The sequence below is a fragment of the Macrosteles quadrilineatus genome, unplaced genomic scaffold (genome assembly GCF_028750875.1).
Source record: "Macrosteles quadrilineatus isolate MER2022 unplaced genomic scaffold, UCM_ALF_1.0 Scaffold_9__3_contigs__length_116548681, whole genome shotgun sequence".
Taxonomy (NCBI): Eukaryota; Metazoa; Arthropoda; class Insecta; order Hemiptera; family Cicadellidae; genus Macrosteles; species Macrosteles quadrilineatus.
The window spans coordinates 61,778,846-62,030,060 of NW_026542602.1; the positions used below are offsets into that span (position 1 = coordinate 61,778,846).

The window sequence follows — 251,215 nt, forward strand, 5'->3', positions numbered from 1 at the left end:
TTCATAGGAACCAACTTTTAAAACACGATTTTTCAAGAAAGATACAGGGTATTCAAAATAGTACAGCATTTACTGAAAAAAACCCGCAATTTTCATACAGATAAAATAATTCTTATTCCACTAACATGTTTGTTTAAAGGAGAGTTTTAAATTGTGTTTAATATGACATATGTTTGTATTTGATGATTGTGAGATTCGAACCAAAGAACCTCTCGTTTTGGTATACCCTGTATTCAAAAAACATTATTAAAATGTTTATGATTGTCTTTGGGGATGGTTTGGTGGAAACATATTTTAATTCATCATTGTAGAACCCACGTTTTGTCTGAAATAAATTATGGACACCTTACGAGATTCCCCCTACGGCCTACATATACCATATTATTTAGAAATTGTCCATCAAATTATGTTGTCAAAAACATCTTTTCACAGCTTTTCCTAACGACATCTGTGAATGGCGATTCTGTAAATGTGGAGGGAAAACAATTCGACGCAAAGTGTTGAGAAAGTCTGATTTTTGGGTGAAGAAATCACAACTCGCGTGAGGGGATTAAGGGACGGAAATGTTGGCGGAATTTCGGCCCAAGGCATTTAGTTTGAGTCAGTGTAGCGTTGCGGCCCCAAACTGCCCCCCATGCTTCACCAAAAGTGACAAAATCCCATTTATTTGGGGTCAGTCTTTTATCTTGCCGCTGAAACCGCCTCTATTGAGTCTCCTTCGTGAGTGTTTGGGGTAAATTAACGCTTGCAAAAGGAACAGTTTCTTCAATTAATTAAATTTAATTTGTATAGCTCTTCTTTTATTTCATTTTTACAATTAAACTTTAACACATTTTTTAATGATGTAAGGTTTTTGATTATTCTCTCTAATGAGTTTGAATTTCCTATTATTTCGACGGGTATACTTAGCTGTCAACGTTAGCGGTCAATATTTGTTATGTACACCATTTGAGCGAGATCCAATGGATATTTCAGTAAGGGCTACCAGAATATTAAATATTTATTTATACTAATCCAAAGTAATATCATATTTGTATTCACAATCGCTATTATTTACGAATCTATAATTTTTTAAACATGCAACATTCTTTAGTTAACACGTAACTAAAATAATTTTAAATCATCACACACATGGTATTTAGCAATAAAATAAAACACAATTTACTGGCAAAACAAAACTCTTTCATTAAACAATTACATGTAATGTAATGTAATATATCTCGACTTTTTTACTTAACATCTTCAGACCAATTGAAGGTTTCAGTTATTTTGTAGGTTTATAAGAATATCCCCATAAAAAAAATACCACTTCTTTTGGGTTCAGGGGTACCCAAAACGGCCATATCCACCCAAAATTTAAACCAGAAAATGTTTACGAAAACAATACTTTCTCCATATACAACAAGGAGAGAAAGAAAAAAGTGCTGTTCTGGTAATTTAGGTGGTTTAAGGGGAAGCGATTCAAGCCCCTCCACCTCAACCTAACTTCGAAACAACAGCCAACAGCTGATTAGTTGATAAAATTTAAAAAAAAGGAGGGAATCCAGAAAAACTGCCATTTAAACCACCTAAATTTTGTGAGTGGACTACTGTATATAATTGGTATTAATCGTATAAAAAACAAGATTGTAAAAAAAAAAAAAATTGCAGACGACAACGCGAAAATCAAATCAAACACTACAAACACTAGTCATCCGTAGGGGAAATTCACCAAGAAACGCAAAGTCTCGCGCAATCGGGTTTCCTCTAGATTAACCGTGTGAAGGGGCAAGACAATCTGTTGGATGATTGCTCGGGAGGCGCAATGGAGCGCGCAACCGAGTGTCAATCTGTCTGTCCACATGACATATCGAGGGACATAAGGTTCGTTTGGCGTCCGAACCATTTGTGGAAACACCGCAATATGTGGTCGAACATATTGATTTCGTCTAGGAGTTATTAGTGATTTTCGTCAATAGTATCAGTTTTAATTTTGGAATTCGTTGAAATTTTGTTGCTTTGGAATTTGTAATTAAGTAATGGTTAAGTGGAACATTTTTGTTATGTTGTTTGTTTTTGAATTATTAAACTAATTATGAATAATCGATATATATATTTTTCCTGAGGGGTTTGTGGAGTATGATGTTTTTTATGTAATTTAAGAGAAAAATATTGATGATTTGAAATCTTATTTTTTCTAAAACAATCCAACTGGGTTAACCACCCTTTTTTACTGTATAATATATTTGACGTATTTTGAACGTTACAAAGCAAGGTAACAGTGCATATTATTAATTATTGAAGATAACATTTGATTTAAACACCTCTTAGGTGTGACATACATTTTACTTTCATAATCCGACATGTATTCTACTTTTAAACTAAATATTCAAACCACTTTTACCTCAAAACATCTTGGTGAATTGCAAATCTCATGAGGTACCCTTACACTTTAATTTGAAGCAGTAAATTTCAGTTAACTTTATCTATACAGAATCGGGTGGAATTTAAACAGATATTAAATTGTAAGTGCAATCATTCAGCATACATAGGTATACTAATTAATCGAATTTCACTATTACGAACCTGAATAAACTATGTAAGTATCTTTGCAAACAATACCACTTACTACTCCCTCCACGGAAATACACTTTCCAATACTTTCCACAAATAATCTACTTTAACACCCAGCCAGATAATTGAATTCTACAAGTCAACATTCAACACTGCGCCGTGTCGGAGATAAGGCGCAAAACAAGCGATTTCTCCCGTGGTTTATGTCGGCAACAATTATACTCGAGAGAAATGTATAATTGGTCCAATTCAGTTAACGCCACGACCGATCGCCGCGCGAGTTGTGTCTTACCGAGATGCGCATGCGCAGATAGAGCGCGCAGCTCGTGAAATAAATCCGAATCATATTTATGTCGGTGATTACGGTGTCAAAGTGAGAATTACCGCGGCCTGGGGATCGTGGAGAAGAGTCGTGGCCGCAGGATCTCCGGGAGCCCAAAGGTCAACCTCTAGGAGTTGCCTTCAGGACTGCGAATCCTCTAGGTCTATGAGCTCGGAAGATTTCCTTTGAGTTTGATGTGCTTCCGGACGCAACTTCGATTTTCTTATGTGTACATTACCTCTAGATCTGGAGAATTTCTGTGTACATTACCTCTAGACCTGAAGACCTTCTGCGTACATTACCTCTAGATCTGGAGAATTTCTGTGTACAATACCTCCAGATCTGGAGAACTTCTGCGTACATTACCTCTAGACCTGAAGACCTTCTGCGTACATTACCTCTAGATCTGGAGAATTTCTGTGTACAATACCTCCAGATCTGGAGAACTTCTGCGTACATTACCTCTAGACCTGAAGACCTTCTGCGTACATTACCTCTAGATCTGGAGAATTTCTGTGTACAATACCTCCAGATCTGGAGAACTTCTGCGTACATTACCTCTAGACCTGAAGACCTTCTGCGTACATTACCTCTAGATCTGGAGAATTTCTGTGTACAATACCTCCAGATCTGGAGAACTTCTGCGTACATTACCTCTAGACCTAAAGACCTTCTGCGTACATTACCTCTAGATCTGGAGAATTTCTGTGTACAATTCATTTAAATATCTTTATTCAATAATTGTACATTGTACATTGAATAGTGTCGAAATCCTAACCTGGACATTACCTCTAGGTCTGATGAACTCCTGTGTACATTACCTCTAGGTCTAGAGAATTCCTGTGTACATTTCCTCTAGATCTGGAGAATTTCTGAGTACATTACCTCTAGACCTGAAGACCTTCTGCGTACATTACCTCTAGATCTGGAGAATTTCTGTGTACAATACCTCCAGATCTGGAGAACTTCTGTGTACATTACCTCTAGACCTGAAGACCTTCTGCGTACATTACCTCTAGATCTGGAGAATTTCTGTGTACAATACCTCCAGATCTGGAGAACTTCTGTGTACATTACCTCTAGACCTGAAGACCTTCTGCGTAGATTACCTCTAGATCTGGAGAATTTCTGTGTACAATACCTCCAGATCTGGAGAACTTCTGTGTACATTACCTCTAGACCTGAAGACCTTCTGCGTAGATTACCTCTAGATCTGGAGAATTTCTGTGTACAATACCTCCAGATCTGGAGAACTTCTGTGTACATTACCTCTAGACCTGAAGACCTTCTGCGTAGATTACCTCTAGATCTGGAGAATTTCTGTGTACAATACCTCCAGATCTGGAGAACTTCTGTATACATTACCTCTAGACCTGAAGAACTTCTGCGTACATTACCTCTAGATCTGGAGAATTTCTGTGTACAATTCATTTCAATATCTTTATTCAATAATTGTACATTGTACATTGAATAGTGTCAAATTCCTAACCTGGACATTACCTCTAGGTCTGATGAACTCCTGTGTACATTACCTCTAGGTCTAGAGAATTTCTGTGTACATTTCCTCTAGGTCTGGAGAATTTCTGAGTACATTACTCTCCAGGCCTGGAGAACTCCTGAGTACATTACCTCCAGATCTGGAGAACTTCTGCGTACATTACCTCTAGACCTAAAGACCTTCTGCGTACATTACCTCTAGACCTGAAGACCTTCTGCGTACATTAACTCTAGATCTGGAGAATTTCTGTGTACAATACCTCCAGATCTGGAGAACTTCTGCGTACATTACCTCTAGACCTGAAGACCTTCTGCGTACATTACCTCTAGATCTGGAGAATTTCTGTGTACGATACCTCCAGATCTGGAGAACTTCTGCGTACATTACCTCTAGACCTGAAGACCTTCTGCGTACATTACCTCTAGATCTGGAGAATTTCTGTATACATTACCTCTAGACCTGAAGAACTTCTGCGTACATTACCTCTAGATCTGGAGAATTTCTGTGTACAATTCATTTCAATATCTTTATTCAATAATTGTACATTGTACATTGAATAGTGTCAAATTCCTAACCTGGACATTACCTCTAGGTCTGATGAACTCCTGTGTACATTACCTCTAGGTCTAGAGAATTTCTGTGTACATTTCCTCTAGGTCTGGAGAATTTCTGAGTACATTACTCTCCAGGCCTGGAGAACTCCTGAGTACATTACCTCCAGGTATGAAGAACTTATGTGTACATTACCTCCAGATCAGGAGGACTTCTGTTTACTTTATCTCTAGTTTTATATATTGCTTATGTAGGTACACAGAAGATTTGGTTTTATTTTTCAGGAGCTGTTCAGGAGCTACATTACATTAAGTCTGAGATCGTTTTGCAAGCATGTTTTCTAGTTCTTAATCGACCTGTTTACGTTCCCCCATTTATGTAGTCTTCCAAGGTACAGTACATTACTTCCAGCCATGGTGTCTTTCAAAGTAATTTTTCTAGGAATGGAGTCTGTTTAGCTAAATTTCCATCTGATCTGAACTCCCTCTGCTTAAATTATCAAGTCTGAAGTCCTTCTGTATATCTCAGGTTATGGAGTGCTCCAAAGAACACGTCAAACCAACAATTTACTCTGCTTGGTCAAGAAGTGATTGCGTTTTCTGGGTTTTGTTACAAAACACCCCTATAACTCTCGTTGAGTATTTGCAGACGTTTTATGTCTTTCAGGTATGATAGGGAGTTACATACCTTTTTTGCCAGTTTGGATCATCTACGCCTTATCAAGAAAAATAATTTATTCATAATATGAATGTATGAAAGTCACTTGACATCAATGTCTCGAGTGTTCTCACCAATCACTTCACCTCAGTCAGCACACAACGATGACTCCTCAACCCAAGTCGTGATTGTTAATGCCGCCGCTGTGTCCAGCTTCGATGAGTGATTCTTCTGTTTGTCTATCGCTATCCCTCCCAGATTAATGTCTTTGAGAGTGTCATTAACTTCTCTTCTCTCCCCCCCCTCCCACTCCACCCCTCCACTCTCCGGTGGTTCTCGTTCACGTATCAATACATATTAAATCACGAACAGCAGACTTGACTGTCATTCCCCTTCTTGAATAAACCACTGGAAATAATTTATATTCCGGATGGTCATTGTGCTTTTATTTTGGCAGATCATTGTTTCCAAAATGGCCTTTTTTTTTGCATTTAGTCTATCAAAATAATTGTTAGTAAATGTCACAAAATAATATTGAAAAATTATGAAACATTTAGCACAGTTGAAATAATATATTTCAAAAATGTAGTTATTGGTCTCGTACAACCTTTTTACCTTCCAAATTATTTATCAGTCAATTTCAAACAGATTTCCCTATCTTAGGATCCTGCCAAATTAAGACGTTCGAAGTTTTCATGATGTGTGTCTTCTTGTAAAGGTCAAGGTTGAAAAATCCATTAAAGTTTCTCTCTAAATGTAAAACCAATACACAAAAAAATAATTTAAGTAAAGAACAGATCTCTATGTCGCCGGAGGAGGACTACTTCTTTTAGAGTAGTCGCATTGTGTAGAGGTGGGGATAAAGGAACAGATAGAAAGGGACCACCCTCACAAAATCCAAAACAAATCTAATTAAACCAACTATTCAAAAACATTAAAACCTCCTGACGACATTGATGGGGGAGGTAACTAGACAGAAATAAAGCGCATATTAGTTGACTCCCGTTAGGCCAGTAACGAATCGGCGGTAAGATATACCAGCTGTCTGTAAGCGAGCGGGCAAAGCGCGCCGATATTTATTACTCTGTGTGGTCATTAATAACCGACGTTGTGTAGTTAGTTGAGCCGGCGGCCGTGACTAGCGCCACTGTCTCCGTGATTTCCCTCCTCGAATTTGTCTACAAACTACTCGTAATTGCTGTAAATACTTGAGGTTGAGAAAGTGTGAAAGAACGATGATCAGTGATTATTGGGTGTTTATATTGATCATGATTAAAGAAATTTTGTGGTGGAACCAAACTAAGACTATGGTAAAAGGTAATTTGCTTAGAAATAAAATTAGGTGATTAATAATTTTGCGGCTTTGTACAACAATGTGAGCTAGGTGATGCGGAACAGGCACCTAACCTAACCTCTCATAATCTAACCTAATAGTGTAATTCCTTTGATGAAATGTACTATTTTGTAGAAGAATCTACACTTTTAGGAGCTGTGGGTTAGGTGCCAACTTAATCTGATCTAAATCGACATAACTGAACCATATTTTACTTTTGTTAAAATCTATGAGTTTGTAGAAGAGTCTAAAGTAAAGTTCCTTTGGTAGGTTCCTAACCTAACACCCTATAACTAAACCTACTACACCTACCCTCTATCAACTATGCCTACCTAATGACCTAGCACAACACATCGTAAGTAATATTTCCTATGGCCAGATCTACGAATTTGTAAAATGATTTGGATGATTTGGTTCTGCAGTCTAGGTACTTAACCTAACATCACATAACCCTACCTAATGACATAACCTAGCCTAACAATACCTAACTCAATTGAATGCAACGTAATCATTTTGGAACTTTTGGATCTAGCTAATGGATGATCATGCTTTTTTAATTAACAAATACCATTCCATCCTTAGATAAACTAGTTTTAGTGTGCGTTTTCCCCCAAACCCCTCGAATACAACTAACCTCCAAGGCGAGTTGATCCATAAACACCTCTGAATAATCACACGACTTCTAATTACCCTGTGTTTCCTGTTATTGCATACACGAGTACACGACCAGATACAAGGCGTCGTTGACGTTGAAGAGTGGACCAGCTCTAACGAGCGTCTGATGATGATGAGGCTATCGTACAGGTGGGATCAAGCACACCTTCGTACCAAGGGTCAATCTGTTTGAGGCTGATAATTAAATATCCGACAGAATCGTGGACGAACTGATCGACAACGGCTACAAGTGTCCAGTGGGATTTTGTGTGGAGAATCACAAACGTGTTTGGTGAGATGTGGTAGAAACGTTTAAAATTTGTGTGGATGGCTGGGGATTGAACTCGCCCCCTCACGACGATGTCTGTACAACCACTATACTATAGTCTGTATGATGTAGCCTGTCTATTGACCCTCCGTCTTCGAGGAACTGAGGCAGTCCACAGGTAGGCGAAGGGCCAGGAGACAGGTTCTATGATACAAAGTATAGGGATACACCCTACGTAGGAAACAAACCCTAGTGAGGACGTAGAATATTTTCCCATACACTCTTAGATAATAGCTTGAACTTATTTCGGTTAGACACAAAAAAAGTTTTTCGTAAATTTCGTATTTTAATCTGGTTACCTACATGGAATAGGTTACAGATGATCCTTTGAAAGCTGCGTAGCATTTAGGGATTCGAATCTACGTTGAACAGATCGATGGTTGAAAGTAACTACGAGAGTAAGTAGAGATATTAAGTAGTATTTGCTTTCAAACTGTTTTGAGCTCCCATCTTCACAAGCCTTAAAATCATTAGAGCGAACCTATGGGAGATTATGGGTTGAGCCGGTGCAGTAAAAGAAAACAGTACTGATACATTTTGAGTGGAAAACCCAAGGCATGGTGCCTTGCTTCTTCAGGTCGTGAGGCACCGACTTACCAAAATGCTCCCTTAACGAATAACTTTCCAACCAGTTTGCCAATATCAGCGCATGTGGTTATAGTATGTATGATAGAACCTGTCTCCTTAAATCCGTCTTCCTAGGATTGCTCCGAGCCTTAAACCATTGGTCAGTCCCCAGACAGAGTGTTAGGATATATGTTCCATCAAACAAAGTATAGAAGCCCTAGTTCATCACCGTTTCACCCACAACGCCTCGATCACAATTTTTACAGCAACCGACTATGAAACTCCAATATACAACGTCTAATCCCAAGAACAATGAAGGAGCCAAGATTGTTCTGCTCCTAACAGTTGAAAAAAGACCGGACTTGCGGCATACCAAGGTGTTCTAGATGGACGATAGGCTCGGTCGCTACGCCCAGCTCTCTGCTTCATCCTCCCACCTTCGCCCTAATGATCGCCCCGGGCGCTCCTCGTTGTCATTTTGACTAATTGTGGCCTCGCCGGCTCTATTTGTAACGAAATACATTTTCCCCCTGATCGTGTTTTGTTATCAGGATCATTTGCAGAGTCAAGGATCAAACTGGTGTCTAGAGGTGAGATTAAATTTGTATGTGTTGCTTGAGAATTAGTTTGCTACAATGACCTGATTTTTTGTTTTTCAGGTGGTGAAAATGTACACTTCGAACTTGGTGACTGCTTCCAAGATAGTTGAAGGTATGTAATAGTTTATTTAACTGGTCATACATATTTTCGACGTTGAAGGTTATGGTTTTTTCCAATAACTCGAGCATTCAACAAAAAGGACGGTTGTGTTTTATTGTTTCATTAGTTTTGCTTCATGTTTTAAAAATGTTAATGGGAATTTTATGATTTAAAGTCTAATGGCGTTAAATTTATGTTTCTAAATCATTTTGCAGCTATTTTACTCATTGCAAACTATCTTTTAGAATGTTTTGGGATCGCGATTCTGGCTTACCGAGTGATGAAACCTAAAACACAACAAATTATCCACCCACAATCCATTTGATCAGACGTAATAAATATAGCTAACTCACAACAATTAAAAGTAGCCTAAGGCTAATTGATTAACGGTTTGAGACTAGACCCATCTTTCCTTGATCATTTATTTTTTACATGATCTTGGCTCAAGAATCAACCAATTTAAGTCGGAGAGTTGCACAAGAAAATTCACTCCCTCGTTCACTTGACCTTTACTCATGTACAATTTAAAGTAAAGCAGCAATCCAACCCTGTCTCAGTATCGAATGATAACGATATCAGGAAAAGATTTAACCACGCATAAATAGTTTTTTCGGATGTAAGACAAATGGCTCAAGCTCTGACGGGACCTTGGATGATGAACAATGGATTTGATAGAGATGAGGTATTTAGCGAAGATTAAAGAAAGCAAACGGCTCAATAGTTGTTTTTCAGTGTTTTTCGAAGACATATTTGCATGTTTGAATCATAAATTGTGTGAAAGTTTTTAATAAACTGCGAATTAAAAGCTGTTATACGCTCTTTGCCACTAATCCACTAATCTTTGGCTTATGATATAGAATCCTTGGCCGCATTCGAGGAGGAGGAACCTCTCTTCAGAGGCGGGCCTGACCGTGGAGTGGCAGACGACCAAAATGTGATAATTTTTCATTAAACTGCCAGAAAAGGTCCCACCTAAAGGCGGGTCATTTGGAGATTGGGCTGGGATTTGAGTGACGGACAGTTTATAAATGCATCGTGATTTCGAAATACATTTCACTAAAAGCGGTCGTACGCATCTTTCCTTTGACATTTTAATCAGCAGGTAAAAAAGTGCAATTTGAAGAGCCATTAGCTTTATCATGTAAGTCTCTGATATGCACTTAAATTATGTGAAATTAAATGTTATGATTTTGTACCATGGACATGTTTGATATTAAAAGACTGGCTAAACCAATATTTTTTGCTCTTTAAACTGACCAGGCTACAATCATAGTCTCCGCACAAGGTACTTACCATGAATAATTAAATAACAGACAAAAAAGTGCATTTGTGACGCATTTTTTGGCACCCCCTGTTTTTTGGAACAATAATAATTGTTACTTGCACATAGACAAAGAAATTAAATGACTCCAACTCTATAGGCCCCAACCTAAGATAAAGATTTGAGGCACATAGAAATTGAATACAACTTATAGCAACGCTAAAAATGATTTATTATTGTTCTGAAACGATTTTCAAATAGTTGATTGCAAAAATAACCTCCTACAAGTTATTCAATGCTCCACTGTATCGCTGCTAAACTCTAAATGATTGACACATTGCTGGATCGTCTGTTTGGATGACCTCCGGAACAGAAAGGCTGTTGCCAATTCTGTATGAATGTGTGTAGTCCCCAGACGACGTTTGACACGTATTGGCGACACATACAATCTGTCGTCTGTCTCAACATGTGTTGCTTATCCGAGGCTTCAGACAATCTAAAACTGTACTTCGTTCAGTAACGCTGTTAAGCAACAATGTTGCTAGTAATATAAAATAACTAGTATGAGTGATTACATTTTTTGTTTGCTTCATACTTGAATTAAAACAAAAAATATTGAAAATATATATCTGACCACTTCAATAAGTTGTGTGGCGTACTATTCTTAGTTTTGTCTAACAAGATACATAAAGTCTGTTTGATTTTTAATACAATCATGTTTAAAAACATTTTGATTATGCTTAAATAATATGTGTGGAAATGCAAGTAACTATCAAGATTATTTTCAACTTTCAACCGAGTCGTCAGAATAGATTCAGACGTTAAAATTAACATGAAATTCCCTTGGGTGATAGAAATTCTCACAGAGTGACTATTGAAACTTCAATCCTCTTCAGTATTGTGACTGCCATTTAATAGCAACGAATATACTTCAGTACAGTAATTAATGAATTTTACTTCAGACTGAATCTGACAAACTTTTAACTCTTCTGTCAATTGACATCATTAGCACAGATTTAAGGGTGAGATTGTTAGATATATACCTTTGCTTTCAAGATAATTACTTTTTGGTCTCGATAAGCAGAACATTCCACCACAACGTTTTTAGTTGATCTTGAAGTCGCTTCTGTAGGTCTCTCTAGAAGTTTTAGCCATCACGAACATTTTTGTCAACAATTCATTACAACCTCAACACCTTTGATCAGAGGCTAGGTTGATTTTCAGACACGATTCACAAGATGGATTCGATTTTGACACTGCCCAAGAAAACATCACTGTATGAAAAGCTTCGCCAAAAACAAACCATTATTACTATTATGAACCACCACTTGAGAAAGATAAAGGTCATAGTTACACCCAATTCTATCGATTACCCAGTATTCCGACGAGAACCAACTGAGAACGTTCCGAGAAAGTGTGCGAGTGCCAGCCTCGGAGACCTGGCTAGCGCCGTAAAGCCTGGTGATAATTCCGTATCAGTAAACAGACCTTGTTGTTTACGCGAGGCGCCGCGTGTTTAGACGCTGGGACATATGGCCTCGGCGCCACCCGCGGGTGGGCTGGAGCGTCGGGGCGCCCAAACAACGCCTCACCTGGGTGTGGGTGTGGGTGCCGCACTCCTTCCCGCCATATGTTCAGCTGAAAAAATTGCATCCTCCCAGGTCTTGGTCCTTGGAACGTATCTAGCATCACATTTGCATCTGTATATGTTTGAAAACATTCATATAGAGAAACGGTAACACCCTAATGTCTTGGAGGTTATATAAGCAATCTAGCATTAATGTGTTCCAATAATTGGGGTTTCATTTTAGAGATATTGAAATATAAACATTGAATAAAAGTTTAAGGGCTAAATTTACAATATTTTATCTAAAAATTCCTACAGTTCAATACTGAACTTTGGACTTTGTAGAGAAGAAAATTAATTACTTTTTCGTGTATACAATCATTGTCAATCATTGAGATGTGGACGCCACCTAGGTGCGTATTTTAACCTCTCAGGATCGAACCGGCGACCTTTTGATTGTCAGGCGAGCACTATTACCAGTCAACTACCCAGCCAGTCAATGCAATTGAGTTTGAGTTACCTACATATGTGTCTAGCTATGGGAAAAAGATAAAAGTTTGTATGAAAAGCAAAGGGGTACGAACGAAATGTTTCAAGGGATGGCTGAAAAAATAGTTTAATCAGAGTTTTTTAATCGTTTTTCGAACTGTAATGAATGATTGGAAAATTACTTCCATATACTCTTTAGGCTGGGACTAAGTTTAAAAGACGTTTCGTGTTATAAATGCAATTAAATACTATTGTACGATTTATAAAGACAACATTGGTAAATCTGTTTTTAATCAGTGATTCTTTGTAGGTGATTATGCCATTGGCATTTTCGTACGTTTTCACGATCCAAACCCTAGTATTGTTACTATTTAGCGTCGTAACTCCATTAGGTAGCATTATTAGTTGATATCCAAATTACTAGTTGCATCTGTGTCTAAAATCTACTCTGCTTAGAATCAAACTAGTAACCATCAGATTTGAAGGTGAGCGCTGTAACCACTCGATTATCCAGACAATGATTTAGATTTCGATAACTGATATCCAAAAAGAACTCTCAATGCTAAGTATAATAAAACAATTGTAGAACCAACAAACGAAACTTTCATTTAGCCAATATGATGCACGCTGCAGAAACTGGAGCTGTCAATGCTGTACATGTGTCAAGCTATGTTTAGCGCGTGTTTACATGAGAGACGACATCTTAGTGTGTGTGGACTGCACACGTGCTGCCGTAATTGTAAACAGAACTAACTTTAGTGTGGTCGGAGCGCCAATACCAGCAAACACTGCGACATACCACCGCTCGACGCTCTGTGGTGTGAGGGGATTTTACTCTTGGTCTTCAGCATGAGTAGAACTTATAGTGGGAAATTGTCTTGTCGAAAACATTGATGGACTGTTTATTATGTGAATTAATTTCTCATTTATTTTAAGTCTCTGAGTGAATATAGGTTAAAATGTCGGTCATCGGTAGGTTTGCAAAAATGTCGGTAAGCCACATTAGTAATCAGTGGTGTTGACTGGGAAGCTAGTTAGCACTGTCAATAGAAACGTATTAGGTGTCACTAGGACATCTGTAGTTATCATCTCTTCATATTTGGCGGGAAACGTAATTCATTCTGGAGGGAATAATGGTTGAAACAGTGGTGATGTCGGAGACTCTTGTTTACAATGCATTGCTCTTGGTTCGATGCCATTATATTCATATCATTACACGTTCATATTTGGAGGGTGAGGTCATTAATTTTGGCGGGAGAAAATGTAAAGACGCAGAAGAGGTGTTGGATAAGCTTGTTTATAATGTTTCATAGAAAGTTTGCCGAAGTGAGGTCTTCATATTTGGAGGGAAAGGTACTTTTAGAGGTTGTAGTGGTGGAAATAGTGGCAATGTTGAAGACTCTTGTTTGAGATGTCACTCAATGTATTGTCGATTTGGCAGGAATATTTGTTGCTTTTAAAGGTACAGTTGTACTGTTGGAGAGGCAGATTTGGCGTTGAAGATGATGATTGTTAACAACGTCTCTCGATGGTTTGTCGATGTCGTGTAATTTGGAGGGAAATCAATGACTTTAGGTAGGAGGAAAGGTAGAGACGGAGTAGTGGAGTAAGATACACTTGTTAACAACGTAGAGATGGTTTGTCAATGTCATGTCCTCACATTTGGAGGGAAATTTAAGGAATTTAGACGGGATTAAAGGTACACTTGTTTACAATGTCTCTAGATGGTTTTTCATTGCTTCACATTTGGAGGGAAATCTAATAACTTAAGGCGGGAGTAAAGGTAGAGACGGAGGATACACTTGTTTACAATGTCTCTTGGTTTGTTGACGACATGACGTGTGTGGTCTTTACTGCCACAATCAGCTGATCCCAGATGTGCCACTGTCGTCTGTCCCATCCACATCTGGGCTACAGCTGACTGCAATGTTTACATTGGCGCATCACCCACAGCCCTAGCTTGACATTGTGTAAATCGGGTCATCGAGAAATGCTTTTACAGTCTAACATGTGCTGGGGTTAGCTGGTGAAAACTGAGGACACTAACAATGTGTTCAGACAAATCTTAACGAGTTAAAAACGTCTACTTATGAGTAAGTTTAATTTTGTTGCTGTCTTCAAGTTTCCAGATGAGTAGGATTTTTACTTTCTGTGTAACAATAAGATATTGATCATATTGTCTGTCTGAGAGATATGTACCCCCCTCTTATCGATTGAGGTTCTGGTAAGTGAATTATTCTTACAGGTAAACCCATAAAACTCTATCTTTAACCTCACAATGGTCCCGTTCAGTCCTTGAGTCCCTTGACATGTACAGCCAAGAAGTTTATTCAGTTTTTGCCAATCCATGGATGGCCGTCGGTCCAGTACCTGTAGGACCATGATAATAAAATACCATGTATTACCATGTACCTAGTTAGCTTAGTGGTTGCAGCAGCGAACACAGTGCTCGCTGTGTTGCAGTGCTCACCTTACGATCAAAGGGTTGTTGGTTCGATCCTGAGTAAAGACAGTAATTCTAGAGATTGGAAAGGGACCCAGCTATCCTTGATCTTTTTCCTAATCGTCCTGACGTAGCTTTTCTTGTTTGATCAAAGGTACGGAAAATCTTACTCCACACTACCTGCACTCACATTTGGTTTTAAATACCCACACTGTTAAGTTGAGTTATTAAGATAGGAAATCGACGCAAAAACCACCAAATAGATTATCACCTTGAACTTTCATACATTTTCTTCGTGTTTGCCCATCCTAGAGTGCAATGACGTGTGACCGCGACGCAGGTGAGTGCGCGTGTGTGTGTGTTCGCGCGTGTGCGTGTGTTCGTCCCGATACCATCTGAAGTCCCAGTCGTGACTGTCGGTCCTCGAGAGTCGATTAAACAAAGGTGTTCGTCCCGGCCGAAAACTTAATGATACGGAAAATTGTATGCATTAGTCCTCATGTGGTAGGTTCATAGGTTAAACGGCCGCCCCTCCCCCTCCACACCCCCAAACCCGCGGGCATTGTTTAGGAAAACAAAACTCTCGTTAATTGAAAAAATTGTGTGATCGGGTTGCAAAGCTTCATTAATTGTCCTGATGATGGTTGGGGGCGCAGCTTTGGGATTGATTTTGGATAATACTCCACTGGACAGTTATGATGGTTTTCCAAGTTGATTTAGGCTATTCTCCAAGGTTAATGAGTTTGTTGTTATGAATTTTAGGTTTGAAAATCTAATTGAATCATCCACTTATTTAAAATACATTACATTAAACTCCGTATTTTATTCAATGGATATAACCGCTTCTAGGACCTCGTCGCTTTTTACACTAAGCTGGAGAATATGTACCATCCTCCTTGAAGATTACTCTTAGAGCTATTAACCAGATATGTTTGTTTGGATCGACAATTATTTTTGTCTCCAAGAACAATTGCCTAAGTCAATTTACAGGAAACATTATTGTTATTACGCCATAGACACCAACAATAATGTTTGGGACGAATGCAACTGTTGCTAATCAGCTTAATATTTCCGCTATTACGATGTTAAACAACGTAGGTTACCACGCGTACCATAACTTAAGACAAGTTTGTACTTCATTTCACTCTTCGATGACGTCGTTATATACATTCTAAAAAGTTGTCTCTAAAGTAGTTTCAGGCACCATAACACCATCACGATCTAGTGCTTGAGCACCTGTTCAACACGTGAAAATTATTACTCAACAAATTTTATTTGATTTTTTCATCATTCTCCACTGACAAGAAAAAAACAACATTTTTAATTTCCCCTCGACCGACTGCACAGAGTAGTGAAGTTTTCACAACCTGGTTTACTCTCTCCTGGCCGGACGGTGGTAACCAGAGTCACATGGATGTGACAGACGTGATACGTGACACACTGATGTGACGATGCCAACATCCATCTGCCAACACTGTCAACTGTCAACTGTCAAATGTCAACTGTCAAACCTGTCAACCGCTTCCTGCCCATCGCACTGTCGCCAACACAGCATTAGAGGTTGGCAGCTCGCAAAGAGAATTTGTTTTCTTACATCATAAACGGTGAAGCTGTGGTACATATTCTGGAGTTTTGAGATTTTTGCACCACTCGAGTCATGGATTTGTCTGTATTTTCTGCAGTTCATATATATCTGAATGAACAGAACACTGAGGATTTTTTTCTACGTCAATAGCATTTTCCGAGAGGTCAACGTGAGAATAAAGTTGTGTATAAGATTGTGTATGGTTTAAGATGTGTCAAAGGTTATGTCAAGTAAGAATGTTGGCGTTAAAAGTGACAGTAGTGAATTGAGATAGCACTGTGAAATATGGATCATTCCATTAACTTTGAGTTGTATTGCAATTTTATTTGTGGCATGGTTGTGTTTTAGTCGTGGATAAAAGTGTATGAAAGTTTTCTGAAATAAAATTTAAGTATATATGTATAGGTTACATAGTATATTCAGAATTATTTGGTTACAACATGTCCTCTCGAACACAAACGCGTCTACATTAAGCAATCAAAATTTACAGTTTACAGTTTATAGGAAAGTTCATGTGACCAAAACAAAAAAGGAAAACCGCGATACCCAGCTAGCAATCAACACCCCACAACCGAGTACAGTCTTCGACCAAGCGATCAAAAAAGGTTCGGGACCCCAATACAAATCTTTGATCAGTTAAGTGGACATACCAAAACGTTCCCGAAGCGGAGATCTACGATAAGACTAGCTTCGGGCGTTCTTCACCTCGTCACTTCCCAAATTAATAAAACGTTTAGAACACATCGGGACGCGCGTGAGCCGCCAACTCTGACGAATCAGCGCGGCATTCGACGGTCGGCCAACAATTGAAATATAATTGGGCGAAACGAATCCTCCTCCGTGATCAACTGAGGCACAACAAGCTCGCAGACAGCAAACAGCAAGCCAGACAACAAGGTGACAGATGACAAGCCAATAAACAATAAACACACAGATAGCAGACGATAAGGTGACAGATGACAAGGCAATAAACACGCAGATAGCAGACAACAAGGTGACAAGCCAATAAACACACAGATAGCAGACGTCAAGGTAACAGATGACAAACTAATAAACAATAAAAACACAGATAGCAGACGACAAGGTAACAGATGACAAGCCAATAAGCAATAAACACACAGATAGCAGACAACAAGGTGACAGATGACAAACGACAAACTAATAAACAATAAACACACAGATAGCTGACAACAAGGACACAGATGACAAGCCTATAAACAATAAACACACAGATAGCTGACAACAAGGACACAGATGACAAGCCAATAAACAATAAACACACAGATAGCAGACAACAAGGTGACAGATGACAAGCCAATAAACAACAAACACGCAGATATCAGACAACAAGCTGGCAGGCAACAATGTAACATAATATAGCAAACCAACAAACAATACACACACAGACAGCTAACAAACAACTACAAGCCAGCAAACAACTAGCTATATGACAAGCTAAAATGCAAAAAGCCAACAGACTACAAGCTGACAAGCAACAAACAAGTATTGAGACCCCATACGTGAGGCCGGCCGCCAAAAAAGTAACAGATGACATGCTGAATTTAACAAGCCAAAAGATGATAAGCTGAAAAGAAAGAATCATCTAGCCCGCAGACAATATATAGTATGCTTAGGCTGCAACCCAATGAACTGCAGGCTCCTAAGGAACATTCTTATTCTTACAGATAGCAAATAACGGTTCAAAAGAGGACATACATTAAGCCAACGGACAAATATGAACCAGCATCCGAATAGGTTACATACAAAATACAACAGCGAAGAAAATAACATAATGGACAACTTGGAACCAACAGACAACAAGCAACAGTCCAGCCGAAAAAAAGATGAACGTATGTCAACGGGATCTCCCGCCAAAAGCGCACGATCCCATTAGATCGCCGCCTGTTTATCGCGCCATAAAAACTAACGGCGAGAAATTATTGCGATTCGTTAACACGCGACGGTTTTTTATTGGAGGATGTGTTGAGTTTTCGTGAGAGTGTTTGCGGTTCTGTTTGATACTGTATGTAATAAATGATTTGAATACGCGGTCACGGCCTTATATTGTCCAAGGGACACAAAATTGGTGCCTAACCTAGGTATAGTTAGATGTGACGAAAATGTGTTTATTTAGATAAATGTGTCACAGATATGTGCGACTTTTTCGTTACAGGTACAGCAATAGCATTGACCAATACTTGGAAAATCAACTATACTTGAATTTTAGCATCCGATTTTAACGAAAGTCTCAATGTCAATCGTAAATTCCAATGTTAAATTGACCACAATACTTTTCAAAGGAATATATGGAGTCGAAATTGTATTATGTAGCCTATGATGATGATACTATTTCTCAATGGAACTTTTATCGCAGAATGTTACCTGTTGACTTTTGGATAGAGTAGACATTGACCAGCTGTAATCATTGAAATTTAACACAGTAGTTCAATGGGCCGCTCACTGATCATACAGTACCATCGAAATTAAATTTTCTCTCCTAGTTTCCCTAGCTAGACCATACTAAGAAGTCCAATCACTTTGACTTGGATGAAAATCAGTGTTACGTCAAACATCTTTGACGTCAGCCCACTCTGTTGATGGTCTGATTCAACTACCATACTTTTTATTCTGACTACGACTTAAAACATTTGAATGCGATGTCCACACTCCTTTGAGATGTTGTCTTCGCAACTTTCAACGAGAGTTTAACAACCAATTATTTACATAGTCGCCACAGCCATCTACACGCTGCCGCTGTCGAGCAGACGACGGCGACACAATCATGTCAGCCGTGGATGTCATTAGTCGGACATTAATGAGGTAGCTATCGATGGTCGTGGTGTGATAAGCATGTCACGCCGTGTCGTGGGACAAGCCAGCTGACTGATAAGCTGATAAGACAGTGACAGCGAGTAGGCACTTGTCATCACTGATAAGTGATAAGCCGCTTGTCATCGCACATCGATCAAATCTCAGCTGGCGCACTTCGCTGCGCTTAAATCGTCACCTCTCCTGATGAATTGACCGGGTGATCAGCGTCATTGGCACGTAAAAAACTGTTAGGTAATGCAAATATGAAAAAATATAGAAATTGAGATTTTATAAATTTTGATTTTTAAAAGGGAGATGAGTGTAAATGATTTTACGCACACAGGTGGCCAGCCTGTAGTGTGAGACTCCTGGATATATCAGACTACTCACTAAAAAACCCCTCTACTTTGTTGGACACAGACCTGGAATTGCTTGTCAAATTACTTCAAGTCAGGCCAACATGTGACCTAAGCCCTCAGGGCTCGCACCGTGATTGCTGAATTTGCAATATTGCAATATTCTGCAATATTTGAATGCAGAAATTGTGATTGCTGATTACCTAAATAACATTGTCCCCTTCTTCTTTGCTGAAATTGTATGAAACACATCAACTGATTCAAATATACAGTCGACATATTATTTTGTGCTGTCACTGTCGTCCACGATAAAATGTGTTTTATTGAATAAGTCATCAGTCATAACGATTACAATGAAAAAAATGTAAGCATTCGGGTTTATAGAGTGATGTACACATAATTATTATGTACAGCAAGACAAGTAAGTTCTAATTTGTAGTTACTCAAATTGTTTAAAAATGTATAGGATTCATTTGAACTTGCTTGACCACATAAATAAACAGTTTTACGATAATTAAAGGCATTTAAGAGGTTAAAACATCATTTCTGTTGTATTTAGCCACTGTTAATAGAAGAGGAGTTAAACTCGTAAATTAAATTTATAAAGTTTTTTTTTTAATCTTCTACACTTCCTTTTTTATTGAAGTACATTCGTTTAACAAATTAATATTTAACATAACGTCTCTTTACAAAAGACTTGGTGTCATGCCAAAGTAACAACGAACTTTTCGATTGTTGATTCATTGAAGAACATTATCGTTGAAACAATAACTGAATGTACAGTATGTATTTTATACGGAGCAAACTGCAGAATTGGAAAACTAATCAACTTATTGATATCCCATTGTTATACTCTCTTTATGTTCTCAATACATATGAAACCTGTATCACACCCTTGATTGCAAAAGCTGCTATATTTTAATTTAAACGAGAACCCCTAATAATTTCGCTGCAGCGTATTTACGAGTGAATTTCTCGCGCTGGCGATATCGCCTGTTGCAAGTCAAATGCAGCTGATTACAATTAGACCCGGCAACATTAAATCTCAATTAAGCGTCCAACTGTGTACTCCGAGGTAATTAAAGAGATAAGGTTGTGTTATCTGTGCTGTAACTACTGCGGACGGTGTCCAGCAACGAGTTGTTAACACAAAAACTAGCGGGTGAATGTGTTATTTGAGAAGGAATGCACGAGGAACAATCGTTAAGATGGTACATGACTTGTCGAGTTGAATTAATACAGTTTGTCATTTGTAAGTTAGGTGTTAGGTCAGTTAGATGTTAGGTGTTAGGTGTTATTTCAGTTAGTTGTTAGAACCGTGAAAATAAATCTCGTTAAACAAAATTGATTTGTTTTAAAATTAGTTTGATGGCGTTGTGTTCCTTTAGGTGAAGTAAATATGCGTAAAGGCATCGTTTTTGTAGGGGATCAGTTCAAACTTTTTAATAATAAATGTATACTTTTTGGTTTTTGTGTCGGTAGATAATCTACGTCTCAGATTATCTACATCTACATCTACATTATGTATGTGTGATGGTAAGAGATGCAAGACAACTACATAAAATATTTTAGGTGTTGTATAGGCTCAGGAAAACCTGACTTGAATGTGGTTTGAATATGTCCATAATATTGTTCAAACCACATACTTTCTGTTATGAAGCAGCTTATATTTTTTACAGGTACATTGCTTTTTACATTTTTACACAAACATTTAACTTAAAGGTAACTTTTGCTAGAACCAAACCAAATTTGTCGTTACTAAAAGTCAAATCTTACTTCAAATGTAGGGTGTTGTTCAGTAAAGTGAATACCAGAAATAAACCTTTGATGAGCGAATATTTATTCTTTCTCTATTTGGACTAGGCCCCAAAATATTTAGTCACGGAATCATCACTCAGCTAAAACATTGATTATAGGTAGATTGTTGAGATCAGTTGTAAAACCCCTCATCTCTTAAATAATCGCTAACTTCGTGTATGTAACAACCGGCCAGTAGCACCGGAGCTGCACGGTGTCACACAGGGCAGTGTGATGGGTGCCCCTGTTTTTCCAGTGACTGATTGAACACAAGTGTTGACGACAAGCTGATGGAAGACGCAATAACACCATAACCTTGGAACTCTTTGTCACTCGAGGGACGCAGGATGAAATATGAAATACCCTATATTTGGTGGTTCTTAATCAAGTCCTCTATTATATGCAATATTGTATAGAATGTGTATGTAAAGATACTTTTCTGTTCCATCTTTGGATGGCAATAATTAACCACTCTTTGGAGAAAAGTTTAAACTAGGTAAAAAGTTTTTCCCTTTAAGTTCCTAATTGGTTCTTAATTGGACAGCTTTTTACAATAATTTGTCCATTTTTACGTTCTTCCTCTATACATAGTAAAAGTTTTACATTTTTAGTTTTTAGTGGAAATGTCTGTTTTGGGTCCCACTGAATACAAAATTGGTTTACTAAATGACGTCTGTGTGTCGATGTGGACTGAGCTACAGACTACACCTGTGGTCCTATTTTGATGACATTTGGTATGTACCAATCCGTGGTATCTCTAGGCATTTTATTTAATTTTTTTGATTTCTGGGACAAAACTTGGGAAAATCGGATTTTCATAAAAAAACCTCGAATGATTTTGATTATAATTTAGTATTTAATAATACTTTCGAATACAAAAAGTGAACAACCACCAATGTTGTAAGCGATACACGAGTCATTGCAACATTGTGATTTCCCACAAAATATCATAGTTACCACCGCTTTATAATTATTGTTGACAAACTTATGGGAGGAAGTAAGTGTCAGTTTGCTGATACTGTTTATTATTTTTAGTACATCTTATTATCCTCTACCTTAAAACTGTTTAGGTATATTCCTCTACCAATCGTGTTATGTTACTCGTACACAAGCCACCCGATATCTCCAATTTCCGCGACCTGTAGTTAAAACCGCTCGGTTTCACGACTCTCACAGTTTCACTGACAATCACAATCGCAGTCGGATGATTGTATGTTTGTTTGTTTGTTTGTGCCTCGTCTCACGTCCACAGATGTGATCGGCTCATATGCCGTGTAATTCCGTACATCTCTCCATCTCTCTTGGGCACGACTCGAGGACACGTTCGCGCGGTTATTAAGTGTAATAAGATATTTGTGTGTGACTAGTTGGTGTAGTTAAAGTTTGGGTTGTTTAGATTTGAAGGATTAAATTGCGAATTCAATTGTTGTGGTGAAATTTTGGTTAAAATGTTTGAATGTAGGCCTACATACCATAATCGGCTCTTGTTTGAATTTTGTTCGATAGTGGGAGTCATAGTATAAAGTATCCAAATTAGGTCTCCCCACTTTAGAGAACGTTTTTTCCGGTAGTTTGGTTGGTTTATTTGGAATCTATTTACTGTACTAGAAATCAAACCATGAATAAAAATTTGGTAAACAAAATGGATAATAATTTTTCAACTATAAACTTATACTAGCTTTTAAATCATCACATGATATAGGGTTTAAATTTTGGATACATGTCTATTCCAAGAATGTGAATATTAATACATAAATACATCGCATAGAATTTCTCGACAAAAAAATGCACCTAGTAAATGTATAACGTTTGGAAGACAATAATTTTGAATACATATGTAATATCAATACGTAATTTTGAATCAGGGACAGGTGTTGTCTTAAAATCTACAGATTCCACGATTCGTTCGAAGTGATATACTCGTACTTCTAGGTACAGTAATCTTCAGAAAGTACAGATAAAATAATATTATTTCCCTATAACTACATAGCAATAAGAAGAAATTAGGTTATTTCATGGAAACACTAACACATACTATGTTTATTAATATATTTTCATAAGCAAGCAAACAAAAAATCCAATAGTAGTCCAATATGCATAAGAATAACATAGGAATTTAAATTTACAGTGTTTTTAATTTCCTCCGTAAATATTACAGGAATTGTACAACAATGCTTGAATAATAGGCCTACTATACTATCTTTAAGCTCTAAAAAATAAATTGGAAATAAATTGCAATATTTTAAGTTTTGGGGATGACAAATATGGGGAAAACCATATTTTTACCCCTGTAAACCCTCAATAAATCCCCAACCCTTAATAAACCAACCCCTTACCCCTTCATAAACCCCCCTTCACCTTCTTAAACCCCCCTACTCCTTCATAAACCCCCCTAACCCTTCATAAACCCCCATACCCCTTCATAAACCCCCTGCCCCTCCATAAACCCCCATACCCCTTTATAAACCACCCTACCCCTTCATTAACCCCCCTACCCCTTTATAAACCCCCTGCCCCTCCATAAATACCCATACCCCTTTGTAAACCACCCTACCCCTTCATAAGCCCCCCTACCCCTTCATAAACCCCCCTACCCCTTCATAAACCCCCTGCCCCTCCATAAACCCTTATACTCCTTTATAAACCACCCTACCCCTTCATAAACCCCCCTACCGCTTCATAAACCCCCCGCCCCTTCATAAACCCCTTGTTCATGTGGTTCGCAAACTCGTTTGAACGGTCCTGCAGCTAGGTCTTACCATGAGACTCACGGTAATATTCTATTCATGGAAATTCGATAAAAATATATAAACTGTAGAATCGACGAGTTTAAAATTCAAACTATGTATTAGTGGCTAGAATTACCCATCCAAATCACACCACAACACAAATGTTTCCCCACAATCCTCTCTCACTAGAAATGGTCAATTTAGAGTGCAGAGGTCATTTACCACGACACCGACCCCTTATCAATCAAGGGCGGATAAAAGGCGGCGGAAATCCCGGCGTAAGAGCTGTGAGCTTGGGCGGAAATGAGACAGTTTCAACAACCAAGTCACGTTACGGTTGTGTATGTTGGCCACGTTTCTACGGTAACCAGGTCCGGGTAATTATTGCTATTCAGTAAAGTGACAAGTTTTAGGTTAAAGTTGGTTGCAACGTGTTATTATTGGTACATGTAAGGAAAAGTTCTACGATTTTGCTTAAGGTATTGACAAAAGGTGGTATTATTCCTATTCATTGAAAAAAGTTACAAATTTTAAGTTAAAGTTGGTAGTTTGTCCAGAAAAGGTGGAAATTATTGGTATTCATTTAAGAAATTGGAAAATTCTACGATATTGCTAGAAATTATTGACAAAAAGGTAGTATTATTCCTATTCATTGAAAAAAGAGACACATTTCAAGATATATTTTGCAGTTCGTCACAAGGTGTAACTATCGGTTTTTATGTAAGAAATGAGCAAGTTTCACCATTTTTATAGAAGTTTTACGGTTATACAAAAAGGTGGAACTATTCCTATTTATAAGGTCAAAGTCAAAAGTTGAAGTCCTTTATTTTTCTCAAAGTCCCAGATAGCCTATGTTTCTTACTCAGGACCAATATCCTAAAATATTGGTAGAGAGTTTCGGGATACCCTGTAGATCCGTGAAATTTAAGTAACCAACCCTTCTGTTTGAAAAATATACACCCAAATATATTTTTTTGGAAGTGTACCCACTAAGGTCTACTGTGTTTTAACAATGTTACTTGCTACACACTGTTAATGCTACCGGCGTTGAAGTAGAGTTGAAGTAGAGGCTAGATGAGACACAACCGAGTAAACTAAGTTGACTTAACTCTAAACTCGGCAACTCTAAGGAGATTAGTACATAAATTGTCGAGGTAGTTTAGAGTTGGAGTAGCTAAACATTCCAGTTGAAATGACAAAAGAGTTTCTTGCATACTATTAAGTTGTTAGATCACGTCAAAATGTAAGAGTTCTAACAAATACTCTGCATAACATGTAGAAATGTCTTTAAATCTTCAACTATATTTGTTATATGTATATTTCTAGGTTGTAATGTATGTATAGCTCGCAGTACATTTCAAAATGTAATGAAATAAAATAAAAACTTATTTTTTGCTAAAAAAACAATATAAGTGCATCGGCTAGCATTACAACTTTTTAAGTAAATGCATGTTTAAATATTTTGTTCTTAAAGTAAATAAATAGCTTAACAAGACTTATCTATACCTCCAGAATATAATAGTTTGTACTCAAAAGTGTGCGTTTAAATAAAAATATATTGAATTTTACTCTTTTAAAAATAATTAAATAAACTTAGAAGATTAAAATGAACATTAAAAAAGTTCGTGTTACTATGAAAAGTATGGTGTTTGAAAAATAGGTTTTGAGATGAGGAAAATTGAAATGGTTTTTATTCCTGACAATGTACTACAATTGCGGGACAAGAAAATAGAGCTGTGGAGAAATACATGCTGTGGTTTTGTTTGGAAAATTAATGGTTGAAACATATAAATACAAGGAGGTAATTTAGTTTTTCAAAAGCAAGTTTATAAGCCCTTCCCTTCCTTAGACAGCAATAACTTTAATAGGTTGTAAACATGTAAAACAACATTTACTCTTATATTAGGTTGAAGTATTCTAATTTTCCTATGATTATTGAATATTCTCAAGGTATCAATTTTTTTAGGGTAGGGCCTAGACTGTTAAAAACAATTGCTAGTAGATTTTTAGTCAAATTAACGCTTTACTTTAACTTTTATTTATCATAGAGCACATTAATTGCAAATAATTTCCCTAGCAATGTTGTAAAAATCATCCACAGTTTATTAATTTAATTTCAGATGTACCTGTACGAAACAACACCTTCGACAACTATTCTAACTTTTAAGGTAAGCAATAATTATAAGAAAACGTCATGCTTAAATATTTATTTCTATATTCACCAATTGTCCTGTAAACAATCATAAAATAGCAGAACGCGTGATCAACTACACTTATTTCTGATCCATTGATCCTTGATTCAAGACAAACATATGACAAATCGCCTACAAGCTATCAAGGGCCATTGAAGATGTTTGAGGGTAAGCGGTCAAAAGGGGGGACCTCCCTCGCTGTTTTTTCAATCAACTAAAATTCCCCGTCCCCAGTGTAAAGAAGCTGCTCTAAGCGATTCAGGAAATGTAGGAGCGAGGGTTGACATTGCAACAAGTCGGGGACAAAACCACCCTAAGAGGGTGACTTCCGTTAAATTAGCTTACACATATTTCACTGCAATTGGCTTAAGGCCACCGTTTTCCTTTCGATTACGTAATTTCAAGGGTTTGAATTTGATTCGACTTGACCTACCCCACAAGGGTCTTTGATGTCACCCTGTCGCGTGGGGTTTGGTTGGGAAATTGAATTTAAATATTCATTTAGGGGTTTTTACAATTGTGAGATAATTTTTGGAATCTCGAGAAAGTTGGACTATTGTTTTATAAATGTGTACAGTTTTGTTTATGGACATAACAATTTTTGGACAAAATTATTTTTACTAACTACTGTAGTATTTTTTGAGCAAAATTAAGCTCTTTGGGATCGACTTCAATGCATACTTTCCTATACCACACTTCGGTTGAACAAATTTCATCCAAGTTTAGCATGAAAATTTTGACAAATATTGTGAAAGTTTGAGAAGAAATTTCAGTTTGATAACGCATCTAACTTAAAATGTTCAATTTTCATCATTACTCTTATGGGTTGCCATGATGGTTACGAAATAGTAAGTAAATATAAGCAAAAATGTATTAGCCAATACTTGACTTAAATACAGTACAAAGGAAAAACATTCAGGCGAAGGCCATTGATCAAAGTAAACACGTAATGTATTACAAATGATTTGGATATTACCACTGGTCGAATAAAAATATTTAGATTTTCTTCATGCCATGCAAATTAGGACTGAAATGAATAATTTAAATAAGTTGTTTTTACTCACTATAACATCTTCAGATCACCTTAAGTAGGTCTGAAAAGGCATCATAGAGTCCCAAAATATATCCATGGTAATATGTATACTGTAAATATTAAAGCTTTGTATTACAGAATTTATGTTTGTATTTAGTAATTACTTGAATTCAACGTTTTCCTATATTATATCTTATTGCATATTAAGTTCATAGAACGACTATGGTTTATATTAGAACCAAACCTATAGGTAGTCGAGGCTTTGAGGGGGTTTGAACATGCATAAAAGTGTAACGAAATTTGACTTTTGATTGTTGCTATGGGTACCTAGTAGATGAAGAAAATCGATGTTGTCGCATTTCTAAGTGGTTAATAACATGGGGGGAGGGGGTGAAGTTGGGGGGCCGCCCGGGGGGCCGCCGCGCACAAAATAGCTTATATCTCAAGAACCAAAAGTCATATGAATACGTTAGACATGTCAAACTGTGCAGAAAAATGCATTCTACAAAGAGACTATGTAGTAGTTTCACGGAAATTGACAAAATGTTACCAAAAATTATATTTTTTAAATTTACGATAAGTATAATCAGGAGTATAATGGTTTTTGTTGTTGTTTAGAACCACAAATTTTTTAATTGACAACTTTTGAGAGTAGTACACAATAGGTAAATAGTATTTCTGTATAATGAAACTATTGCGGTACATAACTTAACAGCTATACAATCATCAGATCCAATAAACATAACTCAAACAAAGGCGCAAAACGCGTCGCGGTCATTGTTCCTGCTGCCGTAACTATTAATGGCGAGTACAGTTCAAGCTGAGACTTATATTATACTTTTAGAAAGATGGAGATTCTGATGATTCATTTTCATATATATAAAATAGTATTGAGTGACTATTATGTAGCGAGAAATATAGTTTGTAAAAGAAGAGTTCAAAAAAAATTGGTGGTTAGAACGGTTCCATCACCTGACCAGGCTGCACAATTGGTGCAACAGCTGTTTTGGCGATCGCGTAAAGGTAGTGTAAACGATACGAGTAGAAAATGTTAAAACAAGCCTTGGAGAGTGCCTTAAAAACTTCTACGAGTGTCGTTAACACAATTTACGCGAGTTGTGTGCACTAATTAACCTGCGACAGTATTTTAATAACCAAAAACCACTACTCAAAACTTAAAAAGTGAGGCTATTTTTTCTTTACCCCTCATTGTCTCTGACAGTAATGCAACGAATCATCGCACCAATCGTTAACAATTAAAATGGCCTGAACAGCTATTTAGTTGAAGTTCGAAGCATTATAATTTTACTTCTTCTCTATCAATCCTTGACCCTATCTGGGTACCAGTGGTGGTTATATTTTGGCCCTTTTGTAGTGGTACCATATATTTCACCAGAGAACAGTTACATGCCCATATAAGTAGATATCTATTATATATTATGTTTCAGTGATAAATGCTTTTAGGCGTAGTAGCAAGAGGTTTGCAAATTTTTGGATTATGCAAATTAGAAATGTCTAAATCAACCCGCAAAAATCATCAAAATAATGTTTTTACCCATATTATCCATGTGTTAAGGTTGTGTAAAATATTATTTCTTCCGTAGAAATATCAATGTTTTTTTTTAAATACGCATAAAAATAAAATTATAAAAAACTACAAAACTATTTTAATTGCCAAATTTTTTTTAATTGTTGTACAAGAAATAAATTTATTGCATCAACAGTAAATAAATATTATACTGCTGTAACAATTTAGTATTTTCACAAAAATTTTCAATAGAATACATTTTTACCATATGTTTTGATTTTTATCAATATGTCAATCCATCTCCCTTTATCAAACCTTGTATAATATATGGCCAAACAGACCAATAGGTAATTGATTCAATACAATATAATATAGAACATTTTCAAATAACCTTATTTCATGTAAATATATAATAGCCTATAACTTGTAACAAAATTGCTTCAAATTCAATATAATTTTACTTAAATAACTTGTCAAAATTCAAATTTAGCTCTATAGCAAATGAAAATTGTTATAATATATGTGTGAACAGTGGCCTACAATTTTCCGTGACAAAGTCAGCATTGACATACAGTATGTGAATGCAACAATGCATCAAACCTTCCTCACTTCCAAGAGTGCTGAGCTAGTATGAAGATATAAATTGTAAACTGTATATTTTAATATTAAAATTTATAAAAAAGTGCATATATTTGGAATAAATTAGTGAAATTTGATTAAAGAAGATCCGTCCTTGTTACAAACATTAATAACTACACAACATCAAGAAATTTAACTGTGAAGAAGACATCAATTTTGGTGAGATCACTCCAGTAGACATTTTCTTTCCTTGGATCGAAACCATTAGAACATTTTTAAGCCTAACTTTTGAACTTTTGTACCAGAATTTAAAAGTCAAGAAACTAATAGAAGCTTATTCAGAACATTGATTAATTCAACCTATCAGAAAATAATTCGAACATAATTTATATTTCAAAACAAAATTTAATTAGGCTATATATAATCACAAGATTAAATTCAAACGCCGCTCGATCACCCCACCTGAGATAAAGATCCATGCAATATAACCCCTCAACCTAAATTAGAACTATTGTAATAGGCCTAGCCTAAAGCTTAAATTAGTAAATTCATTTGCCACCCTTTGAAAAAATTTATTGTGAACCCTTAGTTTCTTTTCTTTTACCATCAATTTTGTATTGTAATGAAATAAATTTAAGTTTAGTTACTGTACATGGAGTTTCCATTGTATTCCTAGCTTACACTGGTTACACTGCATAATTTAAGGGTAAAAGCTCTTTCTCAAAATATATAGTTAAATGTAGTTGAAATCGAAATTTCCTGAGTAATTTACGTCAAAATGTGAAATGTTATCATTTTTTTACGATAACATAATTTTTATGACCTTTTCAAAACTACATAAAATTGTTATAACCAACCTCAGATTCGGAGATATATAAATTGTAGGGAATTTATTGCAGTTTCAGATGGTGATGGAAACGATCCACCACCAAAATATATTTTGAACTCTCTTCTTTTACAAACTATATTTCTCGCTACATAATAGTCACTCAATACTATTTTATATATATGAAAATGAATCCTCAGAATCTCCATCTTTCTAAAAGTATAATATAAGTCTCAGCTTGAACTGTACTCGCCATTAATAGTTACGGCAGCAGGAACAATGACCACGACGCGTTTTGCGCCTTTGTTTGTGTTATGTTTATTGGATCTGATGATTGTATAGCTGTTAAGTTATGTACCGCAATAGTTTCATTATACAGAAATACTATTTACCTATTGTGTACTACTCTTAAAAGTTGTCAATTAAAAAATCAGTGGTTCTAAACAACAACAAAATCCATTATACTCCTGATTATACTTATCGTAAATTTAAAAAATATAATTTTTGGTGACATTTTGTCAATTTCCGTGAAACTACTACATAATCTCTTTGTAGAATGCATTTTTCTGCACAGTTTGACATGTCTAACGTATTCATATGACTTTTGGTTCTTGAGATATAAGCTATTTTGTGCGCGGCGGCCCCCCGGGCGGCCCCCCAACTTCACCCCTTCCCACCCATGTTATTAACCACTTAGAAATGCGACAACATCGATTTTCTTCATCTACTAGGTACCCATAGCAACAATAAAAAGTCAAATTTCGTTACACTTTTATGCATGCTCAAACCCCCTCAGCGCCTGGACTAAGGGCACAAACTGTGTAGTTAGGGTTTTATACAGTGTTCCACAAATTTGAGCAATACAATTCTGTAAAAAGGAAACACTTTTACCGCACATGCGTTCATGTTATAGAAACACTTCGCGAATTTTAATATGTTTTTCTATAAGAATTCACAAGTACTTTATTGTATATCGGTTACCATGAGTTAGGCATATAACATTTTAACATTTACTAGAACGTGTATAACATTTTAAGGTGTCGTTTTCGCTGCCCCCGTTATTGAATCTGAAGACCCTCAATTCAAAGTGAATCGCCCATAAAGGTTTATCGTCGGGTTAAGGACTGTGTAAATGTCACAACAGATGTGTCGAACTGCAGATTTTCAGCCAGGGCGGTAGTGTTTCTTTGCTGGGAGACGTTTTGTAGAACACTTTAAACCTATTGAAAGTGAATTTAACAGTGTTATTTGTTCTTTTAGCGAATTTCCCTTTAGGGAAGCAGCTATTACCGTAGTACTCATGGTAAGACCTAGGCCCGGGACTGATTTACTTTATTATTTTGATGTCCCCCTGAGGCCAAAAACACTATTCGTCCCAATTTTTATATATGTAGCCTATATAACTTGAGTAATTTTTGTCCGATTTTGAAAAAATTGGTTTGAAGGTGTAAGGTGGGATAAACTTGAATGAATTCGCGAACCAGCATGATCGCACATTGAAATGGGGTTTAACGGGGGGTTTTATGGGGTAAAAATTGGGGTTTTCTCATTTTTATAAGCAATAAGCATTTTATACTTATATCCAACCCCGTACGAAGGACGGGTACTCTGCTAGTATACATACATACATATATATATATATATATATATATATATGAAACCACTTAAAACTTCTCAGATTTCGACTACATTCTTCGTAGTCTTAGCAAACCAATAACAATTTTAAGATGACTAATACGTTATCAACGCTTGTCATAAATATAAAATAAGATTTTCCAGAATAATTTCTCAACAATCTAGAAATTCACAAATGCACGATTTTATGTGAATGAAAAAACATTTTTACAATCAATTTCTTGAACTACATGTTGAAGCACTATGTGAAAATAGGATTGTTTCAAATATAAAGGTGTAAAAGTAATAAGAATAATAGAATAAAAGAAGCAATAACAATTGCCCTTTCAAGGACAATGCACGTAGGAAGTGGAGGGACCGATTCACATCATCAGTAAAATCTCGTGGCAATAAGGAAGGCCTAGCTCTTCTGGCGCTTAATTGATTAAGTTATAACACATAATTGATTAAATTTATTAAACGGGGTTTTTGCAGTTATATATAAACCTAAGTGACATAGTGTATTTATACGTGTAAATCTGTCGTGTCATGCTTTTTAATACCAAAATTAAAACACTACAGAATTAATGTATACGTTTTCTTGTTTCCACAATTAAAGAGGTTACAGTGGTATCCACGAATGTGAATTTTAAAATCAAAGAATTTCGTTCGAGGGAAGATTTTTGTTCATCGCCACCCCAATTTCCAAGGGTTTCACTATCGAAATTGCCTTTGGACTTTCCAAAATCATGTCTCAGGATTTGCGACATGTAACTTACTGCACACTGGGGACTTTGAGTCTCACTAGTAATTCACCCTTTGGTCAAACGCACGTAAATATTCCAAGCCGAGAAGGGACACACATACACCAATACACGCTCACACACACACACGCACACACTACGTGCCCAAGGTACAAGTCGCCTCTTATCGGGTAAAAGTTTACTTTGACCACAGTTTGATTCATGGCTGCAGTAAAGTAGCATCTGGGAATCTTTATCACTACGAGTCGAATCTCTTTAAGTGGAAGATTTATGGGAAATGTATTTTAAGAGAACTTTCAGGTAGGAAGTTTAGCGGAGGTAAAATAAAATTGTTTATTTTATTTAATCGGTCAACGCAAATTGTATGTAATGTTTGGAAGTTATGCTTGTAAGTTGATGTGAGTGAGAAGTGACGTGATTGTAAGGTATGTCATTGAAAAATGGAACAGTTTTTTTTTATATATTTTTTTATTTTCATCAATAATAGATTATAGAGAAGCGTTCAATCGCTATTTCGTTTTAGGCTTCTTACAGATTGAATTTAGGTTGGTTAAGTTTAGCAAATTTAATTGGCAAAAATTAAGCTAGCATTTTGTTATATGGTTAGTTTGACTACACAGTCATACATGCAGTATATGTATGAGACCACAAAAAACGCAACATTTTTACGATACGAGTAGTTTGTGTCCTGTCTGAGTACCAAATCGTCTTGAGTAGTACATTTTTCAGTAAAGCAGCATAACAGTTTATTAAATGTATATTCTTTTATTTTTTACTATGATTTAATCCACCGGACAGTTTTATTTAATATTTTTTATTTGTGTTCAGTATACGTTGAATTTATTAGGAGTTACAACCAGTTGTTCCATCGGACAATTTCGTGAGGGTAAAGAAAGTTAAATATAACTCCACAAAACGTGATAATAACTTTTGTATACATTATAAATCCATACATTTTACATAATGTGTATTCAAACCATGACCAATCGAGGAGCTTAAGTTTATCCCTATTACAAAAACGAGTTAAATCTTTAAACTGTTGTCCAAAATCGTAATCTCTTTTACCTAGTATTTTTCAAAGCCCTAAATTAAGAATTCTAAGTACCGGTACTTTTAACATTTTATTTGTGCAAACAAATAAAAACCTACATTCAAACGTGTACAAACTTCTCTAAAGACACTTATAAAGCACACTATATAAAATACTACACTCTTCACTGCGGCAGTTGCAGTACGTTAGACAGCGGCGCGGCGGAGGCAGTAAGCCATGAGTGTCCGACCCCAAAGTGCCTTTCCGGGACAGCATCATCGATATAAATCGGTACGGGACCCCGGTCTGTTTATTATTTACACTACTACCTCTGTCACGGCATCTTGATGGTCGACATTCGCTGTAACATCATCGTCACTAACCTCTTACCTGGTGCTTCTCTCGTCCCTGGTGGACAATCTTGCTTCTACAGAGTCCTGGATGTAAAACGAACATAGTTTTATCGTAATGTCCTAGCATAGCCTCATCTATGCGTAGGTGTGTTCCGTCAGTTATAAAATGTGTAAACATAAACATTGTGCAAACGCTCCATTAGTGCATCAGCTGTTTCAGTAGGCTGGTAGTGCGGTGTTGCCACTTTTGTCACGCCGTGGCCTTTCTTTTAAGTAATAGCGTTGATTATTGACAACTAATATTTTTGTGATTTGGAACGAAGTGCACGTGATTTGGAATACAAGTGCTTCGCAACGGGAAGAGGACTCGAAAGAGAATAATGCTGTCCTTGAGATTATAAAATAGTTACACATCTCTCATTCGTTTTAGAACCAAAGCTTGATTTTGCCACTTATTGTAGTAAAATTGTTTGGATGTAGGCAAGGGGTTTAAAATTTCCTATACCACAATCACGGTGTTAAAGTGGCGCGTATGTGTCTTTAAATACTGTAACCCAATAAAATATAAAAAAACCTTATTTGAAAGTTACCAACTTACTTTTGTAGTTAATAGATCCAAAAGAATCTTAACATTATTCCTTAGTGTAACAATTAAAACCATTTACTTAAAAAGGTGATCCATAAAAAAATGTTCTACCCCAACCCTTTAACTTAATATTAGTCAAGCCTCTTTACTCGTAGTTTTTTATATGAATTACAAAGATATCTATGAACAAAACCTTAACTAGGCCTACCTTTTTTTAACTAATCATTACTCTCTTACTAAATAACACACACATTTCCACAATTATATGAAAAAGGCTCAACTAGTGATCAATTTATGTTGGCAATTTATTTTCGTTAAAAAAATGTTTAATCACTCATGGTTCTTGATTGAGATTAGTAACCATATACCAGAGTAAAATTTACCCATTATTTTAGGTTATTTTACCCATTGCCACTGAAAATTGTACTCTTTGTCACAGAATGTTCCTCATTATACATTTTACCCTTTGCAACTAAAGATTTTACCCATCGACTCAGGTAATTTTACCCAAAGGTGTTACATTGGTCGACATCGTCCCCGCGGTAGCTGCAGTCGAACGCTAACTGATGTTATCTTTCTTACGTTGCGAGTTTCGTCCATAAATATTGCATGGGGATGACACGCACAAATTAACAGGGGAGGAAGCCCTTGGACGTGGCCCAAGTACAAACGGCTGTTTTGTCGCCCTAACACCACGGGCAAGGGATATGTAAAGACGCGGAAAGTGTGGTTTTTTAACCTACGTGGAAATTAATTTTGAAATGTAACATTTGGTTTCTTAAGTTACTTTGAAAAAAACTTATATAGGTTTATTGATCCAAGCAGATTTGTCAATTGTTATATTTTCCTAATATCAATAACAAAATTCTTTAGGGTAAAACTCTTAACATCACATATATTTAGTAACAAAAAAATAATAAAACTATTAATATTACTCTTCAGGCTCTTTTATAATCGTTATTTTGTAACAATAATTTTTTTACAATTTAAAAAAAGACGAATTTGTTATAAACCTATAATTTTTAAAGGCATATACTCGGTAACAAATCCACCCTAGTAAGACCTCTCTATATTAAAACCTCTTTTTTATTCAACATTTTCAATTATCTAAAAATATGTAACAACTAAAACTACAGTACTTACTTTACTTTATTTTCCAACTTTATTTTACATACCTGTTTTTCTAAGGATACTCTAGTATTAGTTTGACGACATTAACTTTTTCGAATAATTTAAATCTTCGCTGTTTAAAACCCCTTAAATTTGTTTGGCGTATAATTTAAATTCACTGTCGTTTCAAAGTTCGAGATGAATTTTCGAGGTAGTAGGACTATTCCTTTTTTTTTACGAAAATGATAAAATAAAGTTTACTTTCAGAAGAAAGTCTCTGCAGAACCACTTTTGGCTTTTTCTTCATCGTGGAGTTCGCTGATTTATCTCAACCCAATCGTCAGGAGGGGGAGGGGGGAGGTCAAAAAGATGCAAATCCCATAAAACTTTGTCCTGCTTATCCCTGACGGATTTACACACGTTTTGATGGCCTTTGGTTCCTTTGGCCACATCTTTTCAAACTTCTCTGTATGTCAGTGAGGCTTTCCTTGCGAAATGACTTTGGGGATTCTAACTTCCGAATAATATTATAGAATCGAAGAACTTAGAACGTTTTACACATTCCAACCACATTTCTTATGTTATGCTCTAGCGACATTTTTTAATTGAAACATGATAAATAGCAGTTTTAGCGAATTTCCCTATAGGGAAGTAGCTATTACCGTAGGTCTCATGGTAAGACCTAAGCCCGGGACCGATTTACTTTTTCATTTTGATGTTCCCAGAGGCTAAAAACACCATTCGTTCAAATTTTTATATATCTATATATATATATATATATGTGTGTGTGTGTGTGTCCATCCGCACGATAACTTGAGTAATTTTTGTCCGATTTTGATAAAATTTGGTTTGAAGGTGTAAGGCGGGATAAACTTGAATGAGTTCGCGAACCAGCATTATCGGACTATGGGAACGGGGGTTTATGGGGGGTTTTATGGGGTAAAAATAGGTTTTTCCCATTTTTGACCCTAAAAACACGAGATTTCACAATTTATTTTGAAACCATTTTGTAGAGCTTAAAAAAACAAATAATTTAGTATATTGAAGCGTTATTATGCGCCTAATCGTTATGGAGAAAATTAAAAAAAATTGTAATTTTAAAATTCCCATGTTATTCTTATGGAGAATAAGTCAACTGTTGTAGTTTGCTTGTTTATGAACATATTTTGATCGATTTTGGAAAATACTTTTATTTCTTACTAAACTATTATCATTTTATAAAAAAAATCTTTTTTACCCTCCCTGTTGCAGCAAACCTAAGTACTCGTTAAACTAATTCTATTTAAATAGGAAATAAATGTGCTATTTTTATGGAGGCATTTTAGTGTAAATCCAATCAGATTAATGGAAATTCGCTTAGTCTGCAGGTTTGCTGCGGCGGGGGTATTTTTATACTTACTATCTATATTTTTTATCTGTATATTTTATTGTAATGGAAGTGAGTGGTTATATACGAAAACAACCTTTCAGAGGAGCTATGAGTGACGGTTAAGTCCTTAAGTAAGTGGGAAAATATAAAGGATGTTGAGATTTTTTTGTTATTTTTAGGTTGGTTAAGGGGTAGTATGTGAAAACAATTATACCTCACTCGTCCAAAATGCATGTGCGCACTCGTCATGCTCAGAAACAACCGTTCGGTAAACACCTATTTTCCGGACTAGTAACGTAATACAGGTGTTATAAATGATTCATCAGGTTTTAACACTTTGTATTAAGCATTAATACTGTACAAATACGGATGAAAACTGCATCATTTTATTTTGTTTGCTTCGGTATTTCAGTCAGAATTAATTTATTAACTTACAAATATTTCTCCCCCATAATCAGATAAACACCAAGTTGAAATGAATTATAAACCAATTAACAGACCGTGTAAGGGTCTAGGTCTACAGCACTCCCCGGACTGGTCTGACCCTTGGACAATTAAGATACTCCAGGTTGTATGTCCCTTGGGCAACATCCGACAAGACTCGCGCGGTAATGTCTGGAGTTATAGATTGTCACTTCCCCTCCACCCCTCCACCCTCCAGATGGACGACCGGCCTGAGACATATATTAAGGCACCAGAGTTAATCTGTTATGAGGTCTTGGTTTGACAACTGTAATGTTTGTGAATTTGGAATTGTGTTTGTCTGCGATTTCACATAATTTTTAAAATCGAACCTCTATAAGACGAATTTCAGGGGAGAAAGATTCGTTTCATCGAGGTATTATAAAGAGGTTAGTTTTATTGATGTTTAATATTGCCGTTATTCGTCTTATAGAGGTTTCTCCGTGTGCTCGTTGGTTTCTCCTCGTACCAAACAAATGACTGTGGAAAGAAGAGATGGGTGGGGGTTTCATGTTCAAGCTTCGGTTTGTTTTGAAAACTACGTACTACAGTAGAACCTCGATAAGAAGACCCTCGATAACAAGTCACCCTTGATAACAAAGGTCATTTTCAAATCCCCTTGAAATTATTTTACCCCTAATCACATGTTATTGCAAAACTCGATAAGAAGTCAACCTTGATAACAAGTATTTTTTTCATGATCCCTGCGAGAGTCTTGTTATCAAGGTTTTACTGTGTGAGGTTCATGAGAAATTCGTCTTATAGAGGTCCCATTCATATTGCTTTTGTATTGGTTTTGTGCTAAGAATATTCGTTGTATAGCAATTAATCAGTCCTAGCCCATGTCACAAACAAATTCGTATTATGGAGGTTTTAACCTAATTACTGTATTTAGTTGTATAGCAGTGTTTTTAGCATTGACCGTTGTGCAATTTTCATGGGGATTTTAAAAATTCGTCTTATCGAGGAATTTTTTTACCGAGGTCCGTACTAACAAGGTTCGACAGTTGGACTCGACGGATCTCATACATTCAAAAGTTAGTTGCAGATAGTCAAAGCTACAATTCATTAGTTACACATGGCTAGAGTTACAGTTATATAAAGTTACAGTAAACTTACAGAGTTACAAGTAGTTAGAGTCACAGTTAATTAGAGTTACAGTCCGCTGTGGCTGCGCCGACGGCGCCGAGACGCTCAAAGACTTGGTAATCACAACAGCGCTGTCTCCGCACTTCAAAGACGTCTCGGGCAACTGGAAGACGCTGCCTCGGGCTGTTGTACTTGTGCAACTATTAATTTTGTTAATTTATATGTTTAAGAGCTGCTGTCTCCAGTCGTGTATCAAAGACAAACGTAACGCCTCGAGACAAAGTATCTTAGACATTGTGTTAGGAGCGATTTTGGTTTGGGGGAAATCGTTCTTGCAATAATTTTACAGGTATAACTTTTTTGGCGGGAGGCTTTTTTGGAAGTTGTGTGGTGAACTACATACCTTTTGTTAAATTTGTGGGTAAAATTACATTACGTCCTTAGAGTTCCTCGTTTTACATCTTGTTTTTCAAAGTGGGGGTAAAAATAGCAACGACATCGATTTAACTAAATAATGATATGGAGGTTTGTGATAAATCAATTATTCAAAGTTATTAGCGAATTAAAAAAAAATATATAACTCCCAGAAGGAAATTTTGATGCACACATTGTTGTGTTTAAGCTGGACATGAATAAAGAGTTTTAGTGAAATAATTCACATAATGCATTAACATTCATTCCATCTAACCTAACCTGCCTATTTTTAACACATAGATAGGGTAATAATGTAAATGTAGACACTGTATTTAGGCCATTTGAAAATGGGAGTAGTTTAATACCTTTTGAAAAGTAATGCACTCAAAACACTAGTGTGGATGGCGTAAGATGATTTGTATATGCATCTTCGTTAATGACTAAGACTCCATGTTCATTAGCCACAAATGATTAAAACCCCAATGATCAATGACAGATTGATTGAATTAACATTGACAGAAAAAGCTTCCCACTTTTCTTTTGAGGACACTTACTGAAGACACTTTCATCAAACGATTAATTTCACCCAGCGAACCAGCTGTCATTCGAGCTATGGTGTTTGAAAAAATGGCAAACATTCCAGTTTATTTGTTTAATACAATTGACCTTCAACCATGTGAGGACCCAAAAAGTGTTTCCAGCCTTAAAGTGTTAGATACTATAATTGAATATGAATGTTAATATTATTAATTAAATTTGACTTTTCCAACGTGTCTTGTGTTTAAAACTACACAAAGTTTCTCGGGGTGGATAAACTCCCCTCCGTTATAAAGTGAAAAATACTGCTATACTAAAAATTGCATGGCCCTCAAATGGTGGCCAGTCATGAATGGTACTATTCATAACCTGACCAATGATCAATACTTTTTTCCATACTCAAAATAACCGGAGCACTTATCCCGAAAGACACGCCGAACGGAAGCTACTTATATTTGGGTCGCAGGCCAGAAGGTATAGAAATAGCGACCAGCCGCCGGTCTTATCAAAGCACTCGAGTAGTGATAGCGGGGCGCTGTGTAGTGTCGTAGTAATGGATTTGCGCTCTTGACTGTCAATATCCGTTATATTTAGACAAAACACGTGCCGATGTTGGCTACATGTCACTCATGCTATTCTGACATCGAAACTTTGGATATTTGCTATTTGTTGAGCGGATGTTAAGGTTATGTTGGTTTAGGCTTGGTTAGGTTAGGTAAGACTAGGTTAGGTTAGACTATGATGGATAAAGTTAGGTTAGGCTAGGCTAGGCAAGATTAGGTTAAGTTAGACTATGATAGATAAGGTTAGGTTAGGCTATAGTGCGTTCACATAGCCGTGGCACCTGAGGGATTAGGAGGCCCCAAGGGTTTCCATGGGGTGTCCTAATCCGTCAGGTGCCACGGCTGTGTGAACGGAGTATAGGATAAGTTAGGTTAGGTTTGGCTCAGTAGGTTTCGTAAGTTGTAAGATTAGGCTGGGAAAGTTTAGGTTAGGTTAGAGCGCGGATCTTCGGTCCATGTGGTCCCGGGTTCAAATACCGCAAAATCACCAATGGATTTTGTCCAAGTGATAATGCCACAACCCCTAGGACTACCCTGAAGTAATGTGAAAACAATTCCACGCTCGTGCCTAGCGTCCTCTAGGACTAAAAGTATTTAGGTTAGGTTTTATAAGAGGGTGTAGATACCATTACTGAGAATCTTTACCTTCTATGATAGACAATTGTGCTGTACAGATGAGATGTTCATGAATATAATATAATAGTGTTGAGTTGACGTTTATAAGAACTGGTATAAGAACTGATATTGATAAGACTGGTCATTCAACGATTAGGTTTGTGTGCATCACTTCTTGGTTTCAATAACTAACTATTGTATTGTTCCCGCACCTACTTCTGGTTGACTTGTGTGAAGGGGGGCTGTTTCCCCCCTATATAGGGAGGGAGTTCTGCTAATCCCCGGGTAACCTAATTACATCCCCCAGAAGCACGTCCGCGACGACGGAGATAAAAAACTTTCTGCATCAGGAATGCTACGTGCCACTGGGTCCTTGTTATCCTGTCTTGGAGTTTGAGTTCGGATAGTTTGGTTTATGTTACGGATAAACTATCAATCATTCGATTAACAAACATATAATCTAGCTTAATCATCAAAAATGTCTTCATTTCAAAATTGTATGAAAATGAAACTGTGATAACAGATTCTTCCTTTCCTTAACACCTAATGAATACATGGAACTGCTCTAAAAGTTAGTTAGCTATTAAATTAACAACGGTAACTACCTTAAAAATACTGTGTTTTTTTTATGGTCGACTATATTGTAGTTACAGTATAACATTTTACTTAGCCTGGACATACTGGATTTAGTGACTTGCTACAATGTCATAACTTGAAGATATCGTTATTAAACATAAATATTGAGTAAAATGTAATACACCTTCTGCAGAGACTTGTTGTAATGTTGATAATGTTTGGTTGTATAATATTTTGAAAATGTGCAAAAGAACTATGTAAAAACATAATTAAGAAAACAAATAAGAAAAGGAAAGGACATCGTACATAAACAATGGCGTAAAACACAACGAAACTATTTAATCCTTTGTTTGATTATTTATTATCTTTTTAACGTTCAAAAACTGTTCTGAATAAAAAAGTACGTCCCAAATATTTAAAAATGAACACCAACCCATCCTATGTTTCCTAAAAAGATATTCTCCTCCCGCAATATTTCAAAAGAAAGTCACCCCGGTGTTGGGGCAATATATTCATCACCATATTCACTCCCCGGTAAAACAATACAACGTGGATGATATACAGTGTCGCGGAGTGTGGTGGTGGGGGGGGGGGGGGTGGGGGGGTTACAAGGGGTGATTGATGCCCCGGGCGGGGGCGCGCTCAAAATCTGCGGGGTCATTTGTCAGCGTGTCAACACGGTGATTGCATTGTCTCTAGGCCCAATTAAACCGACAACAAATTTACCTTAAGATTAACTACCCGCATACCTTTCTTCGGGGGTGGACTGCAACCCTTGCTGTTCATTTGGCTCTCGACAACGGAAGAATAATAGTCGAGTTGTGTGTTTAATTTGCTTGGCGATAAATTGTGAAGATTTTTCTCAGTTGGTAGTTTGTTAAGGTAGGTATTTGGTGTAGCTTTAAGATTAGTGAGAGGTTAGATTTACCTGCATTAAAAAAATAATGTTTTTCAAAGTAAGGTTGAAAGTACGGTAGATATTATTTATGTAAATTAAATTATAGGATGTACTATCCCGTCTTGGTAGATCCCTTGTCATTTATCCCTGGTGTTTTACACTTGAGACAAGCAACACAGTTTGCACTGTATCTCGTCTTGTCAAACCCCATGTATACCCAGTGAGTGTTGTGTATGTGTAACAAGCAGTACAGTTTGCACTGTGTCTTGTCAGAGCCCATGTATCCCCAGTGTTGTACACGTGTAACAAGCAGTACAGTTTGCACTGTGTCTTGTCTTGTCAGAGCCCATGTATCACCAGTGTTGTACACGTGTGACAAGCAGCACAGTTTGCTTTGTGTCTTGTCAGAGCCCATGTATCCCCAGTGTTGTACACGTGTAACAAGCAGTACAGTTTGCACTGTGTCTTGTCAGAGCCCATGTATCCCCAGTGTTGTACACGTGTAACAAGCAGTACAGTTTGCACTGTGTCTTGTCTTGTCAGAGCCCATGTATCACCAGTGTTGTACACGTGTGACAAGCAGCACAGTTTGCACTGTGTCTTGTCTTGTCAGAGCCCATGTATCACCAGTGTTGTACACGTGTGACAAGCAGCACAGTTTGCTTTGTGTCTTGTCAGAGCCCATGTATCCCCAGTGTTGTACACGTGTAACAAGCAGTACAGTTTGCACTGTGTCTTGTCAGAGCCCATGTATCCCCAGTGTTGTACACGTGTAACAAGCAGTACAGTTTGCACTGTGTCTTGTCTTGTCAGAGCCCATGTATCACCAGTGTTGTACACGTGTGACAAGCAGCACAGTTTGCTTTGTGTCTTGTCAGAGCCCATGTATCCCCAGTGTTGTACACGTGTAACAAGCAGTACAGTTTGCACTGTGTCTTGTCAGAGCCCATGTATCCCCAGTGTTGTACACGTGTGACAAGCAGCACAGTTTGCACTGTGTCTTGTCAGAGCCCATGTATCCCCAGTGTTGTACACTTGTGACAAGCAGCACAGTTTGCACTGTGTCTTGTCAGAGCCCATGTATCCCCAGTGTTGTACACGTGTGACAAGCAGCACAGTTTGCACTGTGTCTTGTCAGAGCCCATGTATCCCCAGTGTTGTACACATGTGACAAGCAGCACAGTTTGCACTGTGTCTTGTCTTGTCAGAGCCCATTTATCCCCTGATTGCTGAGACGTGCCCGCGTCTCGGCGTCTCAGCTTGTCCGCGACAAATTCCCATCATTTGTTACCCTTTTTGGCCCACAAGCGGTCATTTGTCCTGAAGATTAGCCCTCGTCTTGTCTCTTCTCCGTGTCTTTATTTGTTTTTACGATAAAGCTGTTAAACACTTGTTATTTCCAAACGCCACTAGAAAATATAAAATTTTTTTTATTAATGCTCCTCTCTACCAGTTATATGTACTTTTACCATGAACTTAACTAATTTATATTGCTCATTCAATTTAGAGGGATCTACACAAGCAATAATTCCACGGTGTAAACTAGTTTTATTAAAATTTTCACATCTATTAACTTTAATAATATACAATTAAAGCAATAATATTCATGTAAACTGTTCTCTTTAATGTGACAGTCGTTCCTAAGTTTCAAGACGTAAAAAAGTCACCACAAGTCACATTTATTCACATATACTTGGATGTCATTATTTTGATAGTCATTATTTAGGTTTGATTCCGTCTAAAAGAAAATATTCGTAAATATTACATCTTTCTATGCCTTTTTCCTTTGAACAAGTATTTTAAATGTAGTTATTTTTGCAATAGAAACACATGCACACAAAATATAGCACAAATCATTACTTCACTGTGCAATTTAGAATTCTACCAAAACAAAACCGTTTTGTATTTTTCCTGACTCCAAACGTAGGCACTCTTTGATCCATTGTTATTCAAGTTGTACTCGACATGAAACTAAGTACTCCATTTACTTTAAACTTCTTGAAAATCTCTTAGAGTGCAGGTTTGCTACGATGAAGACAAGAATATGCGACAAAAGGGATTGCTAAAAATCACTTTTTACAATTATAAATATTATTATTTCAGCTGCCTACAAGCAGTGTATTTGCCACCACAAGATTGTTATGCACTGTCACGCCGGTCCTTGATGTTATTAGAACTTCTCCGTCGACGAAATCAAGGAGCACTCAGCTCGCGAGACGACCATCGAAAAGCAATTACTAGAGAGGGAGAAAGACAGAGTGATGGGTGAACCCCTCGTTAGGCGAGGAACATTCCTAGACGTCATCAGGTCAGCTGATTGTAGCAGTACAGTGTCAACTGTACACATGAGTGACGTCATCAGGTCAGCTGAGTGTAGCAGTACAGTGTCAACTAATGTACACATGTGACGTCATCAGGTCAGCTGATTGTAGCAGTACAGTGTCAACTGTACACATGAGTGACGTCATCAGGTCAGCTGATTGTAGCAGTACAGTGTCAACTGTACACATGAGTGACGTCATCAGGTCAGCTGAGTGTAGCAGTACAGTGTCAACTAATGTACACATGTGACGTGATCAGGTCAGCTGATTGTGGCAGTACAGTGTCAACCTAATGTACACATGAGTGACGTCATCAGGTCAGCTGATTGTAGCAGTACAGTGTCAACCTAATGTACACATGAGTGACGTCATCAGGTCAGCTGAGTGTAGCAGTACAGTGTCAACCTAATGTACACATGAGTGACGTCATCAGGTCAGCTGATTGTAGCAGTACAGTGTCAACCTAATGTACACATGAGTGACGTCATCAGGTCAGCTGAGTGTAGCAGTACAGTGTCAACCTAATGTACACATGAGTGACGTCATCAGGTCAGCTGAGTGTAGCAGTACAGTGTCAACCTAATGTACACATGAGTGACGTCATCAGGTCAGCTGAGTGTAGCAGTACAGTGTCAACCTAATGTACACATGAGTGACGTCATCAGGTCAGCTGAGTGTAGCAGTACAGTGTCAACTAATGTACACATGAGTGACGTCATCAGGTCAGCTGATTGTAGCAGTACAGTGTCAACCTAATGTACACATGAGTGACGTCATCAGGTCAGCTGAGTGTAGCAGTACAGTGTCAACCTAATGTACACATGAGTGACGTCATCAGGTCAGCTGAGTGTAGCAGTACAGTGTCAACCTAATGTACACATGAGTGACGTCATCAGGTCAGCTGAGTGTAGCAGTACAGTGTCAACTAATGTACACATGAGTGACGTCATCAGGTCAGCTGAGTGTAGCAGTACAGTGTCAACTAATGTACACATGAGTGACGTCATCAGGTCAGCTGATTGTAGCAGTACAGTGTCAACTAATGTACACATGAGTGACGTCATCAGGTCAGCTGAGTGTAGCAGTACAGTGTCAACCTAATGTACACATGAGTGACGTCATCAGGTCAGCTGAGTGTAGCAGTACAGTGTCAACCTAATGTACACATGAGTGACGTCATCAGGTCAGCTGAGTGTAGCAGTACAGTGTCAACTAATGTACACATGTGACGTCATCAGGTCAGCTGATTGTAGCAGTACAGTGTCAACTAATGTACACATGAGTGACGTCATCAGGTCAGCTGAGTGTAGCAGTACAGTGTCAACCTAATGTACACATGAGTGACGTCATCAGGTCAGCTGATTGTAGCAGTACAGTGTCAACTAATGTACACATGAGTGACGTCATCAGGTCAGCTGAGTGTAGCAGTACAGTGTCAACCTAATGTACACATGAGTGACGTCATCAGGTCAGCTGAGTGTAGCAGTACAGTGTCAACCTAATGTACACATGAGTGACGTCATCAGGTCAGCTGATTGTAGCAGTACAGTGTCAACTAATGTACACATGAGTGACGTCATCAGGTCAGCTGAGTGTAGCAGTACAGTGTCAACCTAATGTACACATGAGTGACGTCATCAGGTCAGCTGAGTGTAGCAGTACAGTGTCAACCTAATGTACACATGAGTGACGTCATCAGGTCAGCTGAGTGTAGCAGTACAGTGTCAACCTAATGTACACATGAGTGACGTCATCAGGTCAGCTGAGTGTAGCAGTACAGTGTCAACTAATGTACACATGAGTGACGTCATCAGGTCAGCTGAGTGTAGCAGTACAGTGTCAACCTAATGTACACATGAGTGACGTCATCAGGTCAGCTGATTGTGGCAGTACAGTGTCAACCTAATGTACACATGAGTGACGTCATCAGGTCAGCTGATTGTAGCAGTACAGTGTCAACCTAATGTACACATGAGTGACGTCATCAGGTCAGCTGATTGTAGCAGTACAGTGTCAACTAATGTACACATGAGTGACGTCATCAGATCAGCCGATTGTAGCAGTACAGTGTCAACTAATGTACACATGAGTGACGTCATCAGATCAGCTGAGTGTAGCAGTACAGTGTCAACTAATGTACACATGTGACGTGATCAGGTCAGCTGATTGTGGCAGTACAGTGTCAACCTAATGTACACATGAGTGACGTCATCAGGTCAGCTGATTGTAGCAGTACAGTGTCAACTAATGTACACATGAGTGACGTCATCAGATCAGCCGATTGTAGCAGTACAGTGTCAACTAATGTACACATGAGTGACGTCATCAGATCAGCCGATTGTAGCAGTACAGTGTCAACTAATGTACACATGAGTGACGTCATCAGGTCAGCTGATTGTAGCAGTCCAGTGTCACCTAATGTACCTGCAAGCACAAAAATACGACAATAACACTAATAATATATCTACACTTATATTGTTTAATCACGAGACGGTAAATACATATAAAAGAGTGGTGATCGATTTCGCACCGAACGCCTATTGCCATGGCAATTACAGTAGTAACAAACATCTAAACATAAACATTGCGCATACACTCCATTGTGAATTAGTGCAACAGCTGTACTGATAGGCCGGGACGGCGCGGCGGTGTTGCCACTTTCGTCTCGCCGCAGTCTTGTATTAGAGGAGGCTATGTCTACATGAACTTTTAACAAATATTAGGTTGACTAAACTTGTTTAAATATAGGCTCCCTTGCCTCCATTAGGCCTACTATGCTGCCAATTGATTTCGTTGAAAGTGCAACATTGTCAAATCTTGTTGAAGAACATACATATTGAGGTAGGGAGGAATTTTGTCATAAAAGAGCGCTGGAGTTGAACTATAGATTTTTAAAATGTTTTTACAGTTACCAAGTGTTGAAATTAAAATATTAATAGAAAACTAGAAACAACCATTCATTTAAGAACTATTTTAAGTTGAAAATCGTGAAAACTTGACGTCTCTCCTATATTCTGTTCAAAATTAAACCATTTTTGATTTAAATCATGACCATTTATAAATGAGGACGGTTGATACAAAAATATATACTCTTACATGGTGTCAGATCTTAGTACAGTTAACAGCTTCGTTTGTTAAATTTCCGAAATAGGGCAACCCGGGGGGGGGGGGGGAGGGCCCTCCAATTTTTAATACAAATCCCCTTTGAGTAACACATATTTTTAAATTTAAGACGAATCACAATCCCTAGACAATTCCATTCTCATTCCACATTATTATGAGAATAATCCACTGGGATGTCTATAATCTCAACCAGCGTAAGTACCTATATAAAATAATATGTAAGTGATGTCCCAGAATCCTTAGTTGTACGTGTGTCTATCAACGACGTAAATAACTACCTGGTGTCTATTCCAAATCTCGAGACGCACCGTAGAACCGTAGCAAACCCCTCCAAATTGACATTCATTGTCTATTCAACATCCACACAGGACAAGTTGTCGGTGGAAGAGTTTGACAGAGTGTCAGTTTGACAAACCGCGTCACATTTCGAGGCCGAGGGCGGAGAAGCGAAGGGGATGACCCCTTTTGGGAAATCAATTTCAATTCCACTCTACTTGAGGGCTATCACAATATTAACATTTATGTCGGACAAGTAACCCGTCTGCCTCAGCTGGGGGCGATTTGCAACTTGTAGAATTAGATAATTGCCTACGTGTCGTATTCAAGTTTGCAGACTTGTGACGTAATCAAAAGTTTTTAGGGAAGTCATTGTTTAGGTTGGAAAAGTTTTTCCTGGTGTTTTCGACGTTTTCACGACGGCTTTTATTTGTCCAGTTTAATACTTAAGAAATATGTTTGAGTTAAGACTAACAGATAACAATACATGCCTAAATAATTATACCAAATAATAGTATTTGTTCATTCACTCATTGATTTTTCCTACTTGAGTTTACCTCTACTATACTTTGTTCACAATATTTAGGCGGTTTTAGGGGAAGAAATTTATCCCCTCCAACTCACCCTTACCTTCAAAATAATAGCTCAACAGCTGATTAAGTAACATACATTAAATACAAAAATGTGGTGTAGGAACTTGCCCTCAAACCGCCTAAATATTGTGAACGAAGGATAGCAGTCTGCTAGCACATACAAGAAAATACGAGGTTTTCTCTGGATATAACTATTTATCTTGTCTATGCTACTAGTATAATAGTAAATTTATGTATAACAAGTAGTACTACAGTAACATTACTAGTATAAGAATAAAGATTCTTCTGATTACGGTAGTAGGATAAAATGTCTAATCAAAGATTTTGTAATTTATTCAGAAGTTTAATGTTCATTGGTCTAAATAATGTTGTAGTGTGGTATAATAATGTTAACGAATATCCTTACCAAAAATAATAAGGTACTATTTGGTATATTTTTCAAATGAATGGTTATGGATCATTTTAAAAGTATTACTTTATCAAGGTAAATAGATCTTCGCAATACAGGTAATAATTTTCAAGGAATCTCACTTTGGTTAATAAGCAAATTTAGATCTGACTAAAATACTCTACAGGACTCACTGTTTATATTATTTCCTCAATGCTAAAATCAATACAACAGTACTATGTGATCTTGTTTTGGGTTTGGTTCTAGATTATTAGTTGGCTCATGGTAATTTGGTTTCGATCATTCACATGCCTAAACAGATTGGGGATTTTATCCAGCTTTCTTCAAATGTTTTAGCTTACTGAAAAACCAGTGGCATAAATAGCTTACTTTTAAATTGAATTGTCACACTGAAACTCTCAATTAAATTATTATGTAGAAACATTAATAAACTTCTAACACATCAGTGACATCTCAACAAACACCACATGAATCCTCAAAGCCGAAGAATTTGGAGGGAAATGCAATAACGTTCCACGGGACCACAGTCCTTGCAGTCCTTGCACAGTCCTTTGAATACAGGGTCAAAAAGCATAAAGTATCGGGGTTTACCCACAGAAGAGAAGTTTGGGGTCAAATAAACGCAGGGATGAATGAGCGGTCAGCAACCCCCTGTCCAGGAGTCTGTCTCTGTCTGGGGCTGACCACAACACAAACCATTGGGGTGAGGTACAGCGTGTGGTTCAATAAATTGTACTGAATTTGTCAAAATTTTCTTCAGGTTATAGAGATAGTTACTGTTAAGATTTTCTGTTTAAGACAAGATTTCAAAAAAGTTCGTTGGGTACTACTTTTATGATTATAATATTGATGATATAAAACTATGGGAAATTGGGGGAAACCAGGGAAATTTTGTGCGGGTGACACAACTATGGGGGTTCAAGTGGACACATAAATGGAGGGGGCCTGTGGTAAACTGTAGGGTGTAAAATGGAGACACAGATGGGGGGAACTAGGTGTAACCGTAGGGACTATATTATGGGCGTAACAGGGTACAAATGGGGGGCTAATTTCAAATATAATAACTGTGGAGGCATAAATGAGGGTAGTGAAACTGGGGAGAGGGCAACTGGCAGAACATTAGGGGGAAACTATAGGAGTAAACTTGAATGTTTGGTTCCAATGGTTCGTCTTTAATTCGTGGTTGTAAAATTATATATCTGAAGAACAATTGTATTCAATACGTGTAAGGGAAGAATTTACACTGTTTATCAGAGGATACTTTAATTATTGAGGTTTGTACAATATAAATACTAATTCTTTATAAGTATGTGTACTTATTATCAAGAGCTCAATTATTTGTATTGGTGTAGGTTCCGCAATACAGAGAATGTTCTCAATCGAGAGACTAATTTTTTTTTCCATTTTCACACTTAGTAGGATCCGAACCATTATGTCACAATAAATCCCTTTATTTAGATGCGCTTGTATTGTGAACACCTATTTTACAGTGAAACCGTAAAAGTTATCAATTTACATTTTGCTCTCAAGGGTCGTACAATAAATATTTTACCAATCAAATCTAACATTACATGTTTCATCGACAACAATCACACCTACTGACCCACACAACCTCGCAATCCAACCGACCCCCCGCTGTGCTAAAACGACGCTTGTGAGAAGTTCAAAGAAGAACAATAAAGGGTACGCTGGCAGCCGGCGCTGTCAATGGTTGACGAATGGGCGAGCCACCAGCGTTTAATTAAATCTTGTAATTGTTTAAACGTTTTTCGCTTTTGTCTTGAGCGGAGCAACGAGCATTCCCACTGTGAGTTATCTTTTGAGGGAGGAACCGACGTCTCCCCCAACTATGACAAACTTCCCTTCTCCCTTCTCCCCTCGGGTGAATTACTCCACTACAGTCGGAATGTTTTCTGTACACTGATTGGTGAACTCAGTTTGACCTGTAGGTTAAATAAGTTGTATATTTGTTGAGGGAGAATCGATGTAGCATTTAAATATTGGATAAAATAGTATGTGATGTGTAGCCTATAATAGTATAATCATGCGTATTTCTGTTATGTTTTATTCTGTTTGAATTCAGATAAAGAGTGGCAGCTTGTACCTGTCCTCGTATACCTTACCAACAGGATAAATACCTCAAAAAAGGTAATTCGTGCTGATTTACTACTTTTACAGTCTGTATGATAGAACCTGTCTCCTGGCCCTCCGTCTACCTGGTAGTGACCCTTCCTCCCTAAAGTCCTCAAGTTCTCTGGTTAGGAGATAGGTTCCGGCATACATACTATAATACTAAGCAGTAAACAGGTTTGCATCAAGTGGTCCAAAATGACTTAATCAACCAGTGATTACCCATATTGTCCACAGGATGCCGGGTATATCACCGGATCTGTACTCCGACGGTGATCCGGTGATCGGGAGTGTACCAGAATAGCCCGCGTCGGCTGTCGGGACGCCAAACAAACACTGGTTGATTTAAGCGGTCGTATCGCCCTTTTGGCGCCATCTCCCAATGAAGCATGCAGTCAACTACAGTATTCGAGGTGTCAAAAATCGTTTTTGAAAGTTGTAATGTACAGGATGACACGTAAACAAGGATATTCCTTCTGCAACTCATCTATCCCTAGCTTGAACTTTGCGCAACGATGGATATTTTTTGGGACCCTTTTAGGGCTTGGCGCAATTAATGCGCACCGTTTTGAAGGTTAGACGAAAAATTGGTTTGGCTGAATTTGAACCCAAACCCAAAGTAAGCCCTTTTTAACCAACCGATCCAAACTCCCTGCACGATCACATGTTACCTTCTACCGTAGCTTGTTTCAGCACGTCCGTGTGAACTAGCGACTCGCGTTGGTGGTTTTATGCGACCCACGAGGAAATTGATTGCCGACCTGTAAATAAATAGTTTATGACAAGCAGGTTGTAAAGCTTGAAGAGCCACTCCGCGCTGAGCGGACCTTTACTGCTTCACTAGAATATGAGAGCTGATCTCGAATGGGAGAGTTTATTTCGATCTGTGAATTATCTGGCTATTTCCTAGGATAGGATAGTTCGTTATATGGTTCTAGTTTGCCATAGGCTAGTATGTTATGTTTTTATTTAGTCGATTAAAATTTTGATGAATGGTAATACTTAAATTTTTTTGTAAACTGTTCAATCATCTGGATTACCCTACCAATAAGCACGAGTGAAAATTATTAGTCCATGAATTATGACTGTTTTGAAAATATTATTCAACTACTTAAAACAATAGAATATCGTAAATGAAAACTCATTCTTTGTTTATATCTTGCCACATCAGCCAAATGAGGTAACGATACTCCAAACTGTCCTTAAATTACCCCATAGACGAGCTGGTGGCCTATTGCGATTTCAAATTTAGTTAACAAATTGTATGAATATTTTTAAAAAATGTGCTATAATAGTACGTTAAGATATATTTTATCGTGTATATAATTATTTGCTTAATTTAAGTTATTGATGGATTGGTCCACTATGATGTACTATCAGAATTTATTAATAATTTCCGAATAATCCGACATTTATCACTCAAATACACAATAAGAATGCTGAACAATGTTGCTTTTTAGGCCTATATATTGAGTTTCCGAAATCATTCAAATTTATATTAAACTATATTGGTGCTGAACGATAGATAAAAGGGCTACACCCCATGAAATATCACCTCGTTACAAGAAACGTAAGTAATAAAAAATTATAATCGATTTAAAAATTTACCCCACTTAATATATTTTAACCATTGTTTTCCAACAGTTTACAGGTCTCTAAATTAATAGAGCTCACTGAAGAATAAAAACAGGGATTTTCTGCAAAAACCACAAACGCCCCTACAACAAGTAATGTCATGTGTCTGAAGTCATTTAAACAATTCCCAATAACAAAATGAAAATTCCCAGAATTCCCAACAGTTGTGATCCAGCTCAAGTGCTAATGGTGGGGCCGGCCAGTTGTGCTGTTATATTGTGATGAGTTGGGAATGGCCGTGTCATAAAGGGACACTGTTACACATCTGTAAAAGAAACCGACTCATCAACCGAGCTGTAATTGAACCGCTCCAGGAACAAGTAATTGTCAAGTTGTAACTGTTCCAAATAAAAACAACGGTTGCACGCAACATGTTACTTTTCACACGTGAAGTGGTTAAATCGGTTGCAACACGAGAAAAATTTTATAATGGTGTTTGTACCATAGTTAATAGTTAATATGTCATCAATGTGTACTTTGTATTGTATTTTCCAACTGTTCACTCAACTGTTTCTTTTCAACTGTACCAAGTTTTATTTCTTTGATATTTGCACTTTAAAGTTCAAAACGGGTCCCCAGACTATATTGTAATACATTTAAACAATAATTTACCATTTCACCACAATTTCACCCTCCATTACAATCTGTAACCATTCAATCACCCGGCTAAATTCAAACAAATACAATCAAATCTTAAAATAATTGTAACTCACTTATACAATGCAATTAACCTCAAAACACTTGATTTACTTTAAAACATATGATTACTGTCAATTTCACTACTAGTGTTAGTCAATCAGCTGTTCTCATTTACAGTGAGGGAGTTGATCATCTGGGTAGCCAGTGACCAACGACCAAGCACTATAGGGATGCGAGGGGTGACGACCCCCCTAGCACAGCATACGTCTTTGTCTGAGGTAATGAGAGACAGAATAGTACAACACCGTGTGATTACTGTCTAGTGATGTTCTCAACCAGAAGTTTCTAATCTCAAACCCGAAACTGAAACTTGAAAAATCTATTGCTCAATCTCGAAACCCAATTTGAAACCTTTTTAGCGAACCTGGTAGAGGCTATGAAAAAACTAGTAATAATTAAATGTTTATTATGCATTCAAAACTGAAAGAAATTAAAATCCTGGGCTAATATCAAAAATATTTAACACTATAAGGCTAAAAACAAATTTGTTTTTAAACAACAAACACTTAAGTAAATTGAACTCCTGAAACCAACATAAATATGTATATTGAAATTTAGTAGTCAATATTTGTGTTTTGTAAATTTCGATATGAAGCTGTATTGAACATTGTTCTAGTATTAGTATTTATTGAACCTATTGTTGTTCAGAATATCAATAACTTGTTTCATCGGCGTTGGTGGTGATCTGTTTGCTAAATTTCCATCAGCGTGGGTAAAAATTATGTTATAAGCAATCATAATAACGGCAAAAAGTCATAATTTTCTAAACAAAACTGGTAACATCTTCGAAACTTTTTAATCTCCAAACTACATGATGTAAATAAGTGATCTTCATGTATGTAAACTATGTAACTCCTAGTTTAGTCATCTTATATTTGATCCCTTTTACAGCTCTTAAGTCCCAGTCTTAGTCTGAATAGATCGGACACAATACTGACAAAAACAAATTTACACAACTATCTATTATTCATTTAGAGTAAAACTCAACAATACTCTCAAAGTAATACTTAACATGTATTACAAAACAAATTAGGCATTTTATTTTTCTTACTGTAACCAACGAAAACTTGTTTTAGGTATTTTTATTCATGTTCGTGATTAGAAAAAAACCCGGATAAAATCATCATAATTTAATCACTCTAAGCTCAGGATGGTAGTAAAAGTTTGTTTAGGTTTTTTTTGTCATATTTTTTAAGTCATATCCTAAATTTTCTTATTGTCAACGCCTGTTGCATTTAGTATAAGCTGTCCAAATCCTTATTTGTTGTGACTGTGCCGGGAGTCGAACCCATCCCTCCCGGATCGAAATCGAGGTGCTAACCCAAACAATATTTTCAAGAACAGATTTTCAAAACAAGTCTCAAAACACACCCAATTAGTTACTCACGACTTTTAAAAGTCTGGTTGTTTAAAAAACGCGTAGGCCTTAAAATTATATTTCTGGATATTTATTTCAAAGTTTCAAGCATCAAGCAAACAGGGTAACTTATTATTATGTAAAGGAAAATCCATTTATGTATATCCGTTTACTAGATTTCCTTTCTATTTGACGTACAAAAGTTTTCCAACATATTAAATCCGTTGTCTGAATCAATATTTTTCTCATATATTTGCATGATTGTTTATACAACTCGTAAACATGTTGTAAAAATCAAGCCTTTAATCCTCCCTAAACTTATTTGATTTTTCTGTTAAAATTTGCATTGTACACCTACGTCTTTTTAGTCTTGTATTTAACTGTGGCTTCTATAAATTCTTCTAGGTAGTTTTATCTAAAAAATGTTAGAAATTTTGCAGTTAAATAAGTCTTCACTAAAGCTATTGCTCATGACAAAACAATGACTAATATTTCTATAACCTATGTTTCCCATATTTACCATCCTAACTACCTTCCCATCTTGTTGACAATATAGCCATACGAAGTCTAACCTCTAACCTGCGAACAATACTAACAATACAGATTTAACGACTCGTTTATTGACTCTCAGCTCGGTGAATCGTTCACTCCAGTATATCGGCTCAGTTTTATGCGACATTTCATTCCACTTACCTCTAATTGATCACCTTGAAAATAGCACTTTATGATCACTTGAGCCTGTGAACTTTAAAGTTGATGAGTCCTTCTAATTGGTGATGGATGCTTCAATGTCGTCAGGTGGTCTGAAATGGTTTGAAAGTGAAACCCTAATTTTCAGATCACGTTTTTGACATCTACGTAATCGTAATGTTTTGTGTGATCTTTTGATGATTCTGTCAGTCATTGCAAATTGGCTTAGAAGTTATTGACCAATTATAAAAATAACACTGGGTCAATGAAGGTTGGTAAACAATTGCTTTTAATGGTAATCATTTTGGTAGGATAATAAAGCCTAGTAATACACAGAAAATGAAATAGGTCAGTATAAAAAGTGACAAGTGCTTGGAGAAACAATAAAGAATGCTTTTGGTAAATACTGTAATTAGGAAAAGTTGATTTACCAAATCATGATATAATCTTGTGACATACTTATATTTGTACATTGCTCAAAATATGATATCCTATACTCTAACTATGGCTATGTCTGTTGGTTTGTCTGTATGTCTCTAATATTTATCTTAAATCCAGCGGACGAACTTTGATTAAATTTTGGATTTAGGGACTTGTAGACCTAAAAACGTGATTGGTGACAGCCACTACCTCAGGAAAATTCGTATTACACTACACAGCTGAAAATTTTAAAATTTAACATTGGCCTTATGAGTTGCCAATTAATTATGTCCGTTGAGCAAAATAACAAAGAAGGAGTAAACAAAAGACTTGTAACATGTGTTTATAACAAGTCATCCACAGTATACTAGCAAATTACAAAATACAGTACAAAGGGAAAAACATCGGTGGCAACCATTGATAAATATTTAAGTTATATTTAATTTCTAGTGTCCAAATGAAAAACAACAATCTTTACTCTTTTTTATTACAAGCAATACTTACAACCTTATAAAAGTTATTTTTCGTCATTCTTTGCATTCATTTCATGATACCGACTTTATTCACGTTACTGTACATAGCTTACTGAATCATAAACGTACAAAATATCATTACATTCTACGTTAGTTTATCCATTACCTTCCAATGACTGATACATCATCAGTCAATACTTAACCGTTTTAATGAGTTCATAATACTACGTTAATGGCAACGATAATGCATAACCAATTAGCATTAGCGATGTGGTTAATTGGCCGTTTATGACTCATGAGAGTTATAAACTGATTGGAGTTTATTGGTTCGACTGGACAAACGCGCTCTCATAAAATCTGTATGACCTGTTCAACTGTTCATTTTGTGTCATTTTTGTGTTATCTACACCAGTGGTATTTTTTTTACGAAAAGGGAACGGTCCAAACCCTGGTCTTGTTACTACCCTAGGCCTAACGTCGATCTTCTTGTTAGATAGCATCATTAATTCACAGCCAAATGACAAATGGAATCTGGGTCTGAAAATGATCTCGCTTGGAATCGAACCAGTGAACTTCAGATTTGAAGGCGAGCACAATAACCACTCGGCTACCCAGACAATCAATTACTGGTAAACTTATTTGGAAAATAATGACTGATGGTCGAGTTCAGCTGAAGAGATAATGTTTTTCTTTTATGTGATAATAGATTCTTCCTTTTAAAAGTGCATGATAAAAATATGCACTTTCATAAATGAAACTTTGTGTATTTAATGCCAATAAATCAATATTCATCAATACTCTATTTAATAGATACATTTTTAAAGGCTATTTCGTATTTATTTTGGAACTGCACGATTCTGTACTTTATAACTGCATGATACAGCTGATGTTATTGTTGTCCCTTTAATTTTTTTACCAGAAAATTAAACATGTTATGTAACAATAGAATGTTGAAGAGGAGTGGTTGTGTAGTTAAGGATACTTCTGGTCTAATGTTTTGGGTTCGATCCCCACCAATCACCAATGCCAATAATTTCATGGGACAATTTAAGGATCCCGTGATTTGAACCCACCATAGGCACTAGGCAGTAGTTCTACATACCTAAAAACCAAACTATACAAGAACCTTTAAACATGCTGACGATGATTTAATTGACGTTTTACTGTATTGAAACTACCAGTTTTTTGGTGTAAAATTAATTTTACGTCCAACTATACCTCTTGATCACTACTCATTCGTTTGAGTTAGTGGTTACTACCTAATCTTCAGTATCGTGTTAGCTGACCTTTTACAACCTCTTATTATTGAGTTAAGAGCAAATCATAGGCCTACTCATGAAACTACTCGTGGTGTTAGGGTCGGTTTGAGGAATTGCTTGCTATCAATTTCAGTCATGATGATACTGTAGGATTTATTTATTTTTATTTTACATAAGTGGTCAACAGATTTTGAGAATTGTGTTTTGCACTTGCAAATTTTTTAAGATGCGCATTTGAGGGGAGAATAAAAGGTGTTGGAAAAGCATACAAAGATACTAAAGCTAGGAAATCTCATGAATATTGAACATTTTTGTTGTACATAGTATGGCTTCGTCCCAGACCTATACAGTTTTGAGCCACGAATTATGGAAGTAAATATTTAGTGGAACATAAAAACTAAGTTTTAATAAATTTGTTTCATTTTCTAATAATTTTACTACTACTAATTTTATACTTTTATGCAATAGATTCAAACCCTATTTTTTTTTAATAAGAAAAATTTATTTTTAATTTGTTCTATTGTTAGTGATTTGTTTACTTTATTTATTTTGTATTTTTAATAAAGACACTTTTCTTATACTTTTAAGAGTAGTTTATCCCTTTTAAGGGAAAGTAGGGAAAATAGTTATACCTCCACATGTTGCCAGCCTATAGTGTAATACTCCTGAATTTATCAGACTACTCACTAAATACCCCTTTAATATTTTAAGATACAGACGTACGAATGTTTGTCATATTTCTCCTATAATAAGTATAATTCTATATATATTTTTTTAGAATGGAGGTATAAAAAATTAAGTTTTCTACGTAAAACAAGAATTTTATGAAAATTAATAGTGCTACGCCTTATCTACAAAACTTTGTCATAAAAATACGCTTACACCTTAAACATAATAAAAAAACACTATACAAATAATTGTTGGACTAATCCTTGATTTATATTTGCTAACTCAATTACATAGGGTAAACGAAAGTGGCTAGTAACATTTTAAAGATGTGTTATCATTCTAGTCACAAATGTTCCTAAAGAATGTTCAAGAAACCAATGTAAATTAGAGTGCTGTATGTAATAGTTATTAACTTTTATTAGACCCTTCAATATTCAAGTTTGCTATGAGAGTGTTCAATCTGTAAAAAACTGTCACCACATATTTATACATATTAGAAATATTTTGTGAATTTCTCAAACTCTTTTAAATACACAATCTCTTAGACCATCGCTATTTTTCGCTATTCGCCCCGAAATCCCACTTGGACGACACAAACATCGCACTTGATGACTCAAAGTCCTCGAGAGTTTCCCTCCAAAAGGGACAAAAGCCTAACGACGTGTCTTATTGCCGCGGTGGCGGGAAACTAATTATCGCGAGTGTCTTGGGAGGAACTAATCGAGTATCGATTGGGACTCGTCAGAGCCATCTGTGGTTCCCATACAAGAGGTGGAGATGGTGACCAGGACAATGGCTTAGATAGGTATGTCATGTAAACTTGAGATAGGAAAAGGAATATCTTCTTGATGCATAGCGTCTTATTTGGTTATTGTCTACAGTGGCATTTCGGGAAGGTAGAGTCAATAGCTTAAAGGGGAAAATAGTTAAATATTTTTTTAAAGGCCGGGAACCGAACCTGTGCCTATTGCACCTAAGTCCGAGACGCTAACCACTAGACTAGCAACACACACACAAACATACAGCATCTAAGTATCTAATAAATACAGTAGAGGGTCTCTAATGAAGTATGTCAGAAACATGAAATTTGTTTAAATATCTTTGAAATAATACCTGTTTACTATCAATTGGAAAATCTGGTGAATATAAATCAAAAGAAAAATTAGCTATTAATTTAAAAATAAGTTAAAAATTAAAGAAGATAAAACTAACAAAATTCAAGAAAAAAATTTTAAACTTTAACAATTATTACAAATTAATAATTATTGTATTCCTGTGTACCACCATTCTTGGAAATAATTAAATTCAAAATCGAATTAATTTTACAACATTAACATTACAAAAACACACACTATTAATTTTTGATTTATATAAGTTAGGTTAGTTAGGTACTGAACTACTAGGCAGTGTAAGGGACACCAGTAAAAATAGGTTTCACCTACTTAATTTATTTAAAAAAGCAACGAATAACTAATACAAAGATAAGACTATTTGCATGACATTACAAATTCCACCAACGAAATCAACACAAGCACAAACAATTAATTTCATAGTACTTTCACAAAACAATTCTTAATTCGCATAAACATATCATATAGTATGATAACATTTATGACATTATGTTGTCTTACACTTCCAATTGTGCTGGCATTGTCATCAGCGTAACAGCTGATTGATGAGTAATGTTTTTCTTCTTCTCTCATGAGTTGCCAGATTCGACCATTATATCATTGTAGTAAAGATCATGTCATGACTTGTGCCAGTAGTTGAAACCTGAATTGTATTAGTGGAGTTAGTGTCAAGTTTCTTAGTTTTATATTTCCTTGCGTGTTGTCGCTTCAGACAAGAAGGCATAAAGCATAATTTAAGGGTGCAAAAAGGTAAATTGTTTTGTTAAAATTAAGTCTTGAGGTTATGTATTTGGTTTTCAACGTAAAGTTTACGTACCTCTTCTGTATATCCACACGACTTACCTTTTTTGAACTCCTTCATTAAATAGAATAGATTCGTTCATTAATGGTAATGATGTTTATATCATCCGTAAACCTCTGTCGAAGCAAACTTGCAGATTATGAGATGTCTGATTCTTAAAATGTTAATAGTAAAGAGTGAATCAAATATCTTTTATCAAAATATATCCATAATATAATAAAAATTATATTATATATATCCATAAATCCAAAATAAACAAGCAAACAACAACTGTTAACTTCTTAGAAAACTGGGCCTACTTACTCTTATAAGAATTACATAGGGTTTTTAAAAGTACAGTTTTTATATATCTGCGTATCATTTAATCGTAGACCCCCTACAATAATGCCTCAGTATACAAATGTGGTTTTTGAATATCTACACGATAGCTGTAATCGAAATTAGGCACTTCCATTCACATTTGAACTCCACACCAATGAATTTATTTTTTTAATATGTATACAACAGTTTTAATGAATAGACATCTTAATGAATCTTTAATGAATAGACTTAGTTCGGAGACATCAAGCATAAACAATTGGCATTTCTTTCTATCAACCGAGCTATTTAGGGTACTTACTTAAATAAAACAATTTGTAACTTATTTTGGAATATCCCTTAAAGGTGTAATCATAATTAACTTAACAATATGCCTAATATATCTAGAATCGTTTTAAAATTCATCATAACTAAACAAGACGTCTTAGTTTAGTATATGGAAATTCTTACTGACATTCTTGTGAAAGAAATTTCGATCATAATAAAATAGACTACTCCTAGTATTTATAATATAGTAAGTTATTCAATGGTGCATTAATGGTAGCAGAAAATCCCGATAAATATTTGATTAAAGTATGTCGAACAAAAAAAAAGTGTTTTATATTTATCACCAACTCATATTTTTTAAACTTGATCAATGCATATACTAAAAAATCAACGAAAATACACACTCTAATTAATTAACAATCTTTAACGATTTAACTATTAACTAAATTTTTATTTTCAGAACTAAGACAACTCAGAAGTAGGCACCTAATATATAAGTCAATAATGCTAATAACACAAATATGTCTGGTATATAAAGTTTCTGTAAAAAATACAGTTATGAAAGCTGTATTTATAACGTTGCAAAATAAATACGTCATTGAACGCTGACGTAATTTTAGTTCCAGTCATAAAACAGCTGATTGTGGCATTGTTGTCTTTCTCTCTCACTCTAAAGCCTGTGATGACATGCATACATTGTTTGTTAGTTTATTAAAGTTTTCTGTGTGGTGAGGTCGATTAATTTTGTAGCTTGGCTAGTTTTGACTTTTTGCATGTGTTTGACTGGTATGTGTTTAATGTGTAATATATTTAAATTAATTATCCACTAGCACAGAAAAAAACAATATGAAGGTATGTAAGAATGCTATTGTTTTCGAATAAGTTGTTACAACCAAGACGTTAATTAATTTCCATTTATTATTTCTTCAGTTTATTTTTCCTAGTCATGCTTTTTCATGTGAATCTTGAGAGTTATTTTAACCTAAAAATTATACTGTTGTTATTTATGAAACCTTGTGTATTTTAAGGAATACAGTATGTATTAGTTTATAGAAGATGGAGTACTGTATTTAGCATATTATACAACGGTATAATATGTATAATAATAACGTATCATAATAATAATGTATGTATGTATAATATAATATGTAACGGTATTGGTAATGTATACACAATGCTTAATTTAATTCTTCTGACCATCAAAACCTTATAAAAAAAATTAATACGATTCAAATAATTGAACTAAAGAAAGTCTTAAAATAACATATAGGCCTACCGGAGCTCATCATATTTAGTTTACCTCTAAATAATAAGTAATTGATTAATTATTGATTACATTTTTGCACTTTTTGCGAATTATAAACATATTTGAGAAAGAAATTACATCCTCTCCTGATGGAGTAAACAACCAATATAAATTACGTTTATTAAGTAAAGTTAAACATTATCTTTGGAGTATTTCTTGATTTTGTTTGCTCAAAGAAGTTAGTGTTTTAGAATTTTTATTAGGTATATGTAACGTGAAATATATTATAAAGGCTATCGGATTTTGTCTGGTAACACTGGTCTTTAGCAGCCCTAATTGGAGGCTCCGTTCATATAAGTAGTTCTCAGTAACATTAAGTTTTTATCATATCAAATTATTTCATTTGCAATGCCTATAAATAGTATTTCGACCACAAAAGAGTTTCATTCGCAACCAGGATGAAAATCGTCGTTGAGTTTTTAATTAATGATGATTCTTTTATGTCTGGCCTACATGAAATATAAGTTATTAAACTTCTAATTGATTATTTTACATGTGATAGTTTTTCGTTTTTGACCAATTCCCTAAAAACCCCGAAGGAACTTACCAATCATAAAAACAATAAATTGGGATTAGGGTGTTTCTAGAGACATAGTTTATTCCACCCCTGGTAAGATAGGGGTCGGGATGGGGAAGGGGAGAAACTATATGGGTCAGTGGAACACAGGGATGTTCTGTTGTTATATCCTATTTGTTCTCAGAGAAATGCATAGCGGAACACACTAGAATTGTGTTTAAGAATATATAGTTTCCTCCGTGTCTTATTTTTAAAATATTGCACCATGAAACGTGCACATTTCAGTCCATCTAATTTTTTGTAAGATTGGATTTATTTATACCTTGTTTTGCAAGAGGAAATTTAAAAAAAAAACGTGTTTCGTTTTACTTTGACTATCACGGTAACAAATGCTAAGGGCGAAAATATAGCTAGTGCACATTAGGATGTCTACTTGAGTATCTTAAAGTTAATTTTACATGAAGACTTGGGCTCTTACTATGTATTATTTCGAATTTACACCTTATTTTCATAAGGAAGTACTGTTATTCGAAAAAGAAAGAGTTTTAAAATATTCGTTTTGCTTAAAACGGGCAATATAACCTACAGATATAGGATTAAAATTCTTTGCGTTTAATGCAAATGAAATTTGACATGGAACTAATGGGTATTAAACTAATAATTCTCAGTGTCTTTACTTAAGGGTGGTTCTAGTTTTTTTATTCCTAACCTAAATTCATAACAGTTGAAAACGTTCAACAAATCAAGCATATCCACAATAATAAAAATTTTACTGCTAAAGTAAAATCCTCTATTATTATCACAACTGTATGTATTCTTGGACACTACTTATTTTAAATTAAACTTACTTCAGGCGTCTTCTTGTTAAACCATTATACGACCTTTATACGACTATCCGCAGTACTATCCTTGTAATTAGACTAATTACAAGGAAATATATAACTGTAGGTCCCTTAGTTGCCATTGGCTGTAATTAACATTAATTAACAGCTGTGTCTCTAAGGAACATGGAGGCCTTATTCAGTAACAAGACTACAAGATCGCGCCACTCATCCTACATTTATCTCCATTCATACTTGGTTAAAATACCTACATTCGAATGGTCGCCATTTCAGAATAAAGTGTTAAAGTATACTGAAGCAGACGTATACTATAATGACAAAATTTGAGGAAAGTGATTGATAAACCGTATTTCCTTTCATGGTTTTCAAAATACTCCATAGCATGGACTAAACGTTCACGATAACGAGTTTTGGACATTTTAATGTTATATTTTAGTTAATCTTCTATCCATAGATCGGTCTCTGTCGGTCGGTAGAGAGTTCGGGGATGCTCTAGGATCTCCTGATCGGACCAGTTGTCAAGTTTCTACTCCGTACTCCGGAGACGGTCGTGACAGGAAGTGTGTAGTTTTGGAGGACGTGACGGAATGACTGGGTGTCCAGCGGTCCATGGCCCAGGACAAAGATATGACACCCAGAACTGGCGGCGGCGACCCGGAAAATAAGCGGCTGTCATCTCCGCACCGGGGACCGCGGTGGAAGCGGAGAAACCGACGCGACACTGGGGAACTCAGAACTTCTGGGGTGTTTTGTATTGTATTTCAAAAATAGTTATTTGTGCAACTAGTGAGAAAAGTGAGCAATTGACTCACTCGAGAGAAATCCTTACTCACGAGCCGTAGGCGAGTGAGGAATGGTTTCTCGAGTGAGGCAATTGTACTTTGAACTCGAGTTGCACATTATACTTTTCCTACAGTTACCATAAAACAAATAAATTGGTAAAGAAACATAACCTATTTTTACACAGAAGTGAACTTTTAATATAACATTTAATGTGAAGTGACAAATACAACAGTACAACAGCTGACCAGCTGATTTACAGCCAGTGCTGCCAACGTATTTCGCGCGCATACGACGTTGCCTGCATATTACGTGCTCACTATTTCGTGCCTTCACGTTGCAAATCTGGAGTGAGAAAAAGTAATTAGAGTGAGACAATGTTAACATTGTCTCACTGATGAGCGAATTGGCCACTTTGCTTTCTCAAATCAGTGAGAGAACATGTACATTGTTAGGTAACTGTAGGAAAATTACTTTACTTTACTCTTCCGCAGAGAAAGATGATTATTAGAGATAGCGTTTTTCAACTTTTCTACGTGGAGCGTATTAGGAGTTAAATATTCGTGGTGTTCCATACGCGTATGTATGTAAGACTTGTTTTCTCATCCCCTTGTAGAGGTCTTCAATGGGTGGGTTCCAACTTTTTTACACACTTGTTGTCGAGAATATTTGATGTACACCTCCTAACGTATTTCACTTGTGTTTGGAAATTACTTTTGGTATAGTTTCGTAGAGAAATGGGTTGGATAGAGAGGGTTTTTTCAAATAGTTTCATACAGCTGTATGTGGAGAAGATTTGTGAGTTCATTTGGAGTTAGTTAAATCAAATGTATAACAAAGAATTACTTTTATCATACCTTTTGCAGAAAAATATTTCCAATAGTCAGTTTTCGCTTTTTTTAACATTATGGGCGAATGTAGGCTCCGATTCACATGGTGAAAGATATTAGTTAAGTAACTGGATTTGAATTTTTAGACAAAGAGTTTAGTTTTGACCACAATAATATGTCATATTTAATTCTGCAAGCTAAGTGGTTAGGCTTAACAGGTAATGGTAATTTTGATTAGCCTATAATGTTTTATTGATTGTAATTTATTGATATTGAATCTTAGTATTAAATCACATCTGAATGAACAAATATTCTCTCCCTACAAATAGAAAGCGGATACCTTAAAATCTTATGCATGTTTGTTATAAGAGCGTACGTATAGGACAACAATTACGGGTTTTAATGTAACAATAGCAGAAAAACTAGCCAGCTTTTTATTTTAAAGTCAACATTTGTTCCCATCAGTTATTATGCAAACTAGTTCTAGAATGTCTTCCTGTAAGATTTCCTCAAGCTTCTTCACCGATATAATACATTTGCATAGTTTATTGTTGCTGATATTTAAAACCTATATTATTACCTGCATTGTTGTGATTATTTAGTTTCAGTATACTTAACCAAAATCAAATCTTAAGTACCACAATTTCCTATCGGTCTGCCATCTAGTCATTGGCACTCTGATTGCGTCATTAATAGCAATTACGTAGGTGGGGTCGGGGTCGGGGCTACACGGATTCTGTTTTTGGGCCCCTTTGCTCGATCAGCTGTCACAAGATGGACCAAATCGCGCGTCAAATGGACGTCTGATGCGGGTAGATATTAATTGATTGTCCGAGATCCCCTCAGACGCTGGACACTGCTGATACCACTGCGGGATCAAACTCTTAATCACTGATAAGGGACACTTGTAACAGCATTTTCTTTTGTTTTGTGTTTGAGGTGGTTTTTTGTTTAGATGTTTTTTTGGGAAATTTGGTAATTTAAGAGTGTGATGGATTGTTGAATATTTCTTTGAAGGAGGTAAACTCGTAAAAAAAATAGTTAATAAGCAATTATCCCCTCAAGTCTTCAAAGACACATTTAAGGTGCATAGCAAAACAAAGATATAAATCATACTGTTCTGGTTGTAATACTAGTTTTGGATATAATTTTGCGTATATAAATATATGTGTACTGTTATTGTGACTCTTGAAACCGATTATTCACCAACTAAATGTCATCATTTCATGTAGGGTATCTAATCAATTTATTATTTTATTTTGGGTGATTTAAAGAGATTTTTCCCCACCACTTTTTTGCTTAGTTATGGAGCAGCTGATTGACCTTTTGGCAAACCTCAGCTGTTGAGCTTTAGTATCAAGTGGAGGTGGAGGGCATGAATTTCTCCCCTTGACCGAATTTAAATATTAGCATAGAAACGAGGTTTCCTTTTATGCATTCAGATTTATATCCAACCCAAACCTAATCAAAGTGCCCGATTTCAAGTGTATCTTTATTTTATTCCGTCAATACCCACTTGCACTGTGAATTAAACTCAACCGACGTTGCATCCGATAAGTAAACACAACGCTATACCTCTTAAACCACCAAAGTAACCTAACCAGACAGAACACTCCATCAAACGACATAACATGGTCGGCGAACCTCGCTGACGTCACCTCATTACCAATTGACAACCGCGAGCCCATCTAAATGTAAAACCAACCGAAATCAATCACCGGCGGCTGAAAAGAAAGCAATTTAAGGCAGGGATCAACAAGGACGCGGTAATGTGGCCGATCACTGTAGGGGGCGCGGGCCCAGCATTTGTCTTGGCCGAGGGGAGCCTGAAACAAAGGGCCCGACCCGTCAGCGACCCTGCAAGATTTTGTATTTTAATTATTGTCCCGGCAGCTGGAGTCACAGATGCTGGTCGTCCATCTGTCTTGCGGTTTGCCACCTTGGATCGCTGGACCCCTTGCGGATGTTGAGGTTGGGAAATGTGACCAGCAGCAACGATGAGGTGGATGAAAAACGCTTGATTTGTTGTAGAGAGTTGTCCGACTAAAAGGTTGTTTCTTGTGTCTTGAGAGGTAGGGCATTGCCACCTTCAAGCTCTTAACCTCTTGGTAGTTTCTGGAAGACGAGTTGACTATTCCATGGATCTCTGAAGGAACAATTTTAATTTGTTGTAGAAAGACCTCCGATTTAAAGGCAGGTCTTGAGTCTTGAGAGGTAGGGCATTGCCACCTTGAAGTTCTTGATCTCTTGGTAGTTTCGGGATAGTCAGTCTCTGGAAGACGAGTTGGCTTCTCAATGGATCTCTGAAGGGACAATTTTAATTTGTTGTAGAGAGACCTCTGATTTAAAGGTAGTTCTTGTGTCTTGAGAGGTAGGGCATAGCCACCTTGAAGTTCTTGACGTCTTGGTAGTTTCGGGATGGTCAGTTGCTGGAAGACGAGTGACTTCTCAATGGATCTCTGAAGGGACAATTCTAATTTGTTGTAGGGACACCTCCGATTTCAAGGTAATTATTTTGTCTTGAGAGGTAGGACATTGCCACCTTGAAGTTCTTGACCTCTTGGTAGTTTCGGAATAGTCAGTTGCTGGAGGAGGAGTTGACTTATCAATGGATCTTTGAAGGGACAATTTTCATTTGTTGCAGAGAGATCTCTAATTTGAAGGTAGCTTTCTTGTGTCAACAGGTAGGACGTAGCCACCTTGATGTTCTTGACCTCTTGGTAATTTCGGGATAGTCAGTTTCTGAATGGTGAGTTGACTTCCCAATGGATCTCTGAAGGGACAATGTTAATTTGTTGTAGAGAGGCCTCCGATTTAAAGGTAGTTCTTGTGTCTTGAGAGGTAGGGCATTGCCACCTTGATGTTCTTGACCTCTTGGTAGTTTCGGGATATTCAGTCAGGAGGACTGGATGGAAAAAGTTTGATTTATTGTAGAGAGTTCTCCAATCAAAAGGTAGTTTCTTGTGTCTTGTGAGATAAGACATTGATTTCCACCTTGAAGTTCTTGACCTCTTGGTAGTTTCGGGGTAGTCAGTTGCTGAAGGACTAGTTGACTTCTCAATGGATCTGTGAAGGGACAATAATTTAAATATTTTTTAGAGAGACCTCCGATTTGTAGTTTTCTTGTGTCTTGTATGGAAGGACTTTACCACATGGAAACCAACAATCCTTCGCCGACGGATGTACTCAGGAGGTTGCTGGAAGACGAGTCGGTACCTTTTAAATTGTGGTCCGAAGGGAAAAGTTTAATTTGTTAGGGATATCTTCAATTTAGTGATTGTTCTCCCCTGTGTTGTATGGGATGATTTCACCATATTAGATCCTTGAACCCCTTGGAGCTTGTTGGCCTACCTGGCGAGGAGGTTACTGAATGAACAATCTTCTTCTGTCCAAATATGTGCATCCTTGGATAGTTGGTCTGAAACCTACATCTAAATGAAGCGGCGTCTGAGAAGATAAAAATACTATGGTAAATTAGAGATGAGGAACGGTTCTTTCAACCCAATATATTGTTGACTTCTCAATTGTTCTCTGAAGGCATATATTTGAATTGTTGTGGGTAGAGATCTAAAATTTAATGTTATTTGAGTTGTGTTTTGTGTGGTTGGAGTTTGTCATATTCTATTCCTGGACACTTTGGGGGTTGCTGATGTAGAGGTCGCGAGGTGAGTCATGTTGTGACAAGTTTTTTTACAATTTTGTCGTAGAGAGAAACATTTTATTTTTCTTATAGAAATCTCCAGTGGAAGAATTGAAAGGGAGGATTTTGGGCCACTTAGTGGTTGCATATCTAGATTTAGTGAGGAGGCTGCTGCATGAAAAACCTTCACAACGGACTTGCAAAGTTCTAAGTCTAACCTTCTTGTGGAGAGACTTGCAATTCATAGAATGTTGTATGCTCTACTTTGTGGCAAAGAAGTTGTGGTTAATCTTTCCTAGACCTCATATTTTCGGAGGTAGTCAATGAGAAAGTCTGCACCTGAGTTGTCATTATGGTGATGGGAAGAGAAGAATTTGATTTGATTTTATAGAGATGCATCACATTTATACACAGTTTCTGCTGTCTTGGGAAGATTTGGACTCTGTATTTTCCCAAGATTTTTCATATGATTTGTATTAAAGGATGCTGTTAAGAAACACATTTTATTTTTAGTTGCATCCAATTTATTGATGGTTCTCCTGTCTGAAATGTGTGCATTTCACCTTATAACATCCCCGGGACCATTGGTGTTCGCAGATAGTAGTTGATGGTAAGTTTACGTGTGACGAGGTACCTTTGTAGTGATGCGAATGGAAAACTTTAAACAGAGAGAGTTCCAATTTAGAAGCGGTAGCTCTTTTCTGTCGCTTTCGGCTCATCGGATGGTGGGAGCGGTTGAAAAAGGTGAGGAAGTTACTGTATGACGAATCACCTTTACTTTAGAAACATTTAATATACCATAGAGAGATGAGATAACTCAATAGACGATCTCTTCTGTTCGAATATGTAAATCCTTTAATCGTTGGTCTTAAATCTATCTTCAAATGGCGTCTGAGGAGATAAAAATATTATGGTAAATGAGGAATGAGGAAATGATTATTTTAAAAGACTAAGTTTTCATAACCATTTGTAATCATTTAGATTTATCGTGTAGAGTAATATGTACGGCTATGGCTTAAGAGACATCTGACACAGTAATAATTGTTACAGGAATTGAAGATCCAATTTTGAAGCCATCGATTAAGTTAAGAGGCCTCCATTTGTTCTTCAGGTGTATAACGTGAAGGAAAACATGGTGCTGGTGACAATGAAAGTATCGAAGATAAAGCCAATCAGGTAAGTGTTATTTAGAAAATTTTGCAGAATTGAAGTGTAGCAAACAAGCCTTACTTAATAATGTAATTTTTCTTTGCGATTAAAGCCATAAGCTTTATTTCGTCATGGTTAGTAAAATTTGTTACATTTTTAAATCTGGAAAGACCCGTTATTATCCACTGCGCGTTGAAATGCAGAAGTAAAGTGGTAAGTGGAAGGGGTATGACACTTTTACGAACGTCAAACGTGTTGACAATGTGACAAACATATCTTCTATGACAAGCTTACTCAATTCCTGGCTCACTATTGGTCTAATTCGCATGACAACCCACATCTTCACACATGTAGACCAGTTTTTAACGTAGATTCATTTTGCGGCAGACAATCAAGGTGTTTTTGGTTTTTATCAGCCTCAGAATGTCTGAATGTCCCCAATCCATTAGTCACCTGCTGTTCTCACATCGTCCATCACTTCCTCAAAATTAAAACTGAGGCTGACAATGGAGCTGATAATTATGATTCGGAAAGGTCGATTCTTCTTTTCAGACGATTTTTACGCCTTGTGACAAACGCTATAATGGGACTTGTGTAAAAAAAAACTGAGGCTAATGGTTTGTAACGTCATCCTGTTGTGTTTCTGTCCTGGATGTTTTGGAGATTTTGACTCTCGATGCACCACGATGTTTAACATGGTCGAGCTTTCTTTAGGAAAGATATTTCGTATTTTCTATGTGTATGCCCTATTATACTTAACTATTGTATAGCCCCGTCTGAAACTGAATGAAAGCCCTGTCTAAAACCTTTTCCTAGCTTTTAAATAGTTATTTGACAAGGTCAATTTAATAAACGATCTAATTGAAGAAATATTGAATAAATAGCTATAGACTCTGTGGGCCTTTTGTACATAGTGACCTAATCGTCTAAAAATTTATTCTGTATTTATTTCAACGTGTAAACAGAAAGATGTATTTCTTGCTCTCTTGATGACTAGATACGTACTTTATTATAGCATTTGTGTGGTTAGATTGTTAGTTATTAGTATTTGCAAAAGTTAAGGGTTTATATACCATATAAGAATGATGTTGAAGATTTTGTTTATAAACTAATGAAATTGTCCTACTTGTGTACATAGTAGATCTAAAAAATCTATTTAACGTGTAAACCTACGTTTATTTGTACGAGTTCGCGAACCAGCACGATCGGACTATGGGAACGGGGGTTTATGGGGTCAAAAATTTGGTTTTCCCATTTGTGACACTAAAAACACAAAATTTCACAATTTCTTTTCTCACCATTTTGTAGAGCTTAAGCAAAGAAATAGTTTTGCAAAATGAAGCGTTTTTTTATGCCTAACGGTTACGGAGATAATTAAATAAATGTTTAAATTAAAATTCCCATGTTATTCTTATAGAGATTAAAAGAACTGTTGTAGTTTGCTTTCTTATGGATTTATTTTAACCAAATTTTGCAATTTTGTTTGTTTCATTCTAAACTATCGACATTTTATATATATATATATATAAAAAACACTTCAATACCTTTCCTGTGGCAGTTAACCTAAGTACTCATTAAAATCAATGTTATTTAAATAGGAAATAAATGTGACAATTTTAAGGGAATACTTAAGTAGAAATCCAGCCCGGTAAATGGAAATTCACTTAGTCTGCAGGTTTGCTGCGGCGGGGGTATTTTTCCCTAAGATATACCATCCCCATATCCAAAACTCAACCGAAGACCGCACTAAATCGAAATTAGTTTCCTTCAATTAGATCCACAGGAAGGGATAAACGGCCGAATCTTTTAAGGGGGAAAGTTCAGGGGAAGACTTTTAAAAGGGGGTGTTTCTTGTGTCAGTGAAATTAGCCATTAAACTGTCCGGACTCCTGGGGTTAGAGGACGTCCCGCGCAATTTGTGTCCTCTCTACTTTTGGAGGGAAAGTTTACACTTCCTGCAAGCTGTAATACATTGCCTATAGGTTATACATATGTGTATAGGTTATATATATGTGTGTTTTATTATATTTATTTATTTAATTTTCGACCATAGGAAGAATATGTTAATATTTTATCCTTGTAAATTTAGGTAAATTCAAGGACTTTATGTACTAAATCAGACGACTATTTTCATGAAATAAATTTATTATATAGACACGAAAATGAGAAATCTACATCAACGCTAGGACAATATCTTTTTAAACACTTTTTCATCTTATCTATTCTGTTGTGTTATTTTAAATACGTGCTCCTACTAAGTATATTTATGATATGTAAATAAATTAGTAGTTCAATGTAGCACTGTATACGTAATTTTACAATCACCACGTAAGAAATGATACCTAATATTCTGTTTATTTATTTCAAAAAAATATTTTATTTTTAATATTTAAACTTATTACTTGTATTAGTTGTAGTCTATAAAAAAATTTCTAAAGATTTTTAAAGAATAGTATATACATTTATTAACCAACAATTAATTTTATAACTTCTACTACATTTGCAGTAAAGTTAATTTTCACAACGGTGATATTTTTGCAAGTGTAATAATGTAATAAACTTAACTCCACTAAACAATCCCACAAAAAGTTGTTTAAAGCTTTATCATTGGCCAAAACGTGTTAAGAGGCTTATTCGGAATACTGAGTCTAAGAGAATTTTGTAATTTTAAAATCCTTTCTGAACCGCGGCCGCAAACCCAACTAAACACCAGAACCCATTAATTACCTAAATCCGCCGAGTGCAGAAGTCAAATATGAAACTAAAAGCTCTTACTTGAAATTAGCAAAGTGGCCTTTTGATCGGGAGGGGGTGCGCGGGGCAGCGCTCTTTTTAGGCTCTTTGAGCTTTTCACTTTTCAATCAACTCTTTGGCGTGTGATTGGGGCTTTGGAGGAACGGACGGTGATTTTGTGAATGGGACTAAAGGCCGCAAAAAGGACATCCGGATGGGAATATTTTTCGAATTAGCTGATTAGGATCTGCGAAATGTTGGAGGTTTAATATTCTTAATGGTGTGTTTTGTAAAGAGGTTGCACGTATCTTCATACGTTATGTGAAGTGCGGTATGTTCCATGAGGTATTTCACAAAAAATGTATGTGAGTTGACCAATTAACTTAGAATGAAAATTTAAAATTCTTTTGTTATACTTCGGGAGAATAAATAAACTTTTCACGTTTGCTTGTTGTGGGGTATGTATTTTGATCTGAAAATTTTAAGGGAATATAGTGAAAATCCAACTAGGTAAATGGAAATTCGTTTAGTCTGCAGGTATGATGTGATGGGTGTATTTTATTTTGTGGACACCTAATAATAGCATCGTCACACAGCCAAAGTCAACCCCAACAAAAAGAAAATGGCTAAAAATAAATCTACTGAAAGGCGTTACATATTTTGACCTAATATCCACACTTAATCATACCGTATCGTATTACAGCACATTTACGCATTAATACCTAACAGCTGTAAAAACTACCCTCACATCACATCTGTTTCAGCAATTCCACAAATCACGATGAACAATTAAGCAAACTGAAACGTCAGAAACTCGCGTTAACTCTGGTTTTACGAGCGATTCGGCTGTTAGTCGTTGCAAAGGTTATGTCAAAGGCAATTATCAAGTAGTGCACGAAGTATGATTATATTCCCGCGCTCCTCTTATAAAATAACCGTAATTACCCGCCAAACAGCGCAGCCTACCGTTCTCCTCTGGTTAAACAGCTGTTTTCTTTAGATAGAGATCGCTTTTTGGGAGGTTTCCTCATCACCGGGCATCCTCGGTGGTAAAATACGGTGTTTGAACAGGATTGATGGCTTCGCATTTGGTTTGTGGAATCAGAGTGGTTTAATAATGGGGGGGGGGGGGGTGTTGTCTGTTTTTTGTTTGAGATTATTCAGTTTTACAACGGGAAAAGTGCTTGTAAATAGTAAAATAAGGTAATGTTTGAAAGCTAGAGTGAGTTTCAAAAGTATTTAGGTTAAGATACATGTTTTTTTTTTTATGTTTAGGGACGATATGAAGTGTGAGTGGTTTATGTTGGACACTTTTAATTTGAATAACGTTTGCTTGAAGGATGAACTAACTGATTTCGTGTTTTGGATGATTGATTTTTAACCTGCAAACTTAGAAAATATTTGGTAATTGTGATTTTAGGACAGTTTGAAAAAATCTTCAAATCAAGTTTATATTTTGGATTTTGTTTTTGTTTTGTTATGCTATTTCCCCAAAGATATTCTTAATTTAATGGGCAACTGAGAAATTCTTCGTTCAGGACCTAGATAGTTTTCAACCCGTGTTTTGGTGCTCAGTAAACTACTCCCAAGAAGGATGGTACAACCAAACCGTCAGAAACTAAAAAAAAGGTTCTTTCCAATTCCAATCGACCAGTCATACTGATGATATCTTGTCCTCTGGCAGTTTATCGTAAATGAAAAGTGCTAAATGTAAATATAAATTTTAATCTGAAATGACAGGAAATCATTCAGCCATCGTCAGCGAACAAAATTTCACCAACATGAAATATATCAAAACAGGCTTCAAGAATCGCTACAGGATAACAAGTATATACTACATGCTATTTATAGACCAAGTCATTATTGACAGGACACATGTCAATAATTGCAACTTCCCTAACAATCTTACATATTAATCGGGCAACACATGTTACCTTGGTGTTTAATTGATTGTCAATTATGTGTCACCTTGGTAACAGCTCGCGATCGGTTCGCATGATTGTGTTGATTGCACACGTCGTCACGGAAAATGTTCAATTAAAACTTAACCCTTGATGATTGCATGTTTACATGTGACTCATTAGAATATAAACTCACCTACTATCCTTGTAGTGACTGATGGTTGCGTCAATTGAACACTTTCAGTTTGAACACATTGTGAGTGGAAAATGTGAAATCTTGAGTTGGTTGACATGTATTGCTTGTGTTCGTTGAATTCTGGCTCTTGTGGTTTTTGAAGCTATTTAGCCTTAAGGATGAATGTTTCTCAGTTTTATAAAGTTTTTATTGGAACCATTGTCGTTGAATATTTTAGATTAGGGTTAATTATGTGTTTATATATTACCGTTTTGTAAGGCTGTGACGGGTAGAAGAGAGTTTGTAATATGTTGAGCTTGATTTCCAACTTCTAAGTGAAGACTTAAGCGCAAAAGTACACTTTTACCCTTTTGTCACAAAACCACTTACCACTACAAACCCCACAAGTTGTGGGTTTTCTTTTCGGTAGAGGATTTATTTTAAGGTGCGTCATGTTATAGAGATTTTCACCAAATAGATTGTTATACAAATGTTCTGTTGGCTCCGTTGTTAACGAGTCAAAAACATCTTGTTTCGTTATGCAGGTCTTTACGTGATTGGCGCTTTACACAGTTTTCTGTAAGGGAATTGTTTAAACTCTGGTATTTTGTTATTGCCTAAAGTCAAACTTTTGAAAGCATCATTGAGACAATGGGCAAATGGCATCGGGACCTAAAATTGACTCTGCTTAGAATCCAACCAGAAACCTTCAGATTGACGGCGAGAACCAGCAACGATACGTATCATTATACATACATTGAACGTCCAGACAAAAAACAAATGCACGAATCCGCGTCGGTACAGAATATGAATGCTTTGGAGTAAATTATAGCAACGATGTCGTAGGTTTGTACAGTATTTTCAAAACCACAACAGTTCATATTCTGTACCGACGCGCTCGCCTTTGCTTAATGTCCGAACGTTCAAAAGTTAAAAGAAACTACACTCAAGGTCAAAAGGATAAAGTACTTAACCGACGTTATAAACAACATTCTTACAACAGGCCTGAGGAAACCAATTACGATCACAACGGGTGAAAAGTTCCCTTCAACACACGTTCAATGCAAACTGACTGCTTGAAGACGAGTAGTGGAAGTTTGACTGGTTGGAGTGAAGTGAGCGAAGTGATGGGAACACTGCGTGATTGCGTGATCGCGCAATTACAAGTTTGCTAAAAGTGTCGCTGGTTGCGTGCCAGACACCGCCGCTTCTGTCGTACCTGACGATACCCGCCATTACCGAGGGATACGCGCCAATTTGCCGGCCGGAATGCGAAAATCGTCCAGTCGATCATGCCGTGAGAATTGAATGATGATACGGCCGCGCACTGTAAATACAGCGGTGCGCGGTGGAAAAACAGAACCGGTGCCGGTGCACTGCCCTGCGGCGCTCCCTTGTTTGTGGAACTGCTTGGGTTGATCTGGGATTGGAAGAAGTGAGAGTTGAGGGTTTAGCAAGACTTCTGGTTTTTTTGAAAAGTGCACTTGCTAAAATTGTTGTATGCACTGGTGTTCTTGGGAAACTTGTCGTTGCATGACACTAAAACATATTGAGGTTTATGTGCATCATTTTATGTATGTGACGTCACACTATTTTTCTCATTTACTTAAATATTTTTATTCCAAGACAAAATTGAATTTAAATCAAACAAATTTAATTTTGGTAAGAAAGTCTTTTTATTAAATGAAGTTGGATGAATTAAACGCAAAAATGAATCAATTTGGAAGGATGCAGTTTTTGATTTAGTTTCAGTAGTCTGGGTTTATTTTTTGTTTTACAAACGCTTGTTGTTAACGTTCTGAATCCTTGTTCAACTTATTGAAATTTACGGCGAATAAGAACTTATATTTCCTAGATACATAAAACTTTACACCAACATAGAATTACATATGTAGGCTACCCTCTTCTAGTGTAGGTTCTGTTGCTTGAGATTAAAACTAAGCTTAGCCCAGGAGCTATAAGACATATCTTGTCCTATATCTTGGTCCTTCATTAATGATCAACCAACCATTAAAAACATTCATAAAACAAATATTTTATTGGAATTAGGTGTCCGATTTACAACTTAATGGTTATGCTATATGGATATTAATTCTACTAAAATTGAAATCTTCAAATGCACGTACTTCGCTTCTCCTAACCTCAAATTTTACGACCTTGGAAACAAATATTGTAGCAGTTGTAGAAAATAATGGTGTTTTAAAAACTATACAAAAATATTTTTTGATAATACAACTGTGTTGAAGAACTCATTTAGATTTTTCGGAAGAGTTCACCAAAATACTTTTACTAACCCGTTATAATTGTTCCTAATTACAACATCTAACAGTCAACCTATTTATTCACAAAATATATTTTTACTCTGTATATTAAGACCGCAACCGCCACATGTCGCCGCTGTAGGCCTACATACAATGACACACTTGCACCATTAGCAATGCTACGCTCTCCGCTTTCCTATGCAAATGCGACACCTATGACCAAGTAAATGACCGCGCGCACATACCGTGTGTAATTTTGAATTTCGCACGCCTTTGTAGGCGACGTTTTGTACCGTGGCGAATTGTCGCTGTTAAACTCCCGCTATGTGGAGTGTTTAAGGGTTTTGGGTATAGTTTGGATATGTTTTGAATTGTCGTTTAAAGATGGTGTACGGTAGTTAGTGATAGTTTGGTTTGGTTGAGCGTTTAGGAATTAGTTTTTGGGATGTATAGTATAATTGATGTTTGTTTGGTTGGACTATATGGTCGAGTGTTTAGGGATTATTTTGTGGGTATAGTTTTCGTGATGTTTTGAGTTGTCGTTTTTGTTGTAAATGGCGATTGTTTTGTTAGACTAGATTGTGTTATTTTACGGTTTGGATTGTCCAATTGTCTACAGGAGATGTCTACATTGTTGGATTGGCGAGTATACTGGTTGCGGATGCGTTGAAGCTTCTTCAGGGCGACCTGCAATGTTCTCTGAAACGTCAGAATTTGCGCTTATTTGACGGTGCGAAGTCAGTGAACATCTTCCGATGACCACTTCGAAAATTTTTATTTTTGCGAAGCCAACGTTGCTGTGGTCTGCGTAAAAATAATTGCTGGTTCTCTAACTCATTCAACTAAACGTACTGATACTTATCGTGCTTGACTTATCGTGCACATACAACACTTACACACATTGGACACATATGAGTTTGAATTTATAGTGTTTTTTTTTTACCTGTGGACATCAACACGGAAAAGTAAATTAGTCGTGGGTCTTGGTCTTGTCATAAGTGTTACGCTTTTACTGTAACGTATTCCCTATACAGGATATTTGCTAAAATGACCTAAAAACATATTCAATAAATTGTTAAAGGGACCAATCACAACAAAATAATTAGTACAACCACCTACATGATATAGTTACTCACTTGGTAGAGACAAAGTCATCTTCGCGTGACAACAAAGGGTATCTGTTTAGTACAAGGATTGTCATAAGAAAAGGTTTAGCGTTAACAACACATTTTCAATAACAATCCCATTCCTCTAATGATGTCTGAAGGACTCAACGTCGGGATAGAAGCTCGGTTTTTAGGGATTTGCGAGTGATGAGCTTTTGATGATGTTTCTGGCAGGATTAAGGGACCACCTGAATCGATTCTGAATGAACCAACAAACTTAGCGTCCTTAAGAAATTTATATGAACATGTATGTTTCATTGTGTAACACATGAAATAAGTTAACGAATTAATACAATTATAATTTATACATATTGTGTATGCGTTTTTCAGACTGATTGAGTTGTGATATTATCACTAATTTCAGAACATAAACGAAACTTTACCGACCAAAATCATAAACAACTGACGTCATCGGCCCTAAATTAAACATGCATGTAACGTTATTTAATGGAACTGTTGACAAACGTCGAAGATGTTATCTTTTTTGAATAAGATTCGACCCAGTGACTTTATATTTTTATTTTTATGATTCATACAGTTTATGTTCATATGTTTCGTAAGTACTGTAATAACATTTTCTTGCAATTCAGGAAAGTATTGAGGGATATTTCTTATCTTAGTTCCAAATGTCCAAAAACATACGTGGAATGTTTTATCAACTATAACACTTAATATTTATAATTATTAAAAGGACGCACAAGCTATTCAAATTTAAAATAAATCGTTATAGGTTAGGCTGAGCCAAATACAATAACCATCAAATGTATATAGAAATGTATGTGCAAATCTAGTTAAAACATAACCGTTGTCAACAAATAGGTATTTATTAACAATCTAACATAACAAATGAATTAAATGTTTTACACCTTTAACTTGTGTCACATTGCTAGGCTGCAAGTCAGGACTTAGACTAATATTTACTAGAATATCGCCAGCTTTTTTGTGACAGGAATGGTAAAATGTAATAAAAATACAAAATGTCACAGGTTATTGTACACTGGGCTGAGCTAGTTTGTTTTTTGTCAGATTATGTCATATCTTTACTGAAAGCACCTCAAAATTGATTTAGTACAAAAAACTTCAATATGGTAACAAACCCCCATATATACATCCTTCCCATATAGTGTTCTAGCGGAATCTGTTTCAATTATCGAAGTGGATAACTCTATTAATAGCCACAATTCATTAAAACAAATAACCTCCGTAATGCTTTAACCTAATCACTCTTTAACAACCCTTTCCGAAAACTCAAAATTGCCGCATTAACGAAAGGCCGGACAAAAAACGGGCGAACGCCCACAACCCACAACCCGTCCCCTCAAACCGAGTAAAATGACCCGACAATCTGGCATTGTATAAATTAAACGAGCGTTTACATCTCCCTATACTTAAAGCAGGCCTAGTTATCCGGGAACGAATATCGAAAACTATGATTACATTAATTCCCGCGCTTTCCATAGAGCGCGCTGTAATTTGGGCGGGAAGCGACGGCCGCTTGGCGGGTAATGGCGGACACACAATTAACGGGGGACAGTGATGTTAACCCCGCCGTCATTACTGACACCTGTGGGAATACGAATGTCCAGAACGGCGGATTTGCATGAGTAGAAGTAACTATCGCCGTTTTCCGGCCGATTTGAGTAGCGATTGAAAGTTGTTTGAGAGAGATTAGTATGGGACGGTGTTGGAGAAACGTAATTGGGACTTAGGTTCTTTGAGGTGGTTTTGTTTCCAGCTGAATATTCATTCAGGATTGTTAACTGAATGTTTAATCCAATTTGAAAAATTGAAACCATCAACCAAACTACCGATTTTTCTGAGGACGTAATGCTTGACTGATAACATTTTGCTGTTTAAATTACCATCTTTTCTGCCCAACGGTTGGTTACCTCCCGCTATCTCCGCGTCCCGCCATCTCCGTGTACCGCTATCTCCGAATTTCAGAGTGACCCCTATAATCCTCGGTTACTTCCTGCGTTAAGACTTTCCGTCCAAACCTAACCTAACTTAACTTAACCTAACCTAACCTAACCTAACCTGACCTAACCTAACCCACGGGTTAAATTTTCATCAAATCTTCCATCCACGGGGCTTCGCAGCCGTGGATGCAATGACAGCTACCAACGCAGGCAGTGACTGGTTAAGGGTCACTCAAGAATTCGGAGATGGCGGGACAGATTTGGGTTCGGAGATATCGGAACGCGGAGATAGTGGGAGCACACGAAACGGGTGCGCTAGCAATAGGGTAGCATTAATAACCAATTAAGTCACATACTGTAATTGACAGTGCGGTCAAATGTGTTGATGGTTAAATCATTGTTATGTCAAAAGTGTTCCAAATCCTTGCTCAGGCTCAACCGGCAAGCTTTAGGCCTACTCTAAAGCAGTTTGATTATGCATGGATCATCTAGTGTTAGTTTGATTATATCGACTTGACATCGCTCGACAAAACTGATGTGGACTTAGCCTCCTGATCACGTTTAAATACTATGCTATAAAATGGGTGCAACTGTACCTGAATATACACCTGCCTATATTCAATGTTAATATTCAATGCTGATATTCAGTGTTGTGTTATCGCATTTAGTTTCGACTCAATACTTGAGTCAGACTCCATTGTTGAGTCGAAACTACAGAAGTTGTCATAACGCAGGATCACCCAAATCAGGTATCTACATAAGCTCAACGAACCCTTTCATTGTGTACAGTTTGATCGACAAACATCCCACAAATTCTTCAGAAATCCTCTCCAAAAGTTGCGTCAATCTTGTTAACCACAAAAGCCGTGTTTCAACTTTCGCGTTCGATCTTCCAAACACGATACGATTGGACATTTATTCGCCGAGAAGTCCAATAAATTAGTCGATTAGCGCCCAATCGTTGGGATTACCAGGTTAAATCCTATAATTGGACAGAGGCCCAAACGCGGAACGCGGTAGCTTGTATAATTACCTGTGGTTGTGCCTCCGTTAGTCGATGGTTTGGACGAATTCTCAGTTTTATATTCCTGTGACACTGGACCGGCTAACGGTCGGGGTCAGTGGCTGCAAGGTTGATGGGAGTTTTGTGGCGTCGTTTGGAAAAGTTTGATTTGTTTTGGGACACTGTTTCGTTTGGAGTATATCAGGTAGGAGGGTCAGGAGACAGGCTCCACCTTACAGACTATAAGCTACGTGTACGAAAAGTTTTAATTAGAGGGAACTAGCATCCAAAATGCAACTACCTAGAAAGCTATTCAAATAAAGCTATTCTTAATAGCTTAATTCTTAAGCTAGTCTTATTAAATAACAAAATTATCAATAGCTCTACAAAGCACTGGCCAGACACGTCAGACGAGCAACATCAGACAACATGGACACCAGAGAAATACCTGTCTTGCCTCTAGTGAGGTAGTTTTTAATTAGAACGGAGATAGAATCCCTTTACGAGGCCCAAGACGCTTGTGCCTCATCCGGGGTGGATTTACAACTGGGTAATTGAACGATGTCCAAACTACCCCCTCCCCCTTCCCCTACGGACGTCTTACCCCCCCCCCTGCCCCCCGGGGGGTATAACGGACCACCACTGATACCTTGGATTAGCACAACGTGTGCAAAACTTGCGATAGTTCGGTTTTAGATCCTACTGTGTTTGTAAATTAATTTACATAAATCATACGTGGATAGATACTTTAATCAAATGTTGCAAACAGTTATACAGCATAATTCTACGTAGTGTAAAACATACACTCAGTGCAATGTTAATTTCTCATATAAAAAATATCCACCCCAATCAATATCAATTACAACGTTTTTTACATTTCAAATTTATTCGTACTAACCTTCTAGCGGTTCTATGTGCAGTTTATATTTAACCTGTATGTATGTATGTAAGGGAGTTGTATAATCTCCAAGAATGATGAGGTAAAATTGAACAAACAAAAGGTTGCATTATATACAGTCATATATACCACGAGTCAAAAACTTAGCTATATTAAACCATGGAAGCTGAGCAGTCACGTATAACAAGTTGTACGAAGTACAGTCACATAAACTACAAGTTGTACGAAGTACAGTCATATAAACTACAAGTTGAGCACGCAGGAAGCTCACCTGAAGCGGCGCTAATGCCCGTGTGTCATTAATCAATTCCATCAGATACGAAGCGGCTTAATTAGTGGTTAATTAAACAGATATTAATGACTGAAGCGTTCATGGTTGTCCGAGAAAATTAGGGCTTCCTAACGCTACTGGAAGAGTGCCACACTACTTGTAGCAGTCATGAGGGGTACACTTCCGTATCTTTTGGCACAAACAACCGAATGAGTAGTATTGATTATTCGATTGTTTAATTAGATATATCGTTTGGTTAGTTAGGTCAGGCTAACCTTACCTAACTAACCAAACAATATATTTAACAATCGATATATCGATCAATATTTTCATTCGGTTGTTTGTGCCAACAGATATGGAAGTGTACCCGGATATTACTGCAGCAAATTTACTAAAGAAAAATTTCCTGTTTGGATGATCCACGCGATAGTATAGTAGTACTTTTGGATCACCACAACAGTTTACTATATGACCTCTGATTGGTTTTGTGAAGGTTGCTGAAGTTCACACGAAAGTGGTGTTAAACGTTTTTGCTTCATAAAATTCCTTAAAAGAATTATTGGGAAAAATTGATTTTACCTTAAAAACTAAAGTTTGGGTAATAAGGCTTGGATGCTTTAAAATAGAAGACAATTACAATGGTAAGGGCACTTCTGGATGATTACAGATGAGATTGGTATAATCACGACTATCAACACATCTTCCCCAACCCCCAATAGAGAGCTATCCTTTATTTATAAAAAAACAATAGAATAATGTGGACTTACAACAATAGAAACGAGAGCTTAAGTAGATTCTTTGTCAATTCCTGATTGTAATAGTCTTGAATACAAGATTGGTTTCCGATACTTCGGACTAAAAGTGTCAAAGACGATTTTGACACATCAACAGTAAATATTTTTTTCCCTTCATTAAACGCCCCCCCCCCCTCCACGGTTGCTACAATGTGAAGAGAAGCATGTTCCGAGTTTTCGATTGAATTTTGGTACAAAACTCTTCAACTGCAATTTATTGAAATTCTGAATTTAAGATAAAGAAACTATGAAAATACACACGTCCACTATACAGTGCAGGTGGCAGTTCGTAGAAATGCGCAGTATCCACGACGGATTTGCCAATTAGTCATGTAGATCCTACACAGTACGTTGCATATTGCACGGTCTACTTGGTGATAACTCGTTAATTGACTATCAAAACACACACACGACACAACTGACCTGGATATGAACATCTGTGGGAGAAATGTATTGTCTGGATCAATCACAGTTACTTTAACAATATTTGAAATGTCACCAACAACAAGACTAATATTCTTTTGTGCATTCCTGGTTAAAATACCAATAGTTTAAAATTGTATTGTCACTTGAGTCTTTGGTGATTTAATTGTAGGGGGGTAGTTCTAATACATCAAATGGTTTTGATTTAAGTTTGATTTCTTCCACATAATGTCCAATGTGATTATTTTACAAATTTGTGTATGCAAATAATCCTACCATTGAAAAACTCTTTTATGGTAACACTGGGATGGTGGCGTCGTCCTGTATTCCAGCTACTAGGAGGTCAAGAACTGTGGATATTTATAGGCATGCACTGTGGATGTAATACTCCCTGGTGTGGGTTAACGTCCGCACTAGTAAGTACTACGACTATCCGTAGTACTATCCTGGTAATTAAACCGATTCGTTAAATGTGTGTCAAATGTGATCCGGATTCCACTATAAACTGTAGGTCCCTTGGTTACCATTAGCTGTATGGGCTATTAATTAACAGCTGTGTCTAAGGAATATGTCGGCCTTAGTCACTAACAAGACTACAAGATCGTGCCACTCATCCTTCACTCATATTTGGGTTAAAATACGCCCGTAGGGGCGTCCCCATCTTAAATAATTTAATTTTTTGATTGCTTGATTAATAAATCTCGGTTATACGGAAGAAAATAAAGTGATACTGCACTAGTATTGCAGACTGTAAGGAATATTTTGACAGGGTTATACTGTAATGTATTTAAATGGGGGTTCAGTCAAAGTAAGTATTATTTTATCCACTTAGAAGATTTATTAATATTTTAAAGCCTTTAAAACCCTAATTACATAGTCCAACAGTATAACCACGAGAGGGCTTAAACCAAATGAAATAATCTACAACACAGCCAAATTTATTTTGTTATGAATAACTGGTATCAGTCAGATTTCCTTGTGTTCCTTGCTCTATCTTGTAAGAGGTCCTGGTTTCGCCAGTCATCCTGCTCTCAAGGACCTCCGCGACGCTGTTGTCCTGCGTCCAGGACATTTCCCCAGGACAATAAGGTCCTTCTCAGAGACTAATCGATCGTCTCGTGTAGGTCAATGCGCGTCACAACACAGCAGTAGGTGCTGACTCGATACTTCATAGTTTGCTTACAGTAGTATCTGAAATGCTTAAAACTATGGGTAGATCCTAGGATTAAAATTCGAATACATTATTTAGATGGGTTAATCGTTTTGTAGCCAATTATTGTGTTGGTGCGTAGAGAATACAATAGCTTGTTTGATTTGACACATTCACTTTTAATTGGCTTAGCTAAGTTTAAATTCGAACTTTTTATAATTTTCAAACTTTTCATCCTTTTAGAAAATTTTTAAATTTCATAATCTTTTGGCAATTATGTTCTGGTTGAGGTGACGCAAAATCTTGTATAAAATGTAATACTATACAAAATGAATATTTTCTCTATGTTATACAGCTAAATGTTCTGTTTATAGGCCACTTATTATCACTGTGTATTCCATGTGTATTGATGGAATATAGTAGTCGGTTCAAATTGATATGCAATTAATAGTTTTAGGGCGTGTACTCTTTGGTACAAACAAAACCAAAAACCATTCACACATCTACTGTTATATAGGCTGCGGTTCTGGCATTGACTATTGGAGTATTGGATACTAAAGTGGACTTCTCATCTATTACCACCACCAGCTGTAGCATTTTTTTAAAGAAGTAGTTGTGTGAGCCAGTCAAAGAATGCTCTAGTGACTTAAACTCTATTTTCAACCTTATTTTATGTTGCTGGCCAAGTTGATGGGTCATAACAATTGCTATAGCTCACAATAAGTAATTCCATTAGTTTGAATTGGTAAAAATTATTGAATATTAAACAGAAATAAGTAATTTAGATCAGCACAATCTGTCGGTGGCTCACATCAACTTAAGACCCCAACCCCAACTAATATCACATAGACTTTTGTGAATGTTCATGACTTCGGAGACATTTAGTTGAAATATTTAAAATAGACCAAAAGAATGGCATACGTTTCACATTTCAACAATCATAGCGTATCCCGATGTCAGTTTTGGTTCAGAAAATCTTTTGTTTTGGCAAATCCGATCCGAGTGACAAACGGTGTAGATGCCTGATAAGCGGAGATGTCATAATTACCACACAATAGACTTGTGTCCTGTGAAAGCCGGCGGTAGACCGTGGCTTTGCGGTTCAGGGGGACTAATACACGGCGGTCATTCTCCACGGAGCTGGACACCACGGCTGGCGGACCTTCACACACCAAAAACCAAGAGTTCACAATCCTACGCGCCGAGTTGGTTACTGATGGTAAAAATTGGGGGGCTGCATGATAATGTGCTTACTTTGAATTTTGTTTAAGATTCCTTGTAGGCTAGTGGACATCTCGAATAATTCCAAACTGCTCAAGAGTTTTTGATCTTAAAAACAAATTTCAAACACCCAAGTGCTTATTTTAAGTATATAGGGAGTTCATGGAATCTAACGGCCATCATGGATTTGTCCATCATAAGAAGAATTGTTAATTTCGTTCAAATTCAAGTACTCTTTTAGTAAGGCATTGTTGGGTAGCGTTGGATGAAAATACGTAGTCCATTTTAACCCAACCTAATCCAAAACACACAAACTAAGGAAAACAGATAAGCTGCAGAAGGTGTGTACGGACACAGAAAACACACATGAGTACAGCGCTACTAGTGACTATTGTATCAATAGTCTAAGAAGCTACATTCTACACCTGTAGTGGTTTTGGAAATATTATACATGTGGGTAGGGCCTACTAATCTGTGGTATCTACTTATAAGCACTTTTTTTTTAGAAATTTTGATTTTTAAAGGTATTTTTCCCAAAATACCATAATCAGGATTTTCACAAAAATTTCTCGAACAATGTGGATAAAAAGTTTGTATTTTATGGTTCTTTTAACGCTAAGCAAAATGGTACCACCCTCAATGCTAAAAAATTACGGTTCAAAATGTATTGAAATTTTTGTGATTTTCCAATCAAACATCATTGCTATTCCTATTGCTTATCCATTATAAATGTTTTTGTCAAGTTGAACTTGAAAATGAAATTTAAGCATGGTAATGTACTTAAGTCATATCTTGAGCCATACGCCAATATAATCCCACTAAAATCAACACTACACTTCCTCCATTGCCTTTTCTAATACTAAGCTGCGGTGACAAGACAAAAGTGGCAACGTTGCAGTCCCGGCCTAGTGAAATTGCTAACGGCGCATCTGCACAATGTGTATGTCTACACGTGTGTTATTACTGTTATTACCCTGACAATAGGCCGCCGGTGCGACGTTGCCACACCAACATCCTCGTGTTTACTCGTATCAGGAAAATTATTTTGTACAAAATAAACAACACTTCTCCACATAGTTCTCCACAATCCCACCTCCACATCGACGTCAGTCCGGAGTGGGTTTACGGATTTTAATCCCCTCAGACGACATTTCGACATTTAGCCGGACAAAGGGTCGTGGGACAAAAGACACATCAGTTAAAAGCACCGCCCGACGTCTGTCATAAAGTCTGAGGCGGATTTTATCACCGGGGTGATGACACTCTGGTGTGAAATTCTTGCTGCGGGTTCGGCCTGTTCACATGTAGGTTGGTAGTTGGTTATCGTCTATATAAACTGTACTGGTCAACTGTTTCATCTGTTCATTATACATTACCTACATATTTAATTGTTTATTTTTGTAGTTCTCGAAAACAGTTTTTGCTAATTTATTTTTATTCTTGATATGAAATGACTCTTGCTGGTAGAATTTTGATTTGTTTACATACAAACCCATATTTTTGGGGGTGGGTAATGATATTCAAAACCACGTTACAATTTCGTGATATCACCCTGGTCATGTCTACTAAAGGTTGTTTGAAAATTTACAGCCATGAATAAAATAAATGTAATGGAATGTACCAGGTAAATAAATTAACGTCTAACATTTCTCACTATAACTTTTTGAAAATTCGTTGTATCAAAGTCGGATTTGGGTAATTCATTATCTTTTTTAAAGCTCTTTTACATGCAGCAAAAATTAACCAGGAGGGTATATATGGGACACATATATAGTACTCGTCTTCAAATCTGAAGGCTGTTGGTTTGGTTCCAAACACGTGATTCTGGGCCTAGTTTACATTAATTTGTCATTAACCTATCAATTAATGATGCTATCAAACAAAGATTTTACATTATATAGGACAAGACCAGGGATTGGACATTGGACCTCTGCGATCGCTGATTTTACCCCCTTGTGAACGTCAAAATGCCAATAGCGTCGATAAACACAAAATACAAATTAAAACTAAAAAAATCAAGGTCCTACTACAGTTAATTTAGTTCTTGAAATGTTGTAGAGTATTTGTCGTACATAACTCTTTGAACGGATTATGAAGGTTGTGTATGAAGTACATCGATGGATAAGGTATATTATATTTGTTGACAAAACCTACAATAAAAGAAGTTTCTTTCAAAACTAGCATTAAAACTCTCAAACCCCATCACATTCCCAGCACTAGACACCGAAGCCACCTCTGGGTCCGCCTGTGAACAGGTCGGGTAATCTACCATCTGGAAGGTCCTTTTATGACGGACAGTTTGGTTTTGTCATAAAAGCCGGTGTCACAAAGCTATTAATAAGCGATGAACGGCGTCCCTGACTGTCGCTCTCGTAAAAGCTTTGTCCTTCCGACGTCTTCATAAAACTGCGGTCCTTCGTCCTGTCTCGTCTGTGTGGATAACTCCGAATGTTTGTTCCTGTTTCTTTTGGGTAAAATAGTAGGGTGTAGGCACTTGACCGAGGCTGTGAAAATAGTAGCTTCTGTGGTCGGATGGGCGATAACATGTTTTTCGAAGCCGGCGATAGTACTTGCCGCATGTTGTATGGCCAAATATACAATTGACTTTTGGAAAATGCAAGTAGAAGACACCCTACTAATAAGTGAGAAAGTTTGGATGTATGTATGTATGTTTGTGATAAGTAAAGTCGGAAAATACTGGTCGGATTGGGCTGAAATTTGTTGTGATGATAGCTCACATTTCCGATTAACGTATAGGCCTATTCTTATCTAAAAAATCCTTTCGGGCGCCAACCTTAGTGGCTCTGTAGTTTCCCATGTTCTTATGAGTATTTATATTATATGAATAAAATAGTTTTGTCAGCTGTTTCAACTACACAACTTGGTTCTATAATATTAAATAGCAAGAAAAAGTTAAAAGTTATAAGGTTTACCAACAGGGAGCAGTATTATTACTTTTTTTTAATTTATGACAAACATCTAATTTGAACCAACTAGCAACAAAAAGCTGTGAAAAGTCCGAATTTTTTTTTTTTTTTTTTTTTTTTTTAGGTGCAGTGCTAGAGTATTATGGCTATGGTAGATGTGCTGTACGTAAATTAAAAGAACCAAATTTTCTTAAACCGTGTCCTCCTCTCATTGCAAACACAAAGCACGAGTATAACTGTAATAAGCATTTTATACTTATACGTCAACCCCTTACGAAGGATGGGTACTCTGCGAGTTTAAATTATAAGAACCAAATGAACCATTGACTTCAGATACTGCAAGTAAGCATGTCAATTACGAGAAAACGATGCATCATTTAACTAGACATTTAATTTTTGTACTCCAGATGTACCATTGGCTTTAGATACTGCAAAAATGCATTGTAAACCAGAAGTATTATTGACTTTGGATACTGTAAATAGGCGTTCCATTTATGTGAACCAAATATACAATTGACTTTGGATACTGAAAGTAGACATTTAATTTTTGAAAACCAGATGAACTATTGACTTTGGTTACTGCGAATAGACTTTCCATTCACGTAAATATTTGTACCATTGACTTTAAATGCTGCAAGTAACATCTTCTTTACGTAAACTAGATCCAGCACTGACTGTGGATACTGCAAGACATCACATTAGCAATTTACGTAAAGATGTAGCATTAACTTTAGAAAACTATTGGGTTCATAGCTCCGCTCAATATTGCAAGCAGACAACTGCATTGTACACCTAGTATTATAATTCCTTGTCCTAATAGCATTGTTAAATGCCTCAAACACTATAATAGTCACACACTATAGCAGGTAGTTTTAGATGGTAAAAGGTCGGAAGTTAATGAAACCTACGAATGTTGTTCAGGGATGATAAACCTAAATTTTCCGAAGTTTCGGACCTCGAGGACCTTGTGGAAAAAAGAGGGTTGGGAAAATTTTTAAAATTTTCGACAATTTTTAGCTTTTATCAATAATTTTTTCCCTTACCTCGTACCGAAAAAGCATACGTTACACTTTTGTAGAGCGTTAAATTTCCTACAATTCTACAGTTCAAACATGATTGTACGATAATTTGTTACCGAACAATAGTATTTTTATTTTAATGTATGTTTTAAAAATCCACCAAAATATGTAAAAAAATACCTGAATTCCATCTTATTTACGGGGTTGTCGAAATATGATGCTTATAACTAGGAACCACAATTACTACAACATTTCGTGATTATTTGTGTGCAATAGAAAAAAGTCGGAATTCAGGTTTTTTTCATATTTTGGTGGATTTAAAACATAAATTTAAATAAAAATACTATTGCTCGGTAACAAATTATCGTACAAGCATTTTTGAACTGTATAACTGTAGGAAATTTAACGCTCTATAAAAGTGTAAGGTATGCCCTTTCGGTAGGAAGTAAGGGGAAGTTATTGAGATAAAAGCAAAAGAAATATGAAAATTTTGAAGTCCCCCCCCTCATTTTTCCACAGGGTCCTCGAGGTCAAAAACTTGGGAAAATGTTGATTTATTATCACTGAACAACATCCCCAAGTTTCATTAACTTCCGACATTTTTTCCATCAACAACTCTTTTTCCTACCTGCCGACTGGACTAAGCAATTATCAAAATATCCAACTCTTCACTCCCTGACCAACCTTCTCCAGAGTTTCCCGCTTTCCCGTCGTCATGCGTCGCGACGCCCGGTATTATTTCCACTAGGTTATTTCCCGAGCGACGCCACCGCTCCTGGTGCCATCTTCCGCAATTATCCCCGTCTCATGTCCTAATTGAATTTATTTAACGCTTTGTTAAGCCCGGGGTTTTTCACCTAGGAGACGGTCGCATTAGTCGACTGGAGTTTCATTATTGGAACAATGGTAGTGGTAATTAGGTGTTATTATTTTAATAAGCGTCGGACGTTTCCTTCTGGATTCTTTGTTTTCGCGGTTTGACCCGCCTCTGTTTTCTCTTTCCCGTTATTTACTTGTGATTGGGGAAATTAGTGGGGAATCGGTTATTTTGTTATTGGGTGCTTCAATGATGGTTTTGTTATTGTCGTTGGGGCTGCACTTTAGTTTACGTCCTACACTCATCTGTTTGGTTAGTTAGGTTCAAACCTAATTAACCAAATGAAATAACCGATACATCGAATAGTCTATATATCGATATTTTTCATTCGAATGAGTGTAGGACGTAAACTAAAGTGCAGCCGTCGTTGGATATTGAGTAGTCAACCTGGACTAACTGCAGCCACATTTAATTTCTCCCCCTATGCATATGGTATATGGAGAAAGTATAGTTTTCTTCCAAATTTAATAGTTTAATATTTGGGTGTAAATTATACGTCACCTTGAACATAAAAAAGATGTTTACGAAGTCATGTCTGTGTGAGTGTGTGTGTATGTGCACACAGCTACAGACATCGACCACACTTGTAGTCCGACTTTGAAGAAATTTTCCATGCGTTTTTCCATTTTTTAAATTTTTATTTGAATTATGATTTTCCCATAAAACCCTATCAAATAACAGAGAATTCTGATTTTCACAAAAACTGCGCGAACGATTCTGATCAAAATTGATTATGTTACAATCTTTTAACACTAAACAATAGCAAGTCCCTTCCAAATTAATTAAGAATTACTGTTCAAAAGCTATTGCAACATTTGTGATATTTCCCATGAAATATAATGATTACTGCAACCGCTTACCTAAGGGTTGTTCACAAGCTAAGGGGGTATAATATGTGTCAGTTTGCTGATACCGTTTATTTCACTTGATGAGAACGATCGTACCATAAATTATGTTTTATTATCTTCTAAATTATGGTTTATGGAGACATCATTACAGTTTGTCACAAGTTATCCTTCCAGCATGTCATGATTATTTCAACCTTCTTCAACAAAGCTGTTTATTTATTATTTTCAAATTAATCATAGGAACAAGAGTGTCTCGGAAGTATTAACAATCTATCTTTCTTCTCTGTGAACCATCTAAGATTTCATTCAGTCTGAATAAGTAGTATAGGAACATAACTCAAGCCACTAGCAAATTGATTTATTTCAATGATTATTTTTGTTTGAACTCGTATAGTGTGTTTAGTTGGCATGAAAACGAAGTTCTGTAAAAAGTGTGTTAATCTTAAGAAAAGTAAATACAAATCCAATCAAATTGTTTCCGTACTACTGTGACCATCAGAAGTTGTTTTTAGCTTTTTATTTTGATTGTTCCATCAGAGTGAAAACAATCTTATTAAATTCTTGTATATAGCTTAGTTGGTTGTCATATCGCGAAAATATTTGTTTAAAGAATTGCATTGTTTGTATAAATATTTCATCAATATTTAATAACATAAACGTTATAAAACACTCATATTACAACCCTCTTGAAGATAAACACTCTTTAGGTGAATAAACGCTGTTATTAATTTCTACGTATTCATAAATGAACAGATATTTAGATTGTTTATTCAACGATCAACCTGTCGTTTAAATAATTTAAATCTTAAACATTTGTGCTGAAATTGTTTTCATTCACACTATTATCTATGTTTATAAAAATATTTCTCAAAAGCTGTGTTACACTTTTTAGCCTTAACAACAAAGTTTCTATACGCATTTATTCACTTGAATATCCATTTCGGGGACAAAACGAGAAACAAATGAAGTGATTGAAAATCATTCAACTACAAGTGCAACTTGGCCCTGCATTTCGTCATAATTTACTCGTCATCGCTTCATGCTTATCAAACTGTGGCTATTATTGATAAAAACATATAATTCAACATATAAATAACTGACAAGTGACGGTGATGACTATGATGGAAGATTCTAGCTTATCTCAATGGAATGTTGACAACTCAAAACATATGGGTTTAGTGGCACTAAGCGTTTTCATTTACATTAGTTACTAAATAGCCTATTTAACAAATTTACGAGGCAGTTATGATTTCAACTTGGAGATAGTACAAATTCGGGTAGGAAATGACTACTTTGGGCATATAAAGATAATGTAACGGTCAACTGTTGATAAGGAATAGTCACGTCAGTTTTTATATTTCACAATTACAAAGTTACAAGGGAAATGTACCAATAGACTAATTTTATGCTAATTTCAAATAAAAATTGTGAAGTAAGGTTAAAGATGATTGCGTTAATTCAGCTAAAGTTTTGTCTAACCATGATTTTTTTTATTGGTACATAGAAGAAAACAAATAATTAGGCTCATTTATCTATTGGTTATTGTGAGCTTAGCTGTTAAAATAATATAATTGCTTCGGCTTGGCGTTTCTTAAAGACTTGTATGAATCTTATAATTAATTGAGTGGAGTGGGGATGGAGCGTATGTGACAGGCGTCAACGGCAAAATATACACACGGTGTATCCATATTGCATACCTGGACGCCGTACTATTTAATTAACATTAGTACAGTAAAACTTCTAATTGGATTATAGAATTTTACAACTACCGGTGTACATGATATTAATAAAATCACGGTTGTCACATTAGTAGGCTATTACCTTCGTACTTTTAACGTTAGTTTAATTTATTAATATTTACTGTGCACTCAAATTGACATTTCATTTCTTTTTATTATCATCTCTAATAAGTAGACTACATATTTCCATATACTGTAGAAGTTAAATTTTGCATTTGATTATTAAATGTACAAACTTGAGAATCGTATAAAGTTTTACAGACGTGTTGGATAAAGGTTTTTGGAAATTACTAATTGCAATTTTTGAATGAGCATTGACTATTTATTTATAGCCTACTAGTTCACAGTCAATGTTAGGAGTAAATAAAATACAAATAACAAAAATGGATGTTTAGATTGAATTATATATTTTTAGAAATACTAATATCTTTGACTATCAATAAAGTTTAGGCCCCGCCCCCCAGCTAATATTGTTCTAGGTAAATATACAGATCCTTTTGGTGGTCGTGCAATCTTAGCAGGAATTTTAATTTTATGAAAAAAACTAACTTTTACCATTGACTATATTATATAGTCAATGCTGTTACCCACGGGCTTTAATTTGAGTAAAAAATATGAAACAGAATACAGTAATACAAACAAATAATCACACTTGATATTAATAAAGTACTGTAATACATTGAAAGAATAACATACAAATTAATACATCAGTACAGCTGAGGTATTCATTATGTAGTGTATATGGGAATGTTCCCTTTAGTAAGGAATTATGAACTTAAAGCGAAATTTATGAAATAATTGATAGGTTTGAGCATTGAGCAAGGTTTCTCGTCATAACAAACATTTTTATTATATCGTTTATGAGGGTGACTTGTAGTTTTCTCAAAAGTTCATGGGTACTTTGGTATAATTTATATATGTATTTGAGTGTCCTCAAAAATGGGGGATTTTGAAGGCAACTTAAATGTAAAACCCCTTCAAGTGTATACAATCACAATATCTTATAGAATTGTAAAAACCAGAGTGCCCTATCTCTTCTCTATCTAAAATGGAATCCTGTAAAAAGTTGATTGGCGTCTTCTCTTACATTTTCCTTGTGTACAAAAGTTCTTTTCCTTCATCTCTAATTTTTCAACTAAACATTTGGACAACTAAATGTATACTAGTGATTTTAGGTAATAGCAAGGCTATTGAACACAATAGATTTGGAAGTGGGTTTCTCGAGTAAAGATAGGCAATATAATCATCTCCATTCATACTTAGCTTAAAATACCTACTTTGCATGGTCGCCATTTCATCGAAAAGTATTAAAGTATTAATAATTTAAAGTTTTGAACTACTTTTAATGAAATGGGTTTTAAGAAATGGTGAACAACTTAGATCCGAACAAGATAGTTACATAAAAAGAAAGGTATGTCAAGGTTTATACAAGTTAAGCATGTGCTTCCAATCCCTCTGAAAAGTTAAGAAAACATTTAATTTTAACGTTGATTTTGACTATTTTTTTTCATGCTACGGCTTATTGTGACATCAGTAATGATCCGTTAACAAACTTCAGAGAGAACAAAACGCTTGTATTAGATTTACTTTTAGATTACAATAACATTAACAGGTGACAGAATATTATAAAAGATGTAAAAGTTAAAGAGCGAATAGAATACAATACTCTCGTCTTAGCTCATTGAAGACAATTTTGACGCAAAGAATCGCCTGAAGTCCCTCAATCACACAAAGTCATTAGCATTCCCAGAAAGAGGAGGGGCAAAGCCGGTCGCCGGTAAGGCACTTGCAGCCGACGCGGTGACAATAGTAAAGAACGCCCCCGACGTTTGGTTGGTTGGTGACATTCCGTCCAGGGTGGGGGGAAGAGGGGAAGGTCGCCGAAGGTGGGGGGACAGATGTTTCGGGGACACTTGCAGTGTGCGACTGTCCACCGAACAGCGCGGTCGTGCGACAGCTGACAGAGTTTGCCGCGAACTTTGCTAAACTTTTGCCGCCGTTTTTGTGACTTGTGACATAGTGTTGTGATTGTGCCCGTAGACCGACTGTGGATGAACAGAGATAGCGAAGACCGTTGGATGGTGGCGAAAGACCGGAATGAGTTTTATGGGATGGGAATGGGTGAGTGTTTAGGGTTATGGATAGTAAAATAAGAGTTATAGATTTAATTGTGTTTTTAAAAGCAATTGTTGATACAAGGTGGTTTTATAACTTATTACTCATATATAACAACAATATTGGGAAATCTGCAAATGATTTGTTCAAAGTAACGACTGTACCAACCGGTTTAACTTGATTGTTTGAGTTCGAAGGACCAAAACAATGTTTCTAAACTCGTTAATATTTATATTTCAACATTAACTATTTCAGCGTATCGTACGCAAATACATGTTTACTATTAGGCCTATATATATGTGGGAATCAAAATTCTTAATATAAAAATGTAGGGGATAATCAAAATCTCTTGCTTGATCTTGGGCATGCCTCACTTCAAACAAAAGTGTACCGGTACATCTAGTTAACATTCACTTCTATTTCAATATTTATAAAAATTTGACAATTTTTGACACATAATTGTTTAAGCTATTGATTAGTTAATTTAGGAAAAACATGTTTATCATGGTTCCTTTTATTAAACTTAAATGTTTTCATAGAAATAAACTAGTAGTGGCCCATGAAGGCTATGTCAACTGACAGTGTACACACAACTATTAATTGTTGAATAATGAATACTGTAGTTAAAACGGGCTCACCTAATGTAATAGCGTAAAACTATACTATAACAGTAGATCTACTGGTATCTCAAAGTTCAAAATTGAATTTTTCATGTGCTATCGGTAGCCTACATAATATTGTAAACATAGCCGATTAATAATGTGTGTTGGAGTGGTTATATAGTAATCAGTACAGTATAGACTTTGAGATTCCCTTACTATTAAATAGAGTAGGCCTATATAATAGATGGCTCTTCTACAGAGGTTATGGAAATGAAAATGATTATTTTACATTAAGCATGTACATGCAATAGGCATCGTCAATACAATAAATAAGTAATATAGGCCCCTATGCAGGTTTTCAGAAATCAAAAAGCACACTGCAAACAAAACCAAAAGCAAGCCATGGACAAAACTAAGACAAAGAAGAAAGCATTTTTTTCACTTACATTGAAAAATTCACTTACTGTTTCTAATGTCTGTGGATTGTTTCTGTTATTTAACAGTTATAAAAAGGTGGTAACAACACCATTGTGCTTGCATAAAATAAAAACATAATAATGCTACTGAAAATCCCTAGGAAACTAAAGAAGTTTATTCAATACAATGGACCGATACAAGTGAAAATATTAGATTTTTTACTTAAATGAAATCGTTGTTTTTCACGTACTACTTTGGTAAACACAGGAAGTTGGATTTTCACGTATCAACAGGAATCAAAACACAACTGACTTGTTGCTGAGAATGTTAGGCTACTGTTCAAAAGGTGTTAAAATTCGACTTATTGAGGTTAAATATTTAGAAACTTCGGCTTATAAAGGTACTTTTAACATTATGATTAATGTGGATTTCAAGGGTATTTAAAAAAAATTAAGATATTGGGGAATTCGAGATATTAAGGTTCGAGTAATTGAGGTTCTACTAATGCTGAAATATAGGTTATTTTTATTTACAACCTTTTCATTGATGCACTATAACATTTTTTTTAATGGATACCTACGTAAATAGTGTTAACAGTCTATATAAATACTATGAAAATGCTTAATTCAAGAGTAAAGACATACCGTAACCTTTTTGACCTTATTTGAGAGCAATTTGACTTATGCCACATATTTGTTACTAAGCCTGTAACTAACAGTCGATTTAATTTAGTAAACTATAAAAGAAGACCAGACAATAACATATCTATTTTTTTAGGTGTGCTCAATCAAAACCATAGTCAAGGCTCTATTATGAAGCGGTGTCCTATTTTATGATACACTTCATTATCAAGTAAAATATTCATCAGCTAAAGATAATTAACTGGGCTCATCTTGTAATGTTTATGTCCTGTCCCAATAACACCATAACACTAATCACATAATTAACTTCGGTAGAGTTATGCAGACTGCAATGCATATTTTTATGTATGCATAATTTTACCTCCTGATTGGCTCCAAGGTCTAATGAGGTTTTGGATATAATTAGGTTCTCAAAATATCATATTTATGAGGTGGCATATATAGGTGTCAGTTTTGACTTGAGTAAATGCTTGTATTTGGTATTAGATTAGTAGGGATGGCATTTTCGTCAGATGCTCATAAAATATTTGATTAAAAATGTGTACTTTGAAATTTTGAATGGGTTATTGATGAGGTTTAGATATTTTTATAAGGGGTAGCTGATGCTTTAGCATTCATGGTAAGGGACGATTGTGCGTTTTTTCGTTTTAAAGTCACTAGAAACCTAAGTACACCGTTAGTTTTCAATATGTTTGTTATATGTTTTATATGTTGTTTTATATGTTTTGTTTTTGTGTTATGTTAAATCATACGTATACATGTAAGTTCTCAGATTTTATTTAAGTTTTTAAACGTAATACATTCTGTGAAATCTCTTTGGATACTTCGTGAACCATTTAGGAGGGTTTGTAAAATAATAAGATGTTTTACTTTTAACTCGTATTAAAAATAATAGCAATGTAAATGTTACCGAACTTTGTGTTACTGATATATTAAATTTACTAAACTCTGTACAGTGTGTTCAAGGCACGGATTAATTTATTTTGATACATTGATTGTGGATACATTGCAAAATTCATGTGTTCGATTAATTAATGTTAAACGCATCTTTCTATTACAACACCGCTCATACGACGAAATTAATAATTTTTTACAAATTAGACATTCCTAGCATTTGTGTTGAATTGGGTGTAAATTACAGCAATCTAAAAAATTACCTTTTTGGTTTTATTTTCTTTTATGTATGTAGCAATAACTTCAAATATAGACATCATACATATTTGTTCATATTCTTGATGTCTCCAGAAGTTATTTTATATTTCGGTGGTGCAGCATCCCCAAACACGTGGGGATGGGATGATAGGGTGGGGATGACGAAGGGGGCGAGAGAGAGAGAGAGAATGTGGGGGAGGGAGAATCAATGCCCCCTTCCCTCCCTTCCAGATGTAGGTTAGTAAAACTTGTGTCGTGTCAGACGACGGTAACAATAACAATAACACATACGACCTGTTGAGGCCGATGCACACTATACAGTAGGGGGTGCAGCTGCTGAAATTACCTAAATAACAGGGAAAAGACAGGGGAGCATCGATGTTGGGTTTTGGATTAGTCCCTTGAAATGGCTGGTTTGGCATGAGACTGGGAGGGTGCATTTTATTCCTAAAAAAAAAAAATAGATAGATCACGTTGGTAAGATAAACAATTGTTTAAAGATGTTTTTTTTATTATTTATGCTCTACATTTTGACAGTATTTTTGTGGAAACTTGTAAAAATATTGTTACTTGGGTTTACTGTCAGTGTGTAGTTATGATTGTACATGTTTTTATGCATATCTGCAGTCCATTCCATTTGTTTTGTGTGGGAAAGGAAAATTCATTTGAAATGGAGAGGAAATGTATCATAATCATTGTTAATTCATTTTGAAAGGGGTGGTCAGAACTTCCCCTTTTTAGAGTTTTCTCGCAAAGGACGGTCAACCAAGCTACCAAAAGCTTTGGTATTTTTACGGGACTACTAACTTTTTGGTAAGTTCGTCAATTGATGCCCAGATGAACAAACTCAACATCCTAAATTAATCCTGCTGAGAATCATACCTGATATAACTTGAATACTTTATAACTTTTTTAGAGTGTTTATTTATTTATTTATTATCATTCCAACGGCAGAGCCATTTGAAAAAAAAAGGCAACAAACAGTTTCCAACTTCAAAGTGCTTGAAGTTTCTATTAGGCTACATGTCATGAATAAAGCTTGTCTCCTTAATTTCACAAACTCAATCTTTCCGAGAATAATTAAATATGTTTACTTTACCAAAACTACATTCCCAAATACCTCGATACAACACACGCCCAAAATACCAACACTCCCATCCCTACTGCGTCAAAGAATCCCGGGTGTCGCAGGCTGAGGCTGGCCGGTACAGTCGGAAATATCAATAGAGTGTCGCAGGGGCGGGGACAGTGGGCGGTCACCTGTGTCGTCTGTCGCAGCGCAGGCGCGACACGCGACGACACACAGACAGTCGCTGAGTCGCTGCTAGGTGCGGGCGCGCGACACACATGGAAGCGGTGGTGCCGTGGCGGCATGTCTCTGGTGAGTTGTGTGGTTTGCGAGTATGTTAGTGTGTGTGTTGGGTACATATTGGAATTTTTCGGGTTAACCTAAAAGTCGGTTTTTTGAAATTTCTGGCTACGGAGGACGTTTTGCTTACGAGTTCTCTATCTAAATCTGTTTTAGACCCAAGTGTAGTAAATATTTATCATTCCAACGGCAATACCCTGATTTACGTTTCAAACCTTAAGATGACTAAATAATATTTAAGTATAACAAATAACAATGTGAATTCAAAATTGGTGGTTCGTATACTGGTTGGGTTTGTTAAGCATGTTTGAATATAAGAATGGTTTGTGATAACCTTAGTCACCGGTTTGCGATAAGATATTTTAGGAAGTTTAGACAAGAACGTTTAGATAGGGTACGTAGATTTATTATTATATTATGTAAATATGTACATTTTCGAGGAGGCGTGTATACATGGTAAATAGTAAAAATAAAAGTCTTCAAGCAACTCAATTCTTAGTTCGGACTACAGAAACAGTATAATATGGTATTTCTAGCTGAGCGTCTAAATTTTTCCCCATTATTCATTTAAATCCTTTAAAATGTAACCTAAAATGCTCTTATTTTTACCGCTATGGAATCATTCGAATTATTTGTTTTTCGGGGAATTGCCGGTTTTATTTGTCGTAATTTACTTGTACACCGACCTGCACATGGGTGTATTTTTAGAGTATGAATGCACGCTGAGTAGGAGAGTAGTAAGGTGGTTTGTGTTGTAAGGTTTACTTAACTCTGACTAGATGGTTATTATTAGCCAGTGTCATTAAATATTGACTGGAGATGCCCATAAAATCTAATAGATTAAAATGTGTGTCACAATCAGAAAACTTCGAGTAACTTGACTTTATCAAAAGACAAACCGTAAAATTAGTGTATTACTGTATTATCGTTTGAAATAAAACTGTTTGAGCTTTGAACCTTTAATTTTTAAATTCATTTTTGATGGTAAACTAGTCCAAACAACAATTATCACCCCAAATTTAAATTGTGTATTGAAAATTATTTTCTTGTACGTTGCTTAGTCAGTTTTGTTTATCTGTATGTTTGCCACCTCAAATTTCTATACCCATAGATGAACAGTTCACGTCAACATGATGTAGGTATGAAGTAACTACACAGACGTATACCATATTTAAATCCCCATACAACCCCATAGAAGCTGCCACAAAACACTTTGGCATACAAAGACGTACCGGTATGCTATGTCCATAACGATAATGGCAAGTACAATCGGTACAGGTCCATAAGCATCACCAGTCAAACCCCATACACCCCCATAGGGATCATAGAAACACCACAGACCACCATAGCTGGAATGTGGCCTAGATCTGATGGCAGGTGAGAACAATCGGTACAGGTTAGCTGCATAAATAACATCGCTTGCGGCCCCGGGGGGGGGGGGGGGGGGGGAGCGGAACTGAAACAATTATTAAACATTGCGATTGAATTTTCACACTTGAGCGTCGCCATCACGTTCAGTCAGCTGGTCGGGCAATGTAGTAGTTGTTGGTGATCTTTGGAGATGTTTTGGTTGAGAATTATTTTTAGTCTAATTATTTGAAGGAATAAACGGATGGATTCTATTTGGGGTACTGTTAATATAGTGGATGTTATATTGATGGGCATAACTTTTTCCGAAATGAGGATGTTAGGATTTTTGTGGAAGACGAGATGCTTCTTTATTAATTATTATCTGCTTTATATTTCGCTAAGTGGATTTAATTTATAGGACTGATAAATATTACTCAATTGTTTTTGTCGGATCTTCTTCAGTTTTTAAAACACTTTAACCACATTGAGCTTTGAGACTCAAAATTACGATTAAACTGTGCGTTTCATAGAGCGAGCATCAAAACAGTACATTGATGCAAACCATTGTATATACGATTTGTCCAATATATATTTTAATTGGTTCCAAAAACTGTATATTGCATTGACGTTTTATCACATATGTGCAAACGTGTATTAGATTAGTTTAAAAATCCATGATTGTTTGATTAAATTATGTAGGAACGTAGTTGATGTAGTGGTTATAGTCTGTTTGACGGAACCTGTCTCTTGGCCATCCATTTTATTTACCATCCGGTCCAGTCCCAGGAAGTCGGAAGATCGTGAGACAGGTTCCACCATACAGACTATAGGGCACGGTTTTCTGACACGGGTTCAAATCGCGCTAGTCACCAAATGCGTAGCAAAAAATCTTATTGGTGTCCCAGATGAAAATTATCAGATTATATGAGAAGTATCTACACTATAAGCCATGCAATGATGTTCTATTGTGATTTAAACTATTTATATCATATTACCGCACTTTGACGGTGATGAGTGTACAATACACATTTCAACAACGCAGCTGTGAGCTGCTCTCGGGACAAAGTCTGTTTATCAGTGGTTATCAACGTGTTGACCTCATTAATTAGCTGACTGTCAAGAGGATAAACTTGTTTTGTCGACGCATATTTTTGACAAATTTCAAAACGTCTGATTAGGTTATTGGAATTAGGTTATGTCTAATTTTAAAACGTTACTGCATCAGAGTTTTGCTATAAAACGGCAAAGAATTATCTTTGATTGAGTATAAAAAGATTAGCACTTTTAATTGAATTGTTGTTTAACTCTCACCATACGTAAATTATTAGAGGTATTGTGGTAGTGTGAAAGCCCCATAAAAAGTCACAATAAAAAAAGCTAAGTAGTCATGTTATCTTAGGCTGTAAGGGTTAAAAAATCAGCCATACAGTCAATTAAACGTATTTGTATCCAATGCAACTTGTGGGTAACTCGGTAAACGCTGACCTACTTAATTTGGTAAATGGCTTACACTTTTGGGCGGATGTAGATTATAAATTCACCATAATTCAGCAGAATTTAGGCGGTGCAATTGGAGCAAATATTATTTTAAAAGATAGAATGTATAAGATGAAGGGTTATGGGGTAGTATCATTTGGCGCCCCTGTTTAATCCCACGGTACTTCAGTTACTTCCCAGAATTAGCTTAACTAATTTAAAATATTCATAGAACACAGATTTTATTTTTATTACAAACTATTTTTGTAGTAGGCCTAATTGCATTGGTCTACTTCTAATTGTTGATTCACTAACTAAATACTTACCTTTGTGTTTGTGGATTCCTGTAAATTAAAAAAAATATATACGAATTTTCCAAATTAATTACCTTCTCGGAATTTTACACAACCTTTAGCACTGAACAGTGAACATACGTTTTCATTTGTATTGCGTCATTTAAACATTTGTAACATATGTTTCATCTGAATGGATACTAAACTGATTCCGCATTGTTATCCAAAGGTTATCCTATGGGTTATCCAACGTAGAGTCTGTTGTGACGTTTTGGATAGCAATATTGTTGTTCTTTTGTGGTTCGAAGAATGTTTCATGGGGTTTATAAATTCACATATTTGGCTTACAATAGACGATTAACTTGGGCATTATTTAAATAAATCGAATAAGACTAATAATAATAGTATTAAGAATCCCTAACGTTTAAGTTACCACTTTCACTCTTTTGAATTGGCAATAGTAATTTGTGCAACTAGTAAGAAAAGTGAGCAATTGACTCACTCGAGAGAAATCCTTACGAGAAATGGTTTCTAGAGTGAGGCAATTGTACTTTGAACTCGAGTTGCACATTATACTTTTCCTACAGTTACCATAAAACAAATAAATTGGTGAAGAAACATAACCTATTTTAACACAGAAGTAAACTTTTAATGTAACATTTAATGTGAAGTGACAAATACAACAGTAGTGACAGTACAACAGCTGACCAGCTGATTTACAGCCAGTGCTGCCAACGTATTTCGCGCGCATACGACGTTGCCTGCATGTTACGCGCTCACTATTTCGTGCCTTCACGTTGCAAATCTGGAGTGAGACAAAGTAATTAGAGTGAGACAATGTTAACATTGTCTCACTGATGAGCGAATTGGCCACTTTGCTTTCTCAAATCAGTGAGAGAACATGTACATTGTTAGGTAACTGTAGGAAAATGAATTAGAACATGTTTTATTGTTACTTTCCTGTGGGTCATCACTAAACGGTCAAAATAATAGTGATCCCATAGAATAATGAATCATTGAAAATCATTTCGTAATCCTGTATGCTCTTCACTAGAGTAATACATTCCCTAGATAACCAATAAGTGTCTAAATAACACATTATGGTTCTACTACTGTAAATTACTTTTTACCTGGAGGTAACAGGATAATTATCATTAGGTTTAACGACATGTATGACTTTACCCAATGTCATGAGTATCCAGTGTTAACGATGCTTGCGTGTTGTATATGAAGGACATTATCAGATCCTCTGATCCATGTCTTTTAATTAAGGACCCGTCCTCAACTTCGTCCTATATCCTTGGACATGTTCACAAGCATCGACTGTATTACATGCAATTATTCTTCAAGTTGTTGATAGTTATGTGTGATTGGTTGGAAGGATCGATAAAGACTTGGAGCTTGAACATTGTTTGTTCAACGTAGTATGGGTGTAATTTTGTTTCCTTAGTGGTATTAGCTTAGTTGAGTAGGGTACTTTGTTTACGAGTAGTAAACTATTTTGACTTATAAGTCATGGTAATTTAATTACAAACTATACTGAAAAAAGTTTAGCTAAAACAATAACATTATTTCATTTGCTGAGTGATAGCAATTTTGTGGAATTTTCTTAATAAACTTCTTCTAGCTAATATTATCAATTTGTATAGCCCTGCAATGATTATGTATAAAGAAATGAACAGACTGCTATTTTGTACAGATTACGAATATCCCATTTGCTGTCAAAATATTTGACCGATTTAATTATTCCTGCTTGTTAGACATTTAAGACAAATAATATCTATCCCAGTTAGAAGTGTAAATTCGGTAGGTTAAAACCCAAATATATTTAAAGAAAATGAATAAGGGACTTGTTAGTGTCATTCCATACTTCATAACATTTTAGTCTTAGCAGGCGTGAGTAAATTGTGAAATAGACATATTAATTAAATGAAAACATACTATAGTTTTGTGCTAAATTTATTTAAATCGGTTTTAAACCACTATTTGAAGGGGAACGGATCTTCCAAGCAAGTCTTGCTCGGGTAAAATACTTTTATTTTATCCCACAACCATTTTTTTCTCGAAACTATTGATAATTTCCCCAGTAAATGCTTTTTCAGCACATAGTTTCTATCTTCAAAACAATCTACAAGTAACACCTGTAATCGATGCTGGACAGCTGTTAGTTCTGTTCGCCCTTTGACACAAACATGTGGCTCATTGTTGAACACATGATTTGTTTCCCGCCAGATTTAGGCCAGCCTGTTGTCTGAACAGTTAATTATGGAGGGAGTTTGTATAGTCGATCTCCCCCTAATCGTAGACTACCTTTGTATCTGTTTGCCGTTGTGGTTTCGATTGTGACAATTTTAGTTTAGGAGTTTTTTTTCTAGTTTAGTGTTGCAATTTTAAAGAACGCACTGCGTTTTCGAACTGTAGTCTATGTTTTTAAGTGGTCTATATTTTGTGGCATTTCCGCGAAATGCTTATAGGATTTGTAACAGCTTAACAATTTAAAATAACTAATTTTGTATTCGAATTGGCATAGTTTTTGGCTATTATTTACTATGGTTTGTTATTTTAAAAACGCATGAGCTTACAAAACAAGAATTGATTACTGTCATGTTTAAATTTTAAAGTAAATTGTAATCTTTAAATGAATCGTGAAGTATTTGTATAAATAATATATCTAGGCCTATGTTAAGCTGGATCATATTAAACTTTAAGAACTGTAGTATTGATACATCCACCACGTATAACATTAAAGCCAAATAATTGTAGTATCAGTATAAACAAATCGTTGTATACTCTCTTAAGAACTGCAAGAGTAATGTTGTTTTGTTTGATTTAAGCTTGTAACTCATAATTTTCTTAACGAATTCTTCTTTAAATTTGAAAAAGTGTCTAACACTATGTGTTAAACTTCAATACATTGCAATACCAACATATGGAGAACGAACACACACCATGATCATAACAATACAATTCCAACTGTGTATGATGTGTGCTCTTTGGATTTGTGATGATAACTTCTCTATGCTTTATATTAACTACTGAGGCTTAGTCTATTTATCGTTTTCTATTATTGTAGAGTTGTTAAATTGATATAAAAAATATAAGTAATTAGCCTAACCTGCTCAACTACAATACATACACCACATAAACTACCACACACCCATGACAATACATTCAACTATACGTTTGCTCAATGCTCGTTGCACTGTATGCTCTATTGCTCTGTGTATTGTGGTGTTTTCTCTATGCTATTCCACTTTGTTTTGTCGCAGGAGAGGGGCGCGTCAGTCCACCAGTGAGCGGGGACACTCCATTGCGTCTGCGCGGGCTCGACCAATCACAGACGTCCGTCATGGAGGTGGTAAGCTTCCCCTACTTCCCCTTCGCTGTGACACTTCCCCTCCCCCTGGTTTGACAGATTGACCCGTCCCCCCACCACCCTGCTCTTCCTCACCTTCCAACAAGGTATCGACTATTCCTACACTTTTTGCGGACGATTCGTGGCTCTGTCCCTGTTGTAGGCATTCATTAGGGATAATTAAAATGATTGGACACGCATGCGGGCAGTCCTTGTGTCGGAGTTAATTTTAATTGGCCGTGATTGGGACGGAATAATTGTCGTAGGAGTCACGCTACGGGTTTTCTTAACGAGGGTTTTAGAGGAGTTTCGTTTGCGGTATCAATTGATTGAGTATCGAATTCCATTTGAACTATTCAATGTTTAGATGATATTCAAATGGTTCAGTTCAAAGATATTGAGTACAGTTTTCGTATTTCATACTATTAAATCAAATACATGTTATTTAGACAACTAAATTGAACTGAGCATTCATTAAAATTAATTTTCTTCCTAACCGAATGATGTTAATTTTATCATTTCTTTTTTAATTATATTTAACCTTACATATGGTGCTTACGAAAACTTGTAGTGCAATACACATGATATTTAGCCCAACACAATGTACGAAAACGGGAAAATGATTAGTATTATCCTATCCTCCTATCTTTCCAGTTAACATCCCTTTCCCAGAGGCATCCTTATTCACATTGCCTTTAAAATAGAATACTCTTTACTATTTAATCGTAAGTCACTCATCTCTGTAATCCCTAGTTCAACAGTAGGTACCTCGTCACTTAATCTACTAGTGTTGACTGTATATTTATTCATCCGTCCATCCAAGAGCCCGGCAGGAGTCGGGAGCGCCGGCGAGGTCCAAACAAAACACGAAGCAAAACAAAAAGACGAGCTGACGATTTCTTTGGTTCCAAATAAGGGGTGCTCAAATAGAGGCAAGGGTTATGTTGTTTTGTCGACGGCGCGCAACGGTGGAGGGGGGAGCGAGAGAGAGGGAGCGACTGTGCTGCTACCTAGCGGCGGCCGTGTCACTCATCCATCTCACCTTCGATATACGTCAGTTTTTTTCTTCACCAATTTACGAACGCATTGCTCCGTCCCGCTCGGCTCGTTTTATCTAAACAGTGCCAAATTGTCGTAGTTAGCGCACCGCGCACCGCTGTATAGTGATCGACTTGTGTTGTGATGTGACTTGGTTAACAAGTGCGGCGTATCAGTGATAGTGGAATAGATAAGACTAATCTAAAGCGTTCTAAACATGTTTTTGCGGAATATTTTTAATAAGTGATTCATATTTGTGTTGTTTAGGTGACGAAAATTCGATATTGAATATTCTGTGTAAGGGTTGTAGTAGGTACTCAGGTGGTTAAACAGTGGTGGATCAAAAACATGTGCAATAAATATTAACCCAATACAATAGTGAACAGTTTCAAAATGAACCTAGTGTTTCTGCACCCCCGATGCTACTGATGCAGAACAACGTCCCGACGTTTCTGGGACCGCCCGAGGGGCACAAGGGGGGAGTGTTCGAGCCAGGGGGGCGCTACAGGGACGAACTGACCATCGAGAGGGTGAAGAACGAGAAGAGCGACGCGGACAAACCCCAGATGTTGAACTTTGACAAGTTCAACTGGGGAAACAACTTCCACTATAAGGACTTGAACCAACTCCTCGGACGACCGGACATGGGTCCTAGGAGACCGGAAGTGGCCGAGGTGGAGTTGAGGCACCTGGAGTTGGAGATGGAGGCGATGAGGTCGCAAAGGAGGCAGATGAGGAGGAACTCTGGGGAAAACTCTGGGAAACCGGGAGAAATGAATGGGAAACTCCCCGACTACTTGGTGCCCCCGGGGAAACCGCCGAGGATGCCGGGACCTCTCAATGTGAGTGAAGAATTTGAATTTATTGATTCCAAATGTGCAATTTCTATCAGGTAATGGAATTCGTCGATTTGCAAAACTACAGTTTAGGCCTACAATACATAGGTCCCAGTCCGTAGGAAAATGGTTGTTGCTTGATTATAATATTTGGGGGTTACTGCTCGTTAATCGTAGGAAAACAATAACAGAAAACGAAATTAGGTAATATTTGCTATCTTTCGAAGAACAACGTTATTTACGCATCACCGAACCGTAAAAATCACTTTTGTTATTGTTGCAATTAATTGTGAATGGGTTAATATTCTGTAGGAAATAAATCGGTAATATGCTCGTCAGTTATTTAAATATCAATTTTCTTTTCTTCACTATGACACTATTAAAAGTAGGAACGAATTAGATAGGCTATATACCTATATTCTATATTTATGAAAATTAACTTTACTTGCCTCTCTAACATAGTTTAGAACTAGCACTAATCGGTAAACATTTTTAGCTCACAACTAGTTTTGTTCGAAGAACTCACGCCAGGATTATTAATTCTGTATCTTAAAAATCATAAAATAGGGTCTAAATAAACAAAATGTATGTACAGTTCATACTTGAACTGCAGAGAAGTGTAACAAAATAAATGCACACAATATTTTACGATTAACCTTAAATAAATTACACAGATAACTTTCAAAATCATCTCAAATACAACTCAAGCGACAAAACAAAAACTCCAAGGCCTTTTGAATCTCGGAGATGTGTCGGCGATTGGACGAATCGCAACAATGCTCTATATAAATAATCGCGATCAAGAAGGCCGGTCGCAATAACTGCTCTTGTTTATTATAATGGCAGTGGCTCACCAGATAGTCCGGTTTGTGATAAAATCAGCCTGCTACAAGACTTATTACTTTCTTCTTATACTAATCACTTTATAATCGACGGTGATCTTGTCGAATATGTTGGCGACCGCGAAATCGTTATGGCTGTGTATACAATATTTGTTTACAAGAAAATTGCAGCCCCGTGGATATAGGTGAATTGTGGACGGCTTGCTTATCGTGTATCAAATTATGAATGATTATATAATACTTGAAATTGCTATAGCGGAATTTTGACGCGTATGAATTTTGAAATTTGTCGTAATCCGAGCGTTGCATCGGCAAAACGTTCAAATAAAACCAGTACAAGCTTGAATTTTAAAAGTTTAATATAACATTTTGAACTCTAAATGAAAATGTTGTGCTAAATGCAGGTTTTAAATCATCCACAATACATGTTAAGTATAATGATAACTAACATTTTACCTCAATAAAATTTTAAAAATACACAGCGTTCCAGAGCAATTTAATACAAATTTATCATCGTTCGATTTCTCTCAAAACCTTAGAAATTTAATAGGAATAAAATGTTCCAAGTGTTAATTTATACCTAAAAACGTACCCATGAAAGGTAATAAGCATTTAGGTACAGTATGTGTGAATTTAGGGATAACTTTTTTTCGGGCTAATTATATAGAATTTGAGGGGATTAAAACTACTAACTTACCGGTACATAATTTACAGTAAAAGTTAACAATAGAGTAACACACATCAATTTGTTACAATCTGTTGAGTTCAAAATTGTATGACAATTAAAATATATTATAACCTTTCGTAATTTATATAAAATTCGCTACATCTTGAAACAACATCTAGTAATTTTAAGATTTAGCCTAAGTATGAACTAACTAAACTGTAATTGGTGGATATATTATTATTTTCTCCTACATTACAGCACCGTGTTATGCATAAATAAAGTAACACAAACACCTTAGTATTAAATATTAAAATATTAAATTCCAAACCATGAACTATTGTAAGCACTTATATCACAACCACATAACATTTAATTTGAATTTTCCTCTAAATTTTCAATAACCTCGTATCACTAACTTCTCGTACACTTGGCTTTGCCTTGTAAATACCGTTGTTTTGAAGCTCCCGATTCTCCTAAAGATCCATAACAAACCGAAATGGATAATGACGATCGGTTTGCAGGTTTGTAAATAGCCACTGTAAACAGAAGGTAGTCTATCGACGCTTGGTGTAACAACATCGATGAAGTTCGGGACATCAGCGCCTCCTAAAACTTTGGGGCTTCAAGCTGCAACCCCCCAAAACTTGTTGTATGTTATGTTTTAGCACACATCAGTTGATTTTAAACGTCATACTTAACCTGGTGTAACTAAAAATCGACCTTTGCTACGATAAAGATTTTTGTAATTGAATCAAAGTTTGCTAGTAAAATATATTTTTGTGTTCGGTGTTTCAAGTTCAATGTATACTTTAGGGGTGTCTATTGTAATGTATAACTCGATTTTATACGATTTACTTAACTAATATTACTGAATCTACACTATATCGTTATAATGACTGTAATTTGATCGAAATTCAATTGAAAATTTTTTTCAGTGATTTGTCAAACATTTTAGAAGTTGGCAATTCGAAAACTTGTTTACCTATGTTTTTGTGCTGTATCACAATATAGCCGTTTTGTTTGAAAGATAAAACGTCAGTGAATTACGTTTTTGCTAACTAACAAACATTCAATTACTTTGCTATCAATAGTTATAAATGAGAATGAGTAGCATCAGTCAACATTATTTTTGCAGTCCATTGCAAATAATCTTTGTTTAGCGTAGTTAGCTAATATATTTGGAACTTATCTTGAGATAACAATCGACGTGTATGATGTTTACCAAATGAGACACATTAATTTCCAAGATAATTCTCAGTTTTTAAATTTTAGCATTTTAAATACTTGCTCATTTTTGTAGATATCTACAAATAACCTCAACATTCGCCTGATGCCAAAGAACATCAAAAAAATGTCAACACAAATTTATGCATCTTGTAAAAATTAGCAACACAGATATTGAGCTCCAACCATTCTAAATTTGACAACAAAATCTACAGAACACTAAAACCTACCCGAAATACCTGATACACGTTCAAATGAAACGCAAACAAACATTATAAAATTAGTAACACAGATATTGCACTAAAAAATTCAAATTTTGACAGCAAATTCTGCACGCAATACACGCAATGAAGGGATCGGGTTTCCGCGATGAGATACAAAACTGACAATCTCAATCTCATGTCCACAACTGCATCTAATGAGATCATACGGTCCCGGGTGGTCCGATGAGATAGACTTCATCTCCAGAGTATGGCGTAGTGAACTGTAGAATGCGTGCCTTCTCCACCCCTAGGCACGGGGTTCGGTTACCTGTCTTGCTAGAAACATGATACTCTAGTTTTTACCGATAGTTGGCAATTGCGTACAGGTTCGCTAAAAGGTTATTTTGCACATCGTGTCAAAAGAGGACAAACATTGAGCTGGCTGGCGATAGTTTGCAAGTAAGAGCTATTTCACCCATCCCCTTGGAAATAAAATTGTTTTTTCTATAAGAGAATAATTGATGTTACAGATGGTGCACACAGTGAAAACTTTATGATTGTACGCGTTTGTTTCATACATTTGCGTAGGTTACTTAAAAAGTATTTGAACAAAACGCCTTTGGGACAAAATAAACTAATTCAGAAGAAAATCCTACATGAGTTAGCTAAAATTTTAAAACTGAGCATTATCTTGGAAATTAATATAGTGGAACGCGTTTAACTTAATAGAATATATTATTGCTCCATTTGAAACTACTACATTACCTGTATCCAATATAAATCTACCAATGCTATAAAATCACTCCAATTAGCCTACCAGGTACATAAAATAATCGCAGATCGTTAATTAATTACTGCTGTTCACATTCGCCGGTTGTATTCTGGACCCCACACACATGTCCCAGGATACGAGAGATCTGGGCCGGTCAACGGAAGCCATCCTGGGAACGTAGCCTGGGAAACTGATAAACATCTTGTCCGTTTCTCCCATGTCGATACTGGGAGAAACCGGCCAATTCGCCGTCTGGGTAATTCTGCCATTTAAAAATTAAATAACCTTCGTTGAGTAGGCATTTAGATTAGCTTTGGACATCGATGTATACTGTATAGTTTAACTCGATACTACAGTATATACATCGATGGCTTAGGACGTACACTGTCGTTCGTGTTTTTGAGTGCCATTTAAAAATTAAGTGCCTGCATATTTTGGACATTTAAATTATCTTTGGAAGTACATTGTAGTTTTTAAGTGTTCTACGGTAGTATTAAATACATGCATTGGGTGATTTAAATTAGATTCACGGACGATTGTTGGTTTTTGTAATAGTTTATGGTTGTAAATGTGTTCAAAATGTTTAGAAAATTAATTTTTTTAGGTTCTATATCATAGTTTACTTTTATTACAAATAAAGGTTCGTAACTGTGCTTCGCTGCAGGGTGTTGAAATAAATATTGGTACATTGAAACAAAAACATATTTGAGCGTGTTAAAATAGAGCTTTTGTGTCTCTAGAGTCTAGACAGTTTTACTTTTTGCCTCTTAGGTATAACGGTTATTAAAATTATATATGATTTAAATGAATAGGTCACTGTTTGGTTTGGTCAATGTAATATCTACAAAATGTAATCTGTGTTGACCTTATACAAAATTGTAACATACTATTACGTTACTATTGTGGTACTGGCTTTAAAACAATGTACACTACTGCGATAGCTGCAATGAAATACGTACGTTTTAAACAATATTAATATAACTCATTTTATAGTTCAGATGGTCTACAGAAAGCTTATTCTCGCAGTGGTTCCACGAAATCCGAAAATCGTCCTACGAAACAATTAACCTTGAAAAGTCGATGTGTCTTAACAAAATCGAAACCCCTGATAAGCATATCGTATAATTTAACAAATTACCAATACATTAACAGAATCGCAACCTCGCCCATCGTAAACATACCTGTGCGTTCATTATAATATAATTAAATACCCGGCGCGTCCAAACAGTCTGATATCTTGTTTTGCGATTAGCTCGCCAATGGGCCATTAGATTTAATGGCGGCGACCAGATGAGAATGGAGGGAATTTCTTAATCCGACGATTACCGGCGGAAGGCATATACCAACCTTTCCGCTATAATTACATGGTACTGCCAACATCGCGGCGAAATATGTCATTAACCATTAACCATTAACCGGTTAGCCTTAACCCGACGTGAGAACCGAGTGTCTTTTAATCGACGATTAGTTATCCTGGTGGTGGGGGGGTAATTAATTAGGTCGCGCTGTTTATATTGATGGAGGAAATGTGTTGTGATCGCAAACGTGGGGAATATTGAATTATTTAATTATCTTAGCACTACACTGGATTATGATATAATTGTTATTGCATTTCCGTCGTAAATATAATTGAAAGTCAACATAAAATACGTTTAATAACAAAACATTACATTTACACTTACTGTATACTGTTAACTCACAAGACAGTTAATATACATAATAGATGGTACCGTAAGTGGTGGTCGGTTCCAATAACAAATGTCCCCGCTTTCAATTGAAAATCAGCTGTAAAATATTTTTTAGGGTGTTTTCGAAAATTGGTCATTCGAACCGGATCTATTGCTGGTCTCATGCACTGCGGCAGTCTTAAGTGTCGCCGGTGCCAAACGTTCTCTAGATTTTGGCGGCAGAAGGAAGTGCCACTCCAAAATGAGTTAATTCGTTACCCGTAAATACAGGCGACAGTCTTGTTTCTATTCTACAATTAATATTTGCCATATATTTTTAATTGTAATTACAAAATTGTCGTTAACACTGATGACAAATCATTCTGGCTAAGTCATGTTCTGTTATTTGTCAGTAAAATGAAATAGCTTGGGGTTTTGGAGGCTTGTGACTCGCGACCCGCGGTGGTTCACACAATGATATTCTAGGAATTGGCGGTCTATTTATCGATGGTCATAGTTGTAGCTATTCCGGATATCCATATTGGACGGTTCTCACGCAAACATACAGTGTACGGTGAAAAATGTTGGAATTCAGTCCCACGATGAATCATTGTAAACTGTTAAAAAATATATACTAATTGAAAATGTAGATTTTGTACTAAGACCTAAATACCCTTTAAAATATGGAAAATTTTTAAAAATTTCCTTAACTAAGTGTCAGTCAATTCCTTGGGATCAAATGTCGAGCCAGTTACCCAATTCGGGTTAATTTTGTACAAGTGGTCTAACGTTATTCGTAAGATCGTTGAAAGATGTTTGAGACTATGGAAGTAATTAAAAAACCTATCATCGTGTTCTTTTCGTGTTGTTTTAACTCGTCAAGTAGAGTGTAAAACATGTCTCTCTGAGATCTGAATACTTCCATGGGATGACCAACGCCTTTTACGCTGTATTTTAAACATTAACTTGTAAGTAACATGAAAAACGTCCATATTTCGATTAATATAACGACAACATCTATATGTTTAATCAACAATTTTTTTATGCCCGTATTTCGTGATGTCAATGCAATAAAAAGTCTGTGACAAATGTTAGTAATATTTGGTCGTACAGTTTCGTTCGGTAATTTTCGGTGAAGTTCAATAATGTAATTGCATGTTTTTACTATGTTCAATAATGTTTATGGCGATGTTTGGCAATGTTCGGTCCAGTTCGGCAATGTTCGACGATGATCGGTCCTCTTCGCCAATATCAGCTGTTAATTAACCATGTGTCGGGGCAATGTTTAGGCAAACAGGTCTTCTATGGTCGTCGCTGTTAGCGTCGCCGGCAACCCAATTTGTGCAGCGATATGTAAATCGGTGCATTCCAGTGTAATTCACTGTTTACTTATTCACTACTTGAGTAGATCATTCTTGACGTTATTACCTGTTACACTCGATGAGCAATTTATTAGTCAAATTTCGCAACGTGGGAAACCACCGAGTCGGTTTACAATCTTGTCGTTTGGTCAGCAAGTTGTTAGCTTGATTGGTTTTCTAATTATACACGCACGTACAGTATAACATAATTATTTCATAATACGGATTAACAAAACTATTTCACTTATTATGGTTTAGAAGGGTTTAAAGAAATGAATACGTTTAAACTGTCAAAGTAGTGTGCATGTAAGCAAATTTTTTTGTTTTTACGGAAAGATCTATTGACAATAATTGCAAGAACTGCACTGCACAGTATGTTTTATCAATGATATACTACGTTTACATACTTGCTTCTTCACGCACACCTAAAATAATTATGTTTTGGTTATCTTTAAATTGATTGATTTAAAATAAAAATCCTCCATTGTGCAGCATTACCTGATACAATTTAGTTTGTTTTTTGTGAAGAAATAAAATTATATTTGGTTCAAATGTTAAGGTCAAAGTTGCATGTACACAGCCGAACCGTCTTCTTGAATCGCTCAGATGTCTTCGTTAGAGTGTTGTCGAGTGTTTCGTTCCGAATATAATCAGAAAACGGACAATAGAGGATTAATAGGCGTTGAAAATGCGTTGTCACGCACTTACTAACACATACTCACGGTTTTATACACGCATACTAACACATATGCGAGGCTTAGTAATTGATAAGTCTATTTAATTCTGTGATCTACAGAATTTTGTATAATAAATAGTGTTTTTTCTTCTGTAGGGTAAAGAATATCTACGTGTCAAAAATATATGCTTAAAAACGGCTAGACCAATTGTGTACAGCATTTTATTTAGGGTCAGTGATTTCGATATTTATATAGTTCCACTAAATTAATTGATCAATTTTCAGAAGTAGAAGGTTGCTTCCGGTTATTTCAGTAATTCAGGGTTATACTTCATAACATAATAATTAGACCTACTATTCAAATGTTCAAAATAAAAAGATATGTTTTTTTTAAATCACAATATAACTGTTATACCATTGAGAGGGGCCAAAGTTGGTGTTTGTGTGGCAATAAGACGTATTATTGATTGAGTCTATTGTGGCAGTAGGTTAGATGGACGTCTCGCCCATGTCTGGGGCAGGATCGATAGCGCGGGAAAACGGCTCTTTTGGCGGGAGAATCAGCTGCTGCCGCGGCAGACGTGTTGCGCGGCCACCGCTTATATCTTGTCTTTGCTGTATTTGACGCATTATTGATACTAGATAACAAGTTCACTTCATAAGGGGACAATGCATTCAAAATTGTATTTTTATTTCAACTTTTGAGAAAGTGAGACCCGTGCTTTTATGTTTCTGCAAATGCAACGATCGAGCTAAAATTTTCAAAGATGACAGATAGGGTAAGTGCACCAGTAAATGACCGTTCGTGTAAAAATTTCGTTATTATTCAGCTTTTTGTTTTGCCTGTCTATCACAAACTGTAGTAAGTCGGGACCTGACTGGAATTATACCTGTCACTGGTTAAAACAGAGTGTGAATGATTTCTTTTGCGAATTTGTAGTTGTGAGATTTTTTCGTTATAGAAAAGGTGTAAACAAATGCATACAGTTATTGTACAAGTTGATTTCTTATTTTCAAATTTAAAGGGGAAGAAAACTGGTCCTCTTTAACGCAAGAGGTTGTTATAAAATTGTATGATAGTACTAATTTATCTCATTCCAATAAACACAATTCCAACTTCATATAAACTTCTAAAATAACATACTTGGTATGAAACTAATCAATTACGAAACAACTAATTCTCACCATAATCACTAGTTCAGCCCGAAAAGGCACTGCATAAGGTATACAGGAGAGAGTTATTAATACGATAAGTAGTTATAAACAATTAGCACCAGGTCGAAACGGCGCCGGCAGCGGCCCAGATAATGATATGCTGATTTATTAACCTATTACGTAATTAAAGGATATTAATGACCATCATTAATGTTGCGGCCATTACGAATACACTTGCTGTAGGGTCAAGACACACCTTCTAGGGCAACTAATGATCTGTTCAATATTTGCAATTGATTTCGGTAAGATTTTGTAATTTTTTTAGAATGTGGAAAAGTTTCTAAATTACATAAAACAAGATTAGGTGTGAGTGAGTCCTATGTCCTTTGTATTATCTTCACAACTTCGTCTGCCACCGATAATTTCATTGATCCACTAACCTGGACAGTGTATTTTCAATCGTAATTCAATGACTTCATAATTCCGGACTTTATAACATCAATGTCCCTGGTTGGGCGGACATTAGTGTCCCTGACATATTTTCATCAGCCTCATAGTAAATCCTTGTACACGCGTGCGCACTGGTTCGCACGCTTAGCGAGTTAGGCAACCGACGTCTTTGTTTCAACTGGAGGAAAAAAGAAATATATTTATATTATACAGGGTGTCCCTGAACCTCTCTACCGTCCTTTTAGGTAGCATTTATGTACTAAAGACATACAAAAATATCAAAATAATTCCAAAACTAAATAATTACATGTACAACCGCAATTTATTCACAAATCTACGTTTAATTTGAACATTTTAGAACCTATTTAGAACAAACAGTTTTTGTTATAAGCATTTTATACAATATTTATAAATTAAGAATGATTAACAAGCCATAAATTCATACAGGAGCTTTTTATAATACCTTAGACTATAACTGAAGTATAAAAGTCAAAGATAATATAAAATTAACCAATTTAGAACCAAGTTGAAAGTTGAAAGTGTAAAATTTGCGCTTTTAGAAACTCATTGGTATCGTGAATGTTTTTTTTCTATTTATCTTTTGATTTGTATACCCTTGGTCTTTTGCAAACATTTTTCTCCTATATGATAATAAAACTTGTTTCAGTGACAAAACCTCATTTTTACGCTTCTGGAAGTCTTAGTGCAATTATAAAATAACCCATACTACCAATAGAAAACAAATTATTTTAAAATCCAATTTACAGTAGACATACCATGTTAGTGGTCATCAAACTAGTCTTGGCAACTGGCAACAATGATGAATCCATCAGCCAATCAGGTGGTCCCACGTGTTCAACAATGGGTCGTCACAACAGCTGATCCTTGTAATTGTTGCCCAGTTCTTGCTGGTGTCTTCAATTGTCGACAGCCCAAGTATTCATTACCTGCAGCGTTCGTCTACCGGTAAATGGCAGAGGTTTAGTTTTAATTGGTGCTTGGCTGGCATATTTGTGGGGACTATTGTTTTTGTTTTCTTGAAGATCTGTGGTGGGTAGAGAAAATGTGAAAGGTTATAGTTTAGTCCAGGTTCGTGTTTTGAATTTTTGTATTTACGATTAAAACAGATTTTACGTTTAAAATGTTTATCCTTCAATAAGTGGACGAATCAGTAATACTTTATTTATATTTACCATTCAGATACATTCATACAATAATTTTAGACATGTATCAACTAGTTATCCTCCTAAAACATTACATTTTTTCTAAGTTGAAAGATTCAACAATGTTGACCCATTTAAGGAAAATTAGAACGACAGCCTATTTCAAGATTTTTACTTTATAGCTTTGTATATTTTTCCCATAACTACATAAACACATGAAACGTATAGAAAATCATATTTTAAATGGTAAATTCATTGAATTGGTATCGCTATAGTCTGTATGACGGAACCTGTCTCCTGGCCTTCGTCTACACGGGCTCGGGCCTTATTTGCCAATTTCGAGGTAGGCTGTGCCAGGAGACAGGTCCCATCACACAGACTATAATTAACTAATTAAGCTCGAGTCACTATTCCACAGGCCATGATTATACAATATCCAATCCAAGCACTGATTCAAGTCAAATTTATACTATACTCTAGTAGGCGATGGCTACCTGCAGTACTACCACAGGTTCATTATTCGTCCGCTCCTGAAGTACGTCGCCGACTACCCATCTACAATGTGGTTTTGTGATTGGCTACTAACTCTGATGTCACATAAGTTTATTGCTCAATCAGAGGCATGCATATGCATGAGGTGGGAGCGCAAAGCAATGATTTACCATCTGGTACTGACGTTTTAACTATGAATCAATCTAAGAGGTTAATTTGTTTGGCCAAATCGGGATGATGTTTTGTATTTTGGTTTGTAAAGGGGGTTTCAAATGACATATTTCAACGAGAAGATAGTGTAAGAGATTTTTAGTGGTTTCACAATAGAAGAATTGAAAATTAAATTTTGTTTATGAAGGTTTGATTTTTGTAGTATACAGTTAATTTGGATCATGACGTTGATAAGGTGAGCATTTCCATACTCTCAAGTATACTGCTGAAGTTTGTGTCTAAATTTATACTATTATTCTTCATTGTTTGAGGGTCAATTGTGTTTGTTGCTACTTTTAGAGTTCGAAATAATGTTACTGCATATTATATCACAAAAGTTTTCTTAGTTTAGGCGACGAATGTATTTTTATTAATTTTGATTTCTTATACACTTTCTAAGTTTTTTGTTTCACTATTTGTGTTCCTAATGTATCTTTGTACATGATTTAATTGTGGTTATTTTTCATATAAATCAAGAAACCTTGCAACCTACTTCCCAAAACGAAACACGTAATTCTCCGAAACAATCCCATCATAGCGATCAGCTGTTTGGCAACAATTAACCGAAAGTGTCCGAAATGCCACGTCGGCGTATCACGTTCAAGATCGTTTGATATACAATTGATAGAGGTTAATCTCCCGCCGAAATGTATTGCCCTATTACCCGCCAATTTGCCAGACTGTTTCTCCGCCTATTAAAAGGCCGTAGCCCAATTTCGAGATGACCAGTAAGGTTCCATTACGGGTGCTATTACGTTTTTTGACGGGGAGATTTGGGTTTTGGCAGCTGTCCGAGGCAGATGGTTTTTGAAGCCCACCTGCCTCGCGGCCGCGGGCGCTCTTCGTCGATCTTGAACTCAGTGTCTTTGCGTTATGGGAAACGTGTAATTTGTGGTTTTGTAGTGGGATTGTTGGGACGATAAGTGTTTCTAATGAATTGTGTAGTGGACGGTTGCACGGTGGGTTCATATTGGTTTCTTAATTCAACTAAGTCCTTAAGCAGACATACAAAAGTTTAACGCGTATTTGTATAAGGTATTAGTAGGTGTAATTCCTTGTGGGAATACTATTCGGTACATTGAAAGATGTCAACATAAATACACAACATGTTTTTGGGAAGAACAACTACAAATTTACCATTTGATTATCCGTTTACAAGCAAGGAATGTTCAGATTACGAGTGTTTTTCCAAAAATTGGTTGGTTTCAGTTTCAAGTAGTTGTTGTTAAGTCCTTCGTGTATTCTTGTATCCTTTCAATGTATTTTGTATCAAAACTCCCCATTATAGACTCTGGAAACCCCACAGCTGAAATCTAACACAGTTCACTTGGCAATTATAAAATATTTTTTATTAAATCACACAATATCACTTAGAAAATATTTCTCAAGAATCTCAGAAAGCAAATGGCGGAAGGGGGTTGCACCCTTTAACTCCAGAGGAGTACTTATGGAACATAAGGCTTGCTGGGAATTTTAATATGGCTGGAAGAATTGATTGTTGGCAGCCCTTGACAGATCAACCCCTTGACCGGCCAATTAGAGGGTATTATTCGTCATTATTGGCGATGTTGGCAACAAAGGGTTCAGTGTTTGCTGGGGTTCCGCTCCCTTTTTGCGGGGTCAGCCCTCCAGTCCGCCCCCACTTCCGGTTTTGGACTTCTTGTTTACTTTTGGTTTCCGTAGATTCATCTCTTTGGAGGTTCGCCGGATCAAGGGGTGGATTGTTTGAGCGATTTTGATCAAGAAAGGGGTATTCTAAAGTTTTAGTGGTGCAGACCTAGTAGAATCGGTGTGACTTTAACTTGAATCTGGGGGTTAATTGACACTAAACAGCTTGAATTATGCGGAAACGACATTTGCGGTACAGGAAATTGTGTGACACAATTCGACAATGTTATATTCTGAGGTATTATTATGTTTACCTTTTTAAACAATATTAATAGCTACTCTCAATCAACCGAATACTATTTGACAAACGTATACAGTGTAACTTCGATAGCAAGACCCTCGATAACAAGTATCATTTTAAAATACCTTTAGTTTTACGTTACCTACCCTTAATTACATGTTATCGGAAAACTCGATTAAAAGTCAACCTTGATTGATAACCCATAGTGATAACAGTTCAATGAATTTACCATTTAAAAGATTATTTTCTATACCTTAAATGATAATTCTCATCAGTCTTTTTATAATTTACAGGTAAATGTTAACAATTAATACAGTTGTGTTTTTAAACAGAGTAGGCTTATATAAAAAATATAGGTGTACAGTGAGTTATTCTCTTTCGTTTATAGGAAAACGTTTAAAGATCAAACACATGTAAAACTAGATTAGATGTAAAAATTTGTATTTTGATGTGTTACCTATGAAACAATTTATACAGAGAGTTTCATGTACTTTTCTGTAATACAGACCATACCAGGTTAGATTAGATTATGTCTACATCAAAAAGGTTACCTAACCTAACTCAACCAAACTGAACTGATCATTTGTGGTCGGTATAGTAGAAAAGTACCGATTTGCACCGTAAAAAAAAATTGTTAACTATATTTATTAGACAAACAATATCATTATATCACTCAAAACATATGTTTTGCTCGCCAACTGTGTTAGAAACCTAACAATGCCCATGTAATATTGAGAACAGACAAATTGCTCGTAGTTTTCTTCGTTATCAGTTGTTGCTCAGTCTTTAAGGCGTCTTTTGTAACACGCTCGCGGAAGTTTGAAATTAGTTTTGCGCACGTAACTGCATTATGCATTAGACAATAATAGCTTCACAGAAACCATCGGACCATATGTCGTCCGGTTGTCTTTAGTTTCTAGGGAAATACTAGCAAACATGTGGAGTGGAGACTTGTGTTTTGTTCAAAATGTATAAAGAAGATTTGAAAAACTGAGATACTATGAGATATTTGTGTAAAATATAATTTAAAGCATCGTTAATTTTAACAAAATAGGACAGCACATTCTATACAGTTAATTTTATATAGTAGGGTATTACAGATTTTATAGTTAATAATAGAGCCATATAACCTAATGAAGTAAGTATATAAAATATCGATTATAATACTATTAGACAGATTTCTTCTTTTAATGTTTTATGCTTGTTGGTTAACATCTTTATTGCTATATCTATGGTGGATTTTTATCGTCGTATTTACACTTTATAGTGTCTAAATTGGTAATATTTCAAGCCTTTAATTGTTTCACAACAATCTGTAAACAAGTGTGTTTTTCTGTCACGTTTATATTCGTAAATAAAAGTGTCAATAATTTCAAACTATTTAAGGAACATAAACAAACTTACAACCTAAGATCTAAAATTAGCGTGATTAAATGAAGAAATAAATGTTTTATTTTACCGACGTCTTAAATATGTTTTGAGTACGCGTTTCAACGTCACTGAACATTATTGAGTCATATCTACATTAATAGGTTTATGATTTACAAAGATACATACATTGTAAGAACAGGATCTGGGGATAAGGTTAAAACGCGCATTCCACTTGAAATATACAATACAATATGTATAACCACAATAATGTAGTGTTAAAATACCAATGTAATACGCTAATACGTTATTACAGTACTCAAGGCAATTAAGGTAAAAAAAATTGTTATGAGTATAGACCTACCTCACTTCTACACTTCTAAATAAAACATAACAAAAATGTACAACTACAAATCACCCCGAAAACAATACATTTAAAACTAACTTTAAAATATATATACTCAGCCATGCATCAAGTAAACTGCAGACCAAAGTACGCTTGCTTGTCAACAACCATAATGGGGGGTAATGGAGGGGGTAGGTTAGACAATGGACGAGTTTTGGAGGGAAGGGGGTACGTTTTGGCGGTAACCAGATCTTGGGGGACGCTCGCTAATAAATATGCAAAGGGATGATCAGACGATGAGAAGGGTTGGGTCGCATATTCATTAAGATGGGGTGACATGTCAGAGGGAAGCTTGGATACGCCATCAGTTTCCATCCGGCAACGTGGAGTTGGTATTAATAGTTTATTTAGTAAATAATTTGGAATAGAAAATGTTTTATTGTTCAGTTCTTGGATTATACGATTATACACACCACTTTGCTCCTTTTTTAATTTGTGTGCCAATATAAATGCGTGAATTTGTGAAATATTGGTGTATTTTTCACTGTTAAATCTATTTTATTGCTATCCGAAATCAATAAATCTCTAATTAATACCACTAAGTATTTCCCTTGTAAGTTACCTATTTGTTATAGTTATGAATCACATAAAAGAAAGTTCTAATGTTGGCCTAAGTTTATTTCCAGTTTTCGTAAAGATCGTTTCAGCGTTTAATATCTAATTAGTGTTGTTTCACTTACCTTTATAACTACCAAGTAAAATGATAATGTAAAATACTGATTGGGAAACATTGATTGAAATTAGTACATCGCAAACGGACACGAAACACATTCTTCAGATATTGTGATAGTGCACAAAATGTCTAATTTCAGTTTGAAAAGCCAACGGTAAAGTTATCTTGGGATGTAAATAGGCCTGATAAAGATGATGGAAGGTTGTACCATGATGATGCATTTAGAGGTAGCTTATAAATAAACGAATGTTAAATTCTTGTTAGGCTGATTTATAAACTGTAGAATAGTCTGATTGCCAATGTAAATCATAGCAAAAAAATTAATATACAACAAATATAGTTTATTTAAAATAAGATTTTATATACATAACCTCTTATTCACACGCAGAAGTATTACTTTATTTCACAATAAACTGTTATTGTTTTTAAAATGACAATTCACGCAGTTGTTAAGTATTGGAGCATGAAATACGAATGATTATGAAGAATGATTTTATTATTGTAATAATTACACCAGACTATGGACATTCAGGATCCGCAGGAGTCCAAAATGAAGGCTGCATGCATAAAACATTAAGCCATAACCGGTGTAAAGTCCGGCGCCAGGTCGACAATTCGCTGCGCTCTCCCCCCGTTGCAGCATGAAACGTCTAATTGTTACAAGTCTGTGGAACCATCAGGTGGGGATCTCAGCTCAGTATCCAAAGAATATGTCAATGCCGGTGCTCTATAATCTTTTCAAATTGCTGTATGGTTTACAGTAATGTGAACGAGTATATTTTTTTTGCCAAATGCCTACATTTCTCTGCATGTCTGGTAAAGTGAATGCAGGGCAGAACCTCTGTCTTACTACTCTTCAACGGAATAATAGTGTTGGTAGTTTTTTCTTTTTATTCACCCTGTATAGAGGTCGGCGGTCTCTTTTTCCTTGGCAATAGGTGCACCTTATTTTGGAAGCCATTTTAAAATTATAGTTTTAACTTTGTGAGCAACAAAGAAATGTTGGATTTCTCATGCGTAGAGAACCTTCTATGTATAGTAGAACTCTCTACATTGAGAGCCAAATGATATCTCGAACTTTGAATTAAAGTACAAATTGAATTGAAGTACAAAAACATGACGAGCGGTCTAAGAGTATGAAGTAGGCCTAGCGATTTCGTTTACAGGATTTAACACGAGTATTAGGACAGAAACGCTATGGACCATTTCACAAACATAAACAAATGAAGTCACTGGCCTTAATGTAAACCATTATCTTAACAAAATTTAAACGGAACTTTCAAAAACTTCAGGTCAGTGCCGTAATTTGTTTGTGTTTATTATCCATACAATTTCTGTAATTGTATTCGTTGAATTTAATAATTACAGAAATTAACTATCGCTTTTAAAATATTATTTTTAAATTCTTCCACACACTGTAACTCCTTACTACACACAATAAACACAAACAAGCTCAAGCTATGTTGTGAACCGTGAACAACTTTATACTGTTTATGAATGCCAAAAGTGGTTTAAATTCAACGCCACCCGTAATACATTTGAACTTTTTTGTAGGTTCTATGAGCTATTTCCATACAATTTGTACACTCACGAAGAATGCCACAAGTGGGTTTTAATTAATAACACAACCTATAATACATTTTATAGGGATTTTTGCAAGTTAAGTCATTCCGGTACAATTTGTGCACTTACAGTGTGTAGAATGTCACAAGTAGGTTTAAATTAATAACACGACCCGTAAAAAGTGGAGACGTAAAACTTGAAATACACAATCGAGTCGACACAGTTGTAAACGCGCAACCATAAACCCTGCACCTGAATAAACAGCTGAGATTAATAAACAAACTTGTAAAATGGCGACAGTGTCACCTAATAAAATATCTGGCCGTAAAGTGTTGTGCGGAACGCGGACGTATACGACCTGTATGATGCGAGTATTGATGGTACGCTGGAAACGGGCCAAGCGATGACGTGCGGAACGGGCGATTTGAACCATTGTGGCCTTGGAGGTAATATAAATCAAATAAGCCGAATGTAGCGCTGGTTCTGTGTGGATATTTTGTTTGAGAAATATGATAAACCTAGAAAGGTGTAACTTTTTTTTTTTCGAAAGTACTTGTAATTTTCTTTGAGCCATCCATTATCAAAAGAACATTACAACATGTATCATACAATCACAGCCATGGCTGCAAAACACGTTCTTCGTAGGTTTCAAAATGTAATGTAGAAAAGAGTTCTTTTCGCACTCGATTTTGGAAGTTGCCATAAATATAATTGTCATCACCAATTTCTTGGATATGATCTTAACATTGTCGATAGACGCCCTAAATATAATGTTCCTGTCAATGATGATTTAGATGTTGTCCTGTGATCTTCGAACATTACCCACAATCCCTGATAGTTTCCGCCAATCACGTAAAAGCCTTTGATCGATGTCGGTGTCTTGCGGACCATAAATTTGTCATGTCTTGCCTGTCCGACATGATCATATGATCATTAGATCATCTGATAGGTTGATCATTTTGATTACCCGGAGATTGCTGGTTGAAAGTATAAGGTTGAACCTTTGACTAAACATTGCTAAGTCACAACACGTGCATACTTGTAATAGGCCTATAATATTTAGCACTAGTGCAGGCAGTATTAAAACAGTATGAGTAACTATCTGGACAGTAAGACGTTAATTTTACTTTGAAGAAGTTGATATAAAATAAATCGAATCTACTTTTATTTACTGGAATCTAAACATCACGTTCCACAGATTAGGCGTAACTGTGTTAACATTAGATTTCCTACACCTACAGGGTGTCCAATGACTAGCCAGTCACTAAATGATGCACACTTATCGACGTACCCAGCTTATCAGCTGTCAAAGGTTTCCTCTCGTCAAATTGTTTACAGGTCAACCCCTCCATGTCGTCCTCGGAGACAAAAGCCTCTTTATCAACTTTACCCATCAATACACCTTAAAGTACACCTTTCTCCAATTACAGCCGAAGCACAAATCAATATTTAAGTACCGAGCTTCACTGCATGTTCTCACGGACGCGGGCAGCAGCGGTCGAGATGCAGATAGGAAACTGGTTTGGCGGCGGCACTTCTGACATTTCATTTCACAGAGAATCATGATTAACACGAGAGTGTGGGCGTTTTGAGGGGGAGGGGGCTCCGGGGCTTCGGTGTCACAACGCCACGAAATGTGTTCTCTTGTTTGAAAAGTAGATCCACCGCTGACCGGTTTTGAGGTATCATTTCAGTGGAACCTCCGTGGCGACGCGACGTGTCGTACACGAGCTGTGTTTGTTTGACGACGTGTCGTTGTACATGAGTGGTTTGTTTGTTTGTTTGGCGACTTGTCGTACACGATGTGTGTTTGTTTGGTAACGTGAAGTTTTTTCATTAAAATTTGACTCTTCGATATTCATACTTAAACAGCACCAAGTACAAATCTGTTGACCATAATTTCTTATACATATTTGTTACGTAAACACAATTTCTTCTATAAAAGTTGGGTTGATCAATGCATTCGTGTTGTTTTACTCTACACGTTAATCGACTCCTGTCTCCACCTATGCACCTTACCTAGAACGCCGTGCTAATTCCGTAGCTCGCCTGGCCTGGCTGGGGCCGAGCCGTATGTACACAAACAAACCAAAATATCTTGTTTAATGTCGTGGCTTGGCCTCTCTCAGTTAGCGCCTGTCACAGCTTTGGAAGGAGGGGATTTTGACTGCGCGTAAAACCAATTTACTCACCCATTAATCTACTTCGTTCAAGCAACGTTTAGAACAGTCGATGAAAGTTGGAGAAGCTTATAGTTTGTGTAATTTAGGTTTGATATATCCTAAAAAAAAAAAAAAAAGAGAAAGAGTTTGGTTGAGTAACAAAAATGTTTTATATTATTGGATAGGGTTGTTATACAGGGATGCCTTAATAGAAATAATGTTGGTAGATTGTGCATTTTCAATGTTCATTTTGAATTTTTTGTGTTCAGCAAACTAATAAAATTTGCAGTTTTTTTATAATTTTTGGTTAAGAATCTTCCAATACCAAAAGTCCACCTTCAGCGGACCCTTGCTAAATGGAGTACAAAATGGTTAAAACCCTTACTTAAATATTTTCTAGAAGCTGAGTCAAGTACGAGTAACAAATTAAAACTAAAACATGGCAATTTAAATGTACACAATCGAAACCGCACATTCGCCTGCTTCCAAATTATCCTCGAGTCAACCTTGCCACTCAAATTGCCTTAAGAAAATGAGGCTAAACTAATGAGGCGTAATAAAGTATAAATAATGAGTCCGAAGAACATAATTTCCCTGGGCGGACGCTTCAGCCGCGGGCGAGGACTCAGTAATTTGTCGCCAGGTAAATCAGTGTCGCCAAAAAAGGCGCGTCCGATCGCGGGCCCGCGGGAAAACTCCGCGATGAGTTGATACCGGCCCCCGAGGGGAAGGGGGGGGGCTCGTAATTCGACAAGTGTCACTCGCCCGAAGGGTCACCTCGACCTGGAAAGTTGATTTTTGAAACGTGCTTGAAAACCGATTGGACGAGTCGCTGCGGATCCCACGGGGAAATTGATTTTGAGATTGTGTTGCCCCCCTCCCTAGATTGTGGTGCCCCCAGATAGCCTACTTAGCATGCGGGCCCCGGGTGGCAATTATTGGCGGCAGAGATTAAATAATCGTTACACAAGAGGCGCACCTGTGTGCGTTATTGAAATTTTACGCTCTGATGCTTTGATCGTTTGTCGCCTGCGTTTCTATGAATGTTTGATGCGATTTTAATTGCCTAAAGGAAGTATGCGTTTGATGATAGTTGTGTATAAGCCACGTACGTCGTAAGGGTAATGTTTTCATGTAAAAAGTGGCCTAGAGATTTCTATGTCAACAAAATGTCAATAAAACCTTGTAACTTTAGTTGTTTTTTAAATATATTTTTAAGAGGTTAATGGCTTCTTTTATCTGATAAATTATCCCAAATTATTTCCAAAACACCTCACTAGGGACAAAATCCCATTCTCAGCTTTGAATACCTCACTTGAATTCTATAAATTACCCAACAGCATCTCCAAATAATCCCACGTCGGGGATAAAACATATATTAGTCCTCGAGTGTATGTTTTACTAAATATAAATCACCTAATACCCCTCCACCTAGTTACCCCCTTTATACCCTAAATCAAAAGGAAAATCTCATATTAGCCCATGAATTTCTAGCATATAAATTTCCCAAAATTATCCACATCAGAGATAAAATCCACCAATCTGCGAGTGGTATTTGTGTCACACATCGAAGATCAAGTCCCATACTTAGACAACCTGTAAATTACCCAACATCGACCCCAATTACCCCAAAACAGGGATAAAATCCCGCCGCGAGTGGCATGTGTCAAGGCGCGTCCCCTGTTTGCTTTTAATTACCGCCGACAAATTGTCCGTGTCTAATGTCCGGGACGACACTCGTGTAGAAATTATAGTTATTTTGTGACGGTAATTCGCCGTGACGCGGCCTATTTCCGTGCCGTGACACCTGCACTTAGTGTCGTCTGTGACATGTGACATCCTAGCTGATAGGTGTGTTGTCCAGGAGTGTGATAAGTGCTGTTTACAAGTTGTGCAATATAAAAGTTGCATTACACCTTCCGGTTTGGTATGTTAGACGTTGATGTACTGAACGTGTATGTTGCAAATTAAATTCTTTTTAGGCATTGCAAAACTGTATGATATTTTCCAAGACAGAAATAGATCATTTAAACCACAAAACATGAGCAGTAAGTGTATGTTTTTGCACGTCTTCAGTTTCTTGAGGAGTTATAATGTGATTTTTTAAGGTCAAAAGACAATTGTGGAATAATTTATTTCGTCTATCTATGTAATTGACTCTCATTCCAATATTTTAAACACTAGGCTACCTAGCGTTATTTCAGTCTACAAATAATATACAAATAGTAGGCTATTGCAATTTTTTTTAGAGTCAGGAGTGTAAATATTAAGTATTGTACATTTTAAATTTTAGGTGTAGTAAACTTGAATTTAATTCCACCGAAATGTTAAGGTATGGTTCTGGTCAAAACCGAAATAAAAAACTGATTGTTATGTAACTTACTACTAGGTATAAACTTTGACTATTAGTCCAATAGTCAATGTTATAATGCATTATAATAGTTTGAGTAAGATATAAATTGACATTAAAATAATAAGTAAACATCGTATGCATTAGTTTCACCTGCCAGTATTCAAACAATCTTAAAATATACACACTTTTCCACGAACTTTCCAATACTTTTTATCCATTGTCCCCCCAAAAAAGCTTATATGTTTCAAAATGTTACAAAAAATCCTACTTTTCAGTCAGAGGACAACACTAAAAGCTTACTGTTATAAACAATTTACAATATTAACATGGGTCAGAGAAGTTACTAAGTAAAATCGAACATCTCTATCTAAAATACACAACCTTCTCGAGTAACTTTATTTACACCTGAATGAACCTTGGATATGCCTCAGGGAGGGGCCTCTGCAAAACCTGTTAGCTATGTAGAAAAATTTATATAACTATAGAGTGAAAACTGTATAAAGATGTCATTATAGCTTTTGCAAAACTGATTATCCACACTGAAAACTAAAATATGCCAAAAATTACGAAAAAAACGTAAACATTGAAAATACTCAGAAAAATGTTAAACGTTGAAATAAATTATCAACACAAAACAGCATATTTTAATAAGTGAAAAGTTTTAAATTCACCATATAGGTCTATTTACGGATCCAGTAAAAGTTAAAGGATTAGACGACCATAGGTACAAATATCCAAATACAGTGGGACCAAAATAAGATTTTTGAACGTAAAATATTGTTCTTTAATGTAGGTGATAAGCTTACGTCTTAGGTATTTTAGTGAATCTTATGATTCTTTGAATGGGGCCTCTGTTTCCGAGTCAATTACCATGTTAGCATTTCATATAGTTCCAGTGTTATATTTTCAGTTATAATTAACAAAGATATCACTCCAACGGTTTGGATACTATTCATTTATAAGGTTAACTGCAAATACTGCAGCATTGTTCTCGTTTGAGCCCAATAAGGTTTACCTATCACAAATAAATCATATTTTCACACAAACCACAAAAACACTAAGCATTACCCCCCCCCCCTTAAATTAAAACCACTATAATTATCATTTAACCACAATGCAACAAAACAGTGTCACACCCGTGCAATCAAAACGCAATTAAAACCGGACGTTTAAGCGACACGGGTGAAAACCGGGAATCTTCGCTGCAAGCCTGTTATTATTTACGGACGGTGATTCCGTCGTACAGCAGATAATCTAAGTTGATTATCTCTAGACTGTAGTGCCACAAATTAGGAGGGGAGGTCAGCCGGGGACGGGACAAACCATGAAAAATGATGTCTCCCAAAACCAATCTAACTTTTATATTGGACGAGTTACTTCTTTGGGTTAATGTGGTCTTGTTTCGGACGATGTATGGGACTGTCTCGAAGTCTTGTGATGGTTAAATGTAAAATAGAGTTGTTATTGTGTAATGGAAATTAGTGAACGCGATTTGTTTTAAAATATGGAATTTTAATGTCGATAAATTTGTTTAAATGTGTGTAAATGCGAATGCTTCGTAGTTTTAGAACTATAAAATTTAGTTAAATGAACAGTTATGTAGAAGGGATTTTATTGGAAATAGTATAGTAGAACTGTCCTAAGTTATTTAATAATGCAATTTGAGGCAACCAAGTTAAATCTGCTTGGTAAAATTTAATTATTTTAAAAGATTGAGCTTACAAAAATATTCGGGTAATCGTTTTGAATTTTTGAAGTTATTTAATAATTTAATTTGTAATTAAGTATAACTTTATCGTAAAATGGGTTGTTTATGATGAAATATGTTTTTTTTTTTGTTACTAAAACACATTTTTCTTCTATCATGTATAGGATTGTTGATTACATATGGCTACGAAGCCTAATGATTCTTCTAAGGGCGTGTAAGGGGCTTTTGCCTTACTTTTAATGTAAATTCTAGTGGCTCAAGACACACATATATTAAGCTGTATGTTTTTATTTCAAGAAGGCATTGAAGAATACCAGTATAGTACAAAGAAGAGTGTTTATGAAGATTCCACGATTACAAAACCCCAATTGTTCAATACATATGCTACATCATAATAATAGTTGGAACATTCCATAGATATTCAATATTAGCTGATTAGTTGCTAATAAGCTCGTATCTTGTTGCAGTGGGCGTCAGTGGCTTCTTGGTTCTTCAGGCCTGAAGCCAACTCAACCCCAACCAGTGGCGCGGCCTCCAACCCTGCCAGGCCGGCCGAACCTCACCTCGCACTCGCCCCTACCATCTGCACGGTAAATACCAAATAGATTTCTGTCACAATATAGCCAGAACACCATGGAACTACAACGTCACTCATATCATAGGGTGCGGTTAAAAAGACAGTGTTCATTTGAATTCACTTTCATGATTATCACGCTTAGAAACCGTAGTAATAACTATAAACACTCAGAGTTTACCCCACAAAAAATTCGCCGAATTCACTAAATTACCTGAGTAGCCACGTTTATAGTGAAGAAGTTGCTGGAACGACTCCAAAATCAGTTCTGTACCAAGATCTGTACCACGAATGTTAAAACAGAAATTGTATGGATCATAACAAATAAAAATGACCTCATTGGCATGAAAGTAGGCATAATTGTAAACAATTATTAGTGTGTAAACAAGTCACTGGAACTGTGAAAATACTAAAAAATCTGCTGTTAAGTTAAGGCTAATAGTATATTCGGGCCTGTGACGTCATGCTTTTATGCTTATGATCCATACAGTTTCTGTAATATTTCTGATACCGTTTGGTTACTCATTATTCTATTAATTATTGAAGTTGCCGACTAAATTACTTACGTAATGCCGTCACAGCTCAATAAATATGTCAATTCAGGACATGTTTCGGCATTAAAGCACCATCGTCAGCTTCAGGTACATGGAGAGTTGATCAGTAGTTTAACACCGTCAGAAGATTAACACAGTACGAAACGGCACGAATAAATACATAAAAAAATCAAATATTTCTGCTGATCAACTCTTTGTACCTGAAACTGACGATGGAGTTTTAACACCGAAACATGTCCTGAAACATTTTATTGAGCTGTGACGGGATTACGTAAGTAATTTTGTCTTACATTATGTCCAACAGCTCAGGGGCTACACATACGTGGATTTTAATTGTTGACATTAGGACAGCTCCCTTGAAAAAGACGTTAAAAATACTTACACCGCAAACACAACGCAAAATGTAGCTGAATTCACACGTTGCGAATCCAAACAGACCATATTGAATTCCTCCGTGAATTGCCGAGGCCGGTCGACCGGAACGTCTCTCATTTGGCTGTCAGAGACCCAAGAGACGCAGAGACGAAGAGAACAGTCGTGCGGTGTAGTCACGCAGCAAGCTACTATATCTTGGAAATTGGTATAATTTATCTAGATTCGGGTGGGCGTAGCACCGCCACTTACGTCCCGTACCGGAGATTTTGTCGTCTGCTAATTGCCGGTTGTGGGATTGCCCGCCACCTGGCCGCCATTATACACGGATTTAACTATATTTGGCGCGTAATGTACCGTCCGTCTTTATTAAACGTTCGTCGAGTGGTGTGGGAAATGTGGTTGGTGAAATTTTGTTTAGGTTTTGTTTGGGGTGTTTTTGTAATTAATTGGAATTACTGGAAGATGTTTGGTTTTGGATGATAATGTGTTTTGATTTATTTATAAACATGTGTAATGGACGGATAAAATATTCGATATTTTAACCACATGTTTGCTTAAATTTCTAGGTTTTATATTAACAGATTAAAACGATTATAATAAAATTGACAGCGTTGAGACGATCCTGGCCAACTTTTAATCCAAAAAAATTCATTGTTATTTTTTCCGGGGTTAAAAAATAAATTAGTATAACACACAACTTCTCTAATATCGAAATGGTTTCCCATTGTTCAATAATTGGTTCCAAAAACCCACATTGTATGAATTGCATTTTTACAACAATCAAATAGGCATAGTTTTTGTTATAAAAATATTAGACAGTGTCTGATAAAATTACAAATCAGTGTTTTTGTCTAAATTTCAAACTCACAATGCCAAAAAGCGAAAAAATATCGTTAAAAATATATCGCAGCCATGTTAAACATTTACACGATGTTTATTTTATCTTTCTTATGACATACCATTACCATTAGAGCTCTCTACTAAACAAGAAACTAGGGTAAAACGAAGGAAAGAGTATAGATAACCTTCGATTGGTCGTTAGTGTTAAAAGCTCTTTAGTCATAAATTCTGACGTCGCCAAGTTTGACACTCGTCCCAAGGCTTGCAATTGCACATCATAGCGACATCCGGTAATGTATGCGTATGACCAGTCAGACGTTCCCATGGTTACCGTCATACCGAGGCTGGGTGACCACCGGTGACGTCACTTACGACTTCCGGTACCAAACCGGAAATCCAACCGGCTAAGCCGACCGTGGGAATATCGAATACAGGTCATAGCTAAACGGATTAAGTGCGAGAATCCGGTTCGATATGTCGTGAACTGTGTAAATAGTGGTGTAATTTGGAGTGCGAGACTTCGGTCGTGGAGTATCGGGTATGAGTCTCGTCAGTCACCAATGTATTTTGAATACTGTATGTGATATTGGTGGTATGTTGGCCTAGTGGTTCGTAACCCATCTTGCTAAAGCATCAACAACACAAAGTAGTATTGGTTTCGAAGTGAGAATTTCCCCTGTATTGAAGAACTCTCTCAACGCAAAGCCGCGTAACAAATTTTATTTACCACTGTTAATAGAAGATTTAACTATTAAAAACGTTAATTTTCTAGCTAAAAAGTACTGAAATTGTAATCATCGTTCTGCATAGAAAAAATTTTATGAAAAACTGGTTGGATTCTTCTTGTCCATCTAGACGTCAAAATTGTTCGTGTACACAGTGCAAAAATAAACGTATATTTAAAACAAAAAACCGTCTACAACTTGTTTTATCTTCGAAATATTAATTAGGGAATGAGATTAATTAAAATTTCCTAATCAAATCTGTTTTGAATATAGCACAAACGTATTTTTATATAGGAAGGTTGAAAACAGAAAAATATCACAATACCTCAGACGTGTTTTTATTTTACAAGCAATTACTCTTATGGGATATTATAATCCTAGACAGACGGGTTCAAGCCCCATCAAACACCATACAGTCGTACAACACTGGGGAGTATTTCATTTGGTCCAAAATCGTTTGGTCCACAAGTTGTAAAACAGTTCGTTTGGTCCAAAATCGTTTGGTCCAACACTTGTAAAACAGTTCGTTTGGTCCAAAATCGTTTTATCATCCAGTTGGGGAGTATTTCATTTGGTCCAAAATCGTTTGGTCCACAAGTTGTAAAACAGTTCGTTTGGTCCAAAATCGTTTGGTCCACAAGTTGTTAAACAGTTCGTTTGGTCCAAAATCGTTTGGTCCACAAGTTGTAAAACAGTTCGTTTGGTCCAAAATCGTTTGGTCCAAAAGTACAGGCAAAACCAGAATTACAATTGTGTATTGTGGAGTAAACTTATGAAATAGACTGTACGTTTCACTGTGGACCATTCGATCGGGTCGTTTTATCCAAAACTCTACGAGTTCGTTTGGTCCAAAAGTATGAACTATTGCGTCCCTCACATAGAAGGCGTTCAAATAATCGCCGTCACGTCGTCAACCCAACCTCCTGCCTTCCGAGGCCTATTTGTTGTTTTCTGTTACGTTTCTAAATAATTGATATGTTTGCATTTATATACACGTACATATACATATATTTATTTATATATAATGTGTTTGTGTAATGTTTACTTTTTATCCCCAGTCAATCTTAAAACAACGCGTTTTAATTCCCTAGATTTGTGGATAAACATTGACTTTGCTTTGAGTTTGCATTTAATGTTAAACAGATGGTTTATTTAATCTATAATATTAAAACGAAACAGTGTTTTTTATTTCACGATTCTGAATCAACCACTCGACGGATTTTCATGATTTTTGTGTTGCAAGAAAGATAATTTTGAGAACTAGGGAATGTCGAAGCCATAATTTTAGTTTAGGGTCCCAGTTTTTTAGAAATTAAGTTTTAATTTTTAAAAAGTCTAGCAGCCGACGCTAAGATTCTAAACTAGCTTTTGGCATAAAATAATTTGCTTAACATAACAGCTGTAAACATTCAGCTTTTGTTTCACAAATTCAGCATTTGAAAAAAATGTAAAGACATATTCAGGGTTGACTTATTTATACTATGTGTAATGCTAATCATTGATACGTTCAATTCTTCTTTAAGAGGATGACCTTTCTGTCATGACAGTAAATGGTAAAAAAATGGTGATCACTCTTTGTGAAATTTGTTTTACAGTTAAGGTGTAGTGTTATTAAAAAAATTCCCACTTAAGGCCAATCAAGTGGGCCACGGTCCGTAATATCGTACAAAAAGTAACATGCTACTGCAAAACATCTGTCAAGATATAGGTACTACTGTAATTTAAGGTTTCTGTGTTTGGATGTCATTAGACACGATAAGAGCACACTGAACTTCTTCTGCAGATGAACAATCTGTTGGTTACGAGAAATATAAGCCGAATTAATAAATGCCACAATTCAAGCGCTTTAAATTGACTCTGGCCTGAGAAACTGTTTATAGTATGGAGTTTGGGCCTGTTTGATGTCACCATCTGGGTAAGTAACTTAGAGAGATCAATGATTTTTGTTGCTGAGTAGCGCCGGTAAACATGTACAACACTTCTTTAGTTGAATAACATTCATTGGCTCTATTGTGTATTCTTTCACTAAGCTGAATTAATACATTAAAGTAAACTCTTTAAAAGTCTGTAATAAACTGAAATTTAGGATTAATAACTTTCTATAACTTATCATGCATTTATTCATAAAATTATTAAAAATTTAATCCAGTAACTGAAAACCACTATTATTTAAAAAAAAAATATGGGCAACGTGCCTGAATGTTTGTCTCAGACAATTATGCATATCACAAAGAGTAGACCTATAATTGATGTACCTTAATGATATGTCTATGATAAATAAAAGTAGCCTATTTAACATTCATTTTCATAGACTGTAAAAGCCTTCTGCACATTTATTATTCTGTATCGTATTACATAATGGGAAATTGTCCAATGATTAAATACACATGTATAACAATTATCTCGTGATGATCTGTCAGTCTTGAATAATAAGACAAAATATCGGCAAAAGTAGTCAAAAAGGCAGACACCAACCAGTACAATAGATATAACATAATGCAATAAGAAATGATTGAAAGAGTTACTGTAATATTAAGATTATATAACTGTTCGTAATGGAACGTTATATTGCTAAACATGACATTATACAGAAGAACATCAATTTTAAAATAAGAAAATAAGATCCTTATATATAATTCTGTAAGACAACATTTTTACCAGGAAATTGTGGACGTCCAGAAAATATGAGTAGGCTAATTAATGTAATTTTCATGTTCTATTTTAACCTTTTGATTAATAGACAACCATGATCAATAGTAAACACTCCATTGTAAATAGGTACCGGTACAACAATACAAATTAAGGTGTATGATAAACATTTAAAACACGTTGGTCCACTGAACACTCTGTATATTAGAAGGTCGCCAAATGTGATAAAAACTGTTAATTTATAAGATTCCCAACCGTATGATACACTATTGAGCTTTAAGTTTGTTTATGTACGCTTTAGTGGTTTGAATACAACAAAACATGGCGTCTTTAACGTTAAAAACATAGAAAGTCAACATGTTTAAAGCAAAAATTGTATTAATATTATTATTGTATACGAAGGCGGATATTTGAACGCCTTCAATGTGAGGGACGCAATAGTTTATACTTTGGACCAAACGAACTCGTATTAATGTGTTGGACCAAACGATTTTGGACCAAACGAACTGTTTTACAACTGTTGGACCAAACGATTTTGGACCAAATGAACGGCAATATAAACGTAAAGTATATTTCATAAGTTTACTCTACAATGCAACATTTTACTTCTAGTTTGGCCTGTACTTTTGGACCAAACGATTTTGGACCAAACGAACGTGTTTTTAACTGTTGGACCAAAGGATTTTGGACCAAACGAACGAGTTTTTAACTGTTGGACCAAACGATTTTGGACCAAACGAACGGCAATATAAACTGTGGACCAAACGACTTTGGACCAAATGAAATTGGATAAAACGATTTTGGACCAAACGAACGAGTTTTTAACTGTTGGACCAAACGATTTTGGACCAAACGAACGGCAATATAAACTGTGGACCAAACGACTTTGGACCATTTGAAGATGATCCCAACACTGCGATCCTATAATTCGGAATTCATCTTATAGTTCTCATTGCTGTAGATTACTTACTCCAGGGATAAATCTATACACTTTGTCATCTCCACGAAAACCACCGACTGTGTATAATCAATGGTAAAACCACGTAAACTCAACGTTCCCTACCTGACTCCAGTGTCAAAGTTCGTACAAACAACTCAGCGTGTCGTGCCGAGGTCCAGCAGACAGGTGCGACAGCTGACAGCTCACGCCGCGCCATAATGACAGCCGTCCCGCCAAAACAAAGGTCGCGGACGAATTAATCTGTCAAATCGTAGAAAAAACGACCATTCATCTCCATGAGGCCAATTTAGGTGGACTAAATCTCCCCGAAATCTCCACGGAAAGGTCGTGGTGTCTTTTCGTGGGAAAACGTGAGACGTGGAAATGGATGTGTCAAGGTATTTAGGAGCTGTTCAAATTTGAGGATGTAAAACCATAGGTCCTATAGTGTCTAATCTTAAATCCGTGAAACTACTTGAGTGATTGTTTGATTTTTGTACTGTTGTTTTTTAGCCCCCTCCCTAGAAATTTTCATTACAGTATCTGGCAAATGTTCGGAGAAAACTCTATTTTGTCCGTAGAATTAAAATAGACCCTACAGTTTTTATTCTGTTGACACTAGTAAGGGATTGTTATTAAGTTTATGATATACTTTTTTAATCTTCTCGATAAAATTTTTTTAGCTTATTTGGATATTAAATTGCTCTATACTTATTTTTTTCGTAGACGTGACATTAAAACAATAGTGTAATTCCTTAACTTATTAGTAAAGTAAGTAAACATTGTTGTAAAATTCCCGTGCATTGCAACACGTCTATTGTACACAAATTTAATTTTTGTTTTATGTTACAGAGTAAAGTATTAAGTCTGCTAAAAATACTCAGCTAATCACAATAAGACAAAATTAAATATGTTTTCTGATTAGACATTTTTAACCACATAATCTTACAGGTTTGCAATTTTAATTCGTTATTTGCTTGGTTGTAAAAAAATGTATTGGGAAGTGTTCCATGATGTTAGCACAAAAAAATGCAATAAATATACAATGCATTTTGTTCCATAAAATTTGATAATTTATTTATTATTTAGCTTACACGTATCCACCATAAGATTTATGTTGCAAGACATTGTCTAAAATATATTCAAAACCCCTTAAAACCAATACAAGTAGCACTGTTTTGTGAGACTCGCTTAGCATATCCTATTACCTTTCAAAATTAAGTAGCGCTTTTTTGTCGCGAGACATAGTTTTTACTGGTCTTCTCTATGAATATATATTAACTCTAAACCGCTACAAACCCTCTCGAGTGGTTAAGCTAACCGCTTTTCGAAGAATCGGTTTACACTTTGCGACAAAAAGTTAAACAGTTTCGGCCTACCGTCTCCCCGATTGGCCCGTTAAATATTTATTAGCGTGTGTTCATTAGTGGTCGGGTCTCATTGCTTTTTGGTCGCCATGAAGATTAGGTGTCTCAAGGAGACTTTTCTGGAGCACGCCCCGCGCCTGAGCTTCAGCCCTTTTGATTTTGAGTTTTGGGTGAGTTTTAAAACAGTTTAGTAGGAATATGTGTATAAATGATGTAGTATAAATTTTGTAATCGTGCAATGTACATTTTTGATGATTTTATTTCAACAAATTAATTTAACTTAAAAAGTAAATATTGTAAGTTGATTTGTGGAAAGGAATATTTATATAATTTTGTGGGGACAAATATTCGAGCAAATAAATTTAGAAGTCTTGGTAAAGGCAATACTGAAACACATTTGGACACAGAAAGTATTAAATTTCATAAATAATATAGTCATATTCTATGAGCTATTTAGTTTATATAGGTATTTCTAGAACAAGCGTGTTCTTTTAATTCACACTTGAAGTGTAGATTAGTGTTGTTACGATTTCATATTGCTTAATAGCAGTTAATTAACTATTAGTAGTTAATTTAATATTTAATGACACATTGAATTGATTGAGCCAACGACTTTTGTATGCATTATTTAATAATAATGCATACAAAAGTCGTTGGCTCAATCAATTCAATGTGTCATTAAATATTAAATTAACTACTAATACATTCAGATGGAAATAGAATATAGACTTACAGTAACGGTAATGCATCCTTAGTCAGTTCCAACTCTATATAGTTTTAATAAAATTGGGGAACTGATTATTTTAGCGAGATTTGTTATAAAATCTTAATAACTCATAAAAACCACTTTCATATTTATTACAATTTAACATTGCTGGATAACATTACCAAATGTCTATCGTTAAACTACTAATTGTTTTATATATTTTTCACAACGGGAATGGACTATATTTTTCATAGTAGTGTATCTACAATCGAAAATTGTATGATAAAGAAACCTTCAGTATACTGATCTGTCAACATATAACATTACTGCAATCTTTTTTAAATCACAACAACAATAAAACTATACTAAAAGGTTAAAATATCTGTTATTAGGCAATTCAATGTTGTAAACACAACTAGTTTCGGCACCCGTGTGACACCATCATCAGGCTGTACCAGGACGGTCTTCTTTCTTCATATGAAGGGCGTCATATTGATTTGCACAAAAATAATTTATTTAACATGAAATAAAACTATACCTTTCACCGATTCTCAACGGGAATGGAAAGTAGCTTTTATGTTAGTGTGTCATAGAAAATGGAAGCCTATAAGCTAGAAACATTCAGTATGTGCTGATTTATTAACTTCTCAAACTACTATTGTAAACATACGTAATTCGTCACCATTTTTATACAACCCTTCGCTGATTCTATTACAGACAATGGAATACGTACTAAACGTAGTTTACGAATATTAAACGAGTATTCGTTATTAATACGATATAACGTCGAAACCCATCATTGTATGTCCATCTCAAACTTTTACACAATAATCTCCATGAAACATCATCACTCATAGAGATTCTCTTTCAACAATGAAATCTCCCATAAACCCACCTCACATTGTACGAGGACAAAGCTCACTACACAAGTAGTCATTCCCGGTGTCATTTGAGCTGTAAAAGTGTCAATGGCGCTAGCGACTCGCTGAGTAGCGTGCGGCACGCTAGCGTGTGCGTGTTGGACACAGCTATTCATTGTGCCCGGGACATCTAGGAAATTGACAACCGTAATGGACCCTTTAATGGCGGGGGATCTTGGGCTAAATAAGTGTGTAGATGAGGAATTGAAGGGTAAAATCTTTGGTGATTTTGAGGTGTTGAATAGTTTTATTATTAAAAAATTAAAGGGATTTTAAAGATTAAATTTATATCACAGGGCATAACGAAACGATGGGATTTTTACTTAGAATACCTGTATTTTTTACTACTAAACAAATAAGCACATTTCCATATGAAACCAAAAGGTTATAGTGTTATTTCTGGAATGTTTGTATATTTGTATTGTATCGCTTCGAAACATTGTGTATTTATTATCATCTGGTTGATCGCAAACAATATTGTTAACAATTATGTTTATTAAAAAGGTAAATTTTCTAATGTAAATAGGTTTTGAAATAAAAGTATCACGACTTTATGTAATAGTATATTTCTTATTCTTTATACCATTTTCAAGAGTTTGAATTATTATCTTTCTGGTTGTAGCCTGTAGTTCTTGAATATTCTTGAGGATATACCATCGAACTCAACCATAACCGTCTGTTGTGTTATATACTTTGATGGGATATACATATTACCTAATCAAATACTGCAGCAAATATAATCTAATCTATGAAATCAGTACTCAGTTTTAAGTACTGTATGTATGGTAATTTATTTCACCGATGGATTTACAATTTACTATTTCTGTCAAGAAAATCCACCTTATCAAAATTTTGAAAATATAGCATACAAAACTTTAAGAGTATGGGACGAGCAAACATCAGTATCAATATCCATTAAAAACTCCTGAACAAAACTTATAGAAATAGTTGGTTTCATTATTGTAAAATCGATTAAAATGCTGACCTCAGTACATCTAAATCTATTCGACAAATCCCAAAATATTTATTTCAATTTTTTCTCACAAAAATAAAAATACAATCATGTTCACTTTACATGATTTGCAACATTCACGTACATTACACGTAGCAAAGTTAATTTTAAAATCCCTCCAAGACGAAGCCCTACAATATGTGGGAGAGCTAGAAATCTCCCGCCTTATTTACACCGCGCGTGGAATACCGCGGGTAAAAGCTCAATAAAATTTAATTACCGAGATATTTACAGTGGCGTGTTTTCAATAAATACTGGCCAGTAAATGCTCAGGTCGGTAATTAATGGCTAGGAATGTCTGCTATGTTAGGTTGGCATCCCTGTGGTAATATCGTTCCTGTGTAGTGGTAGCACTGCTTCCAGGAATGCCAATCAGAGTCTATGTTAAGCAACAATCAGTAAGGTGTCGAAGATCAAGTACGGAATTTGAATTATTAAATTTTAGACAAAGTATTATTATTATATTTTTGTTTTACTAAATAATAAAATATTAATTTGGGTGAAAATACTTATTAATTGTTGAGTAATTAATGTATACACAGTAAACTCCTTGAATAAAATGGTACATTCGAATTTTTTATTGAACAACGCAGTATATCAGGAAAACCTTAGTAGGAAGGTGGTAATACTCTTAAAGTCGCTTTACTAATTCTTAAGTGGTAATAAGTTGGAAACATATTGTTTTTAAGGATTCATTTTTTTAATGTCACAACATACGCATTTAAAAATCATTTTTCAAAATTGATGAAAATTACTTTAGCTATACAAAAGAATACAAACCGATCATGATGACCTCTTCAGTGTATCGTGTGTTACAGGTTACAGTGCTTTCTATACTAATTGTAATGTATTCTTGTAATTGTAATGTTATGTGTTCTGAAAGCTTATTTGATTTATTTTGTAAAGACTAAATTAACGTTTTATTTCATGATGATGAGAAATGAAAACTGATAGATTTGTGTTATTCGTACGTTTTTACTCAACTGTATTTTTTTTACCTGAATTGAATGCAATACAAAATAGTTAAGGTTTTCATGCTCAAATACACAATAGTTAAGGTTTTCATGCTCAATTGCAAAATAGTCATAATTTGGGAGTTTAATGCCATTTAAAGCCCTGACGTGGCAATCAAATGTGTGTGTAAACAATATTACATTATATAACTATTCTATTATTATACTGTACCTGTGTAGGCTATAGTTAATGTATGTATACTCTATCCTTGCGTTGCTAAAACACACCTATGTAATGAAACACACAAACAGCTACAACTGTATTTGTCTACATTTGACTTATTATTAAACATTGAATTATTTCAAGTTGAATCCACAATAAAATTGTATTAATTACTTTCGTCGGTGAAATTTTAATTTGAATTGAATTTAAAGTCACAATAAAATTCTAATAACTTTAAACCAAAGTTTTTAAATATTTTGTTTTTATACACGAATTCAAACAACATATTATTCGTAAATTTGAGACAATTTCTAACAATCCACATTTTTTCTTCACTTCTTGCACCGAGGTTCATTGTTAACCCCCCTCACCCTACCCCTTAACTCTTGTCAGTAGTTATCACGCCAACCCCTGGACGTGGCGAGGCGGTAGTTAAGTGAAACTAGTTTGTGTCACGCCGTGATAACATGACAGAAGACCTGTTTGGTTATCAGAGAAGGAAGGAAGTGGCCGACGTTACTAGTGAGGTTGCGTGCGAGACGGAATTATTTTTTATTAAAAGACGTCGCTAATGTCAGAAGGGCGCACTCGTCGTGGACACAAGAAGTGTCGACTCAGATTGATACGCGGGTGATTTGAGCGGGTAATCTAGAGTTTTAGGCGGGAAAGTACGTCGTTTGCGTTTCAATTGCTAAATTCTGAATTACGTAGTCAGGTGGATTTTTTGGTTGTGGTGATATAAAAAATGTATGGCTAAATTGTAAAGTGTGTTTTGTGTACTGCAATGTATGCTGAAATGTTCTGATTTTCCAGGAATAGAAACGCGTTTCTTTTTAAAACTAAGTAGACTATGTTTAATTTCCATAGTGTGACACGTTTGAACAAAAAACTCCGACTAAGTTTGAAAATCAATAGAGACCCTATGTGAAGCGATTATCCTAATAAAACCTTATATGGTATTTGGAGGGGGCAAACTATAACTTATTTCTTAAAAATCCGTTTCAATAGAACAAACTGTATGAACAGGTTTGTTCTATTGAAACGGATTTTGATTTTGATTGAAAACATATAACACTAAACTAGGAGTAACACTTAATACAAATTGTATGTGGCAATCCAAAACACGGTGTTGCATAATCCCAAATTGTAAAATCATTTACCAAATGTACGATTGCAATTTAACTGAATCTTGACAAAAACAAAACCGGTCCGAACGGCATTCCTTGTCGTACTCCAAGCAACTTTGTGGTGCTCACCTTTCCCAGTGTTTATAACAGTGATTCAGACGACATAGAGAGGACATACACGGGTGATATGTCAGGGAGAGGTCGATATGTCAAATAAACTGCCACTAGAGCGGAGCTGTCTGTATGTGAGGGGCTACTTTCTATCAGGGATTATTCGAGAAGGGAAAGACAAAGAGTGTTTCAAACGCTGCATTTTCTTACAAAATATTATTCTGCATGTGCTGTAATATATTTTGTAAATATTTTTTATACTTTTATGTTTCTAAATCGTAGTTGCTGTAAACTATGGAAAACTGTTTATTCGTTTATTTAACTCTCACGATTGTTTTTCACAAAATAAAAGGCTTAGTAGTGCCATAGATAAAACATATTCCAGTCTATGGTAGTACTAAAACTAATTTTTAGTCAGCTTGATCAAACTTTAGTTTTTTAAATTTATTATTTTCACTTGTGGAGGAGAAAATCTCACAATATTTGAACAATCAAAATAATCCATCACTAGTTTGTAGTTCAAAATGAAATTAAAATACCACAATTATCATACATAATATGCCCCTAAAATCTAGAATACCATTCAAAATCAATGTTCTAAACACCAATAAAAATTATACAACAAAAGGGTATTGTTTTCACGTAATATCATTATGGTCATGCCATCAACCATCCCTGGAGTGCAAATTTTCAATATGATGAGCAATCCACTAAACAAGCAGGTTTCCTCGAAGACGCATGTTTACCAGGAAGTAAAGACACATTGACAAGTTGACGTAGAGTCCCGAGGCGATTCTGACGTTGCAGCCATTTGCAGGATGATGGATCCGGTTGTCGTTGTTGATAGTTTGCCAACTCCACGATTTAACCGTCGATGGCTCAGCTCTCGGTCAAGGAGTACAGGGAAACACCGAAGAACGTGATAGAAAACCCCAAGGAAGGGAAAATATTGTGGAACACTAGGGGAAAATCCCCACCTGGATAACATTTTGTTATGTCTAGGGTAAACAAATTTTCACACTCCCACGAGGAGGTTAAGACCTTCTGTGCTAGAAGGAGGAAGTGATTAAGTGGGTCTTTGGTTACATTCTATTTTACATATATTTTACATATCACTATATTGTATGTCTCGAAAAGCTCGAGATTTAGTAAAATCTCCATTCAACCTCAAACGGAGGGATTGTTCATTCTAGTCTTAGGTAAACTGAAAGAATTCGTCGCCACGAAAACACCAAGGGCAGCAATTTTAAGTCAAATATTCTTGAGACCGATATCATTTTCCAAACAAACATAAACATAAGGACTGCCATTCCATCTAATGCAGGATGTACAAAATTCGCGACCACTTTACACTAAGAATCGTGATGAATTTGAATTTCCATTTCAAGTCCCTCAAATCGCATTTCAACTCCCATAATTACCGTGGCATGACAAGTTATCGCATTTTAAAGAGGTATTTAGCCACCAACGTCCTCCAGCGCTGGCCCAAGTCCTGATTACAGCGGTAAGCGGTCTGTCAGCCGTCGCTGTCACTGCCCCAGGGCCGTCCGAGTTGAAAAATCGGAGAGGTTCCGTCTGCAGCGCGGTGGTCCCAAACAATATGGCTCATTACGAGCCGCATTAATAGCGTCCGGCGCTGCTCATCAGGCGGTTTAATTGTTTTAAAATTACACGACCCTTTGAATGTTGATTTTCGGAGTGATGAGAGGTTTGTCCGCCGTTCCTCAGGGGTCGTCTTGTCGCAATCATCGCCGATTGTGATTGGCTGTGCAATCATGGACGATTCCCGATCAATCTCGCATTACAATCTCACCGAGATTAAACTCTCTATGGGATTCTCGATTTCCGAATCGATTTGTGTTTTCTCTTCCGAGGTTGAATGTGGTAACCTAATCAAGTGTAGGGAAATATGTATTTCTGAAAGTTAACGTGTCGAATTTGTTAGGACATCAATTTGAAACGAACGTAGGCTCAGAGTGTTTGGACTAAGTATGTTGTCATCAAGAGTCGAATAAGTCTTAAAAAAGATCAAGTATTATCGAAACTTCTTGTCAATAAACTTAGCTACTGTCTGAACGTTGAGTGTTAGATGTTTGAGACATACATGTAATAAAACACGTTCCGAAAGAAGATTTATAGGTTTAGTAAATGGCATAAATAGGATGAAGTCCAAGTAGTATTCAATTCTTCCAATAGCAATAGTTGATGGGATTTTTCTTTATTATTATACCGCCATTGCCATTCGCAAATGGCGCCCGAACAGGGACAATTTTCAGCTAAATTTTGCGCTTTTTTGTACCTCATGTGAGACATCTCAAACTCATAAAAAATGATATTGACACAAGTCCTACCCTACAATCCAAAACCTAACCAACCTCAATCATACAAATAAAAATAGACAACTTTCAATCAATTCAGCAATACAAATTCCCACAACACCCTTGAAAACGAAACTCCTCAGTCACTCGATTTCTTCCCTCTCAACTTCGGCCACAATTACAATCACCAGCTCAAGTACTGGAAGTGCGGGACCTCACGTCAGCTGTTTTCAATTGGAGGTAGAACGACGACAATTGAATGGCCTGTCACGTCACGGTCGTGCCTTGCACCGTTGTCTACCATCGATCTTCACCAGCCTGCTAATTGCCTGAACAAGTGCCACAGACACCTACAACTACATACACATGTAGACGAGTTAAACAGGGGGGTTGGAGGGGGCCGGGGTTTATAAGGTAATGAAGAAAGAGGGGGGGGGTCGTACTGGGGCTATTTAGTTGTGGATTCTTTTTTGAGGCTTAAAAGTCGTTGGCTTCAAAGTTTTAATGTGATTATACTGTACATATCAATGAAATATTGACCCTACATATGTATGGAGGTGGTGTTAAAAAGGGGGGGGATGTAATGCAACGAGAAGGGGGTCAGATCGTAGAGGTATTTTAGCTGTGTGTTTTTGGAGTTGTTTGGAAGGTTTGAGTATTGTTTGCTTTGTAGTTCATGGTTTTGTAAAATATCTTAAAGCAAAATTGTCAGTTTGAACAACTTCTTAAAGATGAAACTTTTGGTAAAAAAATCCTTTCTAGTGTTTTACTCATGTTTTCATGACGGTTGAAAACTTTTATCTGCCACCAAACACACATAAGTATACTACCAACTGCATATATTTCATCATTGTGAATTCTACGATCAAATCGTGCCCTAAGGCTGTAAGCCTTTTACTTCACCGTTGTCGGAAAGATAGGTTCTGATGACACCTGAAATAGTCGGTTAAAAAGAATATAGGCCCCAGATAACTGCCTTGGGGTACTCCCGGCCGCTGTTATACGCAATCTGAACACTGTTCCCGCCGAAAGTATCGGTTTCCCGCCGTTTACTGGCGTTTCAGAACCCTCATTCAACGTCACATGTATTTTATCTAGTTACTTCTCTTGTGAGATTTTTTTTACTGCGATTTTCCAAGCCGAAAAATGCAAATTATCGATGTTTTATGGATTGTGTGTTAGTTTGAACAATGATTTTGTGAGTCTAATGCGTACTTTGAAACAGTCTTTAATGGTTGGAATTTGTTATTTAAGGTAGAAATATAGAGAGAACAAAATGTTCACCTCGCCACTTTTAACCAAGTTTTTTTACTACCTATCTTTGCTGAGCGATACATATTTGTAATTAGATGTATACATTTTAAGTTATAGTTATAAATAAAGATAATTAAAATCATTTTCTCACCAAGTCCTTAGTTTTAAATTAGTAACACCCTCATATTCGTTTTTTCTACCGTGGAGTAAAAATTCTACGAAAAATATAGATTATGAAATACAGTAATGTAATAATTATTTTGGAAAATATAAACTACACCTCACTAACAAGGGTAATAATACTTTAAACAATTAGAAATACCTCGATATCGAGCTATGTAAGCCTTTCAATTGTCCGAATACAGCCCGGAAACGACCGAATCTCGTTTGTCCCTCGTTAGACCCTTACTTTATAATTAAAAGTCAAGTGGCCAAACCAAACAGTTTGCTCGACTATTCACCATTATACTTGTTCCTTTCAAACTTACAAAAGGCCAAGTCACGAATTGCGCCGGTTAAATGGGCAATAAGGACCTCAAGTTGGATTTTTACCGATTAATTAACAACAAGTACTCTTTGGACTTCTTTGTCCGCGCACAGCAATGCTTGACCGGTCCCAAGTGGGATAATTGGGTTCTTTTATATTTTGAACTTAATAGAATTTGTATTTCTAATTGAATTTTTGGAATTTTTAAAATATAAAATTTCTGTAATAGATCTTTTGGTAAAAAGAAACTCATTATGCCTGAAAAAGTTGTAGAGTTTCAGTATAACGTTCAAAAGTTGCTGACGCAAACGTGAAAATATTCTTCATTTAACACTTGTTTAAAAAATAGGTGTAATATATTAATTGACCATTTTTTTAAATATATTACAAGGTTGAAATAGGTGCTTTAGCTTTGAATTAAGTATCATACGTAGGCCATCAGGTAAGTATCAACAGTTTTGTTAAACACTTGTCACAATAGTTCAAAAGTGTTATGTTTCGATCATTAGTGTGGGATTAATCAATATTTTATGTTAGCTATACAATAACTTGGCTTATTAGTTTATTGAAATTATATATGGATACCTATTCTTTTAATCATTATTATATGAAGTTACTTATACAGGATTGGGCCAAAATTTGTCAAACGTAGTGATGGGGTGTCACCATTGAATCCCATGGTAAATTGTTGATTGCATCATATGAAAATCTTCACTCAACAATTTACATGTTTACCTACAGTGCATTTTCCTCCTTATGTTTGTTAACTTTTTATGTTAACATTTTGTTCAAAGCTTAGAAAGTACTCCTACTGTTCGCAAACACTCATGTAGTTCAATATTTTACCGTGACTCATCCAAAGTGTATTCTCAACTTGAGCTGCAGATAGCGTCGTCGAGGACACGTGGCGGGATATCTGACTAATGAATTAAGATGGCGGATCGACGCCGGCCTCTGATTGGCTGACGACAGGGGTGACAGCGGTCAATAATAGGCTTAGTAAGCATCCGTCAACCCTTGCACTGTGGGGTGGGACACCCCCTACTGTAAGCCGCTTGTAAGCAGCTGCGGGGACATTGAAACATCTGCCTTGCTGGTCCATTAGGAGTTACGACGTAAAATCTGAATATCGATTAGCTATGTTAAACAATATTTTGAAATTTTGTTTTTATGATTGTAGAACCAACAGTGTTTAGAACACGTGCTGTACAAATTCACATCACTACTATCGTTAATATTGAATTGTTTTTCACATTACTTCAGGCTAGACCTAGGGGTTACGGCATTATCACTTATTATCATTATATCACGGTCATATATCATTATTATATCACGGCATTATCACAGATAAAATCAATTGGTGATTTGGCGGGATTTGAACCTGAGACCCCAGGAACCGGAGTCCCGCGCTCTAACCACTAAACCAGCTCGCTCCCCCAAATATTCATATATTACTAAAGGTTAACTTTAAACTACCTTTTGATCCATGGAATTTCGATTTTCCCAGAACAATCATAAGTGAATGGCATAGATATATAGTCTAAAAGGTTAGAGATATCAACAACCTCTATATTATAAATAATGTTGTAACTAATATCGACATGTGTTACAAGTTTAGAATGTTGATTAGACATTTTTTATTTTATTTATTGACCTTTATGTGAAATTCCAAATTTCTCTGGATGGTGATATAAGTTGTAGTACTTAGGCTATGTGACACAACTTGTCATACTTACAGCTTGTTCCTATTCGTTGTTTGCTTTATGGTTACAGTACTTCTCATAATTGATACTACTGGTTTCGAGGGTTTGGTTGCTTCCGTATTCAAGATTCAGAGGTATAATAATCTATCCAGCATCTAATCCAGTTTGGACATTGACAAAAGTAGTCAAATATAACGCTAGCATTTGATTTGATTGTTTTTTATTCACCTCTAGAACAGCAACATTTTCGTGTTTTTAATTCACATGACATTTCTACTTAGAATAAGGTAATTTCTTTCTAAACGTCAAAATAAAAATTATTTTTGCTTTTTCAAAACACAGGACATTCTTACAATTTCTAAAAGACACGACAAAAACTTAATTCAAAACATATCTCCAATAAACACATACATAATTTTCATTATTCCATCACACCAATCGTTTCGAATCCACCAAACAGCAGTTTTATTGAATCACCGCATTCTAATTAAATCTGACCAGCGCAGTGGACTCGGCGATCACCCGAGTAGAAACCGAACGCCAAAGCGATGACGGGACAAAAATGTCAACAACGCCAAAGGGATTTCACGAGCTGCTGAGCAAACGACTCCCAAACGCGCGTTGTCAAAACACAAACGGAGCGACATTTTAATTTTGAGCCCACAACCGGCGTTCCAATTATACCGCGGGTGGTTTAATGACAATTTGAGCTGTAAACGCACCCCTCGCTCGGCCTCGCGCGGATTTTATTAAAACATTGTTTATCCTTTAATACCCGCGGGTTTTTCATTTGTCGATCTCCAATCTGATTTCATCAGGTCACATTTGTGAGTTTGGGTAGGGTGAGTTGTTGTTGTGCTGGGGATTCTCTTTAAAAGGATGTTTGGTGCGATTTTGCTTGGTTATTTAAAACATTGTTGTTTGTATCTACGAGAAATTTTTATTTTGATCACTTTTTTAGGTTTGGAAACTTCCTTAGTCTAATTTGACGAAGGATGGGGGTAAAGCTAAGTCTTTTCTTCGAGGTAAGACTTTTGCGTTGACTTTTTACCATAATCTCAAAGCAAACCCGTGATCGAAATAAAATTTTAATGAAGGTTTTCACAGGAAAGAAAAGGAATAGTGTGTTAAATCCAAGGTCAATTGATCCAACTATGAATTGTATATAGTTCAAACACATGATGAAAATTTTCCAATAACGGAAAGTCAATCTAAATTAAAAATGCCACTTCTTCCTTGGATGAATCCTAAAGATTGACATAGGCAGTTCAACGACCCTTACTATACCCGTAAACACACATTTTTAAGTAACTTGGCCACATGAAATTTGCATTAATTTTTCAGGGCAGAAACGAGAAAAGCTTTTATCCAAGGAAATTATTCACAATAGCCCCGAATGTTTTGAGTAACCCGTCCAATTTCACTCACTTTAGCTCCTACAAACTAAAATACACTCCTACATCTCCTACCTAAATTCATAAACACAAAAGATTTTCAACAAAAGTAAATACATGCTACAACTCAACAACCAAATCAAAATCTGTCAAGGCGAACCCGAGACCTTCCAGTGACAATTCCCAATTCCCAAGGTCCGCGGCCAACCTTGTGGCCAATGCCGCACGATCTTATCACCTTATCAACAGTGACTCAACCGGTGGTTGGCCAACACAACTCACGCGTCTGACATTACCAGTGTCAAAACGCCCGAAGAGCTCCGTCCTGCTGGACAGTCCGAGCATGACTGCCGGAGATTTATCTATCACGATTGCGCCGATCTCTATCTTATAAACAATTACGCCCACAGGTGGCCAACAATGGGTATTCAACGTAGATTCGCCCGATACTCCAGAGACCTTCCTCGACGAATGTTTGGCAAAACAAGATGGCTTTCTCACGAGGAAGCCGGGACTCAGCGGACCGCGAAGATGGAGATGGTCGCTTCTGTTCGTGCAGGAGTGTTACAATGTCCGGGAGAATCGTGTTTGCTGTGTGAGGGTGGAATGGTGAAGTGGGAAATGGCAAGACGTACTTACTGCAGAGGAAATGTATTAAAAAGTTGAGGAGTTGTAGATGGTCGCTTCTGCTCGTGCAGTGTTACAATGTTTAACTGAAGAATCGTGTTAAAAGTGTGAGTAACTTAAAATGGTGGGAAAATTGGTAAGTCGTAACCTGCTCCAGAGGAAATTCATTGAAAATTTGCGAAGGTGTGGATGGTCGCATGTTTGTGCATGATGACATGTGTTTAACTGGTAGGAAGAGAGTTTACAATAGTTGAATCTGAAATAGTAAGTACAGCAGACTCTCTATAACAAGTGTATCATGGGGATTTAATAAGACTTGTTATCAAGCTTGACTTCCTGTCGAGATTTACAATAACACAAAATTAAGGGTCGTATTAAATCAATGTTATTTGAAAATGACTCTTCTCATCAAGGGTCTTATTGAGGTTTCACCGTACTTCTTTTCAAAAAGGGGATGTTAAAAGGTTAGGTTATTTTTGATTGAGTACGGTGTCCGCAAGACTACATTTCGCATCTATAATCTAATCCACTTATCCATAATCTAAATTTCCTCCCAACAATTGAAAATGTTTGTAAGAAACTTTTCTTGCAATAGTTTCAGGTAAAGTAACAACCAAAAGTAACAACCAATGCTACTTTCCGTAGGATTTCTCAAGTCCACCATATTTTGACTGTTCCAAAGCATTTGGTACGTTCTAATAATAGGAATATTTTAACTCTGTGTATTCGTCAACTTTTCACTATGCGATATTTAATAAGAGCAGCGCCCGGTTTTTGGCAAGTGTATACATTGTCTTGCGATTCCCTCCTCGAGAAAGATTGTTGTCAATCAGTGACGCTCAGTCACGTGTTAGTGTGAGTTAGTGTTAGTGTGAGTTAGTGTCAGTGTTAGTGTGAGGTCACAGCTCGACCACACCCAGGGTATAACCATTAGAGACAACACCCTGGCAAAGGGGTGGTCCACGTCAATTGGTTAGGCAAAGTCTCTTTGGGAGCCGCTGTTCGGTAGCGGAGTGATAATTTGTGTCCTTTGACTGACCGAGCCGCTGGACATACTCGGTGGCCGAGAGTTTTGTTCCACTAGTAACAAGGGAGAAAATGTGTACACTAGACGGAAAAGTTGGGGAAGAGAAAACATTGTGAGAGAAAACGGATAGCTATCAAATGGTGTAAAGTCGGTGCAAAACTGAAATATTAGTGCAATCTATTCAACAGCTTCAAAGTTTTGGTCCAGTTATATCAATAAAAACTATTTTGATATTTTCAATTTTTACCATTTCAACCTGAAGAGGACTTTTTAACCATGTGTAACAGATTCAGAAAATAATACTCAAAATATTTTTCCAAAATGGTAAATTCTTTTTGGAATCTCTAATTGAGCAAATTAAGACAGTAAAGACCCCAAAACAACTTAGTTTTTAATATGGCTAGATTATGTACAGTATTTGTTATTAACTTTTACGCCAATCGCAATATAATTTTTGCATTAAAAAGTACCACTGTATTTATTGACGAATTAAATTTCAAAACTCGTACAAGTTCACCTATTTATGTTTCTTGATCAAGGTAAGCAAAGTCTGTTATTTAAGTAAATTGCAACTGTCCTCAACAATATTCCTGATAATAATTACTGTACTAGAAGGTAATAAAATGTCAATACATAATCTTTTAATATCTCTTAAGAAATGTCCCTTAAAATTCCCAAAACCCAACCCTCAATGCCACATAAGTCAAACACGAGCTTTGGAGAACTGTTTTCTTACAACACGAACAACTCTATCAGTTTTGCCACCTGACGTTCACAAAGGGTTAAAAGACTGACCTTATCTTAATTACTTAACAAGTCGTTACCAACCTAACCGCACAAAAATATCGTACTTTGACATGACAGGCGGGGATGTCGCTGTGGTGGGAAAGGGTTGAATCTTATCTCGATGGCGAAGTGGGAAATTATAGTATGTTGACATGCAGCGGGGGGAGGTGCTTGTTTGATTTTGATATGAATAATGACTTTTAGGAAACATGTAGGTTATTCTCCTCTTTTGATATGTTTGAACTGTTGTTTTTTTCATTTAAATTCTGTATCAACGGTGTTGGCTTTGATTATTAATTTTTGGAGTTTTTTAATGTTAAGTACAGTTTTTTATCTTATTTGTCTGGTTTTTTGCAATTCGTCAAAATATTCTCATTAGCTTCCTAATAGTGATGGTTTATTTTAACTTTTAAATGCCCACCAGCTTCTGGGGCCATTCGTCTAAACATCATGTAAAAAAGCTAAACAAAATTCAATATTTATTTTGAGTTAAATATAAATATGGTGTATTCTTTGTAGTTATTATGAAGTTCGAGAGGTATGTTATATGATGCCTGTACCTTAAACCTTGACCGAACTAAATTTGTCTGTCTTCAAAGGTTGATAGAAAAGATCAGGAACACAAGAAACTAGATTTCACAACATAAATCATTTCACATTACTGTAAACCAACAAATGCATCAATATTCAAAAACGTATAATGGACCATTTCGCTTATTCAAAGTTATGTCACTAACATCTACTATACATCCAAATCGAATACAAATACGTAAATCGGAATGCTCGACAAACATATCAAATACATCACTAAAAACGTATAGGAGGCTGAAATTCCTATTCAAGTAGGATGACAAACACCTATGGGGACCGATGGCCTCTATACTCAATGCAGGATGACTTGCATCTCACAACAAGACGTATCTCGGCGCCGTAGCAAGTGTAGAGATGAAGAGATGTGGAGTTGTAGAGATGCTGTGAGAGGTTCGTGAATAGTACTGAAGCGCCGCTCAGATGTTTGCCCTCCTCTTCATCAGATCGTAATGGCTCTTGACTCCCCTCAGTTCTACCCGGCGATTCTTGCCAGTCAGTTGTATTTTAATATTGGTATTGATTCTTGTGTTGGGAGATTATAGGGGAACGGTTACAGTTTGTAGAAAATATAAGGATTTGGATTGAAGGTACTTTGGTTTATACCGACACCTAAATTTGTTACCCTTTAGGTTAGGTTCTTAGTTTTAGGGTAGGTTAGATTAGGTTATCCTCAGGTTATCTTAACCGAACCTAACCCAATTTAGACCAGTTTGCTCAGCGTATTTTACCCTAAAGCGACACGAATTACATTTGTACCATTTTCTTAGTTTTTCCACTAAAATCTATAGCAGAACCAGTTACCAAAACAAAAACACCGACTAGAACCGTATAAAGACAATCTTTTCCGCACTCGCGATCTTTTCCAGCCACCTACACGTAACTCTGACATATTCGAACGAAACAATTTTCACACGACACCGGTGACCACAAGATTCTATGACGCAATCTGGCCCAATTGCAGATTTAGGTTTCAACACCCGCTGTTTAGAGGCGAGAATGTATAATTACGAGATGAGGAATGTCATCAGCGACAGCGTCACCGCAACTAATGGCGGCAAATCCTCCCGGGCTGGTGGACACTGCGGCAGACCTTCGCGTCGGCTGCTGGACACTGAGGCATTATGGGTAACCGATATACGAGGCATTATGGGTAACCGATATGGAAGGCCGTGGTAAAGTACACTACCTGCTCTGCCTCGCAAGCAGCGACTAATGACAATCCCCGGCTCCTAGCTGTTTTATTGCGTCGATAGTGGCTATTAGAAGTCGCGATGTTTTATTGGAGAATCCTTCGGTTTACAGGATCGTGTTTCTACGCGTTCAGTAAAATAGAGTGTTTGATTTAAAAATTACCTGGGCACAGTGTGCAGTAGGTACGAAGATTAAAGTAGTAATGATGCGATTCTTAGTAGATATAGTATATTATGCGTAAATATTTCCAGTAGCTTTTCCACAATGGCAACAGTCTTGATAGCGGTGAGCAGTAAATGCAAGCTATACTAATAACAGAACAATATCAAATAAATTCCCAGTAGTTGCCAGCACGAAGGTCCAAGATTCCTAATAGTTAAAGCGCATCCAGCTCCAAGATTCCTAGTAGTTACAGCGCACACAACTTCCCAGTAGTTACAGCGCATCCAGTCCCAAGAGCCCCAGTAGTTACAGCGCATATAGCTACAAGAGTCCCAGTAGTTATATCGCATCCAGTCCCAGTAGTTACGAGTACATCGCACCAAGCCCCAGGAGTCCCAGTAGTTACAGCGCATCTAGCCCCAAGATTCCCAGTAGTTACAGCGCATCAAGTATCAAGATTCCCAGTAGTTACAGCGCGCCTAGCTCCAAGATTCCCAGTAGTTACAGCGCAGCCAGTTCCCGGTAGACGGCGCAGGAAGTGTCACTAATATTCCAGTCAGAAGCGGCCTCTGACCTCGGGGCCGTGCGAACTGAGGCCCTTATAAATATCCAATAATTACACAACCCGTCTCTACACCCGATCCCATTTAATTACCTGTAAATTACAGTTTATTGCCCGTAACTGGCCGCGCTGATGGATCTGGCACGTTTCAATTTTGTGCTGGAGGTTCGCCCGCCCCGTAATCGCCCGGGTATTGGCCGGACAATATGTGGTTTACCGCGAGAAGATGGCTGCCGGAAGATTATTTTTACTGCTTCTCATATTTTTAATCGAAATTATGATTTGATTTATATTTTTTGCCATGTCATTTAGCATTAGTCGGGACTTATTTGGTTAGTATGTTGTCAGACTTATCAAAGTCATCAGGATTTTTGTAAATCGAATGTTAAACATTTGTAACTCTTTTTGCTGTTAGTTAATGGTGTATCGTTCCCATGAGTTTGTTGTTTGAAATCAACACATTAATACTTAGGTATTGAGTAGGATTAAATACACGCAATTCTTGAAATCATTGCGTTGAACACTTTGGCATTTGAATTGGTCATGTTAGGATTACTAAATAATCAAGGATGCCATAAATTAGATGGAAACAGATCACGATTTCGGAAATTATTGATTTTTTTCACGATCATTCAAAATGTCCCATCAATCGGGAATCATCCCAACTATTCCCACCCGAAGAAATAACTTCTTCCAATCAACTTCAGACATTCCACCGGTGTCAAAGACAATCGGTGAAGAGTCCGGGGTCTTTGTCCCTATCATTGGACCCAATGACACTCGATCCTTCGCACGTCAAACGTTTGTAAAGTCATCGAGAGGTTCACACTTGAATGTGATGGACGTCATCTGTTGTTGCGAGAGTCATCGAGTTCTGGGGGTAGCAGCCTGCAGCCCTTCGACAGCTAGAACAGACGTCGGATGTGTGACTGAGTGCTACTGTTCAAGCTGTGTACTTACACTAGAGTATGTGCGTGTTAATTGTGAAGTAATTTGATTTTTCTCGGTTTCCAACAGAATAAATGTTTGAGACACTCTATGGAAGCGGAAAACTAGTTTTCTCCTGCAGTACTTCCAAGGGGCCTAATTGTATTCATTGGTTAATCCACTCCTTAAATATAGCTCCATAAAGTGTCGTCATATACAATCAATGAAATGTAAACAATGACTGTCATACAGTAGGAGCTTGGTTGTGTGCTCACCTGCTAATCAAAAGGTTTTCGGTTTGATCCTGAGAGCGTCATAAGCTTTTTGATTAATCGAAACAGAATTAGGCTGTCCTTGAACATTTGAGATTTTGACAATGTTACAATTTCTGGCTAAAAAAGAAGCTGATCTTTCATGGTAAAAAGCAATCATTTGCATTTTAACATTCATCCTCAATTAATTTTTGCATCCCCGTTATTCAACCATGGTGTAATTTAATATATCAAATTTCGTGACTGACTAAAGTTATATAAAATTAAATTAGAAAATCAGCCATGCAATGTCTAAACTTTAAAGAAACACGAGCTCAAGTTTAAGAACTTGACATGTTTAAAACTCAAGTTGCAGGAATAGTTCTGTTTTCACAACACCTTGTGAACATTTTATGTTTGAACTGTTAAATTGAAACTCTGAATTTGTTTCCAAAGTCTATGAAGATCATGTCAAATTACCTACCTCAAACAGCAAAATTACTCCTTTTTTTACACCTAATTTTCAACACTTCGACACGGTACAGTAAATAAACTGAGGTGTTTAAGGGGTGAAAAACGAGCCTTGGACTTGCTTCTGTCGCAAGATAGATCGCCAGCCGTACATCTCGGGCTGATAAGCGCCATACATCATCTGCCCTTATAATAGGGCAGTGACACCAGCAAGGGTTCTAAACTGCGGCCCCGGGGAGTCATTTTAATATGTCACAACGACGCCAACTCCTTATTATTTCCTTTTCGAATAAAATGGAAACATCTCGAGGGCGCGAACACATTTGTCTCCTCGGGCCATTTGAGGCCGTTTCGTTAGCGGTTACGTCATTATGCGCTTTGCATGCGGGACTTCGGGAAATCGTCTATAGGGTGATTGAAAATGATTCCTAGTCTGTGAAAAGGTTTGCAAATATAAAAGATTGTTTGCGAATAGTGAAAAAAGTGGATGTGTGTAGTGGTAGGATCGCAGACGTTCTTTCTTGGAGTCTCGGGTACAAACCCCGCTAATCACCAATAGATATTAGCAATGTGGTAACATTGGCTAAATGCTTCGAAGCTCACCTATAGCTGTTAACTTTAAAACGAAATCACAAGCGTTTCAGGCGAAAAGGAACTCTCTTTTATAAGAATGTTCACTAAATATGAAGATTATTTTCCAACGTTTTCCAAAGTGATAGTTAAAATATCCGGGTTAAGGATGTTAAGGGTATGATTATATGATGAGGAATTATTTTACAGCACACTACAATTCTGCAATTGAAAATGTTAAAATGTTGTACACAAATGCTGTTTCAGGCGATTGTGAGTTTAAACTTAGTACTGTACAGTAATATTTTTAATTATTAGGATCGAAAATTCTGTTGTTTTAATTAATAGAAAGACTTTCACTTTGTATGAAGAAGGTTTTTTTTTCTATAAAAGAAAATTATCTTGAGCTGCTACAGGAGGATTGTCTAATTTCACCTACTATACAAAGCTCATGAAAGTATAACGCCATCCACCTTTAGTCCTTCCAAATACCCTTCGCAACAATACAAGTCGCGATGTCAGCACTTTTGGCGGGAAAAGTGGCCCTTACCCGGGAAAATTGCCTCCAACTAGCGTCAGCGACGGGACAATTCAAGTGTCAATCGAAACACGTTAATTTGGAAGCATAAAGGCACTGACACAATTACCGACGCGACAGGTGTTGAATTGATGAGTCAGCAGGATGCACAAAAAATATTGATTTTGATAATGAACCGCCCCAACGGCTGTTTGGTTTCCAATTTTGAAACGCGGGGCAGAACGGAGCTCTTTGTCAACACGTTTTCTTCCGCGGAGTGTTATCAATCACGTTTTATTGATGGGGAAGATGCGCTGAGTGGGGTGTGTTTGACGTTCTTTGAGTGTCTTGTGGAGTTTTTTTATAATTTATTTTCGAGTTAAAATACTTCATCTGCGTGATGTAATATACAGTAGAATTGGGATTATGGTTTCATTTTTCCGAAGGAAATCCAGCAAAGTTGTATAATAGCATTAGATTTTGTATAGTGAAGTAGACATTTTATCTATGGACTGTCTGTAGACTATTTTTTATTCAAGAAGAACATACTTGCATACGCTACACATATACAAAGCACCAAACAAACTATAACATGCAATTTTCTGCCTTGGTTTTTGTTTCTTGTGATGCCGTAGTTGATGGGACTCAAAAGTCGCTATAACTTACTTAAAATTTGGCTTATTCAACAGAAATCAGTAATTTAATTTACATCAGCGCAGTCCGTCGGTGACTCAGTTTAACTACTAATATCTTCATTTTAAAAATCAATATGGGATGGAATGTCTATAGTCTGTATAATAAAACTTGTTTCCTGACGCTCTGTGGACAACCTGGGGACTTGCCAATGGTTTAAGTCCCAGTAGACCCGGCCAGTAGACAGGATCTATCACGCAGACTATAGTTGTATCAAAAGCCAAAGATAAAAGACTATATTAAAAGCTACAGTTCGTTTCTAGTTGCGTTTGACTCGGTCATTTTACCACATTCCGTCACTGGTCCAGTAGTCAGAGTAAATATCGACCGGGTGTTAACTGTAGCGCCACCTAACGTGTTAACTACAAGTGTCGGTCTACTGTTCGTCCTTCATTCAGATTGACTTGAATAGTAGTGTGTCCATGTTAAACATTCTGCAACTGTTCGTTCCAGATTTGGTTGTTAACCTTTGTGTCAATACACTGAATGTATTGCAATCGTATGACTATAAATGTTACCACTTCTATGGAAAATTGTGTATTAAGTAAATAGTTTGATGTTAATTTTAATTTGCTTTCTACACTCAAATGACTGTTAAGTTTTAGGAATTCAAGAAAAGCCACGCATTCACGAAACTGTGGTTAAAAATGTTGTCTTTCATATAAAGTATCCGTCTTGACTCTATCGGTCGGAGTTGTAGAACTTTGCAAAACCATATTTTTTCTAACTATCGGCTCAACATTTTATTGAAAATTTAAAATAACATGTAGTACGTTCTACTTACAAATTCCGAATCCTCAAATTTAGTTACTTTATGTTGTTTTTGTTTATATATAAAGGTGCATTGCTAATTCATCGCATATGTAAATTTTCTTTAAAACTGTATTCATGATATTGATACCCAAGTCATATAGCCTATTTTTTCATCGCATTCGCGTATTATACAGTCGTTTCCAATGTAATACCAGACAACTGATGATGGTTGTCAGTGATGTTTTCAAGGGGGGAGGGGGGTGGGGTGAAAATGAAAATCCAGGGGCAACGGGGCCGGTCAAGTGGAGGGTACAACGAGCCTGAGTAGCTGTTGTCATGGCAACGGTGATAATTACAACAGTAAGTGTCATCCGCGCATTGTCAATAACACGAAACATTCCAATCGGTTTTGAATTTTGTACCAATGATGGGTTTGTCAGAATTGCAGAGTTACTAGGGCATTTTTGGACGATCAAAAAATGTAATTTTATTTTTCCTTCTGTTTAAAGTACACGTTGGAAATGGTTTGGTCTTTTAGAATGGTTTTTGGTTTGAACTATTTGTTAAGCTACTAGAGTGAGGTCTCTCCGTATTTGTGTTGGTATGTAAATAAGTGAAAGCATATTGTTTTGAAGAAAAATACACAACTAGTACTAAAACATCTCGCTTGGTGACATTATTTTATTTAAATAGTTTCTCATCAGGAAGACATCCACAACTAAAAATTTTATTGTAAGAGTCATTTTCTCTGCGAATTTGATTGATTTAGAATTGCTCAGCCACAATGATATGATAATCAATTGCATATAAAAGTATTAGATATTCAAAGCGCTAAATTGAATAAATGCGAGCGAAAAAGTTGATTTTATAGATTTAGGAGGTAAGTTGTCTTTGGACGAGCGATTACAAATTTTGACGACAATTCTTACACATAAAGTTTGATTTTAATTACAGTTAAATATTAATGTCAGTTAATATTTTGTTATGTCAAAGAATATAAGTTTTCGTTTACGAAAAGCATGTATTTTGGTTCCAAAGGAAAAACTATGAGCCAGTTCCTAAAAATGGTTATCAAATAAATACTTTGGCGAAAACTGATCAGCTAACACCATTTAACCAAGTAGGTCCAAACTGCGATGAAATAAATGTAAAGCGATCCCCGAGGCGGATGGAAATATTCAAATGAACACCTGAGAATAACAAACAGAACATCCGAGACTGAATTTTCTTGTCCACTTTAGAAAATGAAAAAGAAACAAATGCAGAGGGCATTGTAGCCGCCGGTTATGGCACCCATGGGTAAACGCGTAACCCCAATTTGAATAAGGCGTTACTAGTCCTTACGCTTGACCCGGGGTGGAACTGCCCACGATACAAACTGCCCCCCCCCCCCCTACAACGGACAAGGGGGGGAGGTCGTAAAGTTAACGTTATTGCGATACAAACAGCACATGCTAATGGGGGAGACATAACGCTGTCTTTCGTGGTTTCAAATATTGTAAAATGCCTTAAACCGATTTAAGGGTGTTGGAGAAATTTTTGGATGGAGCTCAAGTTGTGTTTGGTGTGAAAGTTTTGACTATGCATATAATTGTTCCGGTGTCTAGGAACTTTTGAGTCTTCTCTTTTCCAGGTAATTGTTGATAAAACTTCTTTGTCAATTTGACACGTTTTTACACCTAAAAATGCCACTGTTAGTACTATTTTTAGTTTTGGTTTGATAATCAAGTTGTGATAATCATAATATTATAAGACTACTCCATAACATTTCCCGTATATATTTAGAAAATGGGATCCTCCTTCAACTTTTTTCTGGATACCTGTTCCTTAACTCTTTTCTATATTCTATTTATTTGTGTCAAAAAACCGATTTTTAGCAGTATTTTTACATTTGACCATTCTTTCCATAAGGTCGTCCCCATAAGGCCCCCGCTTTTCTGTTCATAGTGCCTGTTCATTAAACAACTTTACCAACTTAGTGGCTTTATGAAATAAAGACCCTATCTTTGTACATATAAATCGTCTCAGAAGCTTACACTTCTTCTGTGTTGCGGTAAGATTGATTCTAACTATATCCGTAATCTGGTAACTATAGAATTTACACTGAGGACTTGAACCCTTCAATGAACGTATCCCAATCCAGTCTCTATGTTTCGGTTTCACTGTATTTTCCTCCACTCTACAACAAAGTTTGCAATTTAAAGTACTACCCACATTTTCTTGTCCATCCAATACTTTTTTTGTGTTCTGTAATGTTCTCGTATGTTCCAGGCTATCCGGTGTACAGTCCCTGGATGTACCTGCGAGTGCTTCACCCCCGGCAAGCTGCATATTCGCTACTGCGAGTCTTGCTCTCACGGCTGGGTACCTCATGGTGAGTAAACACATTTATTTGTACTAGTACACACTAAGGTGTCCAGAAGGTTGCATGGTTTGTTCCTCGGTATTTTCTTGATAGAATCAAGGAAACACAATCGCAACGAAACAATAATCGGGTGATTTTCACAAAAGAAAGAACTTGAAAAGCATTTCTAAACAATTGGGTTGTGGTGTTGAACTGTGAAATGATTTGTTGTGCATTTTGGCGTTGATTTACTTGTTTATTTTTGATAATTATAATTATCTCCCTTGATGGCATTACTGTACATATTGAATCAACTCAGAGCACATATGTACAGGTTTTTAAGTGAATGAGTACTAAGTGATGTCTTAGTGCTAAGGAGTGTTTACCAATGTCCGTGTTGTTTTTTGTTGTCAAAACTCTGTATACATATATCAAGAAGCCTACATTAGCTAGATGCAAACTGGAAAGAAAGAAAAAAATATATTTTAGTTTAGGGGATAGTACTGTGTTTATTTTTGGTCTCAAATTTGTATGTCCCTAATCTGTCTCCAAAATGAATTTTATTTGGATTTACGACGAAACATTAGAAACCATCTTAAACTAGACAACTCCCCAAATGTTGTACAGTTACAAATTAATTTTTGTGTGTAACAAACCCCTTAAGATATTCCATATTTATACATGGCTAGACTCCAGACTCCAGTTACTTCTATGGAGAATTTTAGATACGCCGGATCCGAATGCCCCAAGGACGCGATAAAACTCGCCGAGTCATCTCTCCGTGAAACAATAGCGTAGCTGAAGGGACTTTGACATAAACCTGAGGCGGGGGCGATTTTTGGACCCTAAGTGACCGGCTCCCTTGGGGCTCCATGCAAATCCTAACAGCCCATAAACTGGAATCCGTAAATGTACGGGCTTTAGTGACCATCGAGACGGATAGGTTCGGTGGTACAGACGCGTAATGAAATGTGTCAAAATTTACATGTGTAAAGCCAAGAGGGTAAGTAAGTTCAAACTGAATAAATAACGATAAAATTTATTCATAAAATGTTTTGCACAGGTAGTTGTTACCGAACTACGTTAAGTTTTAATAGAGATCAAAATTTGCAAACCAGCGTTATGCAATAAACTAGTTTTTGGCATTTAACAAAATGTAGGTTAAACTAAACTCACAGTCTTTAGGTACCACCACGTTAATTTACAAATAATTATAGGATTCCTTAAGAATTCAAATTTTTTTCGCATGCGTCTTCGAAACAAAACACAAAATATATGGGTGAAATTCACTACGTACATATATTGAAATAGCTGCTGCGTAACGTTACAATATTTGGCTTTCATACGGTCGTATAAATTCCTAGCTTAATATTTTTTTCTTATATTTTATAATGTCGAAATGTTGAAAAAATTAAACTTTCCAGAGTAATTTTACGCTGTATTCCTACAATGGTTTTATTTCGGGTTCTCCATTTTTTAGCATATAACCATTACTGGCTTAAGCATTCGGTTATATTGTAGATGTTTTTTAAGCGTAAATCGAAGTTTACTTGTAATTCATTGCTACGCCATTGGAAGGGTTATTTACTAAAATATTGCTATTAAAATTTAAACCGCCGTTGTTAGTCCATTTACACCAACAAGTACCGTACCCTAAGCCAAACAAAGACAATGACTCAAAAACCACCGAAACAAAACACAAATCAAAGACAAAACAAAAACGCAAATGAATTCCGACGCCTCGAAGCCGTGAGACGACGGAGACCAATTTGGAAAATTGATTTGGAGGGCGAACGAAAATCGATGCCGGTTTCCATACAGCATCATGTAAATTTATTCATGGTTAAAAATAATGAAAGGTGATACATTCGGAGGCGACGGGGACGCGGGTGCGCCCGTGTGTGTGTGCGTGTACGTTGGTGTGAGTGTGTGAGAAGGAGGGAAGTATCAATAACATCAAGAGGTTGATTATACTTGCATGGGTGCGAGAAGCGAGCTGTTTGTTGCGTCGTTGCATCGAAGTTTGGGGGAGTTTAAGTTGTTTTGTTGGTAGTTTGTCTTCTGTTTTCGATTTGTGGTTTATGTTTTTGACTATTTAACAAGGATTTTTTGTGAGCGGAACAGTGTTTACGCAGGTACCTAAACGATATTCTCATTACGACGTTACCCGAGGAAATTGAAAAAAAATCTTGACTTCCAACTTATATCGAAAACAATTGAACTTCGAACGTTCAAAATAATTGAAGCATATAACATTGCTAGAGTCAATACTAGACGGTTTTACTTCGTGACCACCCCATGCACATAAAACATGTCTCCCACCAAGACATTATTTTTACTTGTCGCCCCCTCAAGACGGTAGCGAGTCGTCCTCAGCCTGTATCTGGCCGGGTCATCAGTGTATTTGCATGTAATTGTGAGGTTCGCTTGTTTTGCAATTCAGAGCGGCTCTAATTGTGCTACCAGACACGCCACCCCCCCCCCCCCTTGCTCATCACCTCCCCCGAAATGAGTCCCGTGCTCTGATAGGATCAGAGGATTTATGGGACGACGGTTCCTGGCTTGGTAGTAGTTGGAAAACTGTGTTTGGAAAGTAAAATGTTTGCTACTTGTGGACATGTATTGAATAAATCATAATTTTGTGGTAACATAACTCAAAGACCGCTTTTCTCCGTGGGCAAACCTTTTTTCACTGACATAACATAACTTACCGAGTCCTAATCGCATCCAATCACAACTCAACCTGAGTGACGTCACCGTGAACTCTCACCTCTAGGACGAGTGGCTAGTCGACTTCGTGCAGTCAACGAATGGTTTATACGCCACATGACCGAGGGGAAATTAGCCAGATAAAATCGTGACCCGGAGACAAGCAGTGCCAATATTTTGTGCGGCCGTAGGCTCTCGGCATAAACCATGTAGAATTTGAGCGCTACCAGCTCTACCTGGTGATTTATAACTCTATTACACCAGGATCTGCGAGGCCGATAGTCGGAGATAATTGGTCGGTAGAGGCATCGGTGGAGCAGAGGTGGGGCTTGGACAAATACAGTGGAGTAATGAGCTGTTGGATGTTGGAGAAGGATGGAGTACGAGCTGTTGGATGGTGAAGATGGAGACAGAGGGCTCTGGAGTATGGAGTTGGATGGTGTTGGTAGGAAATGAAGAATGAAGGATTAGAGGGAACAAGATGAATTTGAGTTTTGTTGGAAAGTAGTATTGGTGGAAATAAGCGAAACAGTGGACAATCAGAGGAGAAAGAAAAGAAATTAGATTTGTTGACTAGTGGATATGATTGAAACTGAAGAAGGGAAAAATTTAGAGGTCAGATGGATTTGGGTTTTGTTGGGCAGTGGTGTTAGCAGAAAAAAAGGAAAAGGGTGGGCAATCATAGAAGAGCCTATGAAAAATTTGGATCTTGTTGGATGGTGGTGATGATTGAAAATGAGTGGAGAATGTGAGGGAACTCTAGAATGATTAGGGTTTTGTTGGACAGTTATATTTGTGGATAACGAATAGTGGGGAGTTGAGAATAGGTTGTCATCATGGAGTCTACATCTTCGTTAGGAATATCTCTCTATAATTTTATCGATGGCGTCTTTGAGATTGTTCACGAATTCTTCCTGAAAAATCCATTCCACAGAGGAAAAGTCTAAACTAACACACACAAAACAATTAAGAGTGTTAACTACCTCGTTATTGACTCACAACCCTCGCACTACTAACTATTGATGGTAACATACTGTGTGTTCTATAACAGAATGTTCCTGCCGTTATACAAGCAGCTCGTCGCCCCCGTCATTTCTGATTCGCCGCGACCACGGGACCACGGGACGACGGGACTGCCATGCCCGGTCTATCACGTAGCGAGTCGATTACCCACGCAATTATCCGTTTTCATTCACGATTGCAGAATCGGGTTGCGGGTTAAACTCGCAATTTGTGGGACGCATGAAATCGCCGCTCCCGGTCGCCGAAGATGGCCTCTTAGTTAATGCTGACTTAATAACATCAATTTTTCTAATAGTCGGTCTCCCTGATTCTTATCCTCCCACCGCTCCTGAACCCGTCCACTTCTTGCTCGGTTTCGATGAGTTGGTCGATGTGGATGTGTCTTTTTGTTTAGTGCTGTTAATAGTGGCTACGTTCAGAGTGGGTTGTGAATATCATTAGATGATTTTACAAGTTTGGGGTTGAAGTTGAACATTCAATAATGTTATGTAGCTTTCTCAATCCCGTGGCTGTTGAAAAACTCTGATTGAATTTTTGAATAATTGCACTTAATTGGTAAAAGAGTTTCATTAAATCTAGGACATTATACGTTAAATATATATTAGTAAATTCAAACCTTCATTACACACATTTTTGAACCACGCATGCTATGCATTTGAAAAAAAACTAACAATGACATTGGATTATAATTTTAAATTATACAACAAATCAAAACTACCATACGAGTCACATCGCGGACCATACAAAAATATTACAATTGCCATTTGAAACTGACGTGAAACATTTTATTCACACATTTTATGCATTGCTAAATCCAACCAACATGAATATCCTAGGAACCAAGGTGTAAAAAATATGCGATCGTAGTTACAACCATAAACATGTTTTAATTCACAACTTTGACGAATGGCGTGGGTCTATAAGTGATCTCACTCTAGTAACAGGCAATCTGAGTCTCTCGTCGTTCCACGCAGTTTCTCGCGGTCAAGACACTGTCCGGGGGGAGATATCTAGGTGGCCGTGGATCGTGCATAATTCACTGCCACATCAATCTCCCAGATTACCCGCTCCCCATCCCCCAGAGACGAGATTCAGGAGGCAGGACATTTAAATTAGCCACATGTGTTCTCGGCCTTCATGGAACAAATATCAACTGAGGGTGTAGCTTTTGGAATAAAGAAAACTCGTGGTAAAGAGTGAATATTTTGTCGAAAACTACGGGTATTCGGTTTGATTGGGTTCAATTATATCATAGACTGTTTTGTAATTCTGTTTTATCTTTGTTTTTTAGTGAGACGTTTTAATGAAATATTTATTTTTATTTTTTTACATATATTTTTTAAATATGTATTGTTATCTATCGTTGAATAGCATCATTCATTGATACTTTGGTGAAAAATAGCCTCTTGGCTAAGAATATACTAACTAAATCAACTACTAATAAAATTTTGAAGGATAAGTTATAAAAACCCATAAAAAACTCAGTTTTAAATTCAAGAAACCTTAAGTTAGTCGATAATAGTCAAAATTACGTGAGCACGAGATCACCACAGTTGCTATCATCAATTCCAACCAAATCATTATTTAGTGATTCATTTCAACAGAGTTGATGATTATTGTTACAACTATTCCTACAGACAATCTAACACGTATAAATAATGATAATCTGATAACCTAACAAATCGTACAGATTGTCCTAGAGCCTAACGAGTAATCGGTAAATCATACGCAACACCAAGACTGTCACGCAGGTATAGAGGCGATGATAATGTGGACCTTGACCTATGAGAGGTTCACACGTTCAAATATCAATGTGTCTACAATCTACATGCCAACCTTGCGGCTGTGAAAGTTGTCGACCGTACCTGTGTCCCAGGTAATTACACAATCGTTGTCACTGTAGAGGTCGCTATTGGATGTATCTCTTTTCCATAGTGTATCTAAGTTTATTGGAGTCTTACAATCATTTATCGAGCAAATGCTAGAGATATGCGGTGGGAATACGAAATTGAGTATCCGGCTCGAAGGACCAAAACTTTCGACGGTGCTTGTGGTGTATTGCGTTGAAATTATACTTTGCTTCATGCATAATGATCACATTGTTAGCTGAGCAGTATCTATATTGATCAATACCGGTATTGAGATTGCAGTTCTTGCCTTCGGAATTGAAAGTCCCTGGTTCAATTCCAAGCTATGTTGATTTTGAAGCATTTTGAGCATTTGTCATTGAGTTATCAATGAATGACGCTATCGCCAATCCCTTACAAAAATCATAATAAATTCCACTGGCGTAGGTAAAACGAATAAGAGGTCCAACGTATTGACGTTTTCGGGTATTGTGTTTCAAGTGTTATAGGCAGTATTTTTATTTAATTTTCGTAGATGGACACAACATGTAAAAGATGTAATTTTCCTTATAATTAAGATATAGTTTGAAGGTGAACTATTTATTCTCCTGGTTTAATTCTCATCCCAATCTTTTAGGGAACAGTGTCCCACCGTTTCTATCCTAGCAGTTCGCAAATTTTTATTCCAGTTACTTCAAATTCATTTCCAGCATAACCACCAAGGTCAATTCACTGATGTATAGTAGCCGACACGTCAGACCCACTTATTGTTTATGAACGACATTAACGCCTACTGGCAGACCCGCAGATCCGTCGTCAATCAACTAAATCAAATGCAACCAAGGGACAAAGTGGGAGTCGACGTGTCACAATATCTCAAGTCCGATCTGTGAAATATCACAGGACAATGATGTCGCCGGGTACGTGTAGTGTCGAAATCATATTTATCGAAGTGAGCGAAGTGTGGGCGAAAAACGAGCAAAAGCTTGCCTACGTACGGTAGGCGAAGTAGCGAGCGCACACCAACACACACACGCAGAGGCGCTCCCGCTCCCGGCACCAGGACCAGTTCCCAAATCATCAATACTGACATAATTGACCATTGTTTCGAGCCGGGTTTGGTGTAACGAGTCCAAGTTGGACGAGACAATGGCCACTCATCGCCGATAGGTCGCTGGAGGAATGGTGGACGGGAATGGAGAATGGAGCGCCGAAGAATGCAGAAGATGGGAGGTGTGTAAGGTGGAAGATGGAAGTAGATGGTGGAGAGTTTGGAATTGATGTAGGAGGAAACTAAAAAATTCATGGAGTATGGGTATTGTGGATAGGGATGGAAGAGGAGGATGGAGAGTCTCAGTTGGGTGATGGAGGATGAAGAAACGCCGATGAATGCAGAAGATGGATGTGAGGTATGTAAGGCGCAGGATGGAAGTCGATGATGTAGAGTTGAGAGATGGAGGATGGGGAAGGCGCAGAGTGCAGAAGGAGTGTGTAGTGTGAGGTATATTGGGATAGAAACTGAGGAATGTCAATGATGGAGTTCCAACTGATGAACAGATGGAGTTGAGGCAAGGTGGAAGTGTAAGATGGAGAGTTAAAGGACGGAGGACGAGAATACAGAATGGAGGAGGTGGAAACCGAAGAATGCAGGAGTGTCGGGGTGGTCGGGATGGAAGTAGAAGGTTGAGAAATGAGGGAAAGTGGAAGGGAATAGGGGATCGAGTATGAGGAAACAGAAAAATGTAGAATGAAGGATTGTGAGAATCAGTGGATGCAGAAAAAGAGTTTAATGAAGGAGGCTGAAAATTAATGGAGACGAATCGAGAATGGAGAAAGTAAGAAGAAGGATGGATGAGGTGAAATACTAGAATGATGATCTAAAATGCAGAATGAATATGTTACGAATTTAAATAACTTTTGAGAGAGAATATAAAGTAAATACATTATTTACTTAATAATGTAATAATAATGTAATAATGTACTTAATAATGGGTGGTGGTGGTTATAGTGTTCGCCAACCAATCAAAAGAGAAAAGTCTTTTGGATTATTCGAAACTGCACCTGGCTGTTCCTGAACATTCGGCTATAAATTAATTATCCTGGCTAAACAGCAACAAAGCTACGGATATCTCACTCCACTCTATACACTCATGGGTTAAAATACCCACCTTGGTTGTTCCCATCTTGACAACAACAAAATAAAATAAATTAGACCATAGTGACGAAGAATAGATGAACTATGACGGTAAAAAACATGTCCTGTGACGTTATAGTGCTTCAAAATAATCACAAAGAGAACACAATTCAAACGCATCTTTCAACATTACATTAGTGACACGCATCACACTATAAACTGAGGTATAATCAAGTAGCAACAAAAACGATTTTATTTTGACGTTTCAATCGACGAGCGGTGGGCAGCGAGCAGTGACCAGCGGAGCAGTGATGATCGGCGGAGGGAATGTGGCGGAACAATCCTATGAATACGCGATGTGGTCAGCATCCCAGGAGAACCGGCATTTGTCATCAGCTGCTGATACCTCGGTGCTGATGCGGTACACGTAGCGCAGATCCTTCACCGGGAAATGATTTCTACATTCTTGCTGCGGTAGTGGATATACCGTGTAGCGTGTGGGGTGGATGTAGACGGTGAGAGTTATTTCAATCGTACATTATTAACACTTAGGACACTATATATTGGTAGGTTTACACCCTTATGACTAATTGGCAAAGTAAATCTAAGACAGCCTGAATAGATTGGACATACAGTGTGTTTTAATTGAATTATTTTCATGTAAAGTAACATAAACAAAAAAATAACAACATAAAACATAAACATAAACAAATGACGTCACATGCCCTAAAGTAAACACGATTTAAAAAAATATTTAAATGGAACTAACTGTCGAAAAATGTCCAAAACTGTTATAGCTAGTATGACATTCGGGCCTGTGGCGTCATTTGTTTGTGTTAATAAGCCATACAGTTTTTGTTCTAATATTTGTGGTTTTCCTAAAACTGTTGCCATAACCCTCAATATGTAAATAATATACCAATGTGATATTTGCGATTTTTTAAATTTTATGTTCAGTATTTTAAAAGGAATTCTTTGAATTTGGGTTATATAGTGTTGTTACTATCTTAAGATGAAGGATTGGGCTAATATTCCAAATACGAATGAAAGTCGAGAATGGGATTGTTGTGACTTGTAGCTTTATCATTGACTGGAATCAGCTGTTTTTAGCCTGTTCCACTTTTGAAATCCCACTGGGACTACTGAGTTAGGTTTAGAACCAACGAAAATCTATTGACTTTTCTCATGATCAATCAGTGATCTTTTAATAGTCAGAACACAGTACTCAGTTACTGTAATTGTTATGGTACAGTGTACACTAATCCACCTTCACTCACAACCCTTTAAACGACTACCGTGAGTTAATTCGCGTTAACTGACTAATGCGTCGAACAAAGAGTGTCTTAATTATGGGTGGATTGCGAACGCGGCAAATATAATATCGTCTGTTGACAGTGGCGTCATAGTGTTCAAACAATTAGGGGCAAATCGTCTGTTTGCCGAGGGAATATCTGTAGACAGGGTCGTTAGAGGGAACTGACTTGTTTGTTAAGACACAGCGGGACTTGTAACAAGTGGCATCTTATTAATTGGTGTTTGTGGATGCCCTTTTTGGGGTGTTTGTTTTTGAGAAATTATGCTGCAGAGAGTGTTCACAGTGCAGTATAATGTTTTGCTTAGAAAATGTTCGGAAAAATTATGTATTGAGATACCCAAACATGTCTTTGAAAATTGATAAGTTGCTAATGAATAAACTTTGCATGCTGGGTAAAAAATCCATTTTGAAATAAAATCGGTTAAACGATCAAGTGGATTTTTATTCTTGCGATTTCGTATTCACATAGATTTAAACATGTGAAAATTGAATAATGAAGGAGTTAAGACATGGACTAATTTAATTGTTCTTTAGGACAAGTCTCCAACCAATAGGGTTTGATAGATCTTCAAACACTTCTTCTTACATTCATAATGCATTTGGTTCAGTTTGTATGAGTTTTCCACGCTGTAGTATTTTAGGTACCTGTATGGATTTAGTGCTCGCCTTACAATCAAATGGTTGCTTGTTCGATCCTGGAAATAGGTAGTAGCTTTTATGTGATTCGAAACTTAGCTCAATTGTCCTTGATCAATGGGCTATTAACAAGTTGTCCTGATTTAAGAAGCACCTGATATTAGTAAGTGACTAAGCTACACAGATCATCTCACTCCATTTACCTTGCATTCAGCTTAAAACAAACTCACATAAGTGTGCGTACCTTTCGTTAGTAATGAAAAAATATAATAATGAAAGATGCGTACTTAATGATTGGGCACATCAAAGTGCAAAATAATTCTGAACCTTTAAATCAATACAACTTTATAAACTCTATTCCACCTTGCATTTCTTCGAACGCAATATCACCATTATGAATGGATCATTGTATTCTCTGACCATCAACAACACCGGATCTCCAACAATGATCAGCTGATTCGATCAACAGCTGACAAACTTAATCAGCTGTCGCCTACAGAGATCACAACAATCAGCTGAGTATCGGATGTCTTGTCTGCCAGTGTGACAGTCTGTCTTTGTCTGTGATGGTGTGCAGAACTCGAGCGTCGAGTGGGTGAAAACAAACGACAAATTCAACGTCTGGATAGTGACCGGACCTTTTTTTAAATCGGAACTGTTACATGCATGGATAAAAAACTATACACTAATTTATCATGTACAATTTGACTTCTTATTTGGTGATTTTGGAATGTTACTTACAATGTTCTTTAGCTACCAATTGTTTAAGAGGTGTGTTGCTAGCCTAGTGAATATCGTCTCGGACTTGGGTACGAGCGGGATGGTTGCGATCGCAAAATATCCACAAAATCTTAGGGGTTAAAGTTCCCAGTTGCAAAAAGGCCCCAGAGTATAAACTAAAATATCTGCCTAGGACCTTTAACAAGTACGAACGAGAGGCAAAATATAAGAATTGGTCAAATATATTTCGATGTTTAAAATATTTGCATTCATAATTCCAATTTTTCTCATTCTATACCTCATTTTATGTCCTTCCATGAATATGTATCTCCTTTTATTAATCGTATTTCCATTTATAACAGCAATTAACTGTGACATATTCATACTTGTATATTCTGAACCCATAGTACTGTACATCTTTCCAGGTCAACCTTTTTTACGGCTGAAATTTGTCGTTTTATGAATTTTTCTTTTTCATAATTCCGTTCTTACGGTAAATAACTCTGACCATTTCATACTTACACATTCTAAACCTACACTACTCATCTTACCAGATCAGTTAACGTGTTAAACATAACCTCAAAAAAAAACAATATATTAAAATATGAAAAACGCTCGTCAATATTTTTGTAATTTAAAATACATTAAAATAATGAACAAGTTACACTCACACTCAAAACGCACCGGCACATATGACAAACCGCAGATATAATGTTTGAACCAGACACCCGCTCAAGGACGGAATACAAGGTTCCACTGTACAATGTACACTGTACAGTCACTTTAGGCACTTCAATTAAACTACGGCTTGCGGCGACGCGAGTGAAGTGTTGTGCAATTGTACTTAGAATGAGATAACTTGACCCATGAGGTATATGGGAATGTGTTACTCTAACCTTGCTGAACATATTTGCATGTTGCTCTGGTGCTCTTAGCGATTTCTTCATATAAGGATCAAGCTATTAGAGTTGGTCTTGGTTAGACCTAGATCCAGGATTTTTCGTTTTGACGTCCCCAGAGGCCAAATACTCTCAATTAAATGAAAATCGCTTTTATTTTAGGAAAACCATAAACAACATCCATTGAAATTCTATTTTTCGAATAAATTCGCGAACCAGCATATGGTGTTTTACGTGGGGTTTATGGGGTAAAAAAGGTTTTTCCAATTTTCAACCGATTTGCGGAACTTAAAATAAATAATTTACTTCATTGAAGCGTTGTTGCACGGTAATTGGTTAGGGAGAAAATTCAAGAAGATATTGAAAATTCAGCGTTCTTTTGTTATTCCTACGGAGAAGGAGTAAATCAATGTAGTTTGCTTGTTCATAGATACATTTTAATCAAATTTGGCAAATTCATTAATTTCATTTTCATACTATGTGAGAAAATGTAATGTAATGTAAATAGTGCACAATGATGTACTGATAACGCCTAAAGTATACAAAAGTAATTAAGAAAACAAAGCACATAGAGTTTGTTGTTTCATTTGTAAGATTCCTGAAAATAGGGGTTGGTTGTAAACAGAATTGGATCTCCAATCCCTAAACAAACTAACCATTGGCATTCAATTGGCTGTTGTCTGTTATTATTTTAGAGGAGAAAAATGATAACAATATCCAAAAAGGATCGGAGATTTTATATTTCAAATATTAAAACAGAAGATACTCTAATAAAACATTACTTGGAGAAAACAACCTGAGTATTACAAGATGCCCAGCAAAACAAAGACCAAACAAATCAACTTCGTTAGTGCTTGTTAAAACAAGCCTTTGTTTTTCTTTAGCACCTTTCGCCGAAAAAAACTGTAAGATCCAATATTTGTAGTTAACCAAGAAAATTAAAACCTCGATCGTAATTAGTCTGGTGGAAACGCCGCCTGCGGAATGGTAAGGGGGGGTTGGAGCTTGGGGGGGGGGGGGGGTGATGGGGGTAGATTAAGATAAAATCAAAACGGTGAAAAACCAGCGAGGGTATCGGGGTAAAGTTATTGTAATGAAATATCGGAAGTCGGCGCGCAAATACGGACGCAATAATATGCAACGCCGGAACATCGAAATTCCGCCCAACAAAAGATTGTTTACGTAGAAGAATTTCTGTATTAAGTCTCAAAAGGCTTTATATTTTCGAAGGAAGCGCCAGCAGCGAGAAACGTAACCCTTTTCCCCTTGTATTGTAGGGTAATTATGATAAAACTCACTCAATCGCACATTGTTCGCGGTGGTGACGAGACTTTGAATTCTTTTGTTGACTTCACAATGGGATGCTGTGGGGAGATTTAATATTTTATTAATCTTGCGGTTAACATCAACGTAATTAGCTTTGAAGAATAAATATATTGTATTTTATGCGTTATTTTTAATGAGTAGTTTAGAAATACCTCGGATACAGTGTAGTTAATCTCAGAATCTAGCAAAAACACAAATCTTACTTCCGAATTTGGGGTTTGAGCTCCTGTACTTTACCTAAGAAATTATTCATTTGATTTTTGGGTATATTATTTTTTAGGGGTTTTACAATGTTATTTATCAAAAATCGTGCACAAAACCGTTTAGACAACAATTCTTTAGCAAATTTTATTGTTCCTCTACTAAGCAATAATCAAACGGGTAATTCTTGACACAGTTTCTCTACAGTATTAATTTAATTTACGTATAAAGATACAATCTGTGGTTAGGTTGGACGAGATTTGGTTTAGCTTGACTAGGCTAGGTTAAATTGCAGTTAGATTAGGCTAGGCTGTGCCTGGTTATAGAAGGACTATGTTATTTATAAACCTTCGGATCAGTTTAGATTACGAAGTTTCTCACTCCAAACTAGATGTATTTCAGCTTTATTGGCATATATATTTTTTAAGAAAAATTTTGTTTTACAAACGATTTTATAATAAAAATGCAGGGTCTTTTGAAAAGAGGGCCGCCACTATTAATTTGTGAAACTGTGAAACCCCCAGTTTAGGTTAGGTTGGTTTACAGCTTTACTCACACGTTATTTTTATTTACTGAACAGAAATAATCACAAAAACTTGAAAATTACCTAACCAGAACTGTGATTTTCCACAGTTAAAGTAGTGGCGGCCTTCTTCCGAAAAGGACCCAATATGCCACTACCTTATGTAATAGACTATGTGCTAATTTCGAATAATAAATGCCTGTAACTATTGTTGGGGACCATAACACAACAGTATCACTATGCAGGTGGCTGAGGTGGCTGAAGTGGCCCGGCGCGGTGTGTATAGCCGCTGATCACCTCAGCCTCAGGTGCTGAACTATTGCTAGAGACTATAAGACAACAGTATCACAATGTAGGCGCAGAGGTGACTGAAGTGGCCCGGCGCGGTGTGTATAGCCGCTGATCACCTCAGCCTCAGGTGCTGAACTATTGCTAGAGACTATAAGACAACAGTATCACAATGTAGGCGCAGAGGTCGCTGAAGTGGCCCAGCGCGGTGTGTATAGCCGCTGATCACCTCAGCGCTGAGCCTCAGGTGCTGAACCATCACTAGAGACTATAAGACAACAGTATCACATTGCAGAGGTGGCTGGAGTGGCCCAGCACGGTATGTATAGCCGCTGATCACCTCAGCGCTGAGCCTCAGGTGCTGAACCATCGCTAGAGACTATAAGACAACAGTATCACAATGTAGGTGTAGAGGTGGCTGGAGTGGCCCAGCGCGGTTTGTATAGCCGCTGATTACCCGAGCGCTGAGCCTCAGGTGCTGAACTATCGCTAGAGACTATAAGACAACAGTATCACAATGTATGTGTAGAGGTGGCTGAAGTGGCCCGGCGTGGTGTGTATAGCCGCTGATCACCTCAGCCTCAGGTGCTGAATGATCGCTAGAGACTATAAGACAACAGTATCACAATGTAGGCGAGGAGGTGGCTGGAGTGGCCGAGCGCGGTGTGTATAGCCGCTGATCACCCGAGCGCTGAGCCTCAGGTGCTGAACTATTGCTAGAGACTATAAGACAACAGTATCACGATGTAGGTGTAGAGGTGGCTGGAGTGGCCCATTGAGGTGTGTATAGCCGCTGATCACCTCAGCCTCAGGTGCTGAACCATCGCTAGAGACTACAAGACAACAGTATCACTATGTAGAGGTGGCTGAAGTGGCCCGGCGGTGTGTATAGCCGCTGATCACCTGAGCGCCGAGCCTCAGGTGCTGAACTATCGCTGAGACTATAAGACAACAGTATCACAATGTAGAGGTGGCTGAAGTGGCCCAGCGCGGTGTGTATAGCCGCTGATCACCCGAGCGCTGAGCCTCAGGTGCTGAACTATCCCTAGAGACTATAAGACAACAGTATCACAATGTAGAGGTGGCTGAAGTGGCCCAGCGCGGTGTGTATAGCCGCTGATCACCCGAGCGCTGAGCCTCAGGTGCTGAACCATCGCCAGAGACTATAAGACAACAGTATCACAATGTAGAGGTGGCTGAAGTGGCCCGGCGCGGTGTGTATAGCCGCTGATCACCTCAGCCTCAGGTGCTGAACTATCCCTAGAGACTACAAGACAACAGTATCACAATGTAGGCGCGGAGGTGGCTGAAGTGGCCCAGCGCGGTGTGTATAGCCGCTGATCACCTCAACCTCAGGTGCTGAACTATCCCTAGAGACTACAAGACAACAGTATCACAATGTAGGCGCGGAGGTGGCTGAAGTGGCCCAGAGCGGTGTGTATAGCCGCTGATCACCTCAGCCTCAGGTGCTGAACCATCGCTAGAGACTATAAGACAACAGTATCACAATGTAGAGTTGGCTGGAGTGGCCCAGCGCGGTGTGTATAGCCGCTGATCACCTCAGCCTCAGGTGCTGAATGCTACGTAATGATCCTCGGCGGCGCCAACGCTTCTTTTCACACGTGTCATTTGTCAAGTGCGCGGGTGACAGCGTCTCAGCGTATCATTAAAAGCGTAATTTAATTCATTTCAAAGAGGGCCTCGAGCCCGGAGTAATTAAGCCAGATCGTTACACCGGATGACTGGCGAGCGGCGGATCATCACTGGAGACGGCGACAATTTCAATTTGGAAACCAAGCCTTGATTTTGAACCTTGGAATAGTTTCAGTGTTGATTGAATTTATTTTGATACATAGTCGAACAGTATAGTGAAAATATCTGGCTTCCACCACTCATTTTGCTAGGGCCAACACAATTTTGATCTCGAATCTTACAGTTTTAAGCTACCTTGAAAATTGTTCTACAATATACTCGCATGTTCCACGGTCAAGTCATAGGCTGTTTTCAATGTCGAAATACGATAGTTTAGTTTGATTACAATTTTTGTACAGTATTTGTTTTCGCCTCACAATGTTTAAGCTATCATGGAAGAGTTCTACAATATTAAGATTAAGTATTTTTATTTGAATTTTCTTCAAAACACCCTCAAATATTTAAATGCAAGTTGGGTATTGGGTATGGGTTAGCTGGGTTGGAATGGTTACTAGTTCATGACAACCTAACCAATAACCTTCAAATTTAAATGTGGCAATCGTTGAGGCTGAAATCACAAAGATACTAAATTTGGAAATGGTTCCACGTCCATAATTTCTGGGGGGAAATGAACATGACACAATTGTAGATTTAAAACGTGGATACAAATAGCTGTAACCAATATGGATCGTTTTCGTTGATTTTCCTAATATTGCTGATTTGGAATGTGACAAATTATAAGAGAAGTAACCGATTGTTGTTAAAAGCCGAAGTTTTGACTGGAATAAATTTATTGTTAGGAATTTCACTACAGTAGCTCAAGTTCATTACAGTATTTCCTTAATAAGTTTCTGGTTCCTGTTGTATGTACAGCAGTCGGATATTAGGACGATATCGAATAAATTCAAATGACAATTAGTTCATCACGTTACTCAATCCTAATTGTATAAAATTAATCATAAACGATTGATTTACCTTGGCAATACTTATGCTAATCACCTGTTCTTCGTTTATACCTATGTATTTATGGTCCATCACAATCCAAAACAGATTATTTAAGGCAGGCTTCATTAGTTTGCAAATAACTGTGATGCCACTCGTAAATAATAAGTCTCGTTTTTCACTTTGGTCTTTAGCAATTAGCAGCTGTTTTGAGAGCGTAGCTGATACGGACTGACGAGAGGTAGCTAAGAATATTGTACGGCTTTAGTTATTCTTATTTTTTTACCAGCCATCTTGTATTTCACGCATGTTTTAAGTATTTTGGTTACGAAATCCGATCTGAAAATTGATTTCCAAAGAAAAAAACTTGCACTTTTCAATTTCCAAAATATCTTTTACTTTCAGTTGCATAAACGACCAGTGTTGATAATTTTAACCAAGGTTACCTACCAACATTTAGTGAAGTATATCACACCGTCTGGAATCTTATAATACAGATTCACTTCTAGTAAATCTTCCATTTCCATGACATATTTGTAGCTAATTGAAGAATATGATGGAACCTTAGAATTATAGTTTGTATGATGGAACCTGTCTCCTGGCCCTGAGACTATTTGCGACCATTGTTTAGTCCCTAGGTGGAGTCAGGCTCTGTTAAAACTGAATAGCACTTGGTTGTAGATCACACATATACTCTAGAACCCAAAGTCAATGTGAACATTTAACCTTTAAATCCAATGGAATTTATCAGTGCTTTTATCTGTCCAAATGTAACTAACCACTTGTGATCCAAAGTGATTTTCATTCCTAACAATCGAGAAAAATCATCCTGTGTTGTAAATTAATTTAACAGGATAATCTCTACCCGACACCTTTTCAAAGCGACTGGTTACTTTTGCTGTCAACCAATATTCCTACCGATCACACGATTCCATTACCCCATACACGACCCTGTTCGTTTTGCCTACATACACGACGTAATAATCATAAAGCTATTGTTTCATCGTCGAAAACAAAGAGTCGCCCCCATAAATCAAAATCTCGTTTACAGCGTTTTTTCCACTCTTTGGCCGGACCCGCCCCCTACATTAATATTGAACGAGGTGCGCTTCCAGACGATTCGTGGTATCTTAAAAAATAAAACCACTTTTTCTCTTTTGGCTGATTGGGGCGCTTGTGACAGGGCCTCGGGCGGCTGTCATTCCTTTTCGGGCCGCGGCCCAGCCCCTTGTTAAAACACCGGCGAGTGTGAAAAGGACTTAATGACGTATGTGGCCTTTCTAGATTACCTTTGCGTTTCATGAAATGTAAGTAGGAAATGCCAGGGGATGCGCATATAAATTATTACGAAAAAAGATATCTGTCTATAGTTAATGTTTTTACACAAAAGTGTGGTCAGATTTCTTGCTAATTACCTATGTCGCCTTTGTTGGTTTCTTTACACTTCGTGAAATGTAAGTGAATGTGTCAGATGTAATAGTGTGGGGGGGATATTGGATTAGTTTCTCGATGATTTGTAAAAGATTTTTCAGGTGCCATTTAATGTACATTTTTACATAAATTTCCATTTTTTTGTAATTGGTAGCCTATTCAACAGATGACAATGTGACATAGTTTTTTTAGTGTTTAAATTTGAGAGTATTTATAGTAATTTCTTAGTTATTTCTTTTTTATTGATATATGTATTTATTTATTTTACCTAAAGTTCAATTTTCTTAACCATACGATCCATCCAGTTTCAAAAACTAATAACTTGAAAATACTCGCATGTTTTATCGGTTTTCAAATAAAAGTGACCGAAAATTTATCTACAATTCTATCCTAATTGTTTTCGTAACTAGTTTACTAAATTAAAAAATTAAACCGTATATCTATCTTAATTAACACTTTATTATTGCTTGTATTGAGGAACATTAGTTTAATGTATACTCTTATATGTAATACCAAAATTATTTTTACTCTTACAGTAAGAGAGGCACAGACCAAAACATTTAATGTAAAAATACGCATTAAAATTAACTATTATTTCAATTTTTTATGAATATAATTTAAAATGTTATTCAACTATATTCCTTACTATCTATTTTAGAAATACCTTTTAAACCTTTTAACCCTGTCTAACAAACTATAAACCTGTATTTTAAAACTATTACAACGCCCGAAACCAGAGATCAGGTATGCCCCAAGGCGCAGGTAGGCAAAATGAATACAGTCCTCATATTGCCTATTCTGCCCCTTAATTGTAACTAGAGTTTCGCGGAATATGAACTGATAGTTGGAATTTTTACTGTCTGTAAAGATTTTCACAAATGCAATGGACAACGGCAAAGTATATTCAGCCTTGGATTAAATATATTTTGTATATTTAGTGAGAAATTGATATGTATCCAAAATATTCTAAACAGTTCAACATATATACAATACCTGCGTTGTAGGTTATGCCTTAACTATTTACAACATCCCGGTTTTTATTATTTTTACTTTTCGGTTCACGTCTTTAACAGTGTTTTTGTGTGTCTGAATTTATTGGCAATAATCTTAACTAAAAAACAGCTTTCATTTGAAATCCAACTGCACACATTTGTTTGGATAGTTAGCTAATATTTAAACAAATGTAGTGTATGATTCATTATTGGATAAAATTGTAACATTTATTATTTTTTGCATAGCCTGACAAAATTAATCAAAAAATATTGTTCATAAAGCTTTTAGGAAGCCACTTGTAAACTCATGTATTAATACATGTTTTGTATATAAATAAAAGTTAATTTTTACCAATTCCTTTTTACAAAATAGTATAAATTAACAATCAGTATCTCTTAAAAGATGAACATGAAAACTCAACCTGTACTTTTCTGTACTTTTCAATGCATAAATTAAAGCTGTAGAAAATCTAATTTAAGTAAACGATTTAGTCCATAAGAAAACCACACCCATACTAATATTGAACTCTAAACGCAGATTTCATCGATTCACAAAATCACATACTTCCTTACTAAAAACGCGAAGGTGTACGGGTGTAACTCCGGCGAGGTCCCCGAGCTTAAATTGTTAATTTTCTCCGCTGCCGGCGCCCTTGCGAGTCTACCCTTTCTTACTCATCCACCTTTCATAATTAAAGCCTTGGGGAGACGCTGGCTTTGTTCATTTTTAGCATTTTGACAAAACCCGGCGCAGTAATTAAGGGTACAATCTCAACTTTGTACTTTATGACGGAACTGTTCGTCCTTTGCGCCGATTACGGAATTAATTTTGTGTAAGTCGCTGATTTGATAAGCTTCTGTAGGCGACCCCTGTAAACAAATTAGCTCAAGTTGCTCCAATGTGGATAATCAGGGTTCAGGGTTAATTTTTTATTTGGAGCCACACCGCGCTCTTTTATGTAGCGTGTGTGAATAATTTGGTTATGTGATCACCTTTAGGACTGTAATTACCGGAAAGAATACCGGATATTTTTTTATTTTTGCTTAAATTACAGTAGCTATTGATAACATACACAATATTGGATATTGATACAATATCCTATTGTCTGTAGGATTATGTCCCTTATTGAAACACTATACACTTAGACGTCATTTCGAAAATACAGGGTGAGTCAGTGAAACGGGCTATTTTCTTATAACGTTAGTGAATAGAGGGGAAGAAGTAAAGGGGCCGAGTAAGTTACCCTGCGTTCCCAACTTCTGGAAGTTTAGTTGCCATACCATCAGCAAAATATGCAAGATGGCCCAGAGCTAATTCACAGCCTATGGATGAGCGATGAGACTCATTTTCACTTAACGGGATGTCAATAAGCAAATTTTTGATATTGGTCGGTCCACAAGCACTTCATAAATGGCCAGTTCACTCTAAAGCTACGGTTTTGTGTGCCGTTTCTTCCCTTGACATGAAATGGGGATATTGCCTGCCCCCCTTGATCCTCTGACCTCAGCTCCTGTTTTTTGTGGCTTGACTAAAAGTTTAAGGAGTTGACTCTGATATTATTTTCAAGACTTGATGCTTGTTTTGTTGCTTCAACACAAACTTCCACTCATTTACTACGTTTTTTAATGAATAAATCGATCGTATGATGTTTGACCTTTTTTTAATACTTACCGAAAAATGGCCCGTTTCACTGACTCACCCTATAGTTGAGGAAACTCGTATTGTAAATTAAGAGGGTGAAATGGTTGTGATGCCTTCTGAAGAAGATTATTTAATATATTAGTTGTTAATTAATTCTGTGTGCTGTTAAATGTTAAATGTATGTTTAGCACTAGATAACACTTTCGACGTGGTAGCTAAAAAACGAAAGATTTGTGTACGACTGTAGCCAACTTGAACTATTAAAATACAAATAAGAGAATAAATTACGAATTTTCCTACACTTTTTCAAACTCATCTACACAACTACTCAAGTGAAATATTTCAATAATTATTCCGTTTCCTAATTAATTCACTTCAACATCCAAGAATTAATTAACCCGTTACAAAGGACATTTCAAATATGCAAATTACACCGTAAAGGATCTCTTCGCGAAATAGTTGAAGAAGTGAGCGCGAGCAGCAATTAAAATATCTATAAAAGTTTCTCGGCGAGGGTAGCAGTTAATCTAGAGGCTAATTTCACCCTATAAAAGTTTCCATAAGACGTTTAACCCGTATAAAACGGCAACCCTTTCTCCGTTTTATTCGCCCCTTGAGAAATTCCCCTCCCCCGTGTTCCAATTTAGCAGACTACTAGTCATGTCTTTTTATTTCTTACATCCCCTCCCCCACCCACCGACTCCCGCTATTTTTGCCCCGTGTTCGGAAAAGACAAGCGCCGAGTTGCCCCCCAAGGGTCTGATGCAGCGGAAAATCTCCGCTTCTGTAAAAGTTTCCCGCCAAAAGCTCGCCCCGTTATGAAATCAGCTGAGATTCATTCCGTGTCAATTTAAAAGTTAGCGCCAGGTGTTGCTGTGATTCTGGCTGATGACGCAAGTGTTTTTATCGTTGAAACAACGTTTTGGAAAGTGGAAAGAGTTTTTGTGACTGCAATCATCGTTATGAGTGCGTTTCATGAAAGAATATTTATTTTTAACTTGGTTTCTTTGAAGTTGATTGTTTTCATTTTGATCTTTTTAACCACGTATATGCCTTTGTATTAGTGGGGGATTTTAACCTCCAAGTTGATTAACGAAATGAAATTTACTTATGTTATGGTGAACATTCTTGATTACTGGACCAATACTTACTGTATATTTCAGATTTATTATTATAAAGATAAAGATTGTTACAAAAAAAAATATATTAAATTTGATGACGCAGAGTTCCAATATCAGAATATATGTTTAAACATAGAGTATTTCGTACAGAAAACTAAACCACACCAACTAAAGCTATACTATGCTTAATCTTAACGTATCCCATGTTTCTTACCAAATACATGTATTTCAAGCAAGTCAAACTATGTAAAGTAAACAATTCAGATAATTTATCCACTAAGAACAAATATTTAATGAATCACACCTACTAATGCAATTCCTCCCCAAAACTTACGATGTATACTAAATATTTCTCTGTTTTTCCAGGTAAGTGTCCAGCAGCTGTACTTGAGCCCCACACTCACACAGTTGTAGAGGTAGGCAATCTAGATTTACATTCCCCACTTCGCCACTTATCACCGTTGTCGATGTTTGTTTGGCAATTCGAGTATTTTTAGTCGCAGAAACCATCCAGCGGTCAGCAACGAGCAACAGTTTGCACGTGTGGTTTTCGTTCCACCAATGTTTTCGTCCGGTTTTAATTTATGTAATACCTTGTTTGTGATTATTATCAAACTTAATTGTAAGGCAGTGTTATGTGTGTTTTCGATGTTATTGGTATATTTTAAGTGTTTGAAAAAAAGTAGTCTTTCCCGTCTAAATAGAATATTGTGTTCAATAAAGATGCAGATACTGTAATAAAGAAGTTTTTTAATCAGATTGTTAATAAATATTTCTAGGTTAAACTGACTAGCACAGTTCTTGTGTATACATTGTTGACTCTAATTCGCCAGGATTCCATAAAATATACAAAAAAACTTCACATAAAAAATCGGTTGATTGGGAAAGATGTTTTTTTACACTAGTAGTTGCAAAAAATACAGCAAAAAGTAGCATTTAGGCTTGAATAACGGCAGCTCAAGAATCAAAGTCGGAACACACGTTATTTGCATGCATACAACCGCGCCGGAAAAATAAATCCGACCCCAGGAGGTGAAGTAGTACCAACACAACGACACCGCTCTAAGTACAGCGCGCGCTCATAACTTACAATGAAAGTCCGAAATCAATTTGGTACACGATCGCGCGCCAAAATAAACAACCTATGTAAATGCGATATTCGAGTGGGATCGATTTATACGGGGCTCAAACACGTCCGGTAAATACCAGCTGTTTAATTGTGGTGGTTAATTTAGATCGTCGCGTCGACCCCCTGGGCCTCGCCGGGCCTCGTCGGGGTCCTGTTTATATTTTGGGTGACAACCGCTGTGCAACCTTGTCTTTGCGCCGACAAAAGGCACTCCTGTATTAATTGTTTTTTGAATAATGGTCGGGTGATTAATAGTGGCGGCCTTGGGACCACAATGGACCCGCGGAGGTGGAGACTTCGGGTGTAAACTGGGTGAGTATAGTGGGTGTAAGGGAACGAGAACTTCGGGTGTAGTGCACTAGTTTGACTATTATAGGATGAATGTGTAGGCACAACTCTATATTTCTGTGTTAGTACCTTAATGGGTGTGTAGAGCTGTAGAGGACCACAGAGATATTAATAAAAAGAGAAATTAATTGTCTTTGGGTGTCTAGTCAATTGGGTAACTACACTGGATAAAAGTACGAACGGTGAACTTTTCTGGTGTGACTTTGACTTTGACTGTTCTCTAACTTTACATTGTTCTCTAAGTTAAATTCTTAATATCAAATACGTATCCAAAAATTGCTAAGCATTGTGACTTTGCCATGTATAAACTTCATAACGAATAGAATTGAATAATCGATTGATCTACAAAAACTATCATTATCAAAGCTACACAGATCACCTCACACTATTCTACACTCATCCTCCACTCACATTTGGGTTAGGACACAAACCTAGGCGTCCCATCTAATAATGCTATTAAAATGGAAAGAACAGTGCTTCAGTACTTCAACACTCAAGAATCTGACTTATAGTACGTTGGCAAACAATTACTGTTAATTCCACAACAAACAGAATCAATCGTAAACTCTTTCTCACTTGAAGGTTAAATACATCTATGCGTTCTCATTCAATAAATATCCTCCGACCTTCCAAGAAACCACAATAATTTTTCAGTGAGCAATAAAATCCCTTCAATTACAAAAAACAAATTAAAATCGAAACAATAATTTGCCATTGTGCGTAATTAAAACGAGTGATAATGGGTGGCTGTCAATGGCTAACAATTTTATCAAACGGCAAAAATGGCGTGACAATCGACAGAACGGCGTGTAAGTAAAAGCGACTCGGGCCTGTAATTTGGGGGCCGCTATTGTCCATAAGCGCGGCCCATTACAACATTCCTACTTGGGTTGGAGGGGACCATCGGTGTGACCGAGTGTGGAGTTTCGGTACTATCGACTTGTGAACATCGATGTATAATAACTTGTGAATCGTGAATGCTGAAGTTGTCGTCACAAATACTGTATGTGGAACATCTGTAGCCAACTTATGGAAAAATGCAATGAATGGGTAACTCACAACGTGCGGAAAACTAAATACGCCAACCCTTGTATTACATTGTCAACTGTTCCAACTTTACAACCGTTCCTTGACGTGTAGCCGTTCTTCACAACCTGTTATTTCGACCTCAATGTCACTTGGTGGAAGTGTCCCCGTATTCCACCTAATCCCCTAACAAGCTTCTAGTGTTCTAATCTTAATAATGCACTTGATCACAAACCCTATTACATTCATTGTCAACTGTTCCAACTTTTTCAACCGTTCTTCACAACCTGTTATTTCACCCTCAATGGCACTTGGTGGAAGTGTGTCTGAAATCCATCTAATTACCTTAATTAACGTCCTACTATTAATCCTCTACTTCAACACAAACCATACATTGTCAACTGTTCCAACTTTACAACCGTTCCTTGACGTGTAACCGTTCTCCACAACCTGTTATTACGTCCTCAATGTCATGTGGAAGTGTCCCCGGAATCCACCTAATACCCTAACAAGCTTCTAATGTTAGGTTTTCACAGTATAAATAAGGGTAAGTGTGCTTTCTGCCCCGTGTAACCCCCAGTGATCTATGGCCCAATAATTACCTACAAAGGATCCGATCCCATACGTCGCATCGCTAGATTTATAGGACAAGGGTCTTTTGTTTTTGCCACAGTTATTTATTTTTTAATTACCCACCTTAAATTTCTCGATTCGCCAATTTCACGCGATTATTTAAGAAAATTACATTGTTAGAATGGAATAGTTTGTTTGACTGTTTTTATGTAATATTGTAATTATAGATTTTTTTATGTGACAAAGATGTTTGGTGAGTCGGATAAGATATTTTTTGGTCTAGAAAATGGTTGGTCCAAATGGTGGATTTAATTCATTCATTTGACAGTATAGTTTTTAGTGTGGATAAGAATTAGTAAAATGTTTACCTAAAACGGACGACAGTGGTCATTTAATTATTTGTTGTGTGTAGTGGCGTAATGATCTAATTCCTTTTGGATTGTAAGTAACGAATTTACATCATAACCCGTAGCAGTACTTACTAACTACTTACTCTTCAGGCTACTTCTCTGAAATCCCATAACTGTACTGTGTTATAAACAAGACATAGATTTAGGCACGGAAATAGGAATACTCGTTACAATTACACTTTTCGTTCTTACCAGAAATATTACGAATGAGCTATTACGAGCTATTATGAGTTATAAGGTATAATGCTATAAACTTGAACGTAACGTTTTGTCATCATTAAGTTTTCCTTACTTATCTGACATTCTGTGGCTAGATAGTGTCACAAGTTTGAAATTAAAGTGCTCGTTGCACTATATACTCATTGTAACCACTTCTTGAGCGCAACTAGACGTTCCAGGTTCAAATCCCGCCAATCACCAATAGTTTTTACCCTTGTGATAATGTCACAACCTAATCTGAAGTGATTGTGTAAAACGGTTACGAAAAGCCTAGCAAGGTGAAAAAATCAAGTTCCCTCCGTTTTCCCCAACAACTCCCGCCAAAGCACGTAGATTGGCCACGTATCGCACGTTTGCCAGCGGAAGCCCGCCTAAACGCCGCTCCCCAGAGGCTATTATATTTAATAACAGAGAAGATGACACAGTGACGTCATATCACGGGTCGGAGGATAACCTTCGGATAACCGGGAGTGCGGATAACGGATAACGGATAACCCTGTGTGGGTGTCGGGCGTTGATTGTCTTAGAATGTCACTTTCTTGTTTCAACGTTATTGTTACTAAATGTCAATTTATGTTTTAATTTGTTAGATGTGATTTGAATGATTTATTGATTTGAACTGATAATGTATATGTTGTATATTTGCTTGTGAAGAATAAGGTTTACTTATTTTTTTTGCAATTCGTGCTTTCACAAGGTAGAGTTGATTACCAAATAATAGTTTTAAATCGTTTCCAATATGGAGATAATTTAGAAGATCGTTTGACCAAGCTGGTCAAATAAAACCATGTTAGCCACCGTATTAAAAAATTAAATTGCGTATTTTATTCCAGAATATATTTTACATCGAAATATCATTCACATAATGGATAAAAATATTAATAATCCCACCAAAAAATTAAAACTTGATCTTGTTAAAACTTTTCTTAATGGTTCTGACGTTTCAAAAGATAAATAAGAATACCATGGCTGTTTCAATTCATCCGATAACTTCACCGATTGAAAAGCTACAACCTCAAACACAAAAATCTCAAAAACCCCTGAAACAAAAGGAAACGAAAAGCGCAATTCACAAGCCACTTGAACACTTCAAACAACCGGGCAAAGTCAACAGCGTTGCGGCGAAAAAGCCAAGTTGCCACAATAAACAAAGTTAGGACGAATAAAAGGACGCGAACAAACTGAAACACAAGCAGTCGACGGACAATAGGCAAACAAAACAATAGGAACAAAAGGACCCAACAAAAGTGACGGGAGGGAAATAAGCCAAATAAAATGTCCCTGGGAGGTGAATAGAAGCTGGTGTTGTGGCAGGACTGCTCGGGCACAGCCACCTTGCGCAACGTGTGAATTAATTAGGCGTAATCAGAATTGAATTGTGTGGAGTTCACACTGTCTTATACACTTAAGGGGGATAGTTTCATTGTATTTACGTGTACAGCTAGTTTATTTTATGTCAATTCTGAGTCATCTAAGTAAAATAAAGGTGATTATTTTGGGGTTCAAAGTGTTAGAAATTCAGCAATGTTTTATTAGGTGCATTACACATTGATAAGTCGGTTAACAACCCGAATGTCCCCCCAAAATATTATTTTTTTTTCATGAATCTTTTTATTAGCTTACAGAGAAATATTTTCTTTAAATATAATGTATACCTGACATTTTAAAACAACAAAAATGCGATTAAAAACAGTTGAAATACCTGATGGAGAGTTTTTTTACTCTATAGTTGAATTTATTTTCTGTAATTCAATGTTTAGATTTACAGCCAACCTAACACATGTTTTTTTTTTATTACTTCATTATTATGTAACAATCTAACCTACAATGATGTAGATTTTGACAATAGAGGTTTCATATGTCGCGGCAGAGCTCGCCTCTTTGACCAGTCAGCTGTGCAATGGGCAGCGGAGTGATTAAATCGGTCTAATATTATTTTGCAAGTGGCTTTGTACTTAGATCCCCACCTGCCTTGGTACCTTCACAGACAGACTTGTAAGTTGGTAACTTCTGTAACTTGGACCCGAGGGGTGGAAATGTAACACAGAAATACGTTTCAAAGGGTAAAGGGGACTGAGTTTGTACAGAAATTAAAATATGTTGTCTTTGAAAATTTGTTGGAGACATTGTTAGTCAGATAGTTATTAATTCACTATGAAGTTTTGTACATTGTACTGAAGAAATGGGTGTAAAATTTACAAATAGACTTTGTGTGTATGTGTATAAACACCCACAAAACACTTGGTGTTTATGTATAACCAAGTTTGGTTTCTTTTGCCTGATAGGAAAAAACAAGCTCCATAGACTCCTCTAATAAGGCCATGGCGTTGCTGGTGTGGCAACGTCGCACTTCCGGCTTATTGCAATGGTTGTAACAGCTAGAATGGAAACATTGCGGAGAAGTTCCATTATGAAGTGCGGCTGTTTCGGTAGGACGCGGCTGCGGCGTTGCCACATTTCTCACCGTGATCTTGTAGGCAAGCGTTTTAAATGGTTATGTGTACAAAATAGTTCTCTGTGCTGATTGACACAATACTTAGTAAATTTGTTTTCTCTATATCCACAGAACTTAAAACACACACAAACCATAAAAGAAAATACAATTCGCAGATTTTTTACGAATTAACGATTAATTACCCTCGAATAGTGGGAATACAAACCATGTTCTCCAAAACCTGTTTGCTTAACATTAACCGTGTAATGGTTTCTTACTTTTTCAATTAACGTCAAAGATCGTCTTATAATAAAACGTAGATGTACTACCTGGACAAACACACCCCATATTCCATCCTACTACTTGTGTATTTCTGTTATACAAGTAGCTTGTTCCATTCCCCACCTTCCCCATAGATTTGCCACTCGAACGATCGTCTCGGCTATCCACGGATGTTGAATACATAACATGAAGGGCGCTCTTGAACCCCCTCGCCCCCCCCCTGCAGAGCCCTTTGTAAATCCCGAACCACTCGAGTGAGCAACCCGCGTCATAAAAGACACTGAAATGCTCAAAATGCTCGGAATCATACGTGGCCCTCATCAGGAGTTCAGAGTATCTTTTTACCGAGATTTGGAACCTCTTGTCATTTGTTCGGTTCAAGAGTGCTCGGTTGGATGGTTAATTGAGCGTGAGGTGGATACAATAATAGTATCGAGGGTGAAATGGGAATTAAATAATTGGTTTCTGGATGGTATGTGGATTTTTTATTTCTACCTCAATAACTTTCATAGTAAATATTTTTCTCAGACTAGTAAGAAATCGTTATGGTAGTCAGATTTTTAAAAAAAATATTTTTTCCTCGCTTTTGGTACTGTAGTATTTCCATTGGCAATATTTTGGAACTTGCAAAACCACTCAAAAATATTTGATCTTCCAATTTTCTCGTTGATATTGCACACTGAGCAGTACTCGCCTTCAAGTGTCAAAGTAGATTCAATCATAAAGGGAGATGATTCTGGATGTCATTTGTCATTTGTCAATTAATGATGCAAGTAAGAGGTTGACGTTGGATAGTATCAAGACTAGGGATATAAAAGGTAAATTAACCGCTTATACAAAAAAATTGAATTTAAAAATTATCTACAAAACTTTGAGGTTATATCAGGTTATACAACAAATCCACTTTTCGAGTGCATAGTTACTACAGTGTAATCTCCCCTATTAAAAATCTCGCAACGTCCCAGCAATACGTTGTTCGGCGACACGCAATCTCCCCCCCCCCTCCCTCCCCCCTCACACACACACACACACACTTACATCAAATGAGCCATCTCGCCGTGGCGTGATAGACCCACAATTAAATGGCTGTCTGCGATGACGACGACGCTACCTAGGCTGCTATTATACCTTGGAATGTCAAGATGACCCCCCACCCCCCCCCCCCGCGCGGGTAACACAAGGGGACATCTGTCAACGTCACGGCTAAGCGTCCAGTGACAAAATTACCTTGGAATTAAGCCCGTCGAAGCGCCTACCTTATAATTAGGGTCCACACAACACAAGCGTTGGTCATCGCGCAGTCTTTAGGTCGCCGATCGGTGGAATGTGTTTTGTCTCTGATGATGCGGGCGATTTTCCTTACAGGGTTGGTTTTGTGGATTGGTGTTCGGTGTTGGGGGTGTTTTTGAGAGGTTATGCGTAGTAGTTTGATTGAAATTCTTTGGTTTCGAATTCGCCAAAAGTAAACGATTCGTGTGCATTATTATTTTTTTTAAGATTACTGTAAAGGAACTGTATTTTAAGCTGATCCTTTTGATTTCAGCCACCTTTCAGTGTATAGCAATGGTGATGTTAATATTTTGCTCATTTTTTTACATTGGAACTTTGCATTTATTTTGGTTAAACAAGCGCAGAAATCGAGTCACTTGTAAAATTATGCTCAAAATATTGTTTACTATTGATGTTAATTTGACAGATTATTGACTTGTACAAACATATACCAAAGTAATTTAAAATTTGACAAAAAAATGAAGATTCCAATCACAATATGTTTGACCTAAATTATCCGAGCTTCTCAAATCGAAATCCTTCAAAACCGAATTTAGTTTACATTTCGCCGCATCATTAAACACACAGCGCAACAAAGGACATTGACAAAAACTTGGATAATAGGATCTGTCATTTTTCATAAGCTAAGCGCACAAAAAGACGATCCAGCATATGTTCTATTGTGCGCTCGAACCGCGGGTCGGAACTAATGCCGAAGATTGTTTTCCCAGTTTCAGTGTCGGTTTTGCCCTTGTTTGGGGCCTCGTATGGCCAAATAATCTCCAAGGGCGGCCGATTGTTGTCATTGTTTGGCGTTATTATTCCGAGGATTATATTTCCAGCTTCGTGTTTCTGTGCTTCGTCGAACATCGTTGGGTCCTTGTGTTGTGGGACGCTCGAAACGGTAATGAATGAGTAGTTGGAATTAGGTATTTGTACAGAGTTGGCGATTTAGTTCGAGTAATGCCTGTAATACTTTTGAGATATAATAGTGTTTGCTACACCCACTTGTCTCTGAAATTCTACTTAAAGTTATGAAGATTTGTGGTGAACACATACTAAAAAACAGACTAGAAACACTTAACAACATTTTGGCAAAATTAAAATCTCATTGGGAATTACTATAATTTTGTGTTTTACAAATTACGATAATTATCCAAATAGAAAATCTGTTAACCTCTTAAAATCTACTCTAGTCCTAAAACGTCACTCTTACACATTCTATTATCAATACGTCAACATACACCTGTAGAACTTTTACTTTCCAAGAATTCTGATTACGAATCCTCCTCCCTCCCTCCAAAAATCCATTGAATATTTACTCTACTTTTATAACATTCACCTTCACTCTCGTGGAAGCGTGGTCAACTGAGATTGATTCATACTTACTATGCATTATGCACATTTTATGAATTATTGTTCCGTTCATTAATTCATGCGTGAAGTTGAAGAGTATGAATATATTGACTTTTACAGAGGTCAATGGATCAAGTGTTCACGGAATGTTCTATTTGCATTTCGTTAACGGAATCCCTTTAAATGTTGAGTTTGTGCAAAATTATGTGGTAAAATAGTATCGTTTACGATTATCATTTATATTTATATTTAGATACGTTTTAATTATGTACGGTATCGACTTATCCAAAACAGTACCCATATTGAGTATTTAGAATCCAAGACCCTAAACTCCTGAACTCGTAAAAACAACAGCAAACCTCGATAACAAGAATCTCGTCGGGTTTAAGACTTTTTATCAAGGTTGACTCGTAAATTGAGGTTTTCAATAACAAGTTTATCGGGGTAAAATAAACTCAAGGGGATAAACTCACTGCACGTTCTTCCTAAAAGGACTAAATCAACACACGTTTATCATATGTACGTATATGTGCAAATTACTATAACCACGTATAAAGTACAAGTCAAGAAATTGAACATATAACATAGTTCAGTTATTTACATTTAAAAGATTGAACTTATTGATGAGAACTTGTTATAGGTAGCCTCGAAACGCACTTTACAAATCGTTTTGCCACATCCCTCTTGATTCAAAAATCTTTCAAAATACTTATTGAGCTAAACTTTTAGTTTATTATATTCTCAACATTGACATTTGGTTAGTGCACTTTGCTTGAAACCTTTAACACTGGCGCTCAGAAAATCTAATCCACCCAAGATTGTTGTAGGAAAAACGTTTTTTAGAACATGGAATTGTTTTACCAAACCACACAAGCCAATCGGACCCGGATTGAACCCCAATCCTAGCCGTGGGAAGGTTGTAATACCAACTCTATTTGTCGTCTGCTAGTGTGTGAGGTAATGTCTACCTTGTCGTGTGTAATCACAGCTGGTAATGTCGGGGTCCGCGCTAGTAATAAGCGACTAGACTGTGTCAATGGTGAAGTGCTACCGAGGCTGATAGGGAAAATATCCCGTTTGTACTGCATGTGGCAATTTTTTTTTTGTTTAGTGTACCTTATTTTCCCATGTCATGACTAAAAAAGTATTCTACTCTGTTTGAAGTTTATTTGTGATGGTGAGTTAAGGTCATGTTAGAGAGTATTTTGGACATATTTTCACCCACGAATAGTAAAAATCTAACAAAAACTAACACAATAAACAAAAAATTCAACAACTTTTTTCAAACAATAATTTTCAAGTTTCGGCTGGGTTTTTCGATTATCTTGTTAGGCATTAAATACTTTCTCAACTGATGATGGTATTATATTCCAGATTACGAAACGTCGCAAAACTTTATTTGTGCAAAATGTGTGCAGTGATCACTTAAATAACGAGTATCATTCTGATAATAATCTCAGAAATTAGACTGAAACTACTTTCTTAAATTTACACATTTCTAATTTTTGTTAAATTTATGCCTGCCAGGAACTTGAAACCAATTTCGTCACTTGACAATACAATAAAACACAATACAGTGTCAAAGCACAATACAGATCAAAATACATATTGATAGAGAGCTACAGTGTATACTGTGTACCTATCCCACTCAGCAATAACTCGCACTGCTAGTATATCGTCGTATTGTTTTGTCCCCTTGAACTTTATTGCAAATTAATTATTGCCCGTTTGATTCGCGACCCGCCTTCCGAAAGTACCTGAAGGTGTGGCAGGAAATCGTACGTCACTGCGACTGTGTTAAGTACCTAGTTCACACGCGCGAATTTCACTTTCGTAAGTCATATGGATAGTTAGTTTAAAACACAACTTAGATTTGTAGAGGTTTAATTGAACAAGTAGTTTAGTGTTTAACTAATCCAGTTATGTTTCTATTAAATCATGCAATCTTATTTTGCACGTATAGGTTACTCAGTACAACGGAACCTGTCTTATTACCATCCGTCTATCTGGGGGCCAGCCTGTCTGAGGTGAATGGAGGCTCAGGAGACAGGTATCATCATACAGACTATAGGAAATATCAAAAGTACATTGTATCTTGTAGCAAAAAAAAAAAAAAAAACACACATCTAAACCCCTGAATCATCAAAGAACACACATATAAGTTACTATTCTGAATTTTGGAGACTAGGCTACAGTGATACTTAGAGTGCGGCTCTTATATAGTCTGTAGAATGGAACCTGTCTCCTTGCCCTTCGCCCACCTTGAACTGGATCGGGCCCTGAACCATTGACCAGTTCCTGGGTAGACGGACGGTTAGGAGACAGGTTCCACCATACAGACAATAGAGACCAACAAGTATGATTTGCAAATATTAGTACAGTACATATTTCGGATTTAAACATAATTAAAATAAATTACAGAGGTTCTGGTTGTGGTCTGACGGTAAGAGTACGCTACTTACCTGATGACACGAGTTCAAATTCCGCTTATCACCAGAGGATTTGACTCATGTGGTTATTCTATGCTGGTGTTTATGAGCCCACCGTAGCCCGAAGGTTCTATAATAAAGCATAAAATATAAAAAAAGGTATAAAATATAAAGGTTAAAAGGTATACATCCATGGCCAAAGTATATAGTTGAATTTCGACCAATCATCGTTGATTCGTATCTTGCCATGAAGAACCTTAACGACTCGTCAGTCCGAAATTTCAACATTTCTACGAAATGGTCTACTCCTGAAGATCAAGAATTTCCTGAAAAATCTGGAAATCATATTTAACAAAAGTTATTAGATAATTTTGTTTACAATTCATCTTACTTCAGTGTATTTCTTTATGGCTCCTCCTGTAATATTTTACTACCTCTACCGCAGCTGTGGGCGCCACAATGTTTTAATTCCTCCCGTGTCGACTCCTCGTAGGTTTGATCCGATGGCTTCCTAACGACCCCGAGTACATGGAAGGTAATATTTCGACTTACCTCGGCTGCCTATTGAATTAAAACGACCAGTCCGTGTACTACACGTTCGCGGCTACTGAACTAAATCAAGCCGCTCCGTGTCCATAAATACACGGAACACGGCCGAAGCTTCGGGTTCGATTTACATCAAAACCTAACCTATATGTGGCTTGCATATTATATGGTGGACGCCACTGTAAATAAGTCGGCAACGCAAAGAGACGGGACACGCACACACTTGCAGTATACGTATACGTATGCACACGTAAACATGTTGGCGCCTGGCGTGTAGACACGCGCACACGCTCATGCACGCGCATCGCATACAAATTGGTCGATTGGGGTAAACGCTGTTTTGCAAATAGTTTGCCAGTAAATAGAAATGTGTGATACGTACGAGTTACAAAGTGAACTTGACTACATTATTAGAACGAGTGTTATTTGAAACATCCATGTAGAAACTGCACGAAACAGTCCTATACAGGTTTGTGAATTTGATATTCAGTTTTATACATTGTTTTAGTTCACTTTCTACAATTTTCGTGCACAGGAACACGACGTATACACATATTCCTGATTTATATACCATGTAATCATAGCCTCAAAGGCCGCGGCGTTGGTGTGTGGCAACGTTGCACCGGCCTGTTGCCATGGTAATACTGTAACAGTAAACTGTAAACATTGCGCAGACGTTAGGACGGGTCTGCGGTGTTGCCACTTTTATCTCACAGCTTTGTATGGCAAAGCTATGTAATGATGTAATACATAGTAAAAGAAATATCGTCATGTTAGAACTATCATTGACTTTGGAATACCGAAGTAGACATCCCATATTCAGTTTAGCTTGTTCAAAAACTTGACGTATTCGAAATTAGTAATTTATATAAGCTCTTTCAGTGACTTGGCAATGTTAATTTTCATTGAAAATTTAGCTACTGTAACAATTGAACATGGAAATGGAATAGGTAATAGGCAAAGCTACTAATTCCCTTCTAGTGATTATTTCAGCTCTACGCTGACGTCTCACAGAAACCCGCTCCGCTTCTTTTGTTCCAGTCCTGTCCAGGACCGGAGCCAATTTCTCTGTGACACGGGAATTATAATTGATATCGCTGTCACAGAAGATGTGCGACGGCTCCGCCCTCGGCGTTCCTCACTTGACAACCTCATAAAATCCGCGTCCGCAAAAACCCTAATAAGGGTATGATTATTGCCGCCTGACCCTCCAATTTGTTAGAGGCCCTCAAATTATAGGTATTATAAAGTAACGCGATTTTTAATAGCCGCGCTCTAAACGAAATTTTACAACTGGAATGTCTGAAACGTGGAGCTTGCTTGGGAGATGATTTTTGAAACCTTTGGACCATACGTACATATGTAGTTTTCACGAGTGGTGGTTTTATACGGTTTTGCAAGAACACCGTTGTTTTTACAAGAGGTTTATGTAATATTAGTATAGGATTTCAATGTAAATACGTTTGTGTAATGTAATGTAAATATACTTTTTTAGTAATGTATGTGTCAAATTCACTTATAAAAAATTACGGTGTGTCAACAACCTGAAAGTTTTTTCCTGCTTATATCTCATTTGATTTTACCGACTTCCAATACCAACTTCCAACCTAGAAGGAATTTCCAACTGTAAATTTAAACGTCAGTTAAATGATATATTTTTGCCACGTCCCTTGTAGTGGAAAACAGGTAATATTCCCCATGTCTCAGGGGTGAAACGCGATTACATACGAAAAAGAAAACAGAATAATTCCGCCCCTAATGGAATTGTTTTTTCCGAAGTAATTTACCCCTTCGTCTACGCCTGCATAAATAATGTCCCGCCTTCATTTTTTAATTAACACCGGCAGAAAAGGCTGTTTACTAATGTAGTGGTCACTCTTGTGAGGGGTGGAAAAAATCTTAACGGGGTTGAAATCGCCGGGGACGGTTACAGTATTAATTAACCAGACGGATGTGACCCACTTATTTTCTTTTCATTCCCCTGTTTGCTTTTTGTGATTGGCTCGCTCTCAAACAAAAGACTGTTCTGTTTAATGTCTTGTAAATGTTTGATGGACGCTAGAGTGTGGTAGAAGTGGAGATGTGAATGAGTTTGTTAGGGATTGAGTTGGAGTAGTATAATCATAACCTTAAATGAAGGTTAAGTGAGGGTTAACGTTAACTAGATGAAGACAATGATAACGAAAATTGAACTGCGTGGTGTGACTAGCAGTTCACTGAGAACAGACCGTAATGAAATTGTGTTTTCAACTACTTTGGTTGACAAGACTAGGCTGTTTTATACTCTGTATGACGGAACCTGTCTGCTAAAACCCCGTCTACCTCTGACCTGGCTATTGATGGTACGTGGTGTGACTAGCTGTTCACAGAGGAAAGACTGTACAGTTTGTCATTTCAACTATTGGTTGACAAGACCTACCTAGGCTGTGCTATACTCTGTATGGTAGAACCTGTCTCCTGACCCTTCTACCTTAGACTAGACCTGGCCTTACACATGTAGATAGACCCCTGGTAGATGAACTGTCAGGAAAGATGTCCCATCATACAGCCTTACTCTCTTTTGAGTATTGCACCTTCTTCTGAGATGTCAACCGAATATTTTCCACCACAAACTGTATATGGTTAGAATATTCCTTTTCCCATAATCTTCAGACATCCTCCCTCCCTTCCACCTTCTTCTAACGAGATGTCAACATTTCCATCACAAATGAGGTAGAATGTTTGGATCTTCTTTTCTCCTAATCTTCAGACATCGTCCCTTCCTCTGATGTCAACCATTGACCTCCGCCTGTGACATGGGAAGATATGACACGGACGTTACCCGGATTATATGTCCGGCGTGTGAACGGCTTGTCACGGCACCATGAAGTGGGCGATTAGTGCTGGTCGGACCGTTGACAAAATATTGCATGCGGACGTTTTTCTGCCGTGATCGCCGTGAAACAGCCGCCATTGTCGTGGACCATTGTGAACGTTGGTTTACCGCGACAGGTCCTCGGCGGAAATGGGAAACGTGAAGAGTCTTGTGTGTGGAGGAAGAATGAAGTGCATAGAGTTGATAAACGTCTTGTTTCATACATGCAAAGTTAGTGTGGGGACTAAAATACGTACTGTAGAATGAATACCTCATCCTTAGAACGTGAAATCATGGATAACTTTACTCGTGAAGAGGTGCTACCTGGGACGAAGCTGATAAGCATGTCAAAATATTTTGTTTAGTAGGAGCAACTAATTGATTTAAAAGTCAAAATCCAACACCTTCTCGTACAATAAGCATCATCATTAGCTTAGAGGTAGGTTAAGAAGCTGATCTAAATTAGGTAAAATTATCCTTGTCATCACCTAAACACATATTAGATAGATAATTCATCCAATCGAAAGTCAAATGTGTCATTGTGGCAGTTCCTCGTGTTCTTTACATTTTCATTTCTATGTCATATTCTTTTTTTCTAAACTACTTCATTCTGCTCCAAAAAAATACAATAGGTAAAGTTACTTCAACATGCATTGCAAAGAATACTAACTTCCTGTGAATGAAAATAATCGGAAACATTCCTTAAAGAATACAAAATCCCATGATTACGCGTTAATTGTGACTTCATTAATGGGGACACCTTTCAAAAACCCACTCAAAAAAACAATCCACAAAGACCTTGAGCTAATTAAAAAAGAAGGGGAAGTGTGAAAACAATCAAGGCCTATAAAGTCAACGACAAAAGAGGGAGCAAATACACGTCAACAGACTCTAGGTAATCCAGGGGGGACGGAGACACTTGTTGCGACAAAGAACGACACGCGCCCTGCTTAGCCACTTATCCACTTTTTGTCACCAACCCCCCCCCCCCCCCCACGGTGGGGGACCCTCCGCTAAATCCCGCCAATTTCACTCGTCATCGGATCACCTTTGAGTGTTTATCTGGGATCTTGGAATGTCTTGTCAAGTGTCATTGGGGGAGATTGAGGTTTTAGTTTGACTTGTCCCTTTTCGTTTTTTCTCGCGATGTGGGGTGGTTTTAGGATTATACAGTAGTTATATAGTCTTTTTATACTCTTGTGGATTAGTAGTACCTCTTATTTACAAATAACGAAGGCATAATTTTATAGTTTATAATAATGTACTTTGTTGATCTTGCTGTAATAATTTCTCTGATACACATGTATGTATTGGAAATTTATGTTACATAACATAATGTTACAAAGAATATTCGTTTCTGAAATAGAAAATACTTTTAAGAAACAAAACTGCAAAATAAACACGTATTTATCCTGATGAAATTAATTTGTTAGTTTGAGTAAATAAGTTTTTTTTTTTTACATAAACTAATTTTTGTAATCTAAAGAATAGGGTACAGTAGGTTACTATTTAATATTATTTCCTTCTTTTAAGTTTGAAAACTTCCTTTTCTCTTCCAAATCTTACTGATATATTCACTATCGTACAACCCACCCACGCCCCCCACCCACTATTCGTTTTGGGTGACCAGGATTAGAACTTTGGGGAGTAATAAAATAAAACTTCATATTTGAAGTTTATTGTTGTTGGTGGTGAGGTAATGTTGTTTAAAGGTTTATTGCGGTCATTTCCGTCGCAGTGGTAAATTTGTGATTGAGTATGTCCTCAATAAACCTTAAAAACCAGAAAAACAAGCAATACTACTTGAATATTTCACACTACATCACGAAAAAATGTATTACACTACCAAACATTTCGTTGCAACTGATTTTCAACTTAGCCCGACCGCACGATTTACATTATTAAAAGACTCCCAGTATCTTACGATACACACGTCACGTCTGCATTATTCACAGAGGGAGGGATTTCACGGGTGTCCGATGTGACAGCCGCGAGAGTGTTTTGTTATGCTAAACCCCGGTTGACACTGACATCCGCGGCTCCAGCGACTCCAGCTCCAGGACCTCGCCTCCAGCCGTCACGTTCTTCCAGCGTCCACAAAAAACCAATCGCCGGCCAATCACTGGTAATCACGGGGGGACAGTCGGATAACCACACGTGAGCGACAGATTGGATCTCGATTGGAATAATTTCGGCGGCGACACCGTCAATGTCACTTTTTATGCATCCTTGAGGCACGATTGGACGATTGGACAACCTCGGTTCTGATTACGCTTGTTTGCCGTCGATGTGCGAGGATTACTTTGGTGTTTCGATTTATTGAAGGTGGGGTGGTAATGTAAATATTTTGTGTTTTCATCTGTCTCACCTTCACATGCTAGGACGCTTGTTTCTAGCCCAGAACCGTTTTTCACATTACTTCAGGTTAATCCTAGAGGGTCGCGACATAGTCACACTCCATTGGTGATTGGCGGGATTTGAACGCAGGACCTTTGGCTCCGAAGCCTCGAGATCTACCACTAGACCAGCTCGCTCCCAGCACAGAAAACATACTACTATGTTTTCTGTGCTCCCAGGTTCCAAAAGCGAGACAGTTTTGTTGAGCTGTGATACCATAAACGAACGAATTGGAAGCTGTTTCCTTTGATTTTGCTTACATTTTTTGAGAAAGTAATTTTTAAAATTCCTACCCCCTTGACACCCTTAGTATTTAAATATTGTAGGTTGAGAATTTACTTGCCAGAATTTGTCGGTATGAATTAACCTAAATTTGCTACCTTCTGGTAACTTCTTAAGTAGATTGTCATCGCAGTAAATTAAGTAATAAGTATAATTGAAACCCTAAAACGGACATTTCCACCCTAAACTCAAACTCGAAAACTTTAACAAAAACACTACTTTATCCATAGACTATGTACAGTAAATGTACCTTATTTGCCACTAGTGTACTGCGCTGTCTAAGAAACGTGCTAAATTTTTACTCAATCCTTGAGGAACACAATCTTGTGCATCTTATAATCAAGTGTTAATGGAATGTTAAAACAAAAATGTGTACTAGAATGTGTGTGAACATTAAAAAGTCGATTAACCCCAGTGGTTGGTTTTACAAGTAACCCTTACAACCGCAGAACATGTAACTATCACTTGCACTTTACACTCACCCCTCAACATGTGATTCACAAATGGCCCAGTGTCGCCTCGGGTGTGCAGCATTAACATTTCAAACCGCTTTTTGGCGGCTGTCACACACACCCTCAATCAGCCGATTGAACTCTGGGAGGCTACGGCTACCCTGTTGTACGAAACATCGGCAGTAGCCTATTGCAGTTAAAAACAGTCTCTGCGTTTTATTGGTGAAATGTAGACAACACTAGTCTAAAACCAGGTAGATTTTTGTTTACGATTTTTCTCAAGATTGCCTTGCCAGGATTACAATGTTATCTGATTTTGCGCAATTGTGACTCAGTTTCTAACATAACGCGTTACGCTGTATCGCTAGCCTCCCCTCTAGTTACTACAAGTTCTGCGTTGTGACACAGTTTCTAACATAACGCAGGCTGTCTCTCTAGCCTCCTCTCTAGTTACTACAAGTTTTGCGTTGTGACACAGTTTCTAACATAACGCAGGCTGTATCTCTAGCCTCCACTCTAGTTACTACAAGTTCTGCGTTGTGACACAGTTTCTAACATAACGCAGGCTGTATCTCTAGCCTCCACTCTAGTTACTACAAGTTCTGCGTTGTGACACAGTTTCTAACATAACGCGGTGCGCTGTATCTCTAAACCTCCCTCTAGTTACTACAAGTTCTGCGTTGTGACACAGTTTCTAACATAACGCGTAGCGCTTCCCTAGTCTCCTCTCTAGTTACTACAAGTTCTGCGTTGTGACACAGTTTCTAACATAACGCGTTGCGCTGTATCGCTAAACCTCCCCTCTAGTTCCTATACTAAGTTCTGCGTTGTGACACAGTTTCTAACATAACGCGTAGCGCTGTATCTCTAAACCTCCTCTCTAGTTACTACAAGTTCTGCGTTGTGACACAGTTTCTAACATAACGCGTTACGCATCTCTAGCCTCCTCTCTAGTTACTACGAGTTCTGCGTTGTGACACAGTTTCTAACATAACGCGTAACACTGTATCTCTAGCCTCCTCTCTAGTTACTACGAGTTCTGCGTTGTGACACAGTTTCTAACATAACGCGTAACACTGTATCGCTAGCCTCCCCTCTAGTTACTACAAGTTCTGCGTTGTGACACAGTTTCTAACATAACGTGTAACGCTGTATCGCTAGCCTCCTCTCTAGTTACTACAAGTTCTGCGTTGTGACACAGTTTCTAACATAACGCGTAACACTGTATCGCTAGCCTCCCCTCTAGTTACTACAAGTTCTGCGTTGTGACACAGTTTCTAACATAACGTGTAACGCTGTATCGCTAGCCTCCTCTCTAGTTACTACAAGTTCTGCGTTGTGACACAGTTTCTAACATAACGTGGTGCGCTGTATCTCTAAACCTCCTCTACAAGTTCTACGTTGTGACACAGTTTCTAACATAACGCGTTAACGCTGTATCTCTAACCTCCTCTCTAGTTACTACAAGTTCTACGTTGTGACACAGTTTCTAACATAACGCGTTACGCATCTCTAGCCTCCACTCTAGTTACTACAAGTTCTGCGTTGTGACACAGTTTCCAACATAACGCGTAACGCTGTATCGCTAGCCTCCTCTCTAGTTACTACAATTTCTGCGGTGTGACACAGTTTCCAACATAACGCGTAACGCTGTATCTCTAGCCTCCTCTCTAGTTACTACAAGTTCTGCGTTGTGACACAGTTTCTAACATAACGCGTTACGCGTTACGCTGTATCGCTCGTTTCGCCCCGGGCCGCGGCGCTATCAATGGGGGGCAGATGATTTGTAGCGGCGCGGCGCTCCGATGTCATACACCGACCATTATAGATCGGCCCTCAGTTATAATGGGGCTCCAATCTAGAGATGCATTCTGTTAGCGGGGCCCCATCTAGTAACGAGCGTGTTGGGGATTTCTCAGGTAATAGGTGGACATGATTTTGGGGCATCTTCATGTATAGCGGTGAAAAAAAGAGAGAATTGTGTTTAGGTAAAAGTTTTTTCTTCAAGAATACTTTTTCACGTCATCGACATGTACCTCATTATTGTTCTTTCTTTTAACCAACAAAATTCTAGTATAGTGTTTAGAAGAGGTCTTATAAATTAATGATTTCTCAAGGAAAATTGTCATTTTTATGGGAGACCGAGATTTTCCAAGATCCGGAATTCAGAGGGTAGTTGTGATGCCAAAGACTTATGCTATAGTGCTAATGTAATCAGAAAATAAACACTGTAATATTGTAAATTATATTGACGGCTTGTCGTTGACGCGTACTTCTCTCCAATATTATTTGAAGTAAGATTTTTTTTATCGGCTGTTAAGTTTATTTTGAGGAAATTGGCACTGTAAACTCATACGATACTCTAACCTAAACCAAAGCAGGTCATGTAAACTTTACAGTGTTTTTCTACATTTGTAATTTCTAGTATTTACTTTCAAGAACGTAGGCAACCAAACTCTAAATGCATACACACTTAGCTGGAATACATTACAAAAAACCCCTGTTAAATGTATCACACCAACCAGTGGAAGGCAGGGACACAATGATGACCCCTCAACCCGGCCGTGTCACGAACCCACGTGAAATATCTATTTGGGAAATAAGCGTGTAAATACGGCCAGCGGTCCGGCGATCGGGCACTATATTTTATTCATAACCGAACCCAGGGCAGAAATTAACGAGACCGACTCGCAACGTCCTTGACCGTTCTTCAAATTAATTAACTTCTTTCTTTGTATTCATAAGATGCGGCGGCAGTGCTGTGCTACCAACTGACAAAAGCGGGATTCATTTGCAATTATGCGTGGTTGAGAGGTTCATCTTTTGTTTTGTTGGTATCGCTGAAACCGAACGATCTTTATGGTGGTAAATCGGGAAATCTGTACTATAGTTGTAGATGGGTTTTTTGTCCTAAGACGCTAGGCACGAGCATGGGATTGTTTTCTACATTACTTCAGGCTAGAGCTAGGGGTTGTGGCATTATCCCTTACATAAAATTCATTGGTGATTGGTGGGATTTGAACCCATGACCTCAGGGACTGAAGTCCAACGCTCTAACCACTAGACCAGCTCGCTCCCCACTGGAATGGTACTGGGCGGTAGGAATAGTTTGTGCAGTAAAGGGTTAGTATTGAAAGAAGTCTTTGGGTTATAGAAATAACTCTCTATGAAACAGATTGATGAGTTTAAGTGGATTAATTTTTGAATTTACAATGTCAACAGTTTTATCTGGTGGTCAATAAGTATATTTTTAATTTTTGTGTTAGCAATAATTTTGTAAATGGTTCAAAGAATAGTATGTACTGTGTTATGCTATAAGGGTATCAACATTTACAGTATATTTCTCATGACAGGTTTACTTTGAAAATAATTTTAAGTATTTTATTTTATATTTTAACCACAATTGATAACAATTAAATTTAACCAATATAAACACCTTTTACACACTCACAAGTATAAAAACACTGCTGAAGCAATAACTAGGCCTTTCACCTTTACCCCACGCAGCAAGGTCGTGTAACCACCCTCCATATTGTAACATTGATCTAGGGGTGGATGTCATTTGACGATCGGCCCCGCGGCGTCTGTCGGCTGCAAAACGTTTCATCCCTAATTCCTAACCCTTCCCGACCAAACGAGGTTATGTTATTATATCATGGAATATGGATCCTCCTAACTACCCTTAACAAACCTGCCGGAAGGCGAGTCTTTAGCTAGGGGTGACAGAAGGGGTGATTGTAGCATTTGCCATCTGTGAAGCGTCTTGGATCAGTTGATTTTGAGATACGTAAGCTTAGGTTCCAAAAGTAAGAGTTGTTCGATACTAATAAATAAGACTCGACGTTAGTTTGTTAAAATAAAAATTGATACCACTATTCCTTCTTCGGGGAAGCGAAAGGGTCTAGTGATTAGAGAGACGGACTTTGGTTCCTGAGGTCCCGGGTTCAAATCCCGCCAAATCACCAATGTGTACTATCTAAAGTAATAATGCCGCAACCCTTAGGTCGAGCCTGAAGTAATGTGGAAAAACAATCCCGGGCTCGTGCATAGCGTTTCAGGTCAAAAAAATACTCCTTCAATTTCTGTCTGTCATGACTTACTCTAAACTCGCAGAGTCTAGTGAAGTTCAAGCTGCAACCAAATTACATATTAATTGAAATATTTCACAAACTCCATAGGTTTCAATTTGAAATTATTAAGACGCCCCCATAAAAGTCTATACGATAAAAAAACGAATATCATACCTAGTTCTCAACCATACCTAAATCGTTTACATCTGGAACCATTGAATATGTATAAGTCAGTAACGATCGGCCCAGTTTGATTGCTCTCAGACGCAATAAAAATCGTCTCTCATCAAGAAACTGAGACAATACGTTCGGTGGGACCGTAAACCACGTCATCGGTCAGACATTAGGCAGTTCCCATTACATAAACTGTGATAGAGCCAGATACCCCTTCACCGGGCCTTGCCGAGACAAGGTCATATTCAGCGTCTGTTTGTAGTAATGAGTCCATAAAGTGGCTTTGACACTTGTATCTGGACGCTGGAGGGAAGGTCGGTAGAGTTGTGGGAACCAATTGGACTTTTGGACCTTCGTGGACGGTTAGTTAGCTGACAAAATTGTTTAGGAACGAGTGGAACGTTGTGATTTGGGTAACTGTTGAATTGGCTGTGATATATATCGTGTATGGAGTATGCAAAATTAATGTTTCTGAAACCGAGAGTAAAACGTTTGAACCAATACTCCTCAAGTTGCCTAAACTATTTTATATTGTCTGCAAATGAAAAGCGTTGGAATTCCTGCTGTAGTTTTCTTATTACGTGCTCAACTCGGAGCCCTAAGAGCGTCTTCAGTCCAATGGTATCATCTGGCTACGAGTTGTAAATTTGAGCTCCACATGTCAGACTTTCCCTTGGACTTTTCATGTAGACTTAGCTATTACAATATGGCAATTAAATGATGAAATTACTTTTCTGATGAAGTATTTTGACACGTGTTAAAGTGTGTAATGGAGCTTACGAAAAACCTAAGAACACCCAAACAGTATTCCGTATATTCAGTAGAGTATACCATTGTTTTCAACGTGAAGGCAAATCCACACTAGTCTCCCATTTTTCTACAGAAGGTCCCACCAAATCCGCTGTCTTCCCTCGTTTTTAAACGTGATGTCACTCAAAAACCTAGCCATTCTTCATCCCCCTGCACAACTTCACTCCAAACTCTTCTTCTCCTTGTTTTCTTACACAACTACCCAGCAAAATCCCATTTCTACCCTCGTTTTTCAACACAACGCCCCGCCAAAACCACACCATTCTCCCATCTTCCTGCACAACTTCTCTCAAACCTCTTTTCACGCTCCCATACAGATTCCCTCCAAATCCATCCTACTCTCCAATTTTTCTACTAAAAATCCCACCGAATCAACACTATTCCCTCCTATTTTCTTTGGCAAGTTCCCGCCAAAAGCACACTCTACAGTCCCTCCCAACGTCGCGTCGGTGCTCGGTGCACTTTTTGCCGCTGCACTCTGCTCTAATTTATTGTCAGTCGGGGCGATTTGTTTATGCAAGCGGCCGAGCGGAACCAGTCCGCGCACCCAGACATTAAACTTCTTTAAAATCATACTTATGTACTTGTCGTTGACACAGCTAATTTATAACTTAATATCCGACAAAACGACCCTCTAATTCCTTCTTCACGGCTGTTTTCTTTACCACGATAGTTAAAGAGAACTGTAGATCGTATATTTGATCGGCGCACGTTCTGTTAATGCTGCGTAAATTGAGCAGTGACTTTTAATATCAATTTTGTCAGAAGGAAAATTGTCGCTACGCTAGTCCTTTATCTGGTTTGAAAATTTCACCAGTTTGTAATGAGCGATTACTAATCGTTCTATTGAGGTATAATCTAGCATTTTTAGAGGGTTTTCTTCACATAATGTGTTGTGTGCTGTGAATATAAAAAACTCTCTTGTACAGAGTTTAACTTCCCTTCGAGCCTCTAACAGTTAAATTAATGGTTTTGGCTACTAATACAACTATTGATATTCAGTATTCATTTTCAACGGTGATGGCTACTAAGGTTAAGTAGTTTTAAGTATGCAAAGAGGTAAGTTTATCCGTGAAAATAATTTGTAGTCAACATCTACAGATTGAACTTATCGTTCAGTACGTGATGAAGTTGGACCATGTTCAATGATGTTAGTGAGTCAACCCTTATTGCCCTTTTCCCTCGTGAAACTTGTTCAAAACCCATCCAAGCGGACATTACAACTTGAGAAGGCTGTAGGAACTGTGTCCAGTCACATCGACGACAGGCTATAGTGGCTCGGTCACATTCCAACAGGAAGCTGACTTTCGTCAAGTCATGAGGAGGATGACATTTGCTGGGGTTTTAATGGCGTTGCCGGCTCGGCAACTAGTCTACTGTAATTATAGGTGGGCCCCGTAATCCGTGGGTGATGCTCACACACACATACACACGCGCATACACAGATAGCTTCTGAAGCGGCCGCATATGGAATAACACGGTTGCGAGGACCGGCGATTGAGGAGACTCGGTTATGTTTACCCTCACCGAATATGAATAAATTAACATAATTGATTTTCAAGTGGCGCTCGACCGAGCGTTGCGGTTGGTCTAGTTCACGGATTGGTCGGGCCTAGGTCACTGTCTGGGTAGGTAATGGAGTGAATATGGGAAATTAAATATAAATTTATCAAAATTAGGTTTTGCTTGTAGCTTGTGTTTCTGTCATTGGATTTTGTACGTTAGGTCTGAAGTCTATTATTGACCATTATAACATAACTATTACTATTAACAGGGAACAATCTAATTGCGTCTACGTCTAGAATCGATGTCGCTAAAACCAGCTACCTTCAGATATGAAGTAGATGACTAAGCCACAGAAGATTTCTTAGAATATATAAAACGTTTGACTAAACATGATGGATTAAATTATATGTCAAGAGGTTAAACGTGTTTTACCATTTCTAATTGTTCTAACATATAAAAACTAATTCCCATATTTAAAATCCCAGTAATACATATAGTTCGTATCGAAGTCACGTAAAACACTGTTTGAATCCTCGATTGACCATAACAAATTTCTACAAAAATGATAACGTCTAAAGACCCTTTATCCCCCTCAGACCACTCAACTCCCCTACTCGAGTTGAAGACAGTATTTTCTTACGGTCAAGTGTTTCGGTAAGGTCTTGTATCCACAATATGTCAAATATTGACTCATCTTCAACCCTCCACCCTTGTATTACCAACCCTTTCACCAGAGTAAAACTCAATAATTGAGTTGTATTACCTGACCAATAATTTTTTCAGGTATAAAAAATAATTTAGTGAGAATTTTGAATTGTATTTTTGACATTAATAATATTTCATACCCCAATGTGTGTGCCGAGTGCTAGTCTTGCAATGTTTCTCCGCACCAGACTTCTCCCTTGCCAAGCTATTCCGTCCCATATGCCTCGCTCTAATGACCCAAGAAACACAACATTATTGTTATTGTTTTTTGAATTATGTTTAAGTGACAATTTACATTCACACGAGCTGCCATAGTCGTTTCTTGGGTCGTTTGCGTTTTGCGGGAGTGTTTTTGATTATGTGGGGAGCCTTTGAGAATATACTGGTTGAGATACTGTGGTTTCTAGGTGAATTTTTAAAGATTACATAGCTATTGAATTCTTTACAATAATTTTGCTCAACACGTTGTTGTACACTAAATATATATATAATAATTACTCTATTTTATGAACGAATTTATGCTTTATGGTTAGTTAAAATATTATTTCAAAATTAACATTTGGGAAATTTGTATCTCGTAAATAATGTACAATCTATAACGAGTTTTCCTACGTAACTGGTATTTTCACAGTATGCATTTTCCACTGGCATTTAATTACTGTATCGAACTCCAAATGTTTTATTTGGATACATATATCTGTTGAATATCTATGTAAACGTTAATTTACTTATCGTGCCTGTCGTAACCAAAATTGCATACAAGGCATGCAGTACAAGTCAGAATCAGTATTGTAGCTCTTAAATAAGTTCTTCAAAAGAACCAAAAATCGTAAAGAGATTTTAGTAATGTTTTACTATAGGCATCTGTAACCCCTTAATAATCACTCTTTGTAACTGACAAATCAAATTCAACCTTTAAAAATAACATTTCCATTCAAACATGTACGAAACTCAACAAATAGCACTCAGTATCTTTGTAACTTTACCTTTCAGTAAGTTTGAATTTTTCATTTCATTTCGGTATCGACTTACTCGCCGATAATCCCAAAACATCCCCGAGCCCCGAATTGACCGTGTCTTATCGACATCCCTCCCGATCAGAAAGGAGCCAGTCGACCGAAATGCAAATAATGAAATGCCAATCGCACAAGAAAAATTAATTAAACGCTAAACAAAGGATAAAGGAGCTCTTCTTTGTCCGGGGTTGGTTAGTTCCGGCCGGTCGGACGCTGCATATTAAAAACAACTCCTGTGACTCATCTGCGGTAGCAATCGGCCATTTTTACCCCCCCCCTCCCCCCTTCCAGCTGAGATTGACCCTGTAGTGTATGAAGATTTCAACCCCTTGGGTGGGTATTGTAAGGATGTCGATATTTGGTTTTACTACTAGACTCAATCACCCCTTTAGTAAAAAGAAAATAAAATAATTTCGTCAACATTATTATCAAATAATTCAGATATTCTTATAAAAAAAAACACTTAAGAAAGGAGGGGTCGAGCTTCAGACTCTTAAAACCTTGGTGTATTAAACCTTGGTAAAGTTTGGTGTATTACTTTCCTTTAAAGAATTTACAAAAAACATACAACTCTTGTTTATGAGGTTTCAGTATAGCTGATTCACTGTAGCTAAATTTTTGGTTATTGGAAATAACCCGATGCAACACAATTATGTAAAAGTCAATTATAAAAAAAATCTAAACACAATTCTAACACCAGACTAAACTGTTTGAAACTGACAAGGAATTGAGGGATACGATTGAATCTCCCCTATTCTAGTCTATTTTAAAATAAAATTTACACATATACAACAGCAATCTATACCAATCACAATGGACTATTTATTGTAACTCTTGCAGTAACATTGACCACCCTCCCGTGTAGCAGATGCGTCGTCAGCCGCCCCTGTTTTTTTTACCGCAGGGTGTGTTGGTGGGGGGGGGGGGGTTGGAATACGTGCCGAGTCTCACCTGCCCATCTGATAAGCCTTATCACTCGGCCATCTTGTCGTACACGGGTGTTAACAGGGCTGCGTGCCCGCGCCCGTTTTGTTTCCTATGATTTACCCGTATTTGCATCTCCACCAGATTGGAAGGCAGGCGACACGTATGGCCTATTACACTATTAATATCGTGTTCATTTTTCACATTTTCAATTACACAGTAACTCGCAAAGTCACGAACACTTCGTGATAAAGTCGGATATCTTAATCAATTTTAAACTGTTGAAAGCGTGCTTATCGAGATGCATAAATTTCCGTGGTTGCGGGGTGTTTAAATAATTTTAGGGTGGTCAGGGGGTTTTTATTTTGAAAATATAATGTATTACAGTGCTATATTGATGTATGAAAATATATATAGCAATAATCAAATCAATTGTGGATAGTTTTGTATGTGATACAGTCATGTTGTATGCAAATTATACTTTTTGACGTGTTAGTATCTGTGTATCCTGTGTAAAGTAGTGTATGAGTACGAAAGAACTCTACCTCTGAACCACATAACACTATAAATTGTTAATGATTCTCATTTGAACTCCTACAGTTGTTATTTCAAAATAAGCTCATCGATTGACAATTACATGATTTAATAGATAAGTTTCAATATTCAATACAAAAACGTAAGTGACACCAAATAATACTCTCTTCCTAGTACAATTTATATTTTTTTACTCCTAATACTAATAAAACGCAAAACACTACCTTAAACAACACAAATCCCCACATTCAACCACACAGGGACGGCACAGACAAAGGATGCGCACGTATATCTTTCGTAAATTAATTTCAAGACCATTTTTCCAGCCTCATCGCCATAAATATGCATGAATGCTTCCATCGCACTCCAGAAAAAACCCTTTTCTCCGACCACCTGCCCTTACGTTCCGCGGAAGTTGGCACGACCTATCTTCCGGATCCGTTTTACTTATCCGTTTTTCTGAGCCCTTAAGTATTTAAAGCCTAATGCAGCCGGCGGCCGAGGGCTTTCTTTTTTAAAAGGATTTTGCGGCGCGCTTCGTTTCATTTTCATAAGAGCTCGCCTCTGACCACTGTATAAAACAGCGCTTTCTTTCCGATTTGCCCGCCCCGGCTACCTGCTTGATTCTTTAATAAGTATCCGTGGGATTGTCTGTTTCTTCTCTATTCAGGGTGTGGGTGCTTGGGGTTGGTAAAATGATGCATGTAATGTAATGGTAATATTTTATAATCACCAGGTTAATATTCATGGTACAGTATGTTAAAATCGGTGCTGTGTCATGAATATTACAAAATTATTTTATTTCATTAAAAAAAGTTAAAATTCATTTCGTAAGTAAGTAAAAATTAATTTTTTAGGAAGTTTTTTAAATCTAAAATCACACTTTAACCGCATTTAACACCACGCCGACAGTATGTATCCTCGATACATACTTTAAAATATGTTATAAGAGTTTGTTTCTCGTAAATGGTTGCAATGATGTTATAGTGAAAATATATGCAAAATTTTCCATCAAACCTTTTATTAGTGGGAAGAAGTCAACATAACCTTTAAACTAAATTTCTCCCAAAATAGCATTAACAATAGAAATTTAATTTTCCTTTACGACTATAAAAACCCAATTATTTCTCGTCAGCTTCGGGATCGTTATGGTACATTAGTAAATTATAAACACTAAAACATTCCTAGATATAACTTTATATAAAAACAGGTAAAATTAAACACAGTTTTAAACAATGCTATAAAGAAATTGTGGCCTTGTCAAACAATATACAAGTGTTCAAATACTCAAATCTTCATACATTCCAACGACGCCGGAGGAAACTGGAGACGCGACCTACTTAAGGATGCGACCTTGGGTTGTTATCAATTAGGCTGTAGTGTGTTATCAACTGTCCTTACGTGCCTCAGCGTGACCTTGACGTAATCATCCGTCCACGTCGACGACGCAATCTTCTACGTGTTTATATGTTTTGACATTCGGGTACTTTTACTGTCGCGGCCACGAAAGTAGGTTATGTGGCTTTGATGGTAGTGATTATTTTCTTCGTATGTGTGTGGTGTTTATCCTATACTATAAACTGAAGCTTAGTGACTACTGCAACCATTATGTGTAACCAATAATGGAAATATATTTTGACAACACGAGTGACTGAATCAATGGAAAACGTTTAGTTAAAATTTGCCTTAGATTATTTGTAAACAAACTTATACAGTGAAATGAAACCTTTTGACGTGTTCGGCTTTGAGATTACTTTGTATACTACTAAACATATTCAGTGCAAAAAATTATTGAAAGTCTTAACATCTAGTTCGACATAAGGTGTACGTACAGTATATAATATTATAATATAAATTGGTATTGATTATTATTGTTTAGGTTTCATTTTTTTTTTATTCGTGGCACATTTGAACATTATAACTACTTCCATACAAATGCAAAAAAATTAATAGAATATCCCCATTTCATAGAAAGTATAAGCAATTTTCACGTGCTCTGTACCTTTTCAAAAATTCCTTATACAAAACAAAATCAATTTTGACGTACTTCCAAATAATTAATTTTTGTTACACCCCCTCAAAAAATACTATTAAACACAATCCCTATACCTCGTCCACAGAAACCACAATTTTAACATGCTTTCTATTTCCATGTTGTATTTAGAAATTAAAAATAATTTCTACAGCACAAATTTAGTCCCCTGTGATGTACACCATCAAAATACCCGAATCTGATCTACATTTTCTTGCCTAATCCCGCATTCCAAATATCAAAAATATGACAAACTACCCCGCGCGGGGGACGGAGCAAGGGGTCGGGCGCCGGCTGTGCCCGGGGGGTCTTTGTATCTCCCTTGTTTTCGGCTCACTTTTTGTCCCCCAAATTGGATTTGGTCGGCAGGTAGTGCTACAAAGCGGCCGCGCGCCGTGATAGATGCTATTATTTTTGTGTAATCCCCCTGGTGACACTAGACCTGTAGCCGGACCTCCTAGGGATCATTCTCGGTCTGGTCGTAGGAGAGTCACCACCCCTGGAACGCTGGACCCTTGGACACCATCGCTGTGAGTTGTGGGTGAGTTAGATTATTTGTTAACTTTCTGGGGACAGAGGTGTGGTTTTGACATAGTTTGTACGTGGTGTAAACATTGGAATGTCGTGTTTTTGATTTTCAAAATTTTATCGAGTCACTACTGAACCGCCAAAAACTGTAGTGCTTGAAAAGTGTTTATGATTCTTCTGGTTGGTTTTAGGAAATTAAATTTTTTTGTGATTATGACGTCAAATGTACATGGTATAATGTTTTTGGTTGCCATTGTATATTGATTACCAACCGTGTTTTTAGTCACCACTGCACCTACAAATTATCAAATCTTGTGAGTTTCCTTTGAAGAGTTAAATACAAATGTTATAAACTCTCTACTTTAAAAGTAATCTGTATGTATATTTCTTACATTTTGTGTTTTATGACGGCTCTATTATTGTGGATGTACTAAAAATGATTAGGTTACTTAGAATACGAGTGTAAGTCAAAATTTTCTATTTCTAATATTACTTACAAAGCATACGATAATTAATTCTGTACTTAAAATGGCTAATTTCCGAATATGACATTTTTAATTGGGCCATCTTTCAGTGATGCTTGTCATAATATAAAAAGGTTTTGTTTTCCCTCCAAAAACATACTAATTTATACACACAAAATGTAAAAGTGTTTATATAAAATCAGTCAACATTGCTAGCTTACTGGGCTATTTTGCTTTGGGTACATTTTGAAGAATGGACAAACCAGTTTTCTTCCAAAATCCTTTATCTATGTTGCTTTTCCGTACATTGACTATTTTTTGGCTATCGACAATGTGTCCACTGTTGTTAGTTAACCCAATATGTATTTTTACGTGAAGTTGTTCAAGTCAAGAGTTAGTGCCACTTAAATATCCACCTCCAATTCTATTCCTCAAAACTTGTCATCAATATGGGGATTTCTCTAGCATAACCCTACTTAAAAACACCAGCTGCCTCAGAATCTGTGTGCTGTTATCTCTCAAAGATCCACGTGAAAAACATATTGGTAACTATAATAGATTCGCCAAATAAACTTTGCAAACTATCATCAAATTTTACTTTTGCTAAATCAAACTTTACTACACAAACCACCAGTAGTCACAGAAACCTGTGTTGGTATGTGTGTAGTATGTGTTGGTATCCCTCAAGGATCCAACTCTAAAAAATATTGGTAATTAGATTCGCCAAATAACCATTGAAAACGTTCATTTTACTTTTGCTGAATCAAACCATACAACACCAGCCGCAGAGACCTGTCAGTGTTGGTGTCCCTCAAGGGTCTGGTGACATGGCGAAGGTCGGATGACGGAATACCATTCACTATGACCCTTCAAGGTCACGGTCCAGTCATAGCGGCGATTGTTTCTCCCGGATTCGCTGTCATACAATTTTATGATATCGTGACCAGCGCTTTACTAAATTACCTTCGCGATTTATTTGGGAAACATGAATTATGCATTTGGTGGGAGATCGGTGATAACATTGTGACATGTTTAATAGTTAGTGTAAGATTGATTGATTATTTTGAAATTATATTTACGATCTAATTTGTTGAATGTTTTTAAATTGTTAATTTAAGATTGTCGCTATAGAGGAAATTCGAGAGATGAATTCTTAAACCCGTCAACTTTCCACACCACATTCTAAGAGATTTTTTTTTTAATTTTGCTGATTCATGTCGTCTATGGGCATTTATACAGGATTGTGTGTAAATATTATACTCTTATGAACTTTAGGCGTGCATTTGTAATGATTAATGCTATTGCAATATACTGTAGTACTCTTGTTTGGTAAATAGTGTCCTACAAACATTGACGACTTTCCTATCCTACTACATATTGATCCCACGAAAATGCACTCAAGTTTCATTATCAAGTTGAAAATTAGCATTTGCATTCACCGCCCTACGTTAATACTAAAGAAACGTTGTAAACACGTTTACTATTACACCTAGTCCTATCTTTACATACATAACATAAACTCCATAATTTTCAAACTATACAGCACATACATTAGCCGTAGCACCGTTCCGTGTAAATTTCCCTACCCTCCCCCATTTTCCCCCATGTCCCGTAATGAACCCATCATCGGACGGGCAATGAATTGCACAAATTCCTCTCCCCCCGTAAATTATTTGCAGCCCGTCACAAATAGACGTCACGGAATTGAGACGCGAGTCCAGCTGGACAACAGCTGTTTGGCGCCATCTTGTTCATTTACAACTCAATTACTGGCTGACCTAACCTATAAATCCTGGGTGCTTTGTCACCTGGGCTGGGGCGGCACGCACTATGGGGTGTTATGGGGATTGTATGGGGTGGTATGGGGATCGTATGGGGTGTTGTGATACGTATGAGGTGTATTGGATGCATATCTGATGTACATAAGTAATTGGTGTTCATGGAGTACTGAAAGAATTTTTTTAAATACAGTAATAAAAACTCTGCTTGAGCACAGAGAAGTTTGAGTTAAAGAGACGTGTAAAGGTGATAGTAACTGTTATTTATATGATTATTCCTAAATAGTTGTAATCAATTTTTTGAGATTTACAAGATTGTCTCTAAATAAATTTAAACAAACTTATGAAACTATCCTTTTAATGTTGAAATAAGTTTGACAGTTACCAAAAAGCTTGTATGTATCAAACCCTGCTATCAGTATTTAACTAAATTGTAACCAATACGTCTTTTATAAAACAGAGTAGTCGTAAGAGTGGACAAAATAGAGGTTACTTTGTTAAGTACAGTATAATGATACTCCTGAAATATTTTTCGAAAATTAGGAGTGACGGTTCCTCATTTTAGTTATAGCCTACACCAATATAGTGATCACCCCACTTAACACAACTTGCACTTTAATTGACAAAGCGATAACCTGTACATCACCAATCACTCAAGTCCAAGACTGTAAGTACAGTGGAACCTCGATAACAAGTCACCCTTGATAACAAGTTAGCGTCATCCCCTTGAACTTACTTGATCACATGTTGCTGCAATCCTTGATAACAAGTCTTTATTTCATAATCCCCATAACAGTCATGTCATCGAGGTTCTACTGTAGTTTATTCTACCACCTTATAATGAGTTTCATGACCTCACCACAACATATTTTCACTTGCATCCTACGACACCTATCTTCACTCAGCATTTTACAGGTTTGACATTGCTTGACACAAAGTGGGTAGACTGACTACTTATGGCTTGTCACAAGCCGACTTGTCACTTGTCATTGCATCTTGTGACAAGGTAATGCTACACTGACACCCACGCCTGTGCGATTAAATCGTCTTTACCTCAGTTGGATCGAGCGTTTTTATCCGACAATAATCGCGCTTTAAGTACAGTTGGATGCAATTTACATTAGAGATTGGTGGACTTGAGAAGAGGAATGTACTTAACTCCGCTTAACTCAAAGCATATTTCTACTATATATGCACGAAGAATGCATCTAAAACTATGTTCTTGACCTATTTGAGAGATTTCTAAAATTGCCATTTAGTCACTTTGATATTTATTTGCATAAGGATTTGACAAATTTACGTTATACTGTGTGAAATGTGTTATTAGTATGTTAAACTTGTAATTTGGCATTGCAGTTACTTTATATATTTGCTCCGAAGCACATTTTTCGCTCCAATGAGCAACAAATATAATTGAACTGAATTCAAAATAATTGTGTAGCATATTGTTCTTTGACCAATCAATATGACCGATTGTGAACTAGCCCAGGGGTGATTTCCCACCAAAAACTATTTGCCCGAAAACTATGAACGGCCATGTCAAAAAACCACTTCCCTCGCGACATGCCCCAAAATGGCGGGGGCGTGGGGCACCCACTACAGGGTATGACACAATGGGACGCGCTATCACAAAAACGAGGGCAATGAAAGGGGAGAGCATAAGAGTCCTTAATCCGGGATGATGGGGCCAAAAAATGTAGGGGGGGGGGGGCAGATGTGCCGGTGTGCTTAGTGTAAATAGGACAACGGGATACGGGGGTGCGGGACATGGGCTGTCGGCATTGACGGTCCTGATGAGAGATAGATCAAATATATTGAGGGTTTTGAGTCCATTTTGGAAGCTGTTGATTCAGTTGTAACTTTGAAGCTTATTGTTTGTGGTGGGGTCATTACTGAGCGCACTTGTTGAAATTTTATAGAGAAAGATAGCTATCCAAAAGTAACAGAACAGAACAGAAAATGCTTACAGAAAGTCTACTTTTTGCTAATAAAATACACTTCTTATTGCATCAAGAGTTATAACTGAAATCCAGGTTAAAGAAACAACTCTGCTATGTGTAATTGGAAAATGATTGTTTGTGTTTGGAAAAACTACTGTATGTGTATTAATGCCGAGTTATCAAGGCAAATATTTTGTACCTACGCCATTGTACCTACTACCACAGAAATCATAGTACTGTAGTACGTTTTCTGTGCTACCACTACCAGATAGTGTCTTAAAGAAGTTATGGTGTCTCCAAAACTTTTCCTTTTGTAGATTCATGATATTTTAACGCCCATTTTATAAGAAAACGGAAATTATAAGAACCGTGATAGTAGTTTGAAATATTTAAATGAACAGCTCAATTACAATAACTAGCATATCATTTTATTTTATGTTTCCATTTAAGATTTTATGAATACCTAATGCAGCAATAACTTCAGTTATATATTTTGTGCTTGTGTTTGTATATTCAAACACGGGTGAAACGAATCATAAAACTATGACTAACTTTAAAACAAATATTATTTATTGCACTACAGTGTTTAATTTAACAATGTATTGATTTGTGTACCAACTGCAGCAGTGAATATGTTAAGGCGCTAGATGCAACCTGCAATGCATTCTTGTATTGCGTTTGCTCTGCTAAGGCGTAACATGTATAAGACGGGTCCGTACAACAAAATCGTAATATTGTTTCACTAATGCTATCAATGTACACACAATATTTTTGTACATATTTATTTGATTTTTTACTAAATTATTCTCGTGTTTACGTATTTTTAGTTTTGAAATACACAATTACGTTCATAAACCATTTGTTTTTCATGGAAATATCAGTTAACGCTATCACCATTAGCTTCATTCAATGAAAAATTATCTCATTTTGACACACTCGGTCAAAGTCGAAGTTCAAATTTTATCACTCCCACATTTAATTAGGATGATTTTAAATGTTGTTAATGTGCAGTTGACTTCCATTGACCACTTTCTTGTCTGAAACGCGCATTCAGGAAGTATTTTCGGTCCAATGTTTAATAAAATACATGATTATATTTAGCAATGATGATAATTGACATATTTTTTTCATTTATTCAAATTTTTACTGATGAAATATTTTTCAATATTCGAATATTTTTCTTTTATTCCGGTGTAGTTTGCTCTTTGGTAAATACCGGACGACAATCACTCTTTTGTAAGTAAGTCATTTAGGTGTTTAAATAGTTTTATACAGTTTACGTTAGAGCAAGAAATGAATCGAATCCATAATAGCACACTATGCTTAGCATGCACATTATAAAAACTTCATAAATTATCTTCTGATCCATAAGGACAAGTCTATGAATTAGTATCCTCAAAATAAAGAAATGAGTCATGCATCTATACTTGTTCATCCCCATATATTTTTACAAATCCTGTACCACATCACATTTTAGATACCGTACCTCAATGTATCTGAGACACCCATAAAAAAATGTCAAACATCACAATCTGTGTACAAATCTGTCCTGTCACTGAAAGTATTAAGACAAAAGATCTATAAAAGTATTAAGACAATAGATCTAAACCTCCATTCCGCCACCTGTTGGAATGTGGCCGGTCCTCGACAAAGGACGAAACCCGCTAAAAGGACTCGGAGTTGATAAATAATTCCAGGATGAAAGGAGAGCCGGCGCTATCACAGCATCTCGGCAAGAGATAGAGGTAACGCCCAGCGCGACATCAAGTAGATCTTGTAGATTGTCCAGTCATCCCTACCCTGATAGAACATTATTTAAGCCTCGAGTAAATAAGTAACACTGGAAATTTTGGGAAATTAGAAGCATCGAATACGAGAACTCTAGAAAGTGGTTTGGTGGTTAGAGCTCGAGACTTTTGTACCGACGTACAGGGTTCAAATTCTGCCAATCACTAATACGGTAAGGGATAATGAAGGGGCTTAAGTTTTGGAGTACGAAAGATTGCATGGCTTGAAAATTTGAGCATTAGTATTAGGATGGCCATAGTTTTGTCAAGAAACTCCTGTATGAATCCATCTAAAAATACCCCCGCCGCAGCAAACCTGCAGACTAAAAGAATTTCCATGCACCTGGCTGGAATTCCACAAAATTATTCCCTTGAAATTGTCAGATTTAATTTCCTATCTCAATGTCATTATTTTTAATGAGTACGTGGGTTTGGTGCTACAGGGAGACAATTTAATGTGCTAAATTGTTGTTTTTTAGCTCTACAAAATGGTCTGGCAAGAAATTGCAAAATGTTATGTTTTCAGGGTTAAAATTGGGAAAACCCCATTTTTACCCCATAAACCCCTGTCCATATAGTCCGATCATGCTGGTTCGCGAACTCGTTCGATTAAAGTTAGGTTTACCACGTTTATACCAAATTTCATCAAATTCAGATCATGTTTTGCTAACGGACCTCAAACGAAAAAGCAAATCGTTCCCGGGTCCAGGTCTTACCATGAGATCTAAGGTAATAGCTTATTCCCTATATGGGGAATTCGCAAACAAAAAATTGCTTTTATTGTTTGTTAACATAGTAGTTTTGTCAACAAACTCTGTAAAGATTGAATAAAGCTACAGACGGCTATTATATAGCCATAGCCACCTTTAATACACAGAGTACATACTGCACTCTGTATTCTGAGTAAATTTACTTAACATTTAATGCAGCTTAATTTACTATATTCGTACCAATGAAATGTATTTGTATAATTGTATATCTTTGAGCTATAATATTATTTAATATCAAATATTTCGGAAGTACTACAAACACTATGAAGTTCGTTGCAAATTTAATCCAAACATATTGAAAACCTGTAAGTGGATTAAAGCTCAAAATATTAAGAGAATCTTCTATTTGCGGGAAAGTAATTCGAGTTGGGGCGGTTTAAATTGCGCCCCAGCTGTCCCGCAGTCAATTACGGGGCCCCGGGGCCAAAAATTGATTTACCCCGTCACAAGTCCCGGGGGCCCCGCTTGACCCATTACCACCGAAATGGCTCACGGATCGATGGCTGAACGTAGTATCGGTTACACGATCGAATTGTCGACATATCGAATTGTCAGTGGATAAAAAAAATCTTTTACATGTGTAGTTTGTGGTGATTAAGCATGATTGGAACTTGTCTAGTACTGATCTACATAGTTAATTTTACAATATTTTGAAGTTGTGCAAATTAATAGGATATGTTCAACTATCAAGTAAATTATAGGTAAATCAACTCGTAAACATATATGTTTTGATATACATGCTGAAAACTATGTTTGTATTTGAGTTTCATTGGTTGGTTATGTAACGATTAACCTTTTTAGTTGTCTCACAAACGTCCTTAGAACGTAAATTTTCCTATTGAATATACGAATCCACCTCAAGCAAAATCCCAGGAATAACATCTTGGTCAGCATTGTACGTGTTACTAAATTTACGGAAAGTAAGTCAAAATACGTCTAATAGCACTTAAAAGATATAGTATTAACACTTTTACTGTTGACTAAAAAAACTGTAAAGACATATACGTGAAGTGTTGATCGATTTCGATTAGATATTCCAATATTAGATATTCAGACTCACTTGCCTATTGGGCCTGATGACGATTGGAGTTTCCAATTGAAATCGATCACCACTTACCATCTTGTATGTATTTACCGACTTGTGAGTCGACAGTGTGTACAAATATGTGTTGATACTTACTTTCCATAATTCCCAGTAATCGTACAACCTCTAGACCACCTAGTGAACTTTACTCCTCCAAGTTTTCACAATGTCTTCAGTGTTATACTAGACCACCTATATCGTAGCCTACACTTGGAGTTTTGCAAGTTTCCCATAGACCGAATTCGTCTTGTCCAGTGTTCGTGACCTCCGGGGTAATCACTCCATTGTGAGTGGACAAAGCCTGCGATGGAGGATAAAATGCAAATACCTCCTACAACTGATACCATCTTATCAGCGAGGTCCGCGGTTTCTCTCGTTATCATACAATGAGTGACCGCTTGCTGGACACGCAGCTTCTAGGACACCCTGTAATGCTTGAGGAGGTGGGGTGAAGTGACCTTTACGTGGTTGTAGCAAGAATATTTCGGGGGTGGGTGTAGTGGGGAGTGCGGGACTTCGGTACATGAGGTACCGGGTTCAATCACCAAATAAGGATTTTATCTAAATGATAATGCCATGACCACGTCTAGCTTTAAGTAGTGTAGAGCACCTGCAAGAGCCTAGGAGGATCGAAATCATTAAATTTCTAAATGGTTAATACAGTAAGAGGTGATTTGGTGGGATTTGAACCCGGGACCTCTGGAACCGAAGTCATGCGCTCTAATCACTAGATCAGCTCGCTCCCCTCTACTCCCTTACTAACGCTATATTGGAGAAACAGCTAGACGTATTAAAACACAAATATGTAAAAGCATTGTTACTGTACTATCATCAGCTGATTCTAAGGTCAAACACCATTTGTTGTCATTATAACCAAGCACAACTGGAAACCGGTGACTAGCATTAATACTGCCATTTTAACACATAACAACTATGTGTCATAAATCGTTTCCAGAGAGGTTGGAGTTAATTTATTATTGTATGCAGTGTACATAACACAGTACATATCAATATTGTACATGAAGTAAGTGAGTAAAGATAATTATATTTATACTATAGCTATATTAACGACAGGTAGGTACACGAAGATAACTTGAATATCTATTACACCACTACTACATATGATAGGTTAAAGGGCACTGATTTTAGGTTCCAAACAGTGATGCGATATCAATTTTTAAATGTCATTCCAATTTCGATCTACATTCGGCTGTTTGCCTTCAGCAACTGAAACTAAACGCAAACAATTCTCTTGTTTGGAATTGCAGCATTTTGTTTACAGCAAAACTACGCAAATATACGTGTACAATCATCACGGATCCACACAACGTTCTATATTGAACGTATTAACCAAATATTGGGACTATTTAGACCAGTTTATGCAATGGTTTTGTGTAGAATTTGTATCATCCACACTAGAGGATTTGCAGTTACAATTAAATCATCAGGACAGTTCAGTTTTCTGATGGTTAAAAAGCTGAAAAATTATATATTTACAAATAGTATAGAAATTTTGATTCGTATGGGCCTGGACCTGGTTTATAATATCTTAGCCACAATTAAAAAACATTTTAAATCCGTTCAGAAAATTTAGGCGGTATGATGGGAAGTTTCTCTAATATTCTTTTGCTTAATTTATATGCTACAGCTGATTGACGTTTTGGCAAACGTCAGCTGTTAAACTATTGTTTTAAAGCCAGGATCAAGTGGGGGATAGATTTCTTCTCCTAATATAAAACCGGCTAAATTTTGTGAACGTAGTTGTATTGCTTAAGCCGGAAAGTGTAATACCAAACACATTTGTGATTCATAATACTTTGTGTTTTGAAAATAATTAGTAATTTGTCTGTGATAATAATGCAAATAATTTAACACTCTAGATACAGTTTTTGTTGTATATTTAATCGAACTTTGAACTTAAACGTAAGTAAATTTAAGATATAGCACGAAAACTAGTAAACAATATTGTTAAACACCTTCCCAAACTGTGAAATATAATAGAGTTGATCTCGCACAAATAAAATCCACACAAACGTGAGGTTCCCACTATAATCCGGGATTGTTTTGACAGTAATATTTTTCCGGTTATTAATCAATGTTTCCACTGCAGTGGCTGGCGAAATGTATGCGCAAACAATAAACCAATCATATCGCCGGATTAGTGGGAGTAAACAGCTAAATCAATCAACAGTCAACGCCGAAATGATCAACAACTGGGCACAACTGCGCTCGGACGTCCAAAAATGTAATTCCCTCGCGGAATGAAAGCTCACAGGAAGGTTTTTAACACGGGATTATCAGCTGTTGTGAAAATCCATTTGGTGCAGTAATGGTAGGATTATTCGCATGGATTTTTTACTAGTGGGTTTGAATTAATGTTGTTATTGTTTAGGTGCAGGGGGAATATTGTATTTTAGTCCTCAAATGTAGAGAAGGTTTCATCTCTTGAAGCAAATACAACTTGTGCTATAGATAAACGGACCTACGATTGGTTGACTTTGAAAAACCAGGTCCAGACATTTCAACGAAATAAAAAATGTAATCAGCGGGATCGAACCCCCGGCTTGTGCCGTCTTTCAGTTCAAAATGTTGACGTTTTAACCACTATACTCTATATGATAGAACCTGGTCTTCTTGCTGGAGGGCTACCTGTGGACCAGCCAATGGCTGTTTGGTAGACAAAGTCCCATCATACATCCAAATACATTACTATACTCTGTATGATGGAACCAGTGTCCTGACCTTCAGTCTACCTGAAGACTAGCAACTGCCTACATGCTCTGGACAGTCCTGTGTAGACCTGTACAGGAGACAGGTTCCATCGCACAGACTATACCAACTCGTCTCTTGAGACACGTTGGCCTGCGACCTCACACCGTGCAGTCCCAGGTAGACAGTGTCAGGAGACAGGTTCCATCACACAGACTATACCAACTCGTCTCTTCAGACACGTTGGCCTGCGACCTCACACCGTGCAGTCCCAGGTAGACAGTGTCAGGAGACAGGTTCCATCACACAGACTATACCAACTCGTCTCTTCAGACACGTTGGCCTGCGACCTCACACCGTGCAGTCCCAGGTAGACATTGTCAGGAGACAGGTTCCATCACACAGACTATACCAACTCGTCTCTTCAGACACGTTGGCCTGCGACCTCACACCGTGCAGTCCCAGGTAGACAGTGTCAGGAGACAGGTTCCATCACACAGACTATACCAACTCGTCTCTTCAGACACGTTGGCCTGCGACCTCACACCGTGCAGTCCCAGGTAGACATTGTCAGGAGACAGGTTCCATCACACAGACTATACCAACTCGTCTCTTCAGACACGTTGGCCTGCGACCTCACACCGACTTTCGCGCAGATCGGTTTTGACAACCACAATCACAAACCGGTCCCGATGGAAAGTAGCTCCGACCAAAGGTCGCGCCGGAATCAATGCGATCGACTGTAACTGCGAACTGCGGCGATTCGCTTTTATGGGGAGGAGGAGCCGCTCGAATTCGGCCGGATCGCCCTCATCGCTCAGGCGGTTATTGCTAATTCGACGCTAACAGACGCTATCGCCATCGCCGACGCCGATACGATCGCGAAAACGCTGCGAAAGTGAACGTGAGCGTCGAATTTATTTCGGAAGATTTGTTTTGCATCTACGTGCTTCTGGATGATTTGCTGCGGAAGTCATGGTTGTAGCGTAGAGTGTGATTTTGAAATTTTATGTTTTACGTGTTAAATTCGTCGTTAAAACCCAGGAAAAGTAGGATCTTTATGTGGTACGGTAGAGACCTAGACCTATAACTTTAAAACTTTTTTCATAATTTTGATCACACCAAGATTACTAAATTTTGCTTCATTGTATTTGTTCTTTCGATCATAATTAAAGTTATGTTTCTTTATTCACTAGGGTATGGCAAACTTTTTTCTTCCACACAGTACTTCGGAATTGGAAAATCCGAGCTCACATTTGATCCAAATACAGTAAACTATTTTCATTCAAAGAACAAATAGATTGACCTACAAGAAACATTGACTTTTATAACCACGTGGTAAAAAATTACACAGAATCTTCACACAAATTAAACATCTCCAGAGAAAATCTTCAAAATATTTTAATCAACTATTACTAAACCACCTTAAAACCTAGTCTAATCAACTCACAATTAATTCTAATCAATAAACTAATCAATTGATTACGAGTAGTAAATGTTGTCCGAACTCTTCAACGCAAATGATTAATCAAGTGGATGAAGTGGTCATAACGACATTAAGGCTTCATGAATATATAAGGCGGAACCTTTGTCAAAGTGTCGTATGAAAGATTGAACAGATATCGTCTTGTTATGACGAACGTCCAACTGATGCGATCATTGAGTGACACCCTGTAAATATTACAAAACACTTGTCTAATACGTCGAGTGCCCTCTGTCTCTGTCACCCCTAATTTTTACGTGTACTTGTGTTTCGACCAAGTGCCGTACACGCTTTTGAGGTCGTATACAGTTGGTTTTGTGTTTTATCGCCAAGTAAAAATTTATGACATTGTTTTGGTTTATGTAGAATTAATTGCACTTGTTGGTGTAAAGGAAATAAGATAAGTCTATATATTCACATTCTACGCAATCTGACTAATTCGCAGTTTTTGACTGGGATAACTCACCTAGCTTAGATATGTTCCAACAATAATGCGTTTTTATATAAATATGTTTATGGATTTTTCATATTCATAAGAAATTATTCCATACGAGTGACGTTTTTTTAACATTTAGTGGCGATTCACTGTAGAGAAGATTTTTTTTAATAAAAACGCTTTTTTAGGCATGGCTGTGTATATAGTCTGTACGATGGTACCTTCGTTTCCTGGGACTGGTCCAGGCCTTAAACTATTGGCTAGTCCCTAGGAACAGAGGGTCACGTGACAGGTTCCATCAGACTATAGTGGTAGGAGTTTCGGACCTTCAGTGCAAGAGCTACCGGGTTCGATCCCCACCATATTCGAGATAATATGAGGAACTTGAACTGCTTTCCCTTAAAAGTGTTTAATGTCCTTAAAAAAATGACACTGGCGTTGAAATTAACATCAAAACGCAACCTTGTGTTGATGTTATGAAAAAATAAATGTTTACCTATTTTCAGCCGCAAACTAACGTTTCGTTTCTGTTTCAGCTCTAGACAAGCTCGGGTTCCGTCACGTGTTCGGCCAGAGTCCTGTGGAGCCTGTACAGCCGAACGTCGCCTTTGACATCGCCTCCCTCGTCCTCTACGGGTGCCAAGCGCTCCCCATCAGACTCAAGATCCTCCTGGACAGACTCTTCAGCGTCCTGCAGCGCGAGGAGGTCCTGCAAGTGCTCCGGGGCTTCGGCTGGAGCCATGAGGACTACGCCCGAGGCTACATACTACAGGTAAACTAAACCTGACTAAGTTATAGGCTGTAGGATGAACATACATTTTTAGCATGTTTTATGTTTTTTTGAGCTCAGCCGTTGACTATTGGATGACTATAGTTAAAGGTTGAACCGATTGAAGGGACAATTTCCAACAGCCATTTGGTTTTTACCTCTTTTACAAGTACATTGCCTAAGCTTAACATATACATAAGTAGGTAGTTTTTGTAGTACAACCTTGAATAATTTAACGTAACGCCCACCCTAATCACCTAGCATAAATTAAATGACATAATTACATAACTTAAGTTAACCTAAATGAACATTGAAAAATGATTATATTGTAGCATAAAGTTGAAACATTTGGTCAAACTGCTTACTAAAATATACTAATCCAATTAAATGTCATGTACAAACTGAAGTTATCTTGAATTGTTCAAAGTTCCTTTGCCCAAATAATGACACATATTTAAAGAATAATTTTTTACCACAGAAAAGCCTGAAATTGGCCACAGTATCAATTATTCTCTTGTATGAGAAACACAAGCTTACTGTTTATTATTTATTCTGCCTTGTTTAAACTATAAGCACATTATTGGTCCATTAAATGGTGTATCGACGAAATACGATGTTAGTGCAGTGATAAAATATCGAAATATATTTATTTTAATGTTATATCCATCACTTCTGCAAAGTGTGTAATATTATGGGTTCAAAAAACCTAACTGGCACTTTCCACAATCGTAAAAAACTTGTATAGGTCTAAATCTACTTTTCGCTGTCCAGAGAAATTGTCTACATGTTTTTCCCGAAACAAGTCATACAATTGTTTTCTCTCGCGACAATTTCCACCGCCGACAGTTTGTCACGTCCCAATCACATTCTCCCCAGGGTCACGTAGTGTTTGGCCACGTTGGTCAAATTGAATCACCATTAGCGAAGGGGTTAAGAGCCTCCGGGGTGTTCGGTTTCCAAACGAAGCTCCGACTTCACCACTTCACAAATTCACCACTTCACCACTACACTTCTATTGTTACTTACAGATGTCGAGAACGCGGAATTCTCACAGTAATTTCATTCGTTTACCATCGGATCGGTTACGTGTAAAATTTTGTTGATGGACCGATATACTTGGGTGGTTTTGTTGAAATTGATCTAGTTGGGAATCGTACATGTGTTTTAAAATGTTGTACGTTTTGGAAGTTGGTTAAATAGGATTTTGCTAGTTTTAGAGCACGTTATGACTAATGCTAAGTTAATAACAGTTCATCCTTGTGAAGTTTTGGCTTGGTTATATCGTACTTCATATCGAGGAATTAAGTTGAAAAAAAAACTCATGTATTTTCTAGTTGTTTGTAAATATTTGATTTTGTATACGATTTCGTGTGGAAAATGAAGAAAAATGCGTGTAGAAGCACAGTGTACCCAAATAAAGCACACTATCATCAAAATTTATGTAACTTAATTTTGTTTGATAATTAATAACTCGTTTTTTACTTACTAGAATAATACTGGAAATCGAAACTGCCTTATTTCATTAGGTGGACTAGTAATTAATTGTCAGTTAAGGCGTAAACCGTATATAATTATTTTTATCGTTTCTTCGTTTACGTATCTCAAAATATAAAACAATTAAATAATTGTAATCAACAAGCAAACACCCCAGGTGCAAACAAAAAACCCCTTCATTACGTTTTACCTCCTTACTTAATATTGAACAGGAAAGATACTTAACTCCGGATATAAAATGATTAATAAATGTTCACACAAACTAACCACATACGTATTAAAATGTTCATAAACAAACCATACCACAAACAACTGTCGAAGGAAGGGCATCAAAATATTTTGACAGAAGCAAGGCGGCGGCCGCGCGCCGCACACTGCGGCAGGTGGGTTATGAAAAGGCAATTTATCTTGGGAACGTGGGCCATTCTTTCAAGCGATTGAGGTATAAATATAATATAATAACAGGTAGGGGAAACACGCAAAGTGACCCTGCTCGGTCACTGGGGAATTATAGGGTTCAAACGGACCAATTATGTGCTTGTCTCATTGTTGAGTGCGTGTGAGGGACACGGGGAAAGCGTCAAGTCGGGGAAACTTGGGGGTCGAGGTTGTGAATGTTTGTTCAGAAGTCATATGATGTTCGAAAAATGTAGGGTGCAAATACCTCCACAGCAATAAAACCTGCAGAATAAGCTAATTTCAATTTGTCTGATAGTATTTTTGACGAAAATATGTCCATAAGTCATATTTATTCCCCATATAGTAGATTATCGAGAACATAGGTTTACTAATAAGGGGAAGAGCAAAAGTGTTAATTACTATCAACTGCCTATAGGATGAAATGTAAAATTTGTCAAATTTGATAAAAAAATATATTCATAAACAAACTACAACAGTTCACTATTTTTCTATAAGAATAACATAGCTTTTTTTTATTTACAGTTTTTTTTTGTATTCTCCCCGTAACCTTTGATTTTAAAACAATGCTTCAATACACAAAATTGTTTGTTTTTTGGAAGACATACAATGGATATAATGATAAACATTGAGCTCCATAACGCCCTGTTTTTACTACCCGATATTTCATACCACCCTTGCTAAATTTTACTCAGACTACCCTTACAAGACTACCAGGTCCTACCTTGTTTAATACCCCTAATATTAACTTTTAACGTTTTACCATGCTATACAGCCCTGTGTACCTATACTTCGTTCACAATATTTAAGTGGTTTAAGCGGAAGTCCCCTCACCACTCAGCTGTTGAGCTATTATTTTAAGGTAAGGGTCAAGTAGGGGGCGTAGATTTCTTCCCCTAAGAACCAAGTATACTATTAGTTCCTATGTCCGCCGCACTACAGGGTGTTACGCAAGACGGTCGCATATTGTGTTCTGTCACGCCTGTAGCGGATGATCCATTGACGTATGAAGATTTCCCAGAACCGCAGGTCTGGATGTCAAACGGTGTCATTTGCCCCTGATAACCCGACAATACATAGTCCACCTCCCAATAGGGCAGCGTCAACTGTTACAACACTACAACACTTTCTGTTATCACGCAGCTGTGTCGGAAACATCATTTTTTGTAATGGTGGGTCTACGTGTTACCTTATATTAAACAGAAAGCTAAGTGTAAATGAAAATGCTAATAAATGTGATAGCTTTGGTTCGTAATTTATCGAATTTTTGATGGTGAAAATTGGTTAAGAACCTAGGAAGTTTAATAATCAACATTTCAAGAAATAGGCCCTGTAATTTTTTCAAAGTTATAATGTCTTAAATACTAGCCACTGAATGAAAATTGTACGTATCAAATTTAAAGCACACAAAAATACAAATTGCATGGCACTTTGATTCTAGATTTTAAAAGCGGACTGCTTAACAGTTTTTGTGTAACTATTTGTTTGCTAACACAATGTTTACACATAATTTTTAAATGCTAGTACATAAGAATACTATGAAAACCCCGTACAATATTTTCTTATTAGTTTAATCGTAGAAATAGGAAATTAAGTGCAAACCCATTCTTTTGAAATTCAGACAAGTATTTAAAACTTATATTTTTGGTCGATCAGACCACAGATGAATTATTTTGAAAACGATTTTACATCACTTGCAACACATACAAGTAACATATGAAAACAAGGTCCAAGAAATGCAATAACCATGACAAATATAAAAATGTGAAGTGATAAAATGATGAACTTGCTTTTATTTTGTACAAAAACATAACAAAGAACTAGTTTTCCTAATATTTTATGTTTCAAACTACACATAACCTCGTTAATTGTAGTAATGACTTTACCATGGCGTTAACGATATTTAAATCAATCGATTACAAAATCAACAGTCTTATTTAACCTAGTGCACCCCACATTAAATGACAAGGTAGTGTTTTGTCGTGTTTTGGCGCGTCTTGGTCTTTAATAAATCATCAACTCTCCCTCGTAATCAAGAAGAGCTTTTGTTGATGCTTAAATCCCGTCACAGGAAAGGATTTCGAGTGTGATAAGAGTTGATATGAATTATGTAAGGAGCGTCCCCCCCTTAGTCTTGATTAGGAATCACTAAGCCGGTGTCTCTTGGCTTTGAAAGTGGAAATGGGTGAAAACAATAGAATATTGTTTTAGGCTAGTAGAGCGTGTGACTTTGGTTCTGGAGTTATCGGGTTCAAATCCTGACAATCGCTAATTGATTTAATTTAAGTCATAAAGTAACGTGAAAAACGATCCTGAGCTAGAGTCCGTTCTAGTATGTGAAGAAGGTGGGACTTAAACCCCTCATTTTTAACGATCGGGTAAATGGGAGGGGTTAAGGTTTTTTGTACGAGTAGGTGATGAAAAATAAAATAAATCTTATTATTATGTACCGATGTATATAGGCTTTGAACAATAACATGGATTTAGAGGACTTGGTTACAATTTAAATAATATAACAAGTTTAAAATCTAAATCATTCTTATTCTTTGGTAATATTTTTCCAGGCTATAATTGAAATATGTATACCTCCACTAAAACTAGAAAATATACTTATTAATGAGAGGTTGTAGCAAAATGTTTAACTTTAAAAGCTGTACAAGAGGTAATGCAAATAATGTGGCATAACTTAGTTACATGACAGTAAGTGTGAAAGTTGGTTAACTTTGTCTAAAGTTGTAAGTAAACGTTGAAACTCTATTCTACACCTATGTAGACTTTATGACTAAAGTAAATACACTACGTTTACACATAGGCCTACATAATTACACGTGTCTTTTGTGAATTCAGACCAATTCTAAACCAACTACTGTACAATCAAGCAGCCAATAGTAAATTTAAGTGAAATACACGAAGATGAAATGAAAGAAAAAAATACCCATGCAAAGTATATATACAAACAATATTTTGTTGAAATAGCTCCAAAAAAGGTTGATAAACAAGAAACAAATAGGAAACAACAAAACACCCACATAAAGTGAACTTAAACTCACATTAAATTAGTAAAGACCAGAAGACCTTAGATGGTAATGATAAAAATATGAGAGTATGTTTGGCCTATGGAATAAAACATGCTTATAATAAATAAAAGCTATCAGCAAACCTACACATACTTTAATCCCATTAGCTTGTCAAAACCCCTTATAATAGGTAAGCGGTGGGAGTAACTGAGATATGTTGTTTCAATAACTTTAACCGTAATTTTCAAATAATTGGGGGTTGTACCGTTGTACCATTTTGTTTAATGTTCAAAAAACCATAACGTACAACATTGTAAACAAAACCGTAAGAGAAAATAATATTTTCCCTTATTGTATGGGGTTTAGAGGGAAATCGTAATTAAAATAGAAAATTTCAATAAATAAAAAAACGTCGGGGCCATAGAGTCCTTTTTTCGGGGTTCAGGTGGGCCCAAAAGTATATTTCCACCCAAAACTATAAAACTTGGAAGATAACGATACTTTCTCCATTTATGTATAGGGAAATACGGTAAAAATGGTTGTTTCTCTAAAGAACACAAAAAAACCGTATGATGAACCAATAACTATGTAGTCCAAAAGACCACAATGCCTGTAGCACATCCACGTATTGTCTAGTTCCCTACCCATCACACCCTCTTTCTCCCACATACAGCCTCAGGCTTAGGTTCGCTCCAACTAGTCCAATCAGGCCAAACTTGGCGGACTTTGACTCTAACTAACTCCTTCAGTGACTCCACCTCCGTGCTATCTTCTCACGGACCTCAGGGCAAAAACGTCAAAGGTAGAAACGCAACGTGTAAACAGCTGAGTGAGTGTTTCTTCTATAACAGTGTACAAGATCTTAAGAACTATGAAGATTTAGTTCTTTTTCTCGATATTTCCAACTATACTTTGTGACTCCAATATAGTTTGGAAACAATGACTGCCAGGATTATAGTAAATGAAGGAAACAGTGGTTTTGTGTGTCGCAAACCATCAAATCGGGGTTTCTGGACGATATTGATGAAAAGTTCTAAAAATAGACCGTACGTAAGGTATAGGTACATATAAATATGAAAGTTAGTCATGGGTAATGTAAAGTAAATTATAAATTTAGGCTAATGCATGAGTTGTTTATTGGACTAAAAGATGTTGGCCAAATCCTTACAAAGTGCAAGTACAATCTCAATACTATATTGAAGTTTATACCTTACGCTATTACAAATTGATCACTATACTGACTGGCCTTATAAATCCCGTTTTAACTCTTTTAGAGAGTTTTCAAAGACAAGTAATTAATTTATCATAACAGAAAATACAAAAAAAATGTCGCACGAGATATTTTGGTTTGCAACAAGGCATAACTTACAACACTTATGGCCAATTGACCGAAAAATAATCTTCCCAGGCTAAGATGGTTTAAACCACACATTTATCACACGAGATGCTCTTAGAGGATTCTCCCGCCACTTTGTCATCCGGCGGTATTTGGCGGGAATGACAGTGGCAGAGATAACATTGTTATCAGCTAAAGTACCCCCCAGGCGGGCCGCTCAGCCTCTTTATAATCTTTATTTATAGACACCGCTTTTAACGGTGAGCCTGCGATGAGTGTAATGTCGGCTACTTTAAAACTTTAAAAAATTCTTTATTTTTTTACAAACAAATAAAATTTGTCGAAGTAAAAGATTTCGAAAATACCACCTTCTAGGTAATTTTCTAGTGTTGATTTCTTATGTGTCTGTAGAAGTATTGTCATATTGACCCTTTATATTTTTTTCGAGCAGAATTCCAACAATTACGATTAGTACTTCAAACTTTTTCAGTACCAACTTTTAACAGAATGACAAAGATTAGCCATTTAGATGAACCAATTATCTATATTCCAATGATGTTCACTAAGAAATCTAAATATAAATAAAAAGAAAATTGAGCGTAATTTATGGAATGCTGAATAAAACTAAAGGTATTCCTGACACCTAACATGTTCAAAGATACAAATTGGAATTTTTCCCTAATTTACACTCTCCACACAAAATATTATTGCATTCACCAATTCGACATTGCATTGTAAGGTAAAACGCACTCAACAAGACAAAAGCGTTCAAAACACTATAATCCCAAACAGACTCCTAATCGTCGAAAATTAAATTGAAACCCAAGGTTGGAAACCAAAGCCGCAGGGCCGACCGCAATTAAACAAACAGGTATAAATTGTCAATTACAGCCCAGACGGGAAAAACTAATGACACAAAATGCACACTTAGCAACGCTGTGAATTCATTAAAAAAGGGTCGCAGGGTAAAATCACATTTTAAACGGATTAATGGGTCCGGCCCGGTAATCTAGGGACGGAAGATCGTCTGGTGTGCGTTTGTACGGCAATTACATCGGTAGCGTAGATCGCCGTTTTGTCAAATACTGTAATCTAGGAATCGTGAGCGTTTAAACCATTAGTTTAGGAATCTGGCGGACAAAAAAATAAATTCCCGGTCCAACCCCCTCGGAATGGTCACGTGGTCTTGTGGCAAGATGGCGGCCGGCAGAGGTTCAGTACGCGTTCGGATGTCGTCATGGAACCACTGCCGCTGTTTCTCTATCGGGTATGTTGGCAACCATGGTTACGTTTAGTGCAACAATGGTTATGTTGTGTTTACCATACTGTCATTGTTTAGTTTAATTGTTGTGTAATGTTTTCGAAAATAATTATAAGGTTTAATGTTATTTTCGAGTTAATTATCAATTAAACCTAATTGATAATGTAGTATTAGTTTGACTAGGCATTTACTTTAATTTTTGCGGAAGGTTATTTGGATAGGCTATTTACTATCTTAGTAAATAACAATGAGATGTTCGAAAATTTTGGCTTCATTCATGGGTTTTTAATGTAGAATGTATTTCTTGACTCTGTGGAATATTTTAACTCAGCAACTTCAAATTAATCAATACATCAGTGTTCATAATGTTTTACTGTAGTTTTGTATTCAATTGATAGGTCAGTAAGTTTGGACTTGAGATTGCCTTTTATTGGGCGTTAAGATTTTTATCTAAATATATCATCATATAATTGGTATGGATAATGAATTGTTTAATGTCTATACTGTACAACTCTTTCACTTGGCTTTACTGATTTATGTATTCCACTCCACGATATACAATTTGTTGTGCTTCTTAATATTTTAATAATCGTTAATATTATTTGTAATGAAATATATCTGACGTAATAACACTACTGTAGTAATACGAAGAGGTTAAACATATAATATTACTTTCATAATTAAAAGCTACTAATGTATATAAACAACTGTTATGTCATACAGGTATTGCTTTAATTATTTCTTGTATAGATATTTTTGAGAATTTATTGATGAGCTAAGGTGTAATAGTCGAAAATAATTTAAAAATGTATAATAGCCTATAAGGAGTTATTTTCTTTTCGATAGGTTTGTGCTAACACATTTTTTGTGTGCAAATACTGTTTTCATTAATGAGGTTTTGCATTGCGTTATATCAGTGAAATGGTTGTACTGATACACATTTAGTGCAAGGGGATTTGTCGTGTTTTTTTCTCTCTAAAAAATCTGAAGCTTTGTTTTGACTGTTTCGTGTTGCCCGAAGTGCGTTGGTTGATAACGACTACGCATTAAGCTACAATATATACTTTATTCTTCGGAGATAATACTAGATAAAAAGTAACAGTGTACACATATTGATCAATTTCATCTAAAAGTAATAAAATGTAAGTAAATTAGCCTATAAATAAAAATAAGACCAAAACGCTGTCGGATATGAATATACTTTAAAACATTTTTCCCACCTAAAATAATGATAAATCTAGTCTACTTAAAAAAATCGGTTGTATGAAAACATTTAGTTTTACGTGGATATAGAATATTAACGTTTAAAACTCCTAGCTTGGTAGATTTAAATGCAGCATCAATACACATTTATACAATGCATCGTACTGTAAATGAATTACTATGAATTATATGAAGTACATAGATGTATTTATACATTGATATGATTGAATACAATATTAAACAATACACGATACTCACTTTTCTACTATCTTCAGAAGATTCGAAGTCAATACTGTTATTAGTTTCTCTCCTCAAAAATAACTATAATTATCATATGATCATGATGTACTGTGCATAACCGTACTATCTGTACTATTGTATTAAAAACCTAAATATATCATTAAGTGTTACTTTGCTAATACATCTAAATTTAAAAGGCATATGTTTAATTTTATTTTGTTAAAACATAATATTTAAATTAAGTCAAGATTGTTTTGTTGATAATTAATTTTGTTACGCTCGTGATATACGCATTTATCACCCACGTGATATCAAATAATTGAATCGCGTATATCGACGAAGAAAATCTGAGATAAATTAAATTGAGCTTTGTTTATGTTATTTGTATTGTAGGATGAAATTTCTTCGAGTTCCCTTGTGTTTTATAACACGATATAATATTTAAACAAATTATATAAAAGTATAATTTTTGTTAAAATCGGTTTTATGAAATCCATACGAGTTGAGTATTCCTCATTCAAGTCGTTGGGGTAAAGGTCTGGGAAGATAACTTCATGAAGATAACGTGGTCGTAACTACTTTATACTGTTGAGGGAAATAATATAGATAATTAATGTTATTAATTTGTAAGAGTTGTTGTTTAAGAAATAAAACTTGGAAAAATCAATTTTGTATCACTGATAAATAATTAACGACTCATTCAACTAAGAGTAGTGTAATCACTTTGATTTTAAAATTTTCCTCGACATTAATAAAACAATTTTTAACTTTTAAATAGTAATTTGTCAAGCTTTTCATTATCTATGTACACTGATACATACGTGCAGTGTCTTGCTATGTATTTATACAACAACGGTTCTTAATATTAAATCTATTAACCTATATTAGTCTTCATTCCTTTTTAACCTACATTATTTGCTTACAATATCATAGACTAAGTTGAATCACCGTACTGATAAACAAATCGTAAAACAATTGTGACTCCCTTACTATTCCTAATTACTCATATTACACGTTTCAATATAAGGTACAAGTATAAGCAAAATTTATATGCATCATGTATGTATTTATAGTTATTAAATTTATGCTAATGTGTATTTAGTTCTTTGCTTAACAAATTCAATTCATCAAAAAAACAGTTACTCATATGTTTAGCCATGTGTGTAATAAAATAATTTACAGTTCAACCCTATAAATGACAAGTTAAACTAAAGAAAAGGAAATTAAATTATTGATTGCACAGAAAACTTATTTAGTTTCCACAATCACCTGGTTAAGTCAGAAATCATCTTTCAATTCTAAAATTATTGTTTTTATTTTGTGTTTTTTTTAATTCTGTCACAAAAAATATCACATTTTACAATGTAATATCGCGTGATTGATTAAAATGTGAAGCTCTTATAAAAGGATGTATTACCTATTAATTTTAAATTAAAGTTGTTAAAACAATCTGTAACAATATTAGTGGGAAATTAACTCATTACTATAAACTAAAAATATCCCCTAGTTCCATACATTTTTCTATGTCATGGAACGTTTGCCTCTTCACAGCCAACAATATTTTTAAACAATACCAATTATGCAAAAGTATCTTAGGTGTTTCAGCACAATTAATTTCGTGCTTACCAACTGGTATTTTTTTATTAAAATGATTTTTTATTAATTGATGTATAACAAATATTGGATTAGACCCCGCTTTGACGCACAGGTCAGACCCTTGCTGGATTTTTCTAATTTATGATGTTAATGTGTTGGGACCTCCAGTTTTGCTTTATTAATTAATATTGATTATTTTAGTTTTGCTTCTCGTCTAATCGTGGTGTTGTGTTGTTGCAGGAGCCTCACGGCGCTGTCCTAGACCGCTGGAACATCTGCAGTCCTGAGGAGGAACCTCTAGTTCTGCAACAGTTCCTCAGGTTCGGCGAGACAAGGGCGATCACCCAGCAGCTGCTACTCCACAGCTCTGGACTGCCCAGGATAGAGTCAGACATCAAGAAGTTCATAGAGCGAGCAGCAGGAAGACCTTTCCCAACGAAGGAGGACGACAGGAACTCCAGGATATCCATCAAACCTATCCAGCAACTCCAGCAGCCTCCTAGGAGAGGGTTGTCTCCGCCTGGACAGAATCATCCGATGGGTCACCAGATAGGTGCTAGACCACCACCGCCACCGGTTTCGCCACAGAAGCCTATGAACTTTCTGAAGCTTCCGCCTACTGGGTTGACTTGTACACCGGCGACCACTAGTAATGGACCTGTGACGTCATCTCCCCCCAGCAGTATCAGCAGCAGTCCTCTCAGTGTGTCCCCGCTCAATAGACTCCAGAGTATGCAGCCCTTTGATTTCCGGAAGATCGCTTCAGGTGCGTCGTCCATGCCCATGAAGAACAGTCCTGAAAGAAGAAGAGCTTCGGAGAATTCAGAGCCTAGTCCTCCTGGGTTGATGAATCTTTGTGTGACGAGTCCTAACCCTGTTTGTCCTCCCCCTCCACCACCTCCCATCCCGGCCACGAGCACTGCCATGTCTATATACCAGCCCCATCGGTCTCCATCCATCGATCGCCCGGGAAGCAGTGAGTTTGGATCGGACGATGATGACGACGATGAAGAAAACTCTCACTCCGCTCTTAACTTAAGCCGAGACGCTGCCCCCAGGATGCCCAGGCCACACAGACCTCAGCATATGAGAAAGACCGCCACGCCCATGAAACGACAGTGGGGCTCTACGCCTCTACCTTTGAATTTGGGGACTCAACTAATAAACCCTGCCACAGGGAAGAAGAGAGTACAGTGCAATGTATGTCTGAAAACCTTCTGTGACAAAGGTGCCCTGAAAATCCACTTTTCAGCTGTACATCTACGAGAAATGCACAAATGCACTGTGGAGGGCTGCAACATGATGTTCAGCTCCAGAAGGTCAAGGAATAGGCATAGTGCGAACCCCAATCCGAAACTGCATTCGCCGCATTTGAGAAGGAAGATCTCTCCTCACGACGGTAGAAGCGCTCAATCACATCCTATCCTCATACCTCCCATTCCACCAGGAGCTTTAAACCCCCTTACCTTCGGAACATTTCCCCTGCTTCCCCCGACTCCGGACATGAGGCATCAGCAAGCTGTTCTCGACTTGAAACAGAGTTTAGACCTGAGTCTTCACAGGCAAGAGGAACAGAGAAGGTACGAGAACTCCTCTTCTGACCATATGGACGACTACATGATGGACGATGACGATGAAGAAGGCATTGTGGTCGTGGGAAACGGTGACGATGATGACGACGGAGACTCTGAAACGCAAAACGGAGACAAACATTATGAAGAAAAATCAAAAAGGTTCAAGCTATCTGAGTCAGACATGGACATGGACGAAGACGTTAGCAACATGGACAGCAACGAAGATTCTTTAAGTGTAGTCGATTCACAAAGTGTCAAAGAGGAAAACACAGAAACCCCAGGTGAAAATACTGCAACGCATGCAAAAGCTGTAAGAAAAAGAAAGAACCAAAATCCTACTAAATGTGCTGTAGCTTCTAGAATCGCTGATGAAGATGGTATGACTGACGAGGAATACTCAAACGATGTTTTTCAGGCAGGAAAAAAGGAAGACATTAACAGGTTGCAGCAAGGCGGTGATGAAAAAAACTTCGAAAGTAGTGATCAGCCACAAGACTTATCAGAAAAGGAACCCACAGAAGATAAACCAATAACAGTTGCTGAAAGGAAGAGTCCTGCTCAATCTGAAGCCCACAACGCAGAAAAAGAGGTAGAAGAAGAGCCTTCAAAAAACGATTTATTAAAAAATTCTGAAAACAACGACCGCAGTCGGAGAAATAGTCCAGACAACATAAGAGGTGATAATGAACTGAATGGCAACGAAAATAACAACATCCCTATTCAAGATTTAAAGCACGATAAGTCGGAAGAGCTTTCTAAATCCCCAAATTTAAGAAAACCAGAAGATCAACTCGATTCTTCAAATGCTCTACGTCAGCTTGAAAACCTCTCACAGGGAAACTTTGGGGAAATCAACACAACTAGACAGCACGATTCGTTCCCTTTGAATTTCATGATGAATCAGGACCCTCCAAGTCCAGCAAGATCACACTCGTCCTCCGGAAGTTCTGGGGACTGCGCTTCAGAAGACAACGGAGACGGAGTCTACGGCCACTTCCAAGACGGGACTTTCATCAGTACCATGGACGTTCCCATAGACAAGGACAACCCCCGTATGTGCACAGCTTGCGGTAAAATGTTCCAGAACCATTTCGGAGTCAAAACGCACTACCAGAACGTCCATTTAAAACTGATGCACAAATGCACCGTGGAAGGATGCAACGCAGCTTTCCCTTCGAAAAGAAGTAGAGATAGACACAGTGCGAATCTCAACCTTCACAGAAAACTGCTATCCACATCTTTAACTGATAAAGGGTCTTTGTTCCTAGAAAACTCACCGTTCTCTTCTCTCGCCGCTAATACAGCGCTTCACAACGAATTCCTCTCTCGTTTCTATGGGGATCCGCAGTCGATGCCTCTCCCACCACATCTTCCTCCCCCGGGAATGATGAATGGGGATCGACTTCCTACACATCCTCCTATGTTCCTACCTCCCTTAGGAGGTCTCCCCGGGTTTCCCGGGATGAACAACTTCTCCCACCTCTCACAACCTCTTCACAACGTCAACGGCCACTCCTCCGGGTCAGCGTCACCAGCCTCCCCGGCGTCTTCTCCGACATCACACAACGACGACGAGCTTCCTCCGCCGGACAGAGACGGCCTCCTCCCCTGCCGCTTCTGCCACCAACCCCTGTCCGACGCCACCGCTCTCTATGAGCACTACGAGCAACTTCACGCGTCGGAGATGTTCCGGTGTTCCCACTCCGGGTGTTCCAGGATGTTCACTTCCAGGAGGAAGAGGGATTCCCACTCAGAGACGGACCATCAGGCTGCCTCGTCGTGACCTCCCCCTCTACATCACCCCCCACCCCTCTGGTGGTAGTGCCAATCCTTCGCTATAGTGACGTGGTGGTCGATGAAGACCGATAATTCTGTGAATGGTGTTGGAAATTTTCTATTTAATCAGTACGCTTCATAGAAATGCAATCGATTAATAAATTAACTAGCTAATTAAATCCAGTTACATTCATAAAATTAGAGTGCTATCGTATTTTTTGAAGGACCCAGTATACTGTATGATAATTATTTTCTAAATTTATACAGAACTGTAATAACAAAAGTAAAAAAATATTCTGCAGATGAAAGTGTTAAACGTTTGAAGATGCAATAGAGTCTATCGACCATCCCGTCCTGTTCGCCTCAGTTCCTTCGTGTATTTATTGTTAGTCTACGTATCATAATCAAAATCGTTATTAGATAGTCGCTTCTCAGTGATCGTATTGTCACCAAATTTTGTAATAATTGTAAAATACTCGCGTGTATAAAACTGACGAGTTCCCTTTTGTATCGCTAGTGCAATAATTCGAGCGTCAGACTCGAGTCCATTGCGTAGTGAGTGTTTTGGACGATGTAGCATATGTGTTTGTATACGAATAGTGTAGTTGGATTGTACTTAAACCACCGTGACACCCAGTGCGATTCACTGAGTATTCGATATGAATTCGATTAATCGAATGAGTACCCGGTGTAGCCGATTACTCAGTGAATCGCACACTCCTTCCTTACATCGGTTCTACTGTGATTAAATTGTGTATATTTACCGTTTACTATTAGTTGTATGTTTTTACTTCGATAAGGTATTCGTAATGGAGATTCTCCTCAACTCCATGAGAAGGCCGCTGAATGTAGTTTGTATAGCTTTGGACCTGTTTCGGCTGTCTTCTCATGGACAAACGGTTTTCATCTGTAACTATTGTATGATTGTGATTTTTATCTGAACAAGTTAATTAGTAAATATTGCTGTAAATGTTGACTTTCTATGTGTATATGATATTATTTAACTACAGCCACTGTATGAAAAAAGCTAATTAATTATACGTTGGCTGTTTAACTTTACTGTTCATTCAGGGCTTTAACTTCAGCTTTCTTGTAACATTTTACTCAACTGTTTTTGTTTGTTTGTTTTTTTGGTCCATTTGAAATGGGCATTCGAATACTTAAAAAATGTTTTTTTTGTAAATTGGATAATTTATTGAAGGAAAAGTTTCTTAAACATATTAAATTATGCCTACATATTGTGTTTTGATCTAAAATATTGCTTTATACATTTTCGGTAAAAACTATTTCAAATTTGATATTGTATATAAGGTATTAAACATAAATCTATGTACAATAAATGTTTGTTGAATTTGGTACAAGTTAATTTTTATGATGTTGGCAACACTTGATTGAAATCTTCATTGCTTTATCCTAAATGTAAATTATAGTTTACAACTCCTGTGAGTAGCTTGACATAAAACTATTTTTACCAATTTTACTTTTTAAATTGACGACTCTAAAAATGTATTACTAGTCTATACAAAAACTTATTGTAACTTAATAACGATTTCATGCATTGTAAAAAAGAAAGAGTGAGAGAGTGAATGGTGTATTTTGTTTCTATGATCTCCAATGTGTAATTGTAATCAAAAACGACCCATTGTCGTGCGTACCTCGATATGTATAAAGAATCGTGTACTTTTGTTATATATAAGCGTACTGTATGTATTATAGTCAGTGTAGGTGGCGATCCCACCAATAAATAAAAATGATCATGGTTAAAACTGTGTTTACCTTTCCAACTCCTGATCAATTCTGAATTCTTTGGTAGTAAGGATGTCAATAACAGTAATAAAGTGTAGCAAGGTAGGCATCATTTTGTGTTTTTGCAAGTTATTGAATTCAGTATATTTTTTATTCTTATGTGCATTTAGTAACAGAAAATTTTATGTTTTTTAACAAAATTGTTCCTTACTTTGAGCTACTATAATTTACGGAAAGAACTTATGAATAATTATATTTTTTTGTACTGAACTTGTAAGTGTGAAACTCTGCATTGTATAAACAATATTTTAATTTGTCTACTTTGGTTTTTAAATATGCAAATTGTCTGACAGATTAATTGAAAAAAATCCTCAAACAGAATTCTTTAATATTTGAATCAGTTTTCCGATCAAGCATAAATGTTTTAAACAGATATATACTACTAGCAAACAAACTTTAAAAATACTATTATTCACGTTGAAATTATGCATTGAACCATACGAATCAAAGGAAAATGCCACCAACTTATTAAACGATCAAATCCACCACAGCTCCAATTTGATTTTCCTACCACTGCATGGAAATGGTCACATTGCCACACTTGTAAACAGTACGAAAAGTAGCTCATTTCCGCTATGTTGGGAATGACCATTCCCACTCGCTAAATCACTAAATCAGCTGATTTCATTGTTGGCATTTCTATACGAATAACATAAAATGACATTTTATATACAACTAAAAAGTGGATCTCTGTGTTATGATGTGTTAATTATGGTGGTAGGAAAAATCTTGTGTGTATTACGTGCACAAACAGTCAACGTTCTAGCTAGTTGTAGCTCGGATGTCACTACGTGTGCGTGTGTTCATATCAGTGCGTACAGTTTGTAAATGTTTACCAGTTTGTATACATGTTCGTGTCATGTGGATTGTGTATAGTTTCAAACCTACGACGTCCAATGGACTGACATTTTACAGCCCAACACTATGTGCTGAATTCTGAATTGCCAGAAGACGTCTACAATTGAGGTGGATGACAGGAGGTATTTAAACCCACATGTGCACAGCACATGGTATTTTAATTGATTAGTGCAATAAATTAACTACTGTGGCATTATAACTGAAAGGTTATATATCTAAATCGTGTGCGGATCATGGATGGAGAAATGTAGATATCTGGTCGCAGCAAAACCTGCAGGTTAAGAAAAGATAGATTGACTTAATTGATTTTTTTTTTATACAGGAATAAGAAAAAGAAATTGTGCCTATTTTTAGACCCATAGCCGCGTCTGATAGACTCAATGTGTCATGTGTATTTAGGTTTATCACTAGTAAAAAGCACAATGGCTTTTAATTTTGATCACTATAAAAAGCCTGCAATTAAATCAACAATGTTTCCAATAGTCTAAAGGAATGTCCATAAACATGGAATACACACAAAAATATTCTCAATTAGGCTAATATAACAAGAAGACCACTATGTTTATTATTTTTGTATCTCAGTAACCAATAGACATAGAGTAAATTTAGTTGCTACCATATGCTCACTTCGTTTAGCATATTTAGTTGTTCACTTTGGAAATAGCTCATTCTCTATAGGGAAATTCGTAGATAGACTAGTACCTTGACCTTTTTAGGCAAGACGATTCTAGGAATCCAGAAAAATTCTTGGAACTCTCAACAGTCATTAAATTTAATGCATCGGAGTTGTCTCCACTTTACAGAGCTCTTAAGTTTATAGTCTTTCTGATGTCGCCAAGGGTACGTTTTTGGTAATTAAGTTTTTATTACCTCTTAATCATTTCAGATTGAAATATAGCTCTGGAATAACATTGTGACTCCAGAGGCTAATATTTCCAGTTCATTCATTTGAATTTAGTTGACAGGCATTTGAAACAACTAAAAATAAGTGATCAGCGGTCTCTGGATCCACCAAATTACGTTAAAGAGTTTATAAATGTATTATTAGGTCAAATAGGTCAAAAGGCTAATAATAAAGTCTACCACCCTAAGTAGTAGAGAGGACTTGCTAGTCCTTACTTCGCCTCTCAAATTAAGACATTTTTCATTTCAATTTCATTTCGTTAGGAGCAATGCATGTCTGGAACATTCCTACGACTAAATGCGATTCTGTAATGTCACTGATATTACAACAGAAACTGTAGCTCAAAATTTTCAAATAGGAAGTATTGTTGAGTTTGGTACATTTTATAGGTCTTTATGAAACCAAACAATTAACATAAAGGAAATAGAAATTGGACCAATAATAACATAATGGCAATACAAAATTACTTTTAATAACCAGTGTCTTAATAATTTTTAGTTGCCATTTTTTTAATTGGGGTCTGATTTTGATTTTCATTATGTCAATTGTTTGGTTTTGTCAAGACCTGCAAAATGACACCAAATTCAACTATACGTCCCATTTGAAAGTTTTTAGCTAGTCCCTAACCGCACTACCCCCTAAGGAAAACTTTCCAAATCAACCATAATAATTGTTGTAGCCCCTCATATCTATGATGGTTGCCGTAAACTGATTTCAAATATCTCAAATGGTTAAAAAGTTAAGGGGGCGCAAGTTACTATTCAGCCACCCTGTATAATTAAGAGAAAGTTTAACATAACACATTTTCAATTAAAAACTCGAGATAACGAAAACCTAATGGAAGCAGATGCAGTATAAACAAAATTACAACAATTTATTAATAAAATTACATGACCATATGATAAACAAATAAGGCAGGCAAGGCAGATATGTAAGTTAGACATAACACCAGCAATACCTGGTCAACTCTAGCAATAATGCACCATCAACTTTGTTGGGCTAAACCTCGAAATGTCTTTCTACATCGATCAAATGAAGTAATAAGAAAGATGTTATGGGTGAAAATTATGAAGGGTCAAAGCCCATGGGACGAGAATTAACTACGTTGGGGTTGAATGACATATGGGGTGATCCATAACTGAGCCAGATATAGAGACAGAGCGGGGATCTTAGCGGTTCATAGAGTAAATTGATGTACTGAAATATCAATAAATAAAAATAAATATTTTAAATAAAGTTAATTGATGGTAAAATAAATTTGTGGTGGTTCTTAATTGTTTAGTGACAATTTTATGAATTATATCACCTGAAATATGTTAATAATATCACTCTAGTAAAATCCATAAAGTCAATTATTTAAGATTTTTCCCACCACCCACCACCTTATTGACCATTTAAAAGCTTTTCACAACTGTTTCTAAAATATCTAAGCAACAAACAGTACTGTACCCCCATTTTAGGTTTTGGAATTTTAAATCACGTTTTTGGGTTTGATATTACCTTGAACCTCCACTAAACATATTTGATGAGCAGTTTATTAATTTTATTTTCCAAGTGTTTTGCGTCCATATTTCACTATGTATTTTTTTTACAATACAATTAGATATTTACCTACCATTTATTTATTGGACAGTTACTGAATTTATATTTTTTATGTGCAAAATCGAAGTCTATTGTTACCCCCCCCCCCCCCCCCTATAGGAAAAATACCAAATAACAGTTTTTGGATAGTTATCATAACAATAAAACGTGATAAGCATCTAAAAAAATCAAAACATTAACAAACAATCACACATGCTCTTTTCAGAGTGGTTGACCTAATGTTAATTTATTTAGCAAAATTAAAGTATTTATTGACCACAAGATGGTATAATCAGAGATATCAGATTAGATATAATTGATAACAGTCCAGTAAGGTCAGAAGAGGGGTGATATCAAGTTATGGATAGCCACCATAGATCATCAAGGTCCCTGGGGCACAAATATGTCTTATTCTGTCCCCCAACTTTATCAGGATATATGGAAACTTTTGTCCTTGCGTGGTCATTTTTCATAACGCGGTTAGTGATGGAGTATTTGATGAGTTTGTCAATCTGGGTTAATTGAGATATAACATAACTAATTCAGTAGCAAGAATAAAAAATTAAAAGCAACAAAATTGAGTTTATGTAGTGACAGCTGGTTTATTGATTTTATTTAACTTGCTAACACATGTTATAATATTATTGGTTTGTATTTCAGTTTCCTATTTACTCATATAAAAGGTAGTTGTACATTTTGTCTTGTGAATTATTATTTTGCATCGCCACCGTTTAGTTGTGGTGAGTGTACCAAAAGACTGTTCAAAACCAGCTGGACTCAATGATTTGTTGTCAATAGGAGCTCGTCGTTGTCGAGAGCTCGTCCAGTGGTCGAGAACTCGACCGAAATAATGTATTGTGCAAACTTCTCTATTTTCAACCCACGCTGTAAATAAAACATGTGATTGGAATATCTTAAATTTGTTTTAATTTTCACCAAAATAGCAATCCATAAGGCCCATGTTAATTTAAAAAGAATTTAAATTCAGTTTTTTACTTATTTTTGAGCCTATTTTAATTTATAAAGGGATTCTGCACATCTACAGGTAAATATCTTTCATTTGGTACCAACTGCGTGTAATTCGGGCAGGCTAGCTGTCATAAGTTTTGCAAAAGTCTTTTAGTATATAAGATCTGTCTTTTGTTTTCAATGTCCCATAATTACATTGTTAAATGGGTATTTTTTAATTTCCATACACTTTTTCTCTTAATTCCTTTTAATTATTTGATCTCAAAAGTTACACGCAAAATTAACTTACATCTTCATTAGTATTGTTATTGCTAACTCATCTTCATAAGTTTTTGTATTTGAAAATGAATCAGATTTTGAGGCTATAGTTTAGTTAAACAATTAATACTCATAAATAATAGAACACACGAAGTGCTATTCTATAGGCCTAATTCTATAATAGGCCTAAATCAAATGGGTTAATTCAATTACTATTATATTACTGTACAACACTTGGAAACCAACCAACATTATTCAAATAGTTATTCAATCCTCCACCTGTATAGTTTTTGATAGTAACCAATAATCTATGTATTATCATCCTATATAGTATGAGAAAACATTTCTTTGCTTGATATTCATTCTGAAACAATAACAACTATTTCCTTTTCATATTGTAAACACCAAAGCTTTTATTGATACACGAATTTTTGCAGTTTCAATGGACCACAAAAATTAATTTTTACCATAAAATAATATCAAGGGTATTTGTATTGGTCTATCAGGATTACAAATTAAATTAAAATTGAATCGGGGATTCTTATCTAACAATTCACCCCTTCATGATGAAACTGAACAACAACAAGAATGTAACAAGAAACTGTTACTAGAGACACAAGAAATTGAAACATTTTTTGCAGCAAAAATTTTTTTTAACAACTTTTTTATGCTTTTTTGAGCCTAACTTTGAAACTAAAGCGAAATTTCAATCTAGAAGTTAAAATAAAGTCTAACCACCAGGTAGACAAATTAATCTATGTTTTAGATTATTTTCAATGCATTTTCTCCTAGCTTAAACATAGCTATAAAACAGATTACCACTTATTGTTTTTAGAATATTTTGAACAGTACTGAGTAATTTGTAAGTTGTCTTCATCGTTACTATCGGCTTCCCTATACAGCCTACTTTGTACTTTATACATTACCCCCTAAATACTTTGTACTTTTACTTTATCCCTTAAATACTTTGTACTTTTTACTTTATCCCCTAAATACTTTGTACTTTTTACTTTATCCCCTAAATACTTTGTACTTTTTCCTTTATCCCCTAAATACTTTGTACTTTTTACTTTATACCCCAAATACTTTGAACATTTTACTTTATCCCCTAAATACTTTGTACTTTTTACTTTATCCCCTAAATACTTTGTACTTTATACTTTATCCCCTAAATGCTTGGTACTTTATACTTTATACTCTAAATACTTTGTACTCTTTACTTTATCCCTTAAATACTTTGTACTTTATGCTTTATCCCCTAAATACTTTGTAATTTTTACTATTTCCCCTAAATACTTTGTACTTTTTACTACTTCCCCTAAATACTTTGTACTTTATACTTTATCCCCTAAATACTTTGCACTTTTTACTTTATCCCCTAAATACTTTGTACTTTTTACTTTATCCCCTAAATACTTTGTACTTTATACTTTATCCCCTAAATACTTTGTACATTTTACTTTATCCCCTCAATACTTTGTACTTTTTACTTTATCCCCTAAATACTTTGTACTTTTTACTTTATCCCCTAAATACTTTGTACTTTTTACTTTATCCCCTAAATACTTTGTACTTTTTACTTTATCCTCTAAATACTTTGTACTTTATACTTTTTTCCAGGTGTCCAAAGGTCAAACGTCTGCGCTAATGACAAGTTTGATTGTGAGAGGCAATGACGACAATTAGCGTTACTTGATAGCGTTTCTTTGTCCGGCTGCGACCATCAGTCGTCAAAACAAACACTCATCTCATCACATCAATCCTCCGGCTTTAATCGCCCTACTGCTTGTGTTGGTCACACTGTAAATTGGCGATGACTTGACCAAGTGAGTAATGTTTTATGGTTTGTTTATTGGTTTTACTGAAATTGTTCGACAAGGTGGTAGGAAAGACGATGTTGATTTTGATTATCTAGGTGGTCGAATCGTGTCTTCATAATTCGTGATTTGGTTGATACACTATGAAGAAATCCATTGGTGATTGGAGGAATTTGAACCCGAGATCTCGTGGAATAAAGTACCACAGTCTACCAAGGGAGAAGGGGCCAACTCTCTTATCGTTCTTGTGTTTACACAACTAGAAGTTGTTGAACAATTTGAAAGTTTTATCTCCTATCAAAAAACGTTTTATTGCCATATTGATCTTTCTAGTGTCTATAGCCAAGTCAGTACTGTGAAGCGAGCTGTTTGTTTTAGTGGTCGGAGCTTCGGTCCCGAGGTCCAGGGTTCAAATCCCACCAAATCACTAATGGAACTCCTAGGTCTAGCCTAATGTGAAAAGCAATCCCTGGCTCGTGTCTAGCGTCCTAGGGAAAAAAACAGCCAAAGGACTGACTCAGAGCTATCCTTGCAAGACCTTTTGACACACCTTGAATTTCATTCTGTTCCTATCAGCTCCCTAGAACACTATGCAATCTTAACCACGTCTTATGGAAGTTCAAAGTGGCCGGTTGATGAGGGACACATCTCCTCCCACAGGATCGCTCCAGACGGACAGCAACTCCTCCCAAGTCCCAGCGCTTGACATCCTCCCTCGGCCATTACCCACAACCCGTAATCTTCATAACTTGCCGCGCTGCTAATTGTTGTTTTGCGACCGCTTATTTATGAGTGGGAGGCGCCCGCTTTTATGGCACCTTCAGCTCCAGACAGACATGGATGTTGGAATCTTGGATTTGTATCGCACCTTCGTCCCACAGCTGCAGGAATAAATGGATCGAGGGGGAAAATCGTTGGAGAAAATTGGTTCGGAATTCAAACAATTACCTATGTACGATTACATCGTGGTCAATGTGAATCCATGTCGTGTTTCAGTTTACTTGGGCTGACGTTTTGGCCTCGTTGGATGGACACAGGTTTACCACAATATCGTAGTCAAAAGTGACTGGGTAGTCCTGCTTAAATGAATAGTTTTCTGTTCATACAAGAAGGTTGAACACATGGCAGTTTGCTTACCTTTTGTGAGTTGAAGTATGACAAAATATGTTTGTAAAAAGATTTCAAAATTTCCTCACCCCCTAAATAATATTATTCTGCTGTTTCTACACACTTGTATACCATGCTTCCTAACATTTACGAATTTCATACTTTTAAGTCCCCTCCACTTTGTTTAAAAATATTATACAAGCAATTCCAAATCCATTAGTTCGCTAATTATAACACCACAGAAAAGTAAAGGTGTTCTGAATGTTTCCTCTGTAGCTTAGTGGTAACACCAAAATCCCATCACAATTCACAAAACACATAAAGTTCAACGAACTGTTTTACCAACACAACTGCTAATCCCATA

General features: G+C 36.7%; 2 protein-coding genes across 4 annotated transcripts in view; one reads left to right on the plus strand and one right to left on the minus strand.

Annotated features, from left to right (window-relative positions):
• LOC129003499 (DIS3-like exonuclease 2) overlaps window positions 1-4,757 on the minus strand; it is a 25,014-nt gene extending 20,257 nt beyond the window's left edge. Inside the window, exons 1-2 of the mRNA XM_054431794.1 lie at window positions 4,633-4,757; window positions 3,210-3,452 (exon numbers count right to left, since the gene is read on the minus strand). Coding sequence (XP_054287769.1) covers window positions 3,210-3,452; window positions 4,633-4,757 — 368 coding nt within the window. The remainder of the gene's footprint in view (window positions 1-3,209; window positions 3,453-4,632) is intronic.
• Window positions 4,758-95,236: 90,479 nt separating this feature from the next.
• LOC129003778 (zinc finger protein basonuclin-2-like) lies at window positions 95,237-243,305 on the plus strand. Of its 3 annotated transcripts, none has more exons than XM_054432076.1 (6): window positions 95,237-95,420; window positions 105,984-106,072; window positions 131,435-131,557; window positions 162,599-162,701; window positions 227,405-227,640; window positions 238,442-243,305. In XM_054432076.1, exons 1-6 carry the CDS (start codon window positions 95,351-95,353, stop codon window positions 241,556-241,558), a joined length of 3,738 nt encoding a protein of 1,245 aa, XP_054288051.1. In that variant the 5' UTR covers window positions 95,237-95,350; the 3' UTR covers window positions 241,559-243,305. The 3 variants fall into 3 exon arrangements, with proteins under 3 accessions (XP_054288051.1, XP_054288052.1, XP_054288053.1); XM_054432077.1 differs by having other exon boundaries at window positions 105,984-106,069; XM_054432078.1 differs by lacking the exons at window positions 95,237-95,420; window positions 105,984-106,072 and adding an exon at window positions 107,786-107,949.
• Window positions 243,306-251,215: the final 7,910 nt, after the last annotated feature.

Excerpts from the sequence above, each read along its gene's own strand:
- LOC129003778 (XM_054432076.1), top strand. The coding sequence starts at position 95,351 with ATGAACAGAGATAGCGAAGACCGTTGGATGGTGGCGAAAGACCGGAAT. Across the intron at positions 106,073-131,434 it reads AGACGTCCGTCATGGAGGTG|TGGGCGTCAGTGGCTTCTTG; the intron begins GTAAGCTTCCCC and ends ATCTTGTTGCAG. Across the intron at positions 131,558-162,598 it reads TCGCCCCTACCATCTGCACG|GCTATCCGGTGTACAGTCCC; the intron begins GTAAATACCAAA and ends CGTATGTTCCAG.